Here is a 284,208-nt window from a genome sequence, read left to right as displayed (position 1 = left end):
TTATTATCGGGTGGGTTTTGCGGCTTGGTTTTTAAAAAGTACAGAGGGACCCGATACGTCAAAGTTAGTTAGTTATTACAGTCACTCTATACATTTATCAGTCATTTTATACCAAAGAGAACGTCTCAAATATACCTGACCAGATAAAATGCAACAAATTAAAGCAAATTAAAACCACAAAAATTTGAAACAACAAACATGACAGCACTTTTCAAATCCCTGAAGGGCTGTCAGCTAGAAGAGGGCAAAGGCTGGTTCTCTGCTGCCCCAGAGGGCAGGATTAGAGCTCAAATTGTCACAGGAGGGTAGATTTTGGTTGAAGAAATGTCTGGTTGGCATGAGCAGTCAGAGCAGGGGTAGGGTAGGCTGCCCCTCACTGGAGGCCTGCAACCAGGAGGTGAACAGTCATCAGTTCAGGATTTCTTGCAGCAAGCAGAGAATAGACTAGATAGCCTAAAATGAGAGGGTCTTGTAATGTAAGCTATCTATGAAACTACGGGGTTGTATCCAATGTGAAAGTGACTTAGCGGAATACTTGTCCCGGTGATGAGAAGCTTTGTACCAGTGGAGTTTTGTTGCTCAAAAGAAGGCATAAGCAGGTAGCTGGTAGCTTTGCTGCACAATAGAATGTGCTGTCTGTTGAGCATCAGGGTTCCACTAGTGTGGCTGTTGCATTGGATTGCTATGTTGCGCAGCATCAAAGCTCAACCTGTCTGCCAGTGTGATGGTCCTTGTGTCTGTGGATGGACAATGCTGGATACAGCCCAACGATTCAGCAATAGCATCCACTGATTCAGGCATCATAACGTCCATGGATTCCCCCCCCCCAATCCATAGGCTAATCTCAAAGCAAGGGCCTGTGGAGTAGCTCCAGGAAGCGTGCAGAGGCAACAGAGCAGTGTAAAGAATTTGGGACAGGAAGTGACCGAGGAGCAGATTCCAACTCTGCCCATTGATTGAATTGGGACAGATCGTTAATGTGATGGATATACCTGCTCTGCATGCTTTTCTCTTAAATTTGTCACTGGTTCCCCTGCTATTGACTGGATCAGGGTGAGGATAGGAGCCACAGCCGCCCAACCAGACCTTCATTGATCCAACATGGTTCAGCTCCTCCAAACCTTTCAGCTAGTAGATAAAATGGCCAAATTGAAATTGAACCGACTTTCCCCGGGGAGCTTTTTCTCTGGGTTAAGTTAGTGCACCATCTCTGGACTTCAGCTCTACTGGCTGGTTTGGGGCAGTCTTTTCAGTGGGGTGGGGGTCATTAGGTTGCCATCTTTTTGCACCACACAGCTCTCCCCCATTCTGCAGTATGTGCTCATGTAAATAAAGTGAGTTGCATTTAAAAGAACATCTGAATTGCAATGATTCAGTGGAGTATCAATGGAATGACAGCTGGGTAAGTCAAATGGTCAAACTCTGGGGTTCTCACTACTTGGCATATTACCCCTCAAATCTTGGCAGCCTCGTGGATCGCACGGTACCTTCTGTGAAATCTAACACACATCCAATCAGAGGTTTTCAGCGATGCTCATTCTCTGCATTCTGAACCAATACAGCTCCTATGCTGTAGAGGAACCCCAGTGTGAACAGCTCTTGCGGGAAAGAAGTGGGTGTGCACTGCAAGGAACCTGACAAATTTTCTGCATTGACACAAAAACTTTTGAGGTCCCAAGTGAGCAGAACAAGGAACTAATATGGGAGGAGCTAATAAGTTAAGAGCTGTGCTGGATCAGATGTAAGACCAAGCATAGTCCAGCATCTACGGAAAGTCCACAAGCAGGGCCAGAGTGAAACAGTGTTCTCCCCATTTGTGATTCCCAGCAACTGGTGTTTCTCAGAGGCATACTGCCTCTAGCAGTGGAGGGAGAACATAGCCATCGGAGCTAGTAATCCTGGGCTTACTCACACTCACCTTCCCTCTGTGCTTTCCAGGCACAGTTCACACTTTAAAGTCTGCTTTTTTTCTCCCTCTCCAGAGGTTTCCCCATGAAAACCCGCTCTTTAAAACTAAATCTGAACCAACGACAACCTGCAGAAAACCCCAATTGCCGTTCGTTGCACTTTAAAGAGTGGGCTTTCTCGGAGGAAGCTCCGGGGGGGGGGGCATGAAAAAAGAACCTGACGCAGACCTTTAAAGTGCAAAAGGTAAGTGTGGATTAGCCCTTTGTCTAAACTGATTTTAAAGCCATCCAAGTTAGCCCTCACTCCCTCTTTTGGGGGAGAGAATTCTCTCTGAATACAGTCATACCTCGACATCCGAATGCTTCGACTTCCGAAGTCGACAACCCCGGAAGTCTTTTCGCCGCGCGCGCGGTCGACACATGCACAGAAGCGTGAAATTGCGCTTCACGCATGTGCCGACCACACGCTTCGACATCCAAAAACCTCGACTTACGAAGACGGTCGCGGAACGGATTCTATTCATAAGTCGAGGTACCACTGTAAATGCTTCCTTTTGTCTGTCCTCAATCTTCCAACAATCAGCTTCATTGGATGACCTTGTGGGCTTCTAGCGTTTTTGAGAGAGGGGGGAGAGAAACCCTATTTCCACACACCTCTGTCCTATTCCTTCTTTCTCACCTTCCCCCACAAACTAAAAATCCTCAACAATGTAACCTTTCCTTGTGGGGCAGTTGTTCCAGCCCCATGACCTTTTCCTTGGCTCCCTTTCTGCGGCTTTTACAGCTCTACAGCTGGGTTTGAAATCAGCATGGACAATGTGATGCAGTTTAGAGGAACCGGCTTCTGGCCATTGAGGGTGGTGTGTACTCTCAGGGGCATTCGTCCAGGTGGCAAGGGGGCACAGCAAGATCCCCACTGTACCCCTGCCTAAGGCCAAAAGGAAACTCTTCACTGCCACACATACACACACAGCAGCCCCCCCCTCCCCAAATGCACACCCTAACCCCTTTCTCCCTCAGCTGCTCCTGGCTCCTCTGCCTGCGTGAGGAAAGGGAAGCCAGCATCTCTCCCCAACCACCACCCCACCCCTCCAGAGCTGGGAACTGCCTGCGCTCTTTATAGCTGACATTATCTTTTATTGCCATATAAAATCCTAGGCTCGGGTGCCTTTATTGCTGCTGCTTCGGCATTCAGTGGCAGGGCTGCTGTCTGCCAAGAGTGGCACATCTCATCTTGTGCAGTGGGGGATGCAGAGACGGGCTGCTGCATCCCCCTCTCCCTGGTGGTGCATCTCCCTGCTATGTGTGTGTGCGCCTGTGTGCAAGCCAATCGCACACACACCCTTTTGCAGGCTGCCTTTGTTCATTTGGGGGTCTGACACCTCACTCAGCAAGCAGAAGGTCAAGTTCTCCACCTGTATGTACTGTACCAAAACCATTCATGTCTTTCATTGCACCAACAGTATGTGGTGGCGGTGATGCCTCTCCTTCAGTCCCTGCGCTGGTTCCCAATCTGCTCCCACGTTCAACATAACCTCCAGGTCCTTACATTCCAAATCCTCTATGAACTTACTCCCTCACCCAACCACTTATTTCTTCTCTGCCCCTCCCCAAACTACAGGAGCATAAGAAGCTTCCTTATCCTGAGTCAGACCATTGGCCCCCTCGAAATTAGTATTGTTGATGCTAGCTGGCAATAGCTCTGCAGGATTTTAGGCAGCAGCTGTTGTCCAACTTTGGGAAACTTGAGGGATTGAACCTGGGACCTTCTGCATGCAAATCATGAATGGTGTCCCGATTGGGGTAGTTGTGCCCCTGAAGGACTAGGGACGCAGTCTGGGTGTCATTCTGAACTCATAGCTGTCCATGGAGGTGCAGGTCAATTCTGCATCCAGGGCAGCTGTCTACCAGCTCCACCTGGTACGCAGGCTGAGACCCTACCTGCCCCCGGACTGTCTCGCCAGAGTGGTGCATGCTCTAGTTATCTCCCGCTTGGACTACTGCAATGCGCTCTACGTGGGGCTACCTTTGAAAGTGACCCGGAAACTACAACTAATCCAGAATGCGACAGCTAGACTGGTGACTGGGAGCGGCCGCCGAGACCACATTGGCTCCCAGTATGTTTCTCAGCACAATTCAAAGTGTTGGTGCTGACCTTTGAAGCCCTAAGCAGCCTCAGCCAGTATACCTGAAGGAGCTTCTCCACCCCATTCACTCAGCCCAGAGGGCCTTCTGGCGGTTCCCTCACTGCAAGAAGTGAGTTTACAAGGAACCTGGCAGAGGGCCTTCTCAGTAGTGGCACCTGCCCTGTGGAATACCCTCCCATCGAATGTCAAGGAGATAAACAACTATCTGACTTTTAGAAGACATCTGAAGGCAGTCCTGTAATGTCTGATGTTTTACAATTTTGTATATATGCTGTAAGCTGCCCAGAGTGGCTGGGGAAAGCCAGCCAGAAGGGCGGGGTATAAATTGTTGTTGTTGTTGTTGTTGTTGTTGACCAGCTGCTCTGCCACTTTGCTACTGTCCCTAAATATTAAGTAAGATCCCAGTCCTCATGGTTTTGAATAAAGGGCTGGTTTAAATAGGAGCATAGGAAGTTGTCATACTGAGTCAGACCCATTGTTGCATCTAGCTCAGCAATGTCTGCCTTGACTGGCAGGGGATGTCCACTAGGATTTCAGGCAGGCACTCTCTCCTAGCCCTACATGGGGATTTATGTCAAGTGTGCAGTGTCCAAACCAAAGCACTGTCCCACAGAGATCCTGGAGCATCCAAGCTGAGGTCCATCAACATGGGCAGTTGAGCAGACCCAGCCCCTCAGCTCTGCTTCCCTTTCCTGCTTTGCCTGCTGATTGCAGCATCTGGGCTTGATGAGGCACATGAGCCTCACCTGTCCTGAGCCTGCTCCAGCTGAGAAATCACACACCTCCTTCCAGAGCTAGTGAGCCCCACCTGGCCAGCTAGTGAGCTGGGCTATATGGGCCTTTGTCTGCTTTAGCCTCTTAGAGAGCTCTTCCTGCTGTTCCTATGCCTCAGAGCCCATCATATTCATGGAGACAGGGGCCCCTCTGGCTCTGATGATGGGTCCTACTGCTCTGGTTCCTGTGCACTGACCTCCACCCTTCGCCATTCTCTGCCATGCCGTGAGTACTTTCTTCCCCAGCCCCTGCTTGCCCCGGTGTGTCCCAGTCCCGGCTAAACCCATCTCTGGGTTGTCCTGCCAGTTCATTACACCCGTAATCTTTGTTCTTCCAGCCTCCACTGGCCAAAGGTCTCCTGCACACCTTGAAATTACTCTGCCCATTTTCCCTTGTTGCCCCCTTATGCTTGAAATTGCCTTGAAGAACACCTATGCAATCCCACTGTCCTTAACTCATCCAAATCCTTCCTCAAAACCCACCTTTTCCCTTGAAGCCTTTGGCACAGCCCCTTTATCCCGGTACCCTACTGTAACCAAGCCTATGTGGTTTAGTTCTTGGATCTTGAGTTCAGAGAACAGCTGTGATGAGAGAGGGGTGCCATAGTTTTCTTGGGAAGGATTGTGTACATTGCTGGCCCAGTGTGAATGCAACGACAGCTGCAACAAGAGATGCATGCTTTTGCAGCTGGGGAAAGTCTACATAAGGAACTTTCCATTCCCAATGCAAGCATCAGAGAGCTCTGCTGTAACTTGTAACAGAGCTTATTTCTGTGAGTGTGTCCTATGTGGATCACAACCAAAAATCCAAGGCCCTTGTAACCCAGAGGAATGCAGGAGGGTTGCCTTTGTATTTATGCAGTGCCAATGGAGTGCTAAGTGCTGTGAAGAACAGTGAAGCAACATGATTCCCATTTACGATCCTTGTGTTGGCTCCCCGCTCCTCTTTGCCTGAATGCAAAATGCAACCAGTTTGTTTTTGCTGGAACCAAATCAGCAGTATTTGTATTTGCTGCGGGGTGCAATATAATGAATGTGTCCAATCACACCTTGCGCAGCTAAAGAACTGGGGGGGGGGGGAGTGTCAAGAAGGGCTTATTCTCTTCCTGGTGCTAAAATAGGTCGAGGAAGTCTTTGCTTTCCAACCCGCCCACAGTGATTTCTCTGGAGAATCAGATGAGCTGCCAACTTTTTGTGTTTTTCTGGTGGGGCTTTTGTGCCATAAAGGAGTAGCGTGGCAACCATTTGTTTGAACTCTGTAAGGAAAGGGTGGGAAACCTGTGGACCAAAGGGCAACTATCACGCAGATGAAAGGAAAGGAGTGCAGGATGAGGTGAGGTGATGGAGAGAGGGAAGCCTTCTAAAAGCAATCAGCTTCAGTGCCTGGCAAGAAGGACTTGTAGCTCAGTGGTAGAACATCTGTTTTGCATGCAGAAGGTCCCAGATTCAATCCCTGGCACCTCCAGGTTGGACTGGGGTTGTCCATGTTCTGAAGCCCCAAACAGCTTCTGCCAGCCAGTGTATTTGGGAGCCAGTGTGGCATAGTGGTTGGAGTGTTGGACTAGGACCTGGGAGAGCAGGGTTCAAGTCCCCACTCAGCCCTGAAGGCCACCAGCCTCACAACCACCCAAGTGTCTGAATTACGAACCCAGTTGCACACATGCATGCACATGTGAGGGAGCCAGAGGCCAAGATAGAGACAATATGCTTTTCTTGCGCCCGTCCCATGGCACGGCGCACACCCCTCTTCCTCCTTCGTCAAAGATGATCTGACATAATCTCCCTCTCTGTCTCCTGACATGCCAACCCCAGCCTGACCCACTTCACCAGAGTTCCAGCGTGCCAGTGGCAGAGACCATCTGCTAGACTGCCCTCCTGCCAGAGCGCATTAGGGTCAGGCTGGAGCCAGCTAATCAAGGGGCCCCGCAGGGAGGAGAGAGGCCTCTTTCGGCCAGAGGCCACCGGGGACCCAAAGCAGCAAAGTCAAAACACTTATTCTGCCCACTGCCAGGAAATGAAAAGTCTCTCTGTGTGTGTTTCCATGCATTAAAGGCAAGGCAAATGGCAGGGGAGGATGGGTGGGTGGAATGCCCTCCCCAGCTTGATTGGCAAAGGCTAGCAAGACCCACAAACTGGGTGGAGCTGAGCTGTCCAGCAAGGTTGGAGGAGTCCAGGGGCAGGTTTTGTGATCATGGTTGCCTAAGCCAGTCACATCCTTCTGAGCTTCATGCCTGGAAACTGCCAGGCCTGGAGATGCTGCCACTGTTGCCTTGCTCAGTGCAAGGGTCTGAGAGTATTGAAAGGTGTCCCCACACTGGCTCTCAGGAAGGGCCTGACCAAATGTGTTATGAGCAGATCCACACCGGACGTTTATAGCACACAGTTTGCCCCAGAGAATCCTGGGTACTGTGGTTCATTAAGAGTGCTGGGAAATGTAGCTCTGCAAGAGGGAAAATACAGTTCCCAGGGTTATTTGGGTGCTTTGGATGTACATTGAATGAGAATTCAATGCATACTGGTGACACTGGATTAGGGCAGACCAGGAGGAACTGAAATTTTTCCTCTTGTAGAACAGCCAGTACATCATTCCAAGTACAAAGGCAGCTAGGGAGATAGGCTGAGCACATCACTCTGGAGGGTTTTCTGGGGCTGGAAGTGGTTGCAGAAAAGACCAACCAAAATGATCGGGAAGTTGGGATATGTTCCTTAGGAGGAAAGGGCTCCAACCCAGTAGCCTCATTGAACTGACAGCCCAAAATGCAGCGTATGTGAGGCAAACACTTTCTTTAGCCTTTCTTTCTTTCATCTTTAGCCATGAGGGCAGTGTTCTGCCTCCACCATCAGAGACACGGTGACTCTGAACACCAGCTGCTAAGAATCAAATGGTGAGAGTGCCACTGTTGCACCCCTGCTTGCCAACTACTCAGAGACGTTTAGTTTACTGTGATGGGGAACAGGATGCTGGACAAGATGGGCCTTTTGGCCTGATCCAGCAACCGGACTCTTCTTATATTTTTATGGCTCGACTTGCCTTTCACATTCATGGTGCAAGCTTTCAAATCAAACAGGGCTCTTTCTTTGCTTGGACGATAGTCAAAAAGAGATTGAGCATGAAAGTGAGAAAGATTTTTCTGCACTTAGCCGTTCTGTCCTGCAAAGCTTTTCCCTCCACCCACTTTTTTCAACCCAAGCCTCAAAATAACAAAAATAAAAAACCTTGCCACTTTAGCAAGCCTCACAGTCCCTGTATGACAAGGGAGGCCTTGCAGGGGTGTCCACACCTGGGGGGCTCTTCCCATATGCCTCCCGTTCAGCTGGCATTGTGGCCTCTTTGTCGCACATCACCCTCGGATCACAGGCGATGGGCATATGTGGGCTGACAAGGTGGCATCGCCACTAGCCACCCTGCACAGATCAGTGGCTCCGCTCGACAACATCAGATGTGACAACTACAGTACAGCCAATGGCCTTTCAATGCGATTCTTTGCCTCAACTCAGGCCCTTAGGCGACACCTCCCTTGCCCGCCCATCTCTCCTCCTTCAAATGCACACGCTGTACACATTCACACACGGGGGGGGGAGAGGGGGGTTGTATCGGAGAAGCTGCTTGATCCCCTCCAAATCCTCCAGGGTATGGTCTGAACTGTCCCTGTTATCTTTCCACATGGAAGGTGGTCTGGCCTTTGCCTCTCCTAAAACCCATTGCTCTCCGATCTCCTCGGAATGCCCTCTGCCATCATTCCGGCGACAAGGGCAGGCTCAGGTTTTGCATCTCCAGCAGAGAAAAAAAGGTCCAGTGCCCCATACCCCACTTGGAAATGTCTCTTCTGGCTCCTGCCCCCACCCCCACTCCCAGGTCTTCGTTGGAAGCTCTTGGAGGGAGTCGGAACAAGAAGATGGTCCCTATTGCTTGAGAAATGCTGGAGGGAGGCAGGATTTCAAACTGTTTCAGTTCAGCCGGACCTTACTGCCAATATCTAAAGTCATACTCTACCTAAAAATATTTTAACTGTTTTGGTTTATGGCCGCTGGTGCATTCAGCAGGTGGAACAATGGGCTATTAAGAGCATAAGAACAGCTTCCAGGTGCTTCTGGGAAATCCTCAAACAGGACCTGAGCCCAAGAGCCCTCTCTCCCCGTGCGGCTTGATTATGTTTCCCTATTTACCCTGCCTCCAATTCCCGTTCCTTCCTCTCTTGTTCCCATCCACCTCCAGGTCAAATGTTAGACTGCAAGCTCTTTGGGGTAGGGACCTGTCCTCTTACATTCTGTAAAATATAAACAGGCAAACCAGCAGCACCATAAAAATAGAAAACAACTTTTCCAAGTAGATTTTAAACCACCTTTTTTCTTACACAGCTGTTGTCTTAAAATTCATCAGCAAGACTTGAAAGGAGTATATGTGTTGTTGAAATATACCCTACAAATTCCAGAGAGGTACCGGTAGCTATGTTAGGCTGTGTACACACTCCTGTTTCACTTTGCATCCAGTGTACTCCTTTTGCTCATTTGGGAAACAGTGTGCATGCAACATTAGCCACGATCCTTAAATATCCTGATGTATTCCCCCCCCCAAAAAAAAAACCCACAAATTTGATCCAGGTAATAATTACTTTGCTGCATTTTAAGCTTGTAATATAAAGTACCTCCATTTAAAACACTTCCACCCCCCAAAACCTGGGAACTGTAGTTTGTGGAGAGTTCTGAGAATTGTAGCTCTTCTTTGGGGGGGGGGAGCTTTAAATGTATGGTGTATATGCAGCCTGCTTTAAAGCACACGCAAAGTGCCTTATTTCCCTCAAAGAATTCTGGGCACTGTACCCCTCACAGACTTACAGTGACTCTTGGCAAACTATAGCACCCTGAATTATTTGAGGGGAAAGAAGGTGCTTTGAATGCACTTTTAAAGGTCTGGTGGGTGTGCACAGCCTCCATCTCTTGCAGCAAGAGCAACGAAGAGTCTTGTGGTACCTTAAAGACTGCACTTTTTTTATGGCACAAGCATCCCTGGAGTGCAGCCCACTTCATCAGATACATGGATTGTATCTTCCAAATACATAACCTTGAGAGATAACCTACCTTGAAAATGCAAGAGCACGCACACACACATTTTTCTCCTTGCCATGTGGCAGCAGCGGCCACCCCACCCCCATCACAAGAGTAGGTGCTCATCACAGGAGAAGGTGCACCCCAATTGCAAAGTGGGAAAGACCACAGGTGGGAGCAGGATCTCTACCAGAAGAGAGAAGCTGGACTCCATTTGAGTCAAACTGCTGCCAGGCTTCTCTTGGCTGGTTGTGCCATGATGAGCCATAGCTGCCCCTCTAGCCCATGGCCTGGACACAGCAGGAATGGATGGCTGGATTTTCCAGGCTTTGTTTGCTGGTGCTTGAGCTCCCCCTGCTGGCCCCGCCTAAAAAGAGCGGCTCATCCTATCCTTAACCACAGAGTATTTTGCACTACCAGGACAAGCTGAGCTTGGGACGTTCCCCTTTTCCTGGCTCCAGTGGTGTTAAAGATTGCAGGTGTAAAGGCAACCAGGGCAGGAAGTGTGGTTGACATCCATTGCAGGGGAATATTTGTGACCAGGCTGATCTTGAGTTCAGCAGATAGTAACCTCAGTGGTGCCAGGACCAGCATAGGTTGGCGCAGGAACAGACACGTTTGCAAACTTCAAAGAGGAATTTTTAAAAAATGGTTTATGCTTTGGAAAAAGCCGTTTTCCAATAGTGCAGATATTTCCAGTCACTTGTTAGCCCGTAGTTCACTCACAGCGTTATGTACATACAAACATAGGATATGTGTGGGCCTGCACCACCCCAGAAGCGAGCTCATTGTGTTTTGTTGGAAGAGGGTGCTCTTCTCTCTTCAGAGTCCAACTCAGGAAGGGAAAGTGGCTCTGCACCATTTCTGCAGAAACCAGCCGTGCACAGCACCAATTGCATAGCTGCCAAGTTTTCCCTTTTCTCGCGAGGAAGCCTATTCAGCATAATGGAATTTCCCTTAAAAAAAAGGGAGAACTTGGCAGCTATGCAATTGCTTTATAACCTGTGTGTCATACACACTCCTTTATTCCCACATCCCCAAAGCAGTTCTGCGATGCTTTTTAAGTTGATTGAGCTTTTTTAAATAAATAAATAAGTTCAATAAGGCAATGAATGAAGGTTAAAATCAATAAAAGTATTGCAACACTTTTTTTAAAAAAAAAAGAAGAATGTTGGAGCAAGGTGCAATACTGAGGACATCTGTTATATACACTGCAAAGGTAGGAGGAAGCTATTTTCACAGCTATTTCGCTTAGTATAAGCATATTGGTATACATTGCCTGGCTGGAGAACTGCACTGCCAAATTGAGATAGGTGTGGATTTCAAAGGGCTGTGTTTCAGTTTGCATACTGTTTCAAAAAGTGTGACTTGCTCTCCCATCCCTAACAACAGCCTTCCCCCCCCCCAATATATCTTTCTGCTCCTCTGCCTTATTCTGCCAAACGCTGCACAGTCGTATCCATTCACTGAGCACCACTGATAATTTGTGAGGCTGATTGCCCATGAGCAGAATGGCCTTTCCAAAATTAATATGAAGCTATGTGATCCACTCTGAAAATCAGCACAGAGAGGGAAAGAGAAAGCTGGCCATGGCGTCTGTGGACTATCCCCTGCTCCTCCGCACTTTTAAATGCCCTGCAGAGAGCAAGGAGAGGGGCTCCAGCACCTCGCTCACAGCAGAGAGAGCCCTTTGCCTAGAGCTGTGCCATCTGCTACCAAATTAATTGCCTTGGCTGGCACAAACTGCAAGTGCATGTGACTTGCTGCACTGGGAGCAGCCTCTTTGTACCACGTCCATACCTGGGAAGGGCACGAGAGAGAACCATGCGCAGCTGGCGCCTGCTGCTCCTCTGTCGCCTCCTGGATCCTCAAAATAGCCATCTGCTTCAGCCTCGGAGCCAGCAGAGGTGACTGCGGCTCCCTCCCTCCCTCCCAGGTCAGAGGATGTGATGCCCACCAAATGGAGACAAAAACAGCTCCTCCTGCCACCGCTGCCACTGTCCTCCCCAGTACAGATACCAGCTGGCGTGCTGATGGGAGGGGGTGCTGCTGCCCAGGCCTAGCAGAGAAGGGACAGAAGCGCTGCATTCTCTTGCTCACACTCGCACATGGCAGCCAAGTGTGTCATATTTGTGCTGGTGCTGCTAAGCTGTCTTTGGACTTTGCCCAGGCCCTGCAGGAAGCCAGATGGTCTCGGCACCTGGGCATCAAAGCGGCAGTCGAGGGGAGGCAGAGGCAGCAGAGTGGGCCAAGCATCAATTGAGGGAAGGCCTTGCACTGCCCAAAGAATAGATTATCCTTCAGTGAGGCCCTTCTGGCTAGGTGAGGATGGGAAATTGCTGGCACAACCCCGCAATGTGCATTTGTGCATTGTGTGTGTGTGTGTGTGCAGAGAGTGGGGGGGCATTGTAGGGGGGAAGTAGGACATGCTGCATGACCCCCCAGACCACAGATACTCAGCCCATGGGGCAGCAGCATCCCCTGTGTTGCACTGTTAATGCCTTTGCATCATCCAGTGGGTACCAAAAGGCAAGGGGGGCAGACAAAGCCAAGAAGGAGCCATTAAGGGATGAATGAATCTGTGTCCATTTTGGTTTTTCATTTTATGCTTGGGCAAGAGAAATCAGATGTGCAAATCTTCTTCTTTGGTAATCACTCGCACTGTGAAGGAGCCGATAATGCTTTTCCACAAGTAACGACTCCCGACTCCGCACCTGTATATTTACAACGTTTTATTATACAGATATGCACAAGGCAGAGCTAAAGTTCTCATGTCCAGTCAGTCACTTTCAGATCCTGGAAGTGTCGTCTTGCAGGAACGCCTCCAACACAGTAGTTTGGGAACCGCTAGTCTCCTCCTCCCTTCCCTACATTTCAGTCCCCTGCGTCCCCCCACGCTGCTCATGCTCTCTAGAGTCTGAGAGCCCTTCTACCGCAGGACTCTGTGCTTGCCAGTCACTACTGCATGAAGTCGCCAGACTGCCCTGGCGATGCTCGGAGCTCTCAGCATCAGGGAACCCTTGCGCCTCCTCGCTGGGCTCTCTGCTGACCTCTGGTGGTCCCCTGACAGTAGCCAAGTAAGATTGTCTTCCATAAACACGGTCTTAACAGTGATTCTGTAAGTGACTGTGAAGGCCAATTCTGGATCCACACATCCTTCCACAGTGGGGACACTGGTTTCTGGGCAGGAGTTGATCACGGTGAGGGTTTGCCAAGCGTGCCTTCCTCTTAACACATTTCTCCCTTGCGTCCTGAGTTCGAGCGTCTTCTTCTTTTTATTGTTTTTTTTCATGCTTATTTCCATGCTTATTATATACAAAAAAAAATACTGAAAAGGGGTACAACTTAAGAGGGGAGGGGAAAAGAAAGAAAATAAGATAAAAATTATGACATAAATAATTTGTGGTTGCAATTTCATGTTACAATAAAAATAAAAATCTCATCTTTTATACCCGACCTCCCATTTATTCCTTAATTCTTTTTACATAAATTTACTGCCATATCAAAATACTATTTTTATATTACTATTTTCACAATTTTTAAATGTTTATATTTATAAGCAATTAATAAAAACTGCTGGGATCACTCAAAAGCTGCTACAGATTTTAACATGGTTATAATTTTGTTTAAGATATGTTCTGAAGGCTTCCCATTTTGATACAAATTCAATTCTCTGTTTATTGTTTATTTTTTCAGATAGACTATCCTAATTCAGCATATTCAGTCAATTTTTGTATCCACTCTTGTCTAGAAGGAATTATGTCACTCTTCCACCTTGTAGCTATAAGAACTCTCGCTGCCACTGTTGCATACAAAAAATATCTTTTTTTTTTTTAAGGAATATCTGAATCAGTAATGCCTAACAGATATGCCTCTGGTTTCTTAATAAATGAGATTATTAACATTTTTTTTAGTTCAAAGTGGGTTTCCTCCCAAAATTTCTTTATTTTGCTACATTGCCACCATATATGGTACAGTGAGCCTGTTTGGTCTCCACATCTCCAACAATTACTTTTGGCTCCTTTGTACATTTTCGCTAATTTCCATGGACTTAAATACCACTGGTGTTGCATTTTTAACAAGTTTTCCTTTATGGCATAGCACGTAGTAAATTTCCAATTATTCTTCCACAGGTTTTCCCATTGAGACATTGTTATAGCATACCCAAAGCTGATGTAACTTCCTCCTCCTCAACTTCCTAGTCGAGGAGGAGGTGATAAGCTTTAGAGAGGGTTTTACATTTTTGAATTTATTGCGTCGGATTGAAATCTCAAGGTTTCCTTGGCGAACCCTTTTTGTTTATCTACTTTAAATCTTTCGAATATTTGATAATATTGGAACCAATCTGTAATGACATCTCTTAATTCCTCAAAGCTCTTAAGTTTCAATTTGTTCTCTTCTTCTTTTAAAAGTGTTTTATAGATAGGCCAATTTTCCAACATATTTTTTTCTTCACTTCTGTGGCCTCTACTGGAGAGGCCCACCATGGGATTTTGAACTCCAACCGATCTTTATATTTCTCCCAAACTTTAAGAAGGGATCTCTTTATGATATGATTTGAGAAATCTCTGTGTATTTTTGCCTTTCCATATATTAAATAAGCGTGCCAATCCCAACGGTTATTATGTCCCTCCAAGTCCAACATATCCATATCTTTCAAATTGCACCATTCCTTCATCCATGTGAGGCAGGCTGCCTCATAATACAATTTCAAATTGGGCAGGGCGAAGCCACCTCTATCCTTTACATCTATTAAAATTCGATGTTTAATCCTGGGTCTCCTGCCCTCCTATAAAAATTTAGATATTTCTTGTTGCCATTTTTTTGAGGCAGCCTACCTCACTCAAAGCCCATGACACCTTTGGTGAAGGCTGTTCTCCAACTGGAGTGCTTGCAGGCCAGTGTTTCCCAGTTGTCAGTGTTTATACTACATTTTTAAAGATTTGCCTTGAGAGAGTCTTTTAACCTCTTTTGTTGACCACCAGCATTATGCTTTCCATTTTTAAATATAGGATGGGGACACCTGGCTTGAACAGTTGGGTATGTTTAACCTGGAGGAAACAAGATGGGGGATGGGGATATGATAGCCATCTTCAAATATATGAAGGGCTGTCAGACGGAAGCTTGCTTTCTGCTGCTCCAGAGGATAGGACCCAAAGCAATGCATTCAAATTACAAGAAAGGACAGCCTGACTAAACATTAGGGAGACCTTTCTTACAGTAAGAGCTGTTTGGCTGTTGAACAGACTCCCTTGCAAGGTTGTAGACTCTCATTGGAGGTTGGATTGGATGCCCATTGCTCAGAGATTCTTTAGTGGTGGTTGGACTAGATAGATGACTCTTCAAACTCTGCATTTCCACGGTTCTGTCATTTTCTCTATTTCTCATTTTTCCAGTCTTAAGTTCAGTTCGCCACATCTCTGTATCGGTTTGCGAATCTCTTTTGAAGTCAGTGTGCATATTGCACACACTTTGGGAAGCGTTTGACAGCATTTTAGTGGGCGCAAACACAGTTTTGGATACAATTTTGCCTAAATACAACTTTATACGTGAGCACTTCCCCCCAATATATGTGCATGTTGGTATATTGTTCCCCCTAATATATGGGTTGTAATGCATACTTTCTCCTGATGTACAAATTCCTGCCCATTCTTTTCATTGGAGAGTTCCGTTTCAATAGCTGGAGAAGTGTGCCTTTTGAAGGATAGCTGCTTTGCAATTTGTGTGCTGTTTTGGGGAAGTGCCAGTTTCATAAGCACATACTACACTGTGAACTGAGCCAAATTTCTTCCCCTCTGGGTGTCGCCCAGCCAACAAGCAAGAGGGTAGTTACAGTGGGGGGGGGAGAGTTTCCACTCCCAGGGAGACCTGCTGGCTCCAGTGTTAGCTAGACAAGAAGATGCCTGCAGAGCGGGAAGGGCTCATTCCTGGCATTGGGACCCCAGGAAATTAACAACTGTGACATTCCTCTCTGACTGGGACATGCTGCAGGCACTTCGCTTGATTCTCGGCTGTCCTGCGGTATCCTGATGACCAGCCAGTATCCTTAGTTCTCAGAAGAGGATCCCAACAGATCCTCAAGGCACAGCTTTTTCTAGTAGTCCCTGTTGTTGTGTTGTTGTTGTTGTTGAGTCGTTTAGTTGTGTCCGACTCTTCATGACCCCATGGACCAGAGCGCGCCAGGCACGCCTGTCTTCCACTGCCTCCCGCAGTTTGGTCAAACTCATGTTCGTAGCTTCGAGAACACTGTCCAGCCATCTCATCCTCTGTCGTCCCCTTCTCCTTGTGCCCTCCATCTTTCCCAACATCAGGGTCTTTTCCAAGGATTCTTCTCTTCTCATGAGGTAGCCAAAGTATGGGAGCCTCAGGTTCAGGATCTGTCCTTCCAGTGAGCACTCAGGGCTGATTTCCTTAAGAATGGATAGGTTTGATCTTCTTGCAGTCTATGGGACTCTCAAGAGTCTCCTCCAGCACCATAATTAAAAAGCATCAATTCTTCGGTGATCAGCCATTTTTATGGTCCAGTTCTACTGGCCCTCAATTCAACACCACATTGGTCACCCTCACCCCCAGGCACTGGAGCTCTGTTGATTGGACAACCACCCTCTTAATGGCAGCTATTCATCCAGGTAGCTCTCTACCTAAGCTTGCCCCTGAGGATAGGTTTGTTCTATTCATGATGGAACTCCAGGTGGAACATGGGGCAGGTTGTCCCAGACCAGCATCCCCTCCTGATGCTGACTTTATGCAGAGAGGCTTGTTTTCAGCAAGGCTGCTGCATCATATGCCTTCAGACCACCCCCAGGGAATTGATTTGAGCTGGGCATCCCCAGTCCCAGAACCTATTTTGGAAAGTCCATACCACTTTATTTTATAGGATTGCATTGATTGAGCTTGGTTTGTTTGTTTTTTAAGTATTTGTATTTCTTTTATCCCAACAAAATCCTCTGGCATGTTTCTTATATGCACTTTGAGAGCACAGATCTAGGCAACCAGTGCAATAAGCAGGCAGCATGAATGTTTCGTTTTCAGGAGAAGGTCCATCCAGAATGAAAGGTGCAGCTCCACAGGACTTCCACCTTGCACTGCGCCATTCATAAAAATTATAAATGGAAACCAAACAGCCATCAAATGATGTTTAGAAGTCACAACTGTATTTCCTTGGGTTATTGAGTGAACTCATTTCTAAAATGTACCCTGTGGCTTCTTTTTTGCTTTAAGAACAAGAGCAGCTCTTCTAGATCAGACCAAAGGTCTGCCTAGCCCACCATCCTCATTTTCACAGTGCCTCTGCAAAGCCCATATGCAGGGCATGAAGGAAAGACCCCACTTCCAGCAAATGGTATTCAGAGAGGTAGACTGCCTCTGTATCTGGAGGTTCCTTAGAGCCACTGGCAGACCTTCCCACTTCCACAAATTTGTCTAATCCATTTTTAAAGGCATCTAAGTTATTGGCCATCACTATTTTGTTTTTAAAATATTATACCCCACCCTTGTGTGGCAGTAATTTCTGCAGGTGGGTTGTGTGTTGTGTGGTGTACTGTGTGCCCTTAACCACAGAGTGGGATCAGATGCCTTGGCGGTTTTGCATTTGCCACATATTTAGGAAAGCTGTTGGCCTCAAATGCAAGTTAAATAATTTCGTTCAATACTTTAAATAGTCACCCTCCCTACTTCACCCTCACCGCTTCTTTCTTTACAAACTTGATCGGGCTTCACCTTCAATGCAGCTCAAAGTTGCTGGTGGCTGGGGGTGGGAATGCAGACTTAAGGAACTGAGAAAGATGAGTGGGAACTTGGTAGAATGAAAAATCCTTCCCTCCCCGCTTTGATTTTCACATTGCGACCTGTTGCAAGCAGGAAACATGGACGTCTGAGACACAAGCAGAGCCTGGTAGGGAGCAGCAATAAAGCCTCGGCTCTTGTTTTCTGCTTGCCCCCCCCTCCCCCATTGTGACCACCACCCCGGACAACTCTCCCTCTCATGTAAGCATTTGGAATTCCTGCAGCAGCTGTTCAGAAACATCCCAGCTAGCAGACCTGGGGTTGCAAGGAGGGAGAGGCGGTCATGGTCAATCAGCCCCCGAGGCGACAGAACAGCTAACCAAAAATGCAGTCAAATGCCTCCAGCGATCTTCTGCCCTGTCTCCCCCACAACTCTTTCCAGGCCCTTGGTTCCTTGCCACCTCCTCGCGACTTTTCTCCCTTCTGCCCCTGAACCAACTTTCCATGGTTCTGTCAGTAAAGCTCAAGCCCAGGCTCTGCTCTCTCCCAACCTACCTTTTTTCGCTTAGGATTTGTCCATATGGGAGGCTGACTATGACTGTTTGTAAGATCTGTTTCGATTACGTCTGTTCAATGTCTTTAAACCCCAGAGGATAAGGAATCTCGGGACTCTCCCCAGGCCACAGCACTGCTTCCTACCCTCCTGGGGGGGGGGGGTTCTGCCCGGCTGCAATGGGTCCTTGAACTCTGATAATGTTTGCTTACCTGGACGAAGGTTGGAGGGTGTGTGTGTGTGCAGAAACAATACACATCCTTTGCTTCCTCCACTTGCCTCTGTCCCCATTTGTGGCCCTCAGAAGAATGCCTAAAAACGAATTGCGGTCCTCAGTCTGAAAAAGATTTCCCTCCCCAGAGGTATAGGCTTTGGGCAGCCTTTAGTCATCATAGCAGAGGTACATCTTCTACTTTCACTCCATGTAATTATTGAATAAAGTTGCTCAGGCCCCTGGCTTTGTTTCCTACACCACTGTTTTTATTGTTGTTGTTTCTGATTTTCTGTATTGCTTTTGGGGGGGGGGGCAGAATGGATGTTGTTGTTGTTGTTGTTGTAAATCAGAAATGAGGAACCTGGTGCTCTCCATATGTTCTGGAGGGCCACAAATTCCGCATTCCTGATTTAAATGGCTGTAAGCCCTCATGAGTGATGTCAATACAGTGGAAGGGCAGGGCATAATTATTGCTGTTTTTTTCATCATCAACAACAAATCCGTTTATTGTGAGGGCCATGCCTTTACACAAATATCAACACGACAGTAATTAAAAATATTAAAATTCGTTGCATACTATCCCAACAAAACCTTCATCCCACAAAACAAGAATAAAAGGAAAACAAGCAACGAGTTAAACAGACGATGAAGGGGTCTTTACTTTGTCATCCAGAAATCTTTCCCTGGCTTTCATGGCCTTCATCACAAAGACCACTACCACATGGGTAATCCATGGGTTAGCATCAACTAACAAAAATTTTACTCTATCTTCAGGATTGATTATAGAGTTGGGTATGATTTGAAGCATCACTGTTTTTTTCATATAAAGTATAATTATGGTATGCTTTTTTTCCATATCATCTGAAATATCTCTGGCATATTCAGGATGCTTCTTCTAATTGCTCTTAACATTATGCAGCAAATTAAAACTAATAAAGAAGTGCACACTAGCTTAAAGAGCAAAGCAGAGAAATAATTTCCTATGGACAACAATTATGACTTTTTTAAAAATTGCTCCTTCTCTGGTTAAGTTCATTCACATTCAGAGTGGTGGTAAAGTGCCTTCAATATTATATATTAGCCTTAAATTTGGTAGAATGCATATCCTACATACTTTAATTTTTTATAGTTACCAATAACAATGTATTCTTCTCCTTTCTCTTATATTCTCAAATACTTTTTAAAAAAGAATATATAGCCTACCAAATATATAAATCAATAAAATATAAGTAAATTAAAAGTAAAGGTACCCCGGCTTCCGGTTGGCCGCGCCATCTTGCTCAGACGGGGGTCCGCTCAGCGGAGCGGACCTCGGCGCTTCAGAGGTGGAGGGAATCGTTCCAGCGAAGCGAAACCTCCTTAAAAGCCCCAAATCGAGCTTTTTGGGGACTGATTTTGCCTGGCGGCGCCAAAAGCGGGCTCTCTCCTCCCCGGATCGGCTTTGTTTAAGCCCCCGAGAGCGAGGAGGTGAACCGCGGCGGACAGGCTGACACTGCTGCTCTGAGAGCGCGAAGCTGCGAGTCTGGGAAGTGGAGGCGGCCAATTCTTCCAAGAACATTCAGCAAATGAATAGACTGTGAGTAATTTGGATTCTTTGGAATGTAAATTAAGGCAACAATTGGGACCTGGGAGAGAGGGGAAAAGAGGAAGCCACCACCCCCCCTACGGTAACATAAGAGACAGTAAACAGAAACCCGAAGCCGTAAACAGAAGATCTTAACTTAAAAGGATCCCTCAAAGGCATCAAAGAGAATCTCCCCTAAATGCAGGGTAAAAGGGGAGAGAGACTGTGGTTGTGAATGCCCTGCAGAAAGAGGTTAAGACTAAGAAAGACCTTTCTTTTCCTCGGGAGCCGGCAGCCCAGACAACCCAGTGAGCTGATCAGGATTTATAGTTAAATTTTATTTCTATCTTTATTTCTGGACTTTTTGGAAATTCTTTTTTGGACTATATGCTTTTGAAATGTGAGTTCGAACTTTATTTTTAAGAATGCAGCCAGCTTGTTAAAATGGAGTCGAGGAAATAGACTGCGATCATATTCCACCCCATGTGACAAGTTTTGACCTTGACAGGATTGAACTATGTCAACAAAAAGGTACCCGCCTGAGTTTCAGCGGACTGTTTTGACCTTAATGTGGGAAGCAAGAATAGAGCTATGTCAAGAGGAGACACAACGGCAAGAGTTACAGCAACAATTCCAGATGGTGATGGCAGAATATGATTTCTTAGAAGATGAAGCTTTTGAAACTGAAGAAGACGAATGTGAGAATGACAATGATGGTGACTGTGATTTGGAAGGAAAAGATGAAGATGAGGACTGTGATGATTTAACACAAAATGAAGCCCACCACGAAAAAAATGATGATTTTACTCTACAAAAAGTTGGATGGAGTGCCTCCCCTTCGAGGGGGGCACGGTTGGATTTACTGGAACTCCAGAATGACCACAGGGAAGAAGGAAAAATTAAGCAGAGAAGAGAAGAAGCTCAGGGGTCTGATAGGGAGGCCTGGATGGCAAAAGACTGTAAACAGGGGGTGGGGTGAAGGGAAAGTGAAGTTGTGATTGTAAGGATGGATTAATAGGATTATAACTGGACTGCTGACTATGGAACTTGCTGGATTGGTGGGGTGGAGCCGGTACTCGGGGGGTGTAAGGTTAGTTTGGGAATAGTTATAGGTTTAAAGAGTGAATTGATTCTGGAAAAAGGTGAAAATATGGAGGCTTATAGAGGGGGTAAAAATTAGGCACGGGAAGAAAAAAATGGGAGTTTGATTTTTCAGTGATTGGACATTAGGCGAAAATGATAATAGTTAGTTTAAAAGTGGTATAAGATATAAAGGTGTATGTTATAAAATATGAAATATGAAACTGTTGAAGATGATAAATAAGGGAGGAAAACCGGGGAAGGGGGGAGGGTGGGGAAGCCCACAAAAGATGGTTTAATAATTATGAATTTAACAATTATGATGAATTTTTTTTTCTGTTTTTGTCTTTTTTCCTTTTTGTCTTTTTTTTTCTTCTCTTTTTTCTCTTTTTCTCTTTGTATTTTCTTTTTTTTGGGTATGACAATAGACGGTTGGATGGATGAACTCCTGCGTACTGCCCTGGTTCACTGGAGCTCCCTGGTGGCAGGGGGGGGCTTCGGGGGCAGGGGAGGGGGAGGAGGACAGAAATCCAATCATAAAATGGACCACTTCCGACTGTTCACCTGCGTGGGATACTTCTGTGGCAGGGGAGGACCCATGGAGGGGGATAGGAAGAAGGTGGAAAAGGTGTTCATGTATGTACCATTCTTTGTAATTTGTAAAATCAATAAAAATTATGTTTAAAAATTAAAAAAAAAGTAAAGGTACCCCTGACCATTAGGTCCAGTCGCAGACGACTCTGGGGTTGCGGCGTTCATTACTCTTTACTGGCCGAGGGAACCGCCGTACAGCTTCCGGGTCATGTGGCCAGCATGACTAAGCCACTTCTGGCGAAGCAGAGCAGGGCACGGAAACGCCGTTTATCTTCCCGCTGGAGCTGTACCTATTTATCTACTTGCACTTTGTGCTTTTGAACTGCTAGGTTGGCAGGAATAAGTAAATTACATAGGACAAACTAACGGGGAAACAGCTCCCGTCTGAGTTTTCTCCAGCCAGTGGCCAACCTCCTGACCACCCAATAATCCTGAACATTTGGCAGTGCTTGTCAGGCCTTGTTATTCCATCCAAGTAGTCCAGAGAAAGAGCTCCTCTGAAACCAAATTTGCGAGCTAAACTTGGGCTTGGGAGCACCTGAGTGGGAAACAGCCTAGGAACTCTGAATGCTGCCCCGAGTTCCTTGGAGGAAAGGTGGGCTACGACTAACTTCTGCATTAGGGCACTTCTCAGTGCTTAAGAGACCCAGAGTGTGGGCCCCTGGTACAGAATTTGTATAAAAGGAATAGATGCAGATCCAGGTCTCTGAGTGATGTTGCATGGGTGAGCTCTCACCGCAAAGGATGCCTCCGGACTCTCGCTGTTTTGCAGGGTTGATTTGATCACATGCTGGGAATCTGCATAATTAAAGTGGAGTCAGGTGCTCTGTCAGCTTAGCACAACAAATCCACCTAAAAACAAAAACAGACTTTTGTGGTTTGGAAAGCGATGGGGAAATGCATTGAAATGTGTGGGATGAATGGGTGACTAGCAGGAAGCTTTGTAAATAAGCAATTCAGGATGAATGCTCGTTGTTGTGTAACTTCCCTGCAAGCATATCAGAACGAATGCTGGATAAAAGCTGGACAGAGCCTAACCTCTGTTTAGGTTTTGTCCAAGCAAATCAGAACAGGTATTTCATAAATAGGGCATCTGGAGGGGCCCAAAGCCATTACTTTTTTAAAGGAGAGGAAGGGATGGAATTTCTAGGGGCATCAGCTCTACATGGTTCCTTATAGTTATTCTTTGTCGCTTGCCATGCAACCAGTCCACAGTTTGGCCCACTGTGGAGGAAAGGGCCAAGGAGAGGATACATCCTCTTTTCAGGCCATTCTTGATCCTCGTTGTGACTTGGCTTTAGTATCTGGGACTTAATTTTTTCCCCCAAAAAGTTAATTCTACAAACTTCTAGCAAGGGGTGGGTGAGATAGCAAGCGTCAATTCTACACACACTCCTTTCTCAGGGTGTGTGTGGGCAGGGGAGATATGCAGGCCATGCAGCTCCCAGGCCATCTCTCCTCCCCCCCCCTCCCCGCCACCATCCGGTGTTCCTCTCCCAGGCCCCAGCACATGTGCTGTCTGTCAGAGCCTGGTCTCGGTTATTTTAGCTCTGCTCATAGCTCTGCTCTCTGTGTGTGAGAGAGAAGGAATGGGACGGAGGCTGTCCAGCTCTGCGCTCTGCCTGAGGCACAACCACTAGCAAGCCATTATGGCCACCCCTTTCTGGCTCACCTCCTTCCTGCTGGCCATGTTGTGGGCTCAGGTAAGCACCGGACAGGGCAGGTGTGTCAGCCTGGAGCAGAGAGCAATGGGAGTGAGTGGGGCGGTGGAGGTCCTTCTCTGGACTCCAGGGCATCAGGGACTTCAGTTAGGTGGAGGGTCCTGTGTGCAATAGAGTCCCATCACAAAGTCATTTCCACCTGGAGAACCAATCAGGTTTTCCCTCGCCACCAGGGTCCATCTGATTGACTGATTTGCAGCCAGGAGGAATTTTGCCAGCCTCTCTGTCCTAGGCAAGGCTTATGCTGTGCCAAGGACAGTAAGACAGAACACGTGGTGGAATATACACGTCCAGGCTTCCAGCTAGCTGCTGAGCTACGTTCAAGGTGTTGGTTTGGGTGTATAGACAGCTAGGGACCAGGATATCTGAAGCATTGTCTCCCTCCTTATCTAGCCAATCAGTCACTGAGCTCTGAAGGTGAGGGCCTCCTGTAGATATGATTATTATTTATTGAATTTATATACCATCCTATACCTGGGGGTCTCAGGGCGGTTCAGAGAATAATATCAAGATATAAAACCACAAAATGCATAATAAAAATAAAAACAACAACCCAGTAGCCCTCCCCCCCCGCCCCCCCAAAATCCCACCTCTTACCCAGCGGTCTGCTCCTCATAATGTAGAAATTCAGTCTTTTGTATGTGTTGTATGGGCTCCTGCATGACAGGTCGCCTTTTCTACCTGTAATCTCTACTGCCTTGGGAATTTAACAGATTAATCTGTGCTTTTTCTGTATACACCTGTGCGATTGTGTTTTGGTCAGTGTTTGGAATGAGCTGGTTTGGCTTAACTAAGTTCACTGAATTAGTTCAGAAATGTCTGGAGCATAATTCAAAGTGGCTCCCGTAATTGCCAGGTTTTGTTCATTATGGGGGTAGGCATTGAGACAATTTCTCTAGTTCAACTCTGTGTGGTTCCCCCCACCTTTGGCTCTTTAAGCTTCAAGATGATCATTGTTTGGAAAAGTACGGTAAATTAAACCATTCACATGCCACTGTGTGTGCCCATGGATGTTTTCTTAGTCTTCTTAAGTGTGTTTTGTAATAGGCAGCTTGTAACAGTTTGAGTACTGGGAAAGAAAAATTGCTGAGGATCACTTGAATAAACTTGAATTCAGCTGAACTGAATGTGAACCGAACTACTTGGTTTTGTATAGGGACAAACGTGAACTGAAATTAGTTCCTTTTGGGGCATGTTGAACGTGAGCGAGAACTTGTTCCTTTTCAAAATGAATTTTCCAAGCTCTGATTTAATTTTCTCTTCAAATACTTGTGCAAAACTCTGTGTGTGTGCGTGTTTCTAATAAAGCTTTACTTAAACCATAACCCAACAAGTGTGTCCAACTGCACCAAGGTGGAATTCAGCAGGTGAATGCACTTGATGGACCAGATAATAATAAGAAAGTTTGTAGGAGTTTCCAGATCAAAATTATTTCACCTAATCAAACAAATCTCCTAATTAAACATTAAATTCTTAAACATCATTCTGTCCCTTCTTAGAAAGTTCTGAAAACTGAGACCGGCATTGGCACACCAGACCCCACACCATCTCTCTCTTTTTTTTCCCAGCCTTCTGAACTTACAAAAAAACCCAACCCACATTTTTTATAGTCAGGGTGCTGGGCAGGCATGTACACAGTTCACAGAATCATAGAATTGAAGAGACATGGGTCCTCAAGGATCATCTAGTCCAACCCCTTGCAATGCAGATGCTTATGTTGTTATTTTTACTTTGAAAATATATTTTTCCTTTTCTATAACATCCCCCACCCCAGTAAATTCATTCAGCATCAGGGCAGCAAGAGCAAATTTCATTTTATTCCCATAGTCACAGCGGTGCTGCTATTTACATGTGTTCCAAACGCAAAACTGCACTTGTAACTTCCTTTCTTTCAATCTGGGTTGGCAAACTGTGGTTTGTTGCTCTAACTACATATCAGGATTGGAGGAGGAGGACAGTGCCAAATGGGAAGGGGGTGGGGAGAGCAGAAATGCTCGTGGTGTGCTCCACAACTGGCATAATTACACCTGGCCCTCTAAAGTGTTCCCCATAAGACCCTTTTAAGTCCAGGGTGTGAAATTACCAAGCCGTGGCACTGAATCCACAGCAAATCCACTGTAAGTCCAGCACATGTGTTCTGAAGGAGGAGGGGTTGGGAGTTAAGTTGAACAAGTCTCACCCGACTTCAGAAAGGAAACTTCAAGCCCCTGGAGAATATTTAGCTTGGACACATCTGGCTTGGGCCGGGCGGGGGGGGGGGAGTAAGGAAGTTCTGCCATTACAGACCATTTTCTGATTTCTGCAATAGGGAGAGCACCTATGTCAAAGGGGAGGGGGGTGGCGACTTTGTTTGGAGTGCAAGTTGGTAACCCTGTGGCAGTTCACCACTCTTGGAAAATGCCCCCGCCTCTTCAGGTGGAGATGTTGGCTTGTTCCTTTAACCTCTAAGCAGCTTCACGTAAATGTCCTGGGATCTCTCCACTCTATTCCATCATAGCTGAAGAAAAAAATATGTTTTATCAGGGGGCTTTAGAACTCTCTCCAACAGAACTTCTCAATGCCGGCGGTGGGGAGGGGGGAAATAGTTTACACCAGGCATCCCCAAACTTCGGCCCTCCAGATGTTTTGGACTACAATTCCCATCTTCCCTGACCACTGGTCCTGTTAGCTAGGGATCATGGGAGTTGTAGGCCAAAACATCTGGAGGGCCGCAGTTTGGGGGTGCCTGGTTTACAGGTTGGCTTCATGAGGAAGTCCCAACAGACTGCTTAGAAAACTATAATGTGTTTTCAGGGAGAGACAGGCCTTCTGCAAATGTGGGCTGTTGTGCCCTGCGAGAGAAAGGTGATGTCTCCAGGTCCCAAAGGAGCCTGCCTTCATTTTAGCCGCACACTCTGTCCACACTCTCATTTCACAATCCTCAATTGTTAGGGCAAGGAGATATGTAAAGAAGGATGCCCCCAGCCCACCAGCAATGAGTCTCATAGGCATGTAGAGCAAGGTATTTCTGCTGCTGCAGCTTTTCTAACTCCTGCAAAGGAAAGCCTTCCTCCTCTTCCTTTGCATCAAGCTGGAATGTCCTCTCCATCCCACCCCCTTGCGCCTTGGAAGCCGCTTTGCCCTTATGGCACTTTGGCCTTTGCACCTCCCCCTCCAAAGAGCAGGATGGGATCTGTTGCTTTGCATAGAAAGACACAGAGACTCTTGACTCCTGGGAGGGCACAGGTCCCCTACTCCCTTCAATAACCATCTATTTGGAATGGGAAACTTTCTTTCAATGAACATTAAAAGGCTATGAAACGTCGGAGATAAAGGGAAGCAAAGTTCTAGGTTTCTTCATGGGGGCAGGGTGGTGTAGACGTGGAGGAGAGCAAAGCGATTCGAACTTTGGAGAGCCAGCCACTCTGCAGCAGTGAAAGAGGCATCCCTCCCCCTTTCTGCCAGCTGCCCCCTGAGTCAACAACAAGAGTGAAATGTCCATCCCGGCAGCTGGGAGCATAAAAATGCAACCCACCCCAGTGACCGAGAGCAAAGAAGCTGGAATTCCATGTGGCTTGCATTAGTGACACCCTGAAGCAGAGCTCTTCTTGGAATGATGGCCAGGGAGTGAAGGGGCAGGGCAGGGAAGGAAAGTCCCATACAAAATCCTTCTCCTCTGCTTGACTGCTGGGTGCTTCCACAAACCTCCCTTTTATGCTGAATTTCTGGGTTCTTGCCTACTTGCAGAGAGATGAGCCCCCCATGCTTTGTTTTGTGAGGTCAGCTTCTTGCTTGGGAAGGAGAGAGAGAGCGCACATCAGCCTGGATAGCTCAGTTGGTTAGAGCATGGTGCTGATAATGGCAAGTTTGAAAGTTCGATTCCCGTATGGGACAGCTGCATATTCCTGCATTACAGGGAGTTGGACTACATACCGCAATCCTCAGGGTCTCTTCCAACTCTATGATTCTATGTACATCCCCTTCAACAAGTTGGAAGGTGGGCAGTATACACTGATGTGGGCAGTATACACCTGTCCTGCGTCCCCCAACTTTATACTGCACCCTGGTTCCAAGTAGAAGATATCCTTCCATGCAGTTGCAGATCTGTAAGGCCCTGTCCCAAATCCTAAGCCTTTCCACCGAAGGGGCCCCTCATAGCTTGCGTGAGCAGGGCAGAGTGAAAGGATCCCCTTACAGCGGAGGGCGGGGGGGGGGGGGATGTGGCGTTCTTTGTTGTGCTCCAGGAGGTTCACATACCCTTGGCCACCTGCTGCTGTGGAATCCAGGGCTGGGAGCTGGGTTACATTTCAGGGCAAGTTGGGAGCAAGAGAGATTCAAGACTGGCAGAAATGCTGCATGGGGATGTGAAGTTAAATTCACACCAGTTACGAAAGCATCTCTCCTGGCCTGTGTGGTGTTGCTGTTAGAGTGTTGGCCTGTGACTCAGGAGACCAGGGGCGCTTCCATACCTTCACCATTTTGTGGGGGGGCAGGGCAGTTCAGGTGCATATTGGAGCTTTAAAGGTGAAGGTAAAGGGACCCCTGACCATTAGGTCCAGTCGTGACCGACTCTGGGGTTGTGGCGCTTATCTCGCATTATTGTCCAAGGGAGCCGGTGTACAGCTTCCAGGTCATGTGGCCAGCATGACAAAGCCGCTTCTGGCGAACCAGAGCAGCACACGGAAACGTCGTTTACCTTCCCGCTGTAGTGGTACCTATTTATCTACTTGCACTTTGATGTGCTTTCGAACTGCTAGGTTGGCAGGAGCTGGGACCAAGCAACGGGAGCTCACCCCGTCGCAGGGATTCGAACCGCCGACCTTCTGATCAGCAAGCCCTAGGCTCTGTGGTTTAACCCACAGCGCCACTGGAGCTTTAGGTTTGTGTATAAAAAATACTCTTGTCTCCCTACTGAAATGAATCCACTCCTGAAGAAAGAATCAGACTTTCACAGTGTGGGATGAAGAAATGACTGTCAGAAAGACATATGGATACCCCACAAGCAAATCAGGACAAATGCTCAATAAATAGGTCATTCAGAAGAACTCCAGGGTTCAAATCTACCACTTGGCCATGAAGCTCATTTGGTGACCTTGGGCTATTCCCTGTCTCTCAGCCTCACCTGCAAGGATAAAATTGTGAGGATAAAATTGGGATGGGGAGAGCAATATGTTGCACCTTGATCTCCATGGAGGAAAGGGGGGTTGTAAATGTAATAAATGCACTAGCATAAAAATTGAACAAGGCAACCAGTCTCTGGGGAGATTTTGCCAACGTTTGCACTGCAGCCTTGTCTTTGCCTGACCCATGGAGCGACTGACGGGATGGGGCTTGTGTGAAGGCGGGGCAGAAGCTCATCTCAGTCTCTTCTCTGCAAGGCTCCCAGCCGCAGCAGGAGGGCAAGCGGGTCTTTTCTTAGAAGCTGGGTGCCATGGAAGTCTGCCAAAGCAAGATGGGAATAACGTGGGAAAGGAGCTGAAGGAGGGTCCAGCCGTTCAAAATAGAAACAAAAATAGATCTCACAGGGAAGGAATGAGAGGCAGGAAGCAGCCATCGCCTCCCTTGGGTCAGAAGCTCAGTGTAGCATAGCCTTCACTGTGCCAAAATCTGGGCTGGGATCTTGGCTGGCTCACGAGGAAGGCCAAAGTAGATCAGTGCTAGAACATCTGCTCTGCATGCAGAATGTCCCAGCTTCTGTCTCCAGGTAGGGCTGGGAGAGACCCTTGCCTGAACCTCTAGAGAGCCGCTGCCAGTCAGTGCAAGTGATACTAAGCTAGGAGGACTGATGGGCCTGAGTCGGTCTAAGGCAACTTCCTCTGTAAGAAGTCCAGCTGTCTCCATTCAGCTGCTTAAGAGAGGGGAGATGTGGAGGGAGCAGGGAGCAGCAGCACATTCTCAGCCGGCTCCCACAGTCCCCTTGCTTTTTATAGCCAACAGGTTCTGCTAGTATCCACACCGTGATGGCACGGAGACAGGCAGCAGATAAAAGCTTTCTCTCCCTCTCTTATGACACTAGAAATTTGTGAACACCCAGTGGAGCTGAATGTTGGAAGAGTTAGAGGACAGATGAAAGTGCCCCTTCATGCAGCACATAGTTAATTAAACTATGGAACTCATTCCTGCAGGCAGGTAGTGCTGGCCACAGACTTGCGTGGCTTTAAAAGAAGATTGGGCAAATTCATGGAGGAGAGGGCTATCAAAGACTACTAACCATGAGGTCTATGTTCTGTGTCCCCACAGTCAGAGGAAGTAATGCTTCTGAATGCCAGATGCTGGAAACAGCAGAAGGAGAGAGGGCTCTGGTGCTTGGGTGCTGTTTGCCAGTTTCCCACAGGCCACCGTGAGAACAGGGTGCTGGACTAGATGAGCCCCCTCTGGCCTGGAGGAGAACAGAAGAAGGGCCCTGCTGGTTCAGGCCAGAGGGGAGCCATCTAGTCCAGCTCCCTGTTCTTGCAGTGTCTGACCAAATGCTTCTGGGAAGCCCAAATGCATGGCCATGGCTTTGGATAAGAGCTTGGGCTACTTTTGATGGGAGAGCAACCTAGGATTCATCCTCCTAATAGGGGGTTGAGCAAATCACAAAGAATAATTTTAATGTATTCTGATTAAAAGCCTTGGTGATTAGGTGACATAAAAATGCCTTAAACCAGTGGTTCACCAAAACATATTTGCCTATGGACCACCTGGAGTTGTCGCCTTTGTAATGTGCTGTACAGTACTAGATGCTGTATGATTTTTCAATTTAGTTTTGGATTGCTTCTTGTATTTTTTAATATAGTATATTTTATTGTATTACACCTTGGATTCCGTAGAATTCAAATTTCAATATAATAAAATGCAATGTAAGAATAACCCAATTAAAAAGCAATGAGTATTTAATGCAACAGACTGTCTTTCACCTTCAACCACAAATCCATGCACACAGCAAGGACCAACACGATGTTTGTGGGCCAGTGGTGGTCCACAGACCACAGTTTTTAGGGACTCTGCCATAAACAAACAAACAAACTCCCAGCCACTGTCCATATCACTGGGACCACTCACTGACAGCTGTCCATCTCTCTGCAATATGCAAAAAACCAGGAATCTGCCTTGTTACCTGCTCACCTGTCAATCACAACATTGCTGCACTGACTCCCTGGCATCAACCTGCCTCCTTTGTTGTGCTCTAGCAGCTCCTGAGCTGTGTAAGACCCTTCCTCACCATTTTCTCCAGGACTGTAGCGTGGCCCTTCCCCCCAGGACAGCAAACACGCAGCTGCTCCCTACCACAAAGGGTTCTTGGGTTACCAGAGAGAAATGCACAACCCACACCTGGCTCTTAGCAATCACTACATCCCACAGCTAGATGCTTTCAGCCATTGGCTGCTGCAAGATAAGAACAGAACATAGGAGCCCTGAAGTTGAATCAGGCACATCTAGTCCAGCCTCATCCCTTCTTGGAGGCGGCATGCATCTCAATGCTAGTTGCTGGAAAGTTCCGGACAGGGACAGAGCTGTTGCGCTCATGTCCTGCTTGCAGTCTTCCCACAGATTGGCCACTGTGAGAACTGGATACTGCATCAGATGTGCCTTTGGCCTGATCCAGCAGGCTCTTTTTATGTCCTTATGTCCTTATCCTGTTCTCACGGTGGCCAGCTATAAGGGCTCATCCACACTTCCTCTCATCCTGCTCTTTCCCCCGGAGAAAACTGTTCTTTGGCACTCAATAAGAGCAAACGGCAATTCAGGTTTTCTCTGGATTGACGTTTGCTCCAAGTTAGCACTAAAGAGGAAGCTTTCTCTGGGAAAGGAGTGGGGCAAGGAGAAAACCACTCCACTCAGGCACATCTAGTCCAGCCTCATCCCTTCTTGGAGGCGGCATGCATCTCAATGCTAGTTGCTGGAAAGTTCCGGACAGGGACAGAGCTGTTGCGCTCATGTCCTGCTTGCAGTCTTCCCACAGATTGGCCACTGTGAGAACTGGATACTGCATCAGATGTGCCTTTGGCCTGATCCAGCAGGCTCTTTTTATGTCCTTATGTCCTTATCCTGTTCTCACGGTGGCCAGCTATAAGGGCTCATCCACACTTCCTCTCATCCTGCTCTTTCCCCCGGAGAAAACTGTTCTTTGGCACTCAATAAGAGCAAACGGCAATTCAGGTTTTCTCTGGATTGACGTTTGCTCCAAGTTAGCACTAAAGAGGAAGCTTTCTCTGGGAAAGGAGTGGGGCAAGGAGAAAACCACTCCGACCCATGCCTGGAAAGTGCAGGTCAAGTGGGAGACCACTCCAACCCATGCTTTCTAGGCACAGGACCAGCAGAAGTATGGATGAGCCCTCAGTGTCCCTTGGAAGAAGCCCCTAAGCAGGACCTCAGTACAACAGCATTTTCCTTGCTTGTGATTTCCAGCAACTGGTATTCAGAGACATGCTGCCTCCAACATGGAGGGAAAACAGTGGCAAGGAGACATTGGTAAATAGCCTTATCTTCTGTGAATTTATCTTTTAAATCTACTCAAGGACTGATTGTACGCTCAAGTTCTCAACCTAGTTGAATCGGATGCTGGAGCTGGGTAGGGGCAGGGAGTGAGGGAGCTGGCCTGGAAGAGGACAAAAAAGTTTTATTTCTGCTGGATCTTCATTTTACAATACTTATAACCTCCTTTCTCAGCTGAAAACATGATGAGCCAAAGCAGCTCATGCAGAACACAGAACAGCCATGAAATTAAAGCCAAAACAGAAGGCATAAAATAACCGGGGGGGGGGGAATGCAGCAAACACAATAGTAACCCCCTGAAGTCTTCAATATGTCAGAGACTGATATAGTGTCTTTTCCCCCCTAGCAGGATGTCTGTTGCTCTGAAGAGGAGGTCCATAGCAGCCCCCCAGTACTGCATCTAAAGCAGCAGAAGGATGGGACAGGAAGGGTGAAGAGGGCTTGGGTGATCCCTCCCATCAGCGTGTCAGAGAACCATAAGCGGCTCCCCCATGTTTTGGTGCAGGTAAGGAGGAGAATGTGCAGTTTGGCATTCGACAGTGGTGGACAGTGTTGGTTCAGGAGAGGGCTTGGGGACCAAAGAAGCACCCCTCTCTTCCCCCCCTGGTGTGATGTTTCCATGGCTGCTCCTGCTCTCTGCTTGCATCCCACCAAGGTCTGCATTTCGGCTTCTGACCCAGGATCGTGCCTTGGAAGGAAATGTCTGGGCTGAGCCAGCCCTAAGATTCCCCACAGTGACCTTCATTGAGATGCTGAGTGTTGCCATGTGAATAGCACAGCACCCTGCAGAAACACGCCCACTTACTCATTGTGCTCATTGCTGGATCCAGTGCAGAGGCCACCACCCTTCCTTACAGCCCCATCACAATCAACCAGGTTGCGGCTGCTTCTCTCCCTCCCACTCTGCCTCTGAAGGCAGGTTAAAAATACAGCCTGACAATGGCACACATCCTTCAATACATGCAGTGCTCACCTACAGCCACACCGGTTCATTACACCATGAATGTTGACCGTAAGCACTGGATATGTTTGTGGCCTTTGTTATGGTGAAGGCACAGCTGCATTTGCCACGGCAGGCTCCCCCACACCTGCAGCTTGCAGGCATCCATGTGGCAGTCCCTCCTTGCACAACAGCACATGCATTCACAAGGAAACTGGCCCCCGCCTCCCAAGGACGTTGCACCGTGCAGCGAGCCTTTCTTGGCTCAGTGGCAGAGCTTTGCAAGCAGAAAGTCCTCCCAGGTTCAACCCCCAGTGGCATCTCCAAGTAGGGCTTAGAAAGACTCCCTACCCAAATCTCCCTGGAGAGCCACTGCCAGTTAGTGTAGAGATAATATCACACTAGATGGAATAAGGCAGCCTTCTATGTTCCTGAGCCTGGTTGGGATTTAAGTCACATCTGAGTACGGAGAGGGGGAAGGGCAGCACCTGTGGGCAGGAGCAGGGGAAGTGCCTGCCCTCTCCCAGCACACAGGGTTAATCTCCCTTTTGTAGATTAAATCAGACAAGCAGCAGCCCGGAGGTGTGATCTACAGCATCAAGGGTCCAGGAGTGGATGAAGATCCCAAGGGTGTGTTCTCCATCGATAAACGCAACGGGAAAGTCTACCTCAATACTGTGCTGGACCGCGAAAAGAATGACCGCTTTCGGGTAAGGAAAGCCCAACTCCGAGGTTCATTGCAGCTCTGGGGGGTGTTTTAAGTTTCAGGACTGAGCATGAAAATGTTGGTGGTGGTGATGATAAGGTGCTTCTGAGCATGCTCAAAATGTATTTCCCTGAATAGACTCCACAACCCTGAGATGTCCGAGATGTTGAGTTGTTACAGGCCAAGCTGGCTGGAGCTGATGAGTTTCCAGAACCAGAATATTTTAAGGGTGAAAGAATCATAGAACTGTAGAGTTCCTTATTTGGGGGTCATTATGCATGCATTTGTGAATGTTGCACAAAAACAGTGCTTTTGATCAAAGATACTTATTGTGGATATTGAAGGGGACAGTCTCCCTGGTTATGTGTGGATCTTATAAGACAGAACTAGGCTTATCTTGATAATCACCTGATAATAACATGATGCCTCTTGCTTTGCCCATGCCCAGCTCAGGGCCTTTGCACTAGACCTGAGTGGAGTTCCACTGGAGGATCCCACAGACCTGGAGATTCTGGTCATGGACCAGAATGACAACCGGCCCCTCTTCCGGCAGGCTGTGTTTGCTGGGCACGTGATGGAAGAAGCTCCCCCAGGTGGGTGTGCCAGACCCTCGCATGGTTCTTCTTTAATACAGATGAGCCAATTCTCTGTCTCCGAGCCCATCAAGGTTGGTTGAACTGGAAGCTGAGGGTGGGGAACTGTGAGAAACAGGTAGCAGCTGGTAGGAATGACCTTCCCCTGCCTTAGACCTTTGAGAGTTTGTATGCGACAACGGTTGCACGAATATTGATAGCCCAAAACTGGAAAGAGGAAAAAACTCCCACCGAAAAAGATTGGCAAATTAAGTTAATGCTGAGATAAATTAACAGGAAGACTCAGAAATCAAGACAATAATGAATTTTAAAATGAATGGGAAATTTTTTATGGCATATATGTCAAAGCATTGTATACAAGTTGATATATCAGCAGGATTCTAAAAAACATTTGCAGTATTATGATAACAGATCAAACTGGATACGTACAGATGGAAAATATGATTTGGACATGCATGAATTAACAATAAATATAATGGAACCATGGAGAGGGTAGTGGGAAGTCAAGGGATTGGAGAAATCCCACATTTCGATATTGTATTGATGGTATAAACATTTTTAATGTTTACTGTATATGATGTTTGTTATAATTAAAACCAATTATATATATATATTATATATGACCTTCAAGAGTTCTGCCAGTCAATGTTGACACCACTGGGCTAGATGGGAAAATAGATTGTCCTGGTGGAATAAGGCATCTCTGTTCCTTCTCAGGTACCTACGTGATGACAGTAGAAGCCACAGACGCAGACGACCCTGAGACAGACAATGCCGCAGTGAGATATTCCATCCTGGGACCAGAGATGGGAAACGTCTTCACCATTGACGAGCTGTCAGGGGAAATTCAAACAGCCCGAGCTGGGTTTGACCGGGAGGTACAAGCCTGTCAATGTTTGTCTCAGAGCTTGAGGGTGGAATGCAGTCGTGGGTGACAAGTCAGTAGGCGCCAAAGAGCAGAGTGGACTGTATGGTGCACCAAAGAGTGAATCCAGTGGAAATCTGGGATGAAGCGTTATTTCTCATTTGCATCTGCACACAAACTTTGATCATTTGAATCCTTAGGGCAGGGGTAGGCAACCTCAGGCCCGTGGGCCAGATGCGGCCCAATCGCCTACTAAATCCGGCCCGCGGACGGTCTGGGAATCAGCATGTTTTTACATGAGTAGAATGTGTGCTTTTATTTAAAATGCATCTCTGGGTTATTTGTGGGGCAAAGGAATTCGTTCTTCTTTTTTTCAAAATATAGTCCAGCCCACCACATGGTCTTGAGGGACAGTGGACCGGCCCATAGCTGAAAAAGGTTGCTGACCCCTGCCTTAGGGTCTATTTTGTTACAACATTCCCAATTTTGAAAGCTATTGGGCTGAGAGTTATTGAAAAAACAAGGACAATCATTTTGAATGCAGCACATTAACACTGTAACATTATTGCCCTGAATTATTTTTAATAGTGACACACACACACACATACACAATCAGTATGTCTCAAAACTATACTTGAAAAATTGAAATGTCAGGATATGATTTGCAGTATTCTAAAAATACACCAAAATTTTATTTTATTTTATTTTATTTGCAAAAATCCAGTACAGATAAGCTTTGACCTACCATCTTATGGAAAGAAAGGTGGGACAGAAAACCAGGTTTTTAAACTTATCTGACACTAGTAGCCTCACACCCAGCATTGCTGAATAATTCTAAGAAACAAGAACAACAAAAATCAGTGCAGTTTTGAACTTGGAGGTTTAAATTGGTGCAATTTTTAAAGTTTCGCTCCACCATCTTGATTCAGAATGATGCCCAGATGTATCCAAATATAACATCTGAAGAGGTGTCCAAACGTATAGAGAACTGACAAACAACTTTCCGAAAGATATTGTAGATATGGAACCCAGGGATGAATAGGCAGATCCTAGGACCGTGTGAATGACATGCTTCCCTCTCTGGCTCGTCCCCTCTTCCCCACACCATCACCTACCTCTGCTCCTCTCCACACAGGTCATCGGCATTTACAACCTGACGCTCCAAGTGGCAGATATGTCCGGAGAGGGTCTGGCCACCACCGCCACAGCCGTTATCTACGTGGATGACATAAATGATAACCCGCCCGAGTTCACGGAGAAAGAGGTGGGGAGCCCACCCCACCCACTGAGAAGGCAGCAGGCAGAACCTGTGGGAGAGGAGACTATAAAGGACCCTGGCTGGGTTCTTTATCCAGCTGGTGTGGCTGGAAGTTCCTTCTGCTCCATTTGAGTGGAGTTAGGGGCCTGAGAGTGCAGTGGAGCAGGGCTTTGTTTGGCCTCTCCAATATCTCCTGCATAATAACAACAGCAACGAAACCCACTCCAGTTGTGAAGCAGGAGGTGATCCATGCCGATGAATCAGTGCAGCCCACAAAACGCATCAAGTGTGGGCCATAGCGCACAGGCTGCTCCTCCCAGCCCCCTTGGCAGCATCTAATTGCTTTTATCATTATTGTTTATTCCCGACGCTTCCTCCGACAAAGAGTTCAAGATGCCGCGCATGGTTCTGCCCCTTCTCCAGTTCTCCCTCAAAAACCAGAAAGAAGGGGAAGACTGTGCCCTGCAAAGTGTGCCCTGGCAGATCTAGCCAGGCCAAAGTACTGAATAACTCCCCCCCCCCCCCGCTTTCTCTTGCAGTTCTCCATGGAGGCCCCTGAGAACAAGCAAGGTGTGGTCATTGGGCGGGTGCTGGTCCAAGACAAGGACCTCCCTGGTTCTCCCAACTGGTTGGCTAAGTTCACCATTCTGGAGGGGGACCCCAACGGGGCTTTCGCCATCCACACCGACCCCCTCACCAACGATGGCGTCATCTCCCTGGTGAAGGTAAGGAATGGCATTCAGCTGGACCCATCCCTGGAGCCTGTTTAGAGCAGCAGGTTCAGCCTGGGAATTATGGCCAAAGCACTGGGTGCTAATGAGCATGCACAGAGTGTGTTCTGCTCACCATGGAGTAGCCATAGCCTTTCCTATTCCCTAGATATGAGGCTTGGGGTGTGGACTTTAAGGGGAGAGGGATTTACAGGCTAGCTCTCTTTGTGGAGTTTAAATAAAGGCACACAACCCCAAACTTTAAACAAGCAAGGTAATGATAACAAGAGTACCTCTCACTATGTGCTAAGGGCCTGTCTATCAGCACAGGGTATCCACAACCGGTTGCCAGTCTTCCTGGATGAAGGGAACAGGATTCTGGGGCCAGAAGCCACAATACGCAAGGTGGATTTGAGCTCTTGCAGCTCTTGCTTTAGCTATCAATAGCTGGTTGAAGCTCAAAACAGAGCGGGCAGAGAAAAGGTTGGGAAGCAGGAATGCTGGCCCTGTTTGAGGGATTTGTAACGATGGGAGCAAAAGGGTCCCACGCCACTAACCACGGCTTCACCAACTCTCTGTCCCTATCGTCAGGCCCTCAACCATGAAGAACGGGACCGGTTTGAACTGCTTGTCTCTGTCCAGAACCAAAGTCCCCTGGAGCTGTCTGCCCCCAAGGCTGCCAGGGCCTTGACCACAGTGCGGGTGCGCGTGCTCGATGCCAATGAAGCCCCCTTCTTCCGGGAGAATCCCTGGAGGGGAAGCGTGAATGAAGGTGCGCCCCCTGGCACAGAGATAACCCTCTACCGTGCCAGTGACCCAGACACCCAGCAAGGGCAGCAACTCAGGTGAGCTGGGCCAGAGGGCTTCGGGCTACCGTCCAAGGAGATACTAAAGGTAAAGGGACCCCTGACCATTAGGTCTAGTCGTGACCGACTCTGGGGTTGCGCGCTCATTTTGCATTATTGGCCGAGGGAGCCAGCGTATAGCTTCCAGGTCATGTGGCCAGCATGGCAAAGCCGCTTCTGGCAAACCAGAGCAGCACACGGAAACGCCGTTTACCTTCCCGCTGTAGCGGTTCCTATTTATCTACTTGCATTTTGACGTGCTTTCGAACTGCTAGGTTGACAGGAGCTGGGACCAAGCAATGGGAGCTCACCCCGTCACAGGGATTCGAACCGCCGACCTTCTGATCAGCAAGCCCTAGGCTCAGTGGTTTAACCCACAGCGCCACCTGGGTCCTCAAGGAGATACTAGGGAGCAGAAAAAAAAACCCAGGGCTTGGTGGGAATCTGCCCTTCCAGAGCTACAGACCAAATGCATGGCTTGGTGTCTGGCATAAAATTCAGCACCGCAAGGACTGCAGCTCCTGTTCCCCTTTTTGTTTTAAATAAGTCTCTAGCCTTTATGGCCAAGAAGAAAAACATACCAACTCGCAGAAACAAACGAAAAGTCCTGCTGGATCAGGTCAAACGCCTATTTAGTCCAGCATCCTGTTCCGACAGTGGCCAACTAGATGTCTATAGGATACCCACAAGCAAAACCTGAGTGCAACAGCATTTTCCCCCATTGTGGTTTCCAGCAACTGGTATTCAAAGGCATACAGCCTCCAACAGTCAGGGGAGAGCATAGTTGTTATGACAGTGTTTTGTGTGAGCCTCCTCCACCACACAAGCCCAATTTATCTCCCAGATGTGTGTGGCATCCTGGCGAGTGTGACTTTGCCTCTAGGAAAGCAAATGCTGTTCGTGTTCATGAATACCCCCCCCCACACACACACAATATTAGCATCTCTTTATCTGACCTGCATCCTCAGGTACTTCCAGGCCTCTGACCTGGCCAGCTGGCTGCAAGTGGACCCTGACTCCAGCCTGGTGCAGACACGACAGACGGTCCCCCCACGCTCAACATTCCCAGGCGGCTGGTACACCTTGCAGATCCTGGCCAGCGATAATGGTGAGAAGGTCGGGCAGAGAGTGGGAGAGGACAGGAGCAGGCCCATGGCTACAAGTTCACTGTAACAGGGCCAGGGAATCACTGCAAAACAGCCGGCATGGAGACGCAAGACACCTGACCTTGTTGCTTGCAGAGCATCTACACATCTTTCAGTTAGTGTCACTCATTCGTTCCCATACTTTTCAGTGCATTTCCTTGTCGCTTTTCAAGCAGGAAAGTCAAGGGCTGTTGTTTATAGTGGAGGTTTTGTTACACTGGGGCGGCAGAGGCCTTTGATCCACTTTAAGTGCACAAATCGAATGTTATGATAGGTGCTTGAATCCCCCCCCCCCGCAAAATCCTGAGTCTGAAGCTGCCCTTAGAGAGTCTCAGAAGGGTATATTATTGGATCATAGAAAAAAGTCTGGTTCCAAGATGCCCTTGGGAGAGTTTGCAAGAAAAGTAGCCTTTATTTGTCACAAAGCATCTGGTAATCAGATAGAGATTTCCCCTCCACATGGAAGTTCTATTCCTTCCAAGTAATAGTCAGTGACAGGGCAAGGCCAAGACATTTTGCTGATGGAGGTGGCCAAGACGTCTCCTCTGCCTTTCCATGCATAGGAGGTGACTGGGCTGGTAGTTGGATCTGCTGCCAACAGGGTAGCATCGTATGCATCTGAAGGCAGCAAGCTAGTTTAGGGACTGAGGGATAAGTAACTTTAGGACAAGCCACATGGAACAGAGAGCTCTAGCCTCCAACCAGAGGGAATTCCCAGGGGCTCAGGAAGAACAGCCTGCAACCGCCTAAGGCAGCTTCCTCACACTGCTTATCGTTAGGGCCAGCCCTAGTCACAATTAAAGCTATCCCTTAGGAATGCATCTACGTTCTCCTGCTTTTTGTTTAGGAAACCCGTCCCTGACAGCTACGGGGACCCTGTCCATTGAGGTGCTGGAAGTCAACGACCATGCTCCTCTTCTGCTTCCGGTGACTAGCGAGCTATGCAGCCAGGGCGGACGCCTGGTGCTGAGCGCCACTGATGACGACCTGGCTCCCCACGCTGAGCCCTTCCACTTTCGCCTCAGCCCTGACATAGCTCAGAATTGGACTCTCGGACACATCAATGGTAACCTTGGCCTGGTGGGAGTCAGCACCCCTCCATTTTGCAGAGGGTGGGAAAGAGATTCAACCAGGGATGGCCTCAGTGTTTGGCATTCCCAGTCAATTCCAAGGGCCCTGAGCACCCCACCTTAAAAAAAAATACATTGACCTGGCTCTCTGAGCAAGGCTGGGCCACAAAGTCCAGCCACCATTTTAATTTCCTTCAATATCACTCCAAGATATTGTGGGAAATTAAAGTGGCAGCTAGGCTCAGCTTCCTGGCACTGCTTGTCCCTCAGCATGGCTGCCCCCAAGTAAGCCAGTCAGTGGGCACCTTGTCCTGGGACCCCTCAGACCCACTTGGATTGGTCTTCCTGTAAAGGTAACAGAAAGCATTATGGGAGGGGGGGTGCAGAAGAATAGGTAGAGACAGGCTCCTGCTTGCTCCATCCTCCTCCCTGAAATCCCCCCCCATCTGTTACAGACACCCATGCACTGCTGCAGACTGAAGGAGAAGTGGACCTAGGGCTCCACGCCCTGCCGCTGCTTATCAGTGACTCGGGGACGCCGCCCCAGGTGCGAGAGCAGCTCCTGAATGTCTCTGTGTGCCCCTGCGACAAGTGGGGCTCCTGCCAGGCTCACGTTGCTGCTGTGGTGGGTGCTGTGGCAGGCCTGAGTTTCGGGGCCTTGATGATCATCCTGAGCTGCACCATCCTGCTCCTGCGTAAGTGTGATGCACCTCCTGTTCCTAAAAGGGCATTGTGCTGGGGCATGTCTGATGTGGTTCAGTCCCTCAAGCTCAACCTAATGGTAGGGCCGGCCTGGCCAGTGGGACCCGAGGTACAATGTCAGAGCAGGCTTCTTGCGTCTCTTACTTGCTCATGAGTAGGAGCTGCCAAACAACAGCTGCGTGCCATGCTATGCAGAGGCCTGGGCAGCCACCACATATAGCCAGGCCTTTTGGGAAGCAACTTGGGCTCTGGAACTTTTCACCAAGTCCTCCCTGCTGCTCCTCCAAAAATGGAGAGAATTGTTTCTGCTTCCACTGGCCTTTTGAGTACTAATTATTACTTTTCTCTCACACTGCACCAATACCAATGACAAACTTAGTTGGTCTCTAAGGTGCTACCGGAAGGATTTTTTTAATTTTGTTTTGATTTTCTGATGTAATCCATCCATCTATCCCAAAATGTAATATATTAAGGGAAATCGCTGTGCAACACACACACACACACCCATATTAGGAAAAAATGCATAATGGTGTGCATATGAGGAGAAATTCTCGCAAAACTGCTGAAAAAATTCCATGAGGACTTTAAAAAAAAAACTAATATGGAGAATTTAATTTAGGATTGGGCAAAAAGGGAAAAATTGAGAGAAACCAGAATTGAGAGATTTGCTCATTCCTACTTGCAGGAGGCTGGGGAAATGACATGTTTGATGCTCTGCAACACACACACACACACACCTGCTCCTGCTGCTTTTAACCTCTCCCTCTCTGCTTGTAGTCCTGGCCTTGCTGGTGGCTGCGCTGGAGCATTCCCGCCGTCAGGCCTTCCACAAGGGTCTCCTGGGGGGCTCTCAGGATGACTTGAGGGACAACATTGTCAACTACAACGAACAAGGAGGTGGAGAAGAAGACCAGGTGAGACCCCAGATGATATGTGGGGGGTGGGGGTGGGGAAGAGTATGGCAGAGAAGGCAGCCTGAACAATCCATGACGGACTTAAACAACTACGGAACTCACTTCTGCAAGAGGCAGTAATGGCCAGATGGGATGGCTTTAAAGGAGGACTAGACAAATTCATGGAAAATAAGACTGCCCATGGCTCCTGGCCACAATGGCTGGTGGTACATCCGCTGTTGGAGGCAGGAGGCAGGAGGGCTCTGAATGCCACTGGCCATGAACTGTGGGTGGGGAGAGCTGGTGTCACACTCAGGTCCTGCTTACAGGCTTCCCATCGGCCATGGTGAGAACAAGGACATTGGGGGCCTCCCAACTTGAATCCACCCACACTTCTGATCCTCATCAGCCAGGCCCCAGCAGGGCCAAGAAGCCGCACCTCTCTCTCTCTCTCTCTTACACACACACACACACACACACACACACACACACACACACACACTGGTTGTAAGATCCCTCTTCCTGCCTTTCAGGATGCCTACGACCTCAACCAGCTGCGCAACCCTGACCTCTTCCCCCCACCATCTCTTCGGAGCAAGCCGCCGCACCGGAGGGACGCCCCCTACAGCTACGGCCTGCCTCAGTACCCCCGGCGGCTACCTGCCTGTCCTTCCGACATAGAGGACTTCATCAACGAGGTACTGAAGAGACACATCAGGGGCTGGGAGGATGGCAGTGTGGGGAGAGGAACTGTTGAGGATGGGAGAGGTCAAGTGGGGGCAGAGCGGCAAGTGGGGGGGGAGAACCCTCCCCGATTTTGGCCAAACGGAGCTACCCCCTTCTCAGTTTGGTGCTGGCACAAGTTATCAAGAAGCTGCAGGGCCTATCAGCCAACACAGCAGGAGTGGGGAACTTGGCAAATGGTAGATGTTGCCAAATTCCTGGCTCCCATCACCCTCGGCCTCTGGCTGTGCTGGGAATTGGGAGTCCAGCGATTGCTGCAAAGCTGTAGGCATCCCACCCTTGCGGTGCAAGAGGTAAGGGCTAGGGAAAAGGAGGCCTGGCAAGTAGCTAGCCCTTAATGCCAGCTTGCCCTTTCGGCTCCATGAAGGCTGCAACTTGAACTTTTAAATTTACTTTATTCATTTAGAAATTGTATATCCCACTTTTCACTACCCAGGTCTCAGTTAAGGGGAGAGGGTCCTTAGGATGTGGTTTGTCTTGGTGGTCCTCTGCTGAGCTTCCCTGGCTCTCCTTCCCCTGCAGGGCCTTGAGGCGGCCGACAGTGACCCGAGTGTGCCTCCATACGACACAGCGCTCATCTACGACTACGAGGGCGAAGGCTCGGCCGGCGGCTCGCTCAGCTCCATCCTCTCCAGCTTGGCCGATGAAGACCAGGATTATGACTATCTCAACGAATGGGGCCCACGATTCCGGCGCCTGGCAGAGCTGTACGGTCAATAGCGGGGGTAGGGGGAAGATGGGGGGCGGGAAGGGGAGAGAGGAGAGGCCATTCTAGCAGCCAAGTATGTGCTGGACTCTGCCAGCTGTGGACAGAGACCACGCAGCCCAGTTACCCTCTTGGTCTTTGGCTGGCCCCACTGCCAGCAAAAAACCCTCCTCACAGTAGTGCTACTGCTGTAGTTATGGGGGGGGGGTCACTTCCTGTTATGCCACCTACTTCCCCAGGCAGCCATCTTGTAGGTGATAACCACTGCCCACTGTGGGGGAAGGAGGGTATCAGTGACCCTTAAACTCAGGTGCTCCAGGAAGTCGGCACCATTTCCTGGGAAGAGCCAACCCAAAGCAGGGAGGGAAGGCAATGCCAGTCACAGATAGGGGATGAGGGCCCTTTTATATAAGTCCCACTGGCCATTCTCGCCCAAGGCTCTGAGCACCCAGCAGGGAAGTGGATGGAGCCAGATGATGACAACCTAGGTTGGGAAAATTGGGTAGGGGGCAGAAGGCAGTAGCCCCCAGATGAAGGAACCTCCACTGGGCTAGATGGGGACTTGGCTCTGCACCCCCACACCCCTTCCTGAGCAGGCTAAGGCAGAAGACTCAAGATACTTTGCTGGGCCCCAGCTGCACCCCTTAAGAAAGAGATCCAGGGGGGCTTTGGGGCGGGGAGGGAAGGGCAGCTGGAAATAAAGCAGTTGAAGACGGAGCTACAAAGGTGTCACGCAGTTTTTTATTAGAAGTGCTTGGGGCCACCAGAACCTATAGAAGGCACTGAGGGTAGGGCTGCAGTGGCTCTTTCCCTGCAGGACGGAGAGAGGAGAGTCCAAAAAAGCAGGCGTTGGCCACCTGGCGCCCTCCAGGTGTTTTTGACTATAACTCCTATCAGCCATAGTAGCCCCAAACGTCTGGGGGGCAAGAGGCAGATGATCCTGTGTGACGGCCAGCCGCCTCCTGTGCTCACAGCCTCACTCCAGTTTTTATGAACGTGGTGCAGTCCTTCAACAGGGACACCCTCCTTGCCACCCCAAGGCATGCAGTCCAGTGGCCAGCAGGCCTCTACATCCCTCCCAGAGTGCTGTTTTGCCGGGAGCGTGCTGGGAGCAGCGGTCTTGCTTGCTCGGAGCTGGCTCCATGGTGGGTGCCCAGCATCTTCTTGGTGGCTGAGACAAGGCGGGCGTAGCTGTCGGGGTCATAGGGGCCAGCTGTGGAGCGGGTGGAGAGCAGCGGCAGGTGGTCCTTGTGGCGCTGGCGCTGGCTGGAGCGGAATAGCGGAGGCCGGTGCTGCCTTTCCCCGTCCCGCAGAGAGTCCGGCAGGGGCCTGCTAGTGCTCTCCGGGAGGAGCATGATGCTCAGCACTGACAGGATGGCGAAGGAGGCGAAGATCACATGGTGGAGGAAGAAGCCATGGCTGTTGTGGATCTCCATGAGTGGAGTGGTTGCCTGGCCCACCAAGCCAGCAGCCAGGATGAGGCCCAACCCAGCACCCCTGCAGAAGAGAAAAGGGCAGCAGTGTTGGGAACAAGAAGTGCTGGAAAGGCGTCCCCCTGGCTACCTAAGGATAGAGTGGGGCTCCCCACTCTGTGGGCTATGTCGAAGGTCTTCCTCCCTTCCCCAAGCCCACTCCTCTTTTTTTAAATAGCTTTTACTGAGGATTTTTTTGTGTTGTAAAACAGATGCCCACTCCTCCTTTTAATGGCTAGTGTGGCTGTGTGAGAAACACACAGAGGAGCTGCCTTTGGCCAGGTCAGATCAGTGTCGAACGCGGGCTGGCCTCGTGCCCAGGAAGGCTTTTACCAGGCCAGCGACTCAGTATCAGGGAATGATGACTGGAGCTTCAGGAGGGGGACCACTCAGTGCTAGAGAGCAGCTGCTTTGCATCCAGAAGTTCCCACATTCCACCACCCCAATGACATCTTAAATGGAGAGCTGCCACTGCCAGTATATCTTCCTATATACATAAAAATGTAAGGTTGTCATCACGCTGCTCCTGTTGGGAGGATTTGCAATGCTTCATCACAGTCCTAGATTTGCATGGTTGGTAAGCAAAGCAAGCAGGGGCACGAGCCCCTTGTAAACAACACTCAACCAGATGGACTAATGGTCGGACTCCATAGAAGGCAGATTCCTGTATTTATATGACCTCCTGCCTGCAAAGCAGATGCTCTACCACAGACCTACTTCCTCCCCAGTGGCAACCAGCAATTTAAATATTCACAGGTCTGGTCATTTGTGTAGGACCTTTCATCTGGGGGGGACCTGCACAAATTGGGCCTCTCCTGTTCCTCCCATCCCAACCCCCAGCCGAGATAATGCAGCAGTCACCCTCCCACCCTGGGTTCTGGGCCTGCCAGATAATATACAGATAATAATCATCCTCATCATTATAATTACATTTCTATACCGCCCTTCATCGGTGGGCAGCTTACAGTATACAGCACATGCAGGGAGGGAGAGGAGAGACCCCTCACCTGACCACGGTGGGAAGCACCTCGCCGGCAAACAGGACGCTGAGGGCGGAAACAGCTTGTGACGCAAGGATCCCCAGAACAGAGAGCAGCACAATGAGCCAGGACATCAGGTCTAAGGGAGGAAGAATAGAGAGGCAGGCAGGCTAAGCAGGAGGTCTGCCCAGCTGCTAACCAAAGTGGATGGCCCAGAGAGGCCTTCATAGAGCAAACCTTAGCACAGGAGAGGAACCCACGGCAGTCCAAAGCCACATTCCCTTCTGGGCAGCAGCCAGGGGCCACATGCCAGTGCTGGGTGGGCCAGAGGGCCAGAGTAGGTGGAGTGACACATGCACATTCCCCCCTTTGGTGCAGTAGGCCGACTTCCCCACACCCCTCTCTGTCCTCCAACCAGGCAAGCAAGAGGTCAAGGAACTGTTCCAGCCAAGCAAACACACTGGGGAGCGGGGAGGGGTCAAGACAGGGCCAAGTACAGAGCCTTGGAGGGACAGAGCTCCAGGCCCAAGGCTCCCAACCCCTGCCTTAGCAGGTAACTCGCGCAAGTGCGCCAAGCTGCATGTGCACAGATGAGGATGGCTTGTGGCAGCTTTGATCACTCTAAACCAAGCCAGGAGGAGAGAGCCGGGGGGGGGGGTCTCTCTCCTGGGAATTTGTGGTACCCCACCCCATAACACTGTCTTGCTTACACGGAGTCAAGGCCAGTAGCAGCAGCGAAGAAACACCCGTCAGGATGGTGCTGAGCAGGAGGGCGGCGCGGCGTCCAAAGTGGTCCACGGTCAGGCACAGGAAGAGGAGCGCAACGGCCTCACTCGCCACCAGCAGGAAGTAGGGGAAGTAGAAGCCTGGTGCGTAAGAGGTCAAGTTGCGGGTGAAGGAGTGGCGGATCCCACTCCCAATGAACCTGGACGGTAGGGGAGACAGGAGGCGGGGCAGAGATGATACAAATGCTCTGCAGTAACTCTAGGAGGATGGACCAGGGGTCAGAGTTTGACAGTATGAGCAGGGATATGGGCCCCGTGGGTCAAATAAAGAGGGTGGCACATGGGCTAGAATTTCCCTATCCCTGCCCAAGAGGAGAAGGATTACTTGTGAATAACTCAGGGCAGATAGCAAAGAGGATCAATGTATAGGTCTGTGAAGAGGCCAATTGGATGCCCCTGGGAAGCCTACTGGCAGTGGGGGGGGGAGGAGGCAGCAGTCCTCTTCCCACTGTTGCTCCCTAGCAATTGGCACAGTATGCAAAGGTAGGCTGCCTCTGGATGTGGAGGTACCAGGAAGACATTACAACTAATCGTCACTGCTGGGAGATTTCACCACCACAGCAACTTCAGAGTGGCTGCCGACACTTCCCAGCTCCCACAACCAGTTCTCAAGGAACCCACAACACATCAGGCTCTTACGCAGTGAAACCCAGGATAAGGCTGTTCTTCCAAATGACCCGGGTGTGGAAGATCTTGCAGATGCTGTGGTACTGTGGCAGAGGGGCCCCTCCAGACAGGTTGTCCAGCTCTGGAGATGGAATTAAAAACATATTGTGAGACAACCAGCACCACTAATCCAGGAAACCTGCAGCATATATATATTAAACTAATTTACATGAAGAATGTACATGCTGGCATTCAATTATATTCTCAGGGCAACTAACAGCAAAAAGTTAACACAATGAAATAATCTCTCAACAATGCCGGAAAAACCACAGACCAAACAGCAAATAAAAATGGCAGAAGTAATAATTAAGAAGTCTTGATATTTATTTACATTTTCAAGGTCAGTGGCAGGTGCCTAAAGGGCAGCCAAGAATCCTTGGAAAGGATGGTATAACTGGGGATGCCAAAGCCAAAAAGGCCCTCTTCCATCATTTCACAGACATATGCGTGGATCCTCTTTGCTATCTGTCCTGAGTTATTCACAAGTAATGCTTATCCTCTTGGGCAGGGATGGGGAACTTCCAGCCCATGTGTCAAATGTGGCCCAGGAGGCTGTTCCTGAGAAACCATCACCTACTTGCCCCACAACTGACACCATATGGCATCACATATGCAACTTCCAAGGAACAAATGGGAGCTTAACGGGAGCTCCTGATTCTTCCTCTGCTGGAGGAAGGTGGGCTCCCACTACCCATCAGTGCACCTTGCTCCTCAGCAGAAGAAAGCTTGCACTGAAACTGCTGCTAAAATGGGGAAGAAAGAGACTCAGGTTTTCACAGTGGCTTCAATGGAAAGTGCTGCCTGCCCCTGGAGCAAGCCTCTTGGGAGGGGTGCTGAGAGTACGCCTTCAAAGAGAAGCATCACCCGGTGCCACTGTGATGTCAGCCCTGCCATCCTGTCAAATTTGGCCTAAGAGGGCAGTTACAGGGATCTGGCCTGCTTGATGGGGTAGGGGAAAAAGTTTCTCCAGCTGTGCTCTAGGCGATGTTGGACTCCCAACTCCCATTAGCCCCATCCAGCATGACTAACACTCATGGGAGGGTGGAAGTCTATCTTCACCTGGAAGGTGACAGGCTCCCCATCCCCTACTCTAGGGGAACAAAAAAACTCCACCCACATCAGAGAAACACATCCACCCATGTTATGGCTTGCACACCTGCTTCTCTCACAGTGGGTCAAGAGGCATCGATCCCGAAAAGGCAATTGGTGCTTTTTCCAGCCTCCGATTGCATGGGGATGGCGTACCTTGCACCCAAAGTAACCTGGCAGGGCAGATATTCACCAGCCCCATCAACCTGACCTCCAAATGAGCACCCAGCACCCCGTTGCTCCAAGCCAGAAACTGACAAAGCAGCAAGGCTTAGAGTGAGGGTCAGGCCTTCAGACCTCACCTGCAAACAGGTGCTCCCAAGTGTAGGAGTCATCCTCCAGGCGGATTCCGTTGCCCTCGGCTAAATCGCGCAGAACCTGCTTGCCTTCCTCAAGCTGCTGAGTGGCCAAGAGCCAGCGGCCCGACTCAGGGGAGAGGGCGGGACACCTGCTCCCAAAAAAGAAGAACAAGCACCACTGGCATGACCGGTGGAATCCTGGCAGGCAGAGCTGGAGCGTAGCTGCTCCTTCATTCTGGACAGTGTATCCCCACATGGAGAGCAACTACCCAAAGCCCAAAGCTTGCTGGATATTCTTGGGAAACCCAGTCTCTTGGCTACAGCCTGCACAAACAGGAGTAACCACAACCACGCTGTGCAAAAACAAACAAGGCAAAACTTTCAGGGGAGAGGGAGGGAGAATACAACCAAAAGTTTATTAAAAATCTAAAACATGTATTATTATTATTTATTATTATTATTAAGATTTTGGGGGGGGGGTTAAAGCTGATGGTTGTTACGTTCCCAAGCATGAACCAATTCAGAAGAACCATGGGGGCAGGGAGCCTTGAGTGCATAATGCACTGGAAAAAACTCCTTAGGTGGTGTTTAAGGAAGTGTGGCGTGGGTGAGATGGGGGGGGGAGCTTTTCATAAGAACAGTCAACTTGCCACATCTCAAGTAGCGACAAACAGCTAAACTGTGCAGCCTTTTGCTGCTAGGTCAAGTGAGCCACACTAATGGCCTCTGGCCGCCAACCAGAAAGTGTTTTAAAATCCAGAAGGAAGAAAGGGGGGTCATTTGTATTACACAACAGCAACTTGGGGTCCCCAACTTCCAGGCATCCATTTTATTGGGTGTTCATGAGGATTTGTGCTCATCATGCTAAGAGGACCGTCACACCGGATCCCACACTCAATACTGTTTGTGCCTGAAGAGGTTTTGGAGCAGTCACACTGCTTCGTTTCCAAGCAGTGCATAGCCCTGAAATCCTGTAAAATGTATTATACCGCAAGCGTTCTGGTTTATTTTTTGCCCTGCTTTTGCTGCACTATGGCCCCTCTGGAGAGCAATAATGTGGCAGCATTGGGGCAGGATGGCAGAGCAAAAATTAAGTAGAACAAACCTGCCACTGATGCACTACTATTATTTCAAAAACATGTTGAAGAACACCCGCAGTAACACCTTTGTCTGGGGGGACCCGTACCCTCTCCTGGTTTCAAACTGGGGACACTGCCTTTGTGCAGTGCAGAGTGAAAGAAGGGAAAGTGTGCTTTTTAGTGCTTTCTTGTATGGACCAAGGGCCTCTCCCCTAAGTGTCCCAGCATGACTCTTCCTTTCCCTGCAATGTTTAAACATCCACTCCTTCCTCTACATTACACACCCCACATTGCTCAAGCCTAAAGGAAGCTGCTGCAAGTTGCAGCTGGATCAAGTGTGTTCCCTCAGCCCTTGAACTGAAGGGCTCTGCCAAGGGGGTGCTCTAGTGAAGAGGGTTTGCTCAGCACCAAACACACTCAGGCAGTGACCTCTGCAAGGCTGAGGAAGTGCCAAGTGGGCTGAGGCTTCAGAGTGGCTCGGAGCAGCACCCTCTCCTGCCTGGAAGGGTTGCAAGGAAATCTTGCAAAGGAGGCAGCGTGAACAGAGCAGGAGTGGGGGGTGCATGTGCGGCAGCAGGCAGCCACAGGCTAAGCGCTGCCCTCTGACCCCGTCGCCACTGGGGAAAGGTAGGGCCGCCCCCATTCCCTTCCCACCTTGGGTGTGCTGTACCACTGTGTTTTGTCTACATTCAGTGCGCAATATTTAACAATGCACACATGTGCAGTGCCACAGCGTAGCGTCAGGTGAAAGCTTTTTAGGGCACCAGGTTAGGGGATCGAGCAACTTTAACACAGCTCTTGGTGCCACTGGACTTTTGTTAGATGGGCGTAGATTACTTATTCTGAGAAAGCAGGGCTGGAGAACCTCAGGCTCAGGGACTGAATATGACCTTCCATTTGGCCCTCATAACTCTCCCCAGGCCACACCCCTCACTCGGTCAACTTCAGGTCCTGAGTGTTTTTTGCCTGGCTAGAATGTGCCCCTGAACTCTGATAATGCCTCTTGCTTCCCTGGATGGAGGAAAGAGAGGGATTTCTGTGCCAAAACTGGCCTACTGCACAAAATGTGTGTTGCTCTGGCTTCCTTTGCCTCTATCTAATGGAATGTGGCCCTCAGAAGGTTGCCTAGAAGATAATGTGGCCCTTGGGCTGAAAAAGGTTCCCTACCCATATTTTAAGGCACCAGGAGAATTACATGGAGTTCCCAACCTGGGAAGAGTTTTCTCTTTTTGGGGGGGGGGAGGGGGAGAACCACACTGATCTCCTCATTGACATGAGGTCCGCAATGTTTGTTGTGGGTCTCATTTCAAGGAGTCACGTGTCTCCATTGCAAGGCTTCCCACCCCCTTGGAATGCAGGGCTGAGAGGCAAGACTTACCACCAGCAGGCAGCCAGCAGAGTGAGTCCCAGCACTATTGTCCCCTGGAGTAGCCGCCACTCCTTGCAAGCCACCGCCAGCCCTGGCAAGAGCAGCTCCCCAGACACCCAGAAGAAACCAGCGCCCATGGTGACTGCCAGGCGGTGCGGAGGGTCACACAACTCCAGCCCTGGGGAGGAAAAGCCAGTGAGAAACACAAGAAATGGGAGACGGGGGCAGAATATACAGGAGAGGCAAACCCTGGCAGGCAGGGTTTGCTGGTAGCCTGGGAGACACATGGGCTTCTGCTTTGGCAAAGATCCAGAGCTCCCAACCCATTATCTGGAAGCAGAGGAAACTGCAGAGGACCTAACAAGGATGTGGGGTAGCAGAGGGGGCCACTCACTTGCAACATAGAGGGAGAGGAAGGTGCCAGCCAGCAGTGCCCCAAAGAGCAGCCGGGTAAGTACAAACACAACGTAATTCACAGCCAGCGCCACGGCAATACCCAGAGGGATGGATAGCATCAAGGAGGAGATGAAAGTGGCCCGGCGGCCAAACCTAGAGAAGCAAAGGAGGGCAGTGAGTAAGGATGCAAAGTTGGGGAATTCTACAGGAGAGCCAAAGGCCCATCTAGTCCAGCATCCTGCTCTCAGCCTGATGCCCTAGTAGGAAGTCTACAGCTCTCACTGGCTGCATCTCTGCTCAAACACCCCAGCCCCCTGGGCAGAAGTGGCCAGTTCATTTACCAGTCCATGGGTGTACAAGCAAGGGAGTCTGGCTTTTTTAACTCGGACTTTTGAAAAGTCATTTGCAATAGCAACTTTATGGAACGGTGGAACTCACTCCCACAGGACACAGCGAGGGCCATCAATATGAATGGCTTTAAAAGAGGATCGGACAAATCCATGGGCAATAAAGCTATCAGTGGCTACTAGCCACAATGGCTGTGCTCTGCCTCCATGGCCGGAGGAAATATGCTTCTCAATGCCAGTTGCCGGAAATCGCAGGAGGGGAGAGTGCTCTTGTTCTCAAGTCCTGTTTGAGGGTTTCTCACAAGCATCTGGGGGGCCACAGTGAAAACAGGATGCTGAACAAGATGCATGCTGGACTGGACTCTAACCACTACACCACACTGGCTCTAATACCAAGTCAAACTGTTTTGTCCCTCTTGACTATTAGTATTGACTCTGAACAACAACACTCTCTCCAGGGTCTCAGGAAAAGAAGGATCTTCCCTGCCACTTGCCATTTTATCATTAAAACAAAAACAACTGGAATTGAACCTGGGCTCTACTCCATGCAAAACCAGTGCTCTACCACTGAGCATTACAGTTGCTACCCTTGGGGATAAGAACATCCTGGCTCAACAAAACTGCAGAACCACAACACCATACATTAGCTATACACTAAGAGTGCATTGGGTTCGCTGGGACGCTAATTAAGAACACGGTAACAGGCTTCGAGTCCTCACTGAGGATTCACAGCATTCAGGCAAGGCTTGCTACAAGCTCAAAGCAGCATTGTGAGGGGAAAATATTTTACCTGTCACAGGCCGATCCAAAGGCCACGTAACCAATCAGCCACCCTAGAAGGTGGGTGGTTTGCTCCAGGGGCACCTGCCAGTGGTTGGCACAAACCAAGTCCCACTAGAAGAAAAAAGGGGGGGGGAGTTTTCAGAACCAGGAGGCTGGTGGTGTTGCCTGCCTTTAGGTCTTCTCATAGATATACAGACACCCAGGGGCCACTTCCAACTTTTGAGGCCCCCTGTCATAATAAAATTTAAAAATAATGGCGCACAAAAGCAAAATGATTTAAATCAGTTAACAACAAAAACCATGCATTTTACCAAATGGCACCTCTTATTTGTTTAAATGCCACACACACAGACACACACACACACACACACACACACACACACACAGACACACACACACACACACACACACAAAAACAAGCTGCAAAAAATTATCAAATGCAAAAAAGGAACAAGTTAATTTTAAACCTTAAAATTAAAATTAACCCTAAATTTGAGGCCTACTCAAGCCAAGCCCCTCCCCGCTCTTTACAAAATGTGCAACAGCCAGAAGTTTTGCCCAGGTCAGAACCTACGGAGTCATTTGGCCAGGTGGACCTGGGTCTCCCACTTTCGTCCCCTTCCCAGAGTCACTCTGCACATCCTCAGAGGCACCCTTCTGACCCACCTACCTGCGTCACGACGGTGGAGAGGAGGCCGGCCTCAGGCAGGACGTACTCCCAGCCGCGGGTGCAAGGGCCGGTCCCGTTGGGCTCGAGGCCGCCCCCGGGCGGCGGGTAGCGATAGAGCAGGCAGTGGGTGCCGGGCGGGGTGGAGGCGTTGCGCAGCTCGGGCCCGCTGGCGTTGCGCAGCTCGGGCGGCAGCAGCGCCGGGTCCGGGCGGCAGCGGTGTTGCGGGGTGGCGGCCAGCAGGAGCCCCGCGGCAAGGCCGAGCGCCAGCGGCACGTTGGGCAGCCACGAGGCGGCAACCAGGAGCCGGGCGCGCCTCCCGAAGCCGCCCACCTGCCGCAGCAGCTGCCCGTCGAAGTCCATGCGCCGCGGACAGGACGGTCACCTGGAGCAAAAGAGCAGCGCCGCCTGCCTGGCTAGTTAGGCGGCCGCGGTGGGGCGGGTGCTTAAGGAGGCCGGCCGGAGGGAGCCGCCCCCTGGGAGCACGGAAGGAGGCAAGGACTTGGAAGCGCACGACGAGGCAGCGACCTTCGACAGTCCTCTCCCCGGTGCCGCCGCCGCTTGCTTCCTCTCTCTCGACCTGACTACGCCAAGAGAGCCGTCGAGGGAAAGCAGTAGGGATAAGGAGGGCTGCTTGCGGCTCCCGCTTTTTAGACGGCCCGCTCGCCGACGGAGAGACAAGTCTTTCCTCTTCCTCAGCGCCGCCTACTGGTTCTCGTCCGCCCCGTCGCGAAAGGACACCAAGCAGGCGTACCGGTTGGATTCTTCAAAGGATTCCGGACACATTTCTCTAAGATTTGCTTGTTGGTTTACATGAGAAAATAAGGTGGTGGTTTGGCAACATATATTCGCCTGATAGGAATAAAATTTGAAAGCGGTTTACAAAAAGGATAAAACAATAAAATTATCAGTAAAAAAAAACCCAGTTAAAATTACTATCTATATTATTCAAAAATAATTAAAATAAACGATAAACTAAAATCAAAACAAAGCAAAACACCAGATTAAAGCACATTACAACAGTCTGCATGTCTGGGTAGATTTGCCAAAAGAAAAATATTTTAGCAGGTGCCCAAAAGAGTAGTTGAAGACACCTGCCTGATTGTGATAGGCATGGAGTTCCAAAGTGTGAGTGCTGTAGGCAAAATAAAAGTCTTTTCTTCCTTCAAAAGCAGAAGGGAGATTGAGGATCATTGCAGAAGTCCCACCCCCTTAGATCAAGAGCCTGGCTGGAGCAGTCTTTTTGGGGGGAGCCATCCAGGCCAGTATCCTGGATCCTAGAAGGTGAGGCCAGGCAGATTCCTCTGCAAAGCTCACCCATCAACCTTGCAAGTTACAGCATGTCTCCAGCATTCTGCCTTTGGACATTGTGGATACCGGAAAAATGGGCTGCATCTGATGAAACAGGCTGCAAGCCACTAAAGCTTAAGCCAAAACAGGTAGCCTTTAAGGCGATTCCACAAGACTCTTTGTTGTCATTGATCCTGCGAGAGTAATGATAATACACTTTTTAAACCACCCTTCAACCAAGTTTCTTAGGCACCACCAGCTTCTGACTCATATAGGGACCAAAGCTGCCTCTTGGGTATACTTCTGCCCTGAAGCTGGATCAGACCAAAGTCCTGTCTAGCCCACACACCCCCACCCCCATTATTCAGACAGCCAACCAGATGCCCACAGGAAGCCTGCAAGCAGGATGTGAGCACAAGGACTCTCCCTCCCTCCTGTGGTTTTTAGCCAGGCATTCCCAAACTCGGCCCTCCAACTGTTTTGGGACTGCAACTCCCATCATCCCTAGCTAACAGGACCAGTGGTCAGGGATGATGGGAATTGTAGTCCCAAAACAGCTGGAGGGCTGAGTTTGGGGGTGCCTGTTTTTAGCCGCTGGCTTTCAGAAGCATCACTGTCTCCTACAGTGGAGGTAGAACACAGCCTTATCCTCCATGAATTTATCCAAGCCTTTTACAATTACAGCTATACTATCACTACAAACTGTAGGAGCCAATTTGGCAGTTTAACTTCACTTTATGAATAAGTGCTTCCTTTTGTCCTGATTTTTCCTACTGGTACATTCAGCTTCCATGAGCCTAGTCAATTGGAAGCAGGGAGGGGCAGCTGCCCCCCCAATCAATAAAAATATAGTTAACTGAGGTTCTTCTGCCGCCCCCCAACAAGAGACCTGCCCTCCCTAACAAAAGGCTTGCCCCGCCCTCTAAGAAAAATCCTGGCTACGCCCATGTCATCTTCATTGGATGGCTTCTCCCACTACATTAAGGAAGACTGTGCAGGACCCAGGAAAGATGGTAGGAGGTCATACATAGACCCTTAGCTATGGCTTCTTGAAAAAAGGACCTGGAAAACACAGGCCCTTTACCTGGACTGACAAGTGCACCATTTAGCCTGGAGTACCCTTGGGACGCAGGTGGCGCTGTGGGTTAAACCACTGAGCCTAGGGCTTGCCAATCAGAAGGTTGGCGGTTCGAATCCCCGCGACGGGGTGAGCTCCCATTGCTTGGTCCAGCTCCTGCCAACCTAGTTCAAAAGCACATCAAAGTGCAAGTAGATAAATAGGTACCGCTACAGCAGCAAGGTAAACGGCATTTCCGTGCACTGCTCTGGTTCTCCAGAAGCGGCTTTGTCATACTGGCCACATGACCTGGAAGCTGTATGCCGGCTCCCTCGGCCAATAACGCGAGATGAGCGCCGCAACCCCAGAGTCGGTCACGACTGGACCTAATGGTCAGGGGTCCCTTTGCCTTTACCCTTGTAATAAGAAACTAGAACAGACAGGTGCTGCAATTTGACCCAATATTCTTTCGCAAAGAGCCCCCTCCAAACCCAGGATCTGTGCAACCAGCTTACAGCTACTCCCTTTTGTTTTTAGGAAAATAGGAAGTTGTCTTATTATACCAAGTCAGGCCATCTTCTAGCTCAGCACTGCTAACACATAGTGGCTCTCTTGTCTGTGTTTCAGACAAGGCACATCCACAGTTTTATCTGGAGACATCATGGATTGAACCTGGGACCTTCTCTGTGCAAAGCAGATGCTCAACCACTGAGCTACAACCCCTCCCTAGTTCCAGTCTTTAAAAATCCCCATGCCCCCCCCCAAATTAAATAGTGTTTTACATATTACTTCATAGCAGAACTAACTGTTGGTGGTAGAGCTTTGCAGTTGCCTTTTAGGGAAGTGAGGAGTGGCCTCCCCATCTGTTATTGCATAAAAACAGAGAGAGTTTGAAATCACCAGCCGCCTAACATCCTAGAAACACCTTACCTGAGTCACATGATTCCAGGGACTGGTCAGCTTTTCCTCCCTGGCTTCCTGCCTCTTATACTCATCTTTTCCAAGGTAGTGGGGGGTGTGGGGAAATGTCTCCATGTTGCCATGCAGATCTAAATGCTGTTCCTAAGTGGTGTTGGGGGGGCAGGGGGGGCACAGCCAAGAAGAGTCCTTGCTTTTAACTTTTGCCCAGTGAGAAGGCTCAGAAACAGCAGCTGAGGTTGCACAGCTGGGACAGAGTGGCTGATTATAAAAAGGCCTTTTGTTCTAAGGGCCCCTCCCTGCCTGTAAATGGAGCTCTTATCAATTTACTCATCTGGGCAGGGAGAGAGAATCTGGGGAAGAGGGAGGAAAGATTGTTAGCACTCTGGCAGCTGAGACAGAAGGAGCAAGCACATTCCGGTCAAGCAGCTTTCTTTCGGCTACTACCTCTGAGTGATTGTATCCCATATCAGGTTTAAGCTTGCCAAGTGTGTTTGACAAGTGCTGCTGTGCTGCTCCAGTCAGTCTCCACCCCCACTCACACACCCCGCAAAAAGTCACTGCAACTCAACAGACTGGGAGACTGTGTGGCCATCAGACAAGGCTAGTTCTGTCTACTGGGACACGTTGGCTATATGCATACCATTCATTTAAAGCTCATTCCTCCCTTACACAAAAAACAATCCTAGGAACAGCTACAATTCCCAGCATCCTTAACAAACTACAGTTCCCAGGATTTGGGGGGGGCAGGGGCAGAGAATGTGCTTTAAATGTGTTTTTTCAGCCTACGCTGAAGTTATCTTCCTCCAGCAGAACAACTACATTCGTTCATGTCAACGTTGAGTGCCGCAATGTTCATGTCAATATTCCGTCCCCCAGGTGATATAAATTGCTAAACATCAAAATCTCACCCAATGCTAAGGCGTGTCCTGAAAATTGCTCTTTAAATCTCTGGACTGTTCAGCAATTTAGCCCACTTCAAATTCTTGTTTGCAGAGGTGAATCAGGATGCTATCTCATCACTCCAAAGTGCTCTGAGGGGACACAACACAGCCAGCTTTTGTCTCACCAGCTGATTATTACAGCAAAACAAATCTTTAGAGCATGGCAACTTGAGCTGTAGCAACAGATCCTGTGAAACTTTGTCCATGTGGATCAAATCCCAGGGTTATCAACTGCAGGAAATAGCCTGCCACCATCAGAATAATTGTTGGCAGGGGTAGCCCTCAACTGTGACTGTTCTGGGAACTCCTTTAAAAATTTATTTTTTAAGGGAAAGAAACACTGCTCTATATTGAGCTGCTCTATATTGAGTCAGCCTCTTGGGTCTATCTAGCCCTGTATTGTATACACCTGACCCAGCCCCTGAGCAATTTTTGCTTTCCCTCTCTGCAAGACCTCTCATTTGGGTGGCAGTGGAGCAGCACAGCACCTTGATGGGGATGCAAACCGCCACCTTCCTGGTCATCAGGTTGATCATTTAACGAGGGGAAAGGGGGCAGCACCTGCTTTTGTGAGGCAATGGGGTGTCCAACATCTGCTGCAAGGATTCAGATAGGGGGATGCAAGGAACAGAGCGTCTATGCCACCTTGAGCTCCTTGGAGAGAACAAAGGTGGAATATAAATGCAATAAATAAATAACAAACCACCCTGACCTAGATGAATGAATGATCTGCCACCAGGTGAGGCAATTTCCTGTGTTTCCAGGTCTTGCAAAATTCAGAGTGCCTTGAGCCAAAAACACTCTTTCTTTCCAGTGAAGAAATGGAAAACTTGCAATGAGGAAGTGACAACTCTTTCACAATCTTTGCAGCAGAAGCCAAAGTGAGCAAACCTCACGGTGGTTTGCGTGGCTAAAACAGCCCTCTGAGCATCTTAAGAGGAAGGATCGGCACAAAGGTTTTAAACAAAGTGCCCCATTCCATTCTCACCCTGGTAATTAATATTTCCAGAATAGCAAGACCCTGTCCACACACTACGTAGAAAAGATCCCCAGCTGATCCCAAGAAGGCTAGAAGTAGCTTTTAATTGTTAAGCCACCTTGGTCACTTTACATGGAAAAGCAGTGTCTAAATGTAATAAAACAGTAGGTTACCTCTGCTGCAGCTGCTGCTAATCTTCTCTGCTCCCGGCCATGACCTCCCTGCAAGCTGTGGCAGTGCTTTGACAAGCAGCTGGGATTTCAGCCCTTTTGATCAGCCTCTTTCTGGTGAGCAAGTTTCAGCAAATTGCTGGTGACACCTAGTGGTGCAAGATGAAAGTTCACTGTGCACCTGTTTGTATACACCGTATGTACGGTATATACCGTATAGCAAACTTCACTAGCCTGTCTTCTTCGAGCTCCCACCAGTCCCAGCTAGCCCAAAACATCTGGAAGGCACAAAGCTGATGGTGTCAGGGACTCTGGGAAATCTCACCTTGCACTCTTTATTGCTGTACATAGCTGTCTCCAATTTATGACTCCAACTCTGCAAATTGCCAATAAAAGAATGCCAATTTGAGGGGAGTCTTTGACCTGACCCAGCAGGGTTCTTCTTATGTTCATAGGCATAGCCTGGACTGAAGCTATAACTCAGCACCAGAATATGGGGCTTGGACTTAAGAGGTTCCAGCTTCAATCACAGCACATCTCGGTTTATTATTCATTCATTTATTCAATTTATTCCTTCCTCCCAAAGGAGCCCAGGGTGGCAAAAAAAGTGATAAAACAACAAAATCACCATAAGCATGCCTGAGAGTCAAGAAACAATGCTGGAATAGATGGTCCAACTCAGCATAAGACAGGCATGTAAATGTTCATCTCCCTCTCCCCAGACCTCATCTTTATTTTATTTCATCTACATCCCACCTTGCAGCAACTGGTCCAAGGTTGCACAGTGAGCTTCGGGGCTGTTTGGGAGTTTTGTGCCCTACTCATGCCTCTTTCCCAAGATATGCTCACTGAGGTTAGAACTGCACCACTTTGGTGATTCTGTATGGCAGGGACGGGCAACCTGCAGTCAAACATTGATGCATTTCAGCTGCCATTATCCCAAACTTATTGACCATGGTGGTCACAGCTGCCAAGAGTTGCTGTTCTCCATCCCTACTGGATAGCACCTAGTGGCAGTGGCACTAAATACAGAGAGCAGTTGTAGTGAATGCACACACACACACTCTCACACTATCCCTGCCCTCCGTCATGCAATTTATTTGGCATTTGTCAAGAGAAGCTTCATGGAAGGGCCTCACCAAAGCATGAAGGAAAACACCTGTGAGATGCTAACATGCCTAGCCTTGTAGTATTGTAGAGAGAGAAGAGGAGGAGGAGGAGTTTGGATTTGATATCCCGCTTTATCACTACCCAAAGGAGTCTCAAAGCGGCTAACAATCTCCTTTTCCCTTCCTCCCCCACAACAAACACTCTGTGAGGTGAGTGAGGCTGAGAGACTTCAGAGAAGTGTAACTAGCCCAAGGTCACCCAGCAGCTGCATGTGGAGGAGCGGAGACACGAACCCAGTTCCCCAGATTACGAGTCTACTGCTCTTAACCACTACACCACACTGGCTCCCAGAGAGAATAAGGCGCACGTATTTGTGTGTGTAAACCAGGTGTGGGTAACCCTTTGAGTGTCTAGGTGATGACTACAAATCCCATCTGCCGCAACAAGCCTGGTCAATGGCCTGGAATAATAAGAGCTGCGGCTCAGCGTCTCGAGGGCCAAAAATTAACCACGCCCGGTGAAGGGAAAGAAGAGGGGTTATTTACAAGATATGTTGATGCTGTGTGTTAGAAAATGGATTATTCTGTGTGGATGCAGTCTATTCCTTCATGACCCTTGCAAGGGACCCGTGCTTGTGTGGAGAGATGTTGCAAAATGCTAGAGGTAGAAAGTAGGAACAGATGCTCCAAGCTCTCCCTTAAGGGAAGAACTTGATTCTTTTGGTGCGTTATGGCCACTTAGAGCATTTTCTCCAATGCCTCATTCTAGTTCAGTCCTCACAGTTCCTTTGAATTAAGTGGAGGGGCCACTAAGTGAACCAAAAAAAAAAGGGTGCTCCAGGTGTATGCCTGGATCCCAACCCCCATTTTTTGGTTTTAGAAGTTAAACAGAGAAGCCAGCATTAAGACCTTGAAAAGTGAGTGAGTCAGGCCAGCCACTTCTGATGTCTTAATGGTTGAAGCTTGCATTTTTCAGTAACAGCTTGTGGTATAGATCTGGCATTGCTCTATTCTTGAAAACTTGGGGAAGGTTTTACAACATAAGAAGGCAGCATACATCCAAGGCTGTGGTATAAAAGGGGCGGGGGGAGGAACAGAGTTGGATCCAGACTAAGCTAGTCATGCTTAGTCCCATTGAAATCAAGTGGGAAGTTAGTTGTCTTAACTTTGGTTTCAGTGGGGCTAAGTATGGATTCAACCCACATCTGGCAAATTTGCATAAATACAAAAGGCTGGCAGGAAATTGTTCAAGTCAAGATTGATTGATGTGCTGGATGTGATGAGCCTGTCCTACAGCTGGGGCTACACTAAAGGGCAAAGGAACCTGCATTATACAGTCAGATACCTGATCCTACTAGCACAGTAATCTACACTGATTGGCAGCAGCTCTCCAGGGTTACAGGCAGGAATATTTCAGTGTCTTACCTGGGGAATGAGCCTGGGACCTTCTGCAGTGCAGAACTAGTGCAAGAGAACGACAGCTCCCTGCCCACCCAAATACCCTTGGTATCTTCTAGAATGACACAGGTGAGAATTTACCTTGCCTGCCCAAGATGGTACGTTGCAGGAGGCAGAGTTGAATCTTGGGGATCTGGGTTCAAATCTCCCTCCAGACATGGACGGATTCTATCCCCGTCTGTAAAAACGGACATGCATGAGGATGTGGAACACTTTGCCCAAACAAGTCTGGATCAGTCATCGCCAACCTGGTGCCCTCCAAGTGTTCTGGAATGCAATTCCTTTCAGTCCCAACTCCCAGGGATGATGGGAATTGTAGTCCAAAGCACCTGGTGGGCACCAGGTTGGTAAAGACTGGTGCCTGGGTACACAAAGAAGATGGTGTTCACCTCTTAAACTGGACGCAACACTAACACCTTGGCAAAGATGGAGAAATCAAGAGCCCAGTTGTTGGTTTTTTTTATAAAAATTTATTTATGAACATTATCTCTTGAGGGACAACAGTATCTCTGCGCTTCTCTCTGTACATGCAACTGTAGAAAATAACATCTGTATTCGCTTTGTCTCTTTCTGCAGGAAGTTGTACAGCTAAAGGACAGTTGTGTGGTGGCAGAACAGGGGCCTCGGCAGCACCAGCACCACCAAACAATATGTACACAAACTACATTGTAAAAAAAGAGTAAAGTACATTGTTACATTACAGACAACGCACCCCGCCGCTGTTTTAAACCCCACATTCTACGCAAGTCACACTAGTACAAATAGAAGGTTGTGAATTGACCTGTGAGAGTTATTTACATGTATATACACTGTCTGGTAGAAGCCTTTTAACAAGGAGGGGAATTTACACTGAAGTCCAAATCAACAGAGCGCATGTGTCAAAGGGTGTTATGCTCATGCTAGTATCCTGGTCTTAAAATTGAGGATTTTAGAAAGTCTTTCCATTCAGGGATATAAAAATAATAATAAAGGGGGTGGGCCTACACTGTGACTCAGGGCTATATCCTTGTGTGGTTATAAAGGAAGTTTCTGAACAGGGCAGACTAGCTAAACCAGCCATTCCTTTCCTTAGCCCCCCTGGCTGTGAATGGAGAACAGTACAGTGCTTTTAAATTGTTCTTGTGGAAACACAGGGTAAAAGCGACCGGCGTTTCTTCCAGGGCACAGAATGTTCACTCCCAAGGCTCTAAAGCGTTGGAACACAAACATTTACAGGCAATGTGTCTCTCGCATACAGACACCCACCATGGAGGACCCAAACAGTCCAGTAAGCAGCACAAAAGCAGTTTGCTAGGGTGAGAGCAAAGGAGCTAGAGGTAGGCATGAAAAACCTATGTGTGAAGGATGGGCATATGGGAGCCAATCAGCAAGGGAGATATAGGTGGCTGGGGTGGCATTGGCAGGAGATGACATCTTTGGGAAGTCAAGTTGTTACCCCATCGATGTTAGAGGCTGCTCTCAAAGCCCCAGAATTCTGACCAATGGTGAATGAGAAGGCCATTTGGAAGATCTCCTTGCTTAGGGCAAGGTTAGCAAATGTCTGCCACAGCTACTGCCATGCCTTTAAAGCAGCAACAAACACTTCAGAGGAGGCAACTGTCTTGAAACTTTTAAAATATCATATGTGTGTAAAAGTAAAATATAAAATAATCTTCCTGACCTGTTCTGTGTATGTTTTGGGCTTTACTTCTTTTTAAAAATGTCAAACTAGCATCTATCTGCTAGACGGTTTTTTCCTCCAAAAGGTTTAAAGAAAGATGGGTTTTCCTCTACTAAACTGTATTTCAAAAGGAAACTTTGCTGCTATGGCATGATGTGGGACTGATGGCTTGTTAGCTGCCTGCCTTCCCCTTCCCTGCAGTCTCCTAAAATGGTTCACAGATTATCAAGCTGCCACCCCACCCAGTGACTCAAACTAGAGAGAGAAGCAGTGCCAAAGGAACACCTGGTCTGATACAAAACATTTTTTGGAGGAGTGGGAGGAACTCCTACCAAAGTGGGTCAGCCAATTAAGAGGAGGGCAGACTGACCAGGCACTGAAGAGAATGGCTTTTAACATCAACAAGCACTTTGCTTCCCTCTCACATAGTCACCAGGGGCAAGTGTCTGCACACCTAAGAATACGTAACAAGGACTGGGCATGATCAAGCAACCCACATTGCAACACTCTTGCTGCCTGCCTTAGCTAGGGGATTTACACTGATGGAAAACTGGGGAGCAATGGGTTCTCTTCAATCACAGAAGATGCAAAGAAGCAAGGTCTCTCAGAGAATGTCACACACCAGCCAGAAAGTGGGCCTAGAGCTCAATTTAGCTAAACCAAAAGACCAATGAAATGATGTTCTCTGCTAACACAGGAACCACACAATGCAAGGCATTTCCCCCCTGCAACGCAACATGCACTTTTCCTGAATGGTGAGGATTTAGGAACAAGTCCTTAAGCTACAGAACCACAAATTCCTCAGCCTGTCTCCACAAAAATTTCCCTCTGGGGGAATATAATCTTTGTTTCTCTAAGCCAGGCATCCCCAAACTGCAGCCCTCCAGATGTTTTGGCCTACCACTCCCATGATCCCTAGCTAAGAGGACCAGTGGTCAGGGATGATGGGAATTGTAGTCCAAAACATCTGGAGGGCTGAAGTTTGGGGATGCCTGCTCTAAGCCATCCTCTTGCCCAGAATGATTCACTGGTGGCTACACATCTGGAAGGGGCTACATAGTGTGCCACAGATGCTCAACATGATTTTCTGCAACTGTTCAGAGTACAGAGCCAAGGCAACATCAGAAGGCAACTATGGAATAGGAAACAACACAAGCCCACAACACAAGCCCTTCTGCCGCAGTTCAGAAGGGGGTATATTTTTAGTTCTGTTAGCTCAACTCAGGAATACTCTGGCCTCATCTTGCACTCCAAGGCAAGAGTTGTAGAGCCCAAACTATCAAACTGCGAACGCTTCAGCCTGCTGACCACCAAATTAGCAAGCAATCCAGCAGGCCTCCACTAACAATGGGAGAGCTATGTCAGGACAAGGAGAATGTCTGCATTGAACTTCCCAAATTTGAAGTTCTAGCATATTATCAGCAACTCATACCCTGAGAAATGTTGGGCCAGAAACCTCTTCAGTAAAGAGGAAGAGATGTTGGGGCTTACAGGGCCCCTTGCTTTGCACATTTGCCTTCTCAAACAGCATCTGAGGCTGGGGGCTGCTTCCAAGCACATCCTTCTGAAGCACCTGTGTCATTTTGTCACAGCTTCAGGCATTGGTTTGAGAAATGGCTTCAGCTGCTCTCCCCCCCTCATCCACTCCGCACCCTCCCCAGCCCACAGGGGCCCTGGTTCACTCCATCCTGTCATGAGGAGGCAGGACTCTCACAAGTCTGAATGTGCAAGGGCCTGCCTTCTCATCCCTTTAGACCCTTCCAAGGCAACCCTGTTTAAATCTGTTATGTAGCTGCAGATTCTGCAGAGACAATGGGCACCGGGTCAAAACTGGGAAGGAAAGAAAACGGGTGAGCATAAAAACACGAGCATTTGGCATGCTCTGCTCTTGCCTGTTTTGCAGGCTGCCTGTTCCACAGGATCAACAAGGCCACATCCCTCACCCCTTTGGCCTCTGTATTGGTGTGTGTTGCTTTTCCCTTCCCTGGGGGTGAGCAGTGGGAAAGGGGTGGGTGGTGGTGGGAGAGTGCTGCCTAGGGTGAACTATACATACAAAGGTAATTTTAATTAATTTATTTATTTCTTTACACATGACTGAAAGTGATGTTACAGTACATAAGTTATTTACAACTGTGCAGTAATGTGTTGCAAAATAAATTATCTAGAAGGCAGCAAAAGTACATTGTTAATGAATATAAAAACTGTACAGCTTTTATGGGATACAATTTATCTTTATACGAGTATTGGCTCTTGTAGTGTTTTATCTTTTTTTTTCAAGTTATGTTCTCAGAAAGAGAAACAAAATGCCCAAGATTAAAGGAAAAATATATATATTTATATATATTTATATATATATATATATTTATAAACCATACGGATTTTACTCCATTTAAAAACTGAATTGCAAAGTCCTTGCTCTGCGCCACTTATTGTACAGGGTCAGGTGGCTGCTGCCTCCCCATGGTTTTGAAGGATACCTGGAGCATGTCCTGGGTCTTGAGTCCAGTGGCCTGGCCCTTGTCTGTGCCACCTCCAGGGCCTGGCTGAGTGCTCTCTTCTTCTTTTTTTATCATCAACTTATTTTACTGTAGCCTGGATGCAAGAAGAAACCAAAGAACTCTCCCACCCCTCCCCAGAACCCACCTACCCCCACAGTTTTGCCCTGCAGTTTATCTGAGGAAAGATCCACCCACAGGCAAATGGGGGGGGTGGGAGGAATCAAAGCGCTTGAAACAACTGCTGTGATTGTGAGTGTCAACGGCCCTGGTCACCTCCCTTCCGTTTGGCAGCCGATGCAGCACAGAGGGGAGTGTCTCAGGATTTCTCTTGCTCCCTGCTTCCATCGGTCTCTCTCCTTCCTCCCTCCAGTCTGGTAAGATGCTGCTGTGCGCAAGCTGCCTACCTTCCGACACAGCAACTGGTGTGAAAGGAGCTGCCTGCACCTCACCTTCCCCTGCTCCTGCTACCTGGTGTGCAGGGAGACAGTGTGAAGAAAGTGCCATTTATTTTCTCATTGATTTTTTTTCCTGCTTCCTCCTTGTCTGACTTGGGATTCATCAGCAAGCGGTTGGGGTGTGTGTGAGCGCCTGCACCCATCCTCAGGGGGCACCCACCCATGCCAGTTTGCAGTGAGAATGTCTCCAGGCTTGGTACTGTCATGCCGGCAAGAGCACAAAGTCATCGTTCACGTCCACCATTGGCACGTAGAACGAGGGCACCTCGTTCACACAGAGCGATTTGTGCCCTGCAGGGTCCAGCTCCTGCACCTTCAGCTGCCATTCCATTCGCTGCACTGCATTTAAGGCCGCTGCTTCATGTTGCTGTCGCATCAACAGGCAAGTCTGGACCAGAAAAGAAAACCAAGCACAATTAGGTTGGGGGGGAGCATTTAAAATGCTGATGTTAGCCTGGGAACAGCCCAGGACCCATAGAGCAGGGATAGCCAATCGAGGGCCCTCCAGATGATGTTGGACTACACCTCCCATCAGTCCCAGTCAAAATGTTCAAGGGTTAGGGGTGGTGGGAGGTGTAGTCCAGCAACATATTGAGGGCACCATGTTGGCTATTCCCGTGGACTGTCCTCTTGATAGAGATCTTCTGGGGTCCCAATTTCTGTTTTTAGCTATCTGTTGTTGAAGAAGTTTCCATCTCACTAGGGTTTTGGCATTTAATTATACCGCTGTTAATTCCTGCTTTTCTGACTGCTACTTTTTACTGTTTTATTCATTAGTGTTTTGTTGTAAGTTGTGCTTTTCTATTGTTTCATCTTATTCTTGTAAAAGCAGAATGTTAACCATAAATAGGATCCAAAGGCCAAGGAGCTCATTTCAGAGAGAACCTAGGTCCTCAGATAGTAGCTGGTGTGTGAGGAGATTCTAAGCAGGCACTATGATCTCTCTTCTTGGGCCAATTAAGGATGAGATAAGGAAAGGGCCAGGAATAAGGCATTCAGTCAATTTTTAAAAGTAATACAGCAGGTTATTAAAATTTAATTGTTAATGCAAGTACTTATAAAAGACAGCAGGCAGCAAACATCAACTCAGAAGACACATTCATTCTTCTCTCACACACAGAAGGGGATGTCTCATCACAGATGGTGCCTGCTGTGCTGAGTGTGTGCTTCCTCCAAAAACAAGGAAAGAATGCTGCTTTCTTCAAAACTATGAAGTATATATGTAGGTTTAATTTATTAGAACGTCTTTTTTACATCAGGCAAGAGCCTTGACAAATTTTCAAGTTCTGAAGAAAGGGAGAAGGCAGCAAAAGGTAAGTGGTTGCTGATGGAGAACACATGCTTGGGTACGACTGACTGAAAACATTTACATTACTGATAAATAGGCAACGAGGCATTAGCAAACCTGGGAAATGAACTCAAGAAAAGCAAATGTTTTTGAGTTTCATGAACAGCCTGTTATCAGAAATGTAAACATTTCCAGTCACTTATAACCTAGTACGTTTTCTGTACATTTCAAAGTCTAATGTAAAAAGCAGCTGACTGTATGGGAGGGAATGAAAGAAGGAGTTGTGCCATTTGCAACTGGACCTGCTTTTTACAATGCTTACTTGGAAGGCTGGGAACAGGGAACATTAACTGTGGTGTGCCTTCTCCTCCAGAACTGATACCATTGGGGTTGTGTCAGGCACCAAGAAAGAGGTCTCCTGACTCAGAGAAGGTGGACGATGAGCAGCTAAGTGAACTTGGCAACCCCAACAGAATAGTTTAAGGGAGAAGATAGGATGGGAGCAGAGGAACTGACAGTGAAGAGCCAGCTGAAACACCACCAGATGAGAGGGGCATCTGGAGTAATGGGCCCTGTGAGCCTGCTCTGCGATGGGAAAGCACACAATCAATAGGGTGGGTGTGTGCTCAGTCTACCCGGAGTACGGCACAGTGAGATGTGGACTTATTGTAAGGTTAACCTCAAATGTTACCAGTTCTCGGGAGTGGGAGTGATGCAGAGGCACAACCTCCAAACCATGAAATAGAGGCAAACCTCAAAAGATGTTGAAGAAAAAAGCATTCTGACTGTCAGATGTGAATCATAATGTATTTCAAGTGTACCCACTCTTCGTCTGTGGCAATAATACCGTCTTTATTTCTTGGATGAAAAGTATATTTGCATTTTGTAACAGCACATGAAAGCTCCGCTTGGAAAATATGGAAACCTTGAGTGCATCATACCTTTTCCGACACAGAAGAGCCCAAAGGTTGTTACCACAGCTCCACTGGCTACTGGTCTGTTTCTGGGCACAATTCAAAGTGCTAGTTATGACCTATAAAGCTCTGAAAGGATTAGGTCCAGGCTATTTGAAAGACCATATTCTCCTATACAAACCTGCTGGGGCTCTGAGATCTTTGACGGAGGCCCTTTTCTCAGTCTGCCACCCTCATGGGTACACTTGGTGGGGATGTGGGAGAGAGCCTTCTTGGTGGCTGCACCTAGACTTTGGAACTCCTGTCCTGGAGCAGATAGACTGTCTCCCTCCTTGTTGTCCTTCTGCTGACAGGTGAAGACCTTTTTATTCCAACAGGCCTTTAGGAACTGATTGTTTTTAAGGAAAGCGCTGGTGCTGTTATGTTTTTATTGCTGTTGTTATTTGTACTTTTAATAAATCTTTTTATATATTGTCTTAATTCTATTTGTGTTTAATAACTTTTTAATACTTAAATTTTCTGTTTTTCCATTTTATCTGTAAGCTGCCTACAGTCCCAGTCAGGTTAAATGCAGGATGTAAACAAACAAGAAACAAACAATCTGAAGCTGCCCTAATTTTTTCCTGCATTGTTGGGGGTTGGACTAGATGAGCTTTTGGATCCCTTCTAACTCTACAATTCTATGATTCCAGCTGGTTTGTGTCCATGTTAACCATGCTCAACACCCACAGCACCTTCAACTGGGAAGCATCAGATGCATTGTGTTAGAGATGTTCTGTGGTGACAATTATTATTGCCCCACCCCCACCCTTCTGGACAGAAATCACTCCACACTTCAGGCAAGAGGGCCTACTTCCCAAGCAAGCAGCAGCAAGTGGTGAGAACCAACTTGCTTCAGAAGAAGTCTTTATTTCCAACCCTCTCTACTAAAATGCGGAGGGGGGGGCGGTTTTCCCCAAAGACCTGGTGCTGCCAATGCCTTGGCTTTACTGCTCACCTTCATCCGGTCATACTTGTCATCCACATCCTGTAACCACGAAATGAACTGGCGAGCATTGAAACGATCTCTGACGGATTTGTTTTCATCTCCCTGAGACATAGAATGAAGGGGAGTTTAGGAGAGGCAAACACAGACCAAAATAAGTTCTGAGCTAGTTTTCTCTCCCTCCCCCCACCACACTCTCTCTCACAAACAACTATGACTCACGGCAGAAGAGTCTAAAGCATGCAGGTGGAGGGGCTTCTACTTCTGCAATTCTGCTGGTCCTTTGGAAGAGAATCTCCCTTGGATCTTTCAAATTGGGATAACCGATATGATGCCCTCCATGTGTTTCTGGACTACAAATCCCATAATGCCTGACCATACTAGGTGGGGTTTATGGGAGATATAGTCCAATATCCAAAGGGCACCATACTGACTACCATTGTTTTAAGCAAAACCCTCACCCCTCCAGCTATGTGGCATCAAGCATCTTCCTTTCTTAGTGCATGTATTGGGAACTGAGCTCTAAATCAGATGAAAAAGATCAATACAATGGAGAGCTAATAAATTTTCCTTAACCCGCCTAGTGCATGGGGACCGACGTCTGCAATGCAGCACTTGCTTCCCACTGAAGTGACAGCTTTATGGCAAGCAAGCAAAGCGGCTGCAAAGCACGTGGCCAGTAGGAGGTGCTGGTGTCATTGCTCTGTTCAGCTGCAGCCACTTGTAAATTCTTTTCTTGCTGCAAAGCAACACAGGGTGCTCAAGTCTGACTCATTTACAGCTTCAGATCTTTGGTACTTGCTGGTACTAAGATTATTTTGGGGTTGGGAAGAAAATGCAGGTGGAGAACAGAGCTTCAGTTTCCACTATCCCATAGTTGCCCAGCATTTCTTTTTTTACTTGTAAAAGCTCTGAAGCAACATTACTAGCTTAACGAGAAGATGCAATAAAGAATTACAAAAGCAAACACCGTGTGGATAATTTAGTGTTGCTCACCAGGAGACCTGCTCTCTCTCTCTCTCTCTCTCTCTCTCTCTCTCTCTCTCTCTCTCTCTCTCTCTCTCTCTCTCTCTCTCACACACACACACACACACACACACACACTTTTGAAGAATTATTCGATCCAGCCAAAGTACAAAGAGTGCAGATTCTTTTGGGCACAGGCCCAATGCACGAGTGATTAAGTCAGAGCCACCTTGGTGAGAAAAGCGTCATCTCTGCCTCACCCACTCATTATCACCATCAGAAGACAGGCCCAGACCTGATTTTCCAGAGGCATGTTGTACACCTCCGAATCCAGAAGCATGGTGCATGCGCTGAAGGGCACTGCTTGATTGGCTATTGTCCTTGCTGCTCGGCAATGAACCCTCAATATCTCCTGTTCACATGACACAATCAGCTTCTCCTGGAGAGAGGAGGACAGAGTTACCAAGGAGCAAAAGGCACCCCTGCCCCTGAAGGGTAGTGGGGAGGCCTGCCCCCCAGCAGCCTTTGGACACCTAAGCATTTGCTGTTACCCGCTCAATGCTATGCTGGAGGCGCAGCTTGCCACGGACTGCTTCCTGCTGCTTGAATAGCTCCTTGAGGGGATCTGCCAACGATGGAGGAGGTGCAATCTGAAATGCAGAGAAAACAGAAAAACGTCACAAAGCCGCAGCACCTTCAGCCACCACTTCTGTTTCCAATGAACGGATCTGTTCACATTCAAGCAGTGCCTGGAGCAGTCTTAAGTTTCCTGCTGCTGCAGTGAGGTCAAGACCCAGCCACAGGCATCCTTGCTCCAAAGAGGGCTTTGTTTACGCAGCAGGACACAGCTGGGGCTAGCTCTCTCATGTACTCTTCCTGTTCACCTCTCAGGCAGAGACATCCCCTCCTCCCAAACACACCAAATGTCTGGCTGTTTATGCTGTGGAGTAGAAAGCAGGGAAGCGGCAGCTCTTTGAACCAGTCTAACAAGATGCAGCTTGGAGTGGGATTGCCATCTCACTCCTGCAGCAGACAACATATTCAGCAATTTACACCCTGCTCTTGCATGCAGGAGAATCGCCAGGCTCCCCTGAGGGTTCAGTCAGGATGCTGTTTTTTTCTGATACTCAAACCAAGAGGCTGTTAATCATTTATGTGGCTTTGGAGTACACACTTTCCAATCCATACCTAATTTATCTCCATACACCCCCCCTTTCTTGGTCCCCTTTACACTAGCATCTCCCAAAGTTAAAATATAGTCTCTCTAAGGAGGCACAGAGAGCAGTTCTGATAAGTTTGCCACCAACAGCCTGTTTAAAATCAATAGCCAACTTGCATGGTGTCTTTTGTTGCAACTGTCAGGTGTGGATGTCAATTAAGCAGGCATTTTCATTTTCCCACCTGAAATTTGTGTGCTATTGGCACAAAGCAGTCTGTTATGGGACCACAAGCAACTCTATTCCACCCCACTGCTTACGGTTTCATTGCTCTACACTGGGGAGGAATAAGTGAATATTCAAAGCTGAACCCTTTGCTTCTTTAACTTTGAAGGCTTGGACAGTAATTTTCTTGGCTTTGGGATGCCAGCTTTTGTTAACCCCTGTGCTACAAAATAAGAGGTGGGAGAAGAGAGGTTATTTCCCCCCCCCCCCCCGCATCTTGTAGCTGTCTCTCCCCCCCCTTAGGGGCCCCTCTCCATGCTGATTTTGCAAAGAACAGAAAACAGTGAGCTGAAAACTGACTGCTGCATGGTAAAGCAAGGAGCAAATGCTGCCGCCCACTCACCAGCTGATTGTGATGCTTTCCACAAGCATACTTGTAAGGAATTCAGCTCTACTCTGCACGTCGTTCAGTACTTGTCTATTAGCTTCCACAGGCCAACACAGCACTGAGGCCTGAGTTCAGCTCCTTTAGAGCCTAGGAGTCCATTCCTCCCCAACAGATGCTTTTGTACCTGCACATTTGTACCCTTGTTGCAGAACATAAGGAATGTGCCAAGAGGCTGCAGAATGCCAAGTTGGAAGCAAAGCACCTACAACATTGTTAGCACCAAAGTTCATGCCCCTCTTTCTGATGGGTCAGCTGATAAGCAGAACCTACTAGTGTGAGCTTTGTTCCATCTATTGCTTTAATTTCCTCCTTCTTGTACTCAGATAAATAGGAAAGGTCCTTACCATTGACACTGTCCACACTGGCAGTGGTGCCTCACTAGGGTTTCAGACAGTGTTTAAGATGCGGGGATTGAACCTAAGACCGTCTTGCATGTGCAGCATGTGCTCTACCTGGACAGTGATCCTTCTCTTAAGTATTAAAAAAAAAATCCAGTTCACATGGTTGTCAATAAAGGGCTGATTCAAATAGGATCACAGGAAGCTGCTGTCAAGAAAGAGAATGGTGGGGCAGATCGGGACCTATGTCAATCAAATACAAAAGGGTATTTAAGATGCCTACTTGAGCAACTGGCTCTGAATCGCATTGGGGAGAGAGACTTTAAGAAGCTGAGCTGCTCTGCAGCTGAGTTCCCTTCCTACCATCAGGGATGCAGACCAGAGTTTCTATTAAACTGACTATAGGTTATGGTTAGTCCAGTTTCAGAGCCACAGTGCTCTGGTTTATTTTGTATTCTGCCTTGACCTTTTGCCTGCTTTTTATTTTTAGTAAAGTTTCATAATTTAACCTATCTGACCTCTGAAGTGTGTGTGAAACTTCAAGAATAGGATCAGAGTTGTAAGAGACGAGCACACTCTTCTGAGGTCTGGGAGAGACTTGGAGAGTGTGGGATGCCTTTACATTCTGAGCAGCTTATAAGGAGACTGTCTGGAAAATGCAAGGTGTGTGGGTCTCAGAGTTCCTGGGTTTCAGGAAGTTTAGAGGGTCTGCCAGAGAAACAAGAAAGAGGTTTAACAAGCTGAAGAATATTGTCATTTTTCTATGCTCCTCTGGATGGAAACTTGCAGATGGGGACAGATATACCCCTGCTTTAAGTCATTTACATACTGACTTCTCTCGTATATTATTTACTACAAAGCTTGATGACTAAGCTCTTTAGCGACGAAACGTCTGATTACCTAGAGCACTGAACCACTGGTATATCCCAAGTGGACTCTTCATTACTGTGTTTGCAATGGTTCAAGATAACATTTAATATGGAACGAGAAGAAATGAGCACTGAACCACTGATATATTACAAGTAAACTCTTTATTTACTGTGTTTGCAATTATTTAAGATAAAACCTATTTGGGAAAGAAACTACTTTTGCTATTTTTATGGACGATTGTTGTTTGTTTACAGATAGTTGCCTTGGTGATATTATCTTGTGTCAATTGCAGTAGTCATTGTATCACCACCCTGTTCATTGTTTTATTGTTAGAGAAATGAGTAAGCAGATTTGATCTTGGACTACAAAAGCCCTGCTTTCCCCAGCAATTTGTGTGTGTAGGCTGGTCCGAGGAGTGCTGGGTGCACTGGCTCAGAGCCTTTTTAAAAGTAATTATTTTGATGCATCCCAAGTCTCCTCCTATCTGGGCTGCAAAAGTAAGTGGGGTGGTGGTGGCAACAACAACCCCACAGATTCGAGTGCACTAGCACTGATGTGGGAGCCTCTGCCAAGGTAACAGATTTCAGGTATACCTTCCCCAGGGCTACAGCATGCACTTGTGATGCAGGAAGGGTAGATATTGCTGGTAGAGTTGGATTTTTCCATGCTAGCACAGTTTATAAAGACAGCAAGCGGTGTAAGGTTACTCACCACTGGAATGTGCAGCTTGCTCAAAGGTTTGCCATCCAGCAGGTATGAGCCTGTGTAGGTGACATACTCAGCGTAACACTGGGGTGCTTGGGGAGTGATGTAGCAGAGAATTTTCCGCTTCTCCTCAATTTTCTTCCTGATCTGTAGGTACTCAAAATAGGGATTGGACCTGTCGCTGTGGTAAGGTTCAATGTCGTCCAACTTGATGGCATCAACAATTGCAGCCAGTGTCTGCTGGATCATCTCCCGTGTCTGCTGGGTGGAGGTGTTGATTTGCTGCTGCAGCTGCTGATTGGAGCGCTGGAACCTGCGCTTCCGCGGATGTTGTGCCTGGGCATCTTCCTCCTCTGAGACACGCCCCTTTGCTCGTGTTGAAGGGGCAGAAGCAGGGGGGAACTCTTTTTCAGAAGTAGAAGTAGTAGTAGTAGTAGTTGTTATAGTAGTAGTAGCAGTAGCAGTAGTAGCAGCAGTAGCAGCAGCATTCTGTTTGTTTTGATTGGCAAGCATCTGGGCTCGGTTTCTGGTGATCCGTTGTGGGATCTCTTCAATTTTGGGGGGCTTTGGGGGTTCAGGGACTGGTTTGGGTGGTGGCTCTGTGGATTCTAACTGGGTACTCCCTTGCAGCACCTCTGTCTGAGAGGAAGGGATCTGGCTGTTGCTTCCAGGTACCACTACGTCTTGAACATCAGTGCTCTCAGTTCTGATTGCTTGGCTCAAACTAGCTTGAGAACCACTGTCTGATGCAAGAGTAGCTGAGGAGAGTTCTTCACAACTGGTTTCCTCCTCCTTGGTCTCTGGCTGAGCAAGATCTGCTGGTGTCACCTCCTGAATATTCTGGGGAGCCTCCGCTTCTTCTATATTTTTCTGTTCCGGGGCACTTGATGCTTCTGGCACAACTTCTAGTGAAATCTCATTGGCCTTTTGCTCATCAGCTTGTAAATCTGGCTCCTCAGGAAGGATGCTCTTTTGGTTAAGAGTTAGGTCATCCTGCTTGTTTGTAGCCCCCAAAGACACCCCAACATCCACAAAGTCTGCACTGGTGGTTTCCTGATCTGCCGCATGAGTGTCTTCAGCTGACTCTTCCAATTCTTCCTCTGGAACATCTTTTGATTGAAGTGGCAATCCTGGTAAAGAGAAAGGACCCAAGTCTAAGTCATCCTCTGAATTTGGAAATGGATCAGGCCATGCAGCTTGTTCCTCGGGATTTACAGGGGCAATGGTGCTCTCTTCCAAGTTTTCCAGAGCATTAACAGCCTCCACTTTCGATTCTGCTGGCATGCTAGCTGGCTGCAAAGGTGTGTCAGATGCTTCCTCTGGAACAGGCTTACTACCATTACTAAAGAAAGTGTCTAATCTAGCAGGGGAATCTGCATATGAAGTCTGCTGTTCTGCAGTCACCATTTCTGTTGGAACTGCTTCTTCAGCATCTTCCTTTGCTGCATCAAGCCTTGATTCAGTCACTGAGAGAGAGTATGAAACAGGGGAACTGGGATGTAGGGAATCTGCAGAAATGAAGGGCACAGGTGTGGGATGCGTGATGTCTGGAGAACAGAAAGACTTTGGGGAATCAGGGCCCTGTTGGGGAGATTTAATGAGCAGCTCTGATCCCACTGTCCAGCTGACAGCATGATCAGAAGGATTGCCAATCAAACTCGGAGGCACAGGAGGATCCAGATTTCTTGATAGAGTGGTCTCCCACTCCGTACTATTCTGTTCCAGAATGCCAGAGCCAAACTCATTGTCTTCAAGTGGTGGTAAAAAGCTGGACTCTGGGGGCATAATGGAAGCAGTTGCCTGTTGCTCTTCTGTGGCATCCAAAGGCAGGCCAAGATCTGGAGGGAGAGCACTTTCAACAGAAGGGGCAAGCAGCTCATCTCTATGAGAAGGGGAAGATTTGGCTTGCAATCCAGAAAATACACTTTCAGGGGACTGAACAACATTGCCCGCAGTTCCTGGTGCACAATGCAATGCCTCTGCTTTAGGGGATGGGACTCCATAGTCTGGTGAATAATATTCTGGGGACAAACATGGGAACTTTTCTATGGGAATGGAGGGGAGAGATACTTTCTCCTCCATCAAGTGCTGAACCGGAGAATCATAATTAGAAGTGGCTGGGACACTTTGCTGCCTGAAAAATTTGTCCCCAACATTGAACTCTTCCTCTGCAGCTCTTCTGATATCTACAGACATTGAACGGTGAAGATTTGTGGAGGAAATTGTCCTTGTTGGGGTCTGACTTGGGTTCTCCGGGAATCCACTTGAAGAGTTGGAATATCTGTCAAAGAAAGATGGAGAACAAGCATTCATGGACATGGTGGATATGGGCAATGAATGCTGAGAGTCAGCACAGTCAAACATCAGATCTGTGTAATCTTCATTACTGCAAGATGGAGTCCTTGGTGTCTGCATCACCTCTTCATAGCTTGGGCAAGAAACAACAGATGCTGGTGTTGGAACCCCTGTTGGCCGGTTCTGATCTGGCCTTGGAGACGCAGGTAGGATTTCCTTCAGTTGGGGGCCAGCTATCCAATCCTTGGAATCCACCCCAACAACAGGTTGATTCTTGTTATCTGGGGATACTACTGGAGCCAGTGGGCCTAGATCTTTGAGTTTCTTGTCCTTTAACTGAGTGTCAGGAGCTAGTGGTTTCTTTGTAGTCAAATCCAGACTCCTCTTGCGCATATCCTCATTGGCCTTGACTTTGTCTTTTAATTTGGGGTCTCCAGATCTATGCCTCATCTTCTCCATTTGTTTCATTCTCTCTTTGTGTCTCTTGTGGCGCTCTTCAATCTCAAGATCTTTTTGGCTCAACATCCTCTCAAAGCTGGTCATCATTAGGTCACCATCTCCCAAAAGCTTTTCCCTGGGTCTGATGTCCTTCTTGGTGCCTTCTTTGGGTAAGGTTATTTTATCATTCCCGTTGCTCATTTTAAGACACTCTGATTTGTCCTTTTCTTGATTTTCCTTGAGTCGTTCCTTTACTTTGAGGTCATTAAATTTGGGTGGTTCCTCTTTTGATTTGTCTTTAAGAGTGATCACTTGAGAGCTATCCTTGTCTTTGGCAGACTTCTGCTCCTCCTTGTGGTGCCTAAAGAAACCATCAGTGTGTTTGTCTCTGTGCTTCTCTCTCTCCTCTTTCCACTTTTCTTTATGCCTGTCCCTCTTCTTCTTCTCTTTGGTTGTGCTGACTGTGCTGGAGCTGTACGCTTTGTCTTTCTCTGCCTTCTTTGGAAGTTCTCTTTCAGTATCATTCTTTTCCTTTTTTTCAGAAAACAAATACTCCATGGTTTTGTCCAGTTCTTCTTCAGCCTCTGTTTTTGTTCCATAAGAAATGCTAATGCCTTCTCCATCCATGGCAAAGTCCTTCTCATACTGAGTAGAATCTTTCCTGTTGCTGGAGTCTTTAAACTCATCTGTTTTATCTTTCTTTTCCGCTTTCTCTTTCTTTGCTTTTTCCTTTTCATGGCTTTTTTTTGACGAGGATGAAGAATGCCTGTGCCTCTCTTTCTCCTTGAGTTTATCTGGAAGGCAAGGCAAAGGCAGAGACTCCTTAAATTTCTCTTCGGTGGCATCTGCAAGTGAAAGGTTGGAAGACTCAAATATATTGGTGAGTACAGGGTCTTGCCCTCTGTCTGTGAAGCTATCAGAAGAAATCTCACTGATTTTATCATTGGAGTCATCTCTGTATTCATTGAGGGCTTCTTCCTCCAGTTTCTCCAGCAAGCTCTTTTCTGCTTCTCCGCTTTTCGAAGACCGTTTCTCCTTAGTATACTCTTTATCTAGCTTTTCCTTGTGCCTGTTTTTAACCTTCTCTTCCCCAGCATGTTTCTTTTCCACCTTTTCGGGGAATTTCTGCTTTGCCTTCCTTTCTTGGGCTGAGTCCACTGAGCTTCTCTCCTTCCTGTCTTTATACTTCTCTACTGAGTCTTTGTCCTTCTTCTCTTTGTGTTTTTCAAAGGAGCTTTTCTCTTTTTTCTCCTTTCCACCCTCTGGTAACCCTTTGTCCTTCTTCTTCTCTTTTGACTCTTTGTCTTTCTGTTTCTCAGTGGAATGCTGCCGATCAGAGGAGTATTTCCTGTGCTTGTCAGGGACATAAAGGTCTCTCTCAGCTACCATGCCATCATCTTTGTCTTGCATGCTATCCATACGATGCATTTCGTTCCCAAGACCCTCTCCAAGTTTGAACCCACTAAGGCTGTAATCATCCTTCTCATCTTCACTTTCATCTGTGAAGATATCCAAGATGTTATACCATGTCCTCTCCCGGCCTTTTTTCTCATCCCTCCTTTCGTGGAAATCCTCTCTATCTCCAGAAAAGTTCTTCTCTTTCTTCTCTTTGACTTGGTCTAGTGAACCCTTTCTCTCTTTATCTTTATTGTGAGGATCTTTATATTTCTCCTTTGTATCTTTCTTCTCTTTAAAACCTTTATCTAATTCTTTGTCCTTTTGGTTTTTTTCCGGCAAAGCTTTCTCATTTCTCTCTTTGTCCTCTACTTTGGATTTCTCCTTGTACTTTTCTGTTTTTAATTTCTCTTTCTTGTCTGGCACATCTTTCTTCTCTTTTCCTGAATGATGCCTATCCCAGTTCTCCACATTTTTCCCACTAAATTCGGGTTCAGATTTTTCTTTGAAGAATGTTTCACAGCCATAGTCTTTAAATTCATCTCTGTAGGATTCTTCTTGTTTAATTTTAACTTCTTTTCTATCTTTAGAGCTATCGGGCAAATCTCTTCTCTCTCTGTTAATTTCACCAGCCTCCTTTTCCTTTCTCTCTTTAAAGCTTTCAGCAGAATCCTTTCTTTTCTTTTCAGGCAGATAACTAGAAATACTTTTATGCTTTTCAACTGGGTCCTTTTTCTTCTCAGAGTTCCGATCAACATATTCCCTCTCTTTCTTTTTTAGAAAAGTGTCTTTTTCATTACGTTTCTCGCTGTACTCCCTCTTATCTTTTGCTTTACTATCCCGCTTCTTGTCTTTTATCTCCTCCTTCACCGTTTCTATGATGAGTTTTGTCACAGTGTCATTTTGAATTTCCCTGTAGTCTGTCACTGGCGAATCCCAGCTATCCTCTCCTTTGAAATCAAAAGAAGAATCAGATGACAAATCTGAAAACCACCGATCTTGCTGATCATCAGAGAGGCTGAACTTTGTGTCCTCACTTTCTAAAAACTGGTTTTTATTACTAAACTCTTCAAAGCTGGGCTCCTCCCTGTAACCTTTGTCTTTTTTACATCTCTCTTTCTCCTCTTTCAGGGCTTTCTCCTTCTCTGGTTTTGCTGGTTTTTCCTCCTTCGGTTCATTTTTCTTATCAGTCTTGAACTGCTTGTCCTTAGATTTTTTCTTTCGTTCTTCCTTATGTATTCGAGGTTTTTCCTCTTTAGGAGATTTCTCCTTTATGGGTTTTTCTTTTTCCAATCTGCTGCTCTTTTCTTCTCTGAAAGTTTTACTGAGATCTTTACTTGCCTCCTTGGCTTTTTTCAAGGATTTCTCCTCTTTGGAGGTTTTTCCAGCATCGTCTTTAAACAGCCACTCCTTCTCCTCAGATTTAGTTTTCTGAAATTTGTCTTCCTTCTTGAAGTGCTCCCTCTCATGCTTAAGCACTTTGAGCTTGTTCTCAACAGGGCATTCAGTCTCCACAATCAAAGCCTTATCGGTCTTCTGCTTAGAGTCCTCATAGTCAAAAGAAAAGGCTTTGATTATTTTAATGTCTTGGGTGGCAGGACACTGGCCTCTCTCTTTGTTTTTGTGTTTGTGTTTTGTTTTATGCTTTTTTACAACTTTCCCCTCCTTGTCTCGCTTTGGAATAGCTCCATCAACACTGGCATGGAATGAATTTTTCTTCTCCACAATCACAGCAGCTCCATGTTGGGCACGCTTCTTGGGCTCCTGCTTCTTCCTCACAGGCTTCAATGATTCCAGGCTTGAGTCCTCAGACGTGTAATCAGACTCACTGGTCAGCCTCGTCCTTGTTGAATCTGATAAGGAACTGACATCTGACCAGGCTGGAGAAGATACTGTTTTCCAGTTGTCTGTCCTCCAGTGCTTGGAGTGCTGCTCTGCAAGGGTAGCGTTATGCTTCTGAGACCCCAAACTCCCATGGGAAGAGGCAGAAGAAGCAGAAAGGGAATTAAACAAGGATGACTCCTTTAACACCAATCTGGAATCCTTTACACAGGTAGCACTTTGTACAGAGTCTCTGTCATCCTCCTCACTCTCCAGGTTTTCACTCTCTGATTCAGAGGAACAAAACTTGTCATTTTTTTTGCCGAACCGAACCTCTTTGCCCTTTGCTTCCTTCTTGCGCTTCTTCTTCACTTTGCTTTTCTCTTTCTGCTGTTTGGGATTAGAAGGTTCTCGAGCCTTGTTGCTGGGGAGGATAGAATGTGTTGTCAGACGCAGCTTTTCCCCAGTCCCCACAGGCAGGCTGGTCTCCTCTTCATCAGATGTGTCTGAAAGGATACGATGGGATGCTTTCTTTGGTGTGATTGTGCTGTTTTTAGTATAGGTTTTTACTTCCATCTTGGGGATGGAAATAAAACTATTTGCTTTAGTCTCTTTCCTGTAATCCTTTTTCAGAAGATGTTTATCATCAACTGGTGGGACCCTGTCCTGCTCATCATCCTCATCAAACTCATATTCATCCTTCACGGGTGTGACAGCTTTGGGAGGCTCCTGGTTCTTGGCTTTGTGTTTCAGGCCCTTCTCAAACTCAGAGTCTGTGTTGTTGCCATCAATGGAACTGGATGGTGCAAACGAAGGAGCATCTTCCTCTTCCGAGCTCTCTGAAAAAAACAAGAGTACAAATAAAGGGTAAGGTACGACACCTACTTTCACCTGGAGCTGGAGCATCATTCTCCACAGAAACCTGCTCACAATACCTGAACAGACAATCTATCTTCCATGTGCAAAGCATAGCTGTGGCTGCTTTACCTACTCGGTGGTCTGCTGGGTCCTCTGGAATAAAAGGCCAAAGCTGCGCAGGGGAGTCAATGACAGGAATCCATTTGGAGCATCTGGGCAGAAAGGGTGCAAATCCAATAAGAGCGATTGCTGGGTGTAATATCCATTTGTTTCAAAGGGGACTGCTTCCATAAGTTGCAGCACAGCCAGACATCTGCAGTGCCAATTTATTATCAGGCAAATGGTGCATCCTTTCCCCTCATCTCAGGTGCTGCCTTTTTTTAAAAAACACAGGAGCATTGGTCATGCTCAGCCCCATCCCTACCACATCCAAGCGTTTCACCCTCTTACACGCCTCAAAGCTACCACACAGTATTTATATAGGGCTTTAAGGGGATTTGGTGTGCACGCCATCACTGTTACAATAGAAGGTGGATGTGAGATCTGAATGAAGTATTTACAGCTCACGCTCTTGGCTAATCAGGACTTCTTTGCACAGACTCCCCATCACTCTGCAAAAGCTTCCTCCTATTGCATTTTCTCAAAGGTTCACCTATTCATCCCTATTCAATACAGTACAACTCTACCTTTTACAAGCTTTTACTTGCAAAGCAATGCTGGCCACAAGTCCTTTCTGCATCTCTCTTTGCCAAGCAATTTTTTAAAAAAATTCCATCCCTGCTAAGCTTCAAAACCACTTGCACAGTGCATCATTATGTTACAGCATAGAACATGTGGCTTGGGGAGGATGCAGCAAATAGGCATCATAGTGCATCCTATAACTGAGGCTTGTTATAGGCAGAGGAGATGGTATCAGCTGAGTGAGGATGCTAAATGTGGGTATCTTACTCCATTCATGACTTACACACTTAGTCTTCCTGACCCCACTTAGTATATGCATTAACTCTGCTACTTCTGGATATGTCACACTGCAAAGTTGTCTGGCAAAGTATCAAATGGCCTGCTTCTGACTCTTCATGAGCTGTTTGGGAGGCCTTGACTCTACTACAGGGAATGGTGAGAGGCAAATTGATTGCTTAACCTCACAAATAAATTCTAGTGAAAGCAAAATACTAAAACCTGATCTTCCTCAGGATCAGGAGAAAGTGATGGTAAATACTGCAATCACATTCAGCCCCTGCTCCACCAACCTTAGGATGAAGAACTGCAAAGCATTCAGTTTCACATTAACCTGGAGCATTTCCTGGAGTCTTTGTTAGGGAGCTGCCTAGTCTCTGATTTCCAATGATGGGCTGTTGCAAGGATGCAACAATAGAGAACATATGCAAATCTCAAGGGAGCAGAGGTCATTATTAAAGGCCCTGAAGGCACTAAGCAAAGGGTTTCAGGGTGTGCTCCTGGCACAATGCAGCCCTCTGAAGGTTTTGTCATGTCTACTTACCGTCTTTCCCCTTTTTTAAGACACCGTCTTATAACTTTTTTTCCTCAAAAAAACACAGGGTGGCTTACTTTCGGTGGGATGTCTTATTTTTTTTATTATCGGTACAGTTTTTACAGCTCAGGGCGCTGGCTCAGGGCGCTGCTCAGTTCTCTTGAGTGCTCGGCGCTGCAGCAGCCACTGGTTCCGGGTGGCGGGGCAGCAGGCATCCTAGGCCGGGCCAGGCAGAGGCCGCTGGCTCAGGCGCTCTGCCTGCCGCTGCAGGGCGCTCCAAGCTCCTTGGCCAGGCCAGGCAAGGAAGAAGCAGTGAGCCCAGCGGTGGCGACAAGCACAGAAGCGGCAGGGCGGCGATGGACGAGAAGGCGGAGCGCGGGGATGCAGCCAGCAAGGCGGGAGCGCGATCAGCTGTTAAGCGGAGCTCTTGGAGCGCTACTTCAGAGCTGATCGCGCTCCTGCAGTGCCAGCTGCATGGAGTGACTCTGTGAGTGGAGGTGCCTGTGGGGGTTGGTTTCCGCGGAGCGGAAGTATGGCTTATTTTGGGGGTATGTCTTATATTTCTCAAATGCTTAAAAACCCTGCCATGGCTTACTTTCTGACTACGTATTAAAAAAGGGGAAACAGGGTATATCCCTACATTATGCATGGAGATACAGGTTATTTGCACCACACCCTTCTGCCACTTCCCATCTCTTACCTGTGGAGCTCTCTTCACTGGAAGGATATGTGGCTTTCCCCAGGAGCAGATTGACCATTGTGGGGGAATTTGCTACTTTTAATGGTGTCTCTCCCCTCCTGTTAAGCTGGTGAGGATTTCCTCCATAATGTAACAACAGTTTCACCACCTAGACATAAACAAAGTCTCATTAAGTTGCATCTATAATGGACAAAGGAACAGAAATGAAGATTATCCAAAAGGCTGACAAACCAGCTCACTATCAGCTAGTGATAAAGTAGCTTGAAGTCTAGCACATTGATCAGAGAAATATGAGCTAAAGCTAAGTGGTAGGGAATATGCTCTACAAGTATAAGATCCTTAGTTGAATTCCTTGCCTCCCTTATTGCAAAGGAGATCGTGTAGAAGGCCCTTGTCACTCAGGGTAGGCGATAAGCAGCTAGATATAGACATTGGCCTGTCTCAGTATAAGGGAATACCTTATCCTTACATACATTATCACCTTACCCAGTTTGTCTCTCTTGTTTCTCTGGGACCGAACAGGGTAGCTACACTTCAAACACCTAGAAATAAGGACACTGGACACATCAGGAAGGTGATAAAGACATTATAGCAGAGACTTGCATTATTGGAGGCAAGTGGAAGAAGGCAAATGCTGCAACTTATCCTCAACTACAAGTTTTCAATAGTAGGGAGGGAAGAATAAACTAAAAAGTACACAGTACAAAGTACATGGTGGCCACAGGGAGAGATCATTTGGGCCTGTGTAACAGCTGACTATTCAAATCTGGCAAGAACTGACCTTGTAGTGCCCATTGCTGGCTGCATCATGCAGCGGAGTGTCATCATCCAAGCCCTTGGTGTTGACCTCAGCGCCTGCAGCAAGCAACTGTTTTGCAACATCATAGTAACCCCTGTTGCATGCCTCATGCAAAGCCGTCCAACCTGCAAAGGCATATACAAAACGTACACATGACATGGATGGCCTATTTCAAATCAGTAACTATGTCACACAGCAGTGCCTCCATTGATTATGCTGGCTGAGGCTTGCCTGTAGAACCACCCGCCAGCCCTGCATTAGTGTAAAGACATCAGAAGCTTGACTCTTGCCTGGTATTTAGCCCATCCAGGCTCTTTTGTCTGGCAACATAATATATACATCCAGCTCCCCACTAGAAATAAGGAAAGAACAGAAGTTTAATAAAGGGGTATAAGGGAGGGACCATCTTTTGATGTAGAAAGACGGTCAATGTTATTTTTCACAGAATTCCTGTTCTCACCTGAACCTTAGTGTCTGAAATATTAACAAATAGCTGCAATGCCACAAACAGGTCTGCTTGGCTTTCTGGTGGCTTTGCAGCATCAGGTGGTAGGTAGAAAATGCTGCCACAGAAACAAGAATACCAAAATGCAATGAATAAAAAACTGAAGCCTCCTGGAATGTAATGAATCAATGATGCTAACCAGGTTGATTTCCAAATAGAATAATCCTTAAAAGTTTCCCCAAAAGAGTTATTTCTACAACTTCACTATTAGAAAGCCTCTGTCTGAGTTACTGAATGAGTATTATCTAGATGCATAAATGACTTATAATTAGTATGTGTCTTGATCAGAAACCACTACTAACTATACAAGGCACTTGCTGCTCATTACAGAAGTGCAGTGAACCTTAACCTATGCATGGTGGTGCTAGGTCATTTCAAGTAAGCATCTATTGTAGCTTCTGAATTGCATACTAAGATAGTAAAGCAGCAAGTCCTAGATCTCCCAACGAACACAATTTGGCACCTGATAAATTTTGCACAACAGGAGTTTTTGGCAAAATAACAGGACATAAGAGATTAATTTGGACTACCTAAAGAATGGGGGGGCTGATCAACAATCATTAGCATGTGACGGTATCACAGTGGCTGAAGCTAGGACAACAAAGGCTACAACACTGCAGTTGAAAAGAGGAAAGAATAAAAAGAAAAGACAGAACAGCAGCAAGTATCAGGAGGGGGAAATACAGCATAGAAGGTGAAAACTTTATAGGTAACTGAGCTCTGCCACAGCTAGAAATATACAACCAACATGAAATGGGAAATAGAAAGTCATAGATAGAATCCCTGATCCAAGGCAATGGATCTATTAGGCCTCCCCACAGCAATGCTCGTTTTTTTGAAACAGTGACAACATCACAAGGCTCCTGACAGCAAAAAACCAGAACAAAATACAACACATCCCCAAGCTGGATCATTGTTCAGCAACTTACTCTGACTATTCCACTACAGGGTGTTCACCTACTCCTCTGATTAATCTACGGTAGTCCTAGTTCAACCAGGGCAACTTAATTATGTGGGCTCTAGTATAATGTTTTCTTCAGCCTCTCAGCCAAGAAACAATTGTATTGTTTTTCTACCCCCCACCCCACCCCCACCCAAAATACTCCGGCAGTCAATTCAGAATGATTAGCGTGATTACCTGCAAAGTCTTTTACATTGACATCTGCACCCTCAATAATGAGTTCCTTGATGCGTCGGGCATCTCCTCGGATAGCTGCCCGGTGCAGCCGAGTCTCTCCACGTTCATTTCTCTTGTTTACTTTATCTTTGGTTTTGGAGGCAGAATTAGGAGTTCCCTTCTGACAAACTGTGGATTGAGAGGGATGCTTTGGTGTTGTATCTACTGCTGGCAGGAGAGGTGGGGAAAAGCACACATGAAGGAGGAGTTCAGTTCAAAGCCAAAACCCCAAAGCCTTTAGAGGGAGCTGTTGCCATATAGTTACAATCTTGCCTTGAAGCAGAGGAAATGGCTGGGGGATGGGGAGGGGGATGGGAGAGTTAATCTTTCCAAGCAGAGGAATGCCTCTGCAGGCACAATGGAGACATTAATGGAAGACTGTGATTAAGCAAATACTGTAGAAAGCAGCTGTGGTTCCTCTCAGGAATGAAGGGGCCTGAGATCTAAGGGAAGAAGTGAAGTCGATTCAATAGCTGCAAACTGGGGAGTTCTCCAAGCCTTGTATGCAGAACACCTAACTGGATGTTTCTGAGATCCCTGCTAAGGTAGCAACTGCAGACATTGAGGGAGAACCATAAGGGCCTAATTCTACCTCAAACACAAATTATACTGTCCACACCTGGACTGTTCGCAGACTCTTCTGCTGTCATCTGCATAAGAAGGGCAACCTGCTGGCGCTCAGAGAGCGGATAACCTGCACGGATTCCTGGAAGTCCCATTCCGAACAGCAGGCTGGGCTTCCGAGTTGCGGGCTCCTTTTTAATCCTCTTCCTTTCAGGACCCTGCTTTTCTGTGAAAACAGAGATAGGGAGGAAAAATGCAACTGAAATTCATTCATTATGAAGATATTTGCTGTATTTGCTATATTTGCTAACAGCATCTTCCCTTACGGAGTGTGTTCAAACCTTTGCTCCTGACAGTGTCAAGATACTGAAGATGCCTTTGACTAACTTCCTGCAAAGTCAGTCCTAGGGTTCATTGTTTTTATTTTAGAAAATTTATATCCCTGTTAAAAACAGTACGCAAGCTGGCTTACAAATTTGAAAACAAAACATGCCACATCTTAATAAATATCAATGAAAAGAGACAATTGTGGCAAGTAGAAAATATTAAAAACAGCAGGGTCAGGGTTAGCATTACAAATTTCTAAACAGGCAGATTAAAAGCCTGTCTAAATAAAAGCATCTTAGCAAGATGGCATGAGACAGGCAGTAACAAGGTCGACTGGGCCTCCCATAGATCTTCCACATCAGATCTGTGGGGGCAGCAGGATGGTATACAAAGAGGCTGCTCTCTGGGTTACCTGGGCCCAGGCTTCAAGCATAGTCACCAGCCCCCTGAATCATGCCCAGAAAAAAACTGAAAACAAGTGTAGCTGCTGTAAAATGGGCATGATATGCTCATTAACACACAAGATGGAACATCTGTCAAACTCAATACATGGTGGAGGATGGGTTTAGACTTCTTAATTAGACCCTTGCAATTTGCCCCTGCCCACAATTATTTTACACCTATCTCTGTTTAGGATTTTGAAGGAACAGAAGCAAAAGGTTTCCTGATAGGAAAAGCAAGGACCTGGCAATTGGTCTGCTTAGTAAAGCAGAACAAGAAAATTGCTGGGGAAGAGTCAGAGCTGCTGTAGTGAACACCATCAGCACCTTTAGCAAACTTCAGCAGCTGATGGGCACCTTCCCAAATAACTACTGTAGTTGAAAAGAAAAAGGTACAGTGGCTGGACTTCCGGCAAGGCATCATGGTGTGCACCACGGCACTGCCTGAACGGCTCCCAAGCTGCTGAGGCCGCTGCTGTCGCGCGAATGCCGGGGGTGCCCGGTAGACCAGCCGGGAAGCCAAAAAATTGCGCAGGGGGGGGGAGCGACCACAGCAGGCCGGAGTAGAGGGCATCCAGCCACCAATAAGACGGAACTCCAGGGCCCCCGAGGCCTGCAACCACCCGCCCCGCGGCACGCTGGGACCCAGAGAGGGAAGGGGGGGAAAATAAATTAAATAAAAATAAAAGCCCTGACCTTTTTGCCGCCATCGCCCGCGCTCAATCGGGAGAGGGAGAGGAGAGGAGCCTCGGACCTGTCATCCTCCCTGCTGCTGCTGCACCAGGGTCGCCCGGCTACCCGGAGCCCTGGGGCCGGAGGGACCCAGGGGCAAACATGGGGTGCGTAGGGGAAGGAGAGAGGTCCTGGCCCAGCTGCCCCGCCACCGAGCTACCGCCACCGATACCGAGGGAGAGGTAGGAGGACGGACTGAGGCCGCAAGGAAACATGCGGCTGGGCCTAGGCCCAACCTGAGCCCACTTTCCTGCCGACTAGTGAGCCAGAAGCGAGCCAGAGGCCCAGAGGGAGGCCCACTGGAAAGGCCTCGCTTTTTCCATTTTTAAATATATATTTTTAAATATTACACACACACACACACACACACACACACACACTTTTCTTTTTCTCCTTTTCCTTAAATTTTTCTTCTATAAAATAAATAGAAATAATTTTTTCTCTCCCCCCTTTCCTTTTTTAAAATAATAATAATTTTTCTCTTTAACCAATATTTTTTGTATTACTACCGTTTATCACCTCCACCTTCCACCTTTTAACACCCAACCCCTCTCTTTTCATACACTTTAACCCTATAAGAAAAAACAAAACAAAGCAAAAACAAAACCAACCCCCCAAGTTCCCAGCCCTTTTCCTAAATTTCTACCATTTTTAAGCTGTTGTCCTCTCCCCCCCCAACCTCTTTTACCTTAGCTTTATATTATTCCTTCTGCCTCAATACATAAAAATACTCCTTAAAACCGTCCCCAGACACTCGACCCCCCCTTACATATCCTCTCCTTATTTTTACCGTCCATCCCACTTGTTACTTCCCACCCCCACCTTTGTCTTCTGTCCCTTTTTCTCTCTTTCCTTTTCGGTTCCTTCTTTCCCCCTTTTAATTTGACCCCCCTCCCATCTAGGCTGTTTATCAACCTGTCTGCAATAGGGGAGCCTTTCCTCCCACCTATCACCCACCTTTACAACAAACACCTCTATTTTACCTTTATCTTACTTACTTCATTCCAGTACATAAACCTTCTCCTTAAACCCCTTCCCAGACACTCAACTCCCCTTTATTCATCTCTTCCCTATCTCCCCCTCCTACCCCACTTCTCATCCACCCCACCCCTACTTTTGTTTTATACCCTCTTTGTTTGCTGGATTGCTCGTTTGCCCGTCTCTAAATCAAACCCCCCTCTTTCGCCTGTTTGTTTGTCTGCTTTCATCTGTTTGTTTGTTTGTCTGTCTGTCCATTGGTCTACCCACCTCTCTGAGTACTTGACCACCGCTTTGACAGCACTGTTGAGGCAACTACGACAACCTCAGAGAAGTTCTTATAACACTGCCAAGAGATGACACAAATGGCGGCCTAACCTGAACGCTCTGCAAAAGCCACCAGTCAACAACGCCTGACTAGTTCAACAACCCAACACCCAGAAATCTTCACCACCATAACCCCTAATCGCAACATGTCCCACTCCGAGAGAATGCCAAACAAACTCCAAACCAAAAACACCAAAGAGATTAAGGTGTCACCAACTAAAGAGATGGTAAACAGCGTTGAGACCGCAACATCCCCTCAAAATGACAAAATATTACAACACCTAAGGGAAATGGAAGAGAGGATGACAAAAAAACCTGGAAGCCACAGCGCAAAATGCAACAAACCCCATACAGCTACTAATCAGCAATCTTACCTCCAGAGTGGAAGCTCTAGAAAAGAAGAATCAACTGCAAGAAAGAACAATAGAGCAATACCGGGATGAAAACACATGTATAAACAAGAAACTAAACAAACTGGAAAGAGAAAACGAAGAACTGAGAATTAAACAAGCAATAGATGATGCAACATCCGCTTCCGCAACTTTCCTGAAAAAGCAGAGGACAAAAACCCAACAGACCTAATTGTAAACTGGCTGAAAAATACAATCCCAGGCCTGACACTCAAAGCAAACGACCTGGAGAGGGCTCACAGAGCCCTGAAACCTATGCCGAAGCCCAACACTCCCCCAAGAGACATCATTGTGTGCTTCACACACTACAAAAAGAAGGAAGAGGTATGGAACTACCTCAGAAACTCAACCAACCTTTGATACGGAGAAACCTCCATTTTGACCCTACAAGATCTATCTCAATACACCTTAAACCTACGCCCATGTACACAGCTACTCAAACAAGCAAAAATCAAGTACAGATGGGGCTTTCCCTTCTGTCTCATTGTAACAAACGATACAACACAATACATGGCTACAAACAAATCAGAAGTTCTGCAACTATTGAAAAACCTCAAACTCGATCCTCCACTGGAATGGCAACCAACAGACTCAGCAAGCAACAGCCACGATGACCAAGACGATGAAACAACAGCAAACAAATGGACGGAAGTACAGAGGGAAAAGAAGTGACACAACAAGACATACCAACATAAACGACTACTACCATGCACAATATTACTCTGCCGAACACACGAGACAAGACACCAGATCAAGATCAACCGAACCAAAACACCACAGATGACCAACCTTGCAACGACCATCACAACTGAATGAAGCGACCGGGAAACAACTCAAACTGAAAGACTGGTGATTCTCTCCCCTCCCCTCTCCCCCCCCCAGCCCATAAATATAGCTAACATCATCAACATCCCCTCCCAAGCCCCGCACCTCCACAGAAACCCCCACCCCAACACCAGTCCAGACATCCTTAATCACATTCCTCACCATCCAACAACCCACAACCCACACCCTTAGCATCCTCCCACTCGACACTAAGGAATAGCAACTCCTCTTACATCATTAACACAACGCACAATCAGGCTAAAATCTGCTACTCAACCAGCACAATGGTGGCAGCAGAGCACACCAACAGCTATATACCCACCTTAACACACCAACGATGTTGCAAATAACTTTGGCAACATTGATTTTGATCCTTATACCCAACATTGATGTCACTAAGATGCCTCACACTGTTTTGCTGATTACCCCCTATCGTAAATGACAGGGGAGATGGCCTGTCCCTGAACATGGCCCTCCACAACAGCAGAGACCTACAGCCAACCGGCTGTTTGCCAGATAGCCCAAAACATCCCAAACACACACCTATATGACTACATATAGGAAATTCTTGAAAATCTATCCCCTACTCTTTAACCCAAACCTAAATCTAATACCACTAGCTCCCCACCCACCACATCCTAGGTCAGCGCAGCCCCACAGGTTCATTAAACAACACAAAGAGAGAGACACAAAACAACCCATACAGGTTGGCAGGGAATCGCCCTACACAATAGATAAGCAAGATGGCTAACTTAAAAACAATCACATTAAATGTGAGGGGGATGGGAAATCCCATCAAAAGAAAACGCATCACCTCATACATAAATACAATGAAACCACACATCACTTTCCTACAAGAAATACATAACCCACCCAAAGGGAACAAACTCCTGAATGATCCCTGCTTCCACCAACAATGGATAGCACCTGGTTCAGGAAAGCCCGCGGAGTAGCTATAATACTCAGTAGAGACCTGAACTTCAATGCCACAACAGTCCTAAAGGACAAAAAAGGCAGATAGAATTCTTCCAGAAGACACTAAACAAATTCCTCTCCTTCTCTGAAGAGGAAGCAATCCTAGGAGGTGACCTCAACTTAAATTTGAAAGGCATATCATTGAATAACACTCATCCTTCTGCCCCATGGGCAACATTCCCTTGCAGAAAACCCCCAGCAATTAGGGACTCTTGCAAGTTACTAAAACTGCTAAAGAACAGGGGTCTCTATGACATTTGGGAGAGCTAAACCCGGGAGACACCAGCCACACATTCCAATCCAGACGCCACAGTACAGTGTCCAGACTGGACAGTATTCTGCTCACACAAGACATGATCCCCTTAGTGGAATCAACAAACATAGGAAACGTTAAAATCACAGATCACGCCCCAGTAGAAGTCATCATTAAAATACCCAAATACCCTGGTTAGCACAACACCAACTACATGGCCTCTTAAACAATCCAGCAGTAAAATCAGCAGCAACTCGGCCTCTGACAACCTTCAAAAACCTCCTCCTCACAACAAAGGGACATGGCAAAGGGATGGTATCTGCAATATATAAAATACTAATACAAAATCCCACGAGTCCCCTAGACAAAATCAAAAGACAATGGGAAGACGACATAGGCTACGAGATTAATCCTACTCAATGGACCAAAATGTGGTCTAAACCCCCCTTTAAATCCATATCAACAAAAAGGAAAGAACTCACTCTGAAACTCACCTACAGGTGGTACCTAACACCAAGAAAACTAGTGCTAATACGCCCAGGAACCTCACAAAAATGCTGGAGAGGGTCACCTTAACAGGCACATATTTCCACATGTGGTGGGAGTGCCCCAAAATCCAACTATTCTGGACTACAACCATATGGGAAATAAGTAAAATAACCAAGCAAACATTAGAAATAACCCCAGAATTGGCCTTACTAAATATTTTCCAAGACAATAATGCCCAAGTACAAAGAACTCATAACCTGCTTACTCTCCACAACCAGAAGCACCATAACCAGACACTGGATAAGCATGGACCAATGGTACCAAATAGTATGGGAAACAGCCCTACTAGAAAAATTAACCAATAAGCTGAAACTGACATGGGGACAAATAGAAGACAACTTCACCCCGGTATGGTTCCCCTTTATCACATACACAGCCCAACAGGACAATGACAAAAATCCACCAACAGCATACAAATCAATATGGCTAAACTGATCCAAAACACCCACCCACGCCACTCACACATAAAAGAAAAACCACTACAGCCAACCACAAATGAACAACCATACCCTAGGCCAACCCCAACCTCTCACCACCAAAGGAACACAAACGAACAACAGAGAACCTGCACAAGCGACGCTGACAACCCCCCCATGTATATTAAGTAAAATAGAAACACCATCAACCTGCCCCCCATCTCCCCCCTTCTACTTCTATCCCCCTCTTTCTTCCCAATGTCTCAACAAATGAAACTGATTTGTAAACATGTTATGAGAGACATTGCATATATTTCTGTAAATCAAGAAAACCTTTAATAATAATAATAATAATAATAATAATAATAATAATAATAACTCAAAAAGATACAGTGGCTGAGTGTGGACTGGAAATAATGGGGCCACTCATCAGCTACTTGGGGTAAATACACTGGAATGAGTGAACAGATATGTGCTTAAGCAGACACACTTTTTTCATAATTGTGTGGTGTACACACTTTCTGAGGCAGCCTGTTAACAAGTTAAAACAGATTGTGCTACCCTAAACCTTAAGAATCATAGAAACATAGAATTGTAGAGTTGGAAGAGATCCCAAGTGTCATCTAGTCAAACCTCCTGCAACGCAGGAATCTCAGCTAATGCATCCATGACGGATGGCCACCCAACCTCTGCTTAAAAACCTCCAATGAATGAGACTCCACAACTTCCTGAGGTAGAGTGTTCCAATGACAAATAGCTGTTACTGTCAGAAAGTTATTTCTGATGTTTAGTGGGAATCTCCTTTCTTGTAACTTGAAGCCATTGGTTTGAGAGTCCCCCCCCCCCCCCGGAGCAGGAGAAAACAAGCTTGCTTCATTTCCCATGTGATAGTTCTTCAGATATTTGAAGATGGCTATCATATCTCCTCCTCTCAGTCTCCTCTTTTCCAGGCTAAACATACCTAGCTCCTTCAACCATTCCTCATAACGCTTTGTTTCCAGACCCTTGATCATCTTAGTTGCCCTCCTCTGCACACATTCCAGGTTGTCAACATCCTTCTTAAATTGTGGTGCCCAGAATTAGACACAGTATTCCAGGTGTGGTCTGTTTACATCACTGAACATCTACCTGAAGCACTCAGATTTTGAGAGGTCACTGTGGGCTACATAGTTAATAATGCCCATATTTATATTTCAGAAGGCTTGTGATGGCTTAATGGGAAGCTTTATTTTTAGTAAACAAACAGACCTATGGCATAAGCAGCAGCAGCAGCAGCCTTCAAGTCTGAATGAGTGGCCGAGCATGAACACCATTCTCCCTGAGCCCCAAGGCAGGACCTGACAAAGTGATTTGCTATCCCATTTCCTCTCTTAAGTCTCCTCCTTCCCCCATTCTCCTCAGCTTAGAGTGTACAAATTTCAATGAATTTGATTTTTTTTCCTCTTCAGGAGCCTTCTAATTTCCTCCTTGCCAAAAGAGTTATCTTCTCCATAGCTCCCACTCCACCTTCCCCAAAATTAATACGGTCATTTCAAGCAGTTAAAATTAATGTGGCCATTCAATACTCACTTATTCAAGTGCTAACTTGTTACAGGAGGCAAGCAATGAAAGTTTCAGGATCAATAAATATGTAATCAAAAGTATAAAATAAAAAAGTTCTTATTGTCCAAATAAGAAGGTATAATAAATCAACAAAATCATACTTGCTTACACTCCATGAGAAAAGTGGCACAACCACTGTCATGCACATCACATGGCTTACTGGTAAACACTTCCATTTTCCATGGAGGTTTCGCTCCTATTACTTTTCCCGTGCTTGGTAGAATAAAAGCCTAGTCCTGACAAGCCTAAATATGCTTTAGTAATGCCAGAATATGTTAGAGAAGCATCAACGAATAGGGAGTAGACAGTAGAGCATGTCCCAGTCCAGTTTTAACACATACGATGATTGAAGACTCAATAGAAAAAGATTGCACAACCACATCAAATGCTGCATTGAACTTATACTGGACACATCTGTGCCAACTACGGTAGTTTTATGTGGCTTACAATGTGAATAACATAAGCATTATCTGAAGCAACTTTTTTACCAGAAGTTTTAGTCCAGCCCAAGCAGTGGCTCACTGTAAACAAATATATTTAGGCACCCAGAGAAAAAAAAACAGGCAAGCATCTCATGGCTCCTGAAAGACCCAAATTAAATGCACAAACACACACTCAACTTTAAGTGAGCACTCCTTCCTTTAAAATAAAGAAACTAAATACTGGAACACAAAATACAACACTCTAGCACAGGAGCATGTGTTTTGTTAGATAAATAGAAATGTAATTATTTAATTGATTATGCTGATGTCAGAAAACATTGCTATCTTCAAAACTGAGCCCTAAGATTGAGGGGAAATATAATTTTCAACTAAGCAACTTTCCTCGCTTCTTAAAGCAGGCCACACCTGATGACTCCGTTATCAATTGGCAGAAGATAACTATTTAGGATTTTCATAGAATGAAAATATATCTGGGGGACATTGCCACAGAAGGGCTGAAAGTATCTTGTTCCAGTGGACAGGAAATCTCCATGACTGTTATCTCTCACAGCCTCTGTCCAGAATTAGCAAGAGCTTTAAACAACTGGAATCCTTGAGTATAATAGCCAATCTCCTAAAATCTCCACAGAACAGATAGCATAAGACTTCCTCTTTCCTTTTCTAAATTGCTTCCAACCAGTGACTAGGCAGATGGCAAAATATACTTTTAATCTTTACAAGGTAAGCAGGCCTCAAACTGGTCAGTGCCTGATAGGAGACAACTTAGACATCCCATTCACAGCAACACTGAGAAGGATATATATGCAACCAAATCAAATCAAAACCTTGATGTGCTTATTTGACCAGTTATAATATGGTTACACAAATCACTGAGGATCCTTTTCATTATTTCAAGAAGGCTGCACAGCTAATAGAATTTTTAAATCACATTTTAATTGTTTGCTTCTTAGTGCCCCCTTTCCCCTCTGCATCCTATAGCATTCTCTCTCTCTTCCCCATCTGTTAACTGACACCCCCACTTTTCAATACTCCACAGTTCTGGTTGCACCCCATCTCTATTAGTCTGTTTTATTATCTGCATTCCTTAGCAGCTCTTTTCTCTTTTATTAGTAAAGACCTCTAGACCCCAATTTGTCACCTCCTATTTTTCTCTTTCCACACCCTCCCCACCCTAGAGTTCCCTGCCCTTCAATGTTGCAGTTTGAATGCTACAACCATGTGATTCCTCCACAACTAATGCTATCTAGATTGCTCCAAGAAGGGAACAAATGAAAAGACACACACACCAGTTTGAACTGTATCATATGTTGCTTAACAACTGTACAAAGAAAACAAAACAAATTATGTTCCATAGCCTGGTTAAACAGAGAATTTATATTGCTTCAACAATAAACATTTGACCAATGCTCTTTCATCCTGATGCAGTGGAGCCAACAATGAAATCAGTGGCATAAAAGGACACAAAATGGAAAAAGTAAAATAAAATAAAATTTATTAGAAAAAGAAACTCTTCTTTTCTTCCCCTCTTCATTCGTTCAGTCCTTTCCACAACATATCCTAACTGACAAATATTTATCCACAATGTACAATGTAACTACAGATAGAGCAAAAAGATCTTGTATTAGGAAAGAGCATGCTGCTCTGATTCTGGAATAGCATGAGCTATTCTGAATTTTTTAAAAAATGCTGCTTGTGACAAAGCCTGTCTTGGTGGAGTGCTGCCTCATTTCAGTGGCTAAAGTGAACTAGGGCATAGTTGTGCTTATGTCTGGATGCCTTATCAGCAGGACCGGTGCATCAATTAAGGTGGACTAGGCCATTGCCTAGGGCGCCAAAATTGAGGGGGTGCTGGCCAGCCTGCCCCCCCGCCGCCGCCTGGTGCCGCCTGCAGCCTTAACTGCCGCTCGCTTCTGAGGTGCCTCCGTCCCGCCATGGGTCTCCTCCAGGGGCGTCTTAGCCATAGAGGCTGGTGGCGCGGTGAACCACAGCACCAAGTTATGGAGGGCGCCACGGAAGAGGCGGAGGCTGGACACAGCGCCTGCCCGCATCAGCTTGGCGCCCTCATCCACCTCCGCCATGCTGCGCTGCGCCCGGAGGGCTGCCTCTTGCCTTTCCCATCTCCCCCACAGCAAAGGGGCCCTCAGGGCACAGCGGTGGGAGCTGCCAAAGTGCACCGCGACGCGCGCTTCCTTCGCCAGACCCTCACAGCGCGGGAGGGCTGCCGGGAGGTCGAGCGCCAGAGCTGCTTCCTCTTCCTTGCCGCCAGGAGCCCCTGTGGTGGGCCAAGGCGCAAAGCTCTCGTCTAGGTCTCCAATTCCTGCCGCGCCGGCTTGGCTCCAAGGATCGTGCCGGCAGGGAGCCCCGCCTCGGGATCTCCAAACTTGGAAGGAGCGATGGGCTCTCTCCAGTGGCCAGGCGCAGCCCGTCCCACGAGGAGGACCCACCCCGGGGGAGGTGAGAAGCCACGCTCGCGGTTGCCCTTTGGGCGCCCTCTGGCATGAAGCCTCTTCGGCTGCACGCCACGAAGGTCAAGTTCGCCCCACTCAACATCCCCCTGAATATGCGCACATCTCATGTGCACAATTACTGTCAATATTAAAGAATCGGTTCGGAGGTGGATGGCAAATTGAACGGTTTTATAAGAGAGTCCGTGGAGCGGGAAAAGTGTGTGTGTGTGTATGTATATAAAATTGGACACCCATTTCTGTATTAGGCTTCTTAAAATGTGCGATTTGGGGCTTGCGTTGCAGAGGAAAGGGCCCTTTCTAATCTTAAAGAACTCCCTCTCGCGTCCACTTTATTTTTTAAAAAAGGTTCCCTCTGCTTTTGTCTTCCTCCCCAAGGGCTTGAATAGAAGATCCACCGAGAAAAATCCTGAGCAAACCCACCCGCCCCCTCCTCAAAGCCACGCCGAGATTACTGTGATCTTTCATCGATCTGCTCACCCAGGGGCTCTTAAAAATGCTGTTATTTTTGAGCTTGCGTGTGTGTGTGTGGTTGTTATTGACAAGGCTGAGGACAAGAGGAGAGAAAACTGGAGCCTCATTGCTGAGCTTCAGAAAATGAAGTTATTAAAACTTTGCTAAGACTCTACCACTTCGTGCTACCTTCCTTCCTTCCTTCCTTCCTTCCTTCCTTCCTTCCTTCCTTCCTTCCTTCCTTCCTTCTCTCTCTTCCCCCTCTCTCCCCACCCTGCACTATTATTCTGTTGTAGCAGGACTGCCACTGCTTTGGAACATGTAGCAGAGATCATGGTTACAAGGAACAGGTTGGATGTGAAATACAGTACATCTGTGTTTGAAATATGATTGGCGGGGGGGGGGGCAGAAGGTGATCTCGCCTAGGGCGCAAAAAACCCTAGCACCGGCCCTGCTTATCAGCGAAGTCACAGTTGAGCCAGCAACATACCAAACACAACACTGCTTAAATAGCTCAAGTTGGAAGCAAAATAATTGCTCTTAAGACAGCCAACCTCAGGCATTACTCGGTTCTATTGTACCATCTCAAATTAACACTTTCCTCCACTGTTTAACATCTAGTTCTCCCCTCAAAAAATGTCACTTAAGAAGATGAGATTCCAGGTGCCACCTGTCACATCTTGTTACATTCCCTGGGTGCCTCTTTTGCCAAAGAAAGGATAGCTGGAGTTTGTTTGAACACCATTCCCCACCAGGCCACCTCCAAGCACTCTGTTCCTAACTAGGCTGTGGCCATATTCAGAGGTGACTGTATGCTGATTGAGGAAATGAAGTCTAGGCTACCAGGACCAGTTTAACCTGACCACAGCCTTTTCATAAGTATGAATCATAGCATCAGTCCTGCTATTTAAAAACAAAGAAAAAAGAACCTTCATCACACAAGGGTAACACTGCAAAAAATATAAACATAATTCAGACTCAGTGGAGATGGACTCATGAAGTTAGCATTGGGGGGGGGGGAGACACGACTTTGTTCCTGATACAAAAAATGGTTCAAGATCTCAGGGGCTGAAAATGTGAATTACTTTCTATAGATGAAAAGTTTTTCATTCATGCCCCAAAGAGGAATGGTTGTTACAACAATTCATACACCATTTTAAAAAGTGAACACTTGAATATATTAGAGATCAAATAACTTAAAAGAGATGTGGAAATCTTGTGCTCTACTTACCAGCCCATCAAAGCTGGCTGAGGACAGGAATGGAAACCTGCTGGATTCCTTCTTACAGGGCCTGAGAAGGGCTTTATTACTTTTGTTGGGAAGTACTTTACAATAACTTGCCTCAAATTTCCAGTACCTCAGCCACCATCAGGGGCGCTTCCATTAAAAATTAGGAACAAATGTAAAAAGGCCACCTCAGCACTTTCATTTTTGCCAACTTCATAAATGCTTTGGGGTGACAATGGGAAAGGCTGCTGATATTTGCTGCCATTTTGTAGGTATCTACATTGTTTCTTGTACTGAATGTAAGAAAGGCCCTGCTGGATCAGACCCTCTAGTTCAGCATCCTGTTTATAACTGTGGTCAACCAGATATGTGTCTACAAGATACAAGCAGTCAGGGCACAAGGCAACAGCTCTTCCACTGCTGTCCCTCAGGAAGTGGCATTAAGTGGTAGACTGTCTCTGAAAATGGAGGTTCCACATAGCTATCCTAACAAATAGCCACTGATAAAAAAATCTCCATCATCTTCAATAAAAATCTGTCTAGACTTCCTTTAAAGCCACCTGTGATGCTGGCTGCCACCATATCTAGTTGCAATGGATTCTATCAACGACAAGGAAGTTGTGAAGTAGTACTTTTTCTGGGTCTATTTTCTATGTCTCCAGTTAATGTTACTTGTGTGCTAGCTTATGTATTTTATCTTGCTTTTAGTAAGCTGCTTTGAGGGCTTGCTAAAGGGAGGTATATACACCTTTTCTATATAAAAAAAATAAGGTTGTTAAAATGTTACGTGCTCTCTCTGGGGCCCTTTTTCTACTTGAAGGGGAGAGGGGAAGATCTTCTACCAAAGCAGCCATAATTTTTGTGACCTCCTTGATCTAACCCCGCTAAACACACTTGGATGTTTCCCTGGGCTGCCACTTGATCAAAACAAAGCAAGAACAATGGGTGCACACTGTTCTCTCCAACACCTCCTGCATCCTGTGTCCCTGTTTCTCTGCCATTACCCAATTCTGTCACATCCTTAAGCCTCGAAAGCTCTAAAATCTGTTAGTCAGCAAAGTTTTGCCTCCCCACCATGCAGCCCTTTCCTGACACATTTTTATATTGTACATAGCAAATGTTGCCTCTTGCACCAATCCCTAGAGTGCATTAGTAACAACCCCTTTATTGGTCATTTTCTTCTATTCTTTGTGGTCATTTAGCTAGTGCTAAACATGGGGAAAGATTTCTGTTATTAAGTATGGCAATAGCTGCTCCTTTGATTACTTTTTACTTTATTTTTGCACATACAGGACTGCAACAACAAAAGGGGAAGGTAGGTACATTCCCTGGGAAGTTTCCTTTGATGTTTTAAGCTTTTGTTAGAAACATATTACTGTTCTATATCAGAAAAAAACTCTTTCCCCAATTCATACTGCACTCTGCAGGCAGTTTAATGACCAGCCTGTAGACATAAATTTCAACAAAAGCTAACAAGACCACCCTGGCATAAGCAGTTTTAGGAGGCCAAAATAACATACAGCTTCTTTAAGCCACAGTTTACTGGGGATTCCAATACCTGCTTCCAGTGCAAGGACTAAACCCTGGAAAATGTGGCCTAGAAGAATGCATGAAGAGTATTTCCTTTACCACCACACAACCACAACCATGACTTTATATATATATATATATTGCAGTATTTATAGGGCATTCTATAAAAGACAAGTTCTCAGCTAACAAATAGTAATAATATTTAAAATTCCACACCATAAACCCAATAAAATTATAAACACAGCCAACCCCAGGCATTACTACAGAGAGTAAAAATGGCTTAAAACTAAAACAGATTACCCATGTTTCTCCGAAAATAAGACACCGTCTTATATTTATTTTTCCTAAAAAAGAAAACACTATGGCAGGGGTCCCCAGACTACGGCCCGCGGGCCAGATGCGGCCCAATTGGCCTCCCAATCCGGCCCGTGACGACCCCCGCCGCTCGCTCTTGCGGCGCGCTGCGCGGCGGCGCCATTCCAGATCTGAAAAAAAATCGCCGAAAATCGTTTCTGCGCATGCGTATGGGCCTCTCCCGACCCAGAAGAGGTCATTTCCGGTGCACTTCCGGGTCGGGGGAGGTGCACTTCCGGGTCGGGGAGACCCATACACATGCACAAAAACAATTTTCGGCGATTTTTTCGGCCTGGAAGCGCGCCACCGCGCCAGTAAATGGGTGTGCGCATGCGCACTGGCGCGCACACCCCCACCCTCCGGCCCACTGCGCGCGCACTCCCCCGCCCTCTGGCCCGCCGCAGCGGGCACCGGCCCAAAGGCGGGTAGGTCTGGGGACCCCTGCACTATGGCTTATTTTCAGGTGGTGTCTTATTTATTAAGTATGGTACACTTTAACCTACAAAGTTAAAGTGCCTATCACTATGGCTTATTTTTGGGGTATGGCTTATATTCCTTGAATGCTTAAAAATCCTGCTATGGCTTATTTTATGGCTACGTCTTATTTTAGGAGAAACAGGGTAAAAGGCAGGGGGAGGTCTTTGCCGGGTGCTGAAAGAGGTGCTAGATTACTAACTCTGGGGAGGGTGTTCCACAGCCACAATGTCACCACTGGAAAATCCCCCCCATTCTATGGTAATCTTCAGAGGAGACCCTCTGAAGAAGAGCTTAAAGTCCAGGTAGTGCATGTGGAGACAGAAAGTCCTTAAGGTACCCTAGTCCCAAACTATGAAGAGGCTTAAAGGTCAAAACTAGCACAATGAATTGGGCCCAGAAACAGACTGTGATAGCAATGATGGCAAAGCACTGGAATGATGTGCTCATATTACCCTGTCCCAGTTAGCAGTCTTGCAGCCATATAGTGAACTAACTGAAGTTTCCAGGTCACTTTCAAAGGCACCTCTACATACAATTCATTTCAACTGTCTGAACAGGAGATTACCATTGAGGCAAGGCTATCAGTCCAAGTAGGTTTGTCCTTCAGTTCATTAGTCCTCATCTAACCCATTACCACTTCCAGGAACTGATTTAGCACTCCCACCAACTCACCAGCATAAGATAAAAAAGAAATGTAGAGCTGGGTGCCAACCACATATAGATGACAACTCGCGCTATCTTTCCAGATGACCACAACAGTTTCATGAAGATGTTAAAAAGCATGGGGAATAATTGAACCCTAAGGACCCCAAAGCATAAATGCTATGGAATGCAGCAGAAGCCCTCTAAGCACCACCTTCTGGAATAAGCTGTTTGGGTATGACTGTATTGTGCAACAACTCACTATGACAGTATCTCTAGAAAGATACTGGTACTGAAAGCTGTTCAAAGGTCTAGGAGAATTATGCTCCTCCTTCTCTGTCTCCTGACAAAAGTAATACCACAATAATACCTATTGAAATGGAGTGAGAAAATTGGTTTCATACATTTTGTCCTTGGAACTGGCTACAACCTACCCTCTTAAGCACCTCACCCAATAATGGAATGTTAGCCAACAGCTATTCTCAGCTTTTGAGCCCAATGTAGGTTTCTTCTGGGAGCACTTTACTACAGCCTCCTTTAAAGGTATCTGGAATTTCTTTCTCTTTGTCTCTAACAGTTATTTCCTGGTTTCAGCAAATACTCCCTCCTTGCTAGATGCAATAAGCCAAGATGGGCAGTGACTGAGAAGACAGGTGGTTGGCTGGATTCAACCAAGAATCTTGTTCCTTAATAAATGAAAATCACCCAACAAAATTGAACCAGATGGTTTCCTGAACAGATCCCTTGGCTTCACTGGAGAGAAGATTTGGTTTGGGACAATTACAAGACAAGTATACTGGACAATTAACCAAAGACACCTGATTCAATGCAAATCATTACACAGCTCACAGAAGCCTCTGTCTATGTGCCACCTGTCAAGACAAGAAAGACACAAGGGGAGCCAATCAACAGAAGCAGAGCAATGGAAGTCAGTTGGAGGGGGGGGACATATCCAGTTTTTATCACTGTGGAAACCACTCTGAAGACACAATGATTGTGTGTGTGTGTGTGTAATCTATAACTAGGAGGTAGAAATAAGAAATCTGCATGTAACATACTTTCAGAAACCATGATTTTTTTCAGTGTCTTTCAAGATTTTCAAGGGAGAATGATCATTCATGCAGAGTACGCTAGACTGTCAGTATATTGAAATGCAAGTGAGCTACACAGTCTTTCAGCTCATATATTTTCTGCATGTGTGTCTGTGCTGCGGTCAAGTTGCCAGTGCCTGGATCAGAGAAAAATACCAGTAATAGGAGCCAAGAGAGTGAAAAAAGCAGCAAGCATTTTATTCACCTATGTAACTTTTTCAAGGAAGGTAAGATTTTCCTTGGTGATACTTGTGTAACAGAAGAAATCCAACAAATACCAGACAGACCCTTCTACCAAATATCTACAACATACTAACAAACTGAAGTGGAAGGTTAAATAGATGCTGAAGGGCTGTTTTCTGCATATTCCTACAAAGTGAGTATATAATTAGAACACCAATGCTTTCATTAATACTACTCAGATGCTACAGGGTGTCAGAGCGAGCCCACAGTCACCCTCCCCTCCCCATAAAAACTCTGCCTCTGAAGTTTGACTGTGAGTCTGTGACTGTTAAATTTTTAATCTTACCAACTCTGCAACTGTAGAAAATTCCTCCTCTGTAGAACACTTAATATTAGAAGCCTGAAATCGATAGGGATAAAAATAAACTGAAGAGACTTCCGCGCTCTCACTTTTACATGCTGGAATTAGACAGATGGACCTGACTGAGTGAATGCAGACTTTGGGAGATGCTCAATTTACATCCTTCATAGGAAGGAATATTGTAGTTACAGTAAACGCAATGCAGAATCTGGCTCCTAGCCTTGTTAAATTAGACTTACGAGGGCCCTAAGCCACAAAGGGCTTTAAAGGTCAAAACTAGCACCTTGAACCTGACCCTATACTCCACAGGGAGCCAGTGCAGCTGGTAAAGCACCGGGTGAATATGCTCCCATGGCAGGGACCCCATGAGGAGCTTCGCTGCAGCATTCTGCACCCGCTGGAGTTTCTGGAACAGTTTCACGGGCAGCGCCGTGTAGAGCGAATTACAGTAGTCAAGCCTGGAGGTGACTGTCACATGGATCACTGTGGCCGGATCGGGGCGGGAGAGGTAAGGGACCAATTGCTTACCGGTAATGCGGCGAAGATGTAAAAATGTCACCTTAGCTGTTGCTGTAACCTGCACCTCCATGGAAAGGAAAGATGCAGATGACAGTTTGATCAGGCAGACCCATTTCTCAGCCAAGGACCTACAAATTCTTTCTATTCTAGACTAACTAAACCGTTTTAACCCTTGCTGGACCAGAACTGCAGGAATTAGAAGAGTCAGGACACCCCACCCCCCCCACACAACAATAACCTCAGGGAAGGGCCACAGTTCACTGGTAGAGCATCTGCTTTGCATGCAGAAGGTCAATTACTGGCATCTCCAAGTAGGGCTGGGAGAGACTCCAGTCTGAAACCCTGAAGAGCCACTGTCTGTGTAGACAATACTGAGCAACATGGACCAATTCTCTGACTCAGGATAAGGCAGTTTCCTATATACCTATGAATTAACTATTCCACTTCAGCCATGGTTTCCATTCCCCCCCTCCAAAAAAGTAGTTTTTAACGCAGTATGTTTGTCAAGTGGTCATAATTTGTAATCCATATTTTTTCAAACAGTATACATGTTCTATAACTGAAGATTTGAGAAATCTGAAAGATCCTATTTAAGAAAGATCCTATTTAAATTTTATAGAGCATTTTTTAAAAACTGGATTTATATCCATCCTGTGTGGAAGAACCACAGGAAAACAAGTCACATCATATTGGACTTTGTCCTTCTCAGATTCAAGGGTTAAGTCTGCTGTAAGTCACTCAGAAAAGTTTTGGCAAAGTCAACTAAGTGTAACAGACCCATAGCTGGCCTGCAAGCAAGTATGTATGTAAACAGGAAGGACAAAAGAGGGGGTGGGGAAAGCTGACTAGAAACTGCAGAGGATGTGCTGTCATCCTCTTGTGTTTGGTTTAGAAACTGAGACAGAAAAATCAACTAAAAAGACTCTACTCTCCTAGGAGGTAGGCAGATGACAGGAAATAGTTGGTGGTTGGGAAAATATACTGAAGGATTTGCAGGAGATCTGTGATAAAAATGTGTACATCCTCTCTACGTTGTGACCCCTCCCCCCACAACATCTATTTAAAAAGTTTGAAAAAGCCTTCCTGAATTTCACTAGATTTACAAATGGGAACTGAGTACTATAGATTTAACTTGCTATCTGGCTGGTTTATTATTCTCTACCTTTTGCAGAACTGGAAGCTGCAGGTGTCTTTGAAAAGTCATAGTTATTTCATAATTCCTTACAGCGACATTCATGACTTGGAATCTATTTCATAAACAAACAGCAGGACTAATTTTTCTCTTCTATACTGGGCAATCATAGTCAGAAACATGCATGTGCCTCAAGTCCATTTTATAGGCGCAAAAGTAGCAAAAGCAAGTACAGACCAAAAGAAAGCACACATGGAGGAACAAGGCCAATGACATGGCACTCAATAATACTCACCACTGAAATTTAATCTGATATTCTCTATTTCTGGTTAAGGCACCTCTGCATACTTTGTTCCTGAGCTATCCATGTGGCTCATCAGTAAAAGGAACAGCATGGACTCGTGTTAAAGGGACTATCACAGCATGGGCTGGGCTGATTCCACAACTTTTCTGTTCCGCAATGTGGATAGGTAAACCCAACTTGTGCATGCTGTCTCACTGTCTATAAAATTCTAATTTACTGTTATTGATCCTTCAGGTGTGGACAGGGACAGGAGAAGAATAGGCCTGGGCTAACCTGAAGTTACAAGCGTGCACAAACTGCTGGGACCATGCATGGATTGGACAGGCTGCCACTCTCAGGAAAGCAGACTTTAAGTGCTGCATATCTGGCACCAATATGTGCTTTGGAGAAGCCAGAAATAAAATTAGGCATTAGTCTCAAATTTCTAGGAACCAGGCACTTGGGATTTTTCAAGCTCTGCTTATTATTTCCAGCTCAGTGGCTTTTCTTTCTTTCCTCGATGCAACTCTCCAATCTTCATCCTAAATCAATATTGGCATGAAAAATGTAGACAAGCCAAGAATTCAGGATTCAACTCTGCTGCTCCTCTACAGTGGATAAACAGGAATTTGCTTTTAACTTTTTTATTATTACATGTAAATCAAAGAGGAGAGCATAAATATAATTTTGAGGACAGTAAAAGCTTTGCTCACTTACATTCAAATGGTTCTTGGGATTTCTATTAGATTTCAGGTTATACACTAAACAGACTTGCTTTAATTTGGAATTGGTTGTCATAAGTCTAGTTTGGATGGATCTAACCAGAAATCCTCCCCCATCCAGTTACAACTTCATTTTTAGCACAAGTGAACCAAATCACAGGTGAAGCTCAGGGTTGAGGAGACGGGGTATGGAAGGAGGAATATTTAAATGCAATAGGCGGGGGGGGGGGCTTTGATACTGATCTCTTAGGGCTACAGGGTTGAGAAGATCCAAAGGCAGCATTCCACTCATTACAAATGATGGGACTTTGGTTGGGGAGGGGGGAATGAAGCAGAGACAAGGCAAGACAAGCATAGGCAGGTAATACCCCAAACAATATCTTACAGATACTATGGAGAAGGGACCACCTCCTGGTCCTGTTAAAAGAGTTTCATTTTTGAAGAGTGCCTTCCCTAGTACATAGCCAAACAAAGGATCAATAAGAATAAATCAGAATTGCGCAGACAGTGAGGGAGGATAGATTATGCCCCTGGGAGGAAGAACAAGACAGGCCTTGTGTCACAGTCTCATATGCAGAGTGTGACTCATTCTTACAGTAGGCATGGCAGTACATAAAAATGCTTGCGCTTTAGCAAATGTCAGTTCAGAAGGAAGGAAGTGGGTTTTACCTGAGCACATCCAAGGCTCAGAGGGGGGAATTGCAGAATTGAAATGTGTGGGTTGGAAGTCCAGCTTCTATGGGCAGCCGTGCATAGTGCAAGAAATCAGGAAGGGAATGCATCTAGGGAGAACATGTAAAATGCACAAACATATGACCACAATATACAAAAAGCAGGAGGAGGAAAATGCGCTGGGGACTAGAGGAACATGCAATGACACTAAAAGAGCAGTACATAATTAGCACAAAGTAACTGACAGTGACAGACCCAGATGTTGGGAAAGATGGAGGGCACAAGGAGAAGGGGACGACAGAGGACGAGATGGTTGGACAGTGTTCTCGAAGCTACGAACATGAGTTTGACCAAACTGCGGGAGGCAGTGGAAGACAGGGGTGCCTGGCGCGCTCTGGTCCATGGGGTCACGAAGAGTCGGACACAACTAAACGACTCAACAACAACAACAACAGGGACTACTAGAAAAAGCTGTGCCTTGAGGATCTGTTGGGATCCTCTTCTGAGAACTAAGGATACTGGCTGGTCATCAGGATACCGCAGGTCCATGGGGTCACGAAGAGTCGGACACGACTAAACAACAACAACAACAACTGACAGTGGAGGAAGGACAAGCCTAGTGCATGCTTGATCAATCAAATGGAATAAGTTGCCAAACATGTCAGTAGATGATATGGAAGAGCTAGCAGTTTGAAAATGGGGGCCAGGCTGGTGAGCCAAGTAGGTTTGCTTGAGAAGGAGAAATGAGGGGGTGAAAGAAGAGAAGGATATCAAGAAAAGAGGAAACCTGAAAAGTTGCCCTGAAATACATTAATAAATAGAAGAGCTTCACACAAATTCTCTAACAAAAATACAAATAGTTATAGAATCACAGACTCATAGAATTGTAGAGTTAGAGGGGACTCCAAATGGTCACCTAGTCCAACCCCTTGCAAGGTAGGAATCTCCACTCTTCTTCTTTGGCAGTCACTCGTAGCCGAGTAAGATTGTCTTCCATGAACATGGTCTTAACAGTGAGTCCACAAGTGACTGTGGAGACCAATTCTGGATCTACATGTCCTTCCACAGTGGGGACATAGGTTTCTGTGTGGGAGTTGATAATGGTGAGAGTTTGCCAAATGTGCCTTCCTCATAGCACGTTTCGTCCTGAATTCAAGTGTCTTCGAAGTCCATGACACCTTTGGTAAAGGCTGTTCTCCAACTGGAGCGCTCGCAGGTCAGTGTTTCCCAATTGTCGGTGTTTATACTACCTTTTTTCTAGATTTGCCTTGAGGGAGTCTTTAAACTTCTTCTGTTGACCACCACCATTACGTTTTCCATTTTTAAGTTCGGAATAGAGTACCGTAGTTGCTTTGGAAGACAACAATCAGGCATTGAAACAACATGACCAGTCCAACAAAGTTGATGTTTAATAATCACTGCTTCGAGACTGGTGATCTTTGCTTCTTCCGGTACACTTGCATTAGTTCGCCTGTTTTCCCAAGTGATGTGTAAAATTTTTCAGAGACACCGTTGATGGAATCTGTCAAGGAGTTGTTGGAGATGGCATTTATAAATAGTCCATGTTTCACAAGCATACAGTACTCCAGGTGTGGTCTGACCTAAATTATATTGCAGAATCTGCAGGTGATGTCCTGTTTGATGGTATAGTTGCGATTCCTGCATTGCAGGACTGGACTAGATGACCCTCCTTCCAACTCTACAGTTCTATGATTATATGTCATATGTTCTACCCATCCTGGTGCTTTTGAAGGTACAGTGGTGCCTCACTAGACTAATTTAATTCGTTCTACGGGTCTTTTCTTATAACGAAAAATTTGTCTAGCGAATCCCATAGGAATGCATTGAATATTTTTTTTTAAAAAAAATTGCCCATAGGAACGCATTAATTGAATTTCAATGCATTCCTATGGGAAACCGCGATTCGCTAGACGAATTTTTCGTAAAACGAATTTGTCTAGTGAGGCAACCTCCGCTAGAAAAATCCTTTCTTTAAGCGAAAATTTTGTCTTACGGGGCGTTTGTTAAGCGAGGCACCACTGTAGTTATGATTCCTACTGCAATGGGCAAATGCCTCACAAGCACAGGTGAATTATGGAAAAAAATCCCACATGCCTGAAAATTAAATACAGGCTCCTAAAAATTGGATTTTATCTCCTATAAGTTTGAAGTGTTTCTCTTCCACCATCAGACCTACATAGTACATGGCTGATATCCTCATGACAAAACAAAGCTGAGTTGTTGATCTCAGTGTTACCTATTCAAATGCTTCCTCCATGTTAGACCCCGGTGCACCTGCATGTTATCTTAACACACATGAAAAAGTAAAAGAAAAAAGGATTGCAATTCCTCATCCAAGCTACTCAAAACAGGGATGACAAGTATAGATTTTCACGCTATCCCATTTAGATTACCTGCAAATCCAATTTAAAGCAAAGAGGAAGAGGCACCAAATTCATTGTTCTAATAGGCATCCGAGTGAAATAAAAACCCCTTCACAGCTAGATTTCAAAAGGAAATTGTAGATGAAAATTTTAAATTATTAAAAAAGGCTTATAATATATTATTAGAACGGAGACTAAAGACGAGAAAGTAAAATCTACAATGATTAAATGGGCTCAGGATATCAGACATAACATACAATTGGAGGATTGGGAGAAATTATGGACAGTAAATTTGAAATTTACTGACTGTATTTTACTAAAAGAAAACTACATCAAAATGATGTATCGATGGTATATTATGTCAACAAAAGTGGCTAAAATGTTCAAATCAAGTTCCAACAAATGCTGGAAGTGTAAAGAAAAGGAAGGTACTTTTTATCATTCATGGTGGAATTGTAATATAGCTAAAAATTATTGGGGAATGATATATAATGAAATGAAAAAAGTTCAAGATAACTTTTCTAAAATCCCCAGAAGCTTTTTTGCTTGGAATTTTAGGTAAAGATTTGCCAAGAAAGAAACACATACATTTTATGTACGCGACTACAGCAGCAAGGATATTATGAGCACAAGGATGGGAAAGTGATAAAGTACCAACTAAAGAAGAATGGCAAAGAAAACTTACAGAATATGCCAAAATGGCAAAATTAATGGACAGATTAAGAAATAAGGACAAAAAATCCTTTAAGGAAGACTGGGAACCATTTCCGTCTTACTTACAAAAACAATATAAAGCAGCATTATAATAGCAGCATTGTTATTAAAATATTATAAAATTAAAATTAGGATAGGATAGGGAAATAGCAGGGACTGGGGTGATATGAAAATAAACCAGAAATGGGAGTTGAGGGGAGTCCAGGGGGTGAGGGGGGAAATTGAGATAGAAATGATTTATATGATGCTTGCATTATTGTATTAATGTATTTATTTATTTTTTGGAAAATGTCAATAAAAATATTTAAACAACAACAACAACAACCCTTCACAGCTTAGATAGCCCTGTGGTCCCATTCAGAGGCTTCTTCAAGCTCTTGTCTAAATAAAGAGTGATCAATGCAGCCCCAGACACACAAATGCAATAATTTAGGGAGGATTCAGGCATCGGCTGGAAGCCGCCCAGAGTGGCTGGGGAAACCCAGACAGATGGGCGGGGTATAAATAAATTATTATTATTATTATTATTATTATTATTATTATTATTATTATTATTATTATTATCATCCAAAATGAGATGTGCCCTGGTTGCTATTTGGGAAGCATTTGATTGAATGCAGATAGAGTTAGTTGAAAATTATTCCTGTGATCACAACAGCTGGAAAATGCTTCTCTGCAATTGTGGAAATTGTCACTTAGAAGCTGTGGCTTGTTCCAGTTTGGGTCATATGGCATGTTTTGTACTCACAAATGTATGGCAGTGGTGAAGGACCCTTTTCAGTCCAACAGCTGGATTCACTTGTGGACAGCATTTCACAGTGATGCTGACAGACAGAAGCTAGAGTGAGCTGAGCAACAGGTATGACTTTTGCCTTTGAGCAGCAGGCTACATACAGCCTCTGAGAAGTCAGAGGTTTCCACACACCCCTCACACCTTTCCATCCCGGCAAGCAAGACCTTATCACAGGCATCCCCAAACTTCAGCCCTCCAGATGTTTTGGACTACAATTCCCATCTTCCCCGACCATTGGTCCTGTTAGCTAGGGATCATGGGAGCTGTAGGCCAAATCATCTGGAGGGCCGCAGTTTGGGGGTGCCTGCCTTATCACAATTCAAGCACACACTCCAGTGAGCCAAAATCAATCAAGGAGAACACAAAGCAGGGCCAGTAATGGGTGTGGACTAGGGAGCATCTCCAGGGCCACATGGAAGAAGGCTGAAGGGCCATTTCTAGCCTATGAGTCTGAGGTTTCCACTCCCTCCTTAGGGACCAGTTGCATGAAAAGATTTCTGACATACTGTACTTTCTATTCCTGCCCAGCCTCCTAAAATTATTTTGTTGCCAAGGAATTTGAAATATTTTTCATACTTTTACTGTTGCCCATCAGGAAATGAAAAGAAGCCATTTTTATTCATTATCCCTAAACAAAAAACAACCCACCAGGCTGGGAAGTGTTTGACACTGTTCATAACAGCAATTGTCAACAAGGAAAGGCTAGAATTTTTTTTTAAAAAAAATATTCACTTTTCTTTTTCTATCATTACATACATCTCATATCAATAACATTTACGTTACATCACTTCTTCCCTCCCCTCCTGGGCTTCCCCCAACTTCCACTTCTGGTTACATACTGCTGTTTCTTAAGAGTCTACAATATCATTTCTTTTATTGTTTTAAATGTTCTTTGTTGATAAAGGTGTGAGTGTTTATTTAAATCCTGCCATCAAGTCAATAGTCTTCCTTTGTTTCTGCAAGATTCGGTATGTTATAAATGGTTCCAAGGAAAGGCTAGTATTGATGGATATATTTCTTGGTTCCTGAAGCTTGCTCTCAATTTCTTCCTTTCAGAAAGGAAGATGCCAGGGCCAACACAACAGCACCCCTTTTACCCCCACCCCCCCGCCTCCAAGCCAGATCCTCGATGCCAAATTTCACAGATGGCTGAGTAACTAGTGCTGCAGTTTCTAAGAATGATGTGTGCTAGACTAGGTACACTGTACTAGCATTATTGGGTGCGGCTCGGAAGGACTCCCCCCCCCCAATTCATTTAATTCTATGGTTGCTAGGTGAGGACAGTCTCTTGGCTTTTTTCCGTAAGCAAAAGGGCTAAAGTTACACAAATAAAGACCCAATGCAGAACAGCCCATTGGAGTCCACAGCTGCACGGATGGTATTAAAGCCAGCAACAGAAATGCAAACAAGTAACAGTTTCATACACTAAGACATTTCTCAATAAGCCAGCAATTCTCACGGATTCTCCAGCCAATTAAGCAACTTGTGACTAACAAGCCTGTTCCCATGGAAGCCAGTTCAACCTATATCAGCAGCAGCCGGTTAAGCAACCCAACTATGTTCATATTCCAGGATTTGAGGGGGGGGGATAATAGCTGGCAGTTCATCTGACTCATCACACATTGCTAATCCACTAATTAGCATCACAAACATGTTTAAATATTAACACAGGTGATGCTGAAACACAGCCTTGTTTTGTAAAGACACTGGAGTCAACTAGACCTGCCTTTCTTCATGCCACAAAGGAATCAAGTGCAAGGTAGGTCACACTATAACCCTGTTCTTTCAAAACCCGAAAGATTCAGTGCCACCTATTTGCTAAATGAAGACAACCCTGGGGGTTAGGCAACACCTCTCCTTAGTGAGGTGATTGCGAACCTATGACACGCGTGTCAGCACTGACATGCGTAGCCATTTCAGTGACATGTGGCAGGATCTTCGACTTTACTTCCGGCCGGCGGAAGAAAACCTCCGCCGTGGCCACTTCCAGTTTCCCGCGGATTGCTGCTGGTTGCTCACTCAGAAGACCGGAGGTGAGGACACCCGGCCATCAGCTGAGCAGAGCTCCAAAGCCCCGAGGCCTGGGTCAGCCCACCCCGCAGAGCGTCGGTGCTCCGTAGGGGAAGGAGGAGAGCACAGACCTTGTTGCCGAGGCCCCGCCGGCGCCACTCCCACCCCGAATGGGAAGAAGAGAGGGGGACCCTTTGAGGCGAGGAGCCTCTGTCTTACCCCCCTGCTGCTACACCAACGAGCCAGGACGCCCGGACACCCGGAGCTCCAGGGCCGGAGGACCCAGGAACGAGCGCGAGGGGGGAAGCGAGAGGCCCTCACCCGGCTGCCCAACCGTTGGGCTGCCACCGCTACCATCGCCGAGGGAAAGGAGGAGAGGTAGGTGGGAAAACTAAGGCCATGGGGAAGTGCACGGCTGAGCCCAGGCCCGGCCCAAGCCCACCCACCCCCTCCATAGGCGAACCAAAAGCAAATCGGAGCCCGGGGGGAGGCTCATCGGGAAGACCCCGCTTCTGCAAATTTTTAAAATAATTTTTCTCTTTCTTTTTGCTTTAAATATAAATTTTTATTTCCTTTTTCTTTTCCTTCTCATTTTTATTATTTTTTTCCTTTTTCCATTTTTAAAAAAAATCCCTTTTAACCAATATTTTTAAAGCAATATTTTAGTATTATTACCACTTTATTTCCCCACCCTCTCCATATCTTTTTTTCTCCCCTTTAGCTATACTTTTTACCATTTAAAATTTTTCTTCCCACATTTTTTGTTACCTTTATTGTTATTATTATTATTATTACTTACTTACTTTTTAACTTCATTTTAAAAAAACCCATACCCCCCAATATCAACATCACTATTATCACCCCCATCTCCCACTTTTAATACATAGACTCCCCCTTCATTTTATACACCAAATCCCCCCTTTACTCATCTCCACCTTATCATCCTCACCTACCCCACTTCTCACCCCCCACTCCCACTTTTGTCACTGTTGTTTGACTGCTGGTTGGCCTGCCTTTAAATTGAAACCTGCTTGTCTGACTGTTTTTGAAAGAGGAGCCTTTTCCCTCCCCCTTCCCCCCCTTTTCTTTAAAAAATAATAATAATAATAATTAAAATACTGCAGTAGAAGGCTGGGTGGAACAAAGCCAGGAAGCTGTTAAAAATCTGGGAGACTGAAGCAGGAGACCGCAGTGGGCACACACACACACAAAAAAACCGCAAGGGGAAGAGGGGGTCAACCCCAATGCATTTTAAACTTCCTCTCAAGGAGTGGGAGTGAGTGGAGAGGTGGGCTGAAGAGCAGGCACAGGCCCAACCCGAGCCCACCTCCCCAGCGGCAGACCCAATGGAGGAAGGCCTGAGCCCAGAGTCCCACTGAGAAAGACCTCTGGGTTTTGCCTTATTTTTTCCCCTTTTAGAATATTTTCAAAAAAAAAAATTTTTTTTAAATAAGTTAAATAATTAGTTTTTGGTTAAATACAGTTAAATACAGTTATATATTACAATTATACATTTTTGTTATTTAAACTATAAATATCGTGAAATTATGGTGTTTTTTCTCGAAGTGACACACCACCCGAGTTATGCTCAGTTTTTTGGCGAATTTTGACACACCAAGCTCAAAAGGTTGCCCATCACTGCTTAGTGTATCAGGTGCTTCGCAGGGCCATGAAGATGTAGCATCACTTCAACAAGAGCAGCTGCTGATGCCAGAAACGGCGTATTGTAAATATAACACTGTAGCCAAAGTTGATTTTGTTCAGAGTTTTCCATGGAATTTATTAGGGAAAATATTCAACAGCTGACTACGAACCAATATGGACCTTGCAACTGTCATCTGAGGCCCTTTCTCCATGTGCCCCCTTCCATGGGAGATCTGGAGGGTGGCAACATGAGAATGGGCCTTTCGATGGTGGCTTTCCACTTGTGGAACTGTCTCCCCAGAAGGCTCAGGTGGCACCATCTGTATCAGTTTTTTAGGCACCAAGCAAAAACTTTCCTTTTTAGCTGGGCTTTTTGCCCTTAATTTGAAGGATTTCAAATACTTGTGGCTTCTTTTAGTGAACAGATTCTATAAGACGTGTCTTTTTGGTCGTATCATAGATGTGGGGATCTTTTGCTTTTAATTTGTATGTTTGCTATAATTGGTTTTAGGTTTTTATTATTGCATTGTAAGTCACTTTGTGTCACTTTTGCAATATTAACAAACAAACAAACAAACAAACAACAACAACAGCGACGCTGACTCTAAAGTAATTTAAAAATGGTTCCTAGTCCTGGAATCTGACACACTATGTGCATATGTGTATTCATGAAAGTAGCAACACACGTTTTTCTGGCTCTCATGATGTGAAGAAGTCTATATGAAAGCCTGCAACACATTGCAGTAAGTTCTAGTGCTTCATTGTGGTCTCCTAACCCAGTATCTCATGATCACATCAGTGCATCTCAGTTCAGGCACTGTTCAGAACCCTTAGCTTTAGACAAAGCACTTCCTTTCAGTCTCCCATGTGCAATATGAAGATGATAATAATAATAATACTGGTCATTCAGGTTGTTTTAAGGATTACTGTGATTGTGTATGTGAAAAGTTGTTCCTGAGCCTGAACAGAAGTGGACTGGGGTAAGCCAGACAAGTGTAGATACAGGAATTGCTTTCAGAGACCACTAGTGTGTTTTATGGTTCTTTACTTCAGAGGAAACTTAACGTACATCCTATTGCAGCATGAAAGGCCTGTATTTGAAGAAGCAGAAAACATTTTTCTCATCACTTGGAGTCAAGAGTCTAAGTGTCCTACGCAAATTTCCTAATCACATGTATGTACTGGGTAAAGTGCAATCCCAAACTCCAATTTTTACGAACATGTCCAGTGCTGGGAGGTAACCAAAATTTATGTCTAGTCCTCATGAGGGGTGTGTGTATGTATATATGTATGTATATATATGTATATGTGGCTGGGCTGTACCACTTTAGATTGCAGGTGTATCAGGAAGAATGTTCAAGCTTGTCATTCTCTTTGACTTGATAGTTTTCTTATGTGCATGAATGCATTGATTGATTGATTGATTTTGATTGATTGTATGAAGTATCATACTGTCATGTGCACACACCCCTGCTGCCTGAAGTGGCACAGCCCAGACACAGGTTGGCTATTTCCACCTAAACTAAGTCTTAGTCATAGTAGCTGCCCAGATGAGAAGCCGGGCAGTGCGCTGTTTTGGGGACCTTTTATTACTGTATTTGTTTTGGAGAAATTCCATTATTTCCACCTGTACTTGTTTACGGTAATCTCTCTTGCTCTGGTGCTAAAGAGGACTCCGGACTTGGACTGAAGTGTGACTCACAACTTGAATGCACTGCTACAGCAGTCAGGAAGATGACCATGGCCAGCAACACAATCTCTTACATTCACAGTACCTGTATCAGCATTGCTATCACACTGCAAGGACCATGCACCTCTGACAAACATCATGAGTCATGCATCATCTACTCCCTCCTCTACCTTAACAAGGAACTGCAGAATACAGGATTAAAGTCAAAACAAGATGAGGGGTGGGTGGGTGTGTCTGCACTCATGCGCATGTGTGTGCATAAAAGCACCCAAGCAGCTTAAAACACAGCAGCTTAATGACAAGGCAGAATCTGCAGCTGCTAGAATGACAGGCAAAAAGGCAGGTTAATGATCAATCTTCCACAGATGGCTCTAAGGGCAGCAGTTTTCCCATTACCACACACTGGGTTTAAATTGCCTTCTGAAGATTTCCCCACACCCCCAGTTTCGAATGAGCATTGGATTCTCCCTTCCTACAGTAACCAACAGTGAAATCTTGCACTGTGCTGGTAAACAACTGCTGCATTCCACTCCAAAGATAGCCAAGCTCGACTGACCCAAAGACTGCCCATAACATGCTGTTCACTTGCATCTTAGGAGAGATGTTGGAATGATTCAATATTTGGAAGAGTTCACTAAGACGTTTTGGTGACAGATAAAGGAAATACAGAATCTTTTATTTATTTTTCTAGTATTATGGATTTCCTTTACCCAGGGAGAAGTGGCATTAAACTTCATTTTCCCCTCAAAATAAAATTACTAAATAGCAGCCAAAGGCAGGAATGTTGAACTTGGACCCTAGTTTTAAACGAAAGTTCAAATATGGAGCATCCTAGTAGCTAAGACAAGTCATTTTACCTAGTAGCTAAGACAAGTCATTTAACAGAAAGAATGACAGTATTCACAGTATTGTTGCAAAGATTTAATTGTTAAATATTGCAACCCATTTTGCATTCTCAATACAAGACTAAATCCTAAAAGTCTAGATTCAAGTAGACCAACTATCTCTAGGGACGCAGGTGGCACTGTGGGTTAAACCACAGAGCCTAGGGCTTGCTGATCAGAAGGTCGGCGGTTCGAATCCCTGCAACGGGGTGAGCTCCCGTTGCTTGGTCCCAGCTCCTGCCAACCTAGCAGTTTGAAAGCACGTCAAAGTGCAAGTAGACAAATAGGTACCGCTACAGCGGGAAAGTAAACGCCATTTCTGTGCACTGCTCTGGTTCGCCAGAAATGGCTTTGTCATGCTGGCCACATGACCTGTAAGCTGTACGCCAGCTCCCTCGGCCAATAAAACGAGATGAGCGTCGCAACCGCAGAGTCAGTCACGACTGGACCTAATGGTCAGGGGTCCCTTTACCTTTACCTTAAGATGCTACTGGACAATTTTAAAAAAAAAATATTCCTAAAAGCCTAGACATCAGATCACAATAGCTTACCTTGGAGCAATCTGGAAATAAGAATTTGTAAATGCTTGTTTCGTTATTTTTATTATGAGTGCTGCAAGCAGGATGCATAATGTTTTAAAGTGCTGCTGTTTTTAGCTTTATAACTGGATTTTTGAAAAAATAAACAATTCTTTATATTTTAAAGGAAACTGCTTATTTTAATAGTTTTATGTAAGCTACCTTGGGAGGGCTTGGTGGCATATCAATATTTGATATAAATATTTAATAGAGAAATCAACAATCTCCTATAATCACTTGACATTTGCCCACTACCACCATCAGGACCTCCATAAAGAGAAAAGGCTTTCTTGTCACAAAGTCTAGCACACACTTTCTCTCCTCCCTCTGTAACAGCAGCAGCCATATTATTCTCATTTAAAAGGAGCAAAAAGGACTATGGTAGCCTGTGTGTGGCTTTGAGAAGCTGCTCTGTTCCTCAGCTTCAAACTGGCCAATTTCCTGAAGGCTTCAATATTAAACAGGCCTCTCTCTATGCCAGGGGTGAGTAACCTGTGGACCGCCAAATGTTGCTGAACCACAACTCCTATCATCCCTTACCACTGGCCATGCTGGCTGAGGCTAATGTGAGTTGAGTCTGAAAACACCTAGAAGCCACTGGTTCTCCATCCATGCTCTATGCCCTGCAACCCAGTCAAGTTTCTGAAAGCCATAGATCTTCCAACCACCAGAAACAGAGGACTCAAGGGCATTCAGAGCATACGTTAAAAGCATTCAGTGTGGCCTAACTGAAATAGCATGCCAACCACTAAATAGCATGTGTTGAAACTGTAGAAGCAGGCGGACTACATGACACAATACAGATATACTGTACAAAAAGGAAGAAGGCATACAGCTCTAGGAGGGGGATTTTGGCACCTTCAGTCAGATCTATGACATAGCCAGCAGCTCACAAAAAAATCAGGCAGGAGATTACACCCAACAAGAGCAAAGACAGAATTTTTGGAAGCTTCCCCTGCTGACCAACTGCAGCAGCTTTACCATCACTCAGGTCATTTCAAAGCCCATACTATGGCTGCTCTCTTCTGCTGCTGAGACACCCCATCACCAGATTTAGAGATCTGAAGAGTGCTGAGCTTAGATTTGGAAGAGCTCCAAGCCCATGTCTCAACACAGCACCAAAGAGCTGCCTGGGGCCGCATTAGTGAGAAAGGATTTCTAAAATATGTTCTTGGCCTCTGCTTTCTTGTTCCATTCTGTCTTGGCTGCATCATACATAATTATATGCAGAATGCAGTTGCCCCAAATGGGGAACGGCCAATGTTTCTAGCACACTTTGGAGGCTGCTGGGTGTGGCATTGGGGGGGGGGGGGATGAGAGGAACAAAATGTGAGACGGGAAATATCAGGAGAGGGAAATATCAGGTAGACTATGGGCTGTTCCCTCAAAACAGAGAGTGTTGTATCAGGTATCCCAAAGAGATTACACTTTTTTATATAGAACAAGGCAGGAAACCATCTCAAGAATTCTGTGAACCAATAAAAACATGCCACCTCTACCATTCTGTATAAGACTGGTCTGCCTTTTAAAACAAACACATCACCAACATTTGTGCTTTGCTTACAGCACAAAGATCTGAAGCTTCAACTGACTTTGAATGTGGCAGACTCACCTTAGTTTAGAGATTTTTAAGCAGACATCAGGGATGCTGCAGTGTGCTATTCCCACCAGTAGGGCTTCATGACCTGCAAGGTACCTTCCAACTCTGATTCTATAAACCTGACTATTTGAATGGGTTGGAGAAGTATGGTATTTGTCCTACAAGTGATAAGAAATGATAGTGTAACATGAGCCTGAACACTGTGTGCAGGCCATCTTCTACATGTCACAATAAATGGAGGAAATGCCTTTGTTTAGAATTCTGAGAATGTGCTTTTAAATCACCACACTGAGATGTAAATAATGCAGCTCAATAATGTTGTTGTTGTTTAGTCGTTAGTCGTGTCCGACTCTTCGTGACCCCATGGACCAGAGCACACCAGGCACTCCTGTCTTCCACTGCCTCCTGCTTATTTCTCACACAACAGCCTTCCTGTGTGCCCTATATGTTTTCAGCTCAAGCTGAGATGTTGGAGTGACTTCAAAAACATTTCCAGTGAATGGATGCCTCCTAACAGCATCTTACCACTAGGAGTGGAGGAAAGAGCTCTGGAGGCTGCTGTAGTTTATCACATGAGTGGACACGGGAGTAAGATAAACAAGAAAGAAGGAACCATGTGTAATCTGTCACATCAGGGAAACAAAGGACAGAACACATAGCCCACTTTTGGACCATAAGTGTAACCATGCGTTATTCATACACCAGAAGCAACAGCCATATAGAGTTGCTTCAAGAGGAATCTCCACCCAGAGTTCTTCTAATCCCGAGGTATTCCCTCCTTTTTCAAATGACATCAAAGCCAATTCTCTCTTTGTAAACAAATCAAGTGCTGAATTCACTTTGGGGTTTTTATTAGTATTTATTAAAGGTTTTCTTGTGTAATGATCAAATAAACAACAACAACAACAACAACAACAACAACAACAACAACAACAACAACAACAACAACAAAAAGGATTGCTATCCCAGGATTAGCAGCCATGGAGACAAAGGCTTAATCAATTCAGATGGCAAACAAGCACTTCACTCTCATATGTCCATTTATTTCACAAGTTTGATTTGTCATGATTTGTTCTCAAGGTTATGGAATCTAAGGGGCTTTACTGACTTAGTATAAGTTGGGGGGCGGGGGTGAAGGAGATGTTGTAGCATTCGTTCCCTTCTCTGATGTGAGTGGTGGATTGGGGCAATTTTTAAAAAATGGGACCTAATTTTGTCTGCATCTTTAAGGGTCTGCTTGCTGTGTTGAGTGTTCCATCAGCCCCTGTTTGTGATCAAAGAACTCCAGTCTTCCTGTCTAGCTTCAAAAGGTCTGAAATATTCCCTGCAGTTACACTGTACAAAGAAGCACAGTGCAACAATGGGGGAAACCCAACACCTCACTCCAGTTCTAAGTTGGAGAGGACAGCTCAGTATTTTGGGTGTCAACACTAAGAGGACCCTGACAGCTAGGAACAAAATCTATCTCCTGCTCTCCCTCCCACAGTTCCACATCTGGAGCTGGAGCAGGAAACAGGGGAGTAGTGAACATTGCAGCAGTTATATTGGGCTGTAGAAGCATGAAGCAACTGCAGGTATGATCACTATCCCTCTTCTCAGGTCCAGACATGAAGCTAGGGGTTGTTTCTGACCTCATAAGGTCAGAGACCAGAGGAGGGGCACAACGTCCTGGCAAACATAATTTTTGGCTTGGCTACCTAGACACGACATAAATTGTGGACCACTGCTCACTTGCCTTAACACACACAACCCTGCAAGCTTACACAGCAAAAATCTCATAAAAATGAGGGGCCCCACAAGCAGCTTAACACAATGTTGGCATAAGGCCCCTACACTGTACTGATAGGGAAAGCAGGATGGGGTTGGTGCTCTTCCTCCTACTAATCATGACATTTGGGAAACTTGTCACCCTGAAGGTGGCAACCTTACATTCTGAGGACTGGCAGGCCCAACATAGTGGCTTACAGCTAAAGGCACCTCTAATTCCCTGTATACCTGCTGCTATACTAAGAGCTCTACCAATTTCTACTGTGATTTTTAGGGACAGAGAAAATCTAGCATCAAGTGAGACTTCCTAATTCCCACTTTATATATATTTAGAAGCAAATTTTACACTTGGGGAGAAAAGAAGTCCTTGGAGACATTGAATCACAGAGGCAGCATCTTCACAAACAAGGATGCACTATGGTAGCTTTCACCAAGCTGGTACAACTCCCACCCACCCAAACCTTCCAGAAGGCACCAGCTTGGGGAAGGTTGCATCATAGGAATGATTAGTCATCTGTGAGACACATCTAGCCACGTTGACAACTGCACTCAGCATAATGGGGGCAGCTTTGGCTTCTTAGTGCAGGTAACAGTAAAAATACATCTGACAACAGCCTTCCTGTATTGCCCACTATTTATGCAGCACACTCATTGTAAGAAGCAAAAGGTGACAGATGTACTTTACTGCTGCATTCTTTTGGTAACACAGCACAAATTCATTGAGATGGGAGATGGGGGAGAATAGAGACAAGTGCAACTTAATTCCTCCCCCCCCCCAAAAAAAAATCCCTAAAAGTTATAAATTGGCAGCTCTCAGAAATATTGCTTTGCTCCAACACCAGAAACCAAGCAAAAAGCAGGAAAAAATTGGACATTAACATGGTATTAAATAAAGGGGGGTGGTTTCTGGAACTCTATTTGAACCAATATGTTTGGACTGACTAACAAATGGAGCTTTTCTTCATTTTTTGGCAGGGGCATTGAATGCCAACCTAGCACCCTCATTGCCCTAAGCTCAGCCTAGAGCAAGACTGCAGAACATGCACTCAAATTATTGTACAAGAGGATGGAAGAGCTTAGCATTATTTTCCACAATATTACAATTTGACTGGCATGAGTTACTCTGGAGGATGCTGAGTACATAAAACTGAAGGTGGCTTCCCAGATCCAGTTGCCAGATATGCCCATGGATCAAGAAAGTGAACGCGTGCAGCTAAGGGGGTGAAGGATTATGCGAGCTGTAGTCCAAAACATCTGGAGGACAGCAGGCTGGAGAAAGCTAGCATAGACCAAAAGAAGAAGAAAACACTGTAAATTGCCCCATTCCTCTGGCAAGAACCAGCACATCTTAGTGCATTTCAACAATGCCAAGAGCAAAGACCTTCAAGTGTGTGATAACTACAAATTTATCAAAACACACAATACTGGCACCACTCCCTCCTCCTGTAAACTGCCAGCCACTGCCTACAAAACAAACAATTACCACATTTTCAACTGTATCCAATGTTCAACTACCACCATATTGATATCCCTAGCACAGATTAGGTACTTGCATATGGTGTGCAAATGTTAAGCAAATGGCTGCTTCTTGGTAGTGGAAGTCCATTGGTAAACTACAAATTTAGGTTCCTCTTTCCAACAGGACCCTCTTTACAATTTATACCAACATAACTTTAAACAGTAAGACATGACACAGAGAGAGGAAAGTGTAAACTGATGTTGCGAATTCAGAACTTTGCATAGCAAGGGCTCAAAAGTTTAGTAAATCCAACTACTATGAAACATTAAACTTCCTAAAGCATACTATTTAGGACAGTCAGTGTGTCTGTCCAGGCCACAAACAATGTAAGTTGAACAGAGTGAACAGAGATGCAGCTTGTTGAGGAGAAAGAAAGACACCGTATGCAATATGTCAAAAGAACATGCTACCATGTCATTCAGAACAGCTTTCTTAATAAGTTAATTAAAAAGGTAATTGGAACCCATGAAGTCAAAAGCTTCTATCTATCCAGTAAGGCTGACATTATTTTCTTTGTAAAATTTATATGCTGTCCTTCAATATAATCTCGGGATAACTCATACAATAAAAACTACGTAACTGAATTTTAAAAATCAATAAGCACAGAACATCAGATAAAAACTAAGCAACAAAATAAACACATTTTAACAGTTAAAGTCTGGGAAACTAAGGAAATAGTTGCCTAGCGCCAAAAGAAAGCAAAATAGGAGCCAAGCAAGCCACTTGCAGCAATAATTCCAGAAATAGGGTGTCACCACCAAGAAGCTCCTGTCCCCAACTGCTCCTCACCTCACTTACAATGGAGGCACCCAGAGGACTGACATTCCTTCTCCAACCTAATGCCTCCCAGATATTTGGACTACAGTTCCCATCAGCCCCAGCTAGCATGAATATCCAGGCAGGAGGTTATGACACTTGTAGGCAAAAACATCTGGAGGACACAAGATTGAGGAAGGCTGATCCTCCTGCACTATTCCACACAGGAGGTCACATTGTGCAAATACGAAGTTATTTCAAGTGCTTATACCCTGATCATTAGCCTAAGAGGCTCTCAGAAAGGCTTATAAAAATCAGCTGTAAAACAGTCCCTTACCTGTATCCGAATCTTTTTGATCTCCATTTGTTCCAACAGTGAAAGGCAGCTTCCGTTTTGTAGCTCTCTCTTTCACCTCCTTGCCGCCATCACTCCGGTCCAATTTTGGAGTCTTGGTTAGAGAAACTTTATCTTTATCCTAGAAGGGAAAATAAGAGATCTTCATAAGAATCTAATATTTGCAATCAGCAAGGCTGTTTTTGCTAAGCAAATTTATAGTGCCAGAGGATATTCAACAGACCTTACCAAACCTGTTTGTCCATAAAGAAACACACGACTGCACATTCCCAGAAGCCAAAATGGCAGCTGCAGGACTTTCCACCACCAAAGGATTGACCAGACTATTGATTGAAAGGATACCCCTGCAACATTTTAGCCTTGTAGAATGGTCTTGAAATACCTGATTAGGTGGCAAGTGTGCTACATCCAATGTACGCATGGGGAGTGGGAATCAGCTTGGCTGTACTCACCCTGGCAGCAATAGGAATCACTGTGATTCTGAACATGAGTGGTGCAGGCACCACTGAATATTGTCTGTGCCATTGCCTACAGTCGACAACACTATTTACATCTCCATTGCTTAGGGTTGTTGTTTTAATAAAATAAAAATATTTACTGGCTCTTTTCTTCTCCTGAAAATGTATTTGGAGTTTATAGGGAGGAAATACATCCTATGATTTAAAAAGTGAGATTCCTTCTTCCAAAATGGCAGAGATTTTCCCTGTGGCACATAACATTGTGAGCTCAAACTATTAGAATATTCTGGCAGCTGACCAGCCTGCTGTAAAGCTTCCCAGCCATTTATAGGATCACCCTTCCTACCAGAAAAAAAATGTACTTAAAGCATATGTTCAGTCTACATCAGCTTGTAATCTTGTCCCCGCTGTATGCAGGAAGGGATAGGGGGAGAAGGAGGGGGGAGAAGAATGGTCAGTTCTCCCACCAGAAGGAAAAGATGGCAACAATCTCCTATGAACATCCCACTTCAGTGAGTGTTTCACTCTTCACTGTCACTGTGGAATCCCATTAAATAACAATGGCAACTCTCAAACCTGTTTCTGGTTTTACATCTGGGTGGGGAGGCAGCTTTTTAGAAATCCCCATAAAGGGAGGATACATTTTCTAAAATCCAAATCTGTTAGAAGCATCTACTATAATCTTAAACAGCCAGATGACTGAGGCTTGAAGCCTTTTATGGAAAACATCTCACACATACACACATGAGACTTCGGAAGCTCTTGGTACCACAGATCCCTCTCCCTCAGAATGAAATGCTTCAAAATGACTGCTAAATGACCTACTCCACCATGTACCATTGCATGTCTTATAAACTCAGAAGTTTTAAGAATGCTATGAACAAGAGGTGAAAGACCAATGATTCAAATAGCTATCAAGAACCTACCAAGGCCTTATATCTGTTTATTTAAAAGGAGTCTTTTTTCAAAGTTGCATTCCATATGATGGCTACCCTCATTTCTGATGCATATGCTTTTCACATCAAACACAATTGGATGGGCCAGAGCACTTGTAAGAAACCTACATATAAAAACTGAAGTGGTTACATCTCTAAAAGAAGACTTTGCCAGGAGCTTCACATTCACATCAACCCAACTCAGTTATTGTTCTTGAATTTGCATTTGGCAGCTTAAAATATAAATTATTTTATTAAGCCTGGCATGTACTTGAGAACTTTCACTTTTTAAATAAATGAAAGTTCTCTGCAATGCTGCTCTTGTAGCAGTCAGACTACCGGTAGAACTGAGAAGGAAGTCACTTGTTCTAGCACTAGAGGCAAAATGTCTATCATTCAGGAGAGGAGATATGAGTGCCAGCACCAAAGCTTCAACTCTAGGATGTTTCTGAGGTGTGTTTTGCACAGGCCATGGGCCCATTTGTTTACCTGCACAAATATCGCAAAAAACTTGTGTATGCATGTCTGGGACTCTGTTTTACTTCAAGAATGTACCAGATCAAAAGGAATGCACTTTAATTTTGCTTTTATGTAAACATGGGTAATGGTATCAACAATTTATTCAATCTACTGGGATGGGGGAGAGAGACACAACACAGCAATGCTGACTGCATCACTCATAAGATTGTGGAAGGTGACTCAAAGTCATAAGACCAGTGAATACACATTACTCCTTCCTCTTTCTTGGTTATTCTCTGGCATGGACCCTGGATGGGGATTTTTAAAAATATTTTTTCCTCCACTGGTCTGTTCTATTTACTCCCCACTTCCTCAGAGTCACCAGCACCAAAAAGTACATTTCTGTCATAAAGTATTTGCCAAATGGGTTCCAAACTAATACAGTGGTACCTCTGGTTGCGAACTGGATCCGTTCCAGAGGCCCCTTCGCAACATGAAAAAGCAGCATCCTGAAGCGCCGCATCTGCACATGATGCAATTCAGCACTTCTGCGCATGCGCAAAGCGCGATTTAGTGCTTCTGTGCATGCATCGAACCCGGAAGTAACCCGTTCCGGGACTTCCGGGTTCGGCGCGTCCATAACGTATCCCTCAGCGGACGTAACATGAGGTATGACTGTAAATCAGGAATCTTATGCAGTATGATCAGCTTCAGTTTCTTAAACTGCTTTCATGTAACAAAAGTCCAACTTTGCTTTTGTGGGCAGTCAAGAATTAAGCGACATTCAGAAAGGGGGACATGCTATTAATATAATAAAAAGAGAAGTGCCCTTATTAAAAGAAATTCTCTCATTGTTGAAATTTTAGGGTGTTAGAACACATTTGCCAAGAGCCAAAATAAAAACTATAATTTCTGTTTATGAACATTCTTTTTGAAAAGCATTCTCTAGCCTGTGAACCATTCGTGGGAGAGATGGAGGATACTATCTTCAAGGGTCTGACTGGAATAGTGATGTACATCAGTGTACTGCACATATTTTCATATTTGTAGTTTATTCTGCCTCTAAGTTTTTAATTCATTTAGGTTAGAAAGGAACAAGATTGGTTGCAAACTATGGAAATGAATAGCCAAGGGATAAGGGTACAGAACTATGTAGGGCACTGAAGCCCTGCCTAATCCACGTACACAGTTCTCAGCTCCTACCCACATTTCTAATCTCCCAGCAACAAATGGGCCAGAAACTTGACTGGCAAACTCTGCAGTGAGACTCCAGTCTTCACACACACACACACACACACACACACACACACACACACACACTTGCCTTTTTCTGATCAATAAAAGCCTTAGGGTGTTAATAAGGGCAACTTCTTTCTTCAGTCCTGCTGAAAAATACAGTGTGGTAACAATACAGTTAATCTTTCCCACTATCGAACTCATGGGTGTTTTTGTCTCCCCGGCCCATCCTGACAATGGAAACTAGCAACATTGTAAAGGTATTTTCCCACAGTGCAGGTTCTTGAAGAAGAACCTTGAGTTAATTGAATCAATCACTTTTCCCCAAAAAATGTACCTGTACCTCTTCAAATACAATCAGAAATCCCATTTTAATCACAGGGAATAATAATATCATGTTCATAGTACATACAGTCCTGGGAACATAAGTTGCTACAACTCTTACTTCTAGAATATGGAGAGAGGATGCAGAGCGCTTACTGAAGTACATAAGCATGTATGCGCATTCCATGATGAAAGGCAGAGTCCCAGTTAAACCCTTGAAACTGGGATTTCCTAAACAATAAACACTTATGTAGAAAGCTTTATGCAGAGAATCTCAAAACAGCAGTAACAAGGGGTCAATTGTGCTTGTGTATACATGCCAAAAATTATAATTCCAGCATTGTTTGCTATTTAAGAATAAATTTCAGTGGGTGAAAATTCCTGCTCTCTGTCTCTCATGAAGAGAACCCTAGAAGATCCCTTCTGAAATCAAAATTGGCTTTATTATCCTGCTTCCCTTTTTTGCTCATAATTTTAAGAAACAATTATAAACTTGCCAAAGCAACTTTAATAATGCTTACTTCAAAAAGATGCCATGGAAAGTACAGTGGTACCTCGGGTTACAGACTCCACTAACCCAGAAATAGTACCTCGGGTTAAGAACTTTGCTTCAGGGTGAGAACAGAAATTGCACGGCAGCAGCGGGAGGCCCCATTAGCTGAAGTGGTACCTCAGGTTAAGAACAGTTTCAGGTTTAACCCGAGGTACCACTGTACCGGTAAATCCATATGCTAGGAACTTAAGATTCATTGCATGTGACCTTATGTCTGCCCCCTTAATAAATTTTATGAAACTTTTCATCATGCAATACAATAAAACAAACTAATGTGACAGGTAAAAGATACTGATACCACATGGGCATTCAAGAGTAGTGCTAGGTCAAGAAGCACCCCAGGCTGTGAACCTGCATCTTCAAGGAGGGAGTATGATTTCATTCAAGGCTGGTTGTACACCTATCCATAGACGTACTGTTCCACCAGATATTAGTCCTGTCTTGCATAGAGTACATTTTGTTCACTTCTATCCAGTACTTTATTGTCCCCCGACATTAGTTCCCTTCTATATGCTTTGAGCCATATCAGATGTCCTACTCCATGTCTGACCCACAGTGAGCAGCTACACAAGTCACAGCACTATCACTTAGAAATGCCCTCACCCCCAGGCCACTCAAAAGGCACACCTGGCCTCATACACTGTCAATACTGTGTTGCCAGGCGAAAAACGGCCATTGATTATGGTGGCACCTGCTGATTGAGTTTTGTTATTTTGCATTGTTGCTAATGCAGAAATTTTGCTGGCTGCTGCTACTGCAATACCATGTTTTGTAACTGTTCTATTTATATTTCAAACATAATGTTCACCACTTTGAGGGTTTTTTGTAAAAGAAAGGTGGGGTGCACATTTTCAAAATAAAATAGAAGGGTGTTTGTACTTAATTATGCAGTGTGAAACACAGGCTGCAAGAGGCAAATTGTGTGGACAAGGGTGAGTGAGGAACTACTTGCCTAAGTCTCAACCAACAAGACAAACTAGTTCACATGATTACTGAACAAGATAGACTAAGGGCAACCAATATGGTGTTCATGGAAAACAACTCCCACCATTTCTGACCACAGGCCATGCAGGCTGGGATGATGGAAGATGGAGCCCAACAACATCTGGAGAGCATCTGTTGGCTATCCCTGGGATAGACTTCTGCAGTGATTGGCTCCAAGTCCCCTTGCATACTCTGTAAACCACTCAGAAGAAGATTCCTGTGCAACTCCCCACAAACAATGTACAATGTATGGAATTTTGCTATTACAAGAAGTGATGGTAGCTGAAAGTTCAAAAGGCTATTGAAAAGGATTAAACAGATTCAAGGAGGACAGGTATTGTAGTAAGGTTTCCTTAGCCAAGGGAGGGCTTTCCGCCAACCCTATCTCCCCAAAACAAGCCAATTGATCGAAATGCTGCCACCACCCTTTGCAAATAACTGCTGCCAGCCCAAACAGAGGGGAAAAGGGATAAGTCCCTCTGCTTTTCCAGCTGCACAGCCTGTGTTCACTTTCCGTGAGCACAACTAAATTCCAAAACAGTAGAAGCGAGCAGTCTGGAGCACTTTAGACTTAGCTTTGCCTCATGGAAGACAAAATTGTAAGCCAAAACAATTCACAGCAGCATTTGCACCTCCTTTATAACAACACTCTGAAGTGGAAACATCCTTTAGAATGTAATGTTTCTTCTGTGGTTGGAATAAGTACATCAGATTATAGGCTCATGACACCGGTTAACACATGCTCTACAGATGTGTGTTCATAAGCTTCACTGTGCTGGATGTGTGTAGGGAATAGCTCTCACATGCAGCCCCACACTCTAAAGCAGGCATCCCCAAACTTCGGCCCTCCAGATGTTTTGGACTACAATTCCTATCATCCCTGACCACTGGTCCTCTTAGCTAGGGATCATGGGAGTTGTAGGCCAAAACATCTGGAGGGCCGCAGTTTGGGGGTGCCTGCGCTAAAGGCTGATTCATATATCCTTGCAACACTGTGGTTGGGACTACATGAGACTGTGGAAATATATGAGTTGAGTTTCCATACAGGATAGCCAGATTATGTCAACATTTATATTCTGCAAATTCTTGGTGCCCAAAGATTGCATAGCAACCATACAATCAAGCTGCCCTACCTGAGAAGTGAGCATAGCTTGAAGGCCCCCACTACCTGTGCCTTTGCCATGCTCCTCATCCATGGCATCTTCCTCTCTAATGAACCTTACAACTACAAACTCCTCAGCACACTGACTTTTTCAATGACACTCTTTAAAGTGTCATGTACTGTACATTAAAGATGCAATACACAGAATTAAATGAAAATAATAATCATATTTAGCTGTTAAGGTGCTACACCCAATATGCCAGCAAGTTTGGAAAACTCAGCAATGGCTAGAGGATTGGAGAAGATCAGTCTACATCCCAATTCCAAAGAAGGGCAGTGCCAAAGAATGCTCCAACTACCGCACAATTGCCCTCATTTCACACGCTAGCAAGGTTATGCTTAAAATTCTACAAGGCAGGCTTAGGCAGTATGTGGACAGAGAACTCCCAGAAGTGCAAGCTGGATTTCGAAGGGGCAGAGGAACCAGAGACCAAATAGCAAACATGTGCTGGATTATGGAGAAAGCTAGAGAGTTCCAGAAAAACATCTACTTCTGCTTCATTGACTATGCAAAAGCCTTTGACTGTGTCGACCACAGCCTATCGCAAGTTCTAAAGAAATGGGAGTGCCTGATCACCTCATCTGTCTCCTGAGGAATCTTTATGTGGGACAAGAAGCTACAGTTAGAACTGGATATGGAACAACTGATTGGTTCAAAATTGGGAAAGGCGTACGACAAGGTTGTATATTGTCTCCCTGCTTATTTAACTTATATGCAGAATTCATCATGCGAAAGGCTGGACTAGATGAATCCCAAGCCGGAATTAAGATTGCCGGAAGAAATATCAACAACCTCAGGTATGCAGATGACACAACCTTGATGGCAGAAAGTGAGCAGGAATTCAAGAACCTTTTAATGAGAGTGAAAGAGGAGAGCGCAAAATATGGTCTGAAGCTCAACAGCAAAAAAACCAAGATCATGGCCACTGGTCCCATCACCTCCTGGCAAATAGAAGGGGAAGAAATGGAGGCAGTGAGAGATTTTACTTTCTTGGGCTCCTTGATCACTGCAGATGGTGACAGCAGTCACGAAATTAAAAGACGCCTGCTTCTTGGGAGAAAAGCAATGACAAACCTAGACAGCATCTTAAAAAGCAGAGACATCACCTTGCCGACAAAGGTCTGTATAGTTAAAGCTATGGTTTTCCCAGTACAGTGGTACCTCGGTTTATGAACACAATTGGTTCCGGAAGTCTGTTCATAAACTGAAGCGAACTTTCCCATTGAAAGTAATGGAAAGTGGATTAATCTGTTCCAGACGGTCCGCGGGGTTCTTAAACTGAAGCGTTCATAAACTAAAGCGAACTTTCCCATTGAAAGTAGATTAATCCGTTCCAGATGGGTCCGCGGAGTACTTAAACTGAAGCGTTCATAAACTGAAGCATGGGTGTAATTGGTTCCGGAAGTCTGTTCATAAATTGAAGCGTTCATAAACTGAAGCGAACTTTCCCACTGAAAGTAATGGAAAATGAATTAATCCGTTCCATATGGGTCCGCGGTGTTCATAAACCAAAAATTCATAAACCGAGGTGTTCATAAACCGAGGTTCCACTGTAGTGATGTATGGAAGTGAGAGCTGATGTATGGAAGAAGGCTGATCGCCGAAGAATTGATGCTTTTGAATTATGGTGCTGGAGGAGACTCTTGAGGGTCCCATGGACTGCAAGAAGATCAAACCTATCCATTCTGAAGGAAATCAGCCCTGAGTGCTCACTGGAAGGACAGATCGTGAAGCTGAGGCTCCAATACTTTGGCCACCTCATGAGAAGAGAAGACTCCCTGGAAAAGACCCTGATGTTGGGAAAGATGGAGGGCACAAGGAGAAGGGGACGACAGAGGACAAGATGGTTGGACAGTGTTCTCGAAGCTACGACCATGAGTTTGACCAAACTGCAGGAGGCAGTGGAAGACAGGAGTGCCTGGCGTGCTATGGTCCATGGGGTCACGAAGAGTCGGACACGACTAAATGACTAAACAAAATAATCATATTTAAGTCAGCTTTTCCCCTAACCAACACTGCATTGCAGCAATGAAGTTCTCAGATGCCTTCAATATAGAGCAGGAAACTACTGTTTAAGGTTGGAACCCTCTTCCCTACCCTTTGACTCAATAAAAGAAAGAAAATGTCAGGGTCTGAGATAGTATGCTTAACTGAAGCAAAGTGGAAAAGTAACAGCAGAATGAAGAGAAGCTGAGAAGAAAAAAACAATCACTCTATTGACTCAACTTGGTTGCATGTAACCATTAAGCATCAATAGCCAAGCCAAATTCTGTGAAATTGCAATGAGATCTCACATAATGCCAGCACTATTTTGCTGCAAAGGCTGAAGCTTCCAATTGGACAGATATGTGTGTGATTGCTGCAGAATGTCATAAGAACAACTGAATTTAGAAGGAACCTAGAATGCTACTTCAGTCATAAATAAATGTGATCTGAACTTCTTAATCCATTTCTATCAGAGGTGGTATCCCACAATGCAGCTAGGTTCCAGAAATTCTTCACTCTGCAAGGACAACACAGGCACTTTTACTTCAACACCACAGCCCCTATCACTGCTTTCAGGCCCTTTGGCTCCACAAACACAGTCTTGGAATAGTATTCACAGCAGAGTGAATCTGAGACAGCTGAAAGCATGCAAGCAGAGAGGCTTTTAGGAAGTGTTGACAAACACAAGATAAATTAAAAGCTATGCTCCCACACAGCAATCCCTGGAAGCAAAGGTCTAATGGCCAACTCCCTTTCTCCTTAGTCATTGTTTCAGCTCAGAGCACTAAAGTTAAATAGAAAGCAATGATATGTTGGTGCTGCCTCCTTCAGCCAATTAACTAAGCTCTCAAGCTCAGTCCCTTTGGAACCCTAGACTGAACACTTTACAGGTTGAGAAGTTCAGGGATAGGCATGCAGGGACACTCTATTCTATTCTTGCTAAACCTTGTCAAATCTGCACTGTTGTATATGGTGGGAAAGTCATGTAATCACATCCAGGTTATTTTATTACAAAACTGGTTATTGTTCCCAGTGCTCCTGGGCCTGAAAAGTCACAAGTTAGGACTGCTTCACGTGACACATTTTAGCTACTTGGGTAAAGAGGAGCATCTTCAAATATTAATGTGTGCATACTGGCCCCTTCACAAACCCCAATTTCATGTAGGTAGGAAAATATGTCATGTATAAGGTACCCTCACAGCTAATGGAATGCCTTTTGATTCATACTATCATATAAACATCTATGAGTAGGAGCAACAAAACCATGCCTGAAGTTAGAAAGGTTTTTCTTCTCAGCTTTTATTAATTTTAAATTTTGACATGTAGCTTTATCTTTTGAAAACAGACACAATAAATGAAACAGGGCAAAAAAACGAAAGCGGAACAGAAACAAATCAAGTGTGCAGCATACTTTCTTAATGCAAAAGCCTTACAGAGGCTGCTTGGACGAGTGAAACCGACCACCTGTCTCCTTGATCCTTGCCCATCCTGGCTAATAAAAGCGAGCCGGGAAGGGCTGGGCGATGGGCTCTGTGGGGTGGTGAATGCTTCCCTCTGTGAGGGAACCTTCCCAGACCTGCTGAAAGAGGCGGTCATTAAACCGCTTCTTTAAAAAATGTAGACCCGGCAAATATGGCTAATTACCGCCCAGTCTCAAATCTACCATTCTTGGGCAAGGTGATTGAGCAGGTGGTTGCTGAACAACTCCAGGCACGCCTGGAGGACGCGGACCACTTGGATCCCTTTCAATTCAGGTCTCATCATGGGACTGAAACTGCCTTGGTCGCACTGGTTGATGATCTCTGGCGGGCTAGGGACAAAGGTGAGAGCTGTTTCCTAGTTCTGCTGGATCTCTCAGCAGCCTTTGACACCATTGACCATAACATCCTTCTGGACCGTCTAGAGGGGCTAGGAGCACTGTTATACAGTGGTTCCGCTTTCTCCGGGGTCGTATCCAGAAAGTGGTGGTGGGGGATGAGTGTTCAGACCCCTGGGCTCTCACTTGTGGGGTGCCTCAGGGTTCCATCCTCTCCCCCATGCTTAATAATATCTATATGAAGCCGCTGGGAGAGATCATCCGGGGGTTTGGGCTGGGTGTTCATCAGTATGCGGATGACACCCAGCTCTACCTCTCTTTTAAACCAGAACCAGTGAGGGCGGTGAATGTCCTGTGAGTGCCTGGAGGATGGATGGTGGTTAACAGATTGAGGTTGAATCCTGACAAGACTGAAGTACTGTTTTGGGGGGACAGGGGGCGGGCAGGTGTGGGGGACTCCCTGGTTCTGAATGGGATAACTGTGCCCCTGAGGGACCAGGTGTGCAGCCTGGGAGTCATTTTGGACTCACAGCTGTCCATGGAGGCGCAGGTTAATTCTGTGTCCAGGGCAGCTGTCTACCAGCTCCATCTGGTACACAGGCTGAGACCCTACCTGCCCACAGACTGTCTCACCAGAGTAGTGCATGCTCTGGTTATCTCTCGCTTGGACTACTGCAATGCGCTCTACGTGGGGCTACCTTTGAAGGTGACCCGGAAACTGCAATTAATCCAGAATGCGGCAGCCAGATTGGTGACTGGGAGCGGCTGCCGGGACCACATAACACTGGTCCTGAGAGGTCTACATTGGCTCACAGTACGTTTCCAAGCACAATTCAAAGTGTTGGTGCTGACCTTTAAAGCCCTAAACTGCCTCGGTCCTGTATACCTGAAGGAGCGTCTCCACCCCCATCGTTCAGCCTGAACACTGAGATCCAGCGCGAGGACCTTCTGGTGGTTCCCTCACTGCGAGAAGCAAAGCTACAGGGAACCAGGCAGAGGGTCTTCTTGGTAGTGGTACCCACCCTGTGGAACACTCTCCCATCACAGATCAGAGAGATAAACAACTACCTGACATTTAGAACATACCTAAAGGCAGCCCTGTTTAGGGAAGTTTTTAGTCTGTGATATTTTAATGCAAGCATCAGCAAACTGTGGCCCTCCAGATGTTTTGGTCTACAACTCCCATGATCCCTAGCTAACAGGACCAGTGGTCGGGGAAGATGGGAATTGTAGTCCAAAACATCTGGAGGGCCGAAGTTTGGGGATGCCTGTTTTAATGTATTTTGATGTGTGTTGGAAGTCGCCCAGAGTGGCGGAGGAGACCCGGCCAGATGGGCGGGGTATAAATAATAAGTTGTTGTTGTTACTACTATTATTACACCACACAAAACTGGTGTTTCCCTTTGCAACTTCCTGCAGTCATAATTTCTGGGTTTCAGCTTTATTTTGCATAAAATTATCTAGGCCACACTGGCACTTTCTCCTTATGCCAATCAGTTAACACTAGACAGCTATGCCTCAACATTCAGGTCTCCTTTTGCTACCTTTCTCAACCATCTTGACAGATTCTAAGTTCTAGTCTAACTCTAAAAGCCAGGATATTCATTTACTGAACAGCATTTCAGACCAATGCAGTGATGAATTCACTACCAAGCAAACAAACCAACAGACACAAGCAGTAGGTAAGACCTAAAGACACAAAGCTTCTACCTAACTAAAACAATAGCTCAGTTAGTAGTAGGATGAAGGAGGAAGTATCACAGTGTACCTTTTCTACCTTAATTCTTGTTGCTTTCTCATTCTCAACTATGCTATGGACCACGATAGAAGCTGGTTGTGGGGGAAGTTATCAACTTAATGTAGCATCACCTAGATCAGTGGGTCTCAAGCTTTTCCCCTCACACACCACTTGAAAATTGCTGAGGGTCTTGGTGGATCACTTAATCATTTGTCTGCCTGTTGTAGCAATTGTAATTCCATAGAATTCAAACTATAACGCAATAAAATAAAATATAAGAATTTATTATTATTTCTATAGCACTTTATATTTTAATAAAAATCTCAAAGCTGTTTACAGCATATTAAATCAATAAAACAATAGCCAGACAATGTTCCTCCAGCCTCATGAGGAGCGTCTTTTGTAGGGCTGGGTGAGTCCGGGCCTCGCCCCCTAGGCCAGGTGGAAAGGGCCTTGCAGGGAGTGGCCTTCATGCCTCACAGCTGGGTGATGTTCCTCCAGCCTCATGAGCCTCTTTTGTAGGGCTGGATGAGTCTGGGCCCTGGGCCCTAGGCCAGGTGGAAAGCGCCTTGCAGGGAGTGGCCTTCATGCCTCACAGCCTTATTTAATAAAATAAGCAATTAAAATGTCATTAAAAATTAGCACAAATATTTAATATGATGGATATACTCTTTGCTGTCTTCAACTACAAATCCATAGGCATACCACAGACTACATAAACAAAGCTGATGGACCACTCATGGCCCATGGGCTACTATTGGGTGGGGGGGAAGAGACAGACAAATGGGACATAATCTAAAATAAATTAAGGAAAGGTATTCTGTTTGGTAGTTCATGGGAGGTAATCAGTACAGCATGCACAGAAGTTTGAGAACACAGGCCTGTTGTGCTACCATCTCACTATAACACTACTGGGGTGGAGGGAGTATGAGAAAGACAAGTATACTAAAGGCACAGTACCTTTTTCCCAGTTTGTTTCTCCACCATGTCGTTGCTGAGAGAGAAATCTTCCAGTTGTGGTGTTTTAGAACACCCACCCTTGGGCATCGTTCTTCCTTCCTTACTTGGCCTTCATTTATGCTGCCATCGCTTCATCATCAACAGTCTGCAATGATAAAAGAAATACACAGATGTTCAAGCCACAGCTAACAAAAAGAGGAGGGGAGGCATAATAATTGTTGTTTTAATGAACTGAAGTACAGTGGTACCTCTACTTACAAATAACTCTACTTACGAATGTTTCTACTTACGAATGGAGTTCCATCCGCCATCTTGGATGCGGTTTAGATAGGATTTTTTTTACTTACGAATTTTTAGATAGAGTTGCTTCTACGTACGAATTTTTTCTCCCAATGCATTCCTATGGGATTCGACTTACAAATTTTTTCGACTTACAAATGTGCGTCCGGAACACATTAAATTCGTAAGTAGAGGTACCACTGTACTGTGCTGGCATTCCCAGAGTATTGCTCTATGGCAAAGATGCAAATTCCCAAAAAAGGAGTTGCAAGAGAGTCAGGAACCAACATGGTCTTCCTTTGTACAGGTAGAAGATAGACAACAGTCCCTCAAATACCAACTGTGAATACAGACGTACTTCGGAAGTTGAATGAAATTCTAAAAAGTTCAGAAACCAAGGCATGGTTTCCGATTGGTTCCTGATTGCACAGGCGGCCAGAAACAATAGCCATGCTGAACGTTTGGTTTCCAAAAAAAGTTTGAAAACAAGAACACTCACTTCTGGTTGTCAATCGCTCGGGAACTGGAACGTTCAACTCCCAAAGTGTTCAAGAGCCAAGGTACGACTATAATACTTTATGGTTCCTTTAGACATAATAGCTCTCAGAAACAGGTATTAGGTGCCCAAAGCTATTCAAAAAAATTGTTTGTGTTGACACACATAAAGACTTGGTGTCCTATGCACATGGTTAAGGCAATTAAAACTTAATCTGCCTGATTCTCACATAAAGCAATTTGTGAACTGCAATCTGCCTAAGAAATATGTTTCTTATGCAGAACCATTTCTAGATTGAAGCAAAGATGGTAAACCATAAAGGCAACTTCTAATATTCTCAGCAGAGTTAATATGCAGCCTTCCCTGTTCGGATCAGAATTGCCTTTGTATATAAATCTAGGTGAGGCACAATTTAGAAGCACAGCAACAAAACTCTGTTGCCCATGCTGTGAGTTGCTTAGTTACAGGGTGTTCTTCTGGAACATCTTCAAAACTCTCCAAATCCGGAACTCCATCCTGATTTTCTTGCGACTCCAGTTCCTTTAGAACCATTGGCCCCAATCTTTCATGTCGAGCAATAGAGCTCTCAGTAAATGAGCAGCTCTTATCCAGGTAACCTGCTCGGAGTGCCTTGGCAACAACACTGTCACTGATTTTATCCCATGAATTCTTCACCCTGTTCACGACCTCTTGCAGGCAAGGTTTCACAAAGTTTCCACGCTGATTTCTTGTCATTCTATTTTTAATGTAGTCGTTAATTTCCATACGCAAGTTGTCTTTGAATGGCTTGTTTATTGCAATATCAAGAGTCTGCAGATAAGCAGTCATTCCTGCAGGAATCATTATTTGATCTATTCTTCTCTCTGCAAGGAACTTCTTCATGTCTTTTGCACGATGAGTGCTGGCTGAATCCCAGACTAGCAGACCTCTTTGGCCACCTCGCATAACAAGTGGCAGCATAAAATCAAGCCACCTCCTTATAACTGATTGTGTGCACCAGGCTTTTTCAGATTCAAGAACATAAATGCCAGAAACACGTTCAATCTTCTCTTTCTTGCCCTTACTGATGACAACAGGTGTGGCTTTCTTTCCATCCAGACGAATCGCCAAAATACAGGTAACACGTGCACTCTCGTGACCAATGGAGGGAACGTAGATTGAGGAGGCACCTCTCTGTTCAATTGTCGTTTGGGCTCCTTGACCCATAAACACTGCAGTTTCATCCATAGCAATCACGTTGCAAGGTTGGTATTTAGAAAAGTCGATTCCATCAACAAAGGACTTGAATGCAAGTGCTCGCTTAACAACTTCAGCATCCTCCAACCGAAACAGTGTTGTTGATTTTCTGAGAGACATGTCGTATCGCTGAAGGAAGTGATCCAGCCAGCGGTTTGATGCTTTGAATTCTGGGGAGATTTCAAGTCGTGGTGCCATTTCCAGGGCAAATGCTTGAATATCAGCCCTGCGCACAACCAAAGCCTTTGCTCTCCTGTCTGCGATCCATTCACTGATCATGTCTTCGAGATCAGGAAGTAAAGGTTGCCGACCAGAACCACACTTGTGCTTCTTTGAATTTCCCATGAGCACCTGTAGACTGAGTTTATCATATTCTGCCCGCCATTTTTGGACCATTCGGATATCCAACTTCTTCTCCAGGCAGAAAGCCGGAAGATTCTTGCCCTGAGAGTCCTCCACAATTCTTTTCTTGTACTCAACAGAATAACTCTTTCTTTTTGCACTCATCTTGTCTGGGGGTTGGTGCTGGTTGGTGCTGGGGGAGAGAGACCCACAGTACCCAGTGATGAGACTTTTACCGGTATGGTACTTTCGTGCATGCAATTACCGTACAGCTTGCATCAACCATGCAAACACCGTACTGTATTGTACTTTTGCACCAAGCACCCTGGGAGTGAAAGCAATTTTTTTGGAAATTGCGGTAAAGCTTGCATCAACCATGCATAAATATTGTGCTTTTGCACAATTTCACGGAATTAAAGCTTCCATCAACCACGCATATATATTGTACTTTTGCACAATTTCACACAATTAAAGCTTGCATCAACCACACATACCAGTAAATATTGTACTTTTGCACAATTTCACGGAATTAAAGCTTGCATCAACCACGCATACAGGTAAATATTGTACTTTTACACAATTTCACACAATTAAAGCTTGCATCAACCATGCATTTTGTAAAGTGGGCAAGGCAAGAAAAGAAAGTAACGTACCGGTAGTGCTTTGAAACTGGGCTTTGGGGCTCTGCACGGTGCACTGCACACTGTGGTTCCTGCCGTCGGAGCTCGGCGAGCGCTGCGCCTTTTGCCAGCTCCCGCTCAGTAGGGGCTCGGCACGGCGCGCTGTTGCGGCTCCCGCTCAGTCAGGGCTCGGTGCGGCGTGTGCTGCGCCTCTCACCGGGTCCTGCTGTGTCGGGGGTCGGCGTAGCGCGCTGCTGCAGGCTCCTGCTGAGTCGGGGGTCGGCGAGCGCTGCGCCTCTAGCCGCGTCCCGCTGTGTCGGGGCTTCCTGCGGCTCGCGCTTCACCTCTCGCCGCGTCCCGCTGTGTCGGGGCTTCCTGCGGCTCGCGCTACACCGCTCGCCGGGTCCCGCTGGTTCGGGGATTGGCACAGCGCGCTGTTGCCGGCTCTCCTGGGTCAGCCCTCGTGGGGTCCTGCTTGGTCTGGGCTCAGCGCGCTGTCCTGCTGGTCGGCTCTCGGGAGGTCCTGCTGCAGCTCTTGCCGGCTCCTGGTCAGTCTGGACTCCACATGGGACACGCTGCTGGGCGATTTGGTGGGGCAGGAACATCCGTTTCCGGGCGCCGACAGGAAACTTCCTTTTCCTTTTCCTCTTCCTTGGCGCCATCCCGACCTGATCCCCCCCCCCGCCTTATTTTCGGGGGATGTCTTATATTTATTCTTCTAATAAAAAGCCTGACATGGCTTATTTTTGAGGACCGTCTTATTTTGGGAGAAACACGGTACAACTCCCATAATCCCTGACCACTGGCCCTGTTAGCTAGGGATCATAGAAGTTGAAGTTCCAAAACATCTGGAGAGCCAAGGTTGCCTATGCCTGCTATACATCATACATCCAAAATGCTTCATGCTCCCTCTTTGGGCAGCAACATGAGAAATTCATCAAACCTAAACACCACCTTCATACAAAATGTTAGCTTAAGTAGGATATCAAACACAGAAGAGAGCACACATGTAGCTGTACTGAAAAAAGAAGAGAAAAGCATAACAATCCCAAACTGACCTGCTTAACTTAACTAACTCCAGAGAAATAACACAGTGAGTTATGATCATGCTAAGCTTCCTCAAATACAAATATTCACTATAAAATATTCTATACAACAGCAGCAGTAGTGACTTCACTTACAGTCTGAGTGAACGTCACATGACTTCAGCCAGACATCTAGTTTACTCTATTTCAAGAGCTCTTGCCCAGTTATGGCAACTCTTTTTTTAAGAAAAAATGTTATCATACAAAACTGAACCCTAAAAAAACATTAACTTGGTAAAATCCCCACACGCCTGTCCTCCCTAATGTAAGACGAATTAATAATTCCCTAGAATGCTGGTGTCAGGTAGACAAGCAGGATGTAAACTTCGAATCAAATAGGCAAATAAATCCAGTTACCAAAAGTCAGCAAACCAAAAGTGTATTGATGACTTCAGAAGATATTCAGACAGACACTCTTTTCATGTGTTTGAAGTATGGATTCAGCATTCCAATGGAACAGCAAGAAGAATCTGACAATAATCTGTAAATAATCTATATCCCCGTAAAGATTCCATACACACTACATTCCCCCCCCCCCAAAAAAAGTCAAGACTGAGGATGCAATTATAGTGATAAGATAGAGAGAGATCAAATAAATTGAAAGACATGTGTAGCAACTACATAGCAACTGTGTAGAAAAAGAAATAATCTTTACACGTAAGTATGGCAGTCAGATCCTTTCTCACCAACCCCTCAACTCTTCACTAAGCCCATCTTTTTTGTTCTGAAGTTAACAGGCCTGCTTGAAAAATGATTATCTACCAGCCTCTATAGCAGGCATGGCCAAACTTGGCCCTCAGTAATGGCAATTGCAGTCCCAAAACAACTGGAGAGCCAAGTTTGGCCATGCCTGCTATAGAGGCTGGTAGTGCAAATCTGGCAAAGTACCTAAACTGGAATTAAGAGGCAGTAGCTAACATAGTGCCCTCTAAATGTTGCTGCTGGATTGTAACTCACATCATCCCTGACTACTGACCATGCTGGCTGGGGCTTAACAGCTGGAGTCCAGCAACATCTGGAGGGCATCACATTTCCTACCCTTTAATTAATATTTCCTTAATGTATTCAATGCCTTGAACATAAAAATCAACTGAAGGGGAATGGTGTAGGGTGTGCATTTCATTTTGTATGTTATAATCTGAAAGGCCAGCTGCAGGGTCGATTAACAATCACTTTCAGTGCACTGCTCCTTGCTTAAACGGCTTTTGAGGTTTTCTCTTGCTAAATCAAACAGTGAAGGTATGTTGTCTTCTCGTCACTCTATGCTACTCAGGCATTCATCTTTAGATAAGCAACCCCCCACCAGTACCTAATATGAAACCAAAGGTGGATAGTTCACCCCAGAGCCCTTTGACAGGAAGTTGCCATTATATCCTACACCTTTTCTTAAACTTCTTTTTTAAGTCTAATCTATAATCTAGGACTCAAAGTAAATTAGCAAACACAGAAGAAATGCTAGGTGTGTGGTATTTGTTAGCTTGGGAAAGGAGTTGACTGTTGTATGCAAACAGCCACAAACTGATAGCACAGCTAGGCACATAATAAATACCCAAAATAACTTTGCCTCAGCTGATGCCAATTCAGATGCAGGCTACGTTGCATATTAGCATGTGTACTAAACTCCTCTGGCCACACGGTTAAGGTAACATAAAAAGAAACATGTGGGGAATTGAACCCAGGACATTCAATCCTCTCAGAGGCTCAGTCATTGACAGCCACATCCAAATGAGGATTCCAATTCAAAATGAACCATAGGCATTTGCCCATGCATGGAGATCAATTTTATTATTACTATTTTTAAAAAAATCTGTGCTCTGGATGTCAATGTGGCTATTTGTTACTAGGGTACATATCTATTTTACAGAGAGCTTTGAAACAGAGTTCACTAAGAGAAAGTCAGAAGGATGCCAGATTAATTCCGCACCCCTTCTGTTCATGTAGCTGACTCATTATACTTGGAAAGCTGGCTGCCTCTTCATGTAAACAGAGCACTGGCCTATTTAGCAGCTTGGAGGGAGTATTATATTTGCACAACAATTACCAGCAGTGCCTGCAGTCCCCATTTTGTTTTACAGCACATTGTTAAGGAGTTTGAGGTGAGGGGAAAGAGGAGACAACAAATGCTTACTTTGTACAACTGCAGTCCAGCTAAAAAATGTGGGGGCCCATGTTATACAAAACCTGGCCCAAATCCCTTCTAACCCCCAACATGGGTAGGGTAACATTTCTATTATCTACTTTTCAGAACTCTGTTTCCTGTGCTGGAACTCTGTCATCAAACAGTTCTGTTTTCTAAACAGCTAACTTAGCTCCTTGAACCAAAGAACTTAATGACTGTCAGAAAATAAGGAAGTAGGAGACCAAGTTGGCTCAGAAACATTATATAATCCCCCACACTTCTATGAAACAGCAAAAGAAGCTGTTTCATTTTCAAATCATTTTTATACAGGGTGGATAAAAATCAATGATTTTTTAAAAATAAATTTAAAAAATCGGATTTTTTTATTTAAAACGGATTTTTTTTTAAAAAAAATGCTTTTTGAGGAAAATATATAACCATCCAAAGGTTAGTCCATCATGAAATAAAAATTAGTTTTTTTTAATTATGTAGAATAAGGTTGTATATGTTTAATTTTTGGAGTAAATAAATTCCATTAATCCATTCACAATGTCATGCTCTTCCAGAGGTTTTTGTAAGATTATTGGGCAGTTTCTCTGCCTACAAGATATTATCACAGATGCTTGGTTTACTTTTGCAGTTCTCAAAACTGAATTTGACTCAACAGAGATCACATGCCTCTTCTTCACAGCAAAAATGTTATAACATGGACAGAGTTGAGAAAAAGACCTTAATCCTATTGTTCTACAAACCTATGAATACAGAAACAACCCCTTCAGTGCTAAGTTTCAAGAAGTTCAGTGAATAGAATAGAAACAATATTTTTCTGATTGTTTGGAGTGGACAGTATTTAAGTTTTTCATTTGTAGGCTGGGCTGACAGTCTAAGTTTCTTAAAATATATATATTTTGTTTTTGTTTAGCCAAATTAGTTAACAAACATGGATGTTTGTTTAAGCAAATAACATATGCTGTAATGTTATTGTTTCAGTTGAATAAATCTATTTAAATTGTTGTTATTAAGGTAATGATTATTTTTCTCCTTCCTAAGTACAACAGTAAAGTTGTCCAAATATGAATGATTAACCTATTAAACTGGGGATAAAAAACTAATATGAAAAGTTGTTATTCTAAAAATCTTCATCTACTTGCATATTAAAGTTATACCAGCAAGAATTAGTCTTTATGTAGAAAACTATGATTTAAATCAAATCCACCCTGTTTTTATATACTGGTTTCAACAAGATCCCTCCAGGGGGAAATGGTACAAGGGTGCGTGGGGTAAGGGAAAAGTCTTCCTGAGACATAACAGCACATAAATCAAAGCTGCCTGCTGATTTGTGAAACCTGACATAGGTAAAGCTGGATATGGGACTAACATCTGAGCTGTTGTGTGCAAGCTATTTCTGTTCCTGTTGCCCTTCCCAACCAAGCATTATCATCTCTTAAATATCATTAACATCCATTCTTTAAAATCAGAGGCTAAGAAGCAGCAGGTGATTTTTTTTTAGCTCATTTTGTTCATTTGATCATGTGCACCCGACCACCAAAAAGCAATCTCTGAATCCCCTCTAGAAAGCACTACAGAGACTTCAGCAGAAGGGCAATCTCAAAAACAACAAACGAGTTTTCATGTGCTAGTTCTAACTCTAATTTGCATGGTATTGTATAGGGGTCATTACAAATGCATAAGTTAACCTAAGGAATTCATTGCCACAATATGATGTGGTGGCTAGTCCCATAAGAACCACAAAACTGTTCTCACATGCCAATGACATCCCTAGGCATCTTGGCTCTCTCTTTCTTTTCGAGCAATTGCTCAAATTGGATATTAAATTAGACTGTAATTTAGTGGTAATTACATGACTTGATTAGATTTCAAGACTTAGGTAAGTAAACTCACTATAAATATTAAATTCAGAGGAGTTTTAAACACAAGATACTGGGAACGAAGGTCCTGGAAGCATGATTCAAAACCATTGACCTAGTTATTCTGATCCATGTAAGCTGCCTTTAGTCTAGAGCCTAATAACAATTCAACCATTTCTCAGCTGGGTTTCCTCTATTGCACGTAAATAATACGCTGCCATCTTTGTAATTTGCAAGTAGAAAGACAAATACCTCAAACACTTGTTTGACTTAATCAGATTCCAGACATTTGTCCAACTTTGAGAACATAGGAAACTGTCTTATTCTGAGTCACACCATTGGTTCATCCAGCTCAGCATTACCGTATCTACACTGACTGGCAGCAGCTCTCCAGGATTTTGGACAAGGGACATTCCCAGCCCTTCTTGAAGATGGCAGGTGTTGAACCTGGGACTGTCTGCATACAAGACTATGACCCCTCCCATGATTCATTTAAGACATGGATCTAATTTTTATCCAGCCAGATGTTAAAACATAATTTGACTTTTAGAGGATGTCTGGTAATTGAGGTTGTCAGCTTCATCTCTATAAATACATGCAGGAAAATATGGTTTCAAAGTAATACTGCTTTTGGAGAGGCACCTGCAAAGAACCAGAATGCTAGGGAGCATACATCATGCTCCTGTGTTTAAATTATAATCAGGAATTAAGATGAAAGATTTGAAATGCAGGTCTCTTTAGATATGATACTACAGCATGATATGTTTCACTTCACCAATCCTTTATTAGGCATTATAAGTATTGGCCATCATAAAAATCAATATCTAAAATTTTAAAATATATACAAATAAACAGCCATGTAAAATATATAATGATGAGGATTTTCATTGGGATTTCTTCCCTCTAAATAGTGCCATTCACCACTCTAATAGATGCTATTGACAAAAACTAAGCATCATATGTACTACAGCAGCTATTAAAGCCTTCCATATTAGTGTTTTGGGTGTGTGTGTGGGGGGGGTGCGAACTGTTCACAGGATTTGGCTGCCTCTAAAGCTGCAAATTCACTCTCTATGTTCTGCTAACACCAACCAGAGAAAGTGCAATTCAAGTGACATGAGCAGAGCCCTGCATGAGAACTCGACCCCCTATTGTTGCAGACTCCTATCACTGTGGGCTTTCTGGATCTGCTTAAGATCCTACAAGCTTAGCTTTTTTAGCAAGACGTTTCCTGGTTTGTATGGGTGGAGGGCAGGCTAGACCAGAAGTCTGCCACTATGATCCAACATGCCTACATGCTAGAGCCAGGAAAAGACAAGGCTGAGAGGAAACAATAATGCAAAGGTAATTCTGCAAAACACAATAGCATCACTGTCACAGCGGGATGGCCCACATTTAGCACAAATGAGTCACTATTGAGAATGCTGAATTTTAACTTGCATTTTTTTATTTCTTATTTTAAGAAACTGGGAATTCATGTTTTACAGTGAAAAGCATATGAACTAAAGACTTGTTGGCTTTTCCTTCTTTTGGCTCAGCTTTACTACACAGTGTTTAGGAGATTGAAGCCCCATGAGATTCAGCTTGTCATACTTGCTTATAGGTTAATGGTTGTTTCAAGTGGAATAAGCAGCTCCTCATACCCATCCCATCTTAGACAAACTGGTTACTGTACTGCAGACATGTGTTTTATAGTACTAAGCAATGAAATACTGTGAACCTTATTGTGATAAAAAAGAAGGGCAACACCTTCATGGCTTCAATTATTTTTCCTGAGTTTCTCATTTACTCCTTGAGAATACATAGATACAAGGAATACAGGGAAGCAGAAATTATCAACTAATTTAGCAGGTTACTGATTACAATTATGCTTACTCACCCTTTGGCTGAGTTAACTTTACACAAGCTAGTAACCTAGGTTTTTACAAACTGTGAGCCAAGCCCTATCTGTAGAGTTAAGTAATGCCACCCAGCTGATGTGAATGTTGCTTATTCATTCTTCTTGTAACATTCTAAGGTAAAGGGCAAGTAAGTTTGGAAGTAGCACACATTGATATTGCCAATTCTTTAACAATATTATAAGCTTTCTTTTGTTATTTCAAAAAAAGAATTCCAATGGGAGGATGATTTGTCATGATGCATTTTGCTGAGGAGTCTGTTCCGATAGATGAATTTTCATACATTTCTCCCACATGGAAATAATTATTTGGTGGCTGTTTAATATGCGCATACAGAAAACTCGAGTGACAGAAAGTCTGTTGCACAGAAGCCAGGAAATCCACACACAGTACACATCCTCCTGCTGCTCTGTACCTTCATATGGCGTGCACTATCCTATTCTGATTCTTTTCTCATCTAGCATGTACACCTAGAAAAAGCTGCCTCTCATATTACTTTAGAAGATAAGAAGGATCACATATCGTCTGAAATGTTCTGAAAGGGAGCTTAGAATCTCAATGAGCTTGTTTCATCCCCAAGTATGAGATACAGATCTCTGTGGAGGAGCAGCCTCACAAGAGAAAAAGAACTACAGTATCCTCGTAATGTTTAACTAGGCAATGAGACAGCAAAAGAAACTGTTGGTACTGCTGGGTTTTGGCAAGAAACTGCAAATTTCAGAGCATATGTCGTGGAAACACCATTCCACAATTCTATCATCCTTCTTCCTACCAATTTTCCTAAAAAGGCAGCCAGACTAGCATAGCTTATAAGCCCCTCACTGTTGCTGTGAATTCTCTTTCAAGAGAAAGCCTGAACGTGTGTTATAGTACAAATGCAATGTCCAAAGCTGGAATTCCAGAACTGAATAAAATATTTTCCCTCCTTCAAATTAAACTTGTTCCTTTTAAGCATGTTAGAGGGATTCCAAGAACTGCTTAAATGCAGCAGTTTTTGTTTGTATGTCAATGGATTTCTTCTGCTACATAAGTTGCCGGCACATGCTTTAGTTCAATATTAGTGGGCTCTCTGGAGAACTGGTTGTGCACTATACCATTTTACTCCCCCACTCCAGCTATTCCTACTTCCATACATTTCCACAGCCCAAGACATTTTGTCTTCACTTATAGCTCTCACCACTATAGAAAAATAACTACATGGTGCATATTCTATGTATCTTTACTTTTATGCTGTCACACAAGCCAAGAATCTTAGTAGTGTGCCACACTTCCTCCCATAATCAAGCTACAGTATATAGAACTCTTAAATTTATCCATATGGCCATGGACACAATGGCACATAGGAAAAGGTTATTGGTTTCCCCACCCCAACAAACTTAATAAAAAGGTACATTCAAAGTAAACTATGAATATATGAAACTGCCCAGCCTTTCCCAATCAGGTGCCCTCCAGATGTTGCTGGACTACAACATAATTCTTTGCCATTGGCAATGTTAGGCAGGTGTGTTGGAAGCTGGGTTCCAAAACATTGCAACAGCACCAGGTTGAGGAAGATTGATCTAGCACCAGAACTGAACTTGGAGTAGCACCCCAAAGTCTCAGGAATCTCCTTTCCTTGCCCTGCTCTCCAATAATCCACCTCTGATATCTAACCCTCCTCCAAAAAATGTTTAAGGGAAGCATGCACTATATAACAAAACAGAAAAGATGTTAAACAAAAGCAGGCACACTTCTGTATAAAAATAACAGACTTGCTACAATTTGCTATTTTCAAGAGAAAGAATCGAGAATGCTCAGTTTTGAAAAATGCCTTTAAAAGATGAATACAGCTTAACTTTCATTTAAAGTATTGTTATCAGAAATCTACCTATACCTACTCTAAGGAGAGCATCCAGCACCATCTCTCATTTTCCAAACCTCTTACTGGTTGTTTAAAAAAATAATGTCCTCAATTACTTAACTCTAATTGCAGACCTCAACTATGTTTCCTTCTTCCTGAAATATTTAAACTCTGTATGTATCAATATTGTTAACTTTCATTTCCCACAACATTGTTACAATCTGTCTCAAGAGACAATGGAAGACTGCGCCATCAGGGGTAAAAGTCAAGTTACAGCGCCTGCTACCGTGTTTCCCCTTTTTTAAGACGTAGCCATAAAGTAAGCCATGGCAGGATTTTTAAACATTTGTGAAATATAAGACATACCCTGAAAATAAGACATACCTCCATGCCGTGTGGAGCGAGACCGCCGAGGGCCCCAGCCAGCCAGCGGGACTCAGAACGCCGGCTGCAGCAGCAGGAGGCCTGCCGGCTTGGTGCCTGGAGCCAGCTGCTGCTGCAGCGGCGAGCGCGCAGAGCGCCCGAGCCAGCGGTCTTGCCTCCGCCCGGCCGAGGAGGCCTGCCGCCCAGAACCGGTGGCTGCAGCGTGGAGCGTGCCAAGCGCTCTGCAGCATCGAGCGCTTGGAGCGCTCTGTCGGGCCGGGCGGAGCGCTTGAGCCAGCGGCCTCCGCTTGGCCCGACCGAGGAGACCTGCCTCCCTGCCGCCCAGAAGTGGCGGCTGCAGCATGGAGCGCGCCGAGCGCTCTGCAGGACTGAGCGCTTGGAGCGCTCTGTCGGGCCGGGCGGAGCGCCTGAGCCAGCGGCCTCCGCTTGACCCGGCCGATGAGACCTGCCTCCCAGCCGCCCAGAAGTGGCGGCTGCAGCATGGAGCACGCCGAGCGCTCTGCAGGACTGAGCACTTGGAGCGCTCTGTCGGGCCGGGCGGAGCGCCTGAGCCAGCGGCGTCCGCTTGGCCCGGCCGAGGAGACCTGCCTCCCTGCCGCCCAGAAGTGGCGGCTGCAGCATGGAGCACTTGGAGCGCTCTGCAGGACTGAGCGCTTGGAGTGCTCTGTCGGGCCGGGCGGAGCGCCTGAGCCAGCGGCCTCCGCCTGGCCCGGCTGAGACCTGCCTCCCCGCCGCCCAGATCCGGCTGCTGCAGTGTGGAGCGCGCCGAGCGCTCCGCAGGACTGAGCGCTTGGAGCGCTCTGTCGGGCCGGGCGGAGCGCCTGAGCCAGCGGCCTCCGCTTGGCCCGGCCAAGGAGACCTGCCTCCCCGCCGCCCAGAACCGGCAGCTGCAGCGTGGAGCACGCCAAACGCTCCGCAGCGCCAAGCACTTGGAGCGCCCTGCCAGGCTGAGCGGACCACGTAAGCCAGTGGCCTCCGGATCGGCAGAAATCAGGGGCCTGGGTGGGAGGGCGACTGGGGTGTGCCTTTTGGATACTTGCATTTTCTTTCTTGTTTTCTTCCCTTTTTGCAATGTACAGAAATGCAAACTATATCTTATCATCATCACTATTATTACAATTTCACCCCTCCGTTTCTTTTCTGTGTGTGTGTGTGTAATTGTGGAACCCTCCCGGCCAATTGAGAAATGCACAGACGTCTTTCTTTAGTTCTTTACAACCATTGAACTCTGTTGTCTGTTTAAATTTCACATTTAAAAAGGAAGATAACTGGGTAGTTTCCTTTTCCTTTTAAAAATATTATCTGCAGCAAAGCAGAAATGGGCACAAGAAACAGGAGGTGTGGACCTTTTGGGTTTGCTTTTCTCAGGGTTCAATCCAACCCCACCTTCCCCAGCTGCCGCCTCCCCACCTTTCCTCCCCAGATCGGCTCTGCCCCATCGTCACGTTGCTCTTAGGCATTTTGCTCAAAGCGTAGCGGATGGGGAGGGCTAAGGAGATGTTCATCCAAGCCAGGCTTTCAGGTGCTGCTGGACTCCAACTCCCAATAGCCAGCATGGCCAGTGGTTGGGGATAATGGGAACTACAGCCCCACAGCATCCGGAGGGCTGGGGGGTTGCTCTGGAACTTCTCTCCCTCCCTCCTTTTCCGTCTCTTTCCCCTCTCTTCAGACACTCATGTGCTGCATCTGCTTTGGGGTAACTTGATGGTAGAATTTGGGCTAGATGACAGGTAATTAAAAAAATAAGACACCCCACTGAAAATAAGACACCCTGTGTTTTTTTGAGAAAAAAAGTTATAAGACGGTGTCTTAAAAAGGGGGAAACACGGTATGTACTGGAGAGAAATGTTTTATTGCAGTTGTGGCAGATGAAGGCATCTGGTTTCACTGTTACTGTTACCATGTGGCTCCTCCAAGTGATCATTTCTCCTTTGGTCACTGCTGTGGATACACAACCTGTCTGTCTCCAGGCAGCATGGTTGTCTGTAAGGGATTCACACATGGCAGGGTTAATGTTGCCAGTCTTCATGGCACAATTGCAAATATCTTTAAAATGCAGAGTTGGTCTCCTAACAAGCCTGGTGCCTGAAGCCAGCTCCCTGAAAAGCACATCCTTGGGGATCCTGCCATCTTCCATTCTGTAGAAATGATGGAGCCAGCATAGATGTCGCTGAGACGTTCGAACATGCTGGGAATGTGGGCTTGGGAGAGCACAATTTTGTTTTAAGACTGTGTCCTGCCATGTGATGCCCAAAATCTTCATGGCACAGTGTATATGGAAGGCATTGAGGTGTCACTCCTGGTGGGTGTAACTTGCGTATGATTCGATTAAGCCTTGCTCACAATCCACTTAATATTAGGCTTGGGCAAATGTTCCCTTTATTTGTGGAGATGGGGGTGCTCTATAAAACAGGGGTGGCTAACCTGTGGTCTTGCAGATGTTATTGCAGTACAGTTTCCATAATCCCTGACTACTGACTATGCTGGCTGGGGCTAATAAAAGTTGAAGAATATCAGGAAGGCACAGATGAGCCACTCTGCCTTACAATAAGCTCATCAGGCAAGTGCCTTTATGTTCACCTTAACTAACATTAGATATTAAGGACCTCTGGCAAAAACACTTTTGAACTAACATACCACAACTATCAGGCTCATGGGCATTCCCTGACATGAGTACACAGTTTTTAAGTTTATTTATTGCATTTATATCCTTTCATTCCTCCAAAATAATAAATCTGGGGTGGATGGAGTCTGTTTATTTAAAGCATTGTTATCCTTTTCTTCAGCTGAAAAGGCTCCCAGAGCAGCTTATGTACAAAATATATTAATTCTGTGTTATTCAAAATATGAAAGCACATTTTGAGGATTCCCCTCTCCCAGAGTCTCTTCAGGAAAAAATCCTAGGATTAAGAACAGCCAAGCTGGGGCACAGAGCTTGCTGACTATTAACCTCATGGAGCTTTCACAACCCCCTTACTCTATGAATGTAGGCAACTGTATAGGAGGGCTGTACCAACTAAACTAAAAGCTCTGCATTCAAATCATGATGTTAACACAGGGGTCACCAAACTTTTTCAGCAGGGGGCCGGTCCACTGTCCCTCAGACCTTGTGGGGGGCCGGACTATATTTTGGGGAAAAAATATGAACAAATTCCTATGCCCCACAAATAACCCAGAGATGCATTTTAAATAAAAGGACACATTCTACTCATGTAAAAACATGCTGATTCCTGGACCGTCCGCGGGCGGGATTGAAAAGGCAATTGGGCCGCATCCGGCCCCCGGGGCTTAGTTTGGGAACCCCTGTGTTAACACATCTACCTACGTGCTTGATGCTGCCTTTGAAAAGAGCTCCTCTCACGATTCGGGTACATTTTCTCTTGTGAGTACTGTTTGCAAATGATAGCAGGCTGCTGCCCCAAAGCTGATTGTGCAAACACAAGCCCTGGAAGCAGCCTGGCCCATTTCAGTTTCCTGGCAACTGGCTAAAGCTAGCTTCATGGATCTACAAAATGAGCAAACTGATTTCATTATCTGCTTTTGCACATCATGAGGAAGGAGAACAAATACCTGGCACCAAAGTACATTCTGGTAATTATTAACCTGGTGTGAGTAGCAGAAGCAGTACACAGGTAAACGTGGAAGTCTTGTATCCCCCTTCTATGTAGGGGGATGGGTATAGATTTCTACCTTTTAGCCCATTTGCCTGACTTTTTTTTCCCTATGAGACTTTTAGCTTGCTTATCTAAAACTGCTGTAAAGCATTTACATGTAGCAGAGGGGACAAATCAATCAAAATAATCTGCAAATTTGAAAAGAATCTTTCTTTCGGGGTATTATTTTTACACCCCATCATGTGTGTACTTGTTACTTTCTAAAAAAATCTAAAAATGATAACCTCTATTAAAAACTCTAGAGCACTTACATGTGGAGCTTTTAACTGATGCATGAGCAAACTCAATAATAATGAACAAAAGGCTACATACATTGCAATCTTGCAAACACACATTTAAAGACCAAGAGAAATGACCAAGTATCAAATACAAATGCTGGTACAGAAGCAAGCTATTGTCCAACTGGCTTCTTCCCAAAACAATGAAAAAAAAACAATATTTAAGTATTTGTTTGCATCATGTTATTTTTCAACAAAGCAAACTGCCTGCAAGCGTGAATTTCACATTACAGAATCAGTAACCACCTCAGGAGTTGTTGTGATCAGTCTGTGCCCAAGTAAGATGGTGGTAGTACTTTTTCAGCCTTTTTTCAGCAAAGCCAGCTTTCAATCCAGTAGTTACAGTACTTAGAACATTAATACTCCCACACAGAGATGGAAGAAAATTAGGTTCATTAATGTTCACTGCAAAGTGTTCTTATCTGTGTAGTTAGAACTATTACTGTAATAATTTTGAACAAATGCACATGCTGGTGACCAGGAACATACAGGGCTAGAAATGCCAGTGTGACCCATCACAGTACTTCACTTTTTCTCATTTATGTGGATGATTACAATCACACACAGTGGTACCTCTACTTACGAATAACTCTACTTACGAATGTTTCTGCTTACGAATGGAGCTCCGTCCGCCATCTTGGATGCAGTTTAGATAGGATTTTTTCTACTTACGAATTTTTAGATAGGGTTGCTTCAACCTACGAATTTTTTCTCCCAATGCATTCCTATGGGATTCGACTTACAAATTTATTTGACTTACAAATGTGTGTTCGGAATGAATTAAATTCGTAAGTAGAGGTACCACTGTATCTACAACCTGCTGAGTGAAATCATTTTATACACAGTGTTACAAAGTGGGACAGGAATGCTAGGAGCCATGTGGCTCCTGGGACCTACCGTATTTTTCGCTCCATAGCACACACTTTTTTCCTCCTAAAAAGTAAAGGGGAATGTCTGTGCGTCTTATGGATCAAATGCACTGGACAGCAGTGGGGTGCCTTGGCTGCCACTACAGTCACAAGCTGAGGGATGCCTCTCCGCCGGAGCCATGGCTCCCGTCCGCCCCTCCTCCCGGCTCACTGTAAAGCAAGTAAAGCGAGAACCGCGTACACACTCTGCACGGCTCTCCCTTTGCTTGCTTTAAAGCAAGCAAAGCAAGAGCCACATGGAGCATGTAAGCGGCTCTCGCTCTCCTTGCTTTACAGCGAGGTGAGAGGAGGGACGGATGGGACCTCCTTCCGCCCCTCCTCCCAGCTCACTGTAAAGCAATAAAAGCGAGAGCCGCACAAAGCGTGTAAGCGGCTCTCGCTCTGCTTGCTTTACAGCAAGACGGGAGGAGGCCCCTGTAAAGCAAGCAAAGCACCTAGCGGGACAGAAGCCCTGCCCCAGCCCTGTCCCCCTTGCCTAATTATTGTGGCGCCTTCCTAAGGATTCAATTGCAACTATTTTGTTTTGCGCTCTCCGCCGTGTATGGTTTTAACTGGGCAGTTGAAGTCAGCTGCTGCTCCCCTCCTTTTGCTCTTGTTTCTTTCTGGCAGGGACTGCACAGCTGCAGTGAATTCCTTTCCTGCCCTCTGCCTCAGGGTTTTACTGCCCAGCCTCTTGTTTTTTCGGTTGCTGTGTTTGCTTGGATCGGGCCAGCGATGGCCCATTCCCCTTGCTCAGTGCATCTGCTTGCTGCGAGGTGACACGGCTAGGAAGGAATTAGCAGGCGGACACGATCCTTTCCCCTTCTGTTGCTCAGTGCCGGCCGAGCAGCGTCACCTTGCAGCAAGCAGACATGCTGAGCAAGGAGACTGGTGGCAGACAAACACAACAAAGAGCAGGGAAATCCCCTGCCCTCATGGCAAGCAGGGGGAAAGGATCATGTCCTTCCTGCTAATTCCTTCCTAGCCACACTGCGTACAGGTTCCAGCCCATCCGGCTCAGCCGCTGGCGGCTAGGAGTGCAACCAACAGCTGCCGCCGCCTCCTCCTCTCCGTGCTCCGGTGCTGCAGGTTCGGGGGTGGGAGGGAGGGAGGGCGAGCTGGCTGGGGGGGGGAAGATAACTTTTGCCTTCCTTTCCTCCCTCCCCTGAAACCCCTCCACACACTCCACGAGTGCTCCTTGTCCCTTCAGTGTTTTTCCTTCCCTCCCCACTTTAAACTCATCTCCTACAACATTTGATTCAGAGTATATCCCCCCCCCTGTTTTCCTCCTCTAAAAACCCTAGGTGCGTCTTATGGCCAGGAGTGCCTTATGGAGCGAAAAAAATACGGTGGGTTGCTGCTCCTGGGACCTAGGTGTTTGTGTTGTTGCTTTTTTGCTGCCCTGCTACCAGACCAGGCAGAGCTGCAGCACACACAAAAAGTTTAAAAACAAAATGCTGCCTGGAGAATCAGGGGGTCTGCAGGGTACGAAGGCACCAAAAGATGTGTCTTTTGCTACAGTGCCAAACACCTGATTCACCAGGCAGCACAGCAGCAAAAAAAAAACATAAAAATGTTTATTTTGCTGCTAGACAAATCAGGGGGACTGCAAGGTACCACGGCAGCAAAGGACATGCTTTTCTTTTTTTCCTTCTTTTTTTGCTACCACACTAAACACCTGATTCACCTGGCAGTTTTTGTTTTGTTTTGTTGCCAGGTGAATCAGAAGATCTATAAGTTAGCACAGGAGCAAAAGATGTGTCTTTTGCTACCGCACTACCCTGCCAGACACCTGATTCACCTGGCAGCACAGCAGCAAAAAAATGTGTCTTTTGCTGCTATGCTGCTGGGCAAATCAGGTGATTGGCGGGGGAAGCACAGCAGCAAAAGATGAGCTGTGCCCGCAGACCAGCTGACTGCAGTCAGGCAGGTGGACATGCTAGGTGCTAAGGAGCAGTCAAAGTTTATTGCTTATAGCCAAAGGCTGCTGCAATGTATACCATGTCATTCAATAAAATATATACTAATTTGATACAAAAACTTAAAACATTTGTATTGTCAAAACATGACCTAATCTGCACAAAACTATAGGAACTCCTTAATAATCAAATTGAAACATTAGACAATAAAATTTATAACCTAAAATCACCACAGGGCCATGAATATATTAAAAATAATGTTAAATAATACAATGGACAATTATATACAAGGTTTAGTGATAAAGATGCATCTTTACGGTTGATGGCTATCTCAGCTACATAATTTTTTTCTAATTTTCCTGGCGGCAGTTGCAAAAATGCTACATGCCAGGTCACATACTTATCTATGTCTGCGAGGAGATAAAGAATCATGTCAGAAGGATTCTGGCCAGGGGACCTTGTCATTAAAGGTGTCAAAAACCATTCTCTTGCTTCATTATATAAGGAGGAGCAGCATAAGATATAATGCGTAAGGTCCTCTAATTCAGGGCATCCCCTAATACAAACACATCCATTTACTGGAATGCCTCTATGTCTCCCATCTCTATAAGCAGAGTTTATTGTATTTAATCGTAACTCTGTAAAAGCTTTCCAGAGTTGTACAAAAGTCAATTCATTAAAGTAAAACGTATGTTCATTGGCCTCTCTAAGTTTAAAATATAATGGGCCACATATGGATAGGTACATGGAGTTTAAGTTATTTTTAGTAGCCACTGCCCTTATAGTCCATTTAAAAATATTTTTCTGAGAATGTAGGGAATATTAGGTGCTAAGGGTGGTGCCCGGGCAACTCCATCCAGTCGCAAAAGGCTGGTTCCCAGTCAAAAAATGCGACTGGTGCCTGGCTAATTTCAAACACTGCTTACACACAGATTCAGTGATGTTAGTACAGATCCCTACATGGCACCTGGTACTAAGCTGTAGATATTTGAACATCATTGGATGCTGGTTTTAACAGGAAGGTGCTTCAGAAATTAAACAAAATCTCTTCAGCTTATTATCATCTAGTAGGAATGTGTTTTCTCATCATATTGCTTGAGAAAGTCTAATGAAAATACAGAAGAGGAAACAGACAATTTACCCATTCTTACGCATGCAACCTCTATAAATGGACAGACTTGGACACAAGAATGTAGGTGATTTGATTAAAATCAAATCGCTTTAAACCATGATTTAAATCACTAGTCAGTAAGACTTTATTTAAATCTTCTTCTTTTTTAACAGAAAGACTCATTATTGCTGGTATAATCTTAATATTTACAACCAGATGTAAGTTTCATTTTTGGAATAATAAATTTTCAGAGTAGTTTTTACAGTTATATCAAAAATTACTGATTTGGTTATACTATTAGAAATACAAATACAGATACCGTAATTATGAAATTACTGTGAGGTTTAATAAGTTAACTGTTTATATTTTGACAACTTCTCTGCTGTACTTTATTGGAAGGAGAACAATAATCACTTCCTTAATAACAATGTAAACATTTTATTTAACTAAAACATTAACACTATAGCATATGTATCCATGTTTGTTAACTGATGTGCTTAAACTATTTTTTAAAAAACCAACTTAGCCTGAGTTTTAACTTAAAACTAATCCTTATTTCCTGATGAATAGCCTTTGGACTATAATGTAACTTAAATAGAAAGCTACCTTTAGAAAGATTTCTCTTCCAAAAGCATTTTATTTTTAAAAAATCTGATTTAAATAAAAAATTGATATAAATTTTAAAAATCTTTTTTAAAAAAAATCATTGATTTTTATCCACTTGCAAGAATGTTACTACTGTTAGGTGCTTTTTCCTCAGATTTCTGTACAGTCTGCTCAAGTTCTATTTTAATTATCAGTTCTCAAACTTTGAATTGTTTCTCTCATTTCTGGTGAGCTATCACCCTGGTAGGGTTGCCATATTTTGAAAAGCAAAAAAAGAGGACACATTTGCCGATTTCTACTTTTAACTATGGGTCGCTATGATGACTCTACCCATGAAAAAGAGGGCATGTGGCAACCCTATCTGCAGTACCCTAAAAAGAGAGTGTGAGGTGGTCCTCCTCAACTTCTAGAGTTATTGAGCTCATTCTCAGGTTCTACAGCAGGAATGCCCAAACTTGGCCCTCCAGCTGTTTTGGAACTACAATTCCCATCATCCCTGACCACTGGTCCTGTTAGCTAGGGAGTTGTAGTCCCAAAACAGCTGGAGGACCAAGTTTGGCCATGCCTGTTCTACAGGGAGGTTGTAAGAAACCAGATGATTATCTGTGAGATTAGACTGAAGGGAAGAAAGAAAAAGATACTCTTGCCATGAATTTTTTTGTAGCTGGCCAAACTAATTGGTTCCATGGCAGACAACGAAAGCCCTTTGGGGGGCTAACTAACATACATTTCAGATCTTCCTTTAGACCAAAACAACTATGAACTCCCTAGAACTGTATTTCAAGTTATAAACAGAGAGAAAGCATGATCACCTGTGAATACACACAATGTATCTTATTGGGGGGGGGGGTGCCGAACACTGAGAACACTAAGCACACTGCAATTTAGTTCTGATTTAAGTGTTTGAGGGCAGAACTAGGCATTATCTTAAAAAGGCAAGGTCCAAGCCTGTGTTTGCAGAGATAAAAGGACTATAGACACAGAGGTCACCTGTGTGGGGAGCACTTGGAAGGGGTGCTCAATGCTTATTGCATCTGCCAATTGTCACCTGTAAATGCCACTCCCTGACCAAAAGCCAGTTCTCCCCCAACAATTTCAGAGAATAGCTGTGGTAAAAAATAATAAAAGGGGGGGGATCCTGGGTGAATACAACTAGCAAAGGAAGAGTAATCACTCCCTCTAACTGGCCACTGGCCCCCAATGGCAAACGTAGCCCTTGTTACCCTGTTCCTCCTATTTTAAGACGTAGTCATAAAATAAGCCATAGCAGGATTTTTAAGCATTCGAGGAATATAAGCCATACCCCGAAAATAAGACATAGTGATAGGCGCAGCAGCAATGCCGGCCGCAGCAGCAGGAGGAGGAAAAAATAAGACATCCCCTGAAAATAAGCCATAGTGTGTGTTTTTTGAGGAAAAATAAATATAAGACGATGTCTTATTTTCGGAGAAACACGGTATCTGCCTACATGTCCCATTCTCCCACCCCCACATTCACCCTCAATATCCAGCTCTCCTTTGAGAATAGTATTAAAATAATCTCAGCCAAAGTGAAGAGATCTGAATTCCTATTAACAAAACAATTTTACGTGTATATTGCACAATGGCTTATGCACAATTTTAAATGCTGGACATTTGTTTTGATACTACATACGATTTGATACTATAATTGGCTTTTCTGGAGAAACACATGGGAAATATAAAATAAAAGCTATAGATTTTTCATACAGATGCCTGGAAAATGAATGACATGGCTGTTCGTGGGAAAGTACATGCACACATACATGAGCATGTGCACGCATGCATGCATGCACACACACAAACACACCTCTTACTCTTAAGCGGAAATTAATATGAAGAGGCAACCTTCATTTCCTCTCTGGTTCTGCCCCATGCCCTGCATGATGCTGCAGAGACCCAAAGAAAAGCAGTAGCTCTCATTCATGCACAAGCTCTGTCCTTCCTTCAGATTATTTCTGGAAGCAAGGAACAGGCTACACATCTACAAATACTTGAAATGAATACCCAAGTGGTTCCAAACCTTTTAAAATATTTCTTTGAGGATGGCAGCATAAATACATTCATTTTTAAAAGAAGAAACCTTTCATTTTTTCCTTATAAATGATGATGACTTTCTAAAAGTATGAGCACTCTCCATCAGAGACTGCTAGAGGTCCTTCAAGGACTCATGCATTTCCAGAGTTGCAAAAGGGGAGCCCTCACATGACAGAATATCTGATAGAAGGTTCAGCCATGAAGGCACAGAAAAAGGCAGCAGAGAGAGAAATTAAAGCCAGAGTTCATGTAAAGTCCAGTTCAATGCCATTTCAGTGAAGAGAAACTTGCCTTTGAACATGGGAGGCCAAGCGTCAAATCCTTACACAATTATGATCCACACTGGGTGGCCTGCACCACAGTCTCTTGGCTTAGCTTCGTCGGCCTTTTCTAAGAATGTATTTAAGCACATTTATACTCCACCCTACAGTGTACACAGCTTACAGAAAACAGCAAAACAATTAAAAAATAAAACGAGAGAGAGAGAGAGAGAGAGAGAGAGAGAGAGAGAGAGAGAGAGAACACCCATGTTCAAAAAAGTAAGAATTCTGTATTGAAAGCTGTCAATAGAAATGGTTATTGACAGGAAAGTGGGCTATAGACTCTTGCACATTCAGGACCAGGGCCCTAGGACAGAATTAGAGGCCATATAGCATCACAAAATCAGGACTCAATTTGAATGAAGGCAATGCAAAGGCAGATATGAGAAACAAGTGGGGAAGCATAGTGAGTACTTCACGAGAGTCCAGGAGTCAACCTTCACAAGGGAAAACATAATACAGTACAGGAGGTTTCCAGAGATTAGTTCTCTCTCTCTCTCTCTCTCTCTCTCTCTCTCTCTCTCTCACACACACACACACACACACACACACACACACACACACAGCAGGTGACAACAGGGCAGGATCAAATAGATGTCAAACTGAAACAAAGAGCCAATAGACTATCACCAACTAGACATGTGCCCATCTGATGAGAACAAAACAATAGCCTTGCTGGATTAGACCAAGGTCCATTCAGTGCAGCAGTTAGTTTCCAACAGTGCGCAGTCTGTTTCCTCTGGAAGATCTCATGTTACAGTACAATTTTGGTGAAACAGCTACCTCTTGCTACTTGTTCCCAGTACCTGATATTCAGATGCATTGCCCCAGTATTCTAAAAAGAGTAGACAAGCACACACTGCCATAGATCAGCCAACAAGAAAGATGTCACATACTTCAAATAACTGCCTCTGTTCAGAAATCTCACAGCAGTTCTGCACTAGACACTCTTCAAAGGCAGTCCCACAGAAAAACATGTTACAGTAACGCACCTTGATGTAACTAAGGCATATATGACTATAGCTAGATGTACTGTATAAGCCGACCCGAATATAAGCCGAGGCGCCTAATTTTACCTCAAAAAACTGGGAAAACTTATTGACTTGAATATAAGCCAAGGGTGGGAAATGCAGCAGCTACTGGTAAAATAAAAATAAATACCGTCCTATGACTTTCCCAGCTGTCAGAGGTGGAGAGGCAGGAGAAGCGGTGAGGAAGGAACCCTTCTTCGCCACTTCTCCCTCCCCGCCACCTCACACAGAGCAGGCATATGACGGGGGTTCAGAGAGTCACAGCACAGCGCTTCTCCAAACCCCCGGTTGCTCACTCAGACCGGTTGCTCTTCTGGGCTATTTTGTGCAGGCTCCTTCATGCTTATTTTCCTTGGTGTTCCAATCTGTCTTTCTCTAATTTCTAATGCTGCTTTTATCAAAGCAGTAATATGGTGAAAAGCTAAGAGAGGCTTGGCTGGTAACCTCCTCTGGAAACACAACAGTTCCAGCTGGAAGACTTCAAAGCATCAGGTTTTACCAATTTTAAACTACAAAAAGTGGCTGTATCGGAGAGAAATAGTCTCTGATACAAGAGATTGTATGGTAGGGAATTTATTATGGGAAATAATTCATTAAAAATGTCATCTTTTAATGTTACTTTTTGAAAGCCTTCCTTAATGGTTTGTGTGTTTGGACTCACTGGAAAGACACTGCAACATAATAATGGAAGAGTGTCAAGCTGACTGATGCAGTAAGCATCAGGAATGTGCCAAACTGCATTTCCTCAACACAGTGCCAGATTTGCTAGTGAAAGTAGGGCCTAGGTATCAGTTTGCTTGGAACACATCAAAGCATCATAATCTGGTTTCATGGAATTCTGCACCCGTCCTGCTGCCTACTGTCATTTGGGGTTACTTAACAAAACTGTCCAGGCTGAACAAGAGAGAGATATGGTATCAAGTGTTTATAGTGTGTACTTGCTTCCAGCATCAGGCAAATGGCATTTGGAAGAGCTGTTTCCTCTTTTGACTCTTATTCCCATATTTGTCACCACACAGCTATTCAAAGAGCCATATAAAAGTATTTCAAATATAAATTTGAAACAGTGGTTAGACCTGTATGAGAGGCAAGTAGACTCTTCACCCACAAGAAGTGTGTTTGTATGAGATTTTAAGGCTATGATTACTATAGAGAAGACTGGCAGTAGCTGTCTTGTTCAAGCACATGATATAAAACAGAGCAGATAAAAAGCCAATCCAAGGAAATATAGGGCTTCAGAGCAAACTAGGTCTCTCCCAATCAGTTAAGCAAATCTGACTATCACCCTGAGAAAGGCCTGAGCTCCAAACTACTGTGAGACAACAGCTAGCACACTAAATTCATTTTAGAACAAATTAGGCCCCCGCCATAAAAATTTTACACAAATTTAAATGATTAAAAATGAACTATCTACCTGTTAATGCTTCTGCCTTGCACTTCAAAGTAAAAAATGATACTACCACTACTACTGGGATTCTTTTCATTTGGGAGTTTTTGTATTGTTTTTAAAATAATCCAAAATATAGAAAAGGCTATTCTTCCCCGCTTGCCTCTGTAAGACTGGTCTTTGACCTTCATGGTGATTAAACAGCAAAAAACAAGGTTTGTTTTTTTGTTGGCCTTCCTTTAAAGCTTGGCCATTTTTCACATACCTCCTTCTTACTGGGATGTGATTTATTTTCCTGTTTGCAAACTTGCTAGAAAGTAGCTCACAATGATTTACCTCCCAGCATAAAGCCTAAGCCAGCAGTGCAGCAGCAATGCTCAGCTTTTCACACTGGTGCTAAGGCCACCACACAGACACACTGATTAGTCTAGGGATTTGCCTGCTAATCAACATTCCAACTGTTCCACTCCCATTGTATCAGGCCCTGTAAATGGATGTACTGTGTAAGAGCACGGCCTTCTTACTGAGAACAGAAAATGAAATCTCACCAATACCCATAGCACCAGGGCCTCCTTGGTGTCTGGAGAAGTGTTATTTGAAAAATATGTATAACAAGTTTTGGAAATAAAAAATCTCAATCTGAATTAAATTCATCAGCTTCTCTCCCAAAGCTCCCAACTCATAGTGTAGAACAGGGATATCCAACAGGTCGATTGGGATTGACTGGTCGATCCCCAGGAGGCTGCAGTCGGCAGGCTCCTTTTCTTTTCCTTTTGTCTAAAAGGACCCAGACCCGCCCACTCTTCCCTCCCAGCATAGAAGGAAGAACAGAGTTTTTGCAGCAATATTTTGTTGAGCGAGTAAACCCTTTGCCCCTAAAAGTTAGGGCACCCCCCCAAAGTGAAGTTTTTACCCTGCACCCCAATAAAACGGGTTATAAAACAACTTGACCTGAACCCCACTAAAACGGGGGTAGATCACCTCCAGTTTATAACTCTGTGAGTAGATTGCAGTCTCCTGGAAGTTTGCCACCCTGGTGTAGAATATACAGTTGCATCTTAGAAACCAATAGTGATAGCTGTATAGTACTGAAGTAGAAACCAATGGATCTACTCCGAATATGACTTAAATGGGGATCATCCTGGGGATCATCCTGCCAACCTAGCAGGTATCATCCTGCCAACCTAGCAGTTCGAAAGCACGTCAAAATGCAAGTAGATAAATAGGAACCGCTACAGCGGGAAGGTAAATGGCGTTTCCATGTGCTGCTCTGGTTTTCCAGAAGCGGCTTTGTCATGCTGGCCACATGACCTGGAAGCTATACGCCAGCTCCCTCGGCCAATAATGCGAGATGAGCGCGCAACCCCAGAGTCGGTCACGACTGGACCTAATGGTCAGGGGTCCCTTTACCTTTACCTTTACCTGGGGAAAAACCAAGCAGAACAGGACAGACACACATGCCTTCCACAGCCGTCTCAGGCTGGTTTCCCCAGCCACTATGAGTGGCTTCCAACAAAGAATAAAAATACATTAAAGCATCAGCCATTAAAAACTTCCCTAAACAAGGCTGCCTTCAGATGTCTTCTAAATGTCAGGTAGTTGTTTATCTCCTTGACATCTGATGGGAGGGCATTCCAGGGCCACTACTGAGAAGGCCCTCTGCCTGGTTCCCTGTAACTTGGAATAATAATACAATCTGCCTCTGTAGAATGTTGTGCCAGAAAGTAAGGAATTAAAGCAACGTATAAGTTCTGGCTGCCACACCTCTAAAAAGGATGTTGTAGAGTTGAAAAAGGCACAGAAAAATGGCAATCTAAATGATCAAGGGGCTTTTCTTTATGAGAAAAGTTTACAAAATTTGGGTCTTTTTACTTCAAGGTGAGTAGGGGGGCATGACAGACGTATATAAAATTGTGCATGAAGTAGACAAACAGGGTAAAGAGAAGTCCATCTTACTCCCTCTGATACTAGAACTCAGGCTCATTCAATTTAGCTGAAATTCCAGAAGATACAGGACAGACAAAAGAAAGTACTTCTACAAACAGGGTGTAGAATTCTACAAACCGTAGAATTTGCTATCACAAGATGTAGTGATGGACATCCACTAGAGAGCTTTTAATAGGGGATTAAATAAAATCAATGGAGGAAAAAGTTATCAAGTCATGACAGCTACATAGTACTTCCAGCATCAGAGAGAGTATGCTTCTGAGCATCAGCTGCTGGGCTTTGAGTGGGAAAGTGCTATTGCGTTTATATCCTACCTGTGGGCTTCCCATCAGCATCTGGCTGGCAACTGTGAGAACAGACTGCGGTATTAGATGGGCTGGATCACAGTTTGGTTGTTCTTATGCTCTTTTTTTATCCCATGAGGCAGTATGAAGCAGCCTCCTCAGGCAGTAGAAGCTCCCACAGTGGAAGTTGCCTTCTCGATAGTGGCAGCCGCCCTGTGGAACACCCTCCCACCAGATGGCAAAGAGAAAAACAACTACCAGACTTTTAGAAGACATCTGAAGGCAGCACTGTTTAGGAAAGCTTTTAATGTTTAATAGATTATTGCATTTTAATGTTCTGTTCTGTTGGAAGCCGCCCAGAGTGGCCAGGGAAACTCATTATTTATTATTATTATTATTATTATTATTATTATTATTATTATCCCAAAGCAGCACTCCCACCTGCCCCTGCCACCAATTTCTCAAAATATCTTGCAGAAATCTTACCAAAAATTGGTGCCAAGGCTGGTGCTACTTTTCTACCAGTGGCAGAGGAGGGTGGCAGAGTGCAGTGAAATGGGACACATCACGCCTGATATAAGAACATCTGTGGCTGATTGGAAATAATGCTGGCCTTAAGACTCTGAAAAAGCTCTGAAGCTCATTGGGTGGCTGTGGCCAGTCACACACACTAAGCCCTACCTTATACACAGTAAGCCTTACCTACTTCTCAGGGCTGTTGAAGATATATTGGGACAGCAGAAGGTACATCATAATGAGCTCCTTGGAACAACAGTCAAGATGATAAATAATTTGTCAATGCATGGTTCAAGATAATAAAGTGCTCATGACTTCTGCTTATTTAGTCTTGAACATTACAGATCTATGCAATACCAATGCTCCAGCACAGATCACCTGCACATCAATGATCTCTCCAGCCTTTTAACCCTTCACAAGAGGACACAATCTCTGTTTTATTCTGTACCATCATGCCCTTAAAAGTGAAAGTCCAATTAGGCAATCATTAATTCTCTTTAAGGCATCTTTGCAATGTGTGACAGGAGAAGTGGGAATGGGACAGAAGAGCAGGGGAGTGGGGGTGGTAAGAGAGAGGGGTTAGGTAGTTTAGATAGTTTAAGAACAAGACTGAGGTGGAAGGGATGACATACTGCACTGACCTATTTTCTTTCCTTCACTAAGAGCTCTAAGGTGATCTGCAATGATTAACAGCACAGGAATTTAACCACAGTGTTCTAATCTGAAACACGTTACCTTGGGAGTGGGGACCAGTCTCAGGCCAGTACTGAGATGAATGCTGAAACATGGGCACATCATGCTCAGATTAGCACTGCAAAATACATAACTGTCATGAAACTAGCCAAGCAAAATTGTCAAAACAGAACCAACATTACCTTATTAAGCCTGAACTATCCTAAGAAGGCCTACAAAATTTGTATATGCTACTTCAGATACACCCTTTAACATTTTAGCATCCTTAGCACTAAAAGTAGCAAAAACACAATCTGAATGAATGATCTTATGAGCATTTTTTTAAAATGCAAAAATGTTGCCTGAACCTTTTCCTCACTGACATCCATAAAACAGTAGCTGAACATCACTAAATCCAATAAAGTAAGCTGCTCTATAAGAGGTTTTACCATTAAAAAGCCACGTTTCCAAGGAAAGGAAGTAGATTTTGAATGAAATCCTGCTTTTGCTCTCTCCAGGCAAGCTCTGACACCTGATATTTCTCCATCTGCTTTTACTTCGTTCAAATTCCATCAACTTCTTTCCTACTAAGCACTACTAAAGTAGCACAAACTGAAAATACAATAGAGACTTTCTGAAGATTCCAGTAGCATTTATTAGAAAACTGCAGGTTCCCAGCTTTAAAATAGGTTTTAAAGCTGGCACTTGTGCCCAATACTTTCAAATAAAATTGACTTTTGGGGGGTCTTGTAAAATCCATGCAGAATCCATCCTTAAAGTAAATGCTAAGAAGTTGCATAGGTTTAAATAGTAGGAGGACAGCATCTTTCCTGAATGTCGAAAGAAAGAAAGAAAGAAAGAAAGAAAGAAAGAAAGAAAGAAAGAAAGAAAGAAAGAAAGAAAGAAAGAAAGAAAGAAAGCATTCAAGGAACATCTTTTGTATACTAAACACTCAGATGCTTCTAAAACAGGCTGTAATACAACAGAGATCTTCCCAAGACCTTAACTGAAGATGCAAGTCTAACTTGGGTTCCAATAAGTATTGTGTAATAATGAACAGACTGGGAACACATTTGTCAGATTGCCAGCAATGACAATATATTTATTTCTGGGAAATTAGATTTTGTGTGGACTGTAACTTTTGCTGTAAATAAGACAAGCTCTAAAACAGCACCGGATTTTCAGTGATCATCCTCCTACTTCTAGTTTGCTAGTTCCATGCACATCAACAAGATGCAGAAAAGGTACTGTATGTTGAATTGCATTTAAGATGCTTTCCTGTGTGCTGTCAAGGAAAAAAGGGACACGTCTTCACTTCAGTAAAATATTCCTGCAACTTTTCTGTCCCCATTCCATCTTCTTATTTTCCTCCTATTTTACTTGTGCACCTTCTACTACATCAATACTCATTTTCTCTCAAGTTTTGATACTCATATCTTTCTTCTACCTCCCTCCCTTCCTACTTTGGGTTTCTCTCAACTCCCATCACCTCTTTTTGCTCTCTTCGTTCCGTCTTAATAATATGCTTCTTGTCATGAGCTTTTTTCCTCTGCACCTTATTTGCTACTGAAGATCTTTCTGATTCCAACTGTTTATTGCAGTATTTCCCTTTTTTATGAATAAACAGAGTTGCCCCACATATATGCCGTGGTTAACAAATGTGAGGGAAAAGTATTCTCTGCACATGCTTACTTGGGAAGTCAAATTCCACTACGGTAGATCAATTTGGCTCTTATTCCCCCCCACACACACGCACACACAAAGAGAGGGGGGGGAGGGAGGGAGGGAGGGAGGGAGGGAGGGAGGTTCTGCCTTGAAAAGGGCTATCTTTGTCCCCTAACTGACTTCCTTTGCAATCTTCCTGTCAAACAATGTTAGTAGACTGTTTTAAAGAAGCATGTTTCCCCTCACCCCTCCCTTGAAGTTGGTGGGGGGGGGGTTAAAACGAACCCAACTATTTAATCCTGGAAGTGAAATAAAGTTTTGAGAAAAAGAAACTTGTATTTGTTTGGATATTTAATTATAATTACTCCAGTGTTGTGATTAGTAATCTCAATTCTGAGAGGGGGATAGGGAATGAGTGGAGAGTGGGTTTGAGAAGGAAAGAGGCAGGACCGTGATTTCTAGAAATAATGGCTGGCTGCTAAACCTAGACATTGTCTCTGGGCCCCAGCAACCAAGCAATTCCAGCGTTATACTGAAAGGTAACTATAGAGGAAGGCAGAGACCTCCAAACAGAATGCTGACATCAAGAAAAGTAGAAACTTGGAGTGCATCTGTTAGTGAAAACAAAATCCCTTTATGTTTGAAAAAACAAGCTCTTTCTAAATGAAGCTAATGATTACTCAGGTCTTTGAGGAAATATTGTTTTATTTTGCATGCACCAAGAGGGAGGGTTGCCTATAGTGCTGTCAAAGAGTAATTTATTTGCCAAAGCTCAGTGGAAGCTGTGGGTTGGGTTTAATGTATTTCACGGCTTCCTTGTTATGAATAAAAGGCATTCTCTTGCTTTACTAAAAAGTCTGGAGGGTGCATGTTAATAGAATCTCAGCTGTGGTGTAAAAAAGCAATTGGATACAGTTCCATATTTTTAAAGGCAGAGTGGTGAAAGATAAATTGCTTTCATTCCTGCCAGAAATGAACAGACTTGCAGAACACAGATCAGGGTTTGATTCCCCCCCAAAAAAACAACAACAACATGACATGTCAGAATTCAGAAGCCCATGCAGCAAAATGGTTGGGCATGCAAAGATACAGGGGAACCTGATTTTAAGCACAGTGACTGCAATAGTGGAAGCCCTTTTGATGAATCAAAAAGCTACTGACAATATGCATAGCAGCATGTGTAGTGACTACCACAGCTCTCCTCTGAAAGAATTAAGTAAATGAAAGTGTTAATAAAATGATGCACAATTGTTAGACCTATGGCACCTACAAAATCTGCCATAAGCCATTGTGGCAAGCAGATCTGAGTTCCAACCCTGCTTGTCATAGGAAGTGGTTCATTTTCCTTCAGAAATCCAGTCGCCAAACAGGCATATTAATAACTCTACAGTTTTGAACCCCAGTGAGCTACATAAATGGGACTAATAATACTGTATGCTTAGCACAATAAAGCAGTTTCATGACAGAGGAACAGCATTCTGCTGAACTGTGCAAATTACAGCTCATGACAGGCAAATGTGCAGAAGAAAACCTACAAATTTGAAAAGTGTTGGCTATCACAACAGTTATCACTCATGGCCAAAGCGTTTAACCCCAAATACAGAATGTTCCTTCATGCTTATTAACAGTTTGGGTTGATCATGCATCAATATGAGAACAAGCATTAAACCAAAGAGCTTCTCAGCCTTTCAACAGGACTGCGTAGGTGCTGAATTCTGCTGCTAATCACCTTAGCAACAGCTCTAAACATATGTGCAGTGACATCAGCTGATTTTTGAAAGCTGTAAATAGAGGATAATAGCATGGGGGTGGGGTCCTGGATCCAAGCCAAGCCCTAAAAACCCACACTATTAAGATACTGTCAGTAATTCAATGTATGCAAACTTGTTTGTGCACCCCTCTTCCCTCAAATCTTTGGAAGTGTTAGGTGTATAATTACAGTTAAAGCCATTAGCTTCATGTCCTTGCATAAATTACACATGGTTTAAAAATAGCCAGCTGGCTACTAAAGTAGGGGTAGGGGAACATTTTTTCTGTCAAGGTTCACATTCCCTCAGGAGAAATCTGTGAAGGACTGTATGAAAACAGTGGGGAGGGCTGAAATCAGTGGGGGCAGGAGCAGGGCCAGGGGCAGAGCCAAAGTGGACAGGGGCATCTCCCCCCTTCCTCTCAGCCCTGTGGGCTTGTCAGGGGAAGGACATGCTACCCTTACCAGAGGCCTGAATTAATCACTTGCTGAGGCGGTTTCCATCTGTTTGCTGCTGCACCCTCCCCCCAAACCATATATTTCTTTGCTCCTTCTGTGTTTCCCCACCCATGGGAAGCTAGGAAGAGGGCTATGTTGCCCAGGGCTTCAAAACAAATTTAGAAGAGGGAAGAGTAAGACAGCTGTTTGTTTTGCTATCTGATGCATATTCACCCTCCCCATACCCACACAACCTATTTTAAATTGGTGTGGTCAGGAAAAATACTTCACATTCCTAGACATGGAAGCATCATCTTTTGAATGGTATTTCTATGATTTAAGGAGACCTGGGATTTTTCCACCAGCTTCCCTGATGTAGATATCTTTTCCCCATGTTGCTGGTACCTACTAACAAATATGCTAGGTGACATTCAGCATACTGCCTAATGCATATGTGTGACCATTATGAGGGAAGACAGCGCTGCTGCCAATCTCAATTCATGGGAGAAGGGCAGGCAAAAGTCATTGCTAGCAATAAGGTCAGCAGGAACAAGCTGAAAGCCAGGCTGACAAGCAGGCGGCTGAAAGACTTTCAGTTCATATTCCAGCATTACCTCATGTTTGGTACCTCATTAAGATCTTATGCTATTTAGAGAGCCTCCCACTCAGCAGCTACCAGAACACAACAGGAGGACAATATACTTTTGTTTTTTATTCATTTCATTCTGACCTATATTTCTGATGTGTGTTTTTTTAAAAAAAGAATGTGCCTAGGAAGATGAATAAGCCTCTGCTTTGCATCTTGTTTCTATGCATTAAATGACTGAAGGGTAAAGCAACATAGAGAAAGAATCAGGAAATAGGCTTAATAGAATTTTCAAATAATAATAAAAACTTGAGCAGTACCATTCGTGCACAGCATACACACACAGTGGGCTTGAAAGCTAAATTTGCTGTGCACAAGATGGCAGTTTGCATGTTAAATGAATGTAGGAGGCAGCACAGCTACTGCATTAGTCACCCACTTATGTATTTGGACCACCTTAACTGTAAACCTCAAGAGTGTTTGTATTCCTGCTTGCTCCATGATCTCAGGGGATACCAAGGCATGTGCATTCAAACTCTTGCTTAATAATACATTCAAACAAACCCATGCTGTATCATTTCCTTTATGAAACAAGAGTTGTGCCCCATAAAAATTAGTGAATAGAAAAGAATAACAGAGATTGTAATTATACTATGTCTGGCTATACCAGAAAGAGTGGGGGTTTCCCCCCAAAATATAGAATCATAGAATCATAGAATCATAGAGTTGGAAGAGACCACAAGGGCCATCCAGTCCAACCCCCTGCCAAGCAGGAAACACCGTCAAAGCATTCCTGACAGATGGCTGTCAAGCCTCTGCTTAAAGACCTCCAAAGAAGGAGACTCCACCACACTCCTTGGCAGCAAATTCCACTGACGAACAGCTCTTACTGTCAGGAAGTTCTTCCTAATGTTTAGGTGGAATTTTCTTTCTTGTAGTTTGAATCCGTTGCTCCGTGTCCGCTTCTCTGGAGCAGCAGAAAACAACCTTTCTCCCTCCTTTATATGACATCCTTTTATATATTTGAACATGGTTATCATATCACCCCTTAACCTTCTCTTCTCCAGGCTAAACATACCCAGCTCCCTAAGCCGTTCCTCATAAGGCATCGTTTCCAGGCCTTTGACCATTTTGGTTGCCCTCTTCTGGACACGTTCCAGCTTATCAGTATCCTTCTTGAACTGTGGTGCCCAGAACTGGACACAATACTCCAGGTGAGGTCTGACCAGAGCAGAATACAGTGGTACTATTACTTCCCTTGATCTAGATGCTATACTCCTATTGATGCAGCCCAGAATTGAATTGGCTTTTTTAGCTGCTGCATCACACTGCTGACTCATGTCAAGTTTGTGGTCAACCAAAACTCCTAGATCCTTTTCACATGTACTGCTCTCAAGCCAGGTGTCTCCCATCCTGTATTTGTGCCTTTCATTTTTTTTGCCCAAGTGTAGTACTTTACATTTCTCCTTGTTAAAATTCATCTTGTTTGCTTTGGCCCAGTTGTCTAATCTGTTAAGGTCATTCTGAAGTGTGATCCTGTCCTCTGGGGTGTTAGCCACCCCTCCCAATTTGGTGTCATCTGCAAACTTGCTCAGGATTCCCTCAAGCCCATCATCCAAGTCATTGATAAAGATGTTGAACAAGACTGGGCCCAAGACAGAACCCTGTGGCACCCCACTAGTCACTACTCTCCAGGATGAGGAGGAGCCATTGATGAGCACCCTTTGGGTTCGGTCAGTAAGCCAGCTACAAATCCACTGAATGGTAGCATTGTCTAGCCCACATTTTACCAGCTTCTTTACAAGAATATCATGGGGCACCTTGTCAAAGGCCTTGCTGAAATCAAGATAGGCTACATCCACAGCGTTCCCTTCATCTACCAGGCTTGTAATTCTGTCAAAAAATGAGATCAGATTAGTCTGACATGACTTATTTTTCAATATGTCATTCATCAAATAATCCCATGATGGGGGGGGGGGAGTACCAACCAGAAATTGCTGTGTTTTTGTGGTCTAATATAACAAAGTGCAAAACCCAGTAAGAACTTGAGAATGTAGAACAGGTGAGAATGAAAAACAGAAGGAATGGCTCACACAAGACAAGACTATTGTCATAATGGCACAGATATTGACAATGTATTTTTGATCTAAAACTAGCAAGGCAACCCAATCAAACTTTCCTGCAAACTAAAAACCATAACACGCAACTGCAAAATAACCATCTAAACCAGGGGTCAGCAAACTTTTCCAGCAGGGGGCCGGTCCACTGTCCCTCAGACCTTGTGGGGGGCCGGACTATATTTTGGAAAAAAAATATGAATGAATTCCTATACCTGACAAATAACCCAGAGATGCATTTTAAAGAAAAGCACACATTCTACTCATGTAAAAACATGCTGATTCCCGGTCTGTCCGCGGGCCGGATTTAGAAGGTGATTGGGCCGCATCTGGCCCCCGGGCCTTAGTTTGGGTACCCGTGATCTAAACTCTATTCCTAATGTTGTATGGCAGCATATGCATATTTGCCATGTGTGCACAGGGTGGGAGGATAAGTGGCCACTCCTAGTTCTTCGACACTACATGGCTGTAAATATATTTGTTGAATGCACACATAAACCATTTGAAGTAGCCCTATGATACTTCCCACTTGCCACCACCATCCCAGATGTTGCTAGGCTGCAACTCCCATAATCCTGACCACTGGCCATGCAAGCTGCAGCTGATATAAGCACAACATCTGGAGAAACATTGGTTCCCCACTGCTATGCCAAAGTAATTTCAATTCTGAGAACGAGCAGCTGACTTTTGTCCAGCATTTTACTTATCTACATGATGTAAGCTATTTTGGCTAAAGTAAACCACACTGTATAAAGAGTCAACATGGGACACCAGGAAGTGAGTAATGAAAAAGTAGCAGGACTAATATCGAAGTTTAACACCAAGATGATGAGCAGAATTGAGGACTGAGAAAAGTACTTGGCTATCACATTTTTTTCAAAAAGGGCTTTTGACGTGTTATATGAGAATAGCATGCAACAGAATGCAGAGGCAAAGCTAAAGGGGCAAATGGTGTCCAGTATCTGACTAATAACCACCCCAGCTACAAAAAATGCAGTGGGGAAATTGCATAATACAGTTACTGTACATTTATTTTATTTTTATTTTTTATTAAAGATTTTCTTGATTTACAAAGATATGTGCAATGTCTCTCGTAACATTTTTACAAATCAGTTTCATTTGTTGAGACATTGGGAAGAAAAGGGGAAAGGAGGTAGATGGGGGGGAGGGTGGGTGGGGGTGGGGTCAGGTGACTATGTTTCTTTTTTGCTTCATATATGTGAGAGGTTTTGTCAGCGTCACTTGTGTAGGTTCTCTACTGTTCGCTTGTGTTCCTTTTGTGGTGAGAGGTGTTGGGGTTGGCCTAGGGTATGGTTGTTCATTTGTAGTTGGCTGTGGTGGTCTTTTTTTCGTGTGTGAGTGGCAGGGCCGGCTCTAGGGGTAGGCTGGGTGGCGTGGGGCGCCAGGGCGCCGGGCCGGCAGGGGGGGCGCCGCGCGGAAGCTGTGCTGCGTGCTGCGCCCACCCACCAGGGCGGGAGCGCCAGAGTGATCTCCTCACCACGGCGCCAGGGCACCCGACATGCTTGAGACGGCCCTGGTGAGTGGGGTGGGTGGGTGTTTTGGATCAGGTTAGCCATATTGATTTGTATGCAGTTGGTGGATTTTTGTCATTGTCTTGTTCGGCTGTGTATGTGATAAAGGGGAGCCATACCGGGGTGAAGCCATCTTCTTCTATTTGTCCCCATGTCAGTTTCAGCTTATTGGTTAATTTTTCTAGTACGGCTGTTTCCCATACTGTTTGGTACCATTGGTCCATGCTTACTCCTGACAGGTCTCTCCAGTGTCTGGTTATGGTGTTTCTGGTTGCTGAGAGTTACTGTATATTTATCAAGATAGCAGGAAACTGCCCCACCCCTGATTATTTGAATTCACATCTCTCATAACTCTTGCACTCCTATCAGAGGTGCCAAATTGAGGGATGTCATGTGACTGTTGTGTGACGCATGTAACATACGCATGACACACACGTGACACACATGCTGCATTGCATAGTTAGGGGAAGAGCAAATGTGGAGGCCAGCACAGCGCAGCTTCAATGGCTGCTGGCTCTTCCTCTCTCATGCTCAGGAGGAGCCAGCCACTGGTGCCATACCCTGCTCAGCCTCCTCAACGTTGAAAAGGCCCAGCCCCTTCCCAACAGATATTGAGGGGGCTGAAGACACCTCGGCCCTATAGTGTTGGCACGCCTGACTCCTATCAGCATTAGGAGACACATTTCCAAAATACCTAAATACTTAGGGTTGTTATATCTCTCTGCACACTTTCTCTACCCAGCTATTTCCCATCTTGGGGTTATCAATAAAGATGCAATGTATCCATCCCACAAATTATGGAGACCCCACAGGTGCTTGCACCGACATTTTCCTGCAAGTATGGAAAACAATAGTCAATGTAACTTGGTTTAGAGCTCTCCATCACTTACTGACAATCTGCCATGCAATTATGGAAAGATTAGTTAGTTTCAGGTTCATCTGCTCTCTCGAGTGAGAGGAAATACAAGATTAAGTGGTTTGAATCTTCTGTGGAACACAGCTTTATAGCTGGAAGGAATATAGCCAAAGTAAAATTCACCAGAATGCTATGGCAAAGATATTCAAGTAATTATGTCATCTGATAAGAAATTTTCCAAGACACAAGACAATTAAAAAAAACTTTATTAGGAAAGTTTTGGACAAAACTTACTCACCAAATGGTTGCAATAACACTTTTAAAACCAACCAACCAAGAGACATTACAATGTAGGTTTATACAACTCCATATATACATTACTAAACTAAATGCTAACAGCAATGTGTGTTGTTAATGTACATAGCACAATACAGTCGTACCTTGGAAGTCGAACAGAATCCAATCCGGAAGTCCGTTCGACTTCCAAAACATTCGGAAACCAAAGCGCAGTTTCTGATTCGGAAGCCACATCAGACGTTCAGCTTTCAAAAATAGTTCGCAAACCGGAGCAGTCCCTTCCAAGTTTGCGGCGTTTGGGAGCCAAAAGGTCCAGGTACCAAGGCTTTCAGAAACCAAGGTACATTTATTTTGTGGTGGTTAGTGACTAGTATTAACTTTTCTTTAGAGTCCCTGCCATCTTATCAGCTGACACATTATGACATAGGCCTTTTTGGAGAAGATGAAGCATCAAATGATTTCAGCTTACTAGATAGAAGTCCTCCCCTGTGGTCAATTCCCATCAAATTGCATTTGATTCCTCCAATTCTAACTAAATTCTAACTAAACAGGCAGCCCTGTTTAGGGAAGCTTTTAATGTTTAATAGATTATTGCATTTTAATGTTCTAGTTAGAAGTCAGCCAGAGTGGCTGGGGAAACTCAGCCAGATGGGTGGGGTATAAAATTATTATTATTATTATTATTATTATTATTATTATTATTATTATTATTATTAATCCTATTAGCAGCAATCCACTTGAGAGCACTGGGGGGGGGGAGAAAACACTCCCCACCCCACAACTGCTTCACTGGGACCAAATGCCAACTCATAGGGGCCAAGGTCCCTTTGCCTATCCTTAAAATATTTGAGGGGGGCAGGGTCTCCCAAAGTTGATGGGCATTGCAATTCAAATGGTGTGCCGTGTCTTGTGATTATGCGAGGTTGAGCTTACCTCCCCACAAAATATTGTATTCAAGTTGGCACCCTGGCTCTTCCTCTCCAGTAACTGTCTTCCTCAATTGCCATTCAATCTTATCATTAAATATTTACAGTACTAACTTTATGTAAAATTTGTGATTGAACTGGTTTTCCCCTCCCCCCTTTCCTTTTACTTGTATCATGTCTATTAAATTGTAAGCCTGCAAAAGGGAACAAGAAAAGCCTGCTGGATCAGACCAGTGGCCCATCTAGATCAACATCCTGTTCTCACAGTGACCAATCAGATGCCAATGGGAAGCATCCCTCCCACAAGCAGGACCTGAGCACAGCAATCGTCTCCAACCACGCCTTCAACAGTGGAGGCATAACACAGCAAATGTTGCTAGCAGTCACTGATAGTCTTCCCTTTCATCAGGCTTTTTTAAATATTTGCACAGTGCCTGGAAAACTTTAGAATAGGTACTTTATAAAGAAAAATAATAATATCCCCAATTACAATGAACACTATTTGAAGAGTTATTTATTTATTTATTGACGTACTTGTTACATTTATATGCTGCTTTTCTGCTAAGGCACTCGAGATGGTTTACAAGTTAAACCAATAGAGCAAATTTTAAACAACAAAAAATATTAGAATAGTCTCCAGCTGCTGGTGGTCTGACCTGATTGCATAAACTTCTGGTCCAGGGTTATTCTCTTCTCTCCTTTCTTGGGAAACACAGATATTTAAGTAGGCCTTGGAAAGCTGGAGGATATTTTGCTAAAATATTCCATCTACTGTAATTGCATAAATTATGCAATGATTCCCATCCTATTAGCTGGAAAGGTAGTGGGATTATTATTATTATTATTATTATTATTATTATTATTATTATTATTATTATTATTATCATCATCAACATCAACATCATTATAGTCTTTACCGTAAGAGGAACAAATCAGCAATAGAACAGCTAGCAGTAAATCAAGTATTTAACAATAGCGATTACATCAGAAGGCTAGAGAACAGGAAAACATAATTTAATAAGCCAGAGCTATAAATAGAAAATGGTCAGAGTGTTAACAACTACACAACAATCTAGTGTACAGAATAGCCTATTTTAAAATACACTTACTAGTAAGTAAAACATTCAGACACAAATATGAGACAAGGAAGTGCTAACTTTTGAGAAATTTCTATTTTTCCCTGCCCCTGCCAAGGAATTGCCTCATATCCAAAATCCTCCCTAGTTTAAGCAACTGTTAATTGTTAAAAAGCCACAACTGCACTATGGATACTATCAGAACAAAGTATGTGTCTCACCTAACCAAATTTAAGCAGGATACAGTCTGTCTTGCCTTTGGTTCAGAACTCTGCAGGGATCTCCTGCTGTTAGCATCAACTTAACTCCATTACTTCAGGACCTTTTGCTATGACAGAAGAAAAACTTAGCATGCTTGTCACCTGCCCTGCATCTGATATGTTAGCATAACAGTGAACCTCAGCAGTACAGCTGCCTTACGTTTCACTGGCGCATACTTAATACGTAGATATGAAACAAAGGGAAAACAGCAGGTCTCAAAAACGCTGCTCAATAATCTTTGTGAATATATTGCAAATACAGTAAAGTGAAGAAAAATTCAGATAAACACTAGGGTATCTCCCCCCCCCCAAAATTAAATTAAAATTATGACTCTTTCAGCATTAAGTGATGGGCATTGGCTAACAGAAACCTTGCATCCTTTCACACCACACTCAAAAGTGTATTAAATTAGGGAACAGAGTGACAGCTGGGCAGGAGGCTGGGAACAATGAAGATAAAGTTAGCTTTCAGAGATGTGACCCTATCCAGGCAGTGTGCCAGAAGACTATAAATAATTGATAGGAGCAACCACCCTAGCCAACACACTAATGTACAGAGTGGCTCTTACAGCTACTGGAGTACGAATGCCCATTACATCATTACTTCTCTCTACTTTGTGTTCTCCTTATCTGCAATGTAATTTTACTGCTTTTAAATAATAAATTGCCCTGGGACTTGAAATACCCCTATGCCTGCTCAGTGTCTAGCAGGGTGTGCAACTACACAAATGAATATAACATATGGCAAAATACATTTTGCATTAAGCTAAAAAAAAGTCCTTGCTGCAGTGGAAGCTGAAACCACATAGCCTTTTAAAAATATCAATAACTGTTTTATCAATAAATGCCTTTCCAAACAGGAGCTTCCAAACAGGAGCTTCCATTTCTCAGTAACATGTTGTATATTTGGTTTAATAATACTGCCACAAATTCACTGAGAGCGTAAGCAGAAATGGGTAAAACTAAGACTGTAGTTGTTTTTGACTAAAGAGATAAACTCTATGAATAGATTGTGTGTTGCTGCATATGTAATCATTCATTTACTTAGGGAGGTCATGAACTGGTATTGGTATGACCCAACATGCTATGTCACCTTCTTGAATTTGCAGGCAGACAGCTTGCCAGCACTTTGGCCTTCAATAAAAGCTGACAACACAATCAATGACTCCAGACAATTCCTGTAGTACTACTGAGACTTCTGAGAAAGTCAAGTTCACTAAAGATTTTTGCTGGACAAAATACTAAGCAGCATATGCAAAGCATAATCTCTTCTTTGAGAATGCAACTCCAACATAAAAAAGGTAAGAATTATCTAAACAAATCCCACCAGGTAGGAAAATCAAGAGCAGCCAAAAGGCTACAAAAATATAAAGAGCTTAACTCAAGCCATTAGGCAGGTAAGACATATTTAAAGACAACCAACTTGCATCAGCAAAAGCACAGTCCAAAACGTGAAAGCAGGCCTCTGCACCTTGTGGTTGGCAACCACATTTACATTTTTAACTACTTAAAACAATTATTACTTTAATCCAAAAGGCTAATCCCAGATATCTTGGTACTTCTATCCCTGACAATGGAAGAGTACACAAGAAAGTCTTCTTTGCCCAAATAGGTTTAAGTGCTTGGACTGCTTTTAGATTAATGACCTCTAGCTAGCCTGTATATATTTGTTTATGGGCTGAAGCACAACTTCAGCCTGGAGGAGAGTTTGAATTTATCTTCAAATGAGTGGCAGGATATTTTCAACTCTCCCAGTTGTATGTTGCATTCTGTTACAATTATCAACAGAGAGCATTCTAAGCATCTACAAGAAGGCGAACTGATTTTTTCTGCCAAGATTTAAAATCAGCAATGGATCAACCTAGTAAGTAATGTTTTTTTCTTTTTATTTCAAAACAGGTAGCCATAAAGGGGCCTGCTTCCACACCTGTATTTTTAGCAGAATAGTCACAGACTTCTTTGGAGATCAGTGTGGGATGAAGTATCTGCCTTTTGAAGAAAGTTATACTGTATTCTGTGGTATTCTAGTTAGTTAGTTAGTTAGTTAGTTAGTTAGCCAGCAATTTGTTTGTTTGCATACTGTCCTTCATCTGAGGATCTAAGGGCAGTTGACAACATAAAAATACAAAATAAAATCATAAAATTCATAATAAAAACAATAACGAAACAATAACACACCCCCAACACACACATTCAAAACACCAACTGTAAAACACTTGCCACATATCGTATGTGGCTTTTGCTTCTGTGTTTGGAAAGAAACAAACAACAAGTCTGGATTCAGACAACGTGACAAACCTGACTATAGCTTGTTTCTTGGTAGTGTAGCACCAGCAGGAGTGAAACACCTACCTTTTCAACAACATGCCGCTTGTTCATGTTAAGCCATAGTTTATTTTAACTATAGTTTAAAGCAGGGGTAGTCAATGTGGTGCACTTCAGGTGTTGTTGGACTACAAATCCCATTAACCCAAGCAAGCATGGCTAACAGTCAAATATTTTATGTTGTGAACCACATTGAGATCTAAGGATTTAGAGTGCTATACAAATTTAATAAATATATTAAATAAATAATGGGAGTACTCCAAGAACATTTGGAGAGACCCCATTGGCTACATCTGGTTTAATATGATGTGCACATCAAGCCTCTGTGTGTGTACATTTTGTTTGTGTATAGTGATGGGGTCATACACCAAACATCTAACATTAATCTGTTTTCTGAAAAAGAATGGCTAAAATGACCAAGTCAACCACTACGTCTAGAAGTGTACATGTTGATTTGCTTGGATAAAGGAAATAAAATTTCACAACAAGTGTCTTGCCAGTTAAATAGAAATTACAATATTTCATTACTTAAGGCACACGGCCTCAAAACCAACCAAAATTACAATATTTCATTACTTAAGGCACACGGCCTCAAAACCAACCAACAGTCTCACCTAGGCAAGGCTATTTTAATAAGTCAATGTTTATATTACTGTGAATCAAGCAACCCAGTAATTAACCTTCAACATATGGAAAACAGTAACATTTAACTTACAAAATTATTATTAAACACAAAAGAGGCACCTCTGGCCAAAGACAACAGCATGGATCTGAGCAAAAACGGTAAAGCGGGTAGTTTAGGTAATCCCATGTTAGGAAAACAGTGCAGCACAGGGGGAAAGGGGGGGGTCAACAGTTCAGGATTGCAATGCACACATTATCGTACTGCAGCTCAACTTTAATCAGATGCCTAAAAAACATGTTTAGTAGCAGGCAACTTAGGGACAAACTAAATAGGACAGAGGTAGCCACGACTGCTGACATGACTTCCTAGTTTGTATACAGGATAGGGTGTTCTGATTTTTATACCAAAAGAAATATGCAGCAGAACCTCCCAGTGCACCTCACAAAGGTGTTCTGCATGTACAGTGCCTGAACAGATAAGGAAGAGGGCGTTTTCCCTTACCTGTGCACCTCCTTTGATGTTAGAATTATTTAAAAAATTATGAATCAAGCAGACATGTCAATATGACTGCCCTAAGAACTTATCTTAATCCTTGTCTCTCACACACTTTAAACCACCCTTTGCCTCTCCAAAATTAGCTTGCCTTTATTTATTTACATATTTGCTTTCAAGAGAATATGCCATTATAAACACAGATAAAGTCATTACAAATAAAAAACAAGTAAAACCATTCCAAATGCAACAGAACAGTATTAATCTAGCAAAAGAGGTGGGTCTCACAAAACAAAATAAATTCACTGTCAACAGCTAGGGTAAAGAGGTGTATCTTCAGCATACCGCAAAAGCTGTAAAATGAAGATTCTATACAAGACTGTGATTATGAATGGACCAAACTTTTTGCCATTCTGTAATTAACACTTTTTATATTCTCTATAAAGCCATAGTGATCACTAGCAAATATGAATTGTGAAGATTCACAGGTTCTACTTTTTTAATTAAAAAAGCCCTCTCTGATAAAGTAACTGTTCATAATTTATGTGTGAGAGAATAAAAAATGTCCAAACCTTATGAACTAGCCTCAACTGCATCTCAAACACAGCACAGCAAAACCCCACTTTTAACTGAAGGGCATCATTAATGGTAACAAAGGCTATGCAACTATTTCCAGATCACCTCCTGCCTTTTAAAACTCCAGGAAAATTGGTGTCAATATTCTTTTGACCATATGTTTCACAAAATCCTGATCTTCGTAGCAAGCTGATTAGGTTAATCAGAGAAAAGTGATTTGTTTCATAAAAAGTACCTATGCAATTCAACAGAAAGAATAGAAAGCAATGGTGAAAACAACCATATGATCACCTTGGTGAAATACAATTCTGTAATTCCTGGGTTGTAAAACAAAGCTTTGTCTTTGTAAAAAATGTTTCTCTTTACCCATTCCATTCCTATTTTTGGAACAAGAGATAGCACTGACACTTACAGCAGCAAACAATGAGCCTCAAGATCACAGCCCATCCACCCAACTACGGTACTTAAGTAAGCACTGAACATGCTACCTTCTGTAATGCAATGACAATATATAGTCAGTCTCTGCACAGCCCAAGATTTACTATAATAAAGATGGTAATCAGAGCAGATACAAAAGAAATTGGCTACAGGTCACCAAAAAGGGCTTTGCAGAGGCAGGCAGACAGTGATTTGTACTCCTATCACAAAGAGGGAAATGGGCATGGAGGGGTGTGACGTCAAGTAAGCAAGATGGTTTTTTGATCTGCTTCTCCTTCCTTCTCCAGAAGTAAAAATAGCCTAGCTTGATCCAAAACAAAATCTTGCTCAAACGGGCTATGAGCTGTGGAATCAGAGAACCACGAAGTAGCACTCCGGACGACAGGTTTTCACCGCTTTCCCAGGTCATCAGAGAATCAAAAGCTCAGGCCACAGTGATTTTCAAAATGGCCGCCAGGGCTCAATGCAGTTAAAAACAACAACAACTAAGGGAGATCAGAAGCTTCATTTGACACTGCAGCTTTAGTTGCCCTAATTAAAACTGCCTGAGGACTGAAGTAAAGCACTGAAACCGCTTAGAGAAGATATTTTAAAACAACCCAAGAGTCTCAGATGTATCCACAACAGCTAATGAAGCAACTGAACTCAGCATGAAGAATACAACTATAATTTAAAATATTTTTAAAACCACAACCTCACAGCATCAGGACCACTACCAGAATCTACACCTCCGAGGATCTCTGGAGAGCTTTCAAAACACCAAACTACATGAGGCTTCTGTGTCCTGGGTGAAGGATCTACTGTACAGTCATACCTCGGTTTAAGTGCGCTTCGGTTTGAGTAATTTCAGTTTAAGTACTCCACGGACCCGTCTGGAGCGGATTAATCCACTTTCCATTACTTTCAATGGGAAAGTACGCTTCAGGTTAAGTACGGACTTCCAGAACCAATTACACTCATACTTTGGGTTAAGTATGCTTCAGGTTGAGTACTCCGCGGACCCGTCTGGAACAGATTAATCCACTTTCAATTACTTTCAATGGGAAAGTTCGCTTCAGATTAAGTACGCTTCAGGTTAAGTACAGACTTCCGGAACCAATTGTGTACTTAAACCGAGGTACACTGTACTTTACTTTCTGTTGCCATTACACAAGCAGGCCGCATCAAGAGGATACACAGAGCACTCCGTCCAAAGCCAAAAGGCTGTGAACCCTTGAGAGACATTATTGTTTGCTTTAGCTCCTTCATATTTAAAATGACTTATTTCAAAAGTTCAGAACGCTGGGTAAAATCATAATAGAAAACTCAATGATAAACATCTACCAGGATCTCTGCATAGGTACACTGCAACACAGACATGAACTTAAAATTTACATCACAGCAGGTACTGAGGTGTTACCCATTCAAAATACTAACTTATGAACAAGAAACTAAAGCTGCCTCCACACAAAAGGAAGCTAAAAACCAAATGAAAACAACTGAGAGAAGGCAATGATAAGGAAGGCATAAAACTCAAAGGAGGAGACTTGGCACAAAATGGGGGAAAGGTGGATGGGTGAGGGATAAACAAGACGAAAAAGACACATGCAAAAAGAAAAAAAACCCACAGCAACAGCAGCAAAAACCACAGATGACTTCGTCTTTGCCTGAGATCCCACTGAAACTACCAACCAGAAGTTTGAACAAGAGCTATGACCTCTATAACCAAAATGGGTAAGAACTAGGTTATTTTTCTTTCTTTCTGCAATATAAGTAAAAAAAAAAATTCTGCTTCTAGGTTAATGTTTACGTGTCCCAATTTCACCTAACAAAGGAAGAGATGGAATATCCTGCTCTCAACCATAAGTGTAGGGATTACTCTATTGGGAAGATTGGGGGGAATTAGAGGGGAAGGGGGGTTAAACATTCAAACTCCGTTTTGGAATTCAGAGCATATTTACCGTGTGTGTGTGTGTGTGTGTGTTATAAGAGACACATAACAAAAAAATGAATCACAATACTAATACAGCCTTCTTCCCAAGTGGAGTTGGAGATTGGTATACTTCATATGGTACTTCCAAAAGTAGGGGTCAGCAATCTGGATTTCTCCCAAACTCTATTTTCAATTAAATTATATACTAAGTGACCCTAAAGGAAGATTGGTCAGATAGATAACTCCTGGCTGATATTATGCTTTACTTATGCACCTAATACCCAGCAAGAACAATTTCTGGATGAAACTTTTACTTTTACATTACTGCTCTCATTTAAACAAGGAGAAATGGTGATAGGTGACGAGTTAAATCTTGTACTTAATGATTATTTTGCTAAAACAAAAACATCTCACCTATCACAAAACTCATGCAAGCCACCTTCTTTTAAAACATCCCTCTACAACAAAATAATCACAATTATTTTGATGCTTGGCGCTTAGCCAACTCAGAGCTAAGAAACTATGCACACAGGTCAGCAAGGTACAAAAATTATGCCAAATTGTATTATTTATTAACCACAGAAGGTCTTCTTTCCCAGGTTCACAGCTCAGAGATTGGTCTTTTTAATATCTCGGACTATGCCCCTGTTATCCAGAATGCAATGGGGAGTACACAAACTTAAATCTTTCTATTGAAAATTAGACTCCTGGATATTAAATATTTTTTATTTTACTACAGAGAAAGTCCTTAAAGAGATTCCTGATTATTAAAGATTAATGATAAAGCAGAACAGACAACTTTTGTTGTTTGGGACATGCTTAAAGCTGTGGTCCATGGCATACCTATAAGTGAAAGAAGCAGAATTTAAAAAGGAAAACAAAAGGTAAATTCTAATCTAATTCAGGAAATGCAAGATCTGGAAATGATCCCATGCAAAGGGATGCATGCTCTGAGGGGCAGGCAGAGGGCAGGGGTTAGGTGAAATTGGGACACGTAAACATTAACCTAGAAGCAGTACTTTTTTTTTTACTTATATTGCAGAAATTCTATTTATAAAAAAAGAGACCCTGGCTATGTTTCTTAGGGTCACAAAAGGTGGAGGTATGGCAATACCTAACCTAAAGTGGTATTAAAACTCCACTTACACAATATCCTGTTGATTTGCAAGGCTCAGACCAGGTCCCCTGGTTAAAATCGGAAGATCAAGACTTTATGAACCTATCCCAAAGGTCAAGACTTTGTTCACTCCCTTATCTCAAAATGAACAACAAGACACTATAAAACATTATGAAGCATACTGTCACAGTGGCCGGAGCGGGCTACTTCAGAGTAACGACTCTACACAGCTCTGCATTTTATTCTTTTATTGGTGCTGCGTATTTACAGTGCTGAAGTCATTGCTATATACACGGAGCTAGGTGTTCAGTCGGGTTCAGAACCTCCGAATGGCTTTTGGCGCGTCTTTCTCCAACACAAAAGCTTTGGCAGACCCATCCTCTTTCCCCTCCTCTTTCTGCGTAATTCCGGAGTTGGGGGGATGGGTCTCCCCCCCTTATTTGCCCCTTCCTGTCCCACCTGGTACCCTGGCTCCTCTACCTTGCCTGAGCCTCGGACACGACTTCCTGCTTCCCCACTGGAATCGGAACTCTCTCTGCTTTCCCCTGTGCTCGGGGATGGGCTTGAACTCAGGAGGGGAGGGACTTCGCAATATCCCCTGTCCCTCACACATACCGAAGGAATAGGGACTGAAACTTTCCCCTTTTAATTCCCCTTTAGTCCCAATAATTCAACACTTCCTTTCGCACAGCAGCCAAATCAGGCTCATTTGCTTGGTGGGAAAAAGTAGGATTATATAAACTCAAGAGACTTCTACACTCATCAAAAGCCCCTTTACAGCTTCAGAAATAAATTTTATATTGGAAGATATATCATGCGGCTGGTTACAGATATACAAGATTATACATTTTCTAAATCAGTCAAAAAAATTTTTTTGAAATTTCTTTTTAGTGCTTTATTGGTTTTAAAAACTGTGTAACATAAGTAATCAACAGAAAAGAGAAAGAGAAAGAGAAAAATAAACAAACATTATTTCCATAGTTGGTGCTTGTTGTATGTAAAATTTTGTAGCTGGATTCAATATGGCCTTGGGGGGCCCCCATTATGGTTCCCAAATTACATTCTTTAACTGCACACTAAACTTTGTCTCCTCTAGGTTATTTCAATTACATTAATTTTATAAGATTCTCCTATTTCATGCAGAAAGTCAATCCATATCAGTCAAATATAAGGCCTCAAACACCATGCAGCTTACCGTAAGTAGTTTTAAGCATCTACTCAACTCAACCAACACATTGGGAAAGGGAATCATCTCCCATCTACAGGTACATAAAACCCTCACACAACTGGCTACCCTTCCTCTCACTTCATTAAGACTAAATGGGGAAAAGATTTTGGAGAAGAATTAGAAAAACAACTCTGGGAATATATGTGGAATAAACTATCATTTGGCTCCATTAGAACTTGATTAGAACTCAAGAAAATGCTTTAAAGATAGCACATTGCTGGTACATGTGCCCAGCTAGATAATATAAAATTAATCATAACACACCCAACCTTTGCTGGCAGGAATGCAATTTACCTGGCACTCTATAGTACACATGTGATGGTTTTGCCCATAAATTATTCCATTTTGGAAAAAGCTTTTCAAACCATTAATGAAATGATTGGGAAATTGCTACAACCAGATGCAAATTCAGCCCTACTATCTTATTTTAGTCCTCAGATTAAAAACATAACCAATAAAGACCACATCCTCTATCTATTAACTGCAGCTATATTGCAAAAAAAAAGAAATTTTTAAATACAAATCTTTTTGAAGCCTGGATTTTGCAAGAATAGGACATCGTGCTTATGGACAAATAAACCACTTCTCAAAAGGAATATTGATCGGGGGTGGGGGGTGGGGGGGAGGGGAGAGAGAGAGAGAGACTGTCTCACACCTTCTAAACGACATGGTATCTTTTTATTGACTTTGTTAAGACATGGTTTTCACCCTCCATTGATTCCTGAAAACTTATGCAGAGACATTTTCATTTGATTGCTTTCCTTAGAATGCCTAAAACTCCAACCAGCCACTATTTTTCTTTCTTTTCTGTACAACTACTATGGTCTGCTTTCCTTGAATGGGTACGTTTTGTTACTTGAAATTAAAAATCAATTGCAAAGAAGCGGGAAATGGGCATAAATAAACTGAATATCCAATACAAAACTAGTTAATCAATGGCATACTTGGGGGACGTCAACACTCAGTGACACACTTCCCAATTCTCTATATTGAAGCATTTTTCACTTTTGCATTTCTCTCTATAAATACAGTGGTACCTCGGTTTAAGTACACAACTGGTTCCGGAAGTCTGTACTTAACCTGAAGCGTACTTAACCTGAAGCGAACTTTCCCAATGAAAGTAATGGAAAGTGGATTAATCTGTTCCAGACGGTCCGCGGAGTACTTAACCTGAAGCGAACTTTCCCATTGAAAGTAATGGAAAGTGGATTAATCCATTCCAGACGGGTCCGCGGAGTACTTAAACTGAAAGTACTCAAACCGAAGCGTACTTAAACCGAGGTATGACTGTACTACCTTCTACCTTATCCTTATTTTATTTACCTGAGTGAGATGCAGAGAAAAGAAGTCTGCACCACCATGTCACAACCATTCACTTATCACCAATGCCTATTAAACTGTGATCAAGCGGCACCCTCCATTCTTAGAAGATGCTACTCTACAGAACTATTCTGCAATGTTGGTCACAATCCCTGAAAACATCAAAAGTAACTAATGAATATAGGGGAATGTCCCTTGGTTCCTTTATTATTTTCATATCCAGTTCTACTACAGTGGTACCTCGGTTTATGAAACAATTGGTTCTGGAAGTCTGTTCATAAACTGAAGCGTTCTTTCCCATTGAAAGTAATGGAAAGTGGATTAATCTGTTCCAGGCGGTCCACAGAGTACTTAAACTGAAGCATTCATAAACTGAAGCGAACTTTCCCATTGAAATTAATGGAAAATGGATTAATCCGTTCCAGACGGGTCCGCAGAGTACTCAAACTGAAGCGTACTTAACCCAAAGCATGGGTGTAATTGGTTCCCAGAAGTCTGTTCATAAACTGAAGCGAACTTTCCCACTGAAAGTAATGGAAAGTGAATTAATCCGTTCCAGATGGGTCCGCGGCATTCGTAAACCGAAAATTCGTAAACCGAGGTGTTCATAAACTGAGGTTTCACTGTACTTGAATGAATCTTCCATCCCCAGCACACACAGGGCTATACCTTCCAGAGAAACCAAGGCTGTGCAGTGAAGTGAGGGCAATTTAGAATGAGCAAAAGTACAGTATGACAATTAAGTGCAGCTACTCTTCCTTAACAAGCTTCTAACTAAAAAATGCTCCACTTTCCCACTTATGTGCTACATACTGTATAGCAGAATCTGCAGAACTCCAGAGCAACACCTTCTGTAGCTGAATATAGCCAGTATGATAAAACACAAAGATCTGAATAAAGTATATAAGGGATCTGTAGATGCATACTGAACCAGTTCAGCCTTCTGAGTTGTTAGGCAGCTTGTTCTCATATTTAAAATGGAAAATATTTTCCAATTGCCTCACTGCAAGATTTCACAAACCTGGCTTGCACTGCCTGTGTTGTCTCTGACCTGAAACAAAGTATGGAAAATTTTTGACTCATAGGAAAGTATTTCAGAGAAGCATAGGCAACAAAAATGAGGTTACAGAAATGCAGCAGTTTTGTGACCCTAGTTCACATTACTGCTCCTATGGAAGGATGTGTGGTATTTAAATATTCTATTACCACTTTGTATTGTTAATAATAATTAACAACAACAACAACAACAACAACAACAACAACAACAACAACAACAACAACAACAACAACAACAACAACAACAACAACAACTAAGAACATGGTCCAGTTTACTGTTGGGAAAGACAATGTCAGTGTTGGCACCCAAAAGGAGGACTATTCAAATGCAAACAGAAGCAGACCAGGAGACAATTGAGAAACCAGAACATTAATTTGAGAGAGGGCTACTTTGAAGTGAGTCTTCACATTCCTGGTCTACATCCCTGAGGCCAAGGAAAGAACTGTGCTATTCCCCTATCACCTCTATCACATTATACAAGAACACAGTACCAGTACAGGTTCTGACCAGTTATAACATCTGTGCAGTGTGACCGTGTGTCTCTGTGTGTGTTTTTCCAGAACTAAACTGATGTTAAAGAACCCTAAAAACTTTCTCTAAGTTTTAAAGGGTTAAAATATTCAGTGTTATATTGAAATGGAAAATAAAATCACAATATTTCAACTTGATGATCTGAATGGCTTAAGAATTTCTGCAGCAAGCTTTTCTCAAAAAGGCTGTCTAGCTCCCTCAGTCTTTACTTCACTCCACCCATCCCACAAAAGGCAAACCATCAAGTAACCTATTGTAGCCAAATTCCAAAGGGGTGGAGTGTGGGGTTTGCTGGCTATTTGCCCATGTCTTTCCTGCTAGCTAGAGAAGCTGGCAACTGTTGTGTCTCCTGCATAAAACAGACAATTTCATGATCAGGCAGGCCACAGTGTGTAATAGAGCTCAAGGGATATGACCTAAGACCATATAAGGATATTGTAAGGTGAATTTAAACTAGCAAATGTAGGTCTTTGGGGGGGGGGGTTTCCCCGTAGCAAACTCGTAGAAAAGGGATGTGCAGGACAGATTGAACTACATAAGCCTAAAGCAAAGAAAGTTCTGTGTTTTCTGCTCCAGATCAAACATGCTGTTACAAGTGTAGGCAGCCCACACATTTGTTGTTCTGATGCATCATCTTGGCTTGTCCCTGGGGAAAGGCACAGAGCTTCCCCAAGCTATAAGTACAAAGGGAAGATACGAGTAGTGCAGCGTTGGCTAGAAAGGCTTGTATTATGATCCCCAAACACAAGCGCAATCAAAAGCTGTTGGTAGCGTTCTACTCCATTCAGATCAGTAGATTGCTACCATGGGGCACTCTTAATTACACCAACATCTTCCCCGCAGAAAACCAGTGGTGTGATTAAAAAACTGGTTCAGCAAGCACTGAGAAGCTATACTCCTGGGTTTTTCCACACTCCCCAAGGCCCAAAGACACAAGGATTCAGTCCAACTCATATTGAAAATATTCAAAGAACGTTATCTGTCTGCTTTTCAACCAACACAAAGCAACAGAGTATTCAGCATTTGAAATTAACCCACCAACTCGGCCAGCTGCTCCTCATGCCCTCTCTCCAGCAGACAAAGGAGGATCAAGTTCCTCTGAATTTTCAGCACAACTATGAAATACCCAAACCTCAAGGGATGAGATAATACTGAACGATACCCCCACCCTTTTTTCCAGCCTGCCAATGGAAGGTAAGTAAATGAGGCACTGGGCTGGCTGGAAAGACAGGATGGCTCTCAGCCAGTCTGCCACTAGAATGCTGCATGCAGCACTGAGCTTTCTGTTTAAAGAGGAGATGCTCCCCAGCTCTGTTTATGTGAGTGGAGGATGGGTAAGATTCTTTGGTAATGAGAGAAAACATGCAGGACAGAGGCTTCCCCCTGCATGCTTCACTGCAGTTATCCTAGAAAACAGATTAATTTCTGCTTGCTTTGCCATCACTGCCAAACAGATTTGAAACATTTCACGCTAAGGAAAAATGGTGGAGACTAAACCTAGGCTTCTGAAAATGTAGCTAAACAAAGGCTTCTTTGAGACTTCTGTACAATTTCCCCATCTAATACATGTTCAGGAAGCATGCAATACTACACTGGTTTACAAGCCAGGAAGATTAACACAGTTTTTTTGGGGGGGGGAGGTGTTTTTAAAGAGCCATGTGTTACTTCAAACCAGGAATTTGGGGGCATGAAACTCTTCTTTCCTTTCAATTTAATAAAGAAATCTAGCCACTTAACAATGGCCACCTCCAGAAATTATTTATGGTGAACACTTTTTTCCATTTTCAAGTTACACATAAACCTGCACAGAATCAAATGCTTCCAGCAGTGACCGGCTCTCTCTGCACCTTTTAGCCAAATATGCAGTGAATCAAAGTACAAAAATAAATCAAGGGTAAACACAGTTCTATGTCATAAAGGAATTGCTTATATGCTCTAGTCTAAAACTAGAGGTGAACTTGGAAATTTTTTGATAAAGAGTTGAAAAAGGAGAAAGGTCTTCATAAAGGGGGGGAAAGTAATGTGATGTACTTCTACCCATCCTACCTCAAAATCTGTCTATTATGACATCAGCTTACTTACATGTTCCCCAATTGGCTGGAATCAAATTCTGAACCCCCCCCCCCGGCCGTCCTAAAAAAATGGCACTGTTAAACAGGAAAGCCAGTAATTGTTCTTTTCAGCCTCTGCAATATATAAAACTGTCTCCTTCAAGGAGGTAAATGAAAAACTGCAGAAGGATCTGCTTATCCAAAAAGCTAAGCGCATACTTCAAAAGGGTAGCACCACCAAGAAGATACAAGAGAAATGGAATGAACCTCAGTGCATTTCAAGCCCAAGAATCCTCATAATGGGACTAAATAAGAAAAACTAAAGTATGTACAAGCAAAAATGATCCCCCCTGCCCCCAGTAACACATAAAACATGCATGACTCCTTAAAACTTGCAAGCTCTATCACTGGCAAATTAGAAACCGTTGCTGGCACTTTGGTCCAAGCTCATTTGCAAAAAAAGCTTTTAAGACAGTTTGGTGGATGGATGTACTGGATAAACTAGGGCTATGTCACAGAAAATTGGAAACCTTTTATAAAATGCATCCCAGATTTTAGAGCTGTGTTGTAGAAAAAACTGAAAAGCAAAAAAATAGAGCACTGCTGTACAACTGAGTTCAGCTATTCAGCTAACATACACACTGCCTTCAACCCCACCTCAATTAGGGCATTCAAAGGCAGTCAGACAAAAGAATGCTGAGAGTAAACTGCACTAGACAGGAATATTTTTAGCACGCACTAAGACACTCTGCTGTGAAATTTCTGCCTCTGCATTTATAACTATGGTATACTATGTGGATATTATTTTTCAGCTCCAAAAAGATACAATGCAGTTGTCTTCAGAACACTTAAAATATCCTTCTGAAAAAATACTTTTCAGAGACGACAAGCTTTAAACAAGGCATCTACTTCCATCTATTTCAAACAATGTGTGCCTGGAAAAACCTCACGAACAGGGAGATAAGTCAAAATAGCTTCAATCACTTACATACGGCAGCCTGATCAATAAGAAATATTTCCTTAGATTACTCAGAAGTCTGAATGCATGTTACAAAATGACCCATGTCCAAAATAATACCCTAAAAATATAGTTGTGATAAGATATTGTGCTACACACTTAAGCAATACCGAAATATAAATACTGTTCAGAAACAAGAACCTTTGCTATACTAAACCACACATTTAAAAGATGAGTGTGTGCAACTTGATAATAAAAGGGCTAAACACCAAAAATATTGGCAACATTCTCCAGGCACACTTCCCTTTACAGTTTTGTTGCTCTATGTAAACTGTAGGAAGGCATTTTAATCTCCAAGCAGCACCAGTTTCTTTCTCAATTTAAAAGACTAGCTTTCTAAAAGAGGTGCTTTCCAGGCTGCAGCTATGAGCAGCACGTTTCTCATTCAGCCCTGCCCCCATCTTTTTCCGTTCCCCTCCCAGCACTGCGGCAACGCAGATGGCAGCAGTGTGACCTCGCTGTTCCTGCCTCCTTGTTTTGATCCTGCAGTCTTGATTGTTCAGGCTAATCCCACACTCTGAGCCTTGGCTGCCAGCCAAAACTGTTATTAATGGCACAAAAGCTTCTCATTCCAGCTACTTCTACATCCGCTAATGCTGTTGTTGCCTCCCTGCACCCTACAAACTGGAGCTGCACTATGTTTTGCTAAAAGGATTTTTTAAAAGGAAAAAAAACAGTTTTGTGGTCATCTCTGCATACACAAGAATTTTACCCATAAATCACAATTTTACAACTGAAATAATAAATATAGCTGCTAAAGAAACTAACAAGAAACTTATATGAGTTCAATATTTAAAACATTTTTTTTTGTGAAAATGGAGCCATGTAACAGAAACTGATACAAGTACAGTTTTTATCTGCACTAGTACACCACCAGATCTGAACTTGGCACATGGCTTTTTTCTGCCTCACGTACACTTTGGGTAGATAGTGCTACTCAAAACTCACACACACATATAGATGTATCTGTGTACCTGAAGAAGTGTGCATGCACACGAAAGCTCATACCAATGACAAACTTAGTTAGTCTCTAAGGTGCTACTGGAAGGAGTATAAACACCGAGGAGTATAAAATGTACTGTAGTATAAACACCGACAACTGGGAAACACTGGCCTGCGAGTGCTTCAGTTGGAGAACAGCCTTTACCAAAGATGTCATGGGCTTTGAAGACACTCGATGTCAGGACGCAAGGGAGAAATGTGCACGCTTGACAAATCCACACCGTGATCAACTCCCAGCCGGAAACCAATGTCCCCACTGTGGAAGGACATGCGGATCCAGAATTGGCCTCCACAGTCACTTACAGACTCATTGTTAAAACCGTGTTTATGGAAGACAATCTTACTCGGCTATGAGTTGTTATCACCAAAGAGAGGAAGAGAAGAGACTGGAAGGAATTTTTTTATTTTGTTTCGACTACGGCACACCAACACGGCTACCTGCCTGTAACATATAGATGCTTACATCTCCAAACACTACTATGAACACATTTTCCCCACCACCTGTGTAAGCAAATGCCATGTGTAGAGCAGCCTTCAAAATCTGCTCTGAATTCTAGATGGCATTGTGGTGGTACTCACTAAGGAAGGTTTTGCCCTTAAACTGCAAATACTTAAGCAATGAGGCTGAAGCTGAGAGCACAACATTACAGTTAACACAATTCTGAATAAAAAAAAAATTCCTTCAGTAGCACCTTAAAGACCAACTAAGTTTATATTTTGGTATGAGCTTTCGTGTGCATGCACACGAAAGCTCATACCAAAATATAAACTTAGTTGGTCTTTAAGGTGCTACTGAAGGAATTTTTTTATTTTGCTTCGACTCAGACCAACACGGCTACCTACCTGTAACTAAAACAATTCTGAATGGCAGCTTTAAAGCCTACATTGCTTTGGTCAGATCATCTGCTGCAGTTCAAGACCTCTTACAGTACACCAAGACAAGGCTCAAGAAAAAATATGGCAGGAACAAGCTTTCTATTTCTCAGCTAGTACACAGATTGACAAAGTTGATATGGTAAGGATTTCGCCCCCAACACTCAGCCTTCTCAATTCATTCTCATCCTCTCTCTCTCTCAGGGCAAGTTTCTTCAATGAAGTAAGCATTGTACAGGCACCCCCACTCTCTGACCCAGAGCCTGCAAGAGTCTAGTTCCAGATACCAATCTGATTCTCAGACTCTGCTCTACCCATGGTTGGGAACCTTTGAGGAAACCCAGTGACAATAGCAGCACTTGTGTTTCACTGATTATGAACACCTCACAAGATGCAACAAGAAAAAGCAAGATCTCATGACTATAGATCTTGCACTATATACTGCGAAAGGAAGAAATAACAATGGATTGGTGTGACACATGATACACACTACCCTGAAGAAATAATGATCATGTGGAGAGAAGCCCATCACAAAATTCCTAAACACATCCCAAATAAAACGGACCCACTGTTTGTGGTCGATCGGTTTTGCTGGAAATACAGGAGCCTATGGAGTAGAGCAAATAAAATATAGCTTTCACTTCTTATAATGTGACAAAGTCTTGTAGGAATTAAGAATTAAGTGCTTGAAAATTTGGATAATGCAAATTCAGTTGTCCTCTACCAAATGCATGCCCCTCCATCTTCTCATGCCTGGTTAGGTCACTAAAGAAGAAATAACAAACATGATGTTATGTGGTCAACTGATTACCCCCCCTACCCTGAAGTCCATCTTCTGTGGCTCATGTTGAGAACTCTGTGGTGCTAGATGGGTGGGGGAATACATTGCCTCAGTAGATGAAAGCCAGAAAATTTGCTTAAAATATTATTAACAATATTACAGAATATGTACAGCAGAATCAGAGACTAAGACTTACAAACAGTTCACAAGCTCTTCTCTAAAAGTTATAAGAAATAAATTAGGGGGTGTTTTTCCCAACAATAAGCTGCAATTTTAAAGACATTTTAAGCCACAGCTTGGAACATACCTGGAAGGTCCTCTGTAAGAAAATGCTACCATGCCCAATACCAAGCGATAATATGGTTCTAACAAATGGTTCTCTCTGTCTATCCTTATACAAAGTCATTGCCAAGCTTTCATTTTTTTCTCCATGAAGAGAACACACATACCTTCTCCTAGCAGAAGCAAAGCAAACATTTGACACATGCATATGCTCAAATACCGAGAATTTTTGCTCTTTCAGAATGCTCCTCAGATGTCTAAAGTCTGAATTTACAAAGCCCAAGTTTGAAACTTCTATCCATGCCAGAAAAATTATTGCTTCTGAACAGCAGAAAAGCTTTGCCGTAATGGAGGAACATAGGAAGTTTCCTTATACGGAGTCAGATCCCACCGGTCAACTGGCAGCAGCTCACCAGATATCAAACAAGTAATCTCTCCCAATCTTCCCTGGAGATACCACATATTAAGTAAAAAGTTAACATTACAAATTCCATTTATTTATTTGATGATGATTCACTACCCTTAAAACATCCCAAAACAATCTAATAAACACTATTATTTGTGAGGGTGACAAATCCAACACAGATACAGACTGTCATAAAAATCTGCATGTAAAATACTTGTTGAAAAAGGATGGTCTTCAGTAGGCACATGCACACACAATTATGACTTTACACCTAGCAGAAACTGCTTCTGTTCATGAAAGACCAGGTATCCAATTTTTGCTTATCCCATACAGCTCAGTGCAAACTGGACTCCACTCATAAAATGATTCAGTATGAGGAAAGATCAGCAAAAACTGGGTGCTCCACGTTGCTCCAGTGGAAGTGTTTTTTGGTAGTGCAAACTCACAAGCTAAATATAGCCCTCAATTTTTCTGGTCACTTGGACAACAGAAAACAGTCAAGTTAATGTGCACGTCATAGGAACATAAAGATAAAGGTAAAGGACCCCTGACAGTTAAGTCCAGTCGCAGATGACTCTGGGATTTACAGGCCAAGGGAGCTGGCGTTTGTCTGCAGAGTTTCTCCGGGTCATGTGGCCAGCATGACTAAGCCGCTTCTGGCGTAGTGGAGAGCAGTGCACGGAAACCCTGTTTACCTTCCCGCCGAAGCGGTACCTATTTATCTACTTGCACTTTTTTTGCATGCTTTCGAACTGCTAGGTTGGCAGGAGCTGGGACTGGGCAATGGGAGCTCACCCCATCGCGGGGATTTGAACCGCTGACCTGATTGGCAAGCCCAAGAGGCTCAGTGGTTTACACCACAGCACCACCCACGTCCCTCATAGGGACATAAGAAACTGCATTATATTGAGTAAGACCATCTAGCTCAGTACTTCCTACACTGATTGGTAGAGGCTCTCTGGGATTCCAGACTGGGCTCATTCCCAGTCCTACTTGGAGGTTGAACGAGGGAACTTCAGCATACAAAACAGATGCTCTACCACTGAGTTACAGCCCTTCCAATAAATTAAGACTTCATGATCATGCAAATATGTTAGTTTTGTGCACTGAGAAAGAGTAACTGCTCAACCCAGATATCTCTTTAAAAAACAAACAACAAACAAACCAAGTACTAGGACAATATCTTAACCTATTTATTTAGAATACTGAATCCAATTAAACACCACTGTTTGATGGGTGTACGTTGGTGGGGTCTTCTTAATAGCATGCAATGGGTGAGTAAGTGGTAGCTGCCAAACACCAACATCAGCTGCAGAAGACAGGAAAATCTTTTGTGAGGAGAGGAAGGCAGGATAAATCTATCATGGTAACAGCCACTGCAGAGGATTCTAAGTGGCTGGAAGTCGCTAAAAGTTTATATTTGGAAAGAAATCTGAATCATCAGCCTATTCTCCGTAATATCAATGGCTGGCCTGATTTGTGACCACAAGGCTACTTATAGGAGACCATTGGTTTCCTATAAGTCAGGTATGCTGCAAATAGGCAGCTGCAGATGACTGGAGAGAAAAGCAGAGTTCAAAATTAGCAGGTGCCAGTTACATCTTGCGACTGGCAACCGGCCATTTGTGAGAGATCCACAAATGGAGATCCAGGTGCATCTTTTGCTACCATTCTACCCCGCCAAACAGCTGATTCACCTGGTAGTGTAGCAGCAAAAGATGCGTCTTTGTTTTTTTGCTGCTGCTGTGGTATCCAGTGAATCAGGTGTTTAGTGTCTACCTGGCAGTCCCCAATTCACCCGGCTGATTTTATATATATATATATGAAAATCAAAACACATTTTTACTGCTGCTGGGTGAATCAGGTTTTTGGTGGGGTAGAGATGTAGCAAAAGATGCATCTTTTGCTGCGGCGCTACTCTGCATACCCCAATTCATCCAGCAACATTTTTATTTTTATTTTGGCTGCAGGGCTGCCTGATCTGGTGGAGGGGGGCAGCAAAAAGGGGGGCACCTAGACATTTTGTTTTGGTGCCCACAACCTAGGTCTCAGGAGCCACATGGTTCCTAGCATTCCTATCCCAGTTTCTTTTCTTTTTTTAAATTATATTTTATTGATTTTATATTATAAAGAGAACAAACATACAAAAGAAAAAATACTTAACATATTTTCCACTGACTTCCGTCTACCCTCCCAGAGCCCTCTCCTCCCACCAGAGGGACCCCCGAAAGGTAGGCAGCCGGCAGTGTTTCATTTTATGGTTGAATTTCTCCCCACCCCTCCCTCCCCTCCCCGGAAACCCCCCCTGCCACCGAGAGGCTCTAAGAGAGGGAACGAAGGGGGGGGCATCCATCCAACCAATTATCCAAACAAAAGAGAAAAAAACCAAGAGAAAAAAAGAGGGGGAGCAAAAAGAAAAAGACCCCCCTAAAAAGAAAAAGAAAAAGAAAAAGAAGAAAAAATGAAACTAAAAAGGAAAAACAAAAGGAAAAATAAAAGAAAAAGGACCTCCCCAACCTCCCCCCTACCCCGATTTCCATTTTCAATTCTTATTTAGCAGTATTCTTATTCTTATTCCCATTCTGTTACCACAAAAAAAAAGAAAAATTGACCTTATGTTATAAAAACTATCCCAATTTTTTAATCCTCTTTAATAAAACTAAATTAATATTTCCGAATCTTTTCATAATCAAATCTACTCATTACTTTTTTTTTTGACCTGCCTATTTTTTATCCTCCAAAGAACCTCTTTATTATTCTTACTTTCACAAATTTTCAAATATCGTGATTTTCCCCTCCCCACCCCGGTCACGGCCTTTCCCTTCCAGTCCAGTAAGTTCCAAAATCGTCAGTCCAATTATCAGTCCTTTTTGTCTATCCTAAATAGTTAAATATTCAATCTTCCTTCAACCCACCCCCTTCCTAACCTGTTTCAAAATCCAAACCCCTCTGTCTCCCCCTCCCCAATCTTCTTTTCTTCTTTGCTGTCCATTTTTCTCATGGGTGTTCTGTCTCTCCTGTAACTCTTGCATTGCTGACTCCTGTGATCCATCTTTATTATTTTGATTTTCCTTTTTCCCATCGCTCAGTTCATACGACCGTTCCTCATCTTGTGCCCTTTTTTCAATTAAAACCTTTTCCTGTAATTCTTGTGTTCTTTCTTTAAACAAGTCCTCTTTTTGCAAATCTTGCTCCTTTTCATTTGGCAAATCCCGTTCTCTGAGCTCCTGTAGGTCTTGGTTTATTTCCAGCAGTTGTTGCTGAGTCTTATACGTCTCTATTCTGAATTCCCATAAGAGTTTTATCACTTTGTCCTTGAACGCAGATGTGTGGTCTTTTGTTGCCATTTTTCCAGCTTGCCGGGGGCGGAGCGAGGCTTGAGAACCAGGAGATGGTTACAAAAGACATATATTGTCACAAGTCCAAACTGGAAACTGTATATCCAATCTGTAATATGTAACTTCAACTTTAAAATTATTTCAGACAGTCAATCAAAGAGTTTTTAAGTATCAAATCCTAGTTAACATCCATCTTCACAATCAGCTTACTGTCCTCTCCGGGCTGCCGATTTCGGGGTAGAGAGAAGCTCTCCCTTTCTTGAAATGCAGGGAATATCAGCCTTGAAATAAATCTCACCCCTTTACCCTGCCTCCGGAGGTAATTCTTTAAAATAGTCTCTGAAGGAGTTCAAATAATATACTGCTTTTCGCCGGCACTGGTCTCCCTTTTTATTACACTGCTTCTTAAATCAATCGGTGGGAGAAGGTGGCTTCCGTTTTTTTCCCTTACTCCCGTTTACCAAATTGTAGTCCAATATCGTAATATTTTCAAGCTTTACTCACGGGTTCCAATTTTCCGAATTAGCAAATTTGGAAGAATCTGCCGCTCACCACCACCGGCTCGAAGCTTCACTTCGCTGAGGTAACGCTGGTCTCCAAAATGGCCCCCGCGACTGCAACCCTTTCTCTCCGGGGCTCTTATTAGAGCTCACCAGAGGATCTGGGAATCACTAAAAAATGGGGCGCCACTGGAGCTTTGTTTCCAGAACTCTCTATCTGGAACTCTTTTGGGGCGCTGCGGCGCTTTCGCAGCCTTCCCCCCCCCCCTCAGCAAAGCCGGGCTGTCTCGGCACTCGAGACAAACCCCGCCGGCCAGATCGGGCGACAAACCGGAAGTCCCTATCCCAGTTTCTAACACTGCAGAGAAGGAGGGGATATGAAATATGCTGTACTCCTTTTGGCCGAACTACAGTTATCTCTGTCTTTCCATTCTACTACTAGAGCCTGTTAACCTTTTGCCTCTTGGACCTGGTTGTTCTGTATCCTTGTGCTTTGTTAATTGTATAGATTCCATTTTGATTCAGTTCTGTTGATTAGACATCTCTTCCAATTATGTCATCCACTAATGAGCAATTGCTCCTCTCCCTTCTTGTCTATAAGCCTTTTAGATCATTTGAAATGTAACCTAACTGATTTAGGTGGTTAAGAATAGATATCACTATAAAAATTATAGTGTATAAAAATTAATAAATTCGGGGGGGGGATATATGAAGAGATGAAAAAGATGTTAAAGATCACTTTTGGGGGGAAACTGGAATATTTCTTGCTAAGTTTGATACCTGATAACATACCAGAAAGTAGGGAAAACATCTTTCTTTATGCATGTGTGGCGGCAAGATTATTGATAGGTCAGAGATGGAGAACGGAAGAGGTACCCACAATCCAGGAGTGGCAGATAAAATTAATAGAATTTATGAATCTGGCAAGAATGACTGCGGCAATTAGAAATCAAAACAAAAATCCAAAATTGAATGTGAATATGTGGAAGAATATTTTAAGAAAAAAATATATAAAAACAGAGTTAGCGATATGTTTAGACTAGAAGAAAACATAGGGGAATATAGGAGGAAAAATTGATATAAGGGGAACATTTATAGTGTTTTTACTTATGGAAAGTAACGCAAGTAATAGAGAACAATTCTAAGAAAAGCGATATATTATTGTTTGGAAGTGAATTTTATTTGTATATTATTATTTGGGTGGCTTATGTGGATTTGATAATAAATTTGCTTGTGTATTGATTCGTATTGGTTTTTTTAAAATGAATAAATAAAGGTAATTAAAAAAAAGAATAGATATCACTCCCCAATGACTGAAATGAGGATGGTGGGATTTTCTTTGAACAACAGTTAAGGTGTGAAATGCTATTTTGAAATTCAGTTTACAGATACGGAGAGTCTGTTTTGTCCTCTAGCAGCATACCTATATCTCACTGAAGTAGGTTTCTGTCAATCTAACAAACTTTGACCTAGTTTTAGCATCCCTGGGTCACTCAAATTCAGAGGTTTGGGGTGCTCCTGGGTATATCGCTGAGCCAAGCTGCAACAGTGCCAAAGAGTGCCTAGTGCCTGGAAAGAAGACTTCCACTTTTTCTCTCTGCTGAAGACCCAATTAACATCATTCATTCATTCATTCCTCAAGAGATATATATATAAATTCTACATAATCCCATAGCTTCTCTCTAGTGCCTTCTGTGAGGGGATCTCAAAAGTGCTTGGCAAACAATGTTTTAAGCTTTAGCATACCATGTGATAGAGAAGCTCTTTGAGCAGGACAGAAGGAGTAAATGAATCAGATAGGTATAGATGACTTCTGTCTCAATTTGCAAACACCTGCCATCCGGTTAGTGTTGGATGATACTGATTTAGATCCATTCCAATTTAGTTTCAGACCTGATTTCATGATAGAAAGACCTTAAGTCACCCTGGTAGATGGCTTATGAAAGGGAATTGAAGGAAGGAGTACAACTCTATTGCTTCTACTAGACCAGGGGTCCCCAGACTTACCGCGCAGTGGGCTGGAGGGCAGGGGAGTGCGCGCGCAGCGGGCCGGAGGGCGGGGGAGTGCGCGCCCGTGCGCATGCGCACACGCACACGGGCGGGGGGAAATCGCCGAAAATCGCTTGTGCGCATGCGTATGGGCCTCCCCCGACCCGGAAGTGCATCAGAAATGACCTCTTCTGGGTCGGGAGAGGCCCATACGCATGCGCATAAAGGATTTTCGGCGATTTTTTGCCGATTTTTAAGATCGTCGCCGCGCCGTGCGCCGTAAGAGCGGGCAGCGGCAGCGGGCGGCGGGGGTCGTCGCGGGCCGGATTGGGAGGCCGATTGGGCCGCATCCGGCCCGGGGGCCGTAGTTTGGGGACCCTGTACTAGACTCAAGACTACCAACATGATGACCACAGCAGTGTTCAAAATTAGCCAGGCACCAGGCGCAACCAAGTGAAGATGACTGGGTGCCAGGATGGCACCTGATGTCTCCATCTGGAGGTGGGTGCCTGGGGATCACTGGATCTGGACTGTTTTCACACCTAATACCACGTCCTGTAGAATTCTATCAGTTGTATTTTATCTGCACACAGGATGAATTTCTGGAACCAAAATGCCTTTTCTGTGCAGCCTGAGCAGCAGCAATCACCATCAAGAAAAAGAGGCAGGAATAGGCCAATATATATGTGGACTGTCCCGGGACCAAGTAACTTTTCTTCTTTAAGTTCTCAAAGTTCTTAAGCTAGCTCAAGGTTATCAACTGAACTAGCCAGATGTTTAATTGGAAATCAATCACCGTCAGTCCAGCATTTAAAAAAAATAAGACTTTAGAGCCGTCTTACCCCCAAATGTCAGCTATACATTCCATTTTAGCAACTATAACTTTGATTTAAGGAGCCATTTTGATGCCTAGCTTATATACATGAGTTTCTAACTCTGGTCCATGGGTACAATGGCACCCTTAAGGGCCTCCCCTGGGGCCTGTGAAGCCTCGGAGCCCCTTCACTCACTGCCTTATTTGTCATGAGATGGCAAGCATGGTTACTTCCCCTCACTGCACTGGAAAGTATACAGAAGGAAGCTGAAAGAGTGACACACTGCACCACTTCCTCTTTCAACTCTATGTGCTTTATGAGGCTGCCATCTGAGCAGTTGAACAGAAAGTGGGGTGTGGGGATGGAGAGTGTCTGGGTGATCTAGGAAACTAGAAGCAGCAAAATGCAGCATCCAGGAGAGAAGTGGGGAGAGAAAGCAGAGTGTCACAGAGGTCAAGAAAGTATGTGCATGGAATGCCACTCAGGGCCACTAAGTTCCATCTTGTGTCATCGTCGTCGTCCCCACTTTTTAACAATTACATAAAACTGCTGGGGGAAGTCATATTGAGGTTTGGGCTAAAGTCTCATCAATATATCGGATTTCCATCTCCTAATCCCAAGGAAACTGTGCAATTATTGAACCAGTGCTTAGAGGGGGTTCTAAGGTGAATAAGGGCAAATAAACTGAGACACTATGGGTAGTGACACAGAGTACTTCAGATAGTGGTCTACAACTTGCCTTATGTGTGGCTGCACCTCCAATGAACAACTAAGTGTGTGGTTTAAGAGTTCTCTTGGACTTGGTGCTAACTTGGGAAGAGCAGGTAGCAGTGGCGGCTTATACTGCATTTCACCAGGATAGCCTTGTACACTAGCTGTATCTCTATAAGCAAAGGTCTGGCCTTGTTTTGGTTACCCATGCACTTATGGCAATCATGCTGGACTACTGTAATGTGCTCTATGTGGAGCGGCCTTTAAAGATGACAATAAATTCAGATGGCTAAGAATGTGGCCACCCAAGTATTATGGGGGTTAGGCAATTGATGCACAGGACACCTTTACTATGGCAGCCACCCACAGAATAACAAGATGTGTCTTCCTGTCCTAGACAAGTGGCAACCAACAGATCTAATGCTGCAGAAGGCAGAATCATAATTCAAAATGACCTTAACAGATTGGAGAACTGGGCCCAGGCTACCAAAATGAATTTCAATAGGGACAAATGTAAGGTTCTGCACTTAGGCAGGAAGAACCAGATGCATAAAAATAGGATGGGGGACACCTGGCTTACTAAGCAGCACATGTGAAAAGGATCTAGGGGTCTTGGTGGACCACAAGCTTAACATGAGTCAACTGTGTGATGCAGCAGCAAAAAAAGTTACTCTAGGCTACATCAACAGAAGTATAGTGTCCAGACCACTTTATTCTGCCTGGCATGCTCTGGTCCATGGGGTCACGAAGAGTCGGACATGACTAAACATCTAAACATTCTGCCTTGGCCAGACCGCACCTGGAATACTGTGTCCAATTCTGTGTTTTTTAAAAAAAACAATTTTTTAATTAATTTTCAATTAAAAACATCCCAATTGATAACAAATCCAATCAAATCAAATCACAATACAAACAGATGAGACCAAATTACATTCCAAATTTAAAAAAATTCAGAGGGACTTCCCATGTTCTGGATGTCTGGAGAAATAAATTGTCTCACGCATATTTTTTTTTCCTGCTTTGTTTGCTGTTGTTATGCCAGTTTCCAAATTCCGATCTTAACCTCTCAAAGTACTGTGTCCAATTCTGGGCACCACAATTTAAGAAGGATGTTGACAAGCTGGAACGTGTGTGCAGAGAAAGGCAACCAAGATGATTAAGGGTCTGGAAACTAAGCTTTACGAGGAGCACTTGAAGGAGCTGGGTATGTTAAGCCTGGAAAAGAGACTGAGAGATGTGATGGCCATCTTCAAACATCTTAAGGGCTGTCACATGGAAGAGGGAACATGCTTGTTTTCTCCTGTCCTGGAGGGTAGGGCTCAAACCTATGGCTTCAAGTTAGAAGAAATGAGATTCCAACTAAGCATTCAGAAATAACTTTGATAGTAAAAGCTGCTCGGCAGTGGAACAGACTCCCACAGGAGGTGGTGTACTCTCCTTCTCTGGAGGTTTTTAGCAGAGGTAGGAAGGCCATCTGTCATGGATGCTTTAGCTGAGATTCCTGCATTGCAGGGAGTTGGACTAGATGACCCTTGGGTCCCTTCCAGTTCTAAGATTTTATGATTCTAGGAATAATACCAATCTCCATTACATCTGTTTCCAGAGCATGTGTACACAATCACATCTCTACCACATAACAGGGCACCAGATCTTACAGTATGAGCTAGTCAGACTGGGGCTAAAAACCAGTGGTGGACCATCTTCAAATAATTCTCCCTGTTAGCAGACATAGACCTCAAAGGAATAAGTGAACCAGATCTTAAGCCATTGAGAATTTTTCAGTTTGCCTATAGGTCTTGTCTTCCACACTAATTTCAAAGAGTGAAGAGAACTGGGATTGTCACAGTAGGGAATATATCACAGAGACTCTGCCTTTTTCTTCCAGGGGCACACACCTTTGGAATGCACTACCATCCAGGGGTCATTAGATGCTTTTAGGAAAGGCCATGAGACCAGTTTGTTTTCCTTTCACTTGGGTTGCAGCTTAATTGGATGGCTAACCATTTTAGCTATATTTTGTACTGCATTTTAGTATTTGTGGGTGGATGTGTGTTATTCTATGATCCTATTATGATTATGATTCATTAACTGATGCTGTGTGTGTGTGTGTGTGTGTGTGTGTGTGTGTGTGTGTGTGTGTGTATTAAGCCACCTTGAGTGGATTTACTCTTAGCGGTGGCCTGGAAATGCTTTAAATAAATAAAAAATACATGTAAATTACAACCACTCTGAATATCCTCTCATGCCCAATTCTACCACTTCTTCACCATGGCTGGATTCCATGCTGCAGCAGATCTAAATCTTATCAAATTGCACAGGTAGATCAGATAGGAAGAAACATTGAGAGTGTGGGGACTTCCCACACCATTCATCTATCCTCTGTTCTACAAGATTTAGACATTACCTACATAGAAGTAATATATACTAGCCCTGGGGCTATTAAGAGGGCCAGTGTGGTGCTATTGATTTCGTTTTGAACTTGCATTTGAGAGATCTGGGTAAAAAAAAACCCAACCAGTTCAGCCATTTAGTTTACTGGGTGACTTTTGAACAAGTAATCAGTGGCCCATGAGCACGTCAATTGGAGAACAGCCTTTACTAAAGGTGCCATGGACGTTGAAGCAGCATTCAAAACTCCCATTTTTAGGCACTATTTCAACAGGGAATTTCATAAGCGCAAGCAGTTTCTGAGCTCTTAGTGCAGTACTGCGCCTAAGATTTCAGATTAAAACTGCCACAGCAAGTGCTGAGGGTGTGGGAGGAGAAATTCCTCCCCGCCAGACTTCCAATAGATCTAGGGGCCGTCTTATACATGAGGACATCTTATACATGGAAAAATACGGTAAGTCTTAAGTTTGCAAACTGGACACTCAAGGTGGGTATGCCATCAGTTGTATAGGCCTTTAATATGTGTTAACTGTGGTGCCAAAAAGATATATTTATATGAAGGAAAGGAGGTGTAGGGAGAATCCAGGGTTTGTCTGCAAAGTGAAAGGAGGACCTTTTTCTGCCTCTCTACTTCCAGCCACTCACTGAAAACGGAGAAGAGACCTTCTTAAGAATATTAGGGAGGTGGGCAGGGGAAGCATGGCTTTGTTTTTTTGCAGTCTTCAGATGAGGAATAGGCCATGTGAAAAATTAACATAAGGTTCTAGCAGCAGTTCATTCACTTTCAGCTTTGTATTCTTGTTATAAAAAAGTGCACCTAGACATTCTGTTGTTGCATCCATAACCTAGGTTTAAAGTGCCATTTAGAGTGCCATTTAGTTCCTAGCTTTCATATCTGTTTCTAACACTGCTTTGAAGACTCTTGAACTCATGGCGAAAAGGAGAAACAAGCTAAGAGGAAGGCACATTTGGAAAACCCTCACCATGATCAACTCCTGCCCATAAATTTATGACCCCACTGTGGAAGGACATGTGGATCCAGAATTGGCCTCCAAACCTACAGACACACAGCTAAGACTGTGCTCATGGAAGACAATCTTACTCAGCTATGAGTGATTGCCAAAGAAGAGGACTTAGAAACCTTCATTGAGACTGACTGTTCAGTTCAGAGCTATGTATGAAATATAACAGCCTCAACTTTCTTACATAGCTTCTGTTGCAAGACTGAGAAGCAAAAACTGTCAAAAGTTTTCGCATCAGTCTTGTTAAGAGTCTGGAATTAGACTTATCAACTCTGTATAACCCATGTGTCTGTTTGGCTCCCTGACTCACAATCTCCAGCCCTCCAAACTTCCCTTCCCATCAATAGTGCATAGGCCTTCTTTCAATTTGCAAGCTGCTCAACCACGACTTTTGTTTCACTATTTCAAACTATGAGCTGTATTTGCACTTTGACATGCATCATTGATGTTGTGCATTCAACTGTGTTCATTATGTTACATTTGCATTCCTTTCTACTCCAGACTGGCAGAGGAGATGCTTTTTTGTAAAAGGGATTTAGTGCTTTTTGGTTTTTACATTGTGTCACAACTTCATCTGCTCTTATTATGTTTGTTTGCAACTGTAGTCTATCATCTAAGCCTTTTAACTGACATTTGTACAGTTGGTCATTGCTTTTAAAGAAACAAAAAAAATGTTTTTCCAAGCCATATAAACAATCCAAACTAACAGTAAGCTTATGTGCAAGGCAAGCATACTTTTTACACATGTCATTTCTGAAGTGAACAGTACATTAAACTGTGACTGCAGCAATATGGGGTCTCGCTTCCCTAGAATATATTCCAAATGACATTTCCATGCAGCAATGCAGGGATTTTCACTACTACTACTTCAAGCTTTCAATAAACAACTGGTAACTTTATAGGTTTGGAACAGCACAGCACATAAAACAACTAGGCTAGATGTATGTAAAACTTTTGATGTTAAATGTTGCATTATTCATTATTGTACTTTTGCTTTAATAGTTTGCACTCCACTTAGATCAGTGATAAGCAACCTGGAGCCCTCCAGATGTTGTTGACTCCAATTCCCATTAGTCCTAGCCAGCATAGCCAATGGTTAGAGAAGATGGGAATTGTAGTCTACCATCAGGCACATCAGATTCTCCATCTGTGATTTAAACTCTCTTGCCCATTCTCTCCTTACTATGTACATTTCTTCTACTGACAGAAAATGGCAACTGTTTTGCCCTAGGGCAGCAATGGTAGACTGATATTTATGCCAATAAAAAAGGTAAAAGGTAAAGGACCCCTGGATGGTTAAGTGCAGACAAAGGTGACTATGGGGTGCAGTGCTCATCTTGTTTCAGGCCGAGGGAACTGGCATTTGTCCACAGACAGCTTTCCAGGTCATATGGCCAGCACGACTAAAATGCTTCTGGAACAATGGGACACCATGATGGAAGCCAGAGAGCATGGAAACACCATTTACCTTCCCGCTGCAGCAATAACTATTTATCTACTTGCACTGGTGTGCTTTCAAACTGTAAGAGTGGCAGAAACTGGGGCAGAGCACTGGGAGCTCACCGTGTCATGCAGATTTGAACCACCGGCCTTCCAATCGGCAAGCCCAAGAGGTTCAGTGGTTTAGAAACAGCGCCCTCCTCTCCCCATTTATGCCAACACCAGGTGGAACACGAATTCTTGGCACTGTGTTGCATTCATACAGTGAAAATACATCTCAAGGACCTGAAAAGATTGGACTACTGTATAGTCTACCCCTGCACCTCAAACTTATACATTAGAATATCTCTTCAATGGGAGATGGTATCCCCTGATGAGTAAACTGAGCCCTACTGAGAGTAAAGTCACTCATTGAATTCTAGTGCCTTGGAGCTTGCTAGTGCCACCATTTCTCCTCTTTACTTCATCAATTCATGTGTGAAGCTCATTCAGTCAGCAGACTGATGCAAGTCAAGCTAGGAACCTCAAACACTGACAGGCTGCTACTAATAGTTCTTTGTGTGTTGCACACTGAGCACTACATGCTTCTACATGTTCCATATCAATAGAGGGGGGAGAGAGAGAGAAGGGAGGGAAAGAACCCCTTCCTCTGGCATTTACAAGCTAGCAAGTGAACTGTGCGGTCCCCTGCAAGGAAGATGCTCACATCTGTGCCCTTTCATATTGCCCTGGCTTCCTTTTAATTCATCTTCCTCTGGCTGCAGAATGGTGTGTGCTGCCTCTCTCACATTGACATTGCTTTGCTACATGAGCTGCATTCAGAGCAGGTATTGCTGAGTAAAAAGAAGTGCCTTGTGCTCTCTGCTGAAAAGGAGACAGGTGGCTAGTGGCTTGAAGAGTGGACGAGCAAACTAAAATATAGAGAGAAGAAAAACCTTGTAGTTTAAAATAAGACTGGTGAACTGAACTGTCACTTTGCCGTCGCCCCCTTTCTGTAGATAACAGTTTGGCTGTTTGAAGCACGTGATATGGAACTGTGAGCGTGCTGTTCTTTACAGCTGCCCTTTGTATGAACTAAAAATCTGCTGGAATTAATAAAGTGCAAGAAGGAAGAGGAACTCACTAGCCGAATATACTTGTGTATCCCACATGGAGCAGAGTATCAATCCCATGGGAAAGAAAAGCAAGGTTATAATCTTTTGAAATAAATATTTCTTACACGTTTTCCCCATAAGCCGCACTTATATGCAGATGATCCAATTTTTCTTTGCAACAACAAAAAATATTAATGTTGGCTAGATGCAATGCAAATTTATAGAATACTGGCTTCTTTCCACTTCACTTTTGATAAGCATACACTCTAAACAACTGAACAGTTCTTTCTAGGAGTGAGTAATAAAAGCAATTAAAAACATTTGTTCTTGCTCTCAGTTTCCTTCCTGAAAGATGCTGCTCCTCTGAAAATTAAAATGACATGGCCTAAACACCAACTGAAGCTAAAAAATCACAATCCTCCCATCACAAAATTTTACTAATATGATGTCTATTTCTTTACTACCTATACAGGTTTTACCATTTGAGAGAACATGCTCCTGTACTCATTTTTTGTCTTTTTGATTATCTTTGCAGCATTCTATTTCTTGCTATTTTAACACGAATACTTCATAACACAAAATCTTTACGAATTTTTATCTCTTTCTGGAAGGATAAGCCTGTAATCCTATTCTATTACTTTGCCAGTGCAGTAGAATTAGATTTTTCTAATTGGCCTTTCAAAATTGCCTTCTAATATTTTTAATATGATTTGCACTGGACCTCTAATCATTTCTGTTAAAGTCTTCCTTTTGTTAGTAAGTGGCAGCAATAAGGGCTGACCACTCAAGATGCCCAACCAGTCTCAGTCTGCAACAAAAGACCATTTGAAGAGTCTTAATGGACTGTGGTTTATTCTGGAAAATGCAGAAGGTTCAGAAATTTCAGTATGGTTCAGTATGCAACTGCCTAAATATTAGAAGTCCAAGCACAACAGCATTTTTGCACCAATTGTGCAAAACACCAATGCACTTCCTGGCCCAGCTAAAGTTAATAGCATTGATCTTTAAAACCTTAAACAATGTGCGGCGAGCCTACCTGAAGAACCATCTTCACTCTGACCCATTTGTTAAGCTCAAGACTGCAGGTTCTACTTGCTTGCTCACCAGTAAGATCAATCAGGTTAAATAAAAAAATTCCTTCAGTAGCACCTTAAAGACCAACTAAGTTTATATTTTGGTATGAGCTTTCGTGTGCATGCACACTTCTTCAGATGCATGCACACGAAAGCTCATACCAAAATAAAAACTTAGTTGGTCTTTAAGGTGCTACTGAAGGAATTTTTTTATTTTACTTCGACCCAGACCAACACGGCTACCTACCTGTAACCAGAACTATCAATCAGGTTGGCAGGTATAAGAGAAAGGGCTTTCTTGGTGATGGCCCTGCAGTTGCAGAAATACATTCCAAAAGAATTACTGTTAAGCCTAACACAATGCTAAGGAGTTTTGTAGGAGACAGTCTTCTGATGATGCAACAGTGGCATTTTTGGGTAGCTCAAATCTTATTGGTTGCTGCGCATCCCAGTTATTCATGATGTATACAATGACAGTTGTTGGTGTGGGATAGCATACATGAGAATGACTTACCCTAAAACCTATACAGGTGATTCTGCATTTACACAAGGGTTACATTCCAACCCTGTGTGCATACACAAAATTGTGTAAAATGGGAAGCATTCTAGTGAGTCTGCCTCCCCACCGAACAGCTGATGTGTGGGATAGCACACCAAGCAGTCACTTTCCCTGGGTGTCAGCTGAGAAAGCTCCTCAGCCTCACATGGAGACCAGACCCTTCGAAGAGGATGTCCTCTTTGGGCTCTGAGGAAGGTCTCCTCATGAGCCAGGAGGAATCTCCAGGGTGCTCCTCATTTCCAGGATCCATTTCTGGATTCCCAGCACTGCACAAATCTTGGTCACATGCAAATAGAGCATACATAAATGGGGAGTTGCCTGTATTGGACTAGAAATTATGCTGCAAGTCTCATAGAGGACAGTCTACTGATGGTATGGCAGTGACCGTATCATTTGTGACTGCTCAAAGATTATTTTGTTCGTCATTCATTTGTATGTATTTTTTAAAAATGGTATGGGGGCTACATATTTGAGCATTACTTGCACCCAAATGAAGTACTGGACTGGACAGGATTTTAGGGTATCTGTATTCCAAATGTGTTGGTGCATGAGATGATATGGCCCAAAGCTTACTGATGCACACAGATTGTTCTGCTCACAATAGGTTTTCAAAGAAGGTGGTACTGTGGACTGCTGCTCTTCCCTGTGGGCTTCCACAGGGCTCTGTTCTCGTCACTATGCTTTTAAATCTCCATGTGAAACTACTAGGGAAATCTGGAGTTTTGGAGTGGGCTGTACCTCCCAATTCTTTCTCATTTCCTCATGTGGAAAGGAATAACCATTTGTAGGTGATAATAGACTGAAGGAGGATAAATAAACTGATGCTATGTTCAGAAAATGTGGGAAAGGTCATGGGACACAATGACAATAAAAATTAAAATATTATAGAAATGCTGGTTCTAGATGTACTGCCATAGAAAAAAACAAGTATGTATATTGGGAATGCTGCTAGATCCAAGACTCGTCCAGAATTCTCAAGTTTAGGTACTTTCCTATCAAGTATGATAGATTATATGCCAGCTATGTCTCTTTTGGGAAGACAGTAATTTAGCCACTATGCTGTATGTCCTAGTAACCTCATGCTAATACTACTGCAATGCACTTGACGTGGGATCACCCTTGAAAACAATTCAGAAATTTCAGCTTGTACAGAATACAGCAATTACCGTAGGCTGATTAGTACTGATTTAAAACAAAAAAAAAAACTACCAATTTCCCATGAGCTTCACAGTCTGCCAGTCTGTTGGCACGTCAAATTCTAGTAGCTTCTAAAGTATTGTTATAGGTTTGCCAGGGGGTGAGAGAGAGACCTTAGAGAGAGAAAGTATTTTTTGACCAGTAACTGTGGAACAGCCTTAGATCTGTTCTACCTCCTACCTTAATAAAAGGGGAAATAGGAAACAGGAAAGGAGAAGACAGCAGAAAATACAAGCTTGGATGTTTAGATTCCAAGGGTCTTGGCACAGCAGAGTCTGCGGTTTCTTTAAGAAATATGGTTTATTTATACCGTATTGGCCCAAATATAAGCCACACTTTTTTCCAAATTCCAACTGTGGAAAGTTAAAGTGCTGTTTAAATTCACGACCTTACAAAAATTGGCTTTTACGATATTGCTGCTGAAACAGACATATGGTAATACGGAACATTGTGCCTGCAGAATTTTAAGGGAGCAACTTATATTCAGGTACAGTGGTACCTCGACATCCGAATGACTCGACTTCCAAAGGATTCGACTTCCAAAATCGACAACACAACCCCAGAAGTCTTTTCACCGTGCATGCCCTGCGCAGGAGCGACACACACAATCGGTGCAAGCGCGAAATTGCGCTTTGCGCATGCGCAGAACAGACATTTCGACAACCGAAGACTTCGACTTATGAAGACGGCCGTGGAACGGATCGTCTTCATAAATCGAGGTACCACTATATTGTCTTTTTTTCCCTCCCCCCCCCCCGCCCTTGAATTTTAAAGGTGTGACTTATTTGCAGGTGCTGCTTATATTCGGGCCAATACGGTACACATTTACATCTGGTTTTGAGGAAGGGGTGCAGAACATAACACCCCAAGAGTGTCTTCAGCAAGCTTGGGTTCAGAACAGAAGCCAGCCATACTCCCCCGGTCTCTGTGTAGCCCCTTTCAGCCAGCCACGCATGGCCTTCTGGTCCCTTACTTCTTCCTGAAAACCCTTACAAAATGCAACTCCCCCATTCGGTAGCACCATTGCCCACTGAACCCCAGCAATTTCTCCCTCAGTGCTTCCTGCCAGAGCCTCCTGCCTGATTGATGGCCTCTACTGAGGGGCTTATGGGCTGGCCATCAGCACCATTGTTTCTTCAATGACCCATCTCCAGCAAGCCATCACCACACTGGCCTCATGAGGAAGCTAGCTCGTGTATTCCCAGTCGTTGCTAAATTCAGAAATTTATGAGTTTGATCAGATTGTAACCCTTCATTGACTCTAGGGGTTTGGGAGGTCTTGCTCCCCACATCCAAGCCTACACTCTCTAAATAAATAGATAAATAAATAAATCCCTTGCCTGCTCTTTTATTGCATAGCAATTTCTATACTTTATCTTAGCCAAAAGGCCGAGTAGTGATTCCATTAAAAGCCTGAGCTGGTAACCAGGTCTTCAGCAGGTATCTAAAACTTAAGAGTAGGTGTCAGCCTTATCACAGAGGAGAGAGTGCTCTAAAACAAAAGACACTCAGTTCCCCACTGCTACACTGGCCTGCGAGCGCTCCAGCTTACCAAAGGTGTCATGGGCTCTGAAGAAACTCGATCTCAGGATGTGCTAAGAGGAAGGCACGCTTGGCAAATCCACACCGTGATCAACTCCCGCATGGAAACCAATGTCCCCATTGTGGAAGGATGTGTGGATCCAGAATTGGCCTCCAGTCACTTATGGACCCACTGTTAAAACCAATGTTTATGGAAAACAATCTTACTCGGCTACGAGTGATAGAAGAAGAAGAAGAAGAAGAAGAAGAAGAAGAAGAAGAAGAAGAAGAAGAAGAAGAAGAAGAAGAAGAAGAAGAAGAAGAAGAAGACACAGTGGGCCTCAACTAAAAATGGTACAGCAAATTCAGTCTCCCCATTAGGTGGAGCATGCTCTATTCTGGAGAAGGGGTAGCTTTCAGTTTCTATGAACTATACTGGGTCCAGGGCACTTGTAACTGAAATGTAGTAGCAACAAATTGCTGCAAATTCCTACTTTCCTACTTTTGTAATTGTAGGAATGGTCAACATTGCACTTTCTGCTGCATCATGATTGTGCCACCATCTCCCATAAGAAATTACTCAGATCCTGAAGTCTGATTAGTTTACACTGGCCTCAAAAGCTTTTCTATTCAGGGGGGTTGGACTAGTTTCCTTCCAACTCTCTGATTATCTTTCAACTGATGAACAGACCAGTTAAAGATGTAATTTACTGCTTGCCATGGCTGTTTGAAATTATTTGTCATGGTTGTATATTTTGATTGATTATACTGTTGGAAAGCAGGTTAAAAGTATTCTAAATTAAAGAAAAATAAAGTGTTGTGGCACCTCAGAGACTGATTAAATGCACCATTCGCTGCAGAAGTGGACTAAGGCTGACGTGTGAACATAATGCACATAGGGGAAGCTGGAGGATAAGCCAAATTAACAACTTGGGGGGACCATTACTGATGGATGACATACATGACATTCAAGGATGAACTGATGAATGTGATATTGAATGTGATGTTAGCAGCACAGCCAATGTTGCAATGGTCATCAGTAGTATTGTCAAACTAAAAAAGAAGGACAAAGCTGGCACTGGGGTTTACTTCAAAGCCTGGCTCCCCATTGCTATTTGGGGAAAGCCTCTTCTACCGTGTTTCTCCGAAAATAAGACACCATCTTATATTTTTCCTTAAAAAAAAAAACCACTATGGCTTATTTTCAGGGGGTGTCTTTTTTTTTTCCTCCTGCCGCGGCCGGCATTGCTGCTGCGCCTATCACTATGTCTTATTTTGGGGGTATGGCTTATATTCCTTGAATACTTAAAAATCCTGCTACGTCTTATTTTATGGCTACGTCTTATTTTCAGAGAAACAGGGTAGTAGCAGAGGGGCTGTCCCAAAAACCATGAGGTGGCTTCTGCCAAGGAACTGCTCACTTGATACCCATATAACCATTCACCTTTCCCCTGCTATAGACCAAAAGAGCTGTTATTTTGGTAAATATTATGCAAGACACTTTCCTAATGACTCAAAATGCAATATCCTAGGATAAACTAAGATTACATGTTGAATTACTGTAAGTTTCTCTTTTCTTTCATTCTCAATCAAGCTGCTTTGCTAGTTTTTGATGCAAATCAGCTTCTTTGGAAGAAGAAAAGGAGGCTTGTACTAGAATTTGTGCATAAAGACTGCACTCTTGGACAGCTGCATATAGCATATAAATGACAAACATAGGAAATACCCTGTCTGGCTAATTTCGGTGTCCTGCAGAGCTTTCATTTCTGCTCTGCCTAACCTAAAGAAGAGTGATATTGCAACCAGATGCATGGAACTATTTCTTCCCTACTTAGACTTGGGCAATAATCGTAATTGAGAGAAGTCAAAACCTGAATGCAAGTCCAACCACACAAACATTCTGGAGAGGATTTTCTAAGAGGTGTTTCTAAGAGGATGCAAGCAGGAATTGAAGAGAAAATAATTAAATGGTCTGGAAACTATTACACATTAGAAATCACTGGAGCACTAAAAGGTGTTGGCTTGCAGCTATGGTAGAAACCCTTTAAAAGTTGCCATGGTAGTTCATGCTGCAATTTGCCCACTCATTCTTCAATGAAGAGCTCCTTTAAAAAAATGCAACACAACAAATAAATGTCAGTAAGGAGTGGGGTGGGGAGGGCTTTGTTCACCACAAAATTCTGCCATAAACATTCTATTGAAGAAGAGCCATCAGGTAGGTCAAAAATCAAGCCAATCATGTAGCATTAAGCTGCAGTCACCTGAACTTCAGGGAAAACAAGGCACTGAAGAAACAAATTAAAAATTATAACAAACATTGTACTTTGAGGTGTTCCCTGGTATGTCCCAAACATACATTCAACCAAAAAAACCTGGGTTAACAGATTTTGTGAAATATGCCCCCAACCTTCTTTAAATAAGGTAATTTCACACAGACACACATATATAACAAATTTAGCTAGCGCAGACATGTTGATGCAAACCAAGGCCAAAACAGTGGAGAGCAAGTATTGCATAAGTTATGTTTATGTAAGAAGGGTTTTTTAAAAAAGAAAAGAAAAAAGAAAAGGTAAAGGACCCCTGGATGGTTAAGTCCAATCAAAGACAACTAGAGGTTCATCACTCATCTTGATTTCAGGCTGAGGGAGCCAGCGTATGTCCACAGACAGGTACATACAAACAATGACTATCATCAGTGCAGGCAAGATTTTTTAAAAATTTTTATCATCTACATTAGTGTTTTATTTATTTTATAGTACAGTACATTGTTTATTGCTTTCATTTTATGGATCAATGGTCTCGTAAGACAGGGTGGATTTGTTTTAAATCAAACTGATTTAAATCACGATTTAAATCAAACTGATTTAAATCACGATTTAAATCACGATTTAAATCACTAGTCAGTAAGGCTTGATTTAAATCATAGTTTTCTACATAAAGACCAATTCTTGCTGGTATAACTTTAAAATGCAAGTAGATGAAGATTTTTAGAAGAACAACTTTTCATATTAGTTTCTTATCCCCAGTTTAATAGGTTAATCATTCATATTTGGACAACTTTACTGTTGTACTTAGAAAGGAGAAAAATAATCATTACCTTAATAATAATAATTTAAATAGATTTATTCAACTGAAACAATAACATTACAGCATATGTTATTTGCTTAAACAAACATCCATGTTTGTTAACTAATTTGGCTAAACAAAAACAAAATATATATATATTTTAAGACTGTCAGCCCAGCCTACACATGAAAAACATAAATACTGTCCACTCCAAACAATCAGAAAAATATTGTTTCTATTCTATTCACTGAACTTCTTGAAACTTAGCACTGAAGGGCTTGTTTCTGTATTCATAGGTTTGTAGAACAATAAGATTAAGGTCTTTTTCTCAACTCTGTTCATGTTATAACATTTTTGCTGTGAAGAAGAGGCATGTGATCTCTGCTGAGTCAAATTCAGTTTTAAGAACTGCAAAAGTAAACCAAGCATCTGTGATAATATCTTGTAGGCAGAGAAACTGCCCAATAATCTTACAAAAACCTCTGAAAGAGCATGACATTGTGAATGGATTAATGGAATTTCTTTACCCCAAAAATTAAACATATACTATACAACCTTATTCTACATAATTAAAAAACTAATCTTTATTTCATGATGGAATAACCTTTGGATGGTAATATATTTTCCTCAAAAAGCATTTTATTTTAAAAAAGCCAATTTAAATCAAAAAAATCGATTTAAATTAAAAAAAATCCGATTTAAATAAAAAAAATCCAATTTTTTTGATTTTTTTAAAAAAATCATTGATTTTTATCCACCCTGTTGTAAGATAGTAAAATGCATGTTAAATTGCTGTTTTAGGGGTTGTTTTTAAAAGTCTGGAACGGGTTAATCCGTTTTGAATTACTTTCTATGGGAAAGCGTGCCTTGGTTTTGGAATGCTTTGGTTTTGGAACAGAGTTCTGTAACGGATTAAGTTTGAGAACCAAGGTACCACTGTACTCTGAAGATCTCCTATATTATCCATTCCCTATTATCCATTCCCTTCTTAAATTTTGCTACCACTTCCCCATAATCATCCTCCAACACCTCCACAATGACTTATGTGCTTTCTCTACCACTTAACTCAGCATTAATTATCTATAAATCATTACAAGTTCCTTGCCACCACTGCAGTCTATTAATTTCCTGACCATCTGACTCACTAATTAAATTTTTCGAAGCTTCAGAGCAGGAGGTACAATTTCCTAATTTTGTACAGAGCTAACCACCATGGTACAATGTAGTATTGTATGGATGCTCCAGGAATACAAATATAGTGCTGGCAGTATCCTCTCTCCACCTCTGATTATTGCTTAAACCATAACTTTCCAAACTGTGTTGTGACACGTTAGTTTGTCAGCTGCAGTGTGTAGGTGTGTCACATGAACACTCCCCATGCTCCTCCTAGGGTTGGATAGGGGTTTGTTTAACCTCCAGTTTGCTAGTAAAACTGAATCACTGTGTCACGAAATGATGCATGTCCAAGAAGTTGTCACCAACATGAAAAGTATAACTGCAGACACTTGACTTCTTCAGAAATTATTTGCATTGGTATTAAAATAATCCAGATGAAAAATTAAGTAGCCATCATTGTCTATTGCAATTTTAATAAAATTAATGCTCATAGGAGAACTACAACCTAAATTTTACCATACAACCAGAGAAATTTCAAGGCATTAAACCAATTATATTGTAGCTAGCCACATTAATTAGATTCCAAGGAAAGCTCTATTGGAATAAAAAATCTGCTAGATTGATAGAATGTTTTTTAAAAGGAGCATTTTTAAGCAAACACATCTATATCTATTTCAGCGAACTTTATATGAATCACAGCATCAGTTTTTAATTGTCTGGTCTGGAAAAGCACTTTCAAGCAAAAATAGAGTGTTATTGCCTTCATGAGGGTAAAGTGCCATTTTGTTTAATCTGCAGATTGGGAGAACCTATAAGTAAATACAGTAATGCAATTCAGCTTCAAAGCCTTTTCAACCTGTGTATTGTTCAACCTCAGAGTTGCTCTATCTCCTACCTTAATAAAAGGGGAAATGGGGAGCAGGAAAGGAGAAGACAGAAGAAAATACAAACTGGGATGTGGAGATCAAAAGGACAAGAAGGCAGCACTGAAAGAGAAGCACAAAGAATTGCAGCTGAGCATCCAAAAGCACTGGGACCAGAAAACAGCCCTTAGAAAAGAAAGAGAAACAATGGAAGTGAGGGCAGCCCCCTCTTTTAAGGCTCTTTTCACTTGTGCATAACAAAAGGCAGCATTCCTACAGTGAAATGACTCAGACAACACAACTTTGTCTCTTGCTTTGCTAGAATGCATTTAGTTTGCCTCTAGTCAAGGCACAAACAAACAAACCTTCTTATAAAGAAAATGCTACATAACCTCTGCAGCAGCTATGCAGCTATGTCTAACAGGACAGAGCAACACACAGTGGCCGCACCACTTGTCTCTCACTCCTTTAGATTGAACTGGAACTAAGCACTTTATATTTCAGGAGGTGGGGGGAGTCTCCATCTGCCTCTTGAACCTACTGCACTATTTGAAAATTTTAAGTGGGCGAACACAAGGGCTCCATTCAACAAAGCTAACGTGGCTCTTCAATCAGCTGAAGTGCTGGCTGCCAGAGCCTTTGGAGCTCATTTTATGCTAAAGGCACGTTTTCATTGTTGCTTCCTGTTTCCAAAACCATCTCTGGTCTTTTTTTTTTTTAAGAAGCCTGAGAATTTTCTGAGAGTTAGTTATGATGGAGGAGGGGGTGAGCAGGCTGCAGTGTAGCAATAATAACCAAGACACATATGAACTACTGTACAGTACTCTGCTATCAAGTTCCATGTCCATAGAAGAGGATGCAAGGTCAGTTCACAGCTTGCTTAGAATATGAGAAAGAAATATATTATCCCACTTCAACTACCTCAGGCTCATCTAAGTTGACTTCTGGATACCACAGTTATTACCAAAGGTGTGTTCAGGAAGTTTCATGTCACAACAGATGACAGTTTATCTGCCCACCTTTCTTATAAGCTATATTTAGAGCAGGGAAAAGCCAGATCTTTTTATTAGACCAACCACTCTGATAAATGTTGTAAACACTTCACAACTTGACTGAGAATTTAGACATGTAAGGTATAAGATTCTACACTCCCCCACCTCCACTATTGGTTTACATTTGAAGGGAATGTAATCTAACACAGAAATGACTGATTTGCTTCCCTTTCACTTTCCACAGTCACTGGTCAAAAACATGAACTCAAAACTCCACAAGTTGTGCAAACCAATCACAAAATGCCTGGATAACTATAAATATGGAAATATTTCCATATGTTAAATATACTACCTCCTAGCAAAATTTGAATAACTGCAAAGTTTTTAGTACAGAATTCTAAATTCCCCTGTAATGTAAAAATTGCAGTAACACAAGCACCCTACTGGATTGAAAGTAAGTCCTCCACATAAAAAAAAACCTGCACTTTTAAGTGTGCATGAATGTGCCCTAAAAACAATTAATGGGTGCATAAGGAAACAATTGTACAGATTATTCAAACTGAACTATCAAGAGGTGAAAACCAACTTCTATTATTCTATCTGAAACTGCTATCTCATTTGCCGCACATATATACCTTTCTTAGATTTCCTCCCCATTTAATACCACAATTTACAATAATATTAATATTATTAACAGTAATAGTAGAAAGGCAATCCTAATTTATCCTCAAGAATGTGGGTCTTTTGTTATAGTGGAATGGTGATTTTTCAGTAGCTGGATAGGATTGTTTCTAAGCTTGACTGCTATCCAAAACAGGATTGACATCCCAGCGCTTCCGAATCAACTTAAGTCCTTTATTTGATAAAAACCTTTCTGAATTTTTTTGCCCCATATCCAAGATATTGAATCAATTCTTTGTATGTATTAGTCATTTCACTTGACTAAGATCCACTTCAGTTGGACCACCTTCTCACTGAACTACAATGAGACTTTGAAGTGCTCTGTAGTTGCAAGAGTGGGCATCTATAGTCAAGGACTACATATTCAGCAACTTTAAGATCCAGACTTCAGGTTTTTTAGGAGTAATTTCTAATCCTGAGAAAAATGACCCTTTTATTAACACTTTTAACAATACCCTTAATTCGAGGACCGAAAAGGAAGTGTAGACACCTCTACAAAGCTGTCTTTAAAATAATGTGCAAACAATGGCAAAGATGCCACATTTCTCCTTTTTTCAATTTTTAAGATAGCCAAGGATGAACCACACATACAGAGACTGATTCACAAAAGGCTGTGCTTCAGATCTGCTCAGGAAACCCAGCCAGATGAAAAAGACTGACACTGACATCATAAACTGCTCTATTTTTATCAGCCAACAAGATCTAATCCTTGGCTGAGCAGGAGGTTTGTTTCTATTCTGTGGAAGAGCCTCAATCCTGGAGCTGTAAACCAGGTTACATAAATTAACATTCCCCTCTGTCCCTCCAACCCTTTATTTCTCCATTTCTGAATCTACACCACTTAGAATACAATGCTTCAACCATTAAGAATGTGGGAATTCAGTGTATTCCCTGAAAAAGCAGGGAAAAGATCTCGTCTCTCTCTCACCCCAATATTTCCTGGCTCAATGCAGCCAACTCTGGTTAAATCCACTTCAGTCACATATCATGGCGAGGCAGTGACAGCTACTCTGTTCCTGCAATGGTTTTAAGTACCAAAGAAATTATATGCAAGATCTCCCTATAGCAGGCTGTTAAATATACTGCTAGGCTTCTTTCTTGCATAAGAAATCATATGGCATATTTTCAGGGGGAGAGGATTATCTTGGGAGCTGCAATTTAAGTGCTTACCAGAACATACGACACTGCTTATTTTACAACAATTTCAATGGTTCTTGTCTATATCTGGCCCAATTCAAAGTGTTATCACCTTTTAATTTCTAACAACCACTCTTTCCCCCCATTAAAAAAAGGTAAAAGACCCCTCATTTCACACGCTAGCAAGGTTATGCTTAAAATTCTACAAGACAGGCTTAGGCAGTATGTGGACCGAGAACTCCCAGAAGGGCAAGCTGGATTTCGAAGGGGCAGAGGAACCAGAGACCAAATAGCAAACATGCGCTGGATTATGGAGAAAGCTAGAGAGTTCCAGAAAAACGTCTACTTCTGCTTCATTGACTATGCAAAAGCCTTTGACTGTATCGACCACAGCAAACTATGGCAAGTTCTTAAAGAAATGGGAGTGCCTGATCACTTCACCTGTCTCCTGAGAAATCTCTATGTGGGACAAGAAGCTACAGTTAGAACTGGATATGGAACAACTGATTGGTTCAAAATTGGGAAAGGAGTACGACAAGGTTGTATATTGTCTCCCTGCTTATTTAACTTATATGCAGAATTCATCATGCGAAAGGCTGGACTAGATGAATCCCAAGCAGGAATTAAGATTGCCGGAAGAAATATCAACAACCTCAGATATGCAGATGACACAACCTTGATGGCAGAAAGCGAGGAGGAATTAAATAACCTTTTAATGAGGGTGAAAGAGGAGAGCGCAAAATATGGTCTGAAGCTCAACATCAAAAAAACCAAGATCATGGCCATCACCTCCTGGCAAATAGAAGGGGAAGAAATGGAGGCAGTGAGAGATTTTACTTTCTTGGGCTCCTTGATCACTGCAGATGGTGACAGCAGTCACGAAATTAAAAGATGCCTGCTTCTTGGGAGAAAAGCAATGACAAACCTAGACAGCATCTTAAAAAGCAGAGACATCACCTTGCCGACAAAGGTCCGTATAGTTAAAGCTATGGTTTTCCCAGTAGTGATGTATGGAAGTGAGAGCTGGACCATAAAGAAGGCTGATCGCCGAAGAATTGATGCTTTTGAATTATGGTGCTGGAGGAGACTCTTGAGAGTCCCATGGACTGCAAGAAGATCAAACCTATCCATTCTTAAGGAAATCAGCCCTGAGTGCTCCCTGGAAGGACAGATCGTGAAGCTGAGGCTCCAATACTTTGGCCACCTCATGAGAAGAGAAGAATCTTTGGAAAAGACCTTGATGTTGGGAAAGATGGAGGGCACTAGGAGAAGGGGACGACAGAGGACGAGATGGTTGGACAGTGTTCTCGAAGCTACGAACATGAGTTTGACCAAACTGCGGGAGGCAGTGGAAGACAGGAGTGCCTGGCGTGCTATGGTCCATGGGGTCACGAAGAGTCGGACACGACTAAATGACTAAACAACGACAACAACAAAAGACCGCTGGATGGTTAAGTCCAGGCATCCCCAAACTTCGGCCCTCCAGATGTTTTGGACTACACTTCCCATCATCCCCGACCACTGGTCCTGTTAGCTAGGGATCATGGGAGTTGTAGGCCAAAACATCTGGAGGGCCGCAGTTTGGGGATGCCTGGTTAAGTCCAATCAAAGGTGACTATGGGGTTGCAGCGCTCATCTCACTTCAGGGCAAGGGAGACAGCATTCCGGGTCATCACTAAATAGCGTCTGGCTCAATGGGACCGTGACGGAAGCCAGAGCACAAGGAAACGGCACTTACCTTCCCGCCACAGTGGTACCTATTTATCTACTTGCACTGGTATGCTTTCAAACTGCTATGTTGACAGAAGCTGGAACCAAGCAACTGGAGCTCACCCCATCGTGCGTATTCAAACTGCCGACCTTCCAATCAGCAAGCCCAAGAGGCTCAGTGGTTTAGACCACAGCGCCACCCGCTCCCATATGAGCCTACTCACTCATCACATTTTCCAGGAAGGCTCTGCTCCAATGGTGGACGTGTAGCAGGCAGTAACAGAAGGAAAACCTTCTCTGTGATTATGTCCAGACTTTTGAACTCTCTACCAAAAAAGACTCATATCATCCCTCCTCCAATGCTTCTACCACCACTATTTCTTAAGACTTTCCTTTTCCAGCAGGCCTTTGGCCTGATGAATTGAATGCACTTCATTAAACTCTTGGAAATTTATCTGATTTACTCCTGTCATTTAACTTATTTGTCATTGTATTACTATTTCTAAAAATGTGCTATGGCCACCTTGAATGTTTTTAAATAGAAAGGCAGAATATAAATATTATTAAGCAAATAAAGGCTATTTATAAGTAAGCAAAGTAGGTAAAGAACCTGGTCAGTTCTGGTTACATCCAGATGAGACACTGCAAGACTGTCTTTCAAAGACAGCCTGCTGGTGCAAAATTCAGCTGCCATGATGCCTGTGAGAGCTAGGTGACTTTAACATCATGTACCTACTCTGAATATGTTGCACTGGTCAGCCACTCATTTTCAGAACTAGTACCAACCTTTAAGTGCTGAACCATTTATGGCCACGTTATATGAAGGGCTGTAATTCCCATCATCCCTGGACACTGGTCATGCTGGCTGGGGCTGTTGGGAACGGAACTCCAACAACATCAGGAGGGCACCATATTAGTTATCCCCTGACCTACATCCATATAAACCTCCCCAGATGTCCTGTTCTCTGTCAATTCAGTTTATGTGAATCAGGGAGTGGACGTTTTTAGTTATGATCCTACACCTGTGAAATTCCCTCCTTGGAAAGCTTCATCTTTGCACACCTGCCCAGTGGCCTTTAAGCAGACTTTAAAGACTTTTATGCTTTCAAACTTTTTCTTGATTTTACTGCTTGCCCTCAATGTATAATTTTATCTAAAGTTTTTAATATTTGTTCAACTTGTTTTGCTTTTAAATATTGTTATTGCAACCTATCTTTACAGGAGAAAATGTTTCTGTTTCTCTCCCTTTAGTTTAACTTCCAGTTGAGGAGCCTCTCTGCTGTTGGGGTTCTAGAGCAGAGGACATGCAAAGCCCCCAGTGGTTAGGCAGTTTTCTTTCTCCATAGTCCTGCATGACTCAAGCATCCACCTCCATGGACTCATTTGGGTTCCCACTATCCACCTGCAGAACACCCATTTACTAAAGGAGAGATTACTGAAAAAGGGTTTCCGTAGAAACACACAAAATATATGACATCTCAAAGGCAGGCCAAAGAGGGCACCTAGCAATCTCTAAACTAGTGAGGAATTATCTAACAAATGTCTTAAGCAATGCTTGCTGATAAATCACTGCACAGCATTGTGGACCCTGGTCCAGGCATTTGTTTCCATTAATACCACTAAGATATCAGATACAAAGTGCTTTTGTTCAGCAGAACATATATGCTATAATAAAAAACAAACTTTGAAATCTGCAACAGTAACTGTTCAACTATCAGGCAGCATTTTATAAATTTCCTATGCTCTGCTAGAAGCTAAATTCACTGTACAGTATCAAGATCACTGAACAGAGATTTCTAGAAAGACTCAAACTAAACAATGCAAACAGGGGCAAATCAGTGATAATTGCACCAGTAAGATTTTAGTAGAACATTAGTAGCACATTTAGTAGCAACTTAAAAATTAATTTCAAACATTAAGAAATTGTATTAAATTTTTATTCCTCCTTCCTCTAAGAGGCTTGGGGTGATATACCCCTCCCCACCAACATCCTCTTAGTAGCCCTTGAGGAAAGTTACCGTATTTTTCGCTCCATAAGAAGCACCTGACCATAAGAAGCACCTATTCTGAGTGCGGGGCAACAGCGAACAGCCTGCCCACCGCTCCCAAACCTTCCCAGGCCTTCAGGGGAAAGGGGAGGCTGCTAGCGAGAGCCGTGCAGAGCGTGTAAGCGGCTCTCGCTTTTCAGCAATCCGGGAGGAGGGACGGACAGGGCTCCCATCCGTCTCTCCTCCCGGCTCGCTGAAAAGCAAGCAGAGCAAGGCGGAGGAAGGAACAGCCCACTTTTGGGCTGCTCATTCCTCCCCTGCCCCTCTGCCGCTGTCGGTGGCTGCAACGGAGGAAGGAGCAGCCCGCTTTCGGGCTGCTCGTTCTGCCACCGCCACCGGGAGCCATGGCTCTGGCAGCAGAGGCATCCCTCCGCTCGCAACTACAGCGGCAGCCGAGGGATCCCGCTGCCATCCAGTGCCTTTGCTCCATAAGACACACAGACATTTCACCTTCCTTTTTAGGAAGGAAAAAGTGTGTCTTATGGAGCGAAAAATACGGTAGATTGAAAGTGGTAACTAACCTGGGGGTTTAACAAGAGATTTGAACCTCTGTCTCCCATCTAAATGCAGCATTCTAGTCACTACCAAATGTGGAGTTATTACTGATATTGGATGGGAGGTGCAAATCCAGTTTTTTTCTAATTTAAAATACTGGCTGGGGTAGATGGATGGGGAAGACAAGATGGATTATACATATTAATTATTGAAAAAATGAACCATATACTTCATATATAGAGAATGTTTTAAAAACATTATCTATATATGATTTTATCATTTAATTTTAGTATGTTTTGTATAAGATTTTTTTAAGGAAAGATGGCCAGTCTAAATTAATTCTTTTAGCAATGTACTGAGGAGGAGATTACAGTCCACTTTTTCAAATGCTTGTGTTATACTCAATTGGCAGAACATATATATGGGTCTGGGATTAGGCAGCGAGAAATGTTGCAAGAGTGAGTCAGAAATGTTGTAATCATGCACCTGACAAAGTGGTCTCTACACAACAATCTTTCTGTTAAGGTGCCAAAAGACAAAGTTTCAGCTACGAAAAATATAATTAACAGTTAATCTAAAGGAAAATGTATGACAAGGAAATAGCACTGAGATTTTTCAGCATGGATGTAATTTAGCTAAGACTGTGGGGCTTTTGTTTTGTTTCGTTTTGTTTTTAACAAGAGAGGCTATTAAAGGATTGGTGAACTAGCCAGCAGAAAATAATCCAGTCACTATATGGACAAATTTAAAGTTATCTTTGATGGGCCGAATATCAGCAGTAAAGATGAATGTATTGCCAAAATACTGTTTTTATTTCAGATTTTGCCTATTATTGATAATCTGGGTTGTTTCAAGGAATGGCAAAAGGTGCTATCCAAATTTATCTGGCGGGGGGGGGGGGGAACCAAGAATAAAGTATAAATTACTAATGGATGCCAAAGAAAGAGGGGGTTTCTCACTGCCAGATATAAAGTTATATTTTGAGGCAGCAGCCTTTTGCTGGTTGAAAGAATGGTTTTTATTGGAAAATACTGGTGTACTAGATCTGGAAGATTTTGATAATGTATTTGGTTGGCATGCATATCTGTGGTATGACAAGATAAAGGTCCATAACGGTTTCAAATGTCATATAATAAGGAAATCATTGTATAATGTGTGGTGCAGGTATAAGGATTTGTTAGAAAGAAGAACACCTAGGTGGATTTCACCGTTGGAGGCTAAGGCCACTAAAAGATTAAACATGGAAACCAGGTGGTTAAAATATAAAAATATAGTGGTGGAAGAAGGTGATCAATTTAAATTAAAATCTTATGAACAGTTGAAAACAATGTAAGTGATTGGTTACAATATTATCAGATAAATGAAATGTTAAAAATGGATAAAAAATTAGGCTTTCAGTTGGAAAAATCAAAAATGGAGACGGAATTGTTAGAATCTAAAACAAAGAATCTTTCCAAAATGTACAATTTACTGTTGGAATTGCATACAAAAGATGAACAAGTGAAATCTGTAATGATTGATTGGGCAAAAGATGTGGGGCACAATATAATGATGGAGGATTCGGAAAGGTTGTGGAAGAAGAATATTAAGTTTACAGCATGTAATGTGTTGAGAGAAAACATGATGAAAATGATGTACAGGTGGTATTTAATGCCGGTAAAATTAGCCAAGATTTATCATACACATGATAATAAATGTTGGAAATGCAAGAATGTGGAAGGAACCTTTTTCCATATGTGGTAGACTTGCCCCAAAGGAAAAGACTTCCGGGAAAAGATTTATAATGAAATGAAAGAAGTGTTGAAAAACACATTTATTAAAAAACCAGAAGCCTTTTTACTTGGAATAGTTAGGGAAGAAATTCCCAAAAAGGATGTTACTTTCTTTTTGTATGCCATGACAGCAGCAAGAATTTTGATAGCTAAGAATTGGAAGACACAAGAGTTACCAACAGTGGATGATTGGCAAATGAAGATGATTGGCTTTATGGAACTGGCTGAGCTAACCAGGAGACTGCGGGACCAGGGAGAAGAATTGGTGGAAGAAGATTGGAAGAAATTTAAAGCATATTTTTAAAAAAGTGTTGCAATATTTGAAATGTTATTCAGATTCAGAAGTTGATATAGACGGTAGAGCAGGGGTCTCCAAACTAAGGCCCGGGGGCCAGATGCGGCCCAATCGCCTTCTCAATCCAGCCCACGGATGGTCCAGGAATCAGCATGTTTTTACATGAGTGTCCTTTTATTTAAAATGCATCTGGGTTATTTATGGGGCCTGCCTGGTGTTTTTACATCAGTAGAATGTGTCCTTTTATTTAAAATGCATCTCTGGGTTATTTGTGGGACATAGGAATTCATTCATTATTTCCTTTTCAAAATATAGTCCGGCCCTCCACAAGGTCTGAGGGACAGTGGACCGGCCCCCTGCTGAAAAGGTTTGCTGACCCCTGCTGTAGAGGATAGATATTTTAAGTATTTTAAGAGTCATATATAAATGTTAAGTAAGAATAAGTGAAAAGAATGTTAGATAAGTAATAAATTGATTGAAATTGAGATAGAAATTTCTAAAGATGATTTATAATGAAACACAGTAAGGGGGGACTTGAGGAAGTCTAAATGGTAAGAAATTAGGGCTATAAATACGAGATTGTTTCTTGTTTTTTGCTTTTTTCTTGTCTGTTTTTGTTCTCTTTTATTATTATTATGTTTTTATGTGTATGTTGTGTGTTTATATGCAAAATGAATTTAAAAAATGGAAAAAAGAAAATAATCCGGTCACAATTTCAATTTTCAATTCTCTATATACCAGCAAGATGTAAATGAACACAAACATTAAAAGCTAAGTTCTTAGACACAGTCTTAGTTACTTCAAAATTGTTTACATGCAAAGAAAAAGTCTGACATAAGTACCGTTTCCCCAATTTTAAGATGTAGTCATAAAATAAGCCATAGCAGGATTTTTAAGGATTCAAGGAATATAAGCCATACCCCGAAAATAAGACATAGTGATAGGCGCAGCAGCAATGCCGGCCACGGCAGGAGGAGGAAATAAAGAAGACATCCCCTGAAAATAAGCCATAGTGTGTTTTTTCGAGGAAAAATAAATATCAGACAGTGTCTTATTTTTAGAGAAACACGGTATAACAACCTCCCCACAAAAAGCTTCAAAGTAGGGGCATACAGAATGGCTTTTGCCACTGTGAAAAGAACATATACCCCCAAAATAGGCAAAGCTAGTTTAAAATAAGCATTGCCTTTAAGCATCCATGGTTTGGCAGCTCTGGATTTATTTCACAAAGCCTCCAACCTCTGACATGTAGCAACATTAACTTGAATTACAGCACTCAAAGTGGCCCCTACCATTCTGCAGATCCATTTTAATTAAACATTGTTATTTAAAGCCGTACATAGGATTCTGTAATTTATTATATGGATCCTAGTAATTTACAGGCTTCAACCACATGTAAATTTTAATCACATAACCCTATCCTACCCTAAGCTTTGTCCTTATCTATAACCTTCAAAGGATTCTCCCTTAGCTACCAGATAATGATGCAATCCCACTTCTGTCACACCATCCCAAACATCATCAAAATGTTAACCTTCAGTTTAACATAATCTAGACACATCCTGTCATGGTAAGTAGGCCAACCTTCTGTTTGCTGAAGTTAACCATCAGAATGCAACAAATAGTTCTAAGAACAGCAGGCCAGTCTGGCTTGTTATAATGGGGAAAGGTAATGCTTCTAAACATAACATGTGGCTAACTAATAAACACTGCCCCAGCCAGACCACCAAGGATGGAACTTAGCCTGTCTCTTTGTCCTCTGAGAAAGAAGATTGATTTACTGCCCTGGGTTTTGCTGACAGCAAGAAAATCTCTTCCCCTTATGCTCCATGGAGATGTAACATTTTCCTTTATTCAAGACTACCGGACAGGAATGCGAAACAAAGTTTAGAACAATCCCTTTACAAGACCATATTCTGAGTGCTTGCAATGGGTCTGAAGCTTTAAGAATACCAATGGACTAAGCATTTTGAATATATGAGTCTACAGCCATGGTTCACAAGTATGAATAAAGGCACCCTAAAGAAGTGTATGTGGTATGTAGTAGAAGCTGACAAAAATAGCAGAAACTTGAAGAAATAAAATATATTCGTGACCAGTGTTCCTTATCATATCAGTAAAAATCATACTTTTCACAAGCTTGTGGTTCCCTAAATTCATTATTTAAGTATCTGTACTACCCACCACAAAACAAAAAAGTACCAGTGCTATTCCTTTCTATTATCAGCATTTGGTTATACACAAATCTGACTATAAGGGCTGGGAGATATATCAATATATTGTCCAAAACTGGGTTGAAGTTCATATCGTGATGATCAGTTTCAGAATTTTTGACCCAGCATTATATAGCAAATCATGGTGTGGGTGGGTGTGTTATGCAAAAATCATGGTGCGGGGAAAACCGTGAAGCCAGCCAATGCCTCTACAGAGCTCCATCCTTATTTCAGGCAGTGTGATATATCAGTATATTGTAATGTTTAGCTGGTGATATATCGCAGAGTTGAAAACCAGATTTTGCCCAGACCTAACAAGAAACCAATGACTAACAGTACCATCAATTTCTAGAATCTAGTACTCTGGACCCTCTGGATACAAATTTAATTCATTCTGGGGGTCCGTGCACGCCCCCAAATTTACGCAAGCCGAGGCACTGCTTCTGCGTGCATATGCGGCACAATACAGCGCCTTTGCAACCCGAAAGTTACATTACTCGAAGGTAACGTAACCCGGGGGTCCACTGTATAACCTAAGACATAAAATTTTGAAACAATGAACCAAAACCTACAAAATTACTACCTTCAGGCAGAATATATACCCTTTAACCCAGAATGTATATCCTTTTCAGGCCTATTAGTTAGTGGCTAATAACATCTGAATATTGAAGAATCAAAATTTGGGGTACAGAACTTTGAACATTTCCGGTGGCAAAGTAGCTATGCCTCACCTTATGCATTTATAAAACTATTGGTTTATAGAAGTGTGCCACTGGAGGATTAATGGATCAACTGTTGAGAAGAACAATTAAGGCATCTCTTGCCTATTCCCTTGTCTGGTTCCATTCTCAATCAGGGCCACATTCCCTCATTGGCAAGCCTCTGGGGGCCACATGCCAGTAGTGGGTGAAGTCGGAGGTGAAAGTGGAAAAGCACTGGATGCAGTTGTTACTTCATGAAGTAGGCTGCATTCCAATCACACAAAAAGTCATACTTCTAAACAACCCTACCCATACCCCTCTCTCCATCCAGGCATGCAACAGGCATTATCATAGTTCAAGGACACATTCCAGTCAAGCAAAAGCACTTAAGGAGACAGATAGATCAGGGACAGTGACTGTGTGGCCTTGGCAAGGAACATAAGAGGAAACCTATAGTGGTCAACTAGATGTCTCTGGGAAGCCTGTAAGCAGGTCCAGCGCCGAGGGCCTTCTGGCAGTTCCCTCACTGCGAGAAGCAAAGCTAGAAGGAACCAGGCAGAGCGCCTTCTCGGTAGTGGCACCCGCCCTGTGGAACACCCTCCCATCAGAGGTCAGAGAGATAAACAACTACCTGACATTTAGAAAATACCTAAAGGCAGCCTTGTTTAGGGAAGTTTTTAATCTGTGATATTTGATGTATTTTTATGTTTGTTGGAAGCTGCCCAGAGTGGGTATAAACAATAAATTATCATTATATTATAGTAAGCAGGACCTGAACTCAAGGTCACTCTCCAGTGCTCCACACTTGTGATTTCCAACTGCTGGTATTTAGATGCATACTGCACCTAATACAGATAGAGCATAGTCATTGTGGCTCACAACCATATTTTAGTTGCCTGTTGTGAGGACTCAGTTGCCACCTGGTTCTTTTGTCTTCACATTTTACATGTACAAAATCTGCCCAACCCTTAGGACATCTACATATCACTAACAAATATGTTAAATAAACTGGGCCACATTAAACTGAGAACTTATGATGTTGTTTTGCCTATGTGAAACTTGAGTCCTTCAACAATTTATTTCCATCCACTGCATCCTCAAGTTGAGAGCACTGGGGTTATACCACAGTTTAGCGGCTAGCCCATTCCTGAGCCATACTTTTCTCTTCCTGCAATGCAAACTCACTTCATAGGACAACACTGTTATCTGAATGACAGGCAGTTCTGTTAATGTCCAGGCTGCAAAGCAGATTAGACAGGTGCAAGGAGGCTTACCAAATATGAACACACTTTTATTCAATTGCAGCAGAAATTAAATTCCAGTGTGTGCAGAACATGCCAAGAACTGCCTCAGTAACACAGACAGGCACCTCCAAAGATATCCAGAGCTTTCCTAAAATTCCATTTTATACTTAAAAGGTGCTATACAGCTAGTGCACTTAAGTAACATACTTCTAACAAAAGCCTCTGTCTCCCAGACAGTGCAGTATTAAAATGATTTTACAAACAGATATAAATTAAATACAAAACAAAAACTCCAGCAAGTTCATACACTCTTTAAAGAGGTAATGCAACAGTAAAGATTCTTCAACTTGCAAAAATTCCACAAATTAAATTTGAACACATTTGCTAATTTTGCCTAATTTATTCTACTTTTGCTAGCCCTGGAAGTAGGCAGAGAGCTATACAGCATGCAGAAGCCCTGGCTACTGACAACTGGAAATCAAAATGAGCCACAAACACATTTCATGCATCAAAGATTTCAAAAGACATGACCTGATCTAGCCTACATTCACAGACATATACGCTACATTTCCTTTAACATAAAAGCTGGAGTTCTCAGGATGCTGAATTCAGTACCCATACAAAAGATGTGGTTTTTCTAAGTTACTGTGCACATGCACAGCCCTAGTAAAACCATTGTAGCATCCACAGTCACTATCATTTAGTCTGTGAACATTAAATAACAAAAAACAGAAGGGACATAATCTAGTCCAACTCTACTACTATGGAATCCTTAATAGAAGGCCAACTAGCCTTCTGCTTGAAAACCTCTGGAGGAGAGTTCACTTTATGAAAAATTCAGCTGAAAGTCATTGGAATTTCTGCAATGCATTTAGGACAAGCATTCATGCTAGTTTCATTCAAAGGAAATTAACTGACTGGCACATACAACCAAAATTCTTCTCGACTAATTTCCATGCCATATTAGCTATGGAATGAATCAAACTACAGTATTACAATATGGAACAAAGGACTTAATCATGAACTTAGCTGAAAAACCAGGCTATAGTTGTAGAAAACAGCTCCACTTGCAACTTAAAATGGTTTCCTGTTTCTCCAGAGGCAGAAAATCACCAGGTACTAACAGGAGAAGGTAACTCAAGCCCCAGCCTCTCAGAATATAACTTTCATCGGAGAGGAGAATACCACTATATATTTGAACTACTGACTGAAATAAGTGATAATGAGTAAGGAATTTTTTTTGATGAGAGACAAGTCATTGTAAAAACTGAACTACAGTATGTTCAAACATTTAAACATATAGTGTTATGTTCTTAGCACTTAGAAGTCACTGCTCTTGTTGACTTTTGAGAATTCAAAGTCTGTTCTGCCTTTTTAAACAGCTGTATCACCACTGCCAGATGTGGAAAAATTCCCAAAGTCAGGCTTCCTGGACAGAAGAGGAAAAGAGGCCAACCTCCTCAGGACCAAGACTACTTCAGTTTCTGTTTTTAACATTAAAGCCTGCCCCCTAAAGAACAGCATAATCAATTACTTTCTGGTTAACTAGAGGAATATGCCTCAACACGACAGTTCAGATGCAACTTCAGAAATACAAAGCTAAAAGGGCACTGCAAGATTTTAGAAGCCCAAAAGCAAACAAAGGCAATTCTTCTGACTGTGCCTCAATCAAAACATTTAATTGGAATGAACAGAACCTCAGCTGGCAAGCTGCCACCATGTATGCCTTTCATATGACCTCATCCAACTTGTCCTCAAGGGAGTCTATACAGATAATGCCTATCAGCCTGATTCTGTTGTATAACTTGTCTCATATTTAAGACTTCCAATTTTGAGAGCATTTTGCTTAGAATCTAACACCATTCTGTCTACTCAAAAGTCCGTGATGCAAATGCCCTGGATACAGAAAGGTTAACTCTTTTCATCCACTCAACTACCAGCATTAGTTGGATCCAATTTGTATGTGCATATTAGCTTTCTGACATGTCCACCTGGATCAAATGCAGACAACCTTTGCTGTTATCCACACATTTTTCATTCCCCTCCCTAAATTGAATGTTAATGTGTGTCAGACAAATTAGCATTTGAGGCAGTGTGACATAGTAGCTAGGAGAACAAGAAGTTAGAAACTTCAGAGGCCTCAAGCAGTCTTCTCTCAGCCTCAATCTTTCATCTGCTATGTAGGAATAACACTGGAATACCTCACAAGGCTGTTCTAAGAATTACTAAAATAATGCATGTAAAGCATTTTGAACTCTTGAAATGTGCCATATATAAATGTAAAGTATTAGCAGTATTAAGTAGAAGTCTGAGAAGCCATTTGAACAAACTATGCTGAACCCTCCCCTCCCCCAAATATTGCTCTCATTGTCTGAACTCTGCTGCGATGGGTAAGCAACAAACTACTTCTCAATTTTCACCAGTACCCAAAGTGGCTTATCTCTTAGCATCCTCTTGTCAATCATTTTACGCAAGACCCACAGAGCACTATAGCTATAAGAATTGACAAGGCAGCTTGCCTCACTCTATGAGCACTTTAATTTATTCTTCCTCCACCTTTCTATCCTCAGAGTGACCCACAAATTGGCAAACAGAATCAAAACAGCACAATACAAAAATGAAAAAACAGAAAAAAATTGAATCAAAGTCAGTGATGAAATTTAAAAGCAAGAATTTAAAGCAGGTTAAAGCGCTGGCAGAATGAGAAAAGTTTTTATTTTTCATCTAAAAACCATCAGTAAGGAGGACGACTGAATTCCAGAGTCAGAATGCCACATCAAGGCAACCCTGTCATAAGTCCTCCAATACTTACTATACTGGGGGCATGCAGGTTTATGTGGCAGGAGGCAGTCCTTCATATATTTTGCTTTCAAACCATAAAGGGTGTTATATATAATTAACCAGCTGAATTCAGCTGTAGAAATCAAAATCTTATACAGATCAGTTTTCAGTTTTCTTAATATCAAATTTAAAAAGAGCTCAAGAGTTAAGACTACACTCTCTCTTCACTTAGAAGAAAATCCTTACTTACAGAATAAATGAAGCTTAACCCCACTCAAATCTTCACTTATCTATGTGCATAAATTATGAAGAGAATCTTATAAATTGCTTCGTATCTGGAAATCGCATTCAAGGATTAGAGCAGCCTTCTGCAACCTGGTGCCCAGGAAATGTTGCTGAACAACTTTCATTTATCATACTAGACACAACTAACAGACAAATGGTTGGGAAAGGAGGAAATAAGAAAACACAGGTACAAATTCTTAGTTTAAAGTTCTTCTAATGACCATTTAGGGTAGAAAGTTCCAGGTGATGAGGTGCCAAAAACTGCTGGACTCTCAGCTAGACAACTGTCAACAATACTCATAAGCATACTGTAACTTAACCTGAGACACAGTTGGTATGTTCAGATATTACACCAAACAATGGTTTAGAAAGATGTGGCCACTTCTAGCCTCCTCCTGGAATTCCCCCCCTTCCCACCCACCGCTTCTCCTATGTGGCTAGAAGTTCGGAAGCTTCAACCTCTCGGTTAACCAAAACTTACCAAGTCAACTGGACCCTAAACTGCGGTTAACAATATGGTTAGTTTAAACAAACCACCTTCATAAATCATAAATAGAAGTTAGCTTGTCTGAAACAGTCTGAAACTGTAAAAGCCCTGGAGGAACCTAGATCTTTCATATCTCACTAAAGTTTACAGACTAAACTACCCTGTTTCCCCAATTTTAAGATGTAGTCATAAAATAAGCCAAAGCAGGATTTTTAAGCATTCAAGGAATATATGCCATACCCCAAAAATAAGACATAGTGATAGGCGTAGCAGCAATGCGGCCACGGCAGGAGAAGGGAGAAAAAAAAGACATCCCCTGAAAATAAGCCATAGTGTGGTTTTTTTGAGGAAAAGGGTGTCTTATTTTCGGAGAAACACGGCATTGTTTAAGGTGATGTTCAAATGCAGCCAGCCAATGACTTCATAGCTGATCTTCAGAACAGATATTTCTATTTGAGCTTCCTTACATCAAAGCTAAACAAATCTAACCACTGAACAATGCTGGTTTCTTAAAGGGGGGGGGATTTTAAGAATTGACACAAGAAAGGATTAAATTTGCATTCTGCCTTCCTTAGCACCAAGACAGTCAATGTGAAAAGCATATATAATCTAAGTATTCCCTATTTCAGACTAGAATTTTTTTTTTAAGTTACTCAGAGGAAAGAAAAGGCTGCACAATGCTTCACATGTGTTTTTCAATTAACACATTTTTTTCTTTGCTCTTCATAATTTTTTAAAAGTTTCTTCCATACTTATACAGTGGTACCTCGGTTTAAGTACGCAATTGGTTCCGGAAGTCTGTACTTAACCTGAAGTGTACTTAACCTGAAGTGAACTTTCCCATTGAAAGTAATGGAAAGTGGATTAATCTGTTCCAGACAGGTCCATGGAGTACTCAACCTGAAGCGTACTTAACCTGAAATATGAGTGTAATTGGTTCTGGAAGCCCGTACTTAACCTGAAGCGTACTTAACCTGAAGCGAACTTTCCCACTGAAAGTAATGGAAAGTGGATTAATCTGTTCCAGGCGCGTCCGCGGAGAACTTAAACTGAAATTACTCAAACCGAAGCGTACTTAAACCGAGGTATGACTGTACTCCTTTCATAAACATGTTTAAAATGTGATGATGACAGAGGTTCTTTTTTGAAAGCTGCTTGTAACAATAAACACCAACTAAAGCATTTCATTGATAGCACTGAAGCGTTTTAAGTCTGAGACTTCATTTTTACCAAGAGGATGGCACCACAACAAACTGAAGCTTTCCCTACATAATAGAATATTTTGACCAAGAACAGAAGCCCTCAAAATACTGTCCAACTATAGTTCGTGGTCACAATGCCAGGCTCCCATGAAGTCAGACTGCTGTTAACATGATCTGTATAAAATGCAGCACACAAGACCAGTGATGCTTCTGTAGAGCTTAGATAACACAATCTTTTATTTATTACAGCTGTTTGGATCAAAAACGGGAACACACTGGGATTTCCAGTCTCCAAAGGTTACCTCTGACTGTTGAACTGGGGCTGAGCAAGCTACCATAAACAACTATAGCCAGTTTCAAAATTATCACATGTTGTGCAGGGGTTCCGTTCTATGGGTTCCATATAATACCCCAAACCTTGAACACACTCCCAGTCCCACAGGTTTTGGGTAAGGGGGAATACTCCCAGAACCCATGCACCAAGTGGGCCTTGCCCAAGCAAGGTGGAGATCTTAAAAGCTTTTATTGCCAGGTAACCCAGGCAGACCCAGTTCAGAAAGAACTATTAAGCTCTCCGCCTTGCTTGTAGGTAAAAGCTCATTTGGCATGCAGGCTCTTGAAGGCTAGGATGCTCACATAAGATCTCACAGAAACTTGGATGGCCCCACGAAATCTTACAAGAGCCCCCCAAAAATGGCACATCACATTCAAAATGCCTAGAAATAAATTGTATAGTTCAACATGGATAATCAAACTACATCAAGTGGACCAGAGCATAGTAGAACCTTTGTCCCAGATGCAAAACTGAATACTGGAGCAAAACTGAAATCCACCTAAAATCTCTTTATAGATTTGAAAAAGCAAATGGGAGCTTCTGCGAAAGAAGCCAATCTAAACTTTGACAGTTTCCTCTAAAGTCATGTGTTAACCTTCCTAAGCCTGTAATCCAAGTAACCTGCTTCAGTATACTTAGGCATTGTGTGCTACAGGAAAGTATTGCAAAACTGACCAAGTTCTTTAATTTGTATTAACTCCCCTGTGCTGCACCTGCAGGTGAATTTAAAGATCATAAGGAACTCAGAATTCTCAGTAAGTCCAACATCATTTTCAAGTAGCTTTTAAACTTGTGGTCTGAGAAACCAGGAATGCCATGGAAGCACACCAAGACCTCCTCAACTAAAAGTTCAGAGTATGACAGACAAGCTTCTTGAGAGATGGCCTGAACATTACTATCAATCTTAACCTGTAATCTGCAGGGAAATATAAGGTATGTTCTAGATAATGCATCTAGCTACTGCAAGCTGACAGAACTGACTAGCGTGTTTCTCCGAAAATAAGCCATACTCCGAAAATAAGCCATATTGATAGGCAGTTTAACCTTGTAGGTTAAACTGTACCATACTTAATTTAAAAAAATAAGACATCCCCTGAAAATAAGCCACCGTGTGTTTTTTGAGGGAAAAATAAATATAAGTCGGCGTCTTATTTTTGGAGAAACACGGCAGTGCCCAAGCAAACTGAATGTTTGCCCTAAAGCATGCTCCAGAATCCTCTGCATCATGCAGAGGTGCATGGCAGATGAGGGGTTCCTCAGTAGACAAGTCAATGTGGAAAGTTTAATCCAACACTGGCATCTCTCATCTGGCCTTAACTATTTAACCATTAATAAAATAAAGCTTCTTAGCACAAGGACACAACATGCATGCAAAAATACTAAGTCTACAGGGTACTAAAGCTTGTATTAAGATGCTGACACAAAGAACAGTTATCCAACGGGGGCTCACATTCCATTCTTCTGCTTAAGGATCCCATAACCAGACATGCAAAGATGGTTCTGAAAGTTGTTTAAAAGAATGTTCAGAGGATAAGGTAAAAGAGCTTAACAGTCCCATATTGAGACTGCTGCACAAGCCATACAGCTTCTACAACCTGTAGAACGGGTATAACCAACTAATGTAGAACTGTAAAATCAAGGTGCCAGGCTTCAAGCTTTAGAGATACATAATTTTATTTCTATTCCGCCTTTCCACAGCTAAAACCATACCCAAAGCAGCTTATACAATGAAAAAATACGTAACTACAATATAACAAAAATAGTCATGAACATTAATAAAAGCATTAAAATATGCACAACCAAACTGAACTATTTCTACATAAATCACAACATGATATAAAATAAAAATACACAAAAGCAAGAGCTACAGCTACAAACCTTCTTCCCAAACAATACCCCAGCCCAAGAGTCTGTTCAGCAGGCTTTGTAACTGGAGTCAGACAGTCAGGGCCCTGCCAGGTGAAAAAAAGGCTGCAAAACAGGGAGCAGGTCTTCCAAGACTCACAACCAATATGGTCTATAAGCAATGCAGATTTCACAATACACTTCAATTTGCTTTAATCCTTTTAAAAGATGGAATCTTTGCTGGTTATTGCTTGGAACCAACCCACTAGCAGAAGAAAACTAAAATAGTGCGCAGTATAGATCAAATGTATTATAGTCACACATAAAGCAAATGGCTGTACCTTCAAGAGACTCAAAAAGATTTCAAGATAATGAATAGGCAGTAAAGTATGGAGGCTGATGGTACAGTCAAGCTGCATAGGCAGATGTCAATGACAGCTGGGCAAGTCAGAACAGCTTCCATTTCATTATGGAATGGTCTCCTTCTCGCCTTTAGTTAAAAGTAACATTACAGCAGCTATACGTGAAGAAAAGTAGGCAGGTAAACAAGGAACTGTGGTAGAATTAAACAGTTTATAGTTGCTAGTAAATTTTGGTAATGTTTCCCACAACATGCAAGTTTTATGTAAAGCATAATAGAATACTTTTTTTTTACAGCTGTGAGCTTGAAAGGAATGAACATAATTACAATTCTGAGCATGAAATGAACTACCATCATACATGCCTGAACCAAATCTGTTTCACCAGCTGTAGTGAATCAAAGTAGTCAGAATTAAACAAAAAAGCCTAGAAGCAACAGCTCTTGTTGCCTTTAACCTAGTAATTGTGAAGCACCTGGATCCGGAAGGGCTGCAGAGGGTTGTAACAGCTTCAGATGTTCAGTGAATGTGGTCCAGTGACTCTTTGATCTTTGTGGAATGCAGGACCTCAAAACAATGCATCTGTGTACTAGCTATACTACAGATCCGGGTGTGGACCTGAGGGGATTTATAAAAGCTAGCATTAGATTGCAGCTGGAAAAGAAAAAGACGGAGCCACAAACTGGTCTGAATAAATTTGAGACAAAAAAGAAATGAACACATGGTCTTACCCATTCCTTTTAACTTGTCAAAATGACCGAACCATTCCAAATCAAGTTACAGGTAGGTAGCCGTGTTGGTCTGAGTCGAAACAAAATAAAAAAATTCCTTCAGTACCCTGTTTCTCATATTTTAAGACATACCCATAAAATAAGCCATAGCAGGATTTTTAAGCATTCAATGAATATAAGCCATACCCCGAAAATATGACATAGTGATAGGCGCAGCAGCAATGCCGGCTGCGGCAGGAGGAGGAGGAAAAAAATAAGACATCCCTTGAAAATAAGCCATAGTGTGTTTTTTTGAGGAAAAAATAAATATAAGACATGTCTTATAATATGAGAAACACGGTAGCACCTTAAATGAAGTATCTGATGAAGTGTGCATGCACACGAAAGCTCATACCAAAATTAAAACTTAGTTAGTCTTTAAGGTGCTACTGAAGGAATTTTTTTTATTTCATTCCAAATCACTTAGAATAGGTGAGTTCTATGTAGCTGTAGTGTATTCAGTTTTTTTTTAATGGACTTAACATAAAATCTGTTGCAAGTCAATACTGAGTGCACTGCAATAAAACATTTTCTACTGCAGATTTTAACCACACTCTCTCAAATTTTATTTATTTACATCGTTTTACCTTACTCTTCAACTAAAGAGGCTCCCAGAGCAGCTTACACAAGATAATATAACAACACAGTCTCTAGGCTTAGAATCTGAAAGATGCAGTACAAAGTGAAAAAGACGGTGGGATGGGACTGAGGCATCCATTTCTAGGGTTGCCATGTAGTTCTTATAGTGAGGAGCATGGATGGAAACAGTTGAAAGAGAAATGGAGCATGAAGGGGGTGGTCTCTCAGTATAGCCAATCATAGGGGCCTTCTATTGCTGCATTCTGATGGAATGGCTACAGCTAGATGCTAAGGAAAAGAGAAGCCTGCTGGACCAGGATCTCTCAGCTCATGTAGAGTCCTGCAGTTTTGAAAAAGATTCTATTCTTATAGTTTCAATAAGGGAACCACATGGCTGGTGAGAAATGTATATCTCCCTTTACTGGCACATGCCCATATTTTGCCTTCTCATTGAGCTGTCACAAAAGCAGTGTTTACATTGTTAGCTCTTTAGCAAGATTTACTAATGATATCCAAGACAATTTTGCATGCAAACAGCTTGTGCTCTATTTTGTTAACTGCTCTACACTGCTGCATATTCATAGTAAGACTCTACAGTAGTACACTTCATGGACAGCTTACATACACTCCAGATACAATTCAATGTACATATGTCATTAGCCTGGTTTTTTTCATTCTGAAGTGCTTGAGCCTTACATTCTGTTGTCAGAGTCAAGTTGCATCACTCCAGGGCACAAGTAAGCTTAATGCCAAAATGGCCTGCTTATAGATAAAGAACAACATTATGAAGCTTAAAGATTTGCATACACAATTAGCACATGTTAGAAATACCAATAAAAACACACTTATTCATTGCTTCTCAAATTTAGTATCTGAAAGGTTCTGAATTAGAATTTTTTTTTAGATTTCCCCCTATGCATGAGGTCAATTTCGTCAATTTGCATAAGGTAATCAGCATAGGAAAACCTTTAGTATGTATCAGAAAAAAATCTGATTTCCCAGATTGATCCAATTTAGCAGGTTTATTTTACTTGTATTTAGCATTTGTTTGTCCCAATAAAAATACTCAAGGGAGAAACTGAAGCACAATTAATATGTTTTAAATGGAATACTCATAAAAAGTTAAAGACAATAGCATGTACTACCGGTATACTTGAATTGTTTACATTTAAGGGGAGAATGTACTGAAAACTGTTGTTAACAATTATGCACGATAAGCTGGCTCACATACTTGCTAGCGATAATCACCTGAAAAACATTAATTACAACTTTGAAACTGCAAAGTTGCTTAAATGTTGTATGCAATTGTCATACATTCACTGTTACTAATAAACAAGTTTTCCATTGAGAAATTTCTACTTGTCCAAGCAACATGCTGGTATAAAGAGACTAGAAATTCTGAGCAAGAAAACTAGAGTCTCGAAAGCAAGAAGCTTGGGACACACAGGCTAAGGTTCCTATTCTTTTAACCAGATGACAATTTAAAGGCCAGGTTCTACCAGAGTTGTACAACCCATGCATCTCTTGCTAACTTCTCCCAAGTTTACATCCTCTAATTCAGGTCCTGCACCCCCCACTGACAATAACTCACTACTGAATTACTAAGTGACTTGGAATGCAACAATGTGAGTTTTCCCACGATTCTCAAGCTGATCATTCTGAATATTTATTTAGCCTTGTAACATTTCAGTATTAGATGTAACATGTAACAGTGTAACAGTGCCCATATATGGTTGAAAGTCAAGGTTCTGCTCCAGTTCAGAGCAGGGGTGGCCAACCCAGTGGCTGTACTCAGCCCCATAGACTCCCCCCTACTATGCCGATGGCAGCAAAACTTAAAAAAGTTAAAGCAGATATAGAACTGTGGTGGATATAAAAGTTTCAACTTTCTGCCCACCGAGCACCTGATGAAGATACTAACTGCTCCCTCCATCATCAGACTGATCATGATGGGCAGGGAGGAAACAATATGTCCACTCATCAGCTAATCTGCACAGATCACCTGAAGGGTATCTCTGCCCCGTGTGCATGTGTACAGGTGTTGTGGGGTGACTACAAGCACAGAGCCGCCTTTCCTATTGGGCCTACTGGCGTTTCACACCAGGGCGCTGGCCTCTCAGGGGCGCCCCAGCAAGTGGGGGAGCTGCGCTACCGGTGGCCTCCCTTTCCCTGCATGCCTGCCAGCTGTGCCCCGTCAACTATATGGCTGGCAGGTGTGCAGCTTCCTTCCCAAGCCTCCACAGGAGGAGAGCGATCCCCGAAGAGGCTTAGGTTGGAAGCTGCGCCCCACCAACTATATGGCTGGTGGGCACGCAGCTTCCTTCCCAAGCCTCTGTGGGAGGAGAGCGATCCCCGCAACGGCTTGGGAAAAGGTTGACAACTCTGGGAAGGGGGGGGGGCAGAGGGATCTTTGCACCAGTGTTTTACCTCCAATCAAAAGCTAAGTGATCAAGTGATCAAAAGCCAATATCTTAACTGAAGCCAAACACATTCTGCTTACTAGTTCTGCTAAGATTCCCTAAAGACCTTTGGGTGTGAATGGAAAATAGTTCCAGCCATATTACATTATTTTACAGCACTCTGTGAACATGTTGCCAGAATTCCAGGTTCTCATTGCACTCAACTCAGTGCCCTACTTTTCCATCAATGTTCTGTTTTTAATCCTGTTGCTTGGTCTCAAACATGCATAAGAGCATTCTCAGTGTTGTATAGTGTTTTCAGACAAAACATGATGATGTAGTTATTGAATGTTGATGCAAGGAACAGCAACAAAAGGTATAATGTATATAAATCACAGCTCCCCTTACTGCAGTCGAGCTGCATTCCAGTGAGGAAGCAAAGCAGCACAAAGTATTGATGCAGCAAATACAAATTAAATTTGGAAGCAACTTTTATTTAAAACATTTCGGATTTGGATTTCAATTTAAAAATGTCTGAACAAACAGCAAAAATTCCAGATGTTACTTTTAAAAAGTTTACACTAAAATCTTCTACCTAAAATATACTAATCCCCCTCCTTCCAAAGCTGCTCCAAGAGTTGTAAAAGCAAACAAGATTTTGTTACCACTAACGTAAAGAAATCAGAAGAAATCACTACAGAATAAAGATTAAACACATGCTTCTGGATACGAAGTTTAGATGAGTAGCTCTTCATGCTACTACTTCACTTGGTTGTTGGGAAGATAAAGGGTGGAAGAACCCTATATGCAGTTTTGAGTTCCTTGGATAAATTTATACAACACCACCCAACCACTGGTTTTGTCAGAAGTATATTATTTACCAATGAGCACCTGCTCAAGCATAATCCTCTGGAAACACTTATACAGCTTCATATCATGTAAGAAAAATATCAAGCTTTCAGCGTTTATTAAGAAGATATAAATTAGAAAATGGAGCATTGGCCTCAATTTGGTTTGAGTAATGTGGGAGAGTCCCGTGGACTGCAAGAAGATCAAACCTATCCATTCTTAAGGAAATCAGCCCTGAGTGCTCACTGGAAGGACAGATCCTGAAGCTGAGGCTCCAGTACTTTGGCCACCTCATGAGAAGAGAAGACTCCCTGGAAAAGACCCTGATGCTGGGAAAGATTGAGGGCACAAGGAGAAGGGGACGACAGAGGATGAGATGGTTGGACAGTGTTCTCGAAGCTACGAACATGAGTTTGACCAAACTGCAGGAAGCAGTGGTAGACAGGAGTGCCTAATGTGCTCTGGTCCATGGGGTCATGAAGAGTCGGACATGACTAAACGACTAAACAACAACAAAGGTGGCAACCCACTAGAATACCCACCACATTACACTAACAATTTAAATTGCTGGTTTCCAAATTGCATTCAGGGCAGCCCTGGAGTACCTTGAAAGCATATCAGGGTCTCTTCATTGAAGAGGCCAGTAATGGCAGCCAAGTTTCTCTGTCACTGCTCATCTTCTCCTGTAATGCATAGTCTTGGCACAGTGCTTTGTGTTCTAAAATGCACTCTCACTTCAAACTGAGCATCAACAAAGTCCAACAAAACCCTTGATCTAATTCAAAGTAACATTCCAAAAAGTTAGAGAGAAAAGTAACTTTTTCACTAACTGAAAAATTAGCTTTAGTGCCTGAGCATATTTGCCTTGTATTACAACAGCAAAACATTAAAACAAGCAGAAGCTATCACAACTCAACTTGCATTAAGGAAAAGTTAAAAGCTTTCCTGTGAAAAACAAATACAGGATATTGGCAAGACTGCAAGAATGAGGTAAAAAAAAGACTGCTAAGTACAACAAATGGATTTTATTCTCTTTGTACAACACAAAGAGCAAGTCTACTTCTTGCAAGACTGCAGTAATAAGTTTATCACTGCCAAAGAATAAGCAGAATGGTTAAATAACTTTGAACAATTACCATGTTAACCTAACCACACAAGATTAAGCAAAAGTCAATGGGATCTGAAACGCAGGTGTAGTCATGTTGAGGAGACCTATGCGAACTAAAGTGTCCCAAAACGTCCAAGTCTTATTGCACAAAAAGTTTGTTCTCATCTGTCTCAATAGGGCTCATTGGGGTAAATTCAGTATCAAAGGATCCCATGCTTACTTACACTGGTAGTAACGAAGAATCCACCTGTTAGCTGCAAACAAAACTTTTCCTATGTGGGTTAGAGAGTATGTTTACAAACCATGGACCCTGCCCTTGGGACCCTACATTTCCCTTTCCCCCTATAAATGGTTCACTGATGTGCCAGCCACTCTCCTATGCCCTAGGAATATATGGTTGCTTTTGCTTCTTTCCAACCAGGCACTTGCTGTTTCTTCCTCTTCTTCTTCTCGCCTCTGGTTTCAGGCTGCAAGTGCCTCTGCATTCTGCCTCCATTCTGCAATGGCCTCTGCATTCTGCCTCCAAGTGTCCCACTGCTGGAAAAAGGGCCCCTTTCTTGTTCATGCTTGTCTCCTCCTCCTCTACCTGGTTCCCCCCAAAGAAGCTCAACAAGTTTGGTTCCCCTAAAAAAAGCTCAACATTTTCGCCCTTCACCCCCCCCCCAAAAAAAACCAGGCCTTTCCTTCCTTCCAAAAAAAAAAAAGCTCAAACAACTTTGACCTGAAGCCCCCCCCCCAAAAAAAAACACTGCCAGTCTTTAACTGTGAGTAGATTGCAGTCTCTTGGGAGTTGGCCGTCCCTGGCATAGATCATTTGATGTAGCCAAACCTCACCTATTCCCCGCCACCGCCTCACCCCAATTTTATGTATTTAGGCAGCAATTGGCAATCAGGTGAGGTGATCGCTGATGGCTGCAAAACCCAACTGGCTGAGCCTTGGTCTTTTATCTGCCACACATCATACATGACATTATGTGTAGGGTAGGTGAGTGTGGCTTGGCCGAAACAGCCTTGTGGGACAAATGGGAAGTCCTGGAGGGCCAATTAGGCTCATGGGCCAAAGATCTGAAACTACTAACTACCAATGGATAGGTTGGCTGAGCGTTAAATTTGCAGCACAGAGGTAATGGACAGCTTCCCCTCTAGGCTGAAAACAGTACAGTCTCACCAATCATTTTGCTATTTGAAAGAAGGTAGAAAAGAATGCTGCAGAAAAAGGAAACGCAACTCTGATTGTTCCACCATGCAGGATTGGGAATAGTGGCCCCAAATGACTCTTCAATTTTCTAGCTCTGCCTCTGGAGAGAGAAACTAAAATTAGCTGATCCACTCCCAAGATCCATAGCAGCATTAGTCATTAAAATGTTAACTTGTCACATATGATTTTAATCAAGTCATCCTCTGTGGTGTGCTCAGCTTGGAAAGCACAGTACACAAGGTTTATGCCTTTTCATCATCATAAAAAGATGAAATGCAAGAAATAAGCCTACAGCAATATGCGAATGGCCATATTTAGAATTATTTTATCCAGTTCTTTTCTAAGTTCACTTCATCCCTAGACATCAGAAATAACATGTCTAATTCTGTTTGTTATAAGCAACACAATTATGGGTGCTGGTGCTGGTACTGCTCCTAATTTCAGTACTGGCAGTGTCAGATGTGCCCTTTAAAATCAAATTTCGATTCCAAAAATTCCTTTATTTACACACACATTGAATGAACAGTGTTTCTTAATTAACTCAGCAACCTGAATATATTCATGTAATAACAACAGAAATGGCTGTCACTTCATCTGGCATTCAGCAAGCAAAATTTAAGAGCCATTTTCACATAATTTACATTCCAAACTTAGCAACATCTTATTGCATCAAGCATTTGAGGGGTCTATGTAAACAACAGAGAATGACACCTGTGGACCAGAAAATTAAGGCTGCAATCCTAAACACATTTACTGTGGAGTAAACTACTAACTCAGTGGGACTTAGTTCTAAAGAAGAACAGGATTATACCATAGAAGGGATTTCACATCAAAAATAGATCCAATGCAGTAACACTGGGGTAACTGTTAATGTAGCGGAAGGAATCAATTTGAGTTCCTCAATATTTCAACCAAACGAAGGCCATTTGAACTTTCCCTTCTCATACCTGTTTATCAGACACACATACCACTCCATATAACTATTTACAGGCTGTCTCCCCCTGACTGACTGAACACCTCCTCCAAAAATTGTCATTTGATCTGCCTCGGAGCAATAAAATGCTCGTGCACCATGTCCACGCTCTCCTCAATAAATTATGTAATAGTAAAGGACAAGGAGGAAACATGTTTACATCTGGGAATAAAAATAACATCTAGGCCTCATGAGCCACTTTTGTGTGTTCATATGTTATGAGAATATACAACAATAAATGTTTTGTGAGAAGCACATTATGGCCCACTCAGTTTTTCTTCCACAAAACTCAGGAGACTGTACATGAGGCGCCCCCAACAATTTTCCATTCAGACAATGCCTGCTTAGCATTGGCACAGTTGCTGCATTCCATGCGTTCATAGGACATCAGTCTTCCCCCTGAATACAACTGCTATGTCATACCTCATATGCAATGTGCACTATCCTTAGAGAAGGATAGTAAATGTATTTACGTTTTTGTTTAGTTTACACACACTCCTCCATACTTATTATTTTTACAGTGACTAGATCCTATGTATAGGATTTTGTTTAAGCAATCACTTTTACCTTGGAAAGATGCTCTACCAAGGAAAAGGACTGTAAATACTGTAAAAGGAACTAATGGCTTAAAAGGCAGCAAAAATGAGTGAAACCACCACAGAGGCGGAAGCAGCACTGAAGAGAAGAACTAAAGATAAGACTAAACACAGATGGGAAATCAACAGGCGGTAAAAGAAACAAGGAAATGACCAGCCTGAAAGGTGAACAACAGGTGTCAGAAAGAAATGACAGCTTTCTGAGAAGCAAAGGGGGGAGGAGTGAATAAAGGAGGAGTAAGACAAGCAGCTTCCTTTATTCTTTTTTAAAGCTTTTTTACTATACAATGTTGCCTATTGTCCACTGGGGCGGCACCAAATCCCAACCTGGCCACAGCTTCTCTGGGATCTCCAGAATGTTTTATCAGCTACAAATGTTCATCCATGTCTGTAAACATACCTTAAAGCTTCATTTTTAAAAATGCAGAGAATTAAGGTTGGAAGGAATGTCAAATGCCATCTACTGCAACTCCTGCCAATGCTGAAAATCCACTATAGTACTACAACCTCCATGATGGGGAGGCCATCCAGCCTCTGCCTAAAAACCTCTAAGTAACACCAGCTTCCAAGGCAATCTGTTCCATTGTTGATCAGCTTGTACTTCCTAATGTTTAGTTTAAATCTTTTTCTTCCAATTTGAATACTATTTGAATTTGAATTTTAGCTCAAGTCCTACCCACTGAAGCAACTTATAGCAAGTTTGCTCCACAACTTTGAGATAGTTTTTCAAATACTATATTCTGAGGAGTATATAATACAAGTATTTCCCTTTGGCAAAGATTAGAAGCTATACTACCACAGACTAGAAAAAGAGTTTCACATATTCTGGTAACAATCTTTAAAGTAAACAGTGAACAGTGGATTCTCACCATTGGATAGGCCACTCATACACATTCTCTGGCAGTGTCCCTAACAAATATAGTTGCAAAAAATACAATTACAGGAAAACCTCAAAAATACATACAATTTAAACAAGTAAATCTCACTTATGCCCAGTGGAAGACAAAGCTCAAAGAGTATGAAAGCTACATTCAACTTATTGGCCTCTTCAAGGATGTTGACTTTACAGTTAAAAGTGACTAGGTTGCAAAGGTTCACTCATCATTAAAATTTGGATTAACAAAACATTTTTGTTACCTTATGCATCTAAAAATGTATTCAGGAAAGGAGAGTGAAATCTAACTCAAGGTTGTGAAAGATCCTGATTTTAAAAATCCTTTCCCTATGCAGTCAAGAATCAGTAAATATTTAAATGTTAATGCATCCAAGCTGAAGTGCCACAAATGGAAAATACCTGAGTTAAATAAATACCAAGATCTGGCCCCATTTTGTCTAAGCAATTCTATCTTCATTGTAAAATGTTAGTTTTCCGAAGACAATTCAATTCTTAAAGCATGTGTTGAAACTGCATTTTTACTATCTAGCTCAGCTTCACAATAGCGTTCTTCTCGGAAGGTCAGAACAAGGCAAGACTCAAGCTTGGAAAACAATTCTGCTTAGCAGCCCCACCATATTCATCATTTTAATATTATTGTTGTTGTTGTTGTTGTTGTTGTTGTTGTTATTTATACCCCACTCTGGGCTGCTTCCAACAAAAGATTAAAATACAATAGTCCTTCAGATATTAAAAGCTTCCCTAAACACCTACATATTCATTAGGAACTCTGTGAAATACTACATCCAAAACCACCATCACAATCTCACTCCTGCTCAGAAGTGTTGATCTGTCAATTTCTGTGATGAAAAATGTGAGTATTGAGAATTTAACCAGCTGCCAGCTTACACTAGAATTCTGTGCTACAGAAATGCACCAGATTATCATGCTTCTTCAAGAAACTCAACAGTACAGAAACATTGGAAGCCTAAATGCTTTTCAACAAGAAAATAATACAGACACAGAGCATATTCATTAGTGTGGTATACGTGTAGTATACAGTGACTTGGCTGCGCTGCATTTTTTTTTATTCCACTTTCCATTAATTTACACATGACCCAATTTTTATTAAAAGAAAGAATGCTAAGGTGAAGCCTATATACACTTCAGACACTAATATTGCATAGAAGTAACTGCATAGATGTCACCAAAGAACATAAAACTGCCACAACTCCAGCTTCATTAGAACATATTCTTTCACAGAAATTCCAGCACTAACACACAGCCATCATATTATTGGTCACAGATTATGCAATATCTCGGCCATGAAGAATTCTGCAATCAAGTACCACACTTCGAATTCACTGGACAGTCTTGCACTCTGCCCCAACTCAAGGATATGCAAGTACTCAATAAGCTTTCCAAGAATTTGAAAACATTCTTAATTTCTATATAACAACAAAAGCATCACTCTGGGCAAATAAGCCCTTATCATTCATTAGTGGCAGGTGGAAATTAGCACTGTTACTTATTGGGTATTCAATACTGGAAGGGAAGAATGCACACCTAATTTCAACATGACAAATTAAAATTTATGCTCCAACCACCACTTTTAAGACAATTTCATTAAGGCCATCTGCAGTAAGGAAAATTATCTACACATGCACAAGTATAGTGATGACACAAGTGATAAAATTTTCAATACACCTTTGAGCTCTGAAGCAGCAATATTCTGCTCTCCAAGTCTCTTGTGAGCAGAAACCTTTTTGTGTGAAATATTAAAGAATTCTATCTAAAACATTCAGATTTTAATTACTATTCCAAGTGTGTATGCTAGTTGTTCCACACGAAAACAACATTCTACCATTTTTTCTTATTTGCTCTCCAAAGGATTAATACTTATAAAATAAACACGCAAACATTAAAAAAACATTAAAAAATTAAAAACATTAAAAAATCTAATATGAACAAACTGCAAGTCAACAACAATTCATAACGGAATGCCCTAAAAGGGCCCATCTCACCAACTGTCCTAAATGGCAGTGATGGACACTGGTATGCACTACTAGGACACTCAGTTACACCATCTGCCAAGAAGCAGGTTTTACCCCTATCATTACTCTTGAATAAGGGTCTGCAATCGACCATGGGTGCATTGTATCATCATACTAATTACAATAAAGGCAAGAAGCTACTGTTGCTAATACCTCATCAAAGCTAAGGAAACAGCTTTTTATCCCAGTCTTTTCCAATGTTTTGTTAACTGACATGAGACACACATCAGAAGATGCATCTCAATGTCATTGCTGAGACAGGTGCACCACTGACAGGCTTCAGAAAGTTGTCAGCAGTGACAAAAACTTGCAACACATATTTTTAGCAAACTCTTATAGAGATTTTGGGTGCATCTGAAGGTGCAGAATTTTTAAAAGCTCAAACCAAGTCCAGACTTGATTTTAATGAATCCTCTTTTAATTAGAAACTTAATCACCAAGTTTAAACATTACTCTTGTTAACTGATTACATTTCACCCTGATAATGTCAAATTAAATCCTAGATCACATTCACTAATTATCTCTTTTTGGTAAAAACTACCCTAGAAAAAGTCCTTGAGAGAGAACATTATTCAGTATGAAACTTCTCACCTACAGTAAGGAAACAATCCCCAGTTTAGCCAAATAGCTGACATTTCTCTCCATCCTCCAGAAGTAAGGAAAGACCTTTTCCTTTCAGGAACAAGAAACTAAGTTTGCCTCTCACCGCTGGGTCTCTGTTAGCACCATGGGGTGTGGGGTATGTATAAGCTTTGACAGATTCAATCTGGATCAGAGGGAGAGCTGTATGAGCAGACACAGGAGGCAGGTCTTGTAGTATGGTACACAACTGGACTACTCTTTTTGCTTGGTCACCACTGTTACGTAAACCTTGTTTATTCACACTGAAAATGTTCTACAAATTTTACTTCTAAGAATAGTGACTCCAATAATTTCCCCTTCTTCCCTTGTGTTGCATGCAGGTGCATTTGTGGAGAACTTGCATGTACAGTCGTACCTCAAGTTATGTAGGCTTCAGGTTGCGTACTTTTCAGGTTACAAACTCAGCAAACCTGGAAGTGTTTACGTCCGGGTTCGCCGTGCGCAGAAGCGTTCTGTACAGGAGCGCGCTTTCACGGTTGTTCGGGTTGTGTACTTTTCGGGTTACGTACCACACCCCCGAACAAATCAGGTACATAACCCAAGGTACCACTGTACTGTAATAGGATTGTCAGCTAATTGTTGTTGCTTGCTACAGGTAACCAGAAATAAACAGTAAATTGCAAGAACTCAGGCCAGGAGGAAGATGAATTTCAAGTAAGTCTTCAAAAGGTTTTATTTATGTAATGATAAGAAGAATTCAAATAGGAATCAATTCCAGTATGATAGTGAAGCAAATAAAAATAAATTCCAGTGTGAAAATCCCAGGACAAGGCCCTGTTTCAACAATTCGGCAAACATACTTGGTACACTCTGACCATTAGAACATTGCTGATGAAGAATTGTCGAAACAGGGCCTTGTCCTGGGATTTTTACACTGGAATTAATTTTTATTTGCTTCACTATCATACTGGAATTGATTCCGATTTGAATTCATCTTATCATTACATAAATAAAACCTTTTGAAGACTTACTTGAAATCCATCTTCCTCCTGGCCCGAGTTCTTGCAATTTACTGTTTATTTCTGGACTTCACCAAGAACTCCAATTTCTACAGTGCTACAGGTAACCAGCCAAGTGCCTAATTACAAGGCAGGCTTTATGGTAGTCCTTGGCTGCTGATTCAACAGTGTCTTTGCAGAGGAAAAATGCCACAGAGCTGCTTTATGCAAGCATCTAAATCAGAAAGTTTCCCTGAGATGATAACTTACCCAATATGTGTTTTGGTGATAAAATAAAAGCCATAGCCTGTATTTGTAATTTCCCCACAAAACCTTTGTCAGGTACTGCAGGGAAGTTCACCCTCAGGCCTTATTTGTTATGTTGTTATACATTGCACTGCAACTAAAACTAGTTTCTTAATAAGCTGAAGACATTTCACCTGCACTATAAAACCGATTCTAACACAGCTACTCTATCAAAACCTATTAAATTTTTACATTTTAAGAATAATAAATGAAAAATCACTATCATGATTCATAGCCATATTTTGTTTTTGTATTCGCTATTACAAAAGCTATTCCACTGAAAAGGGAGGCAGGAGTGCTTGGGGGGGACACACAATAAAATAGTTACCGATTCCATAGCTGAAAGTAGTGGTTAGCAGGACATGGATAAAATCCAACAAAGAGATGTCTCCAAAGAAGCTCTGTATTCTGAAAGACAAAAGTTATCTTACATAAATATAAAGACTCACAATGCAAGCTTCTGGAAAAAAAGGCAAGCTAAAATTACTACACCTCATAAAAACATCTTGTTGAATTCTATTCCCAATGTGCTTTGCTACTTCAACAGTCCACTGGGTGATAGCACTGTGATGTCCTATTTGTGCAACTGGGATTTTCCTTTCAGCCCTTTTAAAAAAATAATCTACTTTCAGAGTCACATACAAAGAAAATATTGAAATAAAATTTGAGAAAATCTTTTCAGAAAGCCAGAAGAAAATGAGAAGAAAAGATATCCGGTAGGTTTCGGGGAGGGGTAGAATCTTAGCCATTGAATTTGGACAAACTTGATCAAGATAACCTGGGATTCACATAATTACAAAACTTATTTACTAATCATTCTGGTTTCTCTTATAAACTGAATTTTTTTCAAGACAGGAGAATAGAAAGAATACATTCACAAACAAAGAGTAGCACAGGTTTGCTCCCTCAGGAAAAAAATTACTACTTTAAAATCAAACTATTTACTTCTTGTCCTGGTTTAAAAACAAAAGTAATAACAATATGCTGTAAGTACCGTACAGGTAAGAGCTTGTGAAATTTACTGGCAATTGTATCATATAACTATCCCATGCTAGCATTTACAAAAACATTAGCAGAAGCTAATAAAGGTAAAGGTAAAGGGACCCCTGACCATTAGGTCCAGTCGTGACCGACTCTGGGGTTGCGCGCTCATCTTGCATTATTGGCCGAGGGAGCCGGCGTATAGCTTCCAGGTCATGTGGCCAGCATGACAAAGCCGCTTCTGGCAAACCAGAGCAGCACATGGAATCGCCGTTTACCTTCCCGCTGTAGCGATTCCTATTTATCTACTTGCATTTTGACGTGCTTTCAAACTGCTAGGTTGGCAGGAGCTGGGACCAAGCAACGGGAGCTCACCCCGTCACAGGGATTCGAACCGCCGACCTTCTGATCAGCAAGCCCTAGGCTCAGTGGTTTAACCACAGTGCCACCTGGGTACCAAGCAGAAGCTAATATTCACCAATAAAATATACCTTTCCTTTTTAAGTATCACCTTCATTTTTTTTTATAGCTAACACTACCATAAGAATAAGATATCTGGTGCTTGCTATTATCATTCCAGAACAAGCAAACTGTGACTCATAATTGCAGTGAAGCCAGCTGTTCTTAAGTAAAAGAAGTCAAGGCTAACCTATAAAAGATAGCACTAGGCAACTACAATAAAAATCACCAATCTCTAGTAGAAAAACAAAAGGCCATAGCTGCCAAGTTTTCCCTTTTCTCACGAGGAAGCCTATTCAGCATAAGGGAAAATCCCTTTAAAAAGGGATAACTTGGCAGCTATGCAAAAGGCAGCAAGGCAATTTAAATTTGAGCAAAGTAATGCAATAATCATCATCAAACTGTAGCCAGATGCACGGTGCAGTTCTATAGCTGAAGCTTAGCACACCTGTCCCTATAACAGACGACCACCTGGGTACCATGCATAAACCTCTTTTGGAGGTTGTGAGGTACTGAGTAATAGGCTAGGGCTTCAGAGACATGTATCTGCGTGGTCATTGAACATTGGCCTTTAAAAATTAGCCTCAATTACAAACTAGCATTACAGCTTCATTGTGAAAATATAAGTTGTAGAGCACTTTACAGAGTACTGGTTATATGGGTAAGCCACTCATTCAAAAGGAGAGGATTATACTGTCTCCATACCATGCTAGCCAGAAATGCTCTTTGGTCTTGTAGGATGAGCTGTCTTAATTGTGGATAAAAAAAACTGCACTACAATACCTGAATATATAGCAATATTTTATAGCAGGGGTGTCCAACTTTCCAGAGACTGATCTACTCCCACTATAAATAAACTGGCAGTGATCTACCTATTGGATTGACCAGATCTGTTGAGCTTTTTTGAGGGAGGCTTCACCAAAGTTGTTGAACTTACTTTTAGGGGGAGAGAAGATAGTTGTTGAAGGGGGGTTGGGTTTTGGGGGGGGGGCGATCGACCAGGAAAAGCCTGTGATCAACCAGTAGATCGCAACCAACCAGTTGGACAGGCCTACTTTATAGTGATAGCTCTATATCTCTATATATCTATATATCTTAACGGCATGTGGGTGTGTTTCCACTTTTCACCGAAACCACTTGACCGATAGTGTTCAAATTTGCACACAACGTCCCATGCTACCGTGAGATTAATCTTATAAAGTTTGCTAAGACAGATGTCACACCTACGCCACGTAAAACCCCCAAAACCCTGTGTTCCAGAACTCACAAATCACCCGCAAGTGCATGCTGGGAGCACAGGAGAGATTGCAACACAGCACCCTCTAGTGACGGCTACACTGGTACTACACCTAGGAAACCTACCCTCTCCACAGGTTCGGCTTTCCAGACTAGGCCCCTTTCCAGACTAGGCCAAGTGGAGGTAGGGCCTTGCCAGGGGGGGTGAGGGGGCGGAATAGGGAGCAGAGATAGGAAACATGTTGGGGGGGAGACACAGGGATGAAACTTGCCCTCTCCACAGTATCTCCGTTCGCCTTTGCAGACTAGGCCGCTTTCCAGACTAGGCCGAGTGGAGGTAGGGGCCGAATAGGCCATGGGTCAGGACAGGGTGGGCCCAATCACAGGGATGAACCGGGGTGGGGGGGGAGGGACAGGGATAGGTAATGGGTCCGGGACAGGGTGGGGAGAGACACAGGGATGCACCTATATAAACATAACACAAAAAAACAGGGGGACTCTGAAGGTGAGGGGAGTCTCAAGTGGGACTCTGAGGCTCCATTTAACAAACTGAGCCACCACAACGCGTAGCAGCGCCAGCTAGTAGACATATAAAAATGACTTCAAATATAACAATAAAAGCCAGACCTGAACTAGGAAAATGAACCAGTGTGCTACAATGCATGACAAACCAATCCAGACAGCAGGAGGCCTAGCCAAGTACAGAACATTCCATTTGGAGAGAACCTCTGACATGTTCAAAAATGCTGAAGCAGATGGTGAGCAGTCTTTAACACTAGTATCCCAGCTTAGTCAACCACCAATGTTTGCTAAAATTAAGTTATATAAGAACTCCAGGGGCTGAACTAAAAAGTGAAATGTATGCAGTGTTACTTAAGGTTTCATGTACATAAATAGGAGCTACTTATTTAATCATGAAGGCAAGGTTGACTATTCTTTCTTTGGAAAGGAACCCTCCATATACAAAAAAAAACCAAACAACAACCTCCTTTTATGGCAGTACCAAGCCTTCTGTACTGAGAAAAACCCAAAGGATTTCCTGTTCTGTTAACACGATGCTCCTAAGCAATGGAGAGTTAACCACACATCAGAGCCACAACTGGTTTTAGTTTAATACAATGACCTGAAAACACATTTGAATATTTATGTGCATAGCACCTATGTCAGCTAGAAAAGTGAAGCCAGACTAGCAGTCTTAGACACATAACCATGAACATCAAGGAGGAGGAACAATATGAAAAAGAAGCATCTAGTCTGGAAACAAGTAACTGGAAAAGAAGAGCAAATTTAGGAGGCAGGTGGTACATGGACTTCCAGCGAGCTAGGTAAAAGTAAAGAACAGATGGGGAGGGAGTGTTGAAATGAAAAGCAAAGGAGGACTGATTAGTTTTCAAGAGAGCACTTTTAAAAAACAAAACAAAAAAAAGCATAATGCCTCTCTCATGTTACACTTCTATTTCTGCCATAGGGATCTTTTGCAATTCTAAACAGAATGGAAGCTGCATGTAATACAAAGAAGAAACAAAGCAAGTAAAGTGATACATTTTATTGGGGCTATTTTTATTGGAAAGACTGTAGAAGCTTGCAAACTTTATATGCTGTAAGCCGCCCAGAGTGGCTGGGGAAACCCAGACGGATGGGTGGAGTGGTGGTGGCAATAAATAATAATAATAATAATAATAATAATAATAATAATAATAATAATAATAATGTAGAAAATATTAGTATCCTGCATCTTTGATTATCATATTTGTATCTTGCCCTGCCTCCAAGAAGTTCAAAAGGTTATCCCATTTTAACCTCACAATCCTGCTAAACAATTTAGACAGAAATATGGCCTGAAGCAACCTACAGTGATCCATGTTGAAGAATTTTAATCCTCATTTCCCAGTTCAGGTTCAATACTCCAGTCACTATACTACAGCAGTTAGAGGATTGGACTGGGACCTGAAAGACCTGAGAGGGTTTAAATTCCCATTCAGCCATGAAGCTTACCTTGACCCAGACACTACCTCTCAGCCTAGCATACCTCACAAGATTGTTGTGATAAAATGGGAAGATGGAGAACTATGTATGACCCTTTTGAAAGAAAGGCGGGATAGCAGTGTAATAAATAAATATTTTAGTTGGGTACTTAGTGTCTAAAATACTAATTCAGATGTCTATTCCAGAATTTAAGAAAGAGAAAGCAAGCAATATGCATTTTATGTTGAACTCAAGTATAATCTTTGAGTGTGTTAAAAAGTGAAAAAAACCTAACACTTCTGAAAATTATCTTTATAACTGATACTCAATCATTCAGTGAAATGTACATGAAAGCCTTCATACTAGAGCAGTGGTGTCCAAACTTTTTTCAAATAGGGCCAGATTTGATGAAGTGAAGGGCTGTGAAGGCCGACCAAAGGGCCAACCAAAGTTGTTGGCCTTTTTTGGATTGAAGTTGTTGTTGAGCTTTTTTTAGGGTTGAAGTTGTTGAGCAGGATTGATGTTGTCGAGGTTTTATTAGGATTTTACCCCAGGAAATAAACTGCCACAAGGGCCAGATTAAACCGACCAGCAGGCCGATTAGCCCCCCCCCCAAAGGACTTTGGACATGCCTGTACTAGAGGTTCTGTTTGGCAAAAACGCTGTCCCATCTGAAAATTCTACCTTATTCCTTTTAAAGAACAAATTGTTGCAGAACAATGTTGATCTTTTTTTAAAAATGCCACAAGAAGTTTATTTTCATTTACATTAGTACAGGCTTCCTCAACCTCAGCCCTCCAGATGTTTTTGAGACTACAATTCCCATCATCCCTGACCACTGGTCCTGCTAGCTAGGGATCATGGGAGTTGTAGGCCAAAAACATCTCGAGGGCCGAGGTTGAGGAAGCCTGCATTAGTGTGTGCACCCAACAATCACAGTGTATTTCATCCACTGAATTAATACCAAGCACTTATATGTATTATTTTCCACCCTGGTCTGCTCACACTGATATATTTCAATTCTTAATTCTGAGTCTTTGCATTGCTGACATCCAAGCAGCACCCTGAAAAAAACTGAACTTCAATTGAAAAGGAAAACTGCAGCTATAGCACAAAGTATCTTAGAGGCCAGGTTTTGGTTTCAAACAGGCTGACAGCTTTTCTTGTACAGGCACAATCCTTTATATACTATTAGCATTAAATGATTAGGGAATCCTAAGTAAATAGGCTCATGCTACTGAAAAATTAATGCGCCAGCAATATGAAACCCTTGTGCCAATCCCTACTTCTAGTATAACAAAAGCTAACAGAAAGTGAGATGTCACCAACACCACAGTTGAAGGGATATTGGACTATTCCAGCCACATTTGCAGCATATAAATGTGCTGGATTTATAGTACAGTGGTGCGTCGCTTAACGAATGCCCTGCTTAACAAAAGTTCCGCTTAACGAAAGGATTTTTCGAGCGGAGGTTGCCTCGCTAGACAAATTCATTTTACGAAAAATTCGTCTTGCGAATCGCGGTTTCCCATAGGAATGCATTGAAATTCAATTAATGCATTCCTATGGGCAAAAAAAAAATTCAAAAAAAAAATCAATGCATTCCTATAGGATTCGCTAGACGAATTTTTCGTTATAAGAAAAGACCCGTGGAACGAATTCAATTCGTCTAGCAAGGCACCACTGTACACTGTAAATAGGGCTTTACCTCCATTTTTGTCTGGAAACCTAAAACAAACCTATACAGTACTGTACAGTGGTACCCCGGGTTAAGAACTTTGCTTCAGGATGAGAACAGAAATCACACGACGGCGGTGCTGCAGCAGCGGGAAGCCCCATTAGCTAAAGTGGTACCTCAGGTTAAGAACAATTTCAGGTTAAGAACGGACCTCCAGAACGAATTAAGTTCTTAACCCGAGGTACCACTGTATATGAAATTACATGTAATTTTCTTTTATTAGAAACAAGTTCTTGTCAGATGTAAACAGTGTTTTGTGGTTGTTTTAGCAAAATTCTAACCAAAATCAGGTCCCTCAAGATGACTCATTTCAGCCTGCTGACCAACTGAATAGTCAGTTACTCTAATGCAGGAGTTGTATTCAGCTAAAAAGAACTACTGGCAGCTTTAAAAAAAATCCTGAGTGCGGTACCCTGGATAGGAGGGAGGGTTTACAGAACAGATGGGCATGCTGTCATTGAGAAGCATGTCATTAAATGTAGGGGTGGCAAACCTGATGCCCTCTAGACATTGTTGCACTATAACTCTATAACTATAAAAGGTTGTCTACTAATATAGGGGGGGAAATAGAAATCTTTTAAAAATCAAAACAAACAAAAAATCACCAGCTGACATCAAGGATAAGGTTATTTGATTAATCTCAATATAAACAAATAAATATAAACAGTCCAAACAAGTATCTAAAATAAACAAAACATGTAGAAAGGGCAACAAGATCTTCAACAACAAAAAAAACAACCTAGGTGATGAAAGTAAAGGTAAAGGGACCCCTGACCATTAGGTCCAGTTGTGGACGACTCTGGGTTGCATGCTCATCTTGCTCTATAGGCCGAGGGAGCCAGCATTTGTCTGCAGACAGCTTCCAGGTCATGTGGCCAGCATGACTAAGCCGCTTCTGGCGAACCAGAGTAGCGCACAGAAGCGCCTAGATGATAAGACGGTGGGTATTTGTCTTTCAAACTTTGCAGAGTATATATCTGTCACAGTGGCCGGAGCGGGCTACTTCAGAGTAACGACTCTACACAGCTCTGCATTTTATTCTTTTATTGGTGCTGCGTATTTACAGTGCTGAAGTCATTGCTATATACACGGAGCTAGGTGTTCAGTCGGGTTCAGAACCTCCGAATGGCTTTTGGCGCGTCTTTCTCCAACACAAAAGCTTTGGCAGACCCATCCTCTTTCCCCTCCTCTTTCTGCGTAATTCCGGAGTTGGGGGGATGGGTCTCCCCCCCTTATTTGCCCCTTCCTGTCCCACCTGGTACCCTGGCTCCTCTACCTTGCCTGAGCCTCGGACACGACTTCCTGCTTCCCCACTGGAATCGGAACTCTCTCTGCTTTCCCCTGTGCTCGGGGATGGGCTTGAACTCAGGAGGGGAGGGACTTCGCGATATCCCCTGTCCCTCACAATATCTTACAGAGCCCACCTTTGTTGTTCATTTTTAGTCTCCCTTCCACAGAAATATAATCCTACCATCCCTGACAATTAACCACAGATTCTGGGGGTGATAAGAATTGTAGTTCATAAAACATCTGCCGCTTAGCCACCCCCAATTTAAACTAAAATTATTCAATTATTTGGTTTGTCTAAGATACTACAGGTAACTTCTCTATCTGATAATTAAGACATTTTTCATTAAATTACTAGAAGGCAGGCTGCACCACAATGTGTCAATCCCAAAAAGAAGATTGAATACATGTATGGAAAGTAATATTTGTTTAATACAATTCTAGCTTGCTCAAAAAAAAAAATCCTGAAAAATGGAACTTGCTTCCCCCACCCTCCATCCAGCTTCTGCACACTGGATTATCTTTGGTCAAGCTCAAAAGGCTGCCTCTGAACTTTATGGGTAAGCATACTTACATTTATTTATGATGATATACCGTATGCATGTAAAGAGAAAACTGAAAGAAGCTAAGTACCTAAAGAGTATCAGTCCTGATTTAAGGAGCTCAGAGAATGTTTTTGACAATATATGTATTGTCTACCTCTTTCAGTTCTTCAGATCCCTACAAGCCTATAAGTCAAATACTTAGAAGCTAGCAGTTATTCACCTAAAGCCAGCTAGTAAAAATTAACATTTGCTTGGTGTATCTCTGCTGAGCTGACCCTGACAATGCAATACAAATTAAGATAGCATCTAATCTACCTCAGTGGTACATAAGGTATCACTTTAGCAAATGATATATTTAGACCAATAAGAGATATATCACTTTACAACAGCCACTTGTTTTGGTTTTACATGGGTATCCTTGGCTCACAATACTGGAGGCCAATATATTAATGCCCCTGCCAAATGAGGAGGGGTAAGCAGTTGTTTTTGGTAAAGCATTTTCAATGGAGGTGTCCTGGTTGTGGCATGCCCTCAACTGGTGCCTGTTTTGAGTGTTTTCTAAGCACCAGGTAAATAACCTTTTTATTTTGGTAGGCTTTTATTTTATAAAGCTTTTTAGCAGTGCCCAAAGTCTAAAAAGGACTCAGACAAACAAACATGTCAGAGCCCTTTTTAAACCTTGGGCACTACTGTTGTTTTACATTATCTTTGATTCTATGTTTATGCAGTATTTGTGTATTTTATGGTTTAAAAACTGTACATTGACCTAAAATCCTATTGCTAATGAGCAGTATAAAATGCTATAAATAAATAATAATCTTATTTCTTTACACAAAAAAGCTGCAATAACGCATTTACATTTGGCTTGTTTTAACTATCAGTTAAAGTGGAGGTGGGGAACCTGTGGCCCTCCAGTTGTTGTCAGACTCCCATCTCCATTGGAGGGTTTTTGGGGGGGGGGCAAAAGTTGTTTTGCTTTTGGGGGGGTGCCCCAAAGCTGCTGCGCTTTTGGGGGGGAGAGAACAGAAATAAATGGCAAATAATACCTTTGCTGGAACTAACACGCAGCACCGACATAGTCTGCCAAAGCGCCAAAAACCCCAGCACAGAACAGGTTAAAAAATGAACGCTATTACACCCAATCATCGTCTGCCAAAGCGCCAGAAAAACAACACAGAAAGGGTTAAAAAACCAATCTCTGACTACCAGCAACAACAACAACAAAAAGGGATCCGGGTTTTAACAGCGGAGACAAGCTGTAGCGTGAGGAGGAGTGGGAGAACAAAAGGGGAGGGGAAACAACAACAACAGCGCGAATGGGCCATGGGGCGTGTGCCAGCAACGAGGGCTCTGCGTGTCACGTTTGACACGTGTGTCATAGGTTCGCCATCACTGCTGTATACGGTCAAATAAGCACACCAGAAACGGCTTCCAATCAGCCACATTCAAATGGGGGGGGGGGGAATCCAGAGTATTCCCAGTGAATGCATGTGGAAATACTTGGATACACAGAAGATACTTGCTGGATCCTACCAATCTGTTCAGACTATTTTTCAGCAAGAAAAATAACATGATTTTGGAAGTCTACACAATAACATGAAGCACATGACAATCAAGAAGAGACCTATTCCTGCAATAATTTTCTTTAAAATTTCTGCTATTCCAATCCTAAAAACCATCCTCTTGCCTTTTAATATAAAAAATGGAAACAAAACAGATGCTCGAAATTAAAAGACAAACACAACTTGTTTTAGTTTGTTATTACCATACACACCTAAGGTACATAATATATTTGTTATTTCCTAAAAACTATGCAATACACTTTGAAAAATTCCTTAGCAATTAGCTGAGGTGGAACTTGCAAATGGCAAATCTTACCATTGAGCATAACCTACCGTGTTTCTCATATTATAAGACACGTCTTATATTTATTTTTTCCTAAAAAACACACACTATGGCTTATTTTCAAGGGATGTCTTATTTTTTTCCTCCTCCTCCTGCCACGGCCGGCATTGCTGCTGCGCCTATCACTATGTCTTATTTTCGGGGTATGGCTTATATTCCTTGAATGCTTAAAAATCCTGCTATGGCTTATTTTATGGGTATGTCTTAAAATATGAGAAACAGGGTACAAGGAGATTTTCGAGTCCAGGTTCACATGATTTAGGCAGGACTGAACTGCTTTTTTCTATACATAGCTTTCTTTTATTGTGTACATTTACAGTTCTGGAGAATTACACAAGCTGTCCTTTGCTCATCTTAGATCATGTCTAAGGCTACAAGAAAATGTTGAATTAGAACAGACTGTGCTCCATCAGCAAGCAATGTAAGGCCCACAAACCACATGCTGAGATATTTGTGCAGCCCACAGCTTCATGAAAAATCCTTGAAATCTTTGCTTTAAAAAAAAAGTTTCCAGCTTACATGACTAAGCAGACAGACTTGATTACATGAAGGCAGTTTTTAATTAACAGATTTCTGCAATATTTGTGCTATTTTTCAATATCTTATTCTCTGAGCCTATAAAATATCCTCAAGAACTAAATCAATTTTGAGTACCAAAGGTATTACGTTACTAGGGCTCTTGGTCTTTCTTAGGCTAGCTGAAAGGCTGAAAACCATCTACAGCAGGAGTCAGCAAACTTTTTCAACAGTTTGTCCCTCTGTTGTTCCACTGTCCCTCAGACCTTGTGGGGGGCCTGACTAATTTATTTATTTATTTATTTATTTATAACCTGCCGATCTGGCCGGGTCTCCCCCGCCACTCTGGGCGGCTTCCAACACACATCAAAATACATTAAAATATCACAGACTAAAAACTTCCCTAAATACCTTTAGGTATTTTCTAAATGTCAGGTAGTTGTTTATCTCTCTGACCTCTGATGGGAGGGTGTTCCACAGGGCGGGCACCACTACCGAGAAGGCCCTCTGCCTGGTTCCCTGTAGCTTTGCTTCTCGCAGTGAGGGAACTGCCAGAAGGCCATCAGCGCTGGATCTCAGTGTTCAGGCTGAACAATGGGGGTGGAGACACTCCTTCAGGACCGAAGCTGTTTAGGGCTTTAAAGGTCAGCACCAACACTTTGAATTGTGCTCAGAAACGTACTGGGAGCCAATGCAGATCTCTCAGGACCGGTGTTATGTGGTCCCAGCGGCCGCTCCCAGTCACCAGTCTAGCTGCCGCATTCTGGGTTAATTGCAGTTTCCAGGTCACCTTCAAAGGTAGCCCCATGTAGAGCGCATTGCAGTAGTCCAAGCGGGAGATAACCAGAGCATGCACTACTCTGGTGAGACAGTCTGCGGGCAGGTAGGGTCTCAGCCTGTGTACCAGATGGAGCTGGTAGACAGCCGCCCTGGACACAGAATTAACCTGCACCTCCATGGACAGCTGTGAATCCAAAATGACTCCCAGGCTGTGCACCTGGTCCCTCAGGGGCACACTTATCCCATTCAGAACCAGGGAGTCTCCCACACCCGCCCACCCCGTCCCCCCCAAAACAGTACTTCAGTCTTGTCAGGATTCAACCTCAATCTGTTAGCTGCCATCCATCATCCAACCGCCTCCAGACACTAACACAGGACATTCACCGCCCTCACTGGTTCTGATTTAAAAGAGAGGTAGAGCTGGGTGTCATCCGGGCCCCAAACCCCGGAAAAGCTGGCTAAAATGTATAAAAATAGATTCCCCATATGTTGGAGATGCGAGAAAGAAAATTGAACTTACAGGCATATGTGGTGGTCCTGCACAGAGGTTGGTGTATTTTGGAATAACATATATGAAGAATTAAAGAAATTACTAAAATGTACATTCAAGAAAAGACCATAGACATTTTTATTAAGTATAATGCCAAAGGAAATAGGAAGATCTGAGAAAATATTGCTCATGTATAGAACAGTTGCAGGCAGAATACTGATAGCGAGAAATTGGAAAAACAAACCAATACCCAATATAATGGAATGGCAGTCTTTAATGGTAGAATACATGCAACTGGCAAAAACAACAGGTAGAATAAGAAGTCAGATGAAACAAGTAGTCAATAAGGAATGGGGAGCCTTTAAAGAATATTTGAAAAACAATAATATAAAAGAAACTCTATTGGCAGAAGTAGACTGTACCTTGTAAAATAAATTGTTAAAGATAGGACTAAAGGATGGAAATATGTAACGTATATATAAACTGTGCGAAAACATTAAGAAAAAAGATAAAATACAGCAAGTTTAATTGGAAGTTTTTTTCTTTTAGATTTTGATAAACAGTATAATTTAGAAAATTATAGAATAATGTGTTTTTTATGTTTTTATGTTTGTCTTTAGATTTGTGTTATTATGAGGCGAATTTTATGTTGGTAGGTGTGTAATATGTATATATGTATATATGTATATATGTAGTGTGTCTGTCATATAAATTTAAAACAATAAATATATTCTATAAAAAAAAAGAGCTGGGTGTCATCCGCATACTGATGAACACCCAGCCCAAACCCCCAGATGATCTCTCCTAGCGGCTTCATATAGATATTAAAAAGCATGGGAGAGAGGACGGAACCCTGAGGCACCTCACAGGTGAGAGCCCAGGGGTCTGAACACTCATCCCCCACCACCACTTTCTGAACACAGCCCAGGAGGAAGGAGCGGAACCACTGCATGACAGTGTCCCCAGCTCCCAGCCCCTCTAGACGGTCCAGAAGGATGTTATGGTCAATGGTGTCAAAGGCCGCTAAGAGATCCAGCAGAACTAGGAAACAGCTCTCACCTTTGTCCCTAGCCCGCCGGAGATCATCAACTATATTTTGGGAGGGGGGAATGAATGAATTCCTATGTCCCACAAATAACCCAGAGATGCATTTTAAATAAAAGGGCACATTCTACTCATGTAAAAACACGCCGATTCCTGGACCACCTGAGGGCCGGATTTAGAAGGCGACTGGGCCAAATCCGGTCCCTGGGCCTTAGTTTGCCTACCCATGATCTACAGGCCTCACCCATTACTAATGGTCTAGCATCTACCATATCAATGAAAACAACAACAACAACAACAACAACAACATATGCAGATTCACAATATGAAGCAACCCACATTCTGCAAAGTGGCCCATCATGCAGAACAATTTGCCTGCCTGTATTTTGTGCTTTGATTTAGTACTGTGGGCCATGATTTGCCCTTCTGTACTAGCAAGCAAAGACAAGATCTGTTCTGTCACTCTAAAAGAACATGCAGTTTTCAGTTTGATTTATTTTGCATAAGAACTCCATTGCTCAAAAAAAAAAACCTCAATGACCCTAAAGTTAAATATATTCCAAGTTTGACAGGGATTTTTTAAACAAAAAACTAAGGAAAGTTATATGAACACAAGAATGAATTTCCCTCTATCAGCAATACCTAAACCGCCAACATGGTAACACATTCTCCACGTAAGAACAAAAGGTAGTGCTTTCAAGGATGAAACTATGATCAAATAGGTAAAGCAATTGTTAATTTACCATGAGTACTTTTTAAATTATCGTTTTTAAAGGTATATTATAAAACAAATGAATGCAAAATCTTTCCTGTATTTCACAACATTAACATCTTCCAACAGAGCTCCATGACACAGGAAGAAAATACTACTAATCAAGCTATTTGATATCATGAATATAATATAGAAGATTTCAAACCCTATCATCAAAAGATGCTGTGAAGATTCCAACAGCCAGTTTAGGCACCCAACTCTTGTAACAAAAGAAACTGTTCATAAAATATCCAATATTTACATTCTGAAAGATGCTCAAAATGCTGCAATCATGTTATAATTTTATGAGGTACATCTCCAAACGGGGTTCCATCGCTGAAAAACTGCAGCATGACTAACACAGCTCCATTATAAAAGGCAATGTAACCTAGCACTTGTTAGCAGCCAGTGCAACACTGGACTGAGTTTCCATGACAACCAGGAGGAAAATATATAAAAGCAAACTACAGTTAAGCGAAAATTACACTTCATGACAATAAATGCAAAATGCAGGAACATTTGCAGTACAGCTATTGATGAAATGCCCCAATGTGCAATGTCAGTGAAAAATAATAATTAACTACAATAATTGGCAAGACATATTTACCACAGTTGTTTGCCTTCATTTGGTGCAAACACCCTTAAAGTAACAAAAATAAAGATACACCTGCAATACACCAAGTTGTTGTTGCTTTTTTTTTAAAAAAAAATGGCAATTTAAAATTTGGCATTTGAAGACTGGTGGATAGGTTTGTAATTTGCTTCCTAGGAGAACATTTGGCTTTGAATTGTTTAAGATACTTAGAATTCTGGAATTATCTGGAACAAGACATTGTTTTCATTGTTTAAGGACTTGCACTTTGACTGTCTCCTCCTTACAGGGTAGTTAGTGCCTGTTTAAGTACTCAAGAATTCCACAAAGAAAAAATAATAACAGTAGACCAGGTATGTCAATTACCCTGACAGGTAAGACAGGCAGAAACCTATAGCAAAGTTATTTATTCAAACTACCCGTATATTCCTGTGTATAAGACGACTGGGCGTATAAGACGACCCCCAACTTTTCCAGTTAAAATATAGAATTTGGGATATACTCGCCGTAAAAGAAATATGACCTGGCGTATAAGACGACCCCCGACTTTTGAGAAGATTTTCCTGGGTTAAAAAGTAGTCTTATACGCACGAATATACAGTACTCAACCATTTTGCTGAGATCAGAAACAGGTAAATGGGAGCATAACAGTTTCTAATTATTTGTTTATATTTACCCTGCTCTTAAATTTCATAATTCTCCCAAAGCAATTTACAAAAAAATAATTGAACCAAATAAAATATACACTCATAAAAATATTTTCAAAAAGAACTAAATTCTCATTAAAACAGAGTAAAACCAGAAGTAATCACCACTCCAAATACCCAGGGTCAGTCAGCAATCTAGTTTCAGTACCCTTAAGATTGCAAACATGATCCTTAAGTGAAAAGCATAATCCTATCCAGAACAGGCTGAACACCAGCTTTCTGGTCAGAAAACACCCATCAACAAACAGTACCTCCACATTATCTGGATTAAGCTTCATTTTATTAGCCCTATTCCAGCTGATTAATCATTGGTTCAGAACTTCCACAACTAAAATGGACATGTAATTTGTAGAATCTTAACTAGCTGGGATTTTTCCAGCTACGTATATCTAGCTAAAGTTGTTTTTTTTTCTTGTATGTTACCATAAATAGCTGATAGAAATATTTAAGGGGGGGGGGACCCAAAACCATAGCTTGTTCTGTATTCCACATGAAACTGTCAATATTCAAACATTCAGTCTTTTACTTTATGCATTACAGATTTCACTCTCACATTGCTAACTACAAATAGTTCAACCATTTTGAGGAGCATTGTGAGGAGAGGGAATACAGTGATACCTCGGGTTAAGTACGCCTCAGGTTGTGTACTTTCAGGTTAAGTATGTGGCGGACCCGGAAGTGTTTACTTCCGGGTTTCGCCACGCGCACATGCACAGAAGTGTTCTGCGCGCTCTATCAGCGCTTCACACACACGCGCTATTGCCGCTCGGGTTAAGTACTTTTCAGGATGCGAATGGCACCCCGGAACCAATTAAGTACTTAACCCGAGGTACCACTGTATTAAGACACTTCATGTCCTGGAAACTAACAGTGCCTTGAATCTACAAGGTTCCTGAAACTTATTCCCCTGCCCTGCCCACCATCACTGTACATAAGTCACCAGAACTGTAACCCTTTATTATACTGGAAAAGCTACATAGGGCTTGACAAATGTGCCCTATAAAGCTGTTCACTGGATAGCACCAGAAGCATATTATTTTCCATGAAGCTTAATGTTTAAACATATTTACTTCAATATACCGGTACTTGACTGGGGAGCAGAGATTAGATAGGTACCTTCAGTATCTAAATATATGAAGCACAATTTGATGCAAATAATTGAATGAGAAAATATAAGGTGTTTAGAGGAGTTCTGTAGTATAGTACATTCTTAAAAGAACAGCTTACATCATACAATGCGTGTTACAGATTTGCTCCACCAGCTTTCTCCCAAGTACTAGTCTCCAGAGCCCTCATCTCGCTTCAGGCAGTGGGATCCGACGTTTGTCTACAGACAGCTTTCCAGGTCATGTGGCTAGCATGACGAAACCGCTTGTGGCACAACGGGACACCAAGAGGAGTGCCAGAGCACAAGGAAACGCCATTTACATTCCCGCTGCAGCAGCATCTATTTTTCTACTCACGTTGGTATGGTTTCGAACTGCTAGGATGGCAGGAGCTGGGACAGAGCAACGGGAGCTCACACCATCACGCGGATTCAAAACATCAACCTTCCAGTCAGCAAGCTCATTAACTGCCCAATGTAACATAGTGAGCACAACTGATACACAATGATGTGTACACATGCTTCCAACATTGTTAAAACTGCCATCCCAGAGCAATAGTCAACAGCAGGGGTAGGCAACCTAAGGCCCATGGGCCACAAGCGACCCACGAGCCACTCCCGAACCGAGCCGCCCACCCGGCCAGTCCCCGCACGCTGCACTAAACCAGTGTGGCACGGGGGCTTGCTTCCACAACGCCAGAAATCTCATCTGCGCAGACGTAGACAACGGAAATCACAGGCGCTTGCTCACACGCACACACAATCTGGCCCATGGAGAGATCTCTGCTGGAGTGAACTAGCCCTGGTGAGGTAAACCTTGCCAAGCCCTGGTCAACAAATTATGTGTAACTTTGTGCGATTTTTGGTTCCAGCTTGACAAGAGTGAAGTTAAAAGTTTATATGTTTAAAGCTACACCCTGCTTTTCTTTGCAGAGCAAATAAAAAGTCATACTAAACCAGGTTGGTAAGGAGATATGGCAACAGAATACTAGATACGCCAACAGGTTGCTAGACTGACTACTCTACACAAAAATACTCTTAAGCATCTGATCATGTGATGAGCAGCTCTGTTGTCCAAGTGGTCAGAGGCCACGGTTGGCCTTGTGCCAGTGTCAAGGTGACACCCAGTCACCATACTCATTATTAGTCTCAAAACAGTACAGAGTGTCATAAGGAGACCGATGCAGAGAGAGGGCAGATCAAGAAGATGAAAGGTATGTGAAGTCTAAGTTGTCCTTTTGTACATTAATAGAAAGGCCCTGTAGGAGAAACTTTGCCTGGGAAGTGATCCAGACCCCTGCCACCCAGAGACAGAGGGCTAAGGCAATTATAGTAGATCAATAGAATCAGCTACCCAATACTATATACAGATATAGGACATTTGTACTATGCCACAGCAGAAACCCAAGCAGAACAAAATATTTAAATTGCACAACCATATTTACAGACCACTGTTGCCTGCCTTAAAAGTATGTTTTAGGACTACAGCAGATACTCAGATGTCTAATAACTCCAGAGTGGGGAGAAACTCAGGCTGAATAAATAGCAGTTGTGACACAGTGGGAAGGACATTTTTTCAGTTGAAATCCCATAATGATTCATGTATCAAATTCCAAAATAAGCAATCACCAATCTATCAAAAATAGCTGTTCTGAAATTAATGCTCTGTCTTAACTAAAAAATAAATACAAGAAAAGAGAGCTAAATGCATGTACATATATTGGTCTTATCTTTTAAATCATTGGATTATATATTATTAGGGCTTTGGCACACAAAAACAAAGCTCAAATGTCAGCAAATAGCATCAGTGCACTGCAGTGGCCACCCATAAAATCTTGCTTTAACGTTTGTATTGTGTCATCACCTCTTTCTAGGTGCTTTGGAGGTGAAACTGGAAGCCTTGGAATATGAAGGAGCCTTCAAATTAAAAACAGAAGCACAAATGCTCCAGGAATTCCTCTGGGATTGAGGAAGGAGGACAACAGGCAATAGCATACAATCACCTGGCCTCCACCAAATGTACATCTAACTGCTGGCATTGTCTGAAATTTGGGATCATTTGCTTATTTCTAGCAAGCACTACTTGTTTCAGAAAGCAAAAAAAAAGTTTACAACTGGAATAATAGTTATACTTAACCACAGTGATACCACTGATTTAATCTCAATTGCATTCCTGCCTTCCTCCAAGAAGCTTAAGGTGCAGTATATTATGTCAGTGCATTTGATCCTTACAACAATCCTGTTAATTAGTTTACCAGTGTTAGAAACTCAGAAATATAATCTAATACCAAATGGCATCTTAAACCTAGGTTACAGTCGCCACAATTGAATGCCACTCAATGAAATTTGTTGCTGTTGTTTTCATTTCTATACCACTTTATATTTTAAAGAACAAATCAAAGTGGTTTACAACACATTAAAACATCAAAGAAAACAATTCAAAGAAAATATTTCAGATTCTTCTCTAAATTACATTTTGTTTTCACCAGAAAGCAACCTGGCATTTTGTGGCTGCAGTTGGACCAGTGCCAATTGCAAAACATGGATGGCACCTGGCTGATTTCTAACACTGGATTAAACTGAGAGAGGACTGGCCCCAGTTACTTCAAGGCTGAACAGGGATTTGAACTCAGGTCTCTCAAATTCATCCAGCGCTCTGCAGCATGTTAGCTCCCCATGGTGAACAATTCCCATGTCAAGTTTGTACAGACAGTAAAGTAGCAATTCATGGAGTATGTAGTTCTCTATGTCTCAGTCAGGGCAGGCACCATGGGAAGGCTGCTTCCAATTACATTTCCTTTATAAGTCTAACATACAACAATCCTTAGGTAAAATCCTATAGCAAACTCAAGGCAGTCGGTTCCCAGAAACATTTTTAAAACATGCACTGCACTCAATATTGATGGATGGACACATGATCACTCTAAGTTGACAGCTCAGTAAAGGATCCTATATACACTGAAAGGTTCAACCCATCTGGCATGATTTTGGGAACTATATGTAGAATTAAAATACAATTCATGGTACCGCTCATCACACATAAAACCGGTATTGAAATAGTAAGTCACTTAAAATATATACAGTGCGGGGGGGGGGGGGAGAATTTGATCCCCTGCTAAATTTGCCCATTTGCCCTCTGACAAAGAAATGACCAGTCAATAATTTTAATGGTAGGTTTATTGTAGCTGTGAGACACAGAATAACAGGAAAAACACCAGAAACCCAGAAGACAAAAGTCTTTTAATCACTCCCCTTCATTAAATGTGGTGGGCTTAAGAAGGAAAGGGGAATGTTTGCATTCAGTAAAAATATATAGGCAACTTGACATAAACTATCATCATTATTATTTTAATTGGAGCTGGTAAGGCTTAATGATCTACTCCAAATCATCCAGAGACCTTCCTTCTTTTGCCCACCATTAATATACTAATCCTATTACTGGGAGACGGTCCAGAATGGTTGTCATTTTGAATAACTACAGGAAACACCAGAGATGCAAATAAACTCTGATTTAAATTTAGGGGAAAGGGTCAACATACCAATCCTTTTAATGTTTATGCTTTAGTAAAGCTAGTCACTCAATAATTTACAAAAATTTCTAGAACAAAAAACCATTGGCCTTCACGCATTTAAAAAATATGAGATGTTCAAAACTAATTTTTAGTCCACCTCCACTTGAAAAATTCTGGAACATCCTCTGAAATGTTGGGTGTCCTCCATTTTTCCAGTGTGTTTCCTATATACAGACCAGCTGCACAGAGGTTGAGAAGCAGTGACATAAGTAAGCTATGGTCATTCACCCACCCTGGCAATCTACTCCACAATGCAGAGTTCCTTTCTGTATTGCATAAGTATATGCAAATATTGCCTGGTAGCTTCTTCCACATGCTAACATTACAGTTCACACATCTTAAAAATGTCATATTTTTACCAGAAGAATATCCAAAGTTGGATTTTTTTACATTAAATATCTGATTTTTAAAAAAAGGTAAAGGTACCCCTGTAGCAATCAAGATAAAAACCCTGCCTTTGACAGTGAATTGAGATCAAAAGCATTAACCAGATAGCTTTTTAAATACAATATTTGATTTTATAAAATCTTGCATTATTAAAGCAATAGAGAAGAATCTATGTTTAAAATTTTCTGTATATAAAGCAGGCTGAATACTAGTTTTAACTAACAGACCCTTCTCGACTGTCTTTAAAGAGGCAAAGAGACTGCCTACAGACTCCTTGAGGATAAATAATTCAGAGCCTAAATGCGAAGGGCAGTGCAGCAAACTGGAATGTTGCATTTATCCAGATGGCAGGGACAAAGCAGACAGTCGTGTGTGCCTCACATCACTGCATAAAAGCAACTGCAAACGTGACCTGGGAAGGCAATGGGGAGAATACTGTTACCAAAGTTCTCTCTCAGCTCTTGCTCCCCAATACTACTCACTGTATGTCTATCGGACAGTGAATGATGACATCCAAACTGATCTATGCTCGCACAATTTTTGATCTATGTTCACACAAACTGTGTTGAATAGAACATACTTTGTTCACATGGTGAACTAAAAAGATATTACAGTTTGCTAGAAAATCTGACAGATTTAGCTATTGCTGAAGTTGCAAAGTCCGTCATGGAGGCAATCTTTCATACTTAAAACCTGGTTTTTAGATAATGAAAGGGGGAATTGAAAATGAGATAAAAACTATTCATAACAGCAACTGTAAAGGTAAAGGGACCCCTGACCATTAGGTCCAGTCGTGATCGACTCTGGGGTTGCAGCGCTCATCTCGTGTTATTGGCCGAAGGAACAACTGTAGGCTCCCAAAAATGGTATTTCATAACTCTACAATGCAGCTTAAATATAATCAAGGTGTCATGCAAGATATGCAATGTAAGCCTTTCAGTTTTTGAAAAATCTTTATTTTGTTTAACCAAATATCACAACAAAAGCTTTAGAAGAGAAGAGACCTGGATATCATGTCCCATAGATTTATAAAAAGGATAGGTGGTCAGGGCTATTTGAGTTTCAGTGTTATCCTCTAACATAGCAAGCCCCGTCAGCATACAGTACTGTATTTACAAAGTAATCAATTTACAGTATTTGAAAACAGCCAAAAAACGGAGAATGACAAACTGCCAAAACAAGCTTCTGGAACACCTTTTTTTACACTCTGGGAAACATTTGTTACTCTTTGCCTTCCTCTGGGACAACTACAAGCAAAATTAAAACAAGTGATTATATGTGTAAAGTACCTACTGTACATTAATATTGTACAACAACAAAACCACCATTATTTATGAGGCCATCCTTTTCATTTGTAACTCATCTGAAGAAAATTAATACACACAGGACAACTAAGAAAGCAGCTCTATTTAAGGGAAAAGTACTGAATCCATATTTAACAGCTCACTGTAAAGTAGATCTTAATATACTTTGTGTTGGACACTTTCCATTTACCCTCAAGAAAACTCATCAGATTCATAGAGCTGCAATCCCATGCACACCTATTAGGGCATGGGTAGGCAACCTAAGGCCCGTAGGCCAGATGCGGCCCAATCACATTCTCAATCCGGCCCGCGGACGGTCTGGGAATCAGCATGTTTTTACATGAATAGAATGTGTCCTTTTATTTAAAATGCATCTCTGGATTATTCGTGGGGCATAGGAATTTGTTCTTCTTTTTTCCCAAAAAATATAGTCTGGCCCACCACATGGTCTGAGGGACGGTGGACCGGCCCACGGCTGAAAAAGGTTGCCGACCCCTGATTAGGGAGAAACCCCATTCAGCACACAGGGACTGACTTCCAACTAAACATTTACAGTATGTTAGGCTGCACCATTTGCTTGACAGACAGCATGCCAACACTAGCCACAGTGACAGGTAGGTAGCTGTGTTGGTCTGACGCAGTCAAAACAAAATAAAAAAATCCTTCCAGTAGCACCTTAGAGACCAACTAAGTTTGTCATAGGTATGAGCTTTCGTGTGCATAGCCACAGTGAGTTGGCACCAGTGAATGTACTTCTGACTTTGAGAATAAAATCAATTAAAGGTCAAATTTCTAAACATATACTCAAATTCAACTAAAAATCAATTTTGACATTTATTCTGAAGTTAGTATTTGTGGCTTAGGTTACTTTACTTTACAAATACATAATAATTCTGAAGTATTTAACAATAAATGTTAATGTTATATTTAATCATTTGTCAAAGCAAACCACACTCACTGCCGCTCATCACCCATGTACTCTGAGGAATAAACCCAGTTTGTCAACAGGCTTTTATCTCTAGTACCACCCTTTTATTGAGTTCCATCCCAGCTCTGGAACTCTGACCACTCCATCCATATTAAGCAAGCAACCAATTTTCCTGGACAGTCACTCTGATAAGTAAGGGGATGCCCCTATTGCCCTGAGATCCCTTAGGAGGAAATGCAGGATATAAATTTAACTATCAGTACATTTGACTACTATAGGCAGTGACCATTTTGTGCATGCCCAATCGACATGCAACTACCAACACGTGGGTACTTTTGGACCTGGAATAGGCAAAACGGGGGCGGAACAGGGTTATGTGTGATCTGCCAATGCACACGCGGGGGCCAGGAATGGAACTCCCACTCCAAATGGCTGCCATCTGTGTGTGTGTATATATATGGATACATGGAAAATGTTGCCCTTGAAGTAATTAATTTAAAAAGTGCTGCAATATTCAGAACATTCTAACACACTTCGCAAATACTCCCGTTTCATGAAATCCAAATCTACAAAGAATTCCAGAAAACAGACATTTACAAATATCATTCATTTGGGAAAATATCCTTCCTGCCATCAGTGTCTCCACCAACAGCAAGGTTTACCAAAATCCTAAAAACATCTATGATTCACTGAAGGACAGAAACTTTCTCCCACAAAAAATGCATTTTAAAAAACCAAGAGAATAGGCATTCTATTTTGCAGATGTAAAGTGTATAAAAGAACAATGCAGGCATTTCAATTTCACTCCCAGCTCAGTAACTATAACCACTCATACCATATACATCCCTGTAGTCTGAACATTAACACATGCAATTGCTTCTTGATATGTTTCCTCCCACTGCTGCCTTTCCCATTTAAGAATCCTATTGCTAAAAATCAATAGGTTTACCTATAACAGCACCAAAAATATCATATTTTAATGCAATGTTTACAAACCACACTTGGAACAGGAAATGAGCAAACTCGAAGCCAACCCCTGAAATATTTGCACCTTATTTGCATGAACTACATTAGAATTATATGGATCAAACAAACACAAGTTATATAAATTTTGGTTTAGTGAAATAAAGAAATACTGCTTTTACAGTACAGCTTGACTAAGCACAGCTCAACTAACCAGACTCAAACTAGTGTAAGATCTGCCTGCTTAGCTCAACAGAAGCCTGAAACAATATCAGAGGAGAGAAGCTTAAAACAACATACTCATTCTATTTGAACAGCAAAAAATAAAGTACTTAATGTTTCATCAATTTTTAAAGCTTGTATTATTGTTATATATTAATAAGGAAAGTATTTTCAAGCAAAAGATATACAAGTTCATTTTACCTTAAGCTAAATGTAAAGCAAGAATTGAAGGTTTTTATTTCCTTGAAAGATTGCCCTAATTGATACAGCATGAATAAAGCCACACAATACTCAGAGTAGTATAAGAGCAGAATGAAAAAGAAGCCTATGCTTGTGAACCAAATATTCAAGGACCTATATGATCTCAATATTAGCACAGTGGAATATAATCAAATGGCACCAACTATAAAGGTCGCAATATTGAACAAATTATAACAATGCTTTCAAGTAATTCAGCCACCTTCATGCAACCAGATATATGCAAAATACCATGGGGACAGAGTTGCAGCTCTTCTAAAGCTTTCCTACTAAGACAATTTCTTCTCTCCTAGCCCGAAACAGTTAAGTAGCACATTGTCCTTGCCTTGCCCAAACTGATGTAAAATTTATTACCCAGTTCAATCTTGGGAGAAGGCCTAGATGTGCACAGGCTAGCCTTATCAATTCCTTGTATATAGTACTTGAGCAGAGGGCAATAACATTTGCTGTGTGAGCCACCAAATCATTATTTTGTATTGTACACATTTGTGTGGGGGAAGGACAGGCTATGGTATCACTTGCAGTGTGTTACTAACATAAGCCTTCTCTCTGATGAAAAAGAATTGTGTCTTCAAATGCAGACCAGATTTATCTGCCTCTGCTATGAGAACAGAGCTGTGCATACAGGAACCATTATGCTGCCCATCTATGGCAACCGCACATGAAACACTCTCATCCACACTTCCAGTCTTGAAGAGCTACTGGTGCTTTAATGTTAGACAGGAGTCTCAAGAACATCCTCAATAACTTGTCCTGTTCAACCAGCTCAGGCAGTTAATTATATAAGGGCAAAGAGAAGCATGAGAAAACCATGTGCGAACTATGAAGGCTGTCTGTATGATTCTATCCTTGTTACCAGGTAACTCTACCTCTGTGATATTCCTAAGGTTAAACAGCATATCTGTATGTGGAAATCCAATTCCAGAAGACTTGGGGAGAGAGAGAGAGAGAAATGCATACTTTCTGGCTACAAAACAAAACACATTTTAGGCTCCTTTTCTATCTAGCATACAATATACAAACTTCTCAGTTCAAATAATTCACTTATTTTTCAACTACTGTTTTGATTTTTATATTTATTTCCCACCTTGTCTCCAAGGAGCTCAAAGTGCCATACACACTTCTCCTCCTCTCCATTTCATCCTCACAACAACTCTATGAGGTCAGTTGGGCTGAGAGATAATGACTGGCCCAATATAACCCTATCAGCTTCATGGCTAAATGGGGATTTTGAACCCTGTCTCCTAAGATCCTAGTTCAGCACTCTAACTCCCTACACCATGCTGTCTACAGATACCCACTGTTGCCCATTAAAAGTGTCTCTGATATTGACATTTTACTCTGGGAATTCCCTTTCACTACAACTGTGGGAGTCAATTAAAATAAATATCACAGATTTAAGCTCCCTTCTTAACTAGAAGTAACGTATGCAACAAAAACTTAAAATCCATTCTGAAATCAACACCTCTGTTTTCTGAGGGCATTTTACCCAGGAAATGGAACTGATAATGGAAGGGCCATGTTGAAAAAATAACAAATACTGTGAGCTGGAAAAACTAAGAAGCAAAATTACCATCGTCCATTACAGTTGATCATCTGTGAATTCAAACTACAAAATGTTCAAACAAAAATTATGTTACCTAATTTTACTACCTCCTTTGCTTAAGCTATTTTGTCCACATTCAGTTTCTAGAATTATCCCCCAAGATGCATTTGGCTTTAAAAGACAGTGACTGATCTGCTCACTCTTAATCTATAAGGCCAGGTTCCTGGTGACAAGGGAGATCTGTGTACAAACTGGGGGGGAGGGGACAAGTTCCTTCCTGCAACTGAATATCAAAACAGAGCCACAGCTTTAATGAGCAGGAGCCAATCTGAACACACCAGCCCTTGTGTCTCAATGAACAGACTGATTTTCAATCCACACGCACATATCCCTCACAAGACAGCTGCTTTCTCTGGGAAAAGGGCAGAGGGCATTGGAGGGCTCAGCTCATCCAAGCTTCTTGGAGAAGGGTGGGGGGACGATTTGCCTTTCTAAACATAATCAATCCTCTTTCTTAAGAGAGAGGAGGAGTGAGATGGATCCTAAATTCTGTTTGAAGACATGCAGCTGCTTTTTATTTCTTGTTTTAAGAGAAAGGAGGACAATCCACAGAAGAAACTACGAAAAAGAAACAAGAAAAGGCAGAAGAGCTCTTCCTTACACATATACACAGGGCTAACACCGACTGAAAGATGATGAAATGGGAAAAGGAAATTACCATAGCAAGCGTAATCTTCACTGAATCTATTCCAACAAATAACATCCCTCCTCCTAGACATTTTGCTAGTACCCTGGGCTTCCAACTCTATAACTTCTACTGTACTCCTTTCTGCTGTGAGTTTTACCAGACTCTGACCTCACCCTATCCCCACCCCCACTCAATCCTGCACCATCTGCCTCTGCAGCACCAGCGCTCCACACCTCCCTGTTTCAGCAGCTGGTTTCCAACTACAAAGCGTCTATGCAATATACTCCATCTCCACATTTCTGCTGCGTGCCCAATCTCCCATAGTCATCACATCCCAGTCAAACTCTAGAGACTCAACCCTTGTCTGTCTTTAGCACCCCTACACACTCACACACATCAGCTCATCAGCTTCTTCATGAACACCAACACATTCTGCCCACTTCCTTTCACTTTTTGTGACATACAACACAGTCCTGTAGTTACCTCAACCTGTGCAACAGATCTGTACCTACAACCATTAATACAGATTAGAACCTGCACCCCCAAAGAGGCAATTAGAAATGTGGGGAAACACTTGTGCATCTACCAGAGGATGAGACTGAAGGGCTTTAAAATCCCACACAGCCCAATGCTCTTTGGCCACCACTTTTACCAAATGGTTATGCAAAATAAAATAAAATGTTCCTTCTCACCAAAATAGAAGGGAACGCACCAACGTCCCCTACAATGTAATCTCAACGCCCTTTCCACAACAGCCTCCCACAACCCTCATAAACAGATAGGCCTCTCTTTTTCTTTTTAATCTCCCGCAAAACCCCATCACTTCGTTTTAACTAAATACCCTTCCAACCTTCCCCCCCGCCCCACGGCATCCACATACTCTTACAACAGACACACACAAATACACACACGTGGCCAATATTACCCTTTCCCCCTCGTTTTCACCGTAGGCCTCATCAGTTTCTCTGGGGTGGCGGCAGCAGCTCCCTCCAGGGCGCCCCTCACGCATGCAACGTATGTCGCTCCGCAAACCCGGGTCAGGCACCATCCTAGCACTCCTTCGCCCCACCCGCACCCCCGTCATTCGGCACCTTTTCAACACCCGCTTCTACCCCGCGCAGGGCCTCCGTGGACTTCGCGCCGCCAAGCCGGGCAGGCCCTTCGCCCCCGCCGAGAGCCCTCACTGAGATGCGGAGCCTTCCTTACCAAGAGCGCGTGGTTCCCTGCGCCGCCGCCGCGTCTTTTCCTTGCCTGTGCGCCGCTGAGGCCCGAGGCCCGTGAGGGCGAGTGCGTGAGGCCTCTCGCCCGGACGCCCGCCTGCCTCGCTCGCTCGCTCGCTCGCCCAGGGGGCAACGGGCCTTTACGAGTGCCGGCGTCGCCTCCTCCGGCCCACCCGCTCCATGGCCCACCCGCCTTCCCGGCGGCTCTCGCTGCCTCCTCGCTGTACCGAGCGCCGATTCGCCAGCGGTGCCTTCCTCGTCCGCCGCGGTGCCTGCCTCGTTCGCTCGCTCGCTCTCTCGCCCAGCCAGCGCCGTTTCCTCCCTTCCCACACACACAGCCCCAGCCTCCACGGCCACCGCCGCTGTTGCTCTCGCCACCAGAGCCGAGCTTCCCCATTGGCCCAATGAGACACTCCGTCTTATTGGCTGCCGGCACAGCAACGATATAGGGTGGGACGTAAGGGGGAGGAGGGGTGAAAAGGGAGGAGGAGCAGCCGTAGACACCGGAGTGACGCGAGCGCGCGTGCGACGCGATTAAAGGAACGTTGCTTTTCCTCGGAGCGCGCGGGCGCAAGGAGGAGGGACCCGAAGGGAGGGGGAAAGCAAATCTTGGGATTGGGCAAACGGATTAGCGCGTCGTTGATGACGAGCGCGTGATGGACGTCACGTGTTTGAATGTTCTTTCCCTTCCCCCCTTCCCCTCCCTACTTCTTCTGAGCTGCGGTTGCTATGGGTAACCCATTCAGGGACTACCGTAATCGCTAGAAGTCGGGCCTAGTCCGGGCGAAAGCCTTTTCTCCGAGCTAATCAAGGCCTCCCTTTCCTTTCTTCTCATCTTTTCTCTTCTCATTTAAATATAGCTGTCGTCTGCTTTGCTGTGTTGCGAATAAATCTGCATGGGCTTCATCATTTCCCCAAACCCTCAAAATCAAAGATATTGTGACAGTACCGAAAACAATCCATAGCTGCCAAGTTTTCCCTTTTCTCGCGAGGAAGCCTATTCAGCATAAGGGAAAATCCCTTTAAAAAAGGGATAACTTGGCAGCTATGAACAATCTCTAGGATGTTCTGTCTTCCAAGGGTTGAAAATTTTAGTCAAAGCCATAGCTGCCAAGTTATCCCTTTTTTAAAGGGATTTTCCCTTATGCTGAATAGGCTTCCTCGCGAGAAAAGGGAAAACTTGGCAGCTATGGTCAAAGCAAGCAAGTGACATGCTATTTCTCTATCACTGCTTCTATTAGCTTAATTCAAACCTGAAATGCAGTGTGGGCAAGCTTGCAAGTGCTACCGTAGTTACTCTCTTTTTCCCCCCTGTTCATGCTGTAGCAGCAGCCAGGAAAAAAAGCTATTCCTTGCTATTGCTTAGATTTCTGAAAAGTTTCCAATGGCTCAATAGTGTACAGACACAGCTCTCTACCAATGTTGCAAGCTAAATAAGACCAAAAGTAGCCAACAATCAGAATCAGTTAGATGAAACACTAGGAGGAACTTTAGTTTAACTTCTCACTGTTTAGATTCTACACAGTTAGTAGTAATACAATCCTGCTTAACAATTGCTTTTTGTGAGCATCTTAAAGGTTAAAATTAAAGGTAACAATTCATTGTTATACTATGTATTGTTTTGTGCTGTCTTCTCTGATTTTATTGAATTTTCATGCAGCCATTTTACTGCATTTTTTTAAACAAGGAAACAAACAAGGTTACAATTCCGTGCATGTTTAGGTGGCAGTAAACCCCACTGAACTCAAATGCAATTTACTCCTAAGCAAGCATGCATAGACTGGACCAAAAGCTACAATAAAGTTGGACTTTCCTTTGTGTGAAGGAGAAGTAAGAGGATAAAATGGTGACAAGCTTGTATATTGCTACTGGCAGAGGAAATGAGGCCACTTTTCCCCTCACAGGTGACCTACTATGGGACACCAGAGTAATGGAAATATCTTAACTTCACTATTAAGCTTTCTGTGGCTTTCCCTGCTATGTTTCTCTCTCTAGATGCCATATATATATATATACAAAGGAAAAATGACACATTATTCCCAAAGAGTCTCTACATTGTTAGTCTCTACAATGTTGTATCCAAGCAGAGGCATACCTATGCTTCCTTGTGCCCTGTATTGGTGCTCCCTCGTCCCCCCACACCAGCAACTGGATTCCTCCACCAAGGCACCCAGAGGAGCTTGTGCACCTTGCCTGGCAGCCCATAGCAGTGGAGGAATGGTCCGCAAAATGTGCAGAAGGACTGGTGGGCTCTAGCCACACCATGCCTGAGTGGGGGGATATGGTTTTTGCACCCCTACAGGACCTGTGCCCTTGGCTTGGCAGGTGCCAACCTGGCCAACCCCTAGATGCAAGTTATATGCTCTTTTCTATTGCCACATCTTAATAGGCAGATGTTGTTTTTTTGCTCCATAAATATATTTGGCAGTAATAATTATTCTGAATAAGCATTAATGTTTCTTCCGGGTCAGAGATCTTACAATAAAAAGAGTAAAATTTTAAGCCTCCCATGAGGCAGCAAAGACCTTTTTATTGAAGAAGGCCATCTAGCAGTTCATGATTTTACACTCTGTGGAAGAATTTAAAGGTTCTTATAAGTTAAAATTAAATCCTCATGGGGGTCGATCTTTCTTGTTCAAGGATGAGTGCATGTGGAATTCATTACTATATAAAAGTCTTGAGGCATCTTTGAGATAAACAGATTTATTGTGGTGAAAACTATGCAGACTTACAATCTTGTTAGCTATGTCTACTCAAAAGTTGTTGGCAGCTGTCTGTCTTAAGAGACAATGGAGTGTGCCTCCGGGTGAAATCAACCCACTGCGTTAGCAGCACCAAAGTGACTTATACAGGGTGCAAGCCTGGGCAGTGTGTATGTATGGAGGTCCTGGGCTGCCTATAATACAAAACCCCCATCTCAGCCTTGGTACTAGTTTGGCTGCAGGAGTTGTCAGAGGAAAGTGGACAAGGAACCATCCATCTGTTTTGGGGGCTCTACTCCGGATTTGTGTAGGTTTACTCTTTTAGCCTTTTATTATCCAAATATATCCTGGAAGACTGAGGGTTTGAGACCCATCGGCTACTCACACATAGTTTAGGTAGCCAGATTAAGCTGTTTCCTAGGGTGTGGCCGCTGTTTTATGCTGACAGTTTATAGGAGCCATAGGTGTCAGCTGAGTGCAAGGTTGACAAACTACCCCAGAGGAAGCAAGACATGTCCCCCTGCAAAAGCACTACCCCTCCCCTAACACCCCTATTGGGAATACTATTTAATTCAATTAGACTTACTTGCAACCCTAACCCCGCTTCATCCCATGTATTAAGTGCTACCTCCAGTTAACCAATCTACATAGATTATCAGTAGATAATACTGTACAAAATGTAAACAGTGATGCCAAATGGTTGTGAAATGCAGTAGTCTGATAATTCTATGTAAAGCTTAAATGTATTTAAGATGCTAAACATTCCTAGCAGAAATAATAAATTATTCTACAATCTTCCTAGCTTTATTGTGCTAATTTAACTGTAGTGTGAGTTTTGTTACCAACTCAGTTTTAAAAGTAGGTAGCTGCATATTGGAGAGGGAATGAACAAGAGAAGTGCCTGGATATTGGATTTTCTTCACAATGAACTGATGTCCTAAGATAAAGCATCTTTCTGCTTAAAACTTTGCCTTCTTTGTAGCAATGTGATATATTTATAAAACATGAGAGAAAACAAAGCAGACCTGGCATTCTTTAGAAGCAGATTAACACCTTTACAACAGATGTCATGCAACCTAATCCTATCAATTTTACTTGGAAATAAGTTTTGTTGGTTTAGTTTTGACTTATTGCCAAATAAAGATTGTAAACTTTTTAAAAATAGTTTGATGTTAAATCTTCTCCTGTTGCTGTCAGTGCAAAAGGCTTTTATTAAAATTTTAACTGGAAGTCATCTTGTTATTTCAATAAGTCATTTTACCCTGATGTCACAGATTCATTCACTGTGTGACTCAGAAGTGTATTAATGCCTGGGAATTAAGTTCTGCCAAACTGACTTTAGTTTATTTACCAACTAGTGCATATTGATAGTGAACCTGGCTGAGATTTCATGAATAGGATTCTGTGGGGAAGTGGGTTCCCCCTTCTGTTTTTAATTGTCCATCTGTTACACTGTAATAATATACAGAAGTATATTAGAAGTAAGATCTGTTGAGTTCAATAGAACTTGCTTACGGGTAATTGTATAAGACTGCAACCTTCATCACTTGTAGCTCTAGTTGCACAATGTAAAGCACAATGTAGTCAACTGTGCTATTGATAGAGGCAAACAGGCTCCTGTGGCTAGGTAAACATCTTGGTGTCTATTTTCTAAGCAGGAGGCATTGATCATGTGATGGTCTCCTATTTCAATCGCTATTCTTATGCCACCCAATTATGTACCTTGGTTGGTTTGGGTGCAGCAGACCTGCAAGTGCTTATTCTGACTTGTCTGCTGTCTATAATCTCTGAGACCCATACATTTCAGGAGTGGCAGTGCCATGGAATTGAATATTAAGTTCAGGCACTGGCGTGAGCAAGGTTTACATCTATTGTCAAACAGTAGCTTCCTTTTTGCCTGGTTGCATTTCATCCTATACAATGTGTACCTTTTACAAAGGGGGAAAAGACAATAATTAGGGACAGCTGTAGAAACTGGCATCTGCCTCACTCTTAATGATCTGCTTTAGATTTGAAGCCCATTAACTGTCCATAGTTCCTCTGTCATTAAATATAAGTAGATGAAAGTGGCCCCTTAATAAGACAAGTCTTTAGGATTTAACTCTAATAATCAATCTGTATTCTCTCATTTTTACAATATGGCTTATATTAATAGCTTCACCTTTGAAATTATTCACACAACTATTGCAGTTAAATTATTCTCATTACGAACTCTGTCCAGCAGCAGTAAAATCACTTTAAAGACACTGCCCTTTCCCCACCAATATCTTCAAATGATGTCATAGCTGGAGAATATCCCAGTAATGCCAGCCTGGATCAGGCTATATCTGTGTTATCTGAATACTGGATATGTTCCCAAAAGAAACCTTATTACCATTCAAAGGGCATTGAATTAAGTCACCTTTTTTTATCAAGGCTGCATTTCACATGTTAAAATAGTGGATGCTAATGCTTGCAATTATGTATTCCATGTAGTACATCTCCAGCTATATTAATTTGGATTTGTTGCTATTAAGCTTTGTTCTGGAGCCAAAACAGATAGGCCTGTAATTCTAACATCTCAATCAGGACTCAGGACTCAGTCAATACAAGGTTGAAGGTATTGGGACAATTGTACCGTTTTGCTTAGGGCTTTATCCCAATTGCTTTAGCATGCTTCACATATGCCGATGCCTCTGTGTTATTTGGGGCTACCTAGACACCCAAAACTTGATTTAAGCACCACACACAAAAAGTGTTGTAATTGTGAATATTGCAATTAATTAAAGGCAAAGGTAAATTACCCCTGACCGTTATGTCCAGTTACAAACGACTCTGGGGTTGCGACACTCATCTCGCTTTACTTCCCGAGGGAGCCGACATTTGCCTGCAGACAGTTTTTCCAGGTCACGTGGCCAGTATGACTAAGACGCTTCTGGCGAAACCAGAGCAACACACGGAAACAGCATTTACCTTCCCGCTAGAGCGGTACCTATTTATCTACTTGCACTTTGACATGCTTCCGAACTGCTAGGTTGGCAGGAGCTGGGACCAACCAATGGGAGCTCACCCCATCACGGGATTCGAACCGTCGACCTTCCGATTGGCAAGCCCAAGAGGCTCAGTGGTTTAGACCACTTGTTGACTAACAAAACTATTTTTTTTTTTAAAAAAATCCTGTTTCTCTAGATAGATGCGTTGTGGGTGCAAAAAAGTATTTGTCTGTTGAACTTCATACCTTCTAGTACTAGATATTTGTGGTGGAGGCAGAAGAGTCATATTTTTCAACTCACCTCCAGTCAAGGACCCCTATCATTAGTCAATGAAAAGGCGCTTCTGTCATGCCAGTTAAAGGTAAAGGTAAAGGGACCCCTGACCATTAGGTCCAGTCGTGACCGACTCTGGGGTTGCGTGCTCATCTCGCATTATTGGCCGAGGGAGCCGGCGTATAGCTTCCAGGTCATGTGGCCAGCATGACAAAGCCGCTTCTGGCAAACCAGAGCAGCACATGGAAACGCCGTTTACCTTCCCGCTGTAGCGGTTCCTATTTATCTACTTGCATTTTGAAGTACTTTTGAACTGCTAGGTTGGCAGGAGCTGGGACCAAGCAACAGGAGCTCACCCCGTCACAGGGATTCGAACCGCTGACCTTCTGATCAGCAAGCCCTAGGCTCAGTGGTTTAACCACAGCGCCACCTGGGTCCCCTAAAACTAAAACATAACATGGAAACTAAAATAATCCTGTAATCTTAAGGATACTCACTTGAAAATAACCTCCAGCAAAATCAGTAAAATTTACTTATGAAGAAAAAGGATACAAGTGTGAATGCAAAATACACTATATTTTCCATAACTCTTAACATGTGAGGCAACACTCACCTCCCCTTGCCCCCACCTAATGCACATCCATTCTGTTTCCCAACTTAATGGTTTTATTGTGCTCCCATATTTAATGTCTCACATTTCAGCAAATCACATCCCAATCTAGGGATGCAGATTTTGTCTGGCTACCAGAGTTTAATTGTAGCCACTTGAATTTAATATCTATTAATGAAGCTGTTGGTCGGTTGAGCCAGTAATACTGACTTCAAATATGCTACAAAAAGGTTACAGTATTTAGTAACAGACTCCTAGTTTGATTTGAAAGTTTGCCCAGACACATCCCAGAGGAAGCCAGTTAACATCCTGGGTGTGTCTGTCACAAATATGGTCACTGAGATCCTTAATTGGGAGAAGTGAGAGTTTTGCAACACTATTGTTGTTTGGGAGTGATTGTTGCTATGTCATCCCCACAGAAAAGAACTTGTT

At 43.3% G+C, this 284,208-nt stretch overlaps 3 protein-coding genes and 1 long non-coding RNA gene across 13 annotated transcripts; 1 reads left to right on the top strand and 3 right to left on the bottom strand.

Moving 5' to 3' along the window:
• The first annotated feature begins 23,144 nt into the window (after positions 1-23,144).
• Positions 23,145-43,683, top strand: CDH15 (cadherin 15). 2 transcript variants are annotated; one of them, XM_035116925.3, is made up of 14 exons: positions 23,145-23,306; positions 32,128-32,286; positions 33,276-33,431; positions 33,876-34,020; positions 34,738-34,898; positions 36,021-36,149; positions 36,683-36,868; positions 37,445-37,698; positions 38,667-38,806; positions 39,691-39,909; positions 40,369-40,608; positions 41,393-41,529; positions 42,042-42,206; positions 42,775-43,683. In XM_035116925.3, the coding sequence occupies exons 1-14, from the start codon at positions 23,253-23,255 to the stop codon at positions 42,970-42,972; spliced, it is 2,343 nt and encodes a 780-aa protein (XP_034972816.2). In that variant the 5' UTR covers positions 23,145-23,252; the 3' UTR covers positions 42,973-43,683. The 2 variants fall into 2 exon arrangements, with proteins under 2 accessions (XP_034972816.2, XP_034972818.2); XM_035116927.3 differs by having other exon boundaries at positions 23,146-23,306; positions 32,131-32,286.
• Positions 43,678-53,742, bottom strand: SLC22A31 (solute carrier family 22 member 31). Its single transcript, XM_035118784.3, has 9 exons — positions 52,894-53,742; positions 52,231-52,334; positions 51,092-51,246; positions 50,707-50,875; positions 48,253-48,398; positions 46,835-46,943; positions 46,121-46,335; positions 45,438-45,549; positions 43,678-44,455 (listed from the first exon to the last, which is right to left on the bottom strand). The coding sequence occupies exons 1-9, from the start codon at positions 53,251-53,253 to the stop codon at positions 44,026-44,028; spliced, it is 1,800 nt and encodes a 599-aa protein (XP_034974675.2). The 5' UTR covers positions 53,254-53,742; the 3' UTR covers positions 43,678-44,025.
• A 2,654-nt stretch (positions 53,743-56,396) lies between these two features.
• Positions 56,397-58,387, bottom strand: LOC148685308 (uncharacterized). Its single transcript, XR_015950528.1, has 3 exons — positions 58,252-58,387; positions 57,067-57,189; positions 56,397-56,508 (listed from the first exon to the last, which is right to left on the bottom strand). It is a non-coding gene; the product is annotated as an uncharacterized LOC148685308 (long non-coding RNA).
• A 6,146-nt stretch (positions 58,388-64,533) lies between these two features.
• On the bottom strand, positions 64,534-277,592 carry ANKRD11 (ankyrin repeat domain 11). 9 transcript variants are annotated; one of them, XM_035116920.3, is made up of 13 exons: positions 277,206-277,592; positions 250,359-250,438; positions 135,064-135,208; positions 122,434-122,572; positions 85,424-85,594; positions 84,766-84,972; positions 83,105-83,247; positions 82,324-82,471; positions 73,331-80,112; positions 70,133-70,231; positions 69,877-70,020; positions 68,628-68,720; positions 64,534-65,816 (listed from the first exon to the last, which is right to left on the bottom strand). In XM_035116920.3, exons 3-13 carry the CDS (start codon positions 135,148-135,150, stop codon positions 65,631-65,633), a joined length of 8,199 nt encoding a protein of 2,732 aa, XP_034972811.2. In that variant the 5' UTR covers positions 135,151-135,208; positions 250,359-250,438; positions 277,206-277,592; the 3' UTR covers positions 64,534-65,630. The 9 variants fall into 9 exon arrangements, with proteins under 9 accessions (XP_034972811.2, XP_034972814.2, XP_088528092.1 ...); XM_035116923.3 differs by having other exon boundaries at positions 84,766-84,969; XM_088671966.1 differs by having other exon boundaries at positions 84,766-84,933.
• Between the last annotated feature and the right edge of the window lie 6,616 nt (positions 277,593-284,208).

This window comes from Zootoca vivipara, chromosome 6 (assembly GCF_965207765.1).
Source record: "Zootoca vivipara chromosome 6, rZooViv2.hap1.1, whole genome shotgun sequence".
Lineage (NCBI taxonomy): Eukaryota > Metazoa > Chordata > Lepidosauria > Squamata > Lacertidae > Zootoca > Zootoca vivipara.
This window is presented reverse-complemented; position numbering and strand designations above follow the sequence as displayed.

Bases quoted from the DNA above. Each gene is read 5' to 3' on its own strand.
- SLC22A31 (XM_035118784.3), bottom strand. From the start codon at position 53,253: ATGGACTTCGACGGGCAGCTGCTGCGGCAGGTGGGCGGCTTCGGGAGG. The intron at 46,336-46,834 runs GTAAGAGCCTGA...CCTACCGTCCAG, and splicing joins CTTATCCTGGGTTTCACTGC to GTTCATTGGGAGTGGGATCC. The intron at 44,456-45,437 runs GTGAGGGGTCTC...TCTCTTCTGCAG, and splicing joins GTGCTTCCCACCGTGGTCAG to GGGTGCTGGGTTGGGCCTCA.
- ANKRD11 (XM_035116920.3), bottom strand. From the start codon at position 135,150: ATGCCCAAGGGTGGGTGTTCTAAAACACCACAACTGGAAGATTTCTCT. The intron at 84,973-85,423 runs GTGTGGACAGTA...CTCTCCTGCCAG, and splicing joins AGAGTCTGCGAACAGTCCAG to CAGTAGATACAACACCAAAG. The intron at 80,113-82,323 runs GTAAGAGATGGG...TGTTTTTTTCAG, and splicing joins CAGTGAAGAGAGCTCCACAG to AGAGCTCGGAAGAGGAAGAT.
- CDH15 (XM_035116925.3), top strand. From the start codon at position 23,253: ATGGCCACCCCTTTCTGGCTCACCTCCTTCCTGCTGGCCATGTTGTGG. The intron at 36,869-37,444 runs GTAAGGAATGGC...CCCTATCGTCAG, and splicing joins GCGTCATCTCCCTGGTGAAG to GCCCTCAACCATGAAGAACG. The intron at 37,699-38,666 runs GTGAGCTGGGCC...CTGCATCCTCAG, and splicing joins CAGCAAGGGCAGCAACTCAG to GTACTTCCAGGCCTCTGACC.